The sequence below is a fragment of the Budorcas taxicolor genome, chromosome 2, assembly GCF_023091745.1.
Source record: "Budorcas taxicolor isolate Tak-1 chromosome 2, Takin1.1, whole genome shotgun sequence".
Lineage (NCBI taxonomy): Eukaryota > Metazoa > Chordata > Mammalia > Artiodactyla > Bovidae > Budorcas > Budorcas taxicolor.
In genome coordinates, this window is record NC_068911.1 from 53,801,265 (window position 1) to 54,089,622 (window position 288,358).

Genomic DNA, 288,358 nt, shown 5'->3' on the forward strand with positions numbered 1-288,358 from the left:
AATTCTGTCCAACCCAGTAGTCAGTAGATACCTAGCCCATGCCCTGTGGGTGCTCCACACACTTCAGAGACCATAGCTCTTGTGGACTATAAAATGCTTTGTGGGTGTGAAATGAGCCTATACAAAGGCTCTCCATCTTCACTTTCCTTGGCCCTGGCTGGGTATGACACCTCAACCTATTAGAATGATAAATTGTATAACTAATGGTTTAAGAAATATTATGGAGGTAGGCAAGAGAACATCAGGGATAGAAGGACGTTCTAGGCAGAGAAAATGGAATAAATAAAAGAGTTTCAAGATGAAAAAACTAATTAAAAACCTGAAATAATAGAAACACACATTTTTTTTTAGTTGATAATTAAGTAACCTTGGTAAAGGCAATTTTTGTAGTTTATCTGCAGAGTTAATGAGAAGTGTATCTATAGAGTAATGAAAAGTATAGTTTTCTAAGAATATATTTTAACTTTATACTGAATAACCTTTGAATAACAAGAATGCATCTAACCTTTAAACCAAGCTTTTGTTTTTAAATATTTATCTATTTTATCAGCTGCTAGTGGCATCAAATTTACATTGCATAATCTAAGTTATGTTTGCTGGTACTTTGGGTACAAAAATGGGATTGGTATATTTACAGTACATTTACATAGTCTAACAGTACTGAAGTAGTAAGCATATGCCCCATGTGAAATAAGTTTCTTCATAGTCTATGACCTGCCAATTTATCATAGTAGACTGAAATATTTAATATGGCCTACCATCCACCTTACTTCCTACCAGATGACAAAGTGAATCGGGTTGTATTTTTCTAAACACCAGCCTTTGTGTTAGCTCAGCTCATATATATGAAAGTATATAGTTTTCATCAAAATTCTGTTCTGGTTTCATTGATGTGAAAAAGCTCAACTCAAAAAATTTCAAGTTAATATTTTTGTTTGAAATGACTACATTTTGTTCTTTATGAAGTTGATGTTGAAATTGGATCCATCTTGTTCAAGATCAAGACAATAGATTTTTAAGCTTTATAATGCATGAGACTTATTATCTTCAGTTCTAAAAAGTATTGGGTTCAGTTGCATTATTTATATGGAGGTTATTACCTGTACTATTGATTGCTTCCTGATCTATAATCACATATGACCATTCATATCTCTCTGCTTATTCTCACTTAGCCACATTTATACACCAAAACACGTGGTAAAGTCACTGCCTCTCTTTCTGATCACAAAGAAGAGTAAACTGCTTGCTCCGGGATACCAGTGTCGACTTTGTTTGAAGGCATTTCGTCGTGGCCAACATACGAGACTGCTACCGTGCACTCACAAGGTAGAAGTCACAGCATTTTAGTCTGACTTTCCCTGTAGGGCCAGTTTTCACAAATGGAATGGCAATTTAAGTCTCTTCTTTTACTTTTTTACTTGGATATGAGCAGAGATGTTCAGATTGAACAGTGTGCGTAAAAAGCTAGAGCAGAGACTATTGAGAAGGTGGCTCTGCCTCCCAAGAATGGATTCCTATGAATTAAGATTCATTTCTGTATATATTACTGAGAAAACATAAAATGACACTTCAAGTTAAATACTTTTGTCTACTTTGTTTACTGACAAAAAGAAAAAGCTTATAGACTATACTAACTTATGATTCTTCAGATGAAACAGAAACGCTTCATTTGACATAGTTTACTGTTATTTCAAATGGACTCACTGGAATCAAAGTCTTAATGTTGCTGAATCACTATGTGGTGGTAACCAGGTTTTTTCTGATATAAAGTTGTTTTAATAAATTAACTTTTAGGATTTATGATATTATGTCTTACCATCATCATATAAGTTTTCAACACAAGTTGGCTATGACATTTTTATTATTTAATAATACTCATTCATTAGAAAGTAACAGTGAAGTGGTATCCATAGAGGGCTTTTCATTTTAATGTGGAAAATAGCAATCAGTCTATAACCAACTACATTTTTAAGAGAACTTCTTCAAAATATTTCCATAAAACATGATAAATTGTATTACCTTCCAATTTTATGAAAGTTTTAAGAGTAACAGTAATGATATGGGAAAATTCATATGAATACTATATATTATAAATAAAATATTGCATCTCTCATTAGCATAACTTTTTTTTAAGTTTCATAGGAAATGTATTGACAGTTGGTTACTCCACAAGTGCAATTCATGCCCTATTGATGGACAAGTTATATATAACCCTTTAATCTGGAAAAATAGAGCGGTGAATGGACATGTACATCATTCTGTTTCAAATACAGACATCACTCATCTGCCAAAAAGGGAAGAACCAGAACTTTTTATTCCTGGTACTGGATTAGTCTTAAAACAAAACAAACCTGGAATTTTACCTATCTTACCTCAACGTAATTCTGAAAAATTGAATACACCTCAGAGTCCAAATGATACTTATCAGAATATAACAATAGACAATCTATATTCTATCAAACTAGATGATTCAAATTCAAGAAAATCAATCTATGAATGTAAAATTAACCAACATTTTTCCAGCTATCTCCAAGATTTACCCACTGGATCCTTTGGAAAAACATCATCTCAAACACTTTTTCCTTCTATTGATCACAAGAATATAATACATCCAACTGAAATGAAAAACCCATGTATAAATAAGAAACATCACACTAGTCAAAGCCAGAAGATGAACAAAAGTTGTAAAGGAACTAACCACAATTCAAAGAAGATTCTTGGTAATAAAGTAAGAGAGGACAACATGAGATCAAATACTTTGCTTCCAGATTTAAATCTTATTGTCAATTGGGGTACAACAAAACTTAGTTTGTCTAACAGGTATAATAATTGTATGGGGAAGATTAGACCAAAATGTAGTCATTTATCCAGAAGGCCTATATCTCACCCTTTAAATACAAAAAGTCCTGAGTTATCTTTAATATTGAAAGGTGTTCACTTATAAAAATTAATTTATTAAAATCAGAAAATATTTGAATATCAAATGTAAAATTTTTGTAAAACACAATAAATGCTATATACTCTTGAAAAAAATACATAAAATTCTCTGCTATTATTTTGCCTACTTGTCTATGAATAATGACCTATATATGTATATACAAAATTCTCTGTTTTTATTTTGCCTATTGTCTATGAATAACAACCTAAGGAAATGACCTCATTTCTTATAAGACTTAAAGTATTGATAAGTATGTTTCAAGGTCTTTTGAATTATAAATAATTTTTAGAAATTTTACCTATGACTTTACATTGATTAAATTAATTATTTTTAATTAAGGAAATAGATTTTCCTTGCATTGAGTTACTGTTTTCAAACATTTCATTTGATGACATGTAACATACAGGGATTCTTTCCAGTTATTTTTTACATTTTCTGAACTAATGATCACCACAACCTTATAGGAAAATCCAGATGGTGGTTTTCTTTTTTTCTTTATTTTTAATTGAAGGATAATTGCTTTACAGTATTCTGTTGGTTTCTGCCAAACATCAGCATGAATCAGCCATAGGTATATATGAATCAGCCTCCCTCTTGAACCTCCCTCAACTTCCCAATCCATCCCACCCCTCTGTTGTCACAGAGCCCAGGTTGAGGTCCCTGAGTCATGCAGCAAATCCCACTGGCTATCTGTTTTACATATGGTAATGTAAATATTTCCATGCTACTCTCTTTGCTCATCCCATCCTCTCCTCCCCACCCTGTATCCATAAGTCTGTTCTCTACATCTGCCCTAAAAATTGGTTCATCAGTACCATCTTTCTCAGTTCAGTTCAGTTCAATTCAGTGACTCGGTCATGTCTGACCCTTTGCGACCCCATGGACTGCAGCACGCCTGGCCTCCCTGTTCATCACCAACTCCCAGAGTCTGGTTAAACTCATGTCCATCAGATCAGTGATGGATCCAACCATCTCATTCTCTGTTGTCCCCTTCTCCTCCTGCCTTCAGTCTTTCCCAGCATGAGGGTCTTTTTCAATGAGTCAGTTCTTCACATCAGGTGGCCAAAGTACTGGAGTTTCAGCTTCAGCATCAGTGCAGAGGGTTCCTTTACTCCACATCCTCTCCTGCATCTATTATTTAAAAGGTTTTTGATGATTGCCATTCTAACTGGTATGAGTGAGATCCCACTCTAGTTTTGATTTGCAGTTCTCTAATAATGAACAATTCTGAGCATGTTTTCATGTATTTATTAGCCATCTGTGTGTCTTATTTGGAGAAATGTTTGTTTAGGTCTTTTGCCCACTTTTTGATTGAGTTGTTTATTTTTCTGGTATTAAGTTGAATGAGCTGCTTGTATCTTTTGGAAATTAATCCTTTGTCAGTTGTTTCATTGCTATTATTTTCCAGATGGTGGTTTTCTTTTCTACTTTATGTCCTTAAAGGAGTTTTCATGTACAGAAAATGAAATAAAATAATTATTATATAATTATATTCTTATAATGCTATAAACTATCCCACATTTACAGTGAGTTTACTGGGTTTTTTTTTTCATCAAGGAATATATAAGTACTACCAAATTCCCTCTTTTATTGTAGAAACAGCTCGATTCAGTCACTCAGTAGTGTCCAACTCTTTGTGATCCCATGGACTCCAGCACACCAGACTTCCCTGTCCATCACCAACTCCTGAAGCTTGTTCAAACTCATGTCCATTGAGTCTGTGATACCATCCAACCATCTCATCCTCTGTCATCCCCTTCTTCTCCTGCCTTCAATCTTTCTCAGCATCAGGGTCTTTTCCAAAGAGTCAGTTTCTTCACATCAGGTGGCCAGAGTATTAGAGTTTCAGCTTCAGTGTCAGTCACTCCAATGATTCAGGACTGATTTCCTTTAGGATGGACTAGGTGGATCTCCTTGCAGTCCAAGGAGCTCTCAAGAGTCTTCTCCAATACCACAGTTCATAACCATAAATTCTTTGATGCTCAGCTTTCTTTATAGTCCAACTCTCACATCCATACATGACTACTGGAAAAACCATAGCTTTGACTAGATGGACCTTTGTTGGCAAAGTAATGTCTCTACTTTTTAATATGCTGTCTAGGTTGGGCATAACTTTCCTTCAAAGGAGCAAGCGCCTTTTAATTTCATGGCTGTAGTCAACATTAGCAGCGATTTGGGAGCCCAAGAAAATGAAGTTTCTCATTGTTTTCATTGTTTCTCCATCTATTTGCCATGAAGTGATGGGACCAGATGCCATTATCTTAGTTTTTTAAATGTTGAGTGTTAAGCCAACTTTTTCACTCTCCTCTTTCACTTTATCAAGAGGCTCTTTAGTTCTTTTTCCATTTCTGCCATAAGGGTGGTGACATCTGCATATCTGAGGTTATTATATTTCTCCTAGCAATCTTCATTCCAGCTTGGGCTTCATCTATATATATAGATGAGCTTATATATATACAAGCTTGAGCTTCGTATATATAATGGATTACAGTTATATATATATAATGGATTTGAGTTTGTTGAATCATCCCTTGTGACACTGGAATAAATCCAACTTGATCGTGGTGTATGATCCTATTGTTGAATTAAGTTTAATTTTGTTGAAGATTTTTTCATCCATGTTCATCTGAGCTGTTGGTCTGTAGTTTTCTTTTTTGTAGTGTCTTTGTGTGTTATCAGGGTAATGGTAGCCTCATAGAATGAATCTGGGAGTATTCTCCCCCTACAGTTTTTTTGAAATAGTTTGAGAAGATAGATAAAAGTTGTTCTTTATATGTTTGGTAATATCCACTGTGAAGCTGTCCAGACCTGGACTTTTGTTTTCTGGGTGTTTTTATTAGAAATTCAATTCCACTTCTAGTCATTGGTCTGTTCAACTTGTCTGTTTCTTCTAGACTCAGTCTTGGAAGGCTATCTTTTCCTAGAAGTTTGTTCATTTCTTCTCCTTGTTCAGTTGCTAAGTCATGTCCAACTCTTTCCGACCCCATGAACTGCAGCATGTCAGGCTTCTCTCTCCATCACTGTCTCCCTGAGTTTGCTCAAACTCATGCCCATTGAATCCATTAATACCCCAAATGAACTTTTTAGCCAACCCAATAAATAAGCTCTCCTTCCCAATCTTATTTTCTAATCCCCTTAATTAAGCACTCTTAGAATTCAGACCCACAGGTTCTCCTCCAGCACCTGTCAATACACAACGGCTAAGTCTCGTTTTCTCTTTAGAATGCTAGGCATTATTAACACCAGGGTATCACAGAGATGTCAGAAGAGCCTAGAGGTTCAAAATGTCCAGGGTCATTCACCCAGATATTCTCTTTGCAAATGTCAAGATCCCATTTTATCCCAACCAGGCCCTGATCTTGTCTTAACTAACCTCCCTTGATTGGGCATTTAATTTTATCTGGAGCTCTACACTCCATTAACTACTAGTCATCAGTTTCTTCTGCCTTCCTGTTGCCGGAGACTGTTTTTGTAAGCTTTCAGAAGGTCTATAGATTTTCATGCTTGGTGATCAATTGTCCACACCTTTCCATGATCTTTTTCTGGGGCAGTAATGGGCTTAACAATAGCCATTCATTCCCATTATTTTTAAAGTTTGTTTCCCAGTTCTTCTCAGAGGTCTGATACTTTCCACTAGCTAAAGCATAGCTCCTGCAGTGGTATCCTTCACCATTCACCAGTGGAGTAAGGTTTAATAATTGGACGCCCACTTTATGTCCAGGCACATCTGTGTTCCCCTTACCAGTTGGACTGAAAGTGATCCTAGTCCCAATTAACATCTTATCTCAGTTTTCAGATGCCTCTCACTACCAACTGGCATAAGTTATTTATTCCAAAAACAATGCTTACATAGAATTTGGGGGCTTCCCAGGTGGTGCTAGTGGTAAAGAATCTGCCTGCCAATGCAATAGACGCATGATCCATCCCTGGGTCAGGAAAATCCCCTTAAGTAGGGAATGGCAACCCACTCCAGTATTCTTACATGGAAAATTCCATGGACAGAGGAGCCTGGCATGCTCCATGGGGTTTCAAAGAGTCAGATGCACCTGAGCGCACAAATAGAATTTGATGTATAAACGCCTATGGAAAGAAGGTGCCCGATTCTGTTTTCATTGAAAATACTTATGTTTTGTTCATCATCTTTCCTCACTCTAGTCCCTTTCCTGGAGAAAGAAAACCAAGTTTGTCAGAGAGAAAAATGGAACTATAAAGCCTTGGTCCTCCTCCAGTTACAGTCAATTCAGGGGTGTTGCCATCGCAGGAAGGGCGTGATCTTAGCCTAGGTAGCGATCGCCAGCTAAGGCAGGCTCCGGAGAAGCTGACAGCTGCAGGATGCCTTCTAAGTGCGATCCCAGCAACCCCAGCAACACGTCTTTCTGTAAAGGCCCATTCATAGGTGATGCATCCCTTGTTTGCCGTAAGCAAAGTGCGTATTGGTAAGGGGAAGGAGAAAAAGAAGTCTAAAATAAATCTTTTTGTGGTAAATATTGCTCAAGCTAATCAGCATCTGGGAAACTGCATTCCCCAGTGAACCAGTGAAGTTCCTCAGTCGTGTCCGACTCTTCGCGATCCCGTGGACTGTAGCCCACCAGGCATCCATGGAATTTTCCAAGCAAGAGTACTGGAATGGGTTGCCATTTCCTTCCCCAGGGGATCTTCCCGACCCAGGGATCGAAACCAGGTCTCCTGCATTACAGGCAGACGCTTTGCCATCTGAGCCACCAGGGAAGCCCCTGCCCCCTTGTAGTAAAGCTCTGTGGCTAGCTCAGGGTGAACGGAATGTGGGAAAAATTGAAGTCTATCACTGCCAGACAGAGACAGTTGAAAGCTCCCTCACCACCCAGCCTGACTTCCCCAGCTACAGTATTTGGGAAGCCACATACTCCAGGTGGCACAGCGACACCGTGGGTCCTCCAGCAGCCTGTGGCCTTGAGGTAATCACTTAAAGTGTGGAGTGAGAGTTTAAATGTAGGGGTTATAGGCACATAGACGAAAATTGTTTGAGTAAAGAGTGAATACAGAGTAAATAAGAGAGCTTTGGACGGAGCTCTGGAAAGCTCCAGCATTTAACTGTCAGAAGACTCTGGCAAAAGAGGTTGAGGAAGAGTGATAAGGACTTTAAGTTGGGTTCTAATATAACTATTCTACTATTTTCATAGCACTTTTGAGAATTATGTGAAATTACTTAATCCCTCCTCCCTTAAAATGTAAAGTACTTAGGAGCAAGGATCTTGTTGTTTTGTTCACTGTTAACATGCTCAACATACAGTCCTTGACATACATGGATATTCTGTAATATTTGTTGAACTATTGAACTATAAAGGAAAATGACCAGATAGGGAGTGGAGGGGAAAGAAAAAAAAATATGTTATTAGGAAACCAAAGAAAGAAAGTGTAGTCAACTAGCAGGGACTGGTCAAGTAAGAACAGGATTGAGGGAGGCAATTTTGCCTTAGCCGTGAGGAGGGCAATCCTGACGATGGCTAGGAATCATTTAGTGGAGTTATGGGAGCAAAGTCCAGATGGTGTTGGGGTGTAGAAAGAATGATGAGTGAAGACATAGAAACAGGATGTATACATAACTCTCATTATGAGAAGTTTATGAAAAACATTAAAGTAGCTGGGAAAAGGTGTTTGTTTCAGGGATTTTTTTTAAGCTAAGACTCAAACATGTGTAAATCTCATTGAGATACAGCTGGTGATAATAGAGTAACAAGGATCGCGAGCACAGACGATGGAACAGCCTATGGCAGGATGCAGGCACATAGCCACTATAACAGAGGGACGAAAAGGGGTGGGGGGTATTAGAGACGTAGGCAGATGTGAATACTTGCTGGCAGGAGATAGTGAAATTGTCTGTCAACAATTATTGATAGATCAACAGAGAGTGAATGAAGAATCAAAAGGTTTGCAGTCATTGAAGATTAAAGAACCTTTTATTTTTCTGAGAGAGAAAGAAATGGAGCTGACTTCTGACACATGACAGAAATTCAGGCAATTTTAAGGTCCTTTTAAGTTTGTTGGCTATGAATTTATAGACTGTTACCAATCTGACTTGTCTGGATGATTTTTAGCTGCACAAAGCAGTCTATGGGCAAGCTAAAGCTGAAGAGCTGGATTCATTCATGGTTGCAGTTATGGTAGGCAGTTAGAATTAAAAGAAAATGAACAGGTTTGGGGCCTTATTGAAGAGAGACTCATAATCTAAACTGGATTAGAAGAGAAGAGAGGAGAAGGCTGACCTGTAGGTAAAATAAATGAGTAAATGAATCGGAAGACAAAGAGTGGTCAAAAAAAAGTGCTTACGCAGGCAAACTGCAAAAACAGGAAGTTTGAATCCGAGATGCCTGAAGAAGAGATTTCAGGGGTGGGGCAGGTTTGAGTGAGGTCCCAGGTGTGGCCATGCCCTGGTGGAGATGGTGGAGAGAGGGCTGCAAGGGTGAAAACACAAGGAAACTCAGCAGCAATGGCAATAACTGGATCAATCTGTTGGCAGCAAATCTGAGGCCCAGTCGTGTTGCCAAGGGTTGTGGCAGAAAAGCATATAGTGAGGCAGAAGGAGCTAAAGTCAACAGGAGGCTGGTGGTCAGCAGGGCTGTTCAAGGGTAACAAAATGAGCCAGGCCTGAGAGGGGATCACAGTGGTAGACTCGGGTGAAAGCAGACTGGAGGCCAGCGACTGGCTCAAACCCTTTTCTGTGGTCTCCTAATTTCTCTCAGCCTTTCATGCAGAGCTTAGGACCTGAAAGAATTTTGGGGGATCCTACTTTCTTTATGAAGAAAATGATGTTTAATGGACTTTCATGTTTCACCCAAGATAAGGAGTCAAAGCTACATTAAAAAAAATTCACATTTTTTTTTTGCTCTTAGTTTGATTTTCTCTCTTTCTATGTCTCCTTCCTTCTTCCTCTTTCAGTCCCTCTCAGCATTTAATTGAGGGAATGTTGTATTATCCCATTTTAAACTAATCTTTCTTATCATGGGTAGAAAATGTTTTTTGAAGCTTGTAAAGGCAAAATTTTAACAGTGGGATGTAGTTAACTCACATAGAGTCAATATTATACTGAATAAATACCTTCATGAGTATCATGATTAATAACTGCATATGTAAACCATGTTGCTTGTACATATGGTAATAAATATTTTATTCAGATTAGCCATTATAATGAAATATTTAGTGACACATGATTGCAGGAACATTTCCAAAAGCAATTAGAGGATTCAAAACTGATGGAACTGCTTTTTTCAAAGTGATGACTCCCTATGAAACAAATTCTACTTTTAATGTGCTCTTTGAAGAGAATGACCAGTTTCTTTCAAGGTAAAATGTCATTATTACTGGGTGAGTGACTGATCTCTCTGAAGTAGAGGAAGCATCTTTCAAGCTAGAATAGAAAACATTGATTCATACAAAAAACAATTTGGCATACCACAGAGGTTTAAATCACTGGAAAGGCTCTAGTGTTTAAAAGTTGGATTTCAGTTTCTAAGTAAATTGTACTGTTTTGCAGCCATCTGTTTCACAATTAAAATACATTTTTGAGAAGTATGTTCAAACATTAAAATCCTGAGAATAAGAAATAGAAGACACAATACTAAAGATCAAACTGTGCTTCAAATGCATCTTTAATAAAGTAATATACTAGTATACTATTATTATAGTATAAAGAAGCAAGATAAGAAAGAAAATACAAATATTTGTGAGTAGTTGCTATCATTTGAAAAAATGCCAACCACAAACTAGAGGTATGTTTCAATGATACGTCAATAACATCTGAATAAAACAATTAAGGTATACTAACAAAAATTCCTCTCACCAAAAAAAACCACCAGGTGAGTTATAAATTTAAAAGAAACATGTTCAAGCTAGAAATAATATCCTTTTATATTTTAAAAAACCACTAGAATATAATGTTAATTTTCCAAAAATCCACATGCCTGTCATTGATTAATTAAAATAAAAACAATTGTTTACTAATTTTTCTCATGAAAAATTAATAACTGTTAAGTGCTAAAATTCTAACTATACCTTGCATAATAGAGTAAGAATCTAATAAGCTTTCAAATGCAAAATTTCATAAAAATCACTTTTGATCAGATGAAAATTATTAAAATGATTTTTCACTGTTCCGTCACTAACTTGTATCTGACTCTGTGACCCCATGAACTGCAGCACACCATGCTTCCCTGTCCTTCACTATCTCCTGGAGTTTGCTCAAACTCATGTCCACTGAGTTGGTGATGCTGTCCAACCATCTCTCATCCTCTCCTTGTGCCCTCAATCTTTCTAGCACCAGGGTTTTTTCCAATGAGTCGGCTCTTCAAATCAGGTGGCCAAAGGATTGGAGCTTCAGCATCAGTCCTTCCAATGAATATTCAGGGTTGATTTCCTATAAGATTGACTGATTTGATCTCCTTACTGCCCATGGGACTCTCAAGAGTCTTCTTCAGCATCACAATTCAAACGCATCAGTTCTTCAGTGCTCAGCATTCTTTAGGGTCCAATTTTCACATTCATACATGATTACTGGAAAAACCATAGCTTTGACCATAGGGACCTTTGTTGGCAAAGTCTCTGCTTTTTAATACACTCTCTAGGTTTGTAATGGCTTTTTTCCCAAGGAGCAAGCATCTTTTAATTTGGTGGCCATAGTCACCATCCACAGTGGTTTTGGAGCCCCCCAAAATAAAATATGTCACTGTTTCTACTTTTTCCTCATCTAATTGCATGAAGTGATGGGACTGGATGCCATGATCTTAGTTTTTTTAAATGTTGAATTTTAAGCAAGCTTTTTCACTCTTGTATTTTACCCTTCTGGCTTCCCTGGTGGCTCAGACGGTAAAGCGTCTGCCTGCAATGCGGAAGACCCGGGTTCGATCCCCTGGATCAGGAAGATCCCCTGGAGAAGGAATGGCAATCCATTCCAGCACTCTTGCCTGGAAAATCCCATGGACGGAGAAGCCTGATAGGCTACAGTCCATGGGGGTCACAAAGAGTCGGACACAACTGAGAGACTTCACCTTTCATTTAAGAGGCTCTTCAGTTCCTCTTCACTTTCTCAAGTGGTATCATCTGGGTATCTGAGATTGTTTATTTCTCCCAGCAATCTAAATTCCAGCTTGCGAGTCATCCAGCCTGGCATTTCCCATGATGTACTCTGCATGTAAGTTAATTAAGCAGGGTAACAATGCATCCTTGACGTACTTTTTTCCCAATTTTGAATCAGTCTGTTGTCCCATGTCTGGTTCTAACTATTGCTTCTTGACCTGCATACAAGTTTCTCAAGAGACAGGTAACATGGTCTGGTATTCCCATCTCTTTAAGAGTTTTCCATAGTTTGTTGTGATCCACACTGTGTAGCGTAGTCAATGAAGCAGAGTAGATTTTAATTCCCTTGCTTTTTCTATGATCCAGCAGAATTTGGGAATTTGATCTCTGGTTCCTCTGTCATTTCTAAATCCAGCTGGTACATCTGGAAGTTCTCGGTTCACGTACTGCTGAAGCCTAGCTTGAAGGATTTTTAATAATTAGATTCTGACTATTTCTCTTTGTAGTACTAACTATATAGTTACTTTAAATAAAATAATAAAACCATTATACAAGTAACATGGATTTTGAAAATAAAATATAGCAACAGCACTAATTTGTACACTTTTTATGAGAAAACTTTGCAAAAGTACAATTTAAAGAATCTCAGTTCCTAATTTTTCTATATACTGTATATGCACTAAGGAATAGTGCATTTAAAAAAGGACTATGATCTTGATAATTCTCAAACATATTATTTTTAAACTTCAATTGATTATTTTGGCAGCAAGAAGTTTTAAAATGTATTACTTTTTTTGAGTATAGTTGATTGATTTAATACAATATTACCAATATATTAGTTTCATGTGTACAACAGAGTGATTCAATATTTTTACAGATTATAAACCTTTTAAACTTACTATAAAATATTGACTATATTCCCTGTGATATCCTTGTATCTTGTTTATTTTATACATAGTAATTTGTATTTCTTAATCCCCTGCCTTTATCATGCCTGTCCACCCCTTCCCCTCCCTACTGGTAGCTACTAGCTTATTCTGTCTGTGAGTTTGCTCCTGTTTCATTATTTTCATTCATTTGTTTTGTCTTTTAGATTCCACATGTAAGTGATAACATACAGTATTTTTTTTTTTTTTTTTTTTTTTTTGTCTTTCTCTGTCTGACTTATTTCACTAAGCATGATAATCTCCAGGTCCAATCATGTTGCAGACGGCAAAATTTTATTTTTTTTTATGGCTGAGTTATATTCCATTGTATGCATGTGTATGTACAAGTATGTGTGTGTGCACATGTGCACATGTGTTTTTATCTATATCCATGTGTCTATTGATGGACACTGAGGTTGTTTCCATATTTTAGCTTGGCTATTATAAATAATGCTGCTATGAACACTGGGATGTATCTTTTCAAACTAGTGTTTTCACTTTTGTATTTTTATACCAGGAGAAAAATTTATGGGTTATATTGTGGTTCTATGTTTATGTATTTTGAGGAATCTCTGTAACATTTTCCATAGTGGCCACACCAATTTGCATTCCCACTGACAAAGTACTAGATTTCCCTTTGCTCCGCATCCTTGCCAACAATCGTTATTTGCATTCTTCTTAATGATGGTCATTCTAACAATTGTGAAGTGATATCTCATTGGGGTTTGATTTGCATTTCTCTGATCAGCAGTGTTGAGCATCTTTTCGTGTGCTGGTTAGCCATCTACATGTCTTCTTTGGAAGAATGTCTAGTTGGGTCTTCTGCCTATTTTTTTTATTTTTTTGGTATTGAGTTGGGTACACTGTTAATATATCATGGATATTAACCCTTTATCATCATATAATTTTCAAATCTTTTCTCCCATTCAAAAGTTTATCTCTTCCTTTTGTCAGTGATTTCCTGTGCCATGCAAGCTCTTAATTTTTATTGAAATACAGTTAATTTACAATGTGTTTCAGATGTAAAGTTATACAAATATATGTAAATATATATACTTCTTTTACTTTATCTTCCAACCTAACAGTGTAGGAGCTTCCCTTTTCTCCATACCCTGCCCAGCACTTATAGTTTGTAGAAATTTTGATGATGGCAATTCACAACAGTGAGGTGATACTCATTTTAGTTTTGGTTTGTATTTCTCTAATAATTAGTGATATTGAGCATTGAGCATCTCTTCATGTGTTTTTGGCCATTTGTATGTCTTTGGAGAAATGTCTGTTTAGATGTTCTGCCCATTTCTTGATTGGGTTGTTTTTTATATAGAGCTGCATAAGTTGTTTGTAAATTTTGGAGATTACTCCTTTGTCAGTCCCTTCATTTGCGAATACTTTCTCCCATTCTGTGAGTTGTCTTTTCTTTTGTTTATGGTTTCCTTTAGTATGCAAAAGCTCTTAAATTTAATTAGGTCCCATATGTTTATTTTTGTTTTTATTTTCATTAGGGGGTAAATTGAAAAAAATTCTTGCTGCAGTTTATCTTAGAGTGTTCTATCTAGGTTTTCCTCTAATAATTTTTATTGTATCAACCTTATACTTAGGTCTTTAATCCATTTTGAGTTTACTTTTGTGTATGGTGTTAAGGTGTGTTCTAATTTCATCCGTTTACATGTGGCTGTCAAGTTTTCCCAGCACCACTTGTTGAAGATGCTGCCTTTTCTCCATTGTCCATTCTTGCCTCTTTTATCATAGATTAGGTGACCATGTATGGATGTGAGAGTTGGACTATAGAGAAAACTGAGCGCTGAAGAATTGATGTTTTTGAACTGTGGTGTTGGAGAAGACTCTTGAGAGTCCCTTGGACTGCAAGGAGATCCAACCAGTCCATTCTAAAGGAAATCAGTCCTGAATAATCATTGGAAGGACTGATGCTAGAGCTGAAACTCCAATACTTTGGCCATCTGATGGGAAGAACTGACTCATTTGAAAAGACCCTGATGCTGGGAAAGATTGAAGGCAGGAGAAGAAGGGGACGACAAAGGATAAGATAGTTGGATGGCATCACTGACTCAATGGACATGAGTTTGAGTAAGCTCCAGGAATTGGTGATGGATAGGGAGGCCTGGCGTGCTGCAGTCCATGGGGTCACAAAGAGGCAGACATGACTGAGCAACTGAACTGACTGACTGAGGTGACCATAAATGTGTGGGTTTAATCTCTGGACTTCCTATCCTGTTCCATTAATCAAAATGTCTGTTTTTGTGCAAGTAACATAGTGTTTCATACTGTTTTGACAACTGTAGCTTTATAGTATAGTCTGAAGTCAGGGAGCCTGGTTCCTCCAGCTCCATTTTTCTTTTCAAGATTGCTTGGGCTATTTGTGGTCTTTTGGTTTCCATACAAATTGTAAACTTTTTGTTCTAATCCTGTGAAAAATAATCTTGGTAATTTGATAGAGATTCCATTGAATTTGTAGGTAGCCTTGGTTAGTATTGTAGCCATGCTTTCCAGGAAACAAACTCACTCAGAAGGACAATGCAGATAGTGGAGTGCAGTTTATTACACCGGTGGGCCCAAGGCAGAGTCTCCTCTTAGCCAAGGACCCCAACCAGCATTTGTGAACATCTTTTATATCCCATGTGTACGTGTCTGAGCCCACCACTCCAAATTCGTTGAGACTTACATAAACCAAGGAAAATACAATCCCAATAACCCCATCATTCACGTACTGTGTGCTCATGTGCTCAGTCAAACAATTAGCCAATAATCAATAAACCCAAGGTTATACTCCAATAGATACAGAAAAATTTATGGCCTGTCTGGAGGAAGGGGTGATTAGTGTATGTTTTCTCATAGGCGATGAGTAACCTAGATACGATCTTCAAGTTCTGCTGTCTGGAGAGGGTCTTATCCTTCTGTTATTGTTTTCATAGGCACTAAACACAGAGTTCAGAGTCCATTGGAAAGGTGGCTGAGCATGATCACCATGAACAGGCCTAAGATGGAATCCAGGCCCTATGAATTCCTTCTTCATTCCCCCCTCTTGATGCTTTTAACTCATATTATGAGCATCACTCATAGGGATATATTGCACCATGGCTCTCCGACCACCAATTTGGGAGAATGACATCAACCTTCAGGTTACAAAGTTCATAATACATTGTAAAATTCAGGTTCCACAAAGCAGAACTATCAAGGCAACTATGACAGTGATAAATATAGTTTTCCACCAATCACCCTTCACCCAAGATAGGACTGAAGTCCAGAAAGGAATGTTTTCATTTGACATTGCTTTTACCTGGCTTTTCATGTCATCTAAAGCAGTTGATACATTGCCAGATAAGTCAGGAATGTATACACAACATTCAACCTTAATTATAGCACAGGTCCCTCCTTGAGCAGCTGTATGTCCAAAGCCATTCTGTTTTGAATTCCTGCTTTTCTCATTTGGATTTGCTCTTCATTTAAGGCTTGGATGGCTTTTGTTCTATCTAGGAGGGCCTGTTTTGTGAAATTAGTCAAGGCCTCTACTTTAATCATGATATCTGTTGTCCCTATAAAGGGTACGAATAAGGCAGCAATATACTCATACCATTGACACACAGATCTTGTCCACCTAGCATGTAAATAAGGTAGATTTACTGGGGCTTAGGTAACTTCCAGCCCACCCGGGTCTGCCTTCAGAGGCTCATGCAATCTCCACTGATCTTGGGGAGGGGGGGTTCTTGAGAGAGAGAGCAAATAAGTCATAGTGTCCATCCGGAAGGTGGGCCTCTCCCCAGGGGGGAAAGTCACTTGTGTTCCTAGTTTGGAGAGCAAGTCTCTTCCCAACAGGCGTACTGGGCACTCAGGAATGTAGAGGAATTCATGAATCTCTTGGTACCCTCCCATCTGACATTTTCTGGGCTGGCAAAACAATTTAATCATCTCTTCTCCCGATACCTCAGTTACAGCGGTAGTCTTTTTGGACAGTGGTGCCATAGGATTTGTTACTGCCAACAGTTCTGCTCCTGTATCCACCATGAGGTCAATGTTTTGGTCCCCCACTTTTAAGGTTAACGTGGGTTCTCTGGGATCTGATATCTCTGAGCCCAGGCTGCTGCTGCTGCTGCTGCTGCTAAGTCACTTCAGTTGTGTCCCACTCTGTGCTACCCCATAGATGGCAGCCCACCAGGCTCCTCACAGCCCTATTTAATTTCCAAGTCAGCAAACCCACAACTGCGGGAGCTTACTCTTCCTTCCTTGCCTTAGGGCATTCATTCTTCCAGTGGCCAAAAGCTTGGCACCAGGCACACTGGTTTGGCTGTAACAGGGCCCGGGGCCTCCGTTGGGACTGGTTGAAGGACTGTCCTGTCCCTGGGGCAGAGGAGGTTTTCCGGAGGGCCCGAGATAGACTTTCTGAGAGTAGTAGCTAGCATTGCAAATCTCTTGTCTGATCTCTTTCATTCCCTCAGGCTCTCTGGCAGAGTACAGTTCAGTTCAATCGCTCAGTCGTGTCCAACTCTTTGCGACCCTATGAATCGCACCACGCCAGGCCTCCCTGTCCATCAACAACTCCCAGAGTTTACTCAGACTCACGTCCATCGAGTCAGTGATGCCATCCAACAATCTCATCCTCTGTCGTCCTCTTCTCCTCCTACTCCCAATCCCTCCCAGCATCAGAGTCTTTTCCAATGAGTCAACGCTTCACATGAGGTGGCCAAAGTACTGGAGTTTCAGCTTTAGCATCATTCCTTCCAAAGAAATCCCAGAGCTGATCTCCTTCAGAATGGACAGGTTGGATCTCCTTGCAGTCCAAGGGACTCTCAAGAGTCTTCTCCAACACCACAGTTCAAAAGCATCGATTCTTCGGCGCTCAGCCTTCTTCACAGTCCAACTCTCACATCCATACATGACCACTGCAAAAACCATACCCTTGACTAGACGGACCTTAGTCGGAAAAGTAATGTCTCTGTTTTGAATATACTATCTAGGTTGGTCCTAACTTTTCTTCCAAGGAGTAAGCATCTTTTAATTTCATGGCTGCAGTCACCATCTGCAGTGATTTTTGGAGCCCCCAAAGATAGAGTCTGACAGTGTTTCCACTGTTTCCCCATCTATTTCCCATGGAGTGATGGGACTGGATGTCATGATCTTCGTTTTCTGAATGTTGAGCTTTAAGCCAACTTTTTCACTCTCCTCTTTCACTTTCATCAAGAGGCTTTTTAGTTCCCCTTCACTTTCTGCCATAAGGGTGGTGTCATCTGCATATCTGACGTTATTGATATTTCTCCCGGCAATCTTGATTCCAGCTTGTGTTTCTTCCAGTCCAGCATTTCTCATGATGTACTCTGCATATAGGTTAAATAAGCAGGGTGACAATATACAGCCTTGGCGTACTCCTTTTCCTATTTGGAACCAGTCTGTTGTTCCATGTCCAGTACTAACTATTGCTTCCTGACCTGCATGCAGATTTCTCAAGAGGCAGGTCAGGTGGTCTGATATTCCCATCTCTTTCAGAATCTTCCACAGTGTATTGTGATCCACACAGTTAAAGGCTTTGGCATAATCAATAAAGCAGAAATATATGTTTTTCTGGAACTCTCTTGCTTTTTCCATGATCCAGCAGAAGTTGACAATTTGATCTCTGGTTCCTCTGCCTTTTCTAAAACCAGCTTGAACATCAGGGAGTTCACGGTTCATGTATTGCTAAAGCCTGGCTTGCAGAATTTTGAGCATTACTTTACTAGCATGTGAGATGAGTGCAATTGTGCGGTAGTTTGAGCATTCTTTGGCATTGCCTTTCTTTGGGATTGGAATGAAAACTGACCTTTTCCAGTCCTATGGCCACTGCGGAGTTTTCCAAATTTGCTGGCATATTGAGTGCAGCACTTTCACAGCATCGTCTTTTAGGATTTCAATTAGCTCAACTGGAATTCCATCACCTCCACTAGCTTTGTTCGTAGTGATGCTTTCTAAGGCCTACTTGACTTCATATTCCAGGATGTCTGGCTCTAGGTGAGTGATCACACCATCGTGATTATCTGGGTCATGAAGATCTTTTTCGTACAGTTCTTCTGTGTATTCCTACCACCTCTTCTTAATATCTTCTGCTTCTGTTAGGTCCATACCATTTCTGTCCTTTATCGAGCCCATCTTTGCAGGAAATGCTCCCTTGGTATCTCTGATTTTCTTGAAGAGATCTCTAGTTTTTCCCATTCTGTGCTTTTCCTCTATTTCTTTGCATTGATCGCTGAAGAAGGCTTTCTTATCTCTTCTTGCTATTTTTTGGAACTCTGCATTCAGATGCTTATATCTTTCCTTTTCTCCTTTACTTTTCACCTCTCTTCATTTCACAGCTATTTGTAAGGCCTCCCCAGACAGCCATTTTGTTTTTTGCATTTCTTTTCCATGGGGATGGTCTTGATCCCTGTCTCCTGTACAATGTCATGAACCTCATTCCATAGTTCATCAGGCACTCTATCTATCAGATCCAGGCCCTTAAAATCTATTTCTCACTTCCACTGTATAATCATAAGGGATTTGATTTAGGTCATACCTGAATGGTCTAGTGGTTTTCCCTACTTTCTTCAATTTGAGTCTGAATTTGGTAATAAGGAGTTCATGATCTGAGCCACAGTCAGCTGCTGGTCTTGTTTTTGTTGACTATATAGAGCTTCTCCATCTTTGACTGCAAAGAATATAGTCAGTCTGATTTCAGTGTTGACCATCTGGTGATGTCCATGTGTAGAGTCTTCTCTTGTGTTGTTGGAAGATGGTGTTTGCTATGACCAGTGCATTTTCTTGGCAAAACTCTATTAGTCTTTGCCGGGCTTCATTCTGCACTCCAAGGCCAAATTTGCCTGTTACTCCAGGTGTTTCTTGACTTCCTACTTTTGCATTCCTGTCCCCTACATCTCGCTCCCCTTCTTGTCAGTAATCACTGGGAGAGGCAGGTATACCTTGGGTGGTTCGGCTGGAGCCAGATCCTGGAAGTGCTGGCCAGAGGCCTCTGTCACCAGGATCAGAGCCTGCCAAGGTGGCAGCTCTACAACCTTGGCAAGAGCTGGCGGAGAAGCAGCAGCTACTGAAGGACTTCATCTGGCCCTGGATTGGGCAGTAAGGGGGTCTCCGGTCTTGGTCGGGCACTGGGAGGCAGGCGCATCATTATCCAGTATGGAGGAGGGGTCAGGTCATCCCCATCCAAATCCTATAGAATTTCCTTTTTATCATCGGTCAATTTTTGTGCCATTAATATTTTTCCCTTTCCCTTCTGGAAAGCTGGTTTTAGAAAAGGCAGAGGAACCAGAGATCAAATTGACAACATCTGCTGGATCATGGAAAAAGCAAGAGGATTCCAGAAAAACATCTATTTCTGCTTTATGGACTATGCCAAAGCCTTTGACTGTGTGGATCACAATACACTGTGGAAAATTCTGAAAGAGATGGGAATACCAGACCACCTAACCTGCCCCTTGAGAAATCTGCATGCAGGTCAGGAAGCAACAGTTAGAACTGGACATGGAATAACAGACTGGTTCCAAATAGGAAAAGGAGTACGTCAAGGCTGTATATTGTCACCCTGCTTATTTAACCTATATGCAAAGTACATCATGAGAAATGCTGGACTGGAAGAAACACAAGCTGGAATCAAGATTGTCAGGAGAAATATCAATAACCTCAGATATGCAGATGACACCACCCTTATGGCAGAAAGTGAAGAGGCGCTAAAAGGCCTCTTGATGAAAGTGAAAGAGGAGAGTGAAAACGTTGGCTTAAAGCTCAACATTCAGAAAACGAAGATCATGGCATCCGGTCCCATCACTTCATGGGAAATAGATGGGGAAACAGTGGAAACAGTGTCAGACTTTATTTTGGGGGGCTCCTAAATCGCTGCAGATGGTGACTGCAGCCATGAAATTAAAAGACGCTTACTCCTTGGAAGAAAAGTTATGACCAACCTAGATAGTATATTCAAAAGCAGAGACATTACTTTTCCGACTAAGGTCTGTCTAGTCAAGGGTATGTTTTTCCTGTGGTCCTGTATGGATGTGAGAGTTGGACTGTGAAGGAGGCTGAGTGCTGAAGAATTGATGCTTTTAAACTGTGGTGTTGGAGAAGCCTCTTGAGAGTCCCTTGGACTGCAAGGAGATCCAACCTGTCCATTCTGAAGGAGATCAGCCCTGGGATTTCTTTGGAAGGAATGATGCTACAGCTGAAGCTCCAGTACTTTGGCCACCTCATGTGAAGCGTTGACTCATTGGAAAAGACTCTGATGCTGGGAGGGACTGGGGGCAGGAGGAGAAGGGGACAACCGAGGATGATGGCTGGATGGGATCACTGACTCGATGGACGTGAGTCTGAGTGAACTCCGGGAGATGGTGATGGACAGGGAGGCCTGGCGTGCTGCGATTCATGGGGTCGCAAAGAGTCGGACACAACTGAGCGACTGAACTGAACTGAAACCCATTTGAATGCAGATTTCTAAAGAATAGCAAGGAGAGATAAGAAAGCCTTCCTCAGTTATCAGTGCAAAGAAATAGGGGAAAACAATAGAATGGGAAAGACTAGAGATCTCTTCAAGAAAATTAGAGATACCAAGGGAACATTTCATGCAAAGAAGGGGTCAATAAAGGACAGAAATGGTATAGACCTAACAGAAACAGAAGATATTAAGAAGAGGTGGCAAGAGTACACAGAACTGTACAAAAAAGATCTTCATGACCCAGATAATCACGATGGTGTGATCACTCACCTAGAGCCAGACATCCTGGAATATGAAGTCAAGTGGGCCTTAGAAAGCATCACTATGAACAAAGCTAGTGGAGGCGATGGAATTTCAGTTGAGTTATTTCAAATCCTAAAAGATGATGCTGTGAAAGGGCTGCACTCAATATGCCAGAAAATTTGGTAAACTCAGTAGTCGCCACAGGACTGGAAAAGATCAGTTTTCATTCCAATCCCTAAGAAAGGCAATGCCAAAGAACGCTCAAACTACTGTACAATTGCACTCACATGCTAGTAAAACAGTGCTCAAAATTCTCCAAGCCAGGCTTCAACAATACATGAACTGTGAACTTCCAGATGTTCAAGCTGGTTTTAGAAAAGGGAGAGGAACCAGAGATCAAATTGCCAACATCCACTGGATCATGGAAAAAGCAAGAGAGTTCCAAAAAAACATATATTTCTGCTTTATTGACTATGCCAAAGCCTTTGACTGTGTGGATCACACAAACTGTGGAAAATTCTCCAAGAGATGGGAATACCAGACCATCTGGCCTGCCTCCTGAGAAATCAGCATGCAGTTCAAGAAGCAACAGTTAGAACCAGACATGGAACAAGACTTGTTCCAAACCAGGAAAGGAGTACATCAAGGCTGTATATTGTCACCCTGTTTATTTAAGTTAGATGCAGAGTATATCATCAGAAATGCTGGGCTGGATGAAGCACAAGCTGGAATGAAGATTGCCGGGAGAAATATCAATAACCTCAAATGTGCAGATGCTGCTGCTAAGTTGCTTCAGTTGTGTCCTACTCTGTGCGACTCCATGGACAGCAAGCAGCCTACCAGGCTCCTCTGTCCATGGGGTTCTCCAGGCAAGAATACTGGAGTAGGTTGCCATTTCCATCTCCCACCCTTATGGTAGAAAGTGAAGAAGAACTAAATAGCCTCTTGATGAAAGGGAAAGAGGAGAGTGAAAAAGTTGGCTTAACACTCAACATTCAGAAAACTAAAATCACAGCATCTGGTCCCATCACTTCATGGCAAACAGATGGGGAAACAGTGGAAACAGTGGTTGACTTTATTTGGGGGGGGCTACAAAATCACTGTGGATGGTGGCTGAAGTCATGAAATTAAAAGATGCTTACTCCTTGGAAGGAAAGTTATGACCAACCTAGACAGCATATTGAAAAGCAGAGACATTACTTTGTCAACAAAGGTCCGTGTAGTCAAGGCTATGGTTTTTCCAGTAGTCATGTATGGATGTAAGAGTTGGACTATAAAGAAAGCTGAGCACTGAAGAATTGATGCTTTTGAACTGTGGTGTTGGAGAAGACTCTTGAGAGTCCCTTGGACTGCAAGGAGATCCAACCAGTCCATCCTAAAGGTGATTGGTCCTGAGTGTTCATTGGAAGGATAGATGCTAAAGCTGAAACTCCAATACTTTGGCCACCTGATGTGAAGGGCTGTTTCACTGGAAAAGAACCTGATGTTGGGAAAGATTGAGGGCAGGAGGACAGGAGGGTGACAGAAAATGAGATGACTGGATGGCATCACAGACTCAATGGACATGAGTATGAGCGAACTCTGGGAGTTGGTGATGGACAGGGAGGCCTGGTGTGCTGCAGTCCATGGGGTCACAAAGAGTCAGACACAACTGAGCGACTGAACTGACTGAAGTTAGAAATCAGGGTTTCAAGGTAGTTTTTATTTCAAAATGCTGGATATTAGAGATAAATTTAAACTGAATAAATTCACTTTAAAATATTTTCTACATAAAACAAATCTTTATTTTCCAGACTGAAATATGAGGATATATAAATAAAAATTATTTTGATATGCAATGCACATTGTTTAATAGCTACAATTCTACCTTTCATTACAGTATTTAGGAAATGTTCTTAACTAAGATGTTCAAATATAATAAGCCCAGAGACTCCTGGGAATGTAATTATCTGGTTTGTTTTGAATCAGACTGTCTGGAGTTAGTCTAGTATTTTAATAAGGTCTACAGGGATTAGAACTAGTAAATATATGAATTATGAAACTTCTAGTCAACCAGAAGAACATAAGAAGGAAAAATAAAAGACTAAATCATGTGGGAAATTTGAATATCCCTACAGGACTGTAGAATATTTACAACCATAGCAAATGTAGGTTTGAAAAACAGGAAATATAGGGTACAATCAAGAAAGATTTTGCCACCAAAGGTTTAAAAAATACCATTTACTTCTCAACATGTAAACTTTCCCAACAGAAATAGACAGAGAGTCATCTACTATAGCAATGTGGAGAAAAATGGTATTCCAATGTTTTGATAAACACCGCAGATAATTTTAAAATGTGATCTTTAAGCTTAGCTATCTTAGAAAGAAAATAGTTACTTTTCCCCTAAGAAACTTTCCATGTGTATCTAATGATAATGTTTCTCCATCATTTATAATTGGTTTTATCAATACTAACTTTTTGGTACTTAACATTATAAATTGTGATTGTCTAGAAATCAGTTTTTCTCTAGTCAAACTGAGAATGCTTTTATCAAAAAAAAGTAAACTCACTGGACAGAGTCCAGTTCCAGGTCCACAGTTCCAAATTAAACAGAGGCTCAAAATAAAGGGAAAAAGAAAACAAGTCAAAGGAAAAATATTTATTTTGATAGAGAGAACATCAAAACCAAAGACAAAAGAAATTAACCCCACAATTGGTTTAGAGAGCTTACTGTTGGAATTAAGCTGTTTCACTGCATATATATTAGGATAAAGAAATCCATCTATAAAAAGAAAGCTAAAGGGTGATTTTATGAAGTGTAGATAAAGCAGCACCCCATATAGTTTAACATTTTTCCAGCATGTAGTTGAAGGATCCCTGCTGCTGCTTCTGCTGCTAAGTCACTTCAGGCGTGTCCAACTCTGTGTGACCCCATAGACGGCAGCCCACCAGGCTCCTCTGTCCCTGGGACTCTCCAGGCAAGAATACTGGAGTGGGTTGCCGTTTCCTTCTCCAATGCATGAAAGTGAAAAGTGAAAGTGAAGTCGCTCAGTCATGCCCAACTCCCAGCGACCCCATGGACTGCAGCCCACCAGGCTCCTCCACCCATGGGATCCTCCAGGCAAGAGTACTCAAGTGGGGTGCCATTGCCTTCTCCAGAAGGATCCCTGATGAGCTGTCAAATACCTCCTAACTCCATCCCTTTCCTTTCCTATAGTGCCTACACATTAATTTCCCTTGAGAATGTGAACGTCAATCTCTTTGGCAGCTAAATTTCTCATTATGATTTATGAAATCTTATTTTCTATTACAACCAATTCCATGTGAGTTTGAGTTTTGCATGACTCTTCCAGGGGCTGCATCATTTCTGTTAAGACTCCATAGTCTCCTAGATGGGGACCAGGGCCTGACAAATGTGGCTATGGCCTGGCTTGCCCTCGGGAGGGGTCCAAACTGAAGTATCTATTTCAACTCCAGTGTTGAGGGTTATAATCTCCATTGCATTTGTGAGTGGGCTCAGAGTACAATTCCCATTAGAATTGACTAAAGTTATTTCTGGTACCATATTTATTTATATAAGTTGTACAAAATGCCTAAAATCATGGAAGTCAGGTTTTGTTGTTATTCGGTTGCTCAGTCGTGTCCAACTTTTTGTGACCCCATGGACTGCAGCATGCCAGCTTTCCCTGTCCTTCACCATCTCCTGGAGTTTGCTCAGACTCACTGAGTCGATGATGCCATCTAACGATCTCATCCTTTGTTGTCCCCTTCTCCTCCTGACCTCAATCTTTCCCAGCATCAGGGTCTTTTCTAATGAGTCAGCTCTTCATATCGGGTGGCCAATGGTATTGAAGCATCAGTCCTTTCAATGAATATTCAGGGTTGATTTCCTTTATTGACTCCTTGACTGACTTCCTTTAGGTTTGATCTCTTTGCTGTCCAAGGGACTCTCAAGAGTCTTCTCCAACACCACAACTCAAAAGTGTCAATTCTTCAGCACTCAGCCTTACGGTCCAACTCTCACATCCATACATGACTATTGGAAAAAATATAGCTTTGACTAGAGGGACTTTTTCAACAAGTAATGTCTCTGCTTTTTAATATGCTGTCTAGGTTAGTCATAGCTTTTCTTCCAAGGTGCAAGTCTCTTTTAATTTCATGGCTTCAGTCACCATCTGCAGTGATTTTGGAGCCCGAGGAAAAAAATCTGTGACTGCTTCCACTTTTCTCCCCATCTATTTGCCACGAAGTGATGGAACTGGATGCCATGATTTTAGTTTTCTGAATGTTGACTTTCAAGCCCGATTTTCACTCTTTCACCCTCACCAAGAGGCTCTTTAGTTCCTCTTTACTTTCTGCCACATGTGAGGTTGTTATTTCTCCTTGTAATCTCGATTCCAGCTTGAGCTTCATCCAGCCCAGCATTTCACATGATGTACTTTGCATGGAAAAAGCAAGAGAGTTTCAGAAAAACATCTATTTCTGCTTTATTGTGACTATGCCAAAGACTTTGACTGTGTGGATCACAATAAACTGTGGAAAATTCTGAAAGAGATAGGAATATCAGACCACCTGACCTGCCTCTTGAGAAACCTAAATGCAGGTCAGGAAGCAACAGTTAGAACTGGACATGGAACAACAGACTGGTTCCAAATAGGAAAAGGAGTACGTCAAGGCTGTATATTGTCACCCTGCTTATTTAACTTATATGCAGAGTACATCATGAGAAACGCTGGGCTGGAGGAAGCACAAGCTGGAATCAAGATTGCCAGGAGAAATATCAGTAACCTCAGACATGCAGATGACACCACCCTTATGCCAAAAAGTGAAAAGGAACTAAAAAGCCTCTTGATGAAAGTGAAAGTGGAGACTGAATAAGTTGGCTTAAAGCTCAACATTCAGAAAACGAAGATCATGGCATCTGGTCCCATCACTTCATGGGAAATAGATGGGGAAACAGTGGAAACAGTGTCAGATTTTATTTTTTGGGGCTCCAAAATTACTGTAGATGGTGACTGCAGCCATGAAATTAAAAGATGCTTACTCCTTGGAAGAAAAGTTATGACCAACCTAGACAGGATATTGAAAAGCAGAGATACTACTTTGCCAACAAAGGTCCATCTAGTCAACGCTATGGTTTTTCCAGTGGTCACGTATGGATGTGAGAGTTGGATTGTGAAGAAGGCTGAGCACCGAAGAATTGATGCTTTTAAACTGTGGTGTTGGAGAAGCCTCTTGAGAGTTCCTTGGACTGCAAGGAGATCCAACCAATCCATTCTGAAGATCAGCCCCGGGATTTCTTTGGAGGGAATGATGCTGAAGCTGAAGCTCCAGTACTTTGGCCACCTCATGCGAAGAGTTGACTCATTGGAAAAGACTCTGATGCTGGGAGGGATTGAGGGCAGGAGGAGAAGGGGACAACAGAGGATGAGATGGCTGGATAGCATCACTGACTTGATGGACGTGAGTCTGACTGAACTCCAGGAGTTGGTGATGGACAGGGAGGCCTGGCCTGGCCTGGCCTGGCGTGCTGCGATTCATGGGGTCACAAAGAGTCGGACATGACTGAGCGACTGAACTCTGCATTTAAATTAAATAAGAGGATGATGATATACAGCCTTGATGTACACTTTCCCCAATGCTGAACCAGTCCATTGTTCCATGTCCAGTTCTAACTGGTGCTTTTTGACCTGCATATAGATTTCTCAGGAGGCAGGTAAGGTGGTCTGATACTCTCATCTCTTAATTTTCTATAGTTTGTTGTGATCCACATAGTCAAAGGTTTTAGCCTAGTCAATGAAGCTAATGTAGATGTTTTTCTGGAATCCTCTTGTTTTTTTCTATGATCTGGAAAAACCCAAATGAACTTTTTGGCCAACCCAATACATGAACCTAAGCACTGTTCAATTAACTGAGCAAACAGCCTTAGTGTTATCATTAGTCTTAGGTTTAAAGCTAAAAGAATTTTTTTTTTTTAAACAGGGGATATGGGAGGGTGTACTCTATTGTTTCTTACTTAGAATATAAAAACTGTGACTCCCAAAATATGTCATATTTTCTGGGCTTCCCTGGTGACTCAGATGGTAAAGAATCTGCCTGTAGTACAGGAGACCAGGGTTCAATCTGTGAGTCAAGAAGATCCCCTGGAGAAAGGAATGGCTGCCCACTCCGGTATTCTTGCCTGGAGAATCCCATGGAAAGAGGAGTCTGCTGCTGCTGCTAGGTCACTTCAGTCGTGTCCAACTCTGTGTGACCCCATAGACGGCAGCCCACCAGGCTCCCTCGTCCCTGGGATTCTCCAGGCAAGAATACTGGAGTGGGTTACCATTTCCTTCTCCAATGTATGAAAGTGAAAAGTGAAAGGGAAGTCGCTCAGTCGTGTCCGAATCTTCGAGACCCAATAGACGGCAGCCCACCAGGCTCCCTCGTCCCTGGGATTCTCCAGGCAAGAATACTGGAGTGGGTTGCCATTTCCTTCTCCAATGTATGAAAGTGAAAAGTGAAAGGGAAGTCGCTCAGTCGTGTCCGACTCTTCGAGACCCCATGGACTGCAGCCTACCAGGCTCCTCCATCCATGGGGTTTTCCAGGCAAGAGTACTGGAGTTGGGTGTGGCAGGCTGCAATTCATGGGATTACAGAGTTGGATATGACTGAGAGACTAACAGTTTCATTTTCATTATCTTGTAAAGTCTGCTCATTGAATGGAAAATGATTTGTCTATATTCAGCTTTAATAGTCAAAATGTGAACTTTGGAGAACATGAAATACAAAGAGAAATCAAGTTCATTATATAAACATAGGGTATTCAAATATTTATTTTAGTATAGGGAGTGTAATCAAGAAAATAACTGAATATTTATCTACCAGATTAAATAACAATTTAGGAAGGAATGTTTCATAGTTTACCCAAAATAAAACAATGCATCAGATACATTTTTAGATTTTATTATCTTTAATGAACTGTTTAACATTTTTACAAATCATCAGATTTTTAAGTTTCCAGCAGTAAATATAGTAGTGATGGCATAAATACACTGAAATGTGAGATTCCTCTGATGAGAATACAAAAGATAGAAACACCTGGAAACAGGGCAAAATGTCAACTCTAGTTCTGACATGGAAATTAACATAGTTAAATTGTTTACAATTCTAGTACATGGAGAAATGAGTAACTCATTCCCTATAAATGAATACGTAACTTTGAGCTTCACCTTCCTGGAAGTTTTGAGGGACATCATTTGATCCAAAGATCCCCAAAACTTTATACTATGTATTGATGCCAGAGGATTTAAACATACAGAAAGTAATCTGAAAATGACTGCCAAAGCAAAGCAGTGTTTTTATTCCTCAACATTTGTGACCTTCGTGGTATACTGTGTATTATAAAACGGCATAATCCCTATACAATTGCATAAATGTCATACAAATGGATTTTACAAATTCAGTATCATATGTATTCAAAAATACATATAGTTGTGCTTTAGTAAATGAATCCATCAGTTCCTTGAGGGATAAATTTGCTTTTAAGTTATATCCAAAGTATGTACAAAGGATCCACAAATGTTAACAATTTGTGACTAAAATTCTCAAGGTTTTCATTTGCAAAAAACTGTGGTGGTTTTCAATTTAAAAATTTTAAGAAAGTTGTGAATATTCCCAGTTTATTATCACTTGGGTTAAGAAAAAGTAGATGGCTTCAGCTCTTTAACAGGAAATTTGTGAACTACTCACAAATGAGAAGTTACACATTTTGGATCATTAGAAAAAGATAAATTACCTATACTTCCCAATTGAGAACAGAATGTGCAGTGTATAAAAAAATAAAGATTTTATTCTGAAACCAACAAAAGTATTTCTAGAAAAGCCCTTGGGGATACATCTTCTCATTTCCTTTACACAAGAATGAGTAAGTGGCATACCTTAATGGCATACCCTTATATCAAAGTGTGTATTCCATTACCAAGATGATAGATTGAACATTTTTTAAGGGTGGGAAAAATATACACTTAAAATGTCAAAGTCAGTATATTACTATATAGTTTCTAACTTCATTCCAACATAATGTTATCAATATAAACTAGACTGAAAAAAGAATTAAATACACAGAGAGATGTTACTGGCATGCAAAATTCACTGTTCCAACGTGAAACACTAGGTCTATATTTTTAATAAAAACTGCACATCTGTTTAATTTGGCTAACAGAAAGAAAATGCACATTTAAGAAAGATGTTATCATATCCTTCTAATAAAGCAAGTCTATATCAAAGGCACTTCAGCAGAGCACTAACTCCTTAACCTTTTCCAAATCATTTTCATTTATGTCACCTTAAATACATCTTTCTGTGTAAAACCAGTAAGAAACTGCCTCTAATTTTGGACCTTATCACCCCTCCCTCAAAAAAGTAAATGCAGGTATTAACCAAAACATTTCTCTCTTCTATGGATTGGGGTAGAATATAGCAAACTTTTACCTAGATCTTTAAATTCTTTGGGTTAATACAGAAAGGAATGTTATCTGACAGGTTATATGCTTCAGAAATGGTTACAGGAAAAACCTGGCTGAAGTCTACTGTCTTGGGGGGAAAAGCTGTTTTCTTTTGATGTATATCTATCTACAGTTTGACTGAAGCTAATGTGGTTCATTTTAGTTCTTACAACTTGTTTATGTGCCTTGGGTCTCTATGTTGCTCCCATCTTAATTAGCAGTGCACGAGAAATAAAGCAATTAGTTTCATTCCTCCCCCTCCCCAACCCAAGGAAAAGGGTAAGCTGCTTCAGACATTTGCCTTTATGGAAATTTTAAGAAAAATTAGATGAGTTGATTTTAATTAACAAAGTTTCATTTTTAGGACATGAATGATAATTCAGAGTTGAAAGCACTTAAAATTAAAAATGGCTCTTGAATGTGTTCACACTAATTCTCTGCTATGATGAAAAGAATATATTACTTCCAAACCTGGAAAAAAAATGTTATATAACTTAAAAGCATTTACGTGATTTAATAAAAATCTTTTACTTTTCCTGTGAAATGGAAACTGTTGTTCCCAAACATTTTTTAGAATGTCAGCAACAAAAAAATCTGGATGTATACCTGGGATCCTAAAGGTATTCTTGAATCTCAAAAGAAATGGCACGTTTTTTCTGCTTGACATTTCAGAAAAAAACTGAAACGTTTATTTCCTTTAGCTCCACATATTTTAAGTCTGGATGTTTATAAGAAACTTTCAATTCATTGATTTTTAAAAATCAAGTTTAATAGTTTAAGTGACTTTTTTGAATAGAAGAAATATCTTAAAACTGATTTCAATCTCTATGTATCAGTGAACCTTAAAGATTGGGGAGTGGGAGGCATGACGTTTTTTTAAAGACTAGTAAAAAAATTTTCTTGACAGCTAAGCTCACTTCCCCTTTTGGTGATGGGGAAGGGGGCAAGAAATTTTTAAATAAAAATTCAGTATCAGAACATTCATTTCTCAGATTTCTAGATAAACTAACACCTGTTTATTCTGTGAAGTTTTATTCAAAAACAACCGAAGAGCTGGCATTTCCCTCTCTAACAACCAAGTAGCTTCTTGCCCATCTTAGGTGAGTATGGAATTTATTTTGGGTTGATACAATATACATGCTGTTTAAAAATGAAAGAAAATGTGGTTTGGCCTTTGAACTCTAGAATAACATCAATCCAGAACATTTATCCAGTTATTTTCAAGTATATGCAGTGGAGAATATAATAGGAACATTTCACAAGAGTAATACAGTTTCATTTCTAAATGTTTCACAGGGGTCGTCAAAGCAGGAGCAATATTTTTGAAAGCAACTTTAGGAGTATACTTTTCACTGTTATTCTTCAGAGTCAGGGCTCAACTTGATGACTGAGCAACAATTTCAGATACTATTTTACATTCTGCACCCTCAGATACTTCAAATTCATCACCCAAAAATAAATAAAAAGCACAGGCCAGAAAAAAGCATTTCTTGGTCGCTTTCTCACTACTGAATTACCATTTGACTATTTACTCTGCTTGAGACATGTCCAGGGACCATGAGATTGCTCAGTCTCAGCTTCTTTAGAAGTTCACACAGCAATTTACAATACAAAGCAAGAATAAACAGCACGAGACGACAGAGACACAACCACTCTTGGTATTAGTTTATGGGAATCAGTGGGCGTTCCTCTCGCTTCTTCCAGATGTTAGTTTTGCTATCTCTCTTGGCTAGTGGTGGTGGTCTGCCCCTTTTCTTAGTGGGGGATATATTGGCTTCAAAATCTTCAGCGGTGCTTCTTCTTCCTGGGGACTCCTCCCCAGGGTGCTCCATGATGGCCCCACTGCCTCCATCTAGGATGTGCCTTAAAGCTGGGTCCTCTGGAGAGCAGACAGTGGTTCCACTCTCACTGCTGCTCAGGTCTAAGTCTTCTAAGTAAAGCATCTTAGGCTGATGCATGCTTTTGATGAACGTTTTCTCCCTCTCCAGTTTTCTACTTGAGTGGTGCTCATTCATGTCCACCCCCGAGTCCAGACTCGTGTCATTGCTCTGGGCTCTCTTGCCCTTTTTCAGGTCTATGAAGGAGTGCCTCACCTGTGCAACCGGCTTTCCATCAAGAGACACAAACCAGGCTCTGGGGTGGGGGGATGGCTTTCCTTTGGACAGTTCTAGGAGGGTCTGTTCTGAAATTCCTTGAAGCTCCGATGAAAAGGGAGTCATTACAACAGCTTCATTTAGTGTTCCAGGAACAGAAACAGATTCCAGGAGGCTATTTGAATACCGGCTCCAATCTGAAGTTTGGGAGGGCAAACTCTGTTGACCTTCCAGGGGGATGTTCTCTTCCCTGGCATCTGGGGGCTGGGCATGAGAATGCATTGGCATTTTCGGTAATGTCTGTGTAAAGTTCTCTCTATTTACTGGCTCCATCAGTTGGCCATAGACTAACTGTCCCTTTCTTGGCAGAGTAGCCGACTTAGCAGGATGCAACTGCTCTGGAGTGGGGAAGAGGTCAGATGTTTGAAGGATGGCTATGGGCTGGCTGTATATGTGCATGATCTGTTCTGGAATGTGGGAATGGCCATATGCCTCTTCCTTACCTGTGAGATACCTCTTTTCCTCTTGCGTATCACCTAGAGATGAAGACATATTGTTGTTAACATGTTTAAGTTGTTTGGACCCTACACTGGGCTCCAAAGACTGTGCTGGGTTTCTGGAGTAATTATTTTGATTGACTGACAGAAACGAAACTTCTTCATTGTAGATTTTCAAATTGTCCCGAGTTTTCACCATGGAAACTCTTTCTTCTGCTTCCACCTTGGATGATTCCTTTTTCTGAGGGCTGTACGAGGAGCTTTTGGCATTGAATAACTGTGATTTGTCCTCGGTTTTTAATGCAACTTTGACTGAACTGATGTGATTTATGTGAGTTGTTGAAGTTGTTTGGTCTCTCTTGAGGACCTCAAGTTTAGTGGTATTTCTTTCTCTTTTCTGTGGAGTACCACACTTATCCCTAGAGTAGAAGAGAAGGCAAAAAAAAAAAAAATGTTTTGAACTTATCTAGAAGGTTTCATTAACAAAAAAATCTCATGTTTATTTTATAAATATATATATATATATAAAATGCTACTGTTAGAATATATCCGTTTTTATTTTAATCTATATTTTAAACATCAAACCATTGCTTTCTACAAACTTTGTAATACATAAAATTTACATGACACTAAAATTAGCCAGTTTGTGTTCACACACATTACTATTGTTCTTACCTGCAATAACAAAGAAGTACAGCAAAAAACCCAATGACAATGACTATTGTTCCTCCTAATATGGCGGTAAGAAATACTGTGTGGTAGGCAGTTATGTCCTTGGAATCTCCATTCATACCTGACCCTAAATAGTTCAAAATAAACAAAGAGAAAATATATTACTTTAGGTCAGGCTTTCAACTGTGTCCTATCCTGGGTGAGGCAGATTAAAGATGTGTACACAGGTCTATTAATTTGTTCCCCTCCCATGGCAGGCTTCTCTGGGGATGGAAAATATTTTCCCTACCCCCGTTAGGCTTAATCAGTTGATTTGCTGTGCCCAGTGAAATATGAGCACCTTAAATGAGGCTGTATAAATTGCCTGTCCTCTGCTAAGGTCTTCTACTAAGTGAAAAGTATATCCTAAAGTTTTGCTATTCTTTTAATCTAGGTTCTGGAATGAGAAAAAAATCTTAAAACTGAACCAAGTCAAGCCCAACAGTCACAAAATAAAAGCAACAAATAGAGAGCAGGCTTATTTGTTACTGATGGCTGAATGTTACAGAAAATGGACCAAGATGCTAAAGTCCTGCTGTTACAAAACTTAAAATATGTGACACTGGCTTCCAAGTCAAGCAGTAAGGAAATTGTTGCAGGAGGTAGTAAAAATAGTGACCGATGTTATGTTGTAGCAAAATGTTTGCTGGAACAAAAGTATTTCTAATGAGAGCTTTGTGCAAAGAGGTTTTGAGATAGAATATAGTGAGCGTTGATATTAGCTGCATTCAATTTAAAAAGAAAATATAAAGATAAAAAGAATTCTTTAAAATTCTTTAAAAAGAATTTGCTAAAGTAAACAGGGATGGAAAGACCAATGAAAATGCAAAAATTGGGGGGCCTGAAGAATCAAAAGTTGTAATTCCTTCAGATAGGACTCTAGAATAACGTGGTGCCATGATCCCCATAAGCTAAGCCCAGCAGAAGACGGTGACCCATTACTCTTTATGAGAACACATATATACAATGTTGTGGTAATTATTTTGTTGTTTTTGTACAGTTGCTAAGTCATGTCTGGCTCTTTTGCAACCCCATGGACTGTACCCCGCCAGGCTCCTCTGTCCATGGGATATTCCAGGCAAGAATACTTGAGCCAGTTGCCATTTCCTTCTCCAGAGGATCTTCCTAACCCCGGGATCACACCTGCATCTCCTCCATTGCCAAGCAGATTGTTTACCGTGGAGCCACCAAGGAAGCCCCTGGAATTAGCTTAACTGCAGTAAAAGCAGACTAAGCATGGGGATGATCAGTGGAGGTTCTGAATATCCTGCATGAAAGTAGACGCAACTTACCTTGAGGTAATGTTTCAACATCACTAGGGCTTAATTTGCTCAGAAATGTATACAAGTCTACTGATTAGTATCAACTGGATTCTAATGCGTATTGGGGGTGATGAGACACCTGATTTTCCACTCATCTCAACCATAAGAAAAAGTCCAGCATGAGGCTTTCAAATTCACCAAGGACGCTGGAAAGACTAAGGACACATAAAGACTTAGACCGTTTAACTTTTACATCATCTAAGTTGACCAAAGTAGAGTGACATTAAAGGATTTGGAGAAGCAGTGTTTTGTTTATGCATTCAGACTTCGAAGCCAGAGTGCCTGAACTGGAATCCTGGCTTCACCCTTTCTGTGTGGTGTTGGGCAAGCTTCATTCACTTATGTCTCACTGCACAGCTGTCATACTTGTTACAATGATTAAATAAAACATTGAGAACAGTGTTTAGCACATGATAAGCACTCAGTAAGTGCTGGCTATATTATACCACTGTTGTTAAATGAAATGTCAAGATTATAGAAGAATGGGCATTCCAGTACTGAATACTCTTTTAACTGATAACTGATAATAAAATGTTTATCATATTGAGTAGGCAACCAAGCACAGCATTACACAATATGAAATTTCTTCAAAGAAAAAAGATAAGAGTAACAACTCTATCTGTAGATAACTATTCATGATCCAGAGCTGCAACAGAGTAAATAGTTAGACTATAATTGGGTGAAATTCAAGTTCTTCTCCAAAGAATATCTGAATATACGTTTTCACAATTGAGTAATGTAAGCAATTTTCACTCCACAGAATTCCAACAGAACTCACCTTTGGAATTAAGAGGCTGACATTGTTACATCTGTCCCAAATCTTAAGTGTATGACAACAGCAGAAAAACATACAACTGCATGTGTGTGTGTTAGTGTGTATGCACATGCCCAAGAGAGGTTAGAAAGTTAGAAAATTACAATAAATTTTCATTGTGATATTTGAAAATAAATGGTACTTGTTTAATTCTATACTCAGCTACGTACTTACCTATAATATATGAAAAACTAATTGATTTTAATTTTTTGCACTTAATATTTTTTCTAGAAATTGGTTTAAAATTTATTTTAAAAACATATTTAGTAATATTATTAACCAAATTATAGCTTCAGCACACCAGACACTAGCCCATCACAAAACCAGTTTGATTGTACAGTAACATTTTCATCCTAAACTGTTTAGGGACATGAGTGATCCTCATATTCAACTCTTGCAATTTAGAAAAAGGAAAACTAATACTCAGATGGGTAAGTACCTATTTCAAGCTCACCCTGTTAATTACTGTCAGAGCCAGAACTACAATCAAATTAAAGTTATCCATATTTCTCATATGGACCTTTCAAAAGCATAACTAGAAATTATCTAATAATCCTACATTTCTGTTAGTACTCTGATTCACACAAAATTGTTCCCAACATAAAAGCCAAAACAAAACTTCTATTTTAGAAAATTATTTCAGCTTTTATAATTCAGTCATCTTGCATAAATGGTATATTTTTAGTGGAAACTACATTTCTCTGTAAAACTCAAGTGCTCCTGTGGTCATTTTTATCAGAAATGAAATAACTTGGATTTAGTTGAGTTGAAGTATTAAATATTAATTGTTCTTTTTCATCAATATTTTATAGTTGCAAATTTAGAATAGGATAAGATCAGACAGCTGGCAAGACTGCATGATATTTTGCACCATAAACAACAAAAGCAATCACCCTCTGGTTTCTGGATAAATAAACTCATAAGCACTATACTGAAACAAAAACAGAACATTCCTCAGGATTATAATGGTTAGTAGCTCATATTTCTTCTACTGAAATACTCTTAGATTCATTTTTGAAACAAAGTCTTGTTACCTTGCATGGTTTAAAAATGGAAGGCTGTCAAATGTAAAATGAAAATAAACTATATAAATAGTTTCGGAAAAACTAGGCAGCCATAACAAAGTTAGCTGATACACTGCTACTGAGAAATGAATGTAAAATGTTATCCGTATCCTGGATCAGGGGATGCACCAGGACTATTCCTGAACAGCATGAAATAGCCAGGTTGCAGCTGCCTTTCAGCTGGAAGCCAAGACACCAGCTAAACCAAAAGAATTACTTCTGACACGATTAAAGATGAAGGAGGGACATATGCATTCAGCTTTTACATTTTCCCTAAACTTTACAAAAAATGACACTGAAAGTTTTGCTCTATCTTGTTTTTATAAATACATAGGTCCACAGGTTAAAGGAGAATGAGATCAAAGACCGGAGCAACAAGATGCTGACAGGTGGAAAGCTGACTTAGAGCACGCAGCAGGGAAAACCCAGAAGCAACTCAACTTATACCAGCGAACACCCAGGAGGCCTAATGAGTGGTTGCCGGCCCACAGTGCAGCCAGTCTACATGATAGCTGGTTAGAGTATTTCTTTTTTTAAGATGACTTAATGGATGAGATATGCAATGTTTGAGAATTTTGAGATATTTACACAACTCAAGATAAAGGATTTCTAAGTACAAAGTATATAGATAGATTGATACCATGTTAATTTGATACCAGTTAAATCAGGAAAAATGAAACACTTATTTCTCCTAAAATATGAATAAGACCATTCCTAGCACACAGCTCTTGGTTTTTGCCCACCTTCTGTTCACATGTCAAGCCAATCTTCATTTGGGCCATCACCTGTCTTATCCTATGAACACTGGGGACAAACACTATTATTCAACAGTCCCTCATCCCCACCACACCCCCACCAATGATGACCTAAGTCTGAAAATTTTTCATCCCTAGAAAGATCAGGAACAGTGTGAGGAAAAGACTGCAAAGGGTTAGGATCAGCTGTCTTAAAGCAGCAATCTTCCAAAGACAGTGGAGCAGGTCTGCTAACTGGGTCCTCTAGGATTCCTGCCTTTTACAGTCTGCTCTTTCAGCCTTCCCTAGGATCCTGCAAACTCCTGAGATCCTACTATATGTTTCTAATTATCCAAAATCTGCTCGTGGTGTTTGCAGTCAAAAGCTCTTAACTGATCTGGGTAGAATTCATTCATAAAAAGCAAACTAAGAAAATTCTTGATTTGAATAAACTTTGCACTTCAGATTCATCAGGTATAACAGTTGTAAATGACCCTAGAGTTCATGGAACTTAATCTTTCCCTATGTATCTGGAAAAAGTAAAATAAAGCTGAGATTAAGAGACTAGAAGCTTTTTCCAGTGTAATACAGTAAATAGCAATGCTTAGAATAAAATGGGAAACTAATATCAGTTTTAGCATGACTATTTGGATTTTTTAAAGTTTATATTTTGTTTCATTTTTACCATACCTCTAGTTCCTGGAAGTGGAGCTGCTATCCAGTAGCCCAAATGTGGTGCATCATATGTCCATATTAAATGACTGTTATATTCCTTGACCATTCCCTGGCCATGATTTACCCACACACCTAAAAAGGAAGGCAAATAAAAAGTAATAATCAGTTACCTTATATATCTTGAATGCTAACAGGAGTTCGCTGATAGTCATGTACAGAATAATTTGTAGGATATTTCCAAAGATGAAAACTGTGACAATATATTTTCATGGGATAATATATATCATAATATGTATTATATTAAATTTGATTTGTTATGACCAAAGGATATACAATCAATATAAATAAACTATATATCATATATAAAATCAATATAAATTTTATATAAATATAAAAAGGGTATCTCTTAGGGAAATCATACTTTCCACATAATGTCTAAATTGTGTATATTGAGATATGTCTTAGTAAGAACGTAATTAAATCCAAATTTATCAACAGATGGTTGTTACCTACTCTGGGATTCTGATTAAATGCTTACAGTATGTGTTTTATGACCTTATTAATATTTTTATTAAATGCTGTTTTGTTCTAGTACTGCTGGCATGGTTCTTTTAGAACTAAATGTCTTAAAATTTAAAAAGGTACTATTCTGATTCATTTAAATATCAACCACAGAAGAAAGAATTCAGTAAAACCAATATCTTTTATGAAGTCCAGCATGACAAAGCTTGTTTATAAGTTTGGTCTATGTATTTGGTTTACTGATTCATTGTAATGATGTATATAGACAAACTTGAAATTATGGGAGTGAGTCAACCTGCTTTTTGAATAGTCATGTTATACTTAAGCAGTACATGTGATGAATCAATTCAAAAATTTTGCCACTGGAAGATACATGAGAAACACAGGCTTTTTTCAGCAGAAACAGAAAACAGAACCCAAAGCAGATATTCTTCTTTAAAGTGTCTTAAAACAATTCTCTCATTCAACAAGTCAGGGGATTGAGGCCAGAATAAGTCAAGTGACTTGTTCAACGTCATATTGCTGGTAAATGGACCAGAATCCAGGTCTTACAGCTTTTAATCCAATGTTTTACAGAACTATACCACTGCAACACTGTGACTTACAATAAGAAATTTATATATATGGTCTTAAATCCCCAGTGCTGGCATAGAGCTCCTAAAAACCTTGTAATTCCCTATGTGATAAGATCCATAAAGGTGGAAAGAGTGTCTTTTCTTGTTGACAACAAGCCAATTTCAACCATGTCTGAGTTTATGTTAATGAGGTGAATTTTGGAAAGTCCCAGTGGATAGGGGCTGGTTGCCAGGGGATCCAACTGCATGTACCTTTCATCCCCACCCCCACATACCCCTCTGGAGAAGGGAGAGGTGCTGGAGCTTGAATTCAATCCTCAGTGTTCAAAGATTTAATCAAGCGTGGCTACATACTGTGGCCTCCACAAAAGCCCCTGAACTGCAGGGTTCAGAGAGCAGAGCTGGTGAACACGTGGAGGTGCTAGGAAGGTGATGCACCCAAGGAGAGAGCACTGAAGCTCCAAACCCCTTGCGCTGTGTATCTCTTTCATCTGGCTGTTACCAAAGTGTATCCTTCTATAGAAAACCAATAACCTAGCTAGTAAACTGTCTTCCTGCGAGCTGTTCTAGCAAGTTACCAAACTTGAAGAGAGGGTCACGGAAGCCTCCACTTTATAGCCAATCACAGCAGCAGCATGGCTGATAAGCTGGACTTGCAGTTGGCCTCTTGAGTTGCAGGCTGTGGGACCAAGCCTTTAACCTGTGGGATCTGACACTAACTCCAGGTAGACAGGGTCTCACTCAGTTCACTTCAGTCACTCAGTCAGTTCAGTTCAGTCGCTTAGTCGTGTCCGACTCTTTGCGACCCCATGAATCATAGTACTCCAGGCCTCCCTGTCCATCACCAACTCCCAGAGTTTACTCAAGCTCATGTCCATCGAGTTGGTGATGCCATCCAGCCATCTCATCCTCTGCCGTCCCCTTCTCCTCCTGCCGCCAATCCCTCCCAGCATCAGAGTCTTTTCCAATGAGTCAACTCTTCGCATGAGGTGGCCAAAGTACTGGAGTTTCAGCTTCAGCATCAGTCCTTCCAATGAACACCCAGGACTGATCCTTTAGGATGGACTGGTTGGATCTCCTTGCAGTCCAAGGGACTCTCAAGAGTCTTCTCCAACACCACAGTTCAAAAGCATCAATTATTAGGCACTCAGCTTTCTTCACAGTCTAACTCTCACATCCATACATGACTACTGGAAAAACCATAGCCTTGACTAGACGGACCTTTGTTGGCAAAGTAATATCTCTGCTTTTCAATATGCTAACTAGGTTGGTCATAACTTTCCTTCCAAGGAGTAAATGTCTTTTGATTTCATGGCTGCAATCACCATCTGCAGTCCAACTCTTTGTGACCCCATGAACTGCAGCACACCAGGACTCCCTGTCCATGACCAGCTCCCAGAGTTTACTCAAACTCATGTCCATTGAGTCGGTGATGCCATCCAACCATCTCATCCTCTGTCATCCCCTTCTCCTCCCACCTTCAATCTTTCCCAGCATCAGGGTCTTTTCAAATGAGTCAGGGCTTCGCATCGTGTGGCCAAAGTACTGGTGTTTCAGCTTCAGCATCAGTCCTTCCAATGAACACCCAGGACTGATCTCCTTTAGGATGGACTGGTTGGATCTTGCAGTCCAAGGGACTCTCAAGAGTCTTCTCCAACACCACAGTTCAGAAGCATCAATTCTTTGGCACTCAGCATTCTTTATGGTCCAACTCTCACATCCATACATGACTACTGGAAAAACCACAGCTTTGACTAGACAGACCACTGAAGGCAATTTTCGGACACTTGGCTCATGTTGGAGGGTACAAGAAAAATACCCTCACATTTGGTGACCAGAAATGAAACTTTTGAGTGTAGAATAGAGTTGAAAGAAGAGTTTGTCCCTTACAACTACCTTTGCTATGTACATAATTTCCAGTCTTTTTAAAATAATATATCTGTTTTTATCTTCTGTAGTGAACATGTTTGTGCCTCACTACCTACCTTTTCAGTTACAATGAAACTTCAATTAAAAGCCTCTTTGAGAATACACTGCTCCCTCTTCTTAGTCTGCATGATTAGTTTAGGGCTCCAGTCCCAGCTCCAACACATGACGAAGCCTAAATAAATCTATGAAATCTACTTGCAGGCCACAGACATTTGTTCTGAGATAGGCATGCAAACCTCCTCCTAGAAATGCAGTTAAGGGCTTGTGTACTGGCTACTAGGAAAAGAATTTCTCTACCTTTTGGACTTTAACCTGGCTAGTATAAAGTGAAAGCACCTACAGCCTTCCTGCCACTCCAAAGGGAAATCCTATTTCAGAAAGGTTATTAACACAGGAAACAGATGAGAGAGAAATCAAGTCCTACAAACCAGTCTAGTCTGTGCATTGTGACTTAATCCAACACAGTTCTACCCCTGGGCTTTTCAGTTGTCGGGGACTGATCATCTTTTTTTGTTTTTTGATAAGGACTCTCACTTTATTTACATGGAAAAACAAAACCAAGAGAAGCAGAAGAGAAAAATGCATCCAGTTGCTATTTAGGAGGCTAATCTCAAGAAACAAAATTGGTACCAAAGTGTTTTTTTTGGAAAATAATCAATCACTCTTTCTACCTTCATATATATAGAGAGACACATACAGAGAATACAATGTTATTTATTTTCATGAAATTTGCATAGTTTATTAATTGCTTTAGCCAATCTTTTAGATATAAGTTTATATTGCCTATGAATCCACCTGCAATGCAGGAGACCCCAATTTGCTTCATGGGTCAGGCAGATCCCCTGGAGAAGGGATAGGCTCAGTATTCTTGGGCTTTGCTGGGGGCTCAGATGGTAAAGAATCCACCTGCAATATGGGAGACCTGGGTATGATCGCTGGTGTGGGAACCATCCCCTGGTGGAGAGCATGGCAACCCACTCCAATATTCTTGCCAGGAGAATCCCCATGGACAGAGGAGCCTGGCATGCTACAGTCCATGGGGTCACAAAGAATTAGACACAACTGAGCCACTAAGCATTAGCACTATCATAACAAAAACCCATAAGAGCCTCAAAATATAAAACATGGGAATGTGAGTAAATAATGCTATTTTAAAATAATAGTGATTTCATTTTCCCTACAATTTTATTATATTAATCAAAGTGGGGCCACTTTTGGTCACTGATAAAGTGCTTAAAATTATAATATTACTGATTTAGTGCTCTACTAAAGAGAAAACATTCATATATAAATATTAATGGTTAAATAATAAGGTATATTAAAATTTAATATTCTATGCAAAATAGAAATTTGTCAATTATACCTTAATAAAGCTGAAATTTTTAAATAACAATAGCAACCTATTTCTAAGAGAAACATTCAAATATTCAAAAAATTCAAAGTATTCAGAACCTTTTCCCATAGTTCACATACCTGTGTTCATATCAAATGTCCAGGCAGGTATGTGATCCCCTGCACTTACATCATTTGTATGTAGGAGAGGAAGAGAAATTTGAATAGAGCCATCCACCTTTACTTCTTTTCCTCCAGAATATATTTTCACACATATTGCAGCAAGAGGAGTTAACTCAATGCTTTCAAAACCTAAAAACAGAAGACAGTTCATTAAAATCATATGTAAAGCACAGACTATAGTCATATATTAACAACAAACTAATATTGGCCTAAAATATCTAGTTCCTCTGTTTCAACCAGAGTTATCTAGTGTAATACCAAATAGATACTAGGTTCTCTTTAAAGATTTTTAAACTATAAAATATATCATAAGTAAATGCTATACTTAAGTAATACTAAGACATCATGTATGAGCCTAATGATCTAATTCTCTCAGACTCCTCTGATTTAATGTCACTGGAATCTAAAAGCCAATTTTTTTGTTTGTTTTTAACTTTCTATTTTACACTGGAGTATAGCTGGTTAAAAATGCTGTGATAGTTTCAGGTGTACAGCAAAGTGATTCAGTTATACATATACATGTATCTATTAATTTTCTAATTCTTTTCCCATTTAGGTTGTTACCTAATATTGAGCAGGATCCCTGTGCTATCCAGTAGGGCCTTTGTTGGTTATTCTTTTCAATAATTTGATGTTTTTAAAAACCTACAAAACCATCAGGAAGGCTGCCTCTCTGAGAAGGAGACATTTGAGCAGTGGCCAAATGACAGGTGCCATCCATGCAGAGACCTCAGAGAAGAGCCTTCCAGGCAGAAGAAACCAGGGCAAACCCCACATCAGAAGTGAACTTGGCATGTGTAACAAGGAAGATGAGAGTGCAGAGGGAGATGGAAACAGCATCAGGCCACGGAAAGGAATTCTAATTATCGCTGCCACCGAACCTGGTAATATATCTCCAGTTATCAGACAGGGCAACCACTGGCTTATCGGAGATCTTCTGTTAAATACAAGAGATTTAACCTTTGTAAACATCCTAAAATTCTATCCATAAGATAAGCAAAATAGTGCCATATATATTTTGTAGACTAGTTGCACTGGTAAGTAATGTACTATAAAAAGTACTATGTAAGTAATTATAATATCTCATATCAAACTGTAAAACCAGCTGGCTTTAACTCCACCCCTCGGTTCTGTGAAGTAAGTGGCTTCACATACTGAATGCATCTGAAACTGATGAGGTCAACACCCCATCATTTGGGATGAGGCCAACTAGAAGAAAAGGAAAAAAGAGTCTGAAAGACAATGAGGAGACTTTTAAAAAGCATTTTCATATTCAAAGAATTCTAGAACTGTGTAATCAGTATATTAGCCATGAGCAACATGTGGCAATTTCAATTTAAATGAAATTATCAATTTAGTTCCTCAGTGCACTGGTTATATTTCAAGAGTTCAACTGCCACCTGTGGCTAACTGCTACCATATTGGGCAGGACAGAACATTCTCATCTGACACCATGGCTCTAGGACTTTTAAAATGTTAGCAGCGTCAGGACAATTGAAACGTCTAACGAACAATCTCCAAAGCAGGTGGTAGAGAAATGATGAAGGGCAGAACATAACTTCTTCCCACTGAATCTAATGAGTCTTGTTCATAAAAACCCTCCAGGGCAATATGAGCTTCATTTGTGATAGTGTATATTAGTTACCACACTTGTAATACTTTTAGCATCCTATAATTTATACCTGGAAAAATTTGGCAGGTGTCTGAGATTGGCTTCCTCAAGAAGCAGACCCTGAAGGAAGGAAGGAAGCACCTACCACGGAGGGAATGGAGGAGGAATACAGAAGAAGGAAGGAAGCCAACACAGGATGTGTTCATGAAGAGGTGTGTACACTTTACGTACTCTTTTCTGTCACTGGTTGAGAGCCTGGCTCTTGTGAGGGCCACGTCTGCTTCCTGGGCCAGGGAATGCCCTTATGCAGAGTCACAGATACATGCAGTAGGAAATATTTAGGCTTGTAACAGAAGAGAGGGTCATCTGCCTGGGGTATCAATAACATCAGCTACAGCAGGTAGAAAAAATGCCTATCTAACCATAACACCTATTTGCTGATTACTCTAATTTCTGACTAGTCCCCAAATGATATGGACCAAAAATTTGACTCACGTGAAACCATAAAAATTACAGATTGTCTGAGGTGATTTTAAAAACTGTGGCATTTCTTACTGGCAACAAGTGGTAGAAATGGTGAAACAAGTGTGGATGTACAGAGGAAAGATACAGCTTTTACAGGGGTCTTTCATAAGTAAATTGTTAAATAAAATGTAAAATCCTATCACCTCCTTAACTTAGGTCATGACAGCCTTATATATTACTACTGTTGAATCTGAAAAATATATTTTTTCAATATTTATCCTTTTACTCGAAGTTTTTCAAATATTTCAAAATTTCCAATTGCTCACTCCAATCTACAAACTTTTTTTGTTTCCAACAATTATTGACACTTCTGATCAGTTTGAGAATGATTGGTCAAATCATATGTCTAAATTTCTTAATCAAATTTCCACTTTTAAATGCATTTTTTTAATTTGCAAAATTTCACAGTAGACATTACTATTTTCTATAGTTTGTTTACCTCCTTTGAATAAAAATACCCTGTAAATTACATTCCCCATTAACTTGTAATTTATGCATAAGGTTCTGATATAATCTCTTTCATAATGTACTAGAATAAAAGGACTGCCTATAAACACTTTAATAACTATGTTTATGTTTCAAAAGTGATGTCTCCTCCAAAGTGTAAATTAATATCAAACATCTAAATAAATAGAATTTGAATATGTACTGTTTTTATAAAGAGATTATATAAAAATTAGGAAATACCTGACTTATTGAGAGTAATGCCGGTTGTATAGAGAAAATTATCCACTTTCAAAAACTGTTGTAGAACTGTAAGGTAGCCTGTAACATTGCTAATCTGATGGTTGTTGGGTAGTTTAATTAAGGCTTTTGAAAACTGAACACTTGGTTGAGATTTGGCATCTGGAAAAAGAAAACCTTATTAGCAAATAAAACAAATGCACAGTAAGCACAGCACTACTGGTCAGGACATGTTACTGTAAGTGAACCAGTTATTTCTAAAACATTGCTAACATCTTATTATAATGATTATTTTATATTCAGATCTGAATAAACAAGAAATGCCCTTTTCTTTAACTCAAAGTCCTGCACTCAATATGCCAGCAAATTTGGAAAACTCAGCAGTGGCCACAGAACTGGAAAAGGTCAGCTTTCATTCCAATCCCAAAGAAAGGCAATGCCAAAGATGTTCAAACTACCACACAATTGCATTACTCTCACACGATAGCAAAGTAATGCTCAAAACTCTCCAGGCCAGGCTTCAACAGTACATGAACTGTGAACTTCCAGATGTTCAAGCTAGTTTTAGAAAAGGCAGAGGAACCAGAGATCAAATTGCCTACATCCGCTGGATCATCAAAAAAGCAAGAGAGTTCCAGAAAAACATCTATTTCTGCTTTATTGACTATGCCAAAGCCTTTGACCATGTGGATCACAAACTGTGGAAAATTCTTCAATAGATGGGATACCAGACCACCTGACCTGCCTTCTGAGAAATCTGTATGCAGGTCAGGAAGCAACAGTTAGAACAGGACATGGAACAACAGACTGGTTGCAAATCGGGAAAGGAGAACGTCAAGGCTGTATATTGTCACCCTGCTTATTTAACTTCTATGCAGAGTACATCATGAGAAACGCTGGGCTAGAAGAAGCACAAGCTGGAATCAAGACTGCTGGGAGAAATATCAATAACCTCAGATATGCAGATGGCACCACCCTTATGGCAGAAAGTGAAGAGGAACTAAAGAGCTTCTTGATGAAAGCGAAAGAGGAGAGTGAAAAAGTTGGCTTAAAGCTCAACACTCAGAAAACCAAGATCACAGCATCTGGTCCCATCACTTCATGGCAAATAGATGGGGAAACAGTGGAAATGGTGGCTGACTTTATTTTTTGGGGCTCCAAAATCACTGCAGATGGTTACTGAAGCCATGAAATTAACACCCTTGCTCCCTGGAAGAAGTTATGGCCACCTAGACAGCACATTAAAAAGCAGAGACATAACTCTGGCAACATCGTTCTTCTAGTCAAAGCTATGATTTTTCCAGTAGTCATGTATGGATGTGAGAGTTGGACTATAAAGAAAGCTGAGCGCTGAAGAATTGATGCTTTGAAACTGTGGTGTTGGAGAAGACTCTTGAGAGTCCCTTGGGCTGCAAGGAGATCAAACCAGTCAATCCTAAAGGAAATCAGTCCTGAAAACTCATTGGAAGGACTGATGCTGAAGCTGAAACTCCAATACTTTGCCCACCTGATGTGAAGAACTGACTCACTGAAAAGACTCTGATGTTGGGAAATATTGAAGGTGGGAGGAGAAGGGGATGACAGAGGATGAGATGGTTGGATGGCATCACCGACTTGATAGACATGAGTTTAAGTAAGCTCCGGGAGTTGGTGATGGACAGGGAAGCCTGGAGTGCTGCAGTCCATGAGCAAAGAGTTGGACATGACTGAGCAACTGAACTTAGATCACACAAGGCACCTTTAGCCTAGAGCCTGCTTGAGCTTGATTCATCTGCCCAGAATTTATTCACCTCTGAGTTTCACTCTGGGGAACCACACGTTGACCCATGTGGCACATCTGGGGTTTCATTTCTGCAACAAGAGTAGAGGTACTGGAGCATGCTAGAGTGGGCTGAAAGCAATCAACAGCATCTCATTGTCCTCTTGACCACAGTGACTTGCTGAGTGATGGAACCTGTGCCAACCACAGTTAATGAGATGCAACATGGATTTTGGGCTTCCCAGGCAGCAACAGTATAAAGAATCCACCTGCCAATGCAGAAGATGCAAGAGAATGGGTTCGATCCTTGGGTTGGGAAGATCTCCTGGAGTAGGAAATGGCAACCCACTCCAGTAATCTTGCCAGGAGATTCCCATGGACAGAGGAGCCTGGTGGGCTACAGTCTATGGGATCACAAAGAGTAGGACACAACTAAGCGTCTGAGCACAGACAATGTGAGTTTTGCTTGGACTTCTAGGGGCAAAGACATGCTCTTCCCTACTAGATTTAATGTGAGCAGGTATGTCCATGAGTCGCAAAAGCCATTTTGTGACCAGAAATGAGAACTCATTTGAAAATAGACAATAAGGGGCGGAAAGCTGAAAAATGGAAAGAGTTTGAAGAGGCCAGTAAGGAGTAGGACTATGTCAAGATAATGGCCTTTCTCTGCACACATGCAGGTCCTATTTACTTTTTACCCTTCATACACAGCTCTGCATCCATCCTGCTGTGCACCAGCAAAATCAGTGCAAGCGTGAGAGATTCTACTACCTTGTTCAGTAAATTTCTCCAAGATTCATCAAGCCCCAGTTTTTTCCAAATGATAGTATTAGGTTTTCTTTAATACATTAGGACTAAATAAGATAGCTTCTAAAAATGAAGAATTTCAAAAACTGTTTTTTTACCATGACTCTTGTCTTGGACTCTAAGGTTTTCTGCCTTTACCAGTCATTCCTATTATGCTTTGGTTCTAAACATTGATTTCCCAAAAGAAATAAGTGAATTATTGTCATTTACAGAGGTTTTACATAATATGCAGTAAGAGTTGCAAAATGCTGGGATTTCCCCTAAGGACTAGTTAAGGGAGGGGAGGAGGTAGGTGAGGATGAAAGCTAGCATCTTCGAGGTTGCTAAGCAGAGTTGGAAAACACAGTTTGAATCACACCCCAAATCAGGCTTCTTGTATTCCTGCCCTTGGGACATGTGACTGGGGCAAATCATGTCTGCTCAGTAGATACTGGATTTCCCAGCCTCAGCCCTTTCCCTTGCAGGCAGCAAGATTAATGTCAGAGGCAAGAATGAAAGTGACCTGCCGACGAGAATGCCCCAAAGGCCTGAGTCCTTTCCCCAATTTTACCAACCACCAAAGCCCAGCAAGAGCTGTGATTTGGGAAGAAGTTCAGAGACTCTTTCCAGTATTTCTGAAAGTCAAATGTTCTATTGAGGGTGGCTAAAATGATAAAAGAGAATGATTCCCACTACACACAAAGAAATACTTGATAGTGAAATAAGAATCAGTTCAGATCAACTTATAGTCAATACCAGTCATCCCAGTTCAATTTAAATTTTCCCCACCTTATAATCAACACTGATCCATTGGTGAAGTAGTACAGTTATACAATACAGTCACTTTCAAGTGTTTCCTTACTAGTTAAGAAGAAGTCGAGTACTTACCAGCTAATTTTCCAGTAATTAAAATAGTGTCTTCAAATAGCCATATATTTGCTTGGTTTTGTGGGAACAATGAAAGTGTAACTGATGAATATACTGTGAAATATAGCACAATTAGAATATTTTATTAGACATGGAGGTAAAACAGGGACAAAGATAGTTCTGCTCCAGCAGGCCCTAAAAATGTAGGAAAAACAAACTGTGTGATGGGAAAAGCAATTCAAAACAAAGGAAGAATGAATGTAAAATATAGAGGGGAAAAAAGGAACATAATAAAGTGAGAAGATTGGGCATCACTACTAAGTTTTTTTAAATTTCATACAGTACTTTGTACCAAGATGACTAATGATGTTCTCTAACCCCATATATATGTATATATGTGTGTGGTCAAGCTCAATGCTTAACCAACCCTCTGCTCTTTTCTCTATACAATCATTACTTATTTCCTTCTTATAACTTTTAAAACCTTTTTTCCTGGCTCCATGATTTTAGGTTCTTTAAGGGGAGTACATCCATTCTTTTTTAACTTCCCACACAAAGGTTCAATGTTCTTCTTCACCGTGTGGTTCACCAAACAGACTGAGTTGGCAAAGGATGAAACAGTTTAACATACACGTGATCCACAGGCAACCTTTGGTAGCAGGCAGGATGAGGCCGAACCTGTCTACAAGAGTAGCCATCTGAAATGACTGGTGGGATGAGTAAGTGCAGATCCCTGAAAGGTAACAATTCTTTCCAGATGAGGAGCAAGAGGCAGGGATAAAAGACCATCATTTTATAAGCAAGAACAAGTCAGATAAGCTTACCAATCCTGCAAAAGAAAAATGTTTTGAGGCATTACCTAAAGTACAAGTTCTCATTGATCTCTCTCCTCCAAGCACTGTATTTAAATATCAACAGAAACTATACAATACCCCTAAATCACTTGAGCAAAGATAAAATACACTTGCCTGGAAATACTTTTAATTACAGCTTACTCTTAAAGGAAATATGAAAAAGAGGATAAAATATAAAACTATACAAAAATTATGGGTGGATATAAAGCAAATTTTTTTTCTTAAATAGAAAAGGAAGACTACCAATGAAAGTAATTTTAATTCAGAAATTAGTAATATTTAGACAGATTGTTGGAGTTCCAAGATTGGAGAGGAGGTGGTAGGATAATAGCTTGGACCTTGAGATGACTGGATCCCAGACATGGATGCTTTCTTAGTCCCAGGTGTTGAAAGGGGCGACCCTGACAGCTTTTTCTATTAAGCCTGAGGAGAATCTTTCTGAATCTCATTAAAATGTGCATTCAGATTTCCCTTTGATTTACAAAAAAGTTTCTGATTTTAAAAGGGATGTGTATCTTCTCTGGAAAAGCTGAGAAATACAGAAAAGGAAGAAAATGATGGTCATCACAGTACCACCACAGAGACCACCACGATTAGTATTTCACTGTAGCTCTTCCTGGATTTTTCCTGTGGTTTAAAAAAGAGGGAGTATGATATCGTACACAGAGTATTTTCACCCTGCGTTTTCACTTAAGACATTGTAAGCATTTCTGTCCCTCGGTAGAAACTTTTCATAACATTTTCAAGGTCACACTTCTTAAAGTATCAAGATTCACTTAAACTGTATAATACTGTAGACTGTTTCCATTTTCACGATTACAGGATATTCACCTCATTATCCTTGTGCACAAATATCTGCCCACTTTATTTGTATGTTCGTTTTTAGAAAAGATTCCCAGCAAAGACAAAGATTTCAAAGACTCTGACAGATATATTTCAAAACTGTCATCCAGATAATACTGCCTTCTCCCACCAGCAGTGTTTGAGGAGGCCCATCCTGTCAGTACTGAGGATGTTCACTCTATAAAAACTCTCCTGCGGTGAAAAATCTAACAAATGCATGTTTTGGGGGGTGTACTTAGATTGTTAGAAAGGTAAATATTTTATCACATTCTCTAACTTGTATTTCCTGTTTGAAACCTGCTAAGTGATGATTCTGTCCATTTATATTATTTAGGCAGTGCCCTGGTGTCTTTTACTGACATGAATGAATTCTTAGCACATAAAAGGTATCATTCCTTATTACTTCACATATTTTTCCTACTTTTTAAAATTATGATGAAATTTATCTTTTACGACATCATTCATTGCTTTTCAGTTTAAAAAGACCATCCTAAAAAAAGTTTAGTTTATTATATTAAATATAATTTTCCACATTTGAACTCTTTGAGCAATGTATTTTGGAATATGGATTCAAATTAATTTACTGCAAATGGTTAGCAAAATATTCCAGTATTACTTTTTGAATATGCAGCTTTTTCCTCAATGATTTATAATGATTCCTTACCATAGATTATATATTCAAAAGCAGAGACATTACTTTGCCAACTAAGGTCCGTCTAGTCAAGGCTATGGTTTTTCCTGTGGTCGTGTATGGATGTGAGAGTTGGACTGTGAAGAAGGCTGAGTGCTGAAGAATTGATGCTTTTGAACTGTGGTGTTGGAGAAGACTCTTGAGAGTCCCTTGGACTGCAAGGAGATCCAACCTGTCCATTCTGAAGGAGATCAACCCTGGGATTTCTTTGGAAGGAATGATGCTAAAGCTGAAACTCCAGTACTTCGGCCACCTCATGTGAAGAGTTGCCTCATTGGAAAAGACTCTGATGCTGGGAGGGATTGGGGGCAGGAGGAGAAGGGGATGACCGAGGATGAGATGGCTGGATGGCATCACGAACTCGATGGATGTGAGTCTGAGTGAACTCCGGGAGATGGTGATGGACAGGGAGGCCTGGCATGCTGCAATTCATGGGGTCGCAAAGAGTCGGACACAACTGAGCAACTGAACTGAACTACCGTAGATTATATTTTTTATACCTACTAGTATCTGATTTGTATTATAGTACAAATCATAGTAAAATATCACAGGAAATCTGTAGCTAGATATTTTAGTTATCTGGAATTTCAAACTGCCTCTAGTAAATCTCTTAAAACTTCAGGTATTTTTACACATTTATTCTTCAAGAATTATTTTGCCAAGTATTTTGCTAATGCATTAAATCTGTAAATTAATATGGGAAGAATTAAAATCTTCACAATATCCAGGGTAAGAAAAATATTTTTCCAGTTATCTGGTGTTTTAGTTGATTTTTTTTTCTAGTTCTATCAGTAACATTTGATAATTTTCCTCCCCACAGTTACTTCACTTTTTTTGTAGGTTTCCCTTCTCATATTGTTCTGAGAAGCATTTATTTTCCTTTTTCCTAACTGGTTATCACCTCTGGTATGTTAAACATACCAGAACATCTATTGATTTTTACCAGTGCTAACTTTCAGTTTTCCAAGGATATGATCATAACCACAAATCATGGCTTTGATTCTTCCTAATAGCTCTCCTCTTTTTTATCTGTTAATATCTTTTTGTTCTGACGAGAACTTCTACTACAATGTAAAATAATATAGATATCTGAATTTAGTTTCTTACTTTAGTAGGATCACCTCTAATATTTTATGCTTAGTATGACTTTAAGATATCTAAGTATATCTTTGTGGTCCTAGTTTTTAAAGAGTTTATTCTTGGTTACGCATGAATGGTGAACTTACAAAATACATTTCAGGCATTTGTTGATATTATCACATACGTGTTCTAATTTGTTCTAATTGTTGTTGTTCAGTGGCTCAGTCGTGTCTGACTCTTTGAGACCCAATGGACTACAGCACACCAGGCTCTCCTGTCCTTCATCATCTCCCAGAGCTTGCTCAAACTCGTGTCCATTAAGCCAGTGATGCCATCCAACCATCTCACTCTCTGTTGTCCCCTTCTCCTCCCACCCTCAATCTTTCCCAGCATCAGCGTCTTTCCTAATGAGTCGGCTCTTTGCATCAGGTGGCCAAAATATTGCAGCTTCAGTTTCAGCATCAGTCCTTCCAGTGAAAATTCAGGATTGATATCCTTTAGGATGGACTGGCTTGATCTTCTTGTTGTCCAAGGGACTCTCAAGAGTCTTCTCCAACACCGCAGTTCAAAAGTATGAATTCTTCAGCACTCAGCCTTCTTCATGGTCCAACTCTCACATCCATACACGACTACTGGAAAAACCATTGCTGACTCTGCTTTTTAACATGCTCTCTAGGTTTTTCATAGCTTTTCTTCCAAGGAGCCAAGCGTCTTTTAATTTCATGGCTGTAGTCACCATCCACAGTGATTTTGGAGCCCAAGAAAATAAAATCTGTCTGTTTCCATTGTTTCCCCATCTATTTGCCATGAAGTGATGGGACTAGATGCCATAATCTTTATTTTTTTTTTGAATGTTCCCTGGTGGTTCATACAATAAAAGAATCTGTCTGTAATGCAGAAGATACACACTTGATCCCTGGGTTGGGAAGATCCCCTGGAGAAAGGAATGGCAATCCAATCCAGTATTCTTGCCTGGAGAATTCCACGGACAGAGGAGCCTGGTGGGCTAAGTCCTGCTGCTGCTGCTAAGTCACATCAGTCGTGTCCGACTCTGTGCGACCCCACAGATGGCAGCCCATCAGGCTCCCCCGTTCCTGGGATTCTCCAGGCAGGAACACTGGAGTGGGTTGCCATTTCCTTCTCCAATGCATGAAAGTGAAAAGTGAAAGTGAAGTCGCTCAGTCACGTCCGACTCTTAGAGACCCCATTGACTGCAGCCTACCAGGCTTCTCCACCCATGGGATTTTCCAGGCAAGAGTACTGGAGTGGGGTGCCATTGCCTTCTCCAGGGCTAAGTCCATGGGGTTGCAAAGAGCTGGACACAACTGAGCAACTAACACTTGACTTTTACTCTCCTCTTTCACCTTCATCAAGAGGCTCTTTAGTTCCTCTTCACTTTCTGCCGTAACAGTGGTGTCATCTGCACATCTGAGGTTATTGATAGTTCTCCTGGCAATCTTGATTCCAGCTTGTTCTAATAGTATGATATATAAAGTCTGACATCTGTATAGTCCTGCAAAGAAAAATTCTACTTGGTCTGGACAGTATGCTATATTTAAATAATGGTGAAATTCTTTTTCACTATTCTGCTTAGGATTTTTGCATTTCAAGCTACAGGTAAGATTGATCTATAGAGGGGTGTGTAAATGAGAAAGAGTATGCTCACAAGAGGGCATTTAATTTTGCATTTACCTTTGTTAGGTCTCAGGATCAAGGCTGTACTGATTGATATGGTAGAATGACCTGTGGTACTTTTCCTTATAGCCTTAGAAGTTATTTTCATCTAGGACATTTTACACATGATTAATTTACCTCATCTAAGAGCAATAATCATTTACATTATAACAAAATTGTTCATTTTATTGGATTTTTAAGATATTTGCCATTAAATTTGTTATTGATACCTTTTATGATTTTTAAAGCTTTTATGTATTTTTGTCAACTCTTTATATTTTTCTATCATATGCCAATATACTTCTATCTTTATTATTTCCTTTTCCCAATAGTTGGTTTCTCCTTTCATTGTTTTCCTCACTTTTGCTGAATGAATAGTTGTGCTTAAAAAAAATTAAATCATTTGAGACCATGAATTTTTCTCAACCATATCCCTATACAGATTTTCTAGTCATTTTCTAGAATTTTACTCATGTGAATCTTATTATCTAATTTTTCATTTCTTTCTCAATCTAATTTTAAATAGTTCAATAATTCAAATGTTTCCAATACGAAACTATAATATCTAAAATTTAACAAGAACATTAAAATATAAAATTTTTGAAAAGACTGATTGCCTAATGGATCATCCTTCCAATCAGACTTGTATTCTGGAAACTGGTTGACCATTTCCCCCCCAATATGCAGTTAGTTATACTGTGGTAGTCACTCAGTAGTGTCCGACTCTTTGTGACCCACGGACTGTAGCCCACCAGGCTCCTCTGTCCATGGGATTCTCCAAGCAAGAATACTGGAGTGGGCTGCCATTTCCTTCTCCAAATTAGTGATACTAAGTCCCACCAATTTTTTCCAGCTTTATTGAGACATAACTGACACCTAACATCATAGAACCTTAAGGTATACAATGATATGATATGTGTATATATTATAAAGTGATTACCATAATAAATACTGATTCTTTCTCTAGTATGCCTCTTATATGCTTACCTCTCCTTTCATCTCCTTTCTTACATCAGGCTACCCTTACAGTCCCCCAGCACAGCCAGTTTCATAGCCAGATAACCCTGAATCTATTTTAGCCCTGCTGTTGACCTATTCCCTATACACTGTAAACTCAGTTTCTAAACAACTTAAATTCATGTGTTCAAGAATCTATAAGAATGGCTTTATTAGTCATCATGTAAATCTAAACTGTTCATCTACCTTTTGAGAAGGTCCCTTCATCAATACTTTGGCCCTTCCTAATCCTGTAGGCATGCCACGCCCCCTACACACACACCTGCAGACAAGTTTTGTACCAGAGCAGAGCTGTTTCTCAGCATTCCTTCAGGCCTCTGCAGAAGGAAAAAGGCCTTCATGTTTTCTTCAAACTGGCACGCCTTTCTAATCTCCTTATACTGGCTTCACATAGACAGTCATATTTTCAGTTTACCAGAACAAGCACTTCTCAAAGAGTAAAAAATCATTTACATTTAGTGAAGGCAAAACACTATTTAAGTGCTTACTTGGCATTCTTCTGGTCTTCCAAGGTAGAGGCGTCAACACGTAGCCATCTTTGTAAGCAATAATGGTTAAGCTGAGTCCTAACTTGTAGGGTACTCTTATCAACACTGCTCCATTGTTTCTCGTTACTGTGGAATTTGTCTTTGTGTAGTTTACAAACACTTCTACAACTGCTTGACTCAGGTACTGACGACTGATGATGTCATTCACCTGGACTTTCAGCATAAACACAGACACTAGAAAAGACAGAAAATCACAGCACGTTAAATCCTAGAAAGCATGTCACCGTAAAATGTCATTTAAAACAGCTGAACAATACAAAACTGCTGAAAAACTTAGAAGATACACACATATGGATGGATAGAAAGGTGTTAAACACTCCACCAAATTCATTCTTCCTAAAACTGATTAAACTGAATATTATTAATAAGGTATAGTATTATCACTATTTTCTCTGCCAGTTAAAAGGAAAAGAAAAGAGAATAGTGAATAATGGAAAGTGAGAATAGTAAATAATGCAAAGACAGCTTCTGGCTTCAGGAAAATTTTTACTTTTTATGACTAATTTCTAATATTATCAAGTTACATAGATTTAATACTAATAAAATATAGTCAAAGGTCTTAGAATAAAATGCTATTCACCAAACCCATTAGTACATGGACAGCTCTTTTATTCTGCTCTGTTGTCTGGAAAGCAGAGGATATGTTTTAGTTCCAAATTACAAAATATCAAAACAAAATCTCAAATGGACCTAGAGAATATTATGTTTAGTGAAATAAGTCAGTGAAAGATAAATACTATAATATTACTTATACATAAAATCTAAAAAATAATACAAATGAATGTATACCCCAAACAAGCAAACTCACAGACCCAGAAAATAAGATAATCAACGGTGAGAGGGAAGCTGGGGGTACAAATTAGAAGTATGGGGTTAACAAACTACTATTCATAAAATAGATAAGCAACAAGAATGTGTTGTATTGCACAAGGAATTACAGCCATTATCTTGTAATAACCTATAACGGAATAAAATCTACAAAAATACTGAATCACTAGGCTATATTGCTGAAACTAATACTGTAGATCAACTACGTGGGTGTGCTAAGTTTGCTTCAGTCATGGCCAACTCTTTGCGACCCTATGGACTGTAGCCCATCAGGCTCCTCTGTCCACAGGATTCCCCAGGCAAGAATACTGGAGTGAGTTGTCATGCTCTCCTCCAGGAGGTATTCCTGACCCAAGGATCTAACCCACATCTCTGAAGTCTCCTGCACTGGCAGGTACACTTACCCCTAGCTCCACCTTAAGCTACAAAAAATTTTACTTATCTATTCTTTGTTAAAATAATCGAGACTTTAAATTGCTTTTGGACCATAACAAAGGCATTTAGATCAAAACAGAATCATCAAAAATAGAACCATTAAATTCTTATATAATGTTAATTAAAAATAAAAAAGTAATCACAAACACAGCTGGTGCCAGACCATGGCTGCAAATTCAAGTGGGAAATACAACTCTTGGCAAAATAATAAAAGGTTGCAATAAAAATGGCACGATGAGCTTCTAAACCAGATGTCTTTGTATAGGTGCACCTAGTACAATAAACTAGGCATAAAGGACAAGTAGCTGCTGCTCAATCTAAAGTAAATACCCCAGCCACCTGCCCCTAGACCCTGAGACAAAACTGACTGAGCCACTGGCATAAAGCATCGAACTAATGCAAACTCCAGGAGACAGAGGAGGACAGAGGAGCCTGGTAGGCTGCAGTCCATGGGTTCACAAAGAGTCAAACACAACTTAGTGACTGAACAACAACAAAACCGCAGCCCAGACAGTCTGTCAGGCCCTTGAAATGTTGATTAAAGATACACAGAGGCTAACAGCTGCTGAAGCTGAATCATCTCTGGGAGTCTATAAGCTCCCCCACTCTGTGCTTCCCTCTCCTTCAAGAAGATAGGTTGTACAGCCCCTCCTGATGATCTGTGAGCTGTATCAAACTCCCCCAAATCTTATAGCATGAGTTGGGTTCTATTGCTTGTTTCCAAAGCAAGTAGCTTAAATGACATAGGACACAACTGTAAGTACAGAATGTTTTATTCCTCAGATGGTAAAGAATCTGACTGTAATGCAAGAGACCTGGGTTCAATCCCTGGGTCGGGAAGATCCCTAGGAAAAGGGAATGGCTACCCGCTCAAATATTCTTACCTGGAGAATTCTATGGACAGAGGAGCATGGCAGACTACAGTCCATGGGGTCACAAAGAGTCAGACACGACTGAGCAACTAACCCTTTCACTTTTTTCACTTTTCACCCTATCTTCCATAAGAGAAAGAGAAGGAGGGAAGGATAATGTACCAAAATCAGATAAACCATATAAGAAGAATACTGCACATTACTATGGTTTTTCCTGTGGTCATGTATGGATGTGAGAGTCAGACTGTAAAGAAAGCTAAGCGCCAAAGAATTGATGCTGTGGTGTTGGAGAAGACTCTTGAGAGTCCCTTGGACTGCAAGGAGATCCAACCAGTCCATCCTAAAGGAAATCAGTCCTGGGTGTTCATTGGAGGGACTGATGCTGAAGCTGAAACTCCAATACTTTGGCCACCTGATGTGAAGAACTGACTCACTGAAAAGACCATGATACTGGGAAAGATTGAGGGCAGGAGAAGAAGGGGACAGCAGAGGATGAGACGGTTGGATGGCCTCACTGACTCAATGGACATGGGTTTGGGTGGACTCCGGGAGTTGGTGATGGACAGAGAGGCCTGGCGTGCTGCAGTTCATGGGGTCGCAAAGAGTTGGACACGACTGAGCAACTGAACTGAACTGAACTAGAAGATAAGGAAACTAATAATTTTAAAAGCTTTTAAAATTTGGTGATGGGCCTTATTCAAACCAAATGTACTACAATGGTTCCTTCAACAGCATTTTCAGGAATGGGACTCAATAGGTAATTTTTATTAATTTGTTTGCGCCAAAGATTAGTTTCAGAAATTCTCAGAGCCTTTGGATTTATAGGCTAAGTCCAAGTGTAGTAAGATTCTAAACTAAATTAATTAAAAACTCTGCATATTCCATCTGTTCCGTCTTTGTAAAAGTACAGTTGCCAAAATAAGACATCCAAAAAACCTCCTGGTGTTCTGAAACTGGGTTTGATTCACAAAATGTCTTCCAATCCAGAATGGATTTTATTTTTTTCACATGTACTAATAGTGTTAATAAATCTGATGAGAAATGCGTATCAAATTCAGAAAAAAAACAACTTGCAAAGGTTAAATCTTTGCTATCAAAATCACAGCCTCTCTCTCTGAGGAAATCTCCTATATCTATACCTTAGTTTGCCTGACAGACTTAGGATATAATGTAGGCCTGACCAAAAGTGTCTTTCTAGCTCAAATGGGAAAAAATTAGTATTTGCGTAACACACACACACACACACACACACACCCCTCTTCCCCCAGGCCCAGTACTAGAAACTTTATATACGTTATCCAATTTCATCTTAAGACTTCCCCCATTTTAAGGCAAGAAAACTGAGGCAAACACTGAGCAGCTAACAGAGCACAGGCAGGATTAACAGGTTCATTTTACTCCAAGTTCCATGTGTTTACTGTACTTTCTCTCTCACCAAAAAGCCTTAGGAATTTGGTTTCCACCATGTTTACTAGTTTTTGCTTTCAGAGTCCCTTGGACATCAAAGAGATCAAACCAGTCAATCCTAAAGGAAATCAACCCTGAATACTCACTGGAAGGACTGATGCACAAACTAAAGCTTCAGCATTTTGGCCACCTGATGGGAAGAGCCGACTCACTGGAAAAGTCATTGATGCTCTCTGAGAAAGATTGAAGGCAGAAGGAGAAGAGGATGACAGAGGATGAGATGGCTGGATGGCATCACCAATTCAATAGACATGAACTTGGGCAAACTTGGGCAAAGACCAGGAGGCCTGGAGTGCTGTAGTGCATGGGGTTGCAAAGAGTCGGACATGACTTGGCAACTGAACAACAACAAAATATTCACTAGCTTATTTCCTCCCAACCAGAGAAGGAAGTCCTCATTTGCTGACCCTCTGAGCCGCCCACCGCCTTCAGCTTGGTTTTTCTGGCCCCAGCATAAGCAGCAGCAAAAAAAAAAACAAAAAAAAACCTAAAACAAAATATTGGCTGAAAGCCTAGTTCTAGAAGTTGAAGAGGCACAAACAACTCTTTTTCCTTCAAATAAAAAATTATAAAGAATTGTCTGCCATGACTTAAAAAACAGGATGCTTCTGACTTCTGTGATGTCAACAGTTTGATCAGGCAAATGGCACTGGCAGCCAGAAGTAATATATAGCCATAATAATCCCCCTCACTAGCTTTCTCCTCCAACAAAAACACTTTGGCATTTAGACTGGGCAGATTGTGTGGTTAAATATATGATTTTCCACCAGAGCTTCTCCGATACTCTACCTACTGTTCTCCATTGTATTTTTCAGCTCTCCATGCCCGTATTATTTTCTCTGTCACTTAATTATAATCATTATGTTTTGCCCACACAATCTTCTTTTCAATATGTCAGCACTGGTTTAAAAATGGTTCAATATCAAATGATTTCAACTGCACCCTTAGAAAACATATAATCTAAACACTGAAAGAAACAAGTAAAAATAAAATATACACGCATGAGCAAGACCCTAAGGTTGCTGGCAAAGATTTAACCATTTAGCACGTGATTAGAAGCATTAAGTAATGAGAAACACTAAAATTCAAAAGACTGCTAAGTAGGTATAAAGAAATGGTCTTGAAAAAGCTTATTAGAATCAACACTGTATTATGGTTTTGCTATAGGGTATGCTGCTAAGTCGCTTTAGTCATGTCTGACTCTGTGTGACCCCATAGATGGCAGCCCACCAGGCTTCCCTATCCCTGGGATTCTCCAGGTAAGAACACTGGGGTGGGTTGCCTTTTCCTTCTCCAATGCATGAAAGTGAAAAGTGAAAGTCAAGTCACTCAATCATGTCCGACTCTTAGTGACCCCATGGACTGCCACCTACCAGGCTCCTCCATCCATGGGATTTTCCAGGGAAGTGTACTGGAGTGGGGTGCCATTGCCTTCTCTGACTATAGGGTATAGACAGGTAAAACTCAAAATCCAGAAAGGACTAAAACAAAAGGTACTGCTAGCCATTTATCTGGCAACATCTGGAGTAGGATGGGCTGAGAAATTACAACCCCACTTCTTTCCAAGAGAATCTGACATCTTATTATGTTGTTACTATTATGTAGGTTACAAATGTACGTATAGAGAAACTTTATTTTCAGATTTCTCTGGTACAAAAACTAGCTGCTTCTTTTCAACTATGTATAAAGCATCTACAATAATTTCATTTAATATACAATTTTTTCTCTCTCGGAATATAATGCTAAAAATACACTAAGTATACAAAGTTTTTGTAAACAGATCACAGATGAAATTTAGTATTTTAACAATGAAGACTTTTAAACTTTGAGGTTTATGCATTCTAAAAAATGAAAAACACAAAATATAGTGAAATAACTTGTTGGGAACAATTAGAAATGTTTACCTACATTTATTCAGTTAGCAAATGTTTACTGATAGTCTGCTTTGGCCAGATCTGCACCAGGAGATAATAGGGCTGCAAACATTAATAAGGTATACATCCTTATCTTGAGGAAGATTCTGAGGAAAGACATGAGAAATAGTACTGCAGAATTATCTGATATTACCATAGAGGAAGTTTTAAAAAGGAAATGAACCAGAGACAAGAGAAGAACTGCCTATAGTACCTAATACAATCTTCTATGAAATTATGTAGAATTTTAGAATCAACACGTGTAACTATTCGTGTAAGTATCAGTCTCGAAGAGAGAGGCTTGTACTCCCATGTTCAAGGCAGCATTATTCCCAACAGCCAAGACACGGAAAAAATGAAATGTCCATCACCAGATGAATAAAGGAAACTGATATATACGTACAATGGAATATTATTCGGTCTTAAAAAATAGGAAAAAAAAGAAATTTGCCATTTGCAACAAGATGGATAGAGCTAGAAGATTATGTTAAGTCAAATAAGCCAGATGCACAAAGATAATAATGTATGCTCTCATTTATACGTGGAATCTAAAAGAATTAACTCAATTGACATGAATTTGAGCAAACTCTGGGAGACAGAGAAGGATGGGGAAGCCTGGCAGGGTGCAGTCCATGGGGTCGCAAAGAGTTGGACATGACTTAGTGACTGAACAATAACACAAAACAGTCAAAGATAAGAATGGAATTTCCATTCTAATGGAGCAAAGAAGGAGGAGACGTGGGGGTAAAAGGGTGTGAAGTTTCAGTTACACAAAATAAATAAGTACTAGAGATTTAGTGTACAACAGTGCCTACTGCCAACAACACTGCATATTCCATACTTCCTAAGAGGGCTGATCTTACTTTCAGTGTTCTTACCACAAGATAATAATAATAGGAGCAGGAAGAAACTTTGGGAGGTGATGCGTATGTCTATGGCTTTGATGGTGGCGATGGTTTCACAGGTGTACACTTATCCCCGAACTCATTAAGTTATATATGTGACATATCTATAGCCTTTACATGTCAATCTTGCCCAAAAAATGGCTTTTAAAGAGTAAGTATCAAAAAATGTGGATCTTACATCTACTTTGGAATCAAGTTCACACTATCAGTTTTTGAACAGGGAAGAATGTGGACATTTTGAGTTCAGATCTCCAAAGGGCCCACCCATTCATTCTCTCCCACTTTCTGAGCTCTGATTTTTTTGGTCCATTTCAGTGAAGACTTTATGGTGAGAAGCCCAAAGATGCTATGACTCAAACTTTACTGGGGGGCATTCAAAGGCCTAGTTTGTTCTCCACCCACTATTTTTATACTAAATATTAGTCAGAGAAATCTTAGTATCAAGCTAGCTATACAGATATCTAAAGGATGTAAATAAAAAACATCTGGTTCCATATTTAAATGTCAAGATATTTAAAGTCATTAGTAGAGACATGGTCATGGTTTTACTAAAGAGAGTACAATTAATTTTCACGTCTTTAGCTTAGCATTCAAAAGCTGACATCTGGCCATCACCTCCCATTCTAGCCTTATTTCCCACTAGAGAAGGAAATGGCAATCCACTCCAGTATTCTTGCCTGGAAAATCCCCATGGACAGGGAGCCTGGTGGGCTACAGTACAAAGGTTTGCAATGAGTTGCACACAACTGACTACTAAGCACAGCATATTTATTTCCCACTAACCACTGTTTTATCAGGGATTAGCAGACGATAGCCCCCAGGCAAACTCAGACCTGCAGCCCATTTTGTAAATAAAGTTTTATTGGAACACTGCCAGTGTATTCATTTATGGATTGCCTATGGTTGCTTCTCCTTCAACAGCAAAGGCCACATGGTCTGCAAAGAAATTATTTACTCTCTGGCACTTTACAGAAAACGTCTGCAGAAGTCTGCTCTATCAGTTCAGTTCAGTTGCTCAGTTGTGTCCGATTCTGTGACCCCATGGACTACAGCACACCAGGCCTCCCTGTCCATCACCAACTCCCAGAGTTTACTCAAACTCATGTCCCTTGAGGCGGTGATGCCATCCAACCATCTCATCCTCTGTCGTCCCCTCCTCCTCCTGCTGTCAATCTTTCCCAGCATCAGGGTCTTTTCCAATGACCATGACATAAATGGGTCACTAGTCACTATCCCAGACCAACCCCTTCTACTGCTACATCCTTCCTTCCTTCTATCTGAAGAAAATCTGAATCTCTACCCATCAAAACCCTAACCTATCCTTCAAAGTTTAGGACAAACAACCCTCTTCATCAATTTGTGCTGGGATAAATTTGTACTTATCCCAGTTAGATGGGCCGACCTCTCCTGTGCTGACTCATCTGATGGCCCATGATATATTGTGGTGCATGTCTTTATTCTCTGTGTATTGACCTCTGCGAGAACAAGCTTCTTGACAGTCAGGGCTGTTTCAAACTCAGCCTAGTGTTTTGCCAGGGTTTACTAAGGGTAGTTAGCATGTAGCTTCTAGATGAATGGAACAGGGAGAGCAAGGAAGAGCCGAAAGATGAAAAAAGTAGGAACAAGGAAAGAAATGAAGAAGAAAAGGAAGGAGGATAGAGACAATCAGAAGTGACCAAGCACCAGGGTAAAGAATGATGATTATTGGATATCCACAGAAGTCACTTGAAATTATAGCCAGCTTTCCAGTCCTAGGATTCGTGAAGTTTTGAGCTTGATCCCATAGTTGCTGGTGGCAAATATTTCACATTATTATAACTTATATGCAGAGTACATCATGAGAAACGCTGGACTGGAAGAAACACAAGCTGGAATCAAGATTGCCGGGAAAAATATCAATAAGCCCAAAGATGCTATGACTCAAACTCAGATATGCAGATGACACCACCCTTATGGCAGAAAGTGAAGAGGAGCTAAAAAGCCTCTTGATGAACGTGAAAGAGGAGAGTGAAAAAGTTGGCTTAAAGCTCAACATTCAGAAAACGAAGATCATGACATCTGGTCCCATCACTTCATGGGAAATAGATGGGGAAACAGTGGAAACAGTGTCAGACTTTATTTTTCTGGGCTCCAAAATCACTGCAGATGGTGATTGCAGCCATGAAATTAAAAGACACTTACTCCTTGGAAGAAAAGTTAGGACCAACCTAGATAGTATATTCAAAAGCAGAGACATTACTTTTCCGACTAAGGTCCATCTAGTCAAAGCTATGGTTTTTCCTGTGGTCATGTATGGATGTGAGAGTTGGACTGTGAAGAAAGCTGAGCACCAAAGAATTGATGTGTTTGAACTGTGGTGTTGGAGAAGACTCTTGAGGGTCCCTTGGACTGCAAGGAGATCCAACCAGTCCATTCTGAAGGAGATCAACCCTGGGATTTCTTTAGAAGGAATGATGCTAAAGCTGAAGCTCCAGTACTTTGGCCACCTCATGCGAAGAGTTGACTCATTGGAAAAGACTCTGATGCTGGGAGAGACTGGGGGCAGGAGGAGAAGGGGACGACTGAGGATGAGATCGCTGGATGGCATCACGGACTCGATGGACATGAGCTTGAGTAAACTCCAGGAGTTGGTGATGGACAGGGAGGCCTGGCGTGGTGCGATTCATGGGGTCGCAAAGAGTCGGACACGACTGAGCAACTGAACTGAACAATAATTACAAAAACAAATATTAAGAGTCCATTCTTTTTGGAAATTAATGTTTCCTTCTTATAAGAAAATTTAACTTGGAAATTTTTACTAAAAAGCCCCATAAGTAGCAAAATTTGCTAAGTAAATATAATGCAACTAGATTAAATCTAAGTTACTTTCACTATTACAAAATAATACCAACAAAGTAGGTTTACAATTCTTTCTCCTGGGGTGCCAGCCCAATTTCCGTACTTAATTGGAAGGAGGACTGAAAGTTTAGGAAAGAACAAGGACAATGAAGGAGTTTATGAGAGAAAGGACCATATTATTCCACATTCTATAAAGCAGAATGGAAAGGATTTCAACAGGCTAAGCTTTACAGCATTTCAAACATGGACACACAGCCTCCTTCTTTTAAAGGAACAAAAGGGAGCTGAATTAAAGAAAGAGTTCAACAAATCAGAAAAGCCTTCTCTTCACTGCTTAAGCACCATATTGGATCCAAAATTCTTACAGGCTTTAGAGTTTAAGGGGAAAAAAGAAAAAATCTGTACCTGTTTGAAGCAAAAACAAATTTACTGCACTAATATTTATTACAGAGAAAATGTTAAATTGCAGAAGAAATTATGGAGCTGGAATGAGGACACGATCTCCAAAAGTGAAAAATGGTATGAAGCAAGTAAAATGCATGTTGTCTTCATTAGGACCAGAAACTTGAGTGTGATTTGCCAAAACTAGTGAGATGAGTAACATAAAAGAGTCCTTATAACTTAAGAACAAGCACATTGCAGAGGACTCAACAGGGAATCAGCAAGAAAGTGAGCCATTCGCAGTGGGACTCAGTTCATTCTTGCCTACCCAAAGGGCCCTTTCCCTCAGTGGAAATAATTCAGTCTGATAAATAAATCAAACTCCACAGGCATTTCTCTTTTTTTCTTGGTAATTTTTCATCCTGCCTCAGGATCACAATCATTCACTCACTCACACATTCACCCAACACACATGAATTGGGTTCACTATATATGGAGGCAAAAAGTATGGAGTGATGGAAGAACCAAATAGCCCAGTGGCATCACAGATGAAAAGGCTGAGAGAAAAAAACAGGTGAGACTTATTTTCCTGTTAAAAATCAGCAAAAAAAAAAATTAAAAAGTTAAGGACCGAGGAAAGAAAAAATGAGGTTAAAAAGAATATGTTAAGTCTCTGCCAAAACCGAGGACAGGGCCGGGGGCCGGGAGAAGCAACCCGAGGAGCGGTGGCTGAGCAGGCACAGGAGGGCCTAGAGGAGCAATCCCACGCTGAAGGTCAGGAACGGCAGCAGTAAGGAGATATGCCTCGTCCAAGGTAAGGAGCAGCGGCTGTGCTTTGCTGGAGCAGGCGTGAAGAGATACCCCACGCCCAAGGTAAGAGAAACCCAAGTAAGATGGTAGGTGTTGCAAGAGGGCATCAGAGGGCAGACACACTGAAACCATACTCAACAGAAAACTAGTCAATCTAATCACACTAGGACCACCGCCTTGTCTAACTCAATGAAACCAAGCCATGTCCATGGGGTCACCCAAGACGAGTGGGTCACGGTGGAGAGTAGTGACAGAATGTGGTCCACTGGAGAAGGGAATGGCAAGCCACTTCAGTATTCTTGCCTTGAGAACCCCATGAACAGTATGAAAAGGCAAAATGATAGGATACTGAAAGAGGAACTCCCCAGGTCATTAGATGCCCAATATGCTACTGGAGATCAGTGGAGAAATAACTCCAGAAAGAATGAAGGGATGGAGCCAAAGCAAATACTTACCCAATTCTGGATGTCACTGGTGATACAAGCAAGATCCGATGCTGTAAAGAGCAATATTGCATAGGAACCTGGAATGTCAGGTCCATGAATAAAGGCAAATTGGAAGAGGTCAAACAAGAGATGGCAAGGGTGAACATCGACATTCTAGGAATCAATGAACTAAAATGGACTGGAATGGGTGAATTTAACTCAGATGACCATTATATCTACTACTGCGGGCAGGAATCCCTCAGGAGAAATGGAATAGCCATCATGGTCAACAAAAGAGTCCAAAATGCAGTACGTGGATGCAATCTCAAAAATGACAGAAGGGTCTCTGTTCGTCTCCAAGGCAATCCATTCAATATCACAGTTATCCAAGTCTATGCCCAAACAGTAACGCTGAAGAAGCTGAAGTTGAACAGTTTTATGAAGACCTACAAGACCTTTTAGAACTAACACCCAAAAAAGATGTCCTTTTCATTATAGGGGACTGGAATGCAAAAGTAGAAAGTCAAGAAACACCTGGAGTTAACAGGCAAATTTGGCCTTGGAGTGCAGAATGAAGCAGGGCAAAGACTAATAGAGTTTCGTCAAGAAAATGCACTGGTCATAGCAAACACCATCTTCCAACAACACAAGAGAAGACTCTACACATGGACATCACCAGATGGTCAACACCGAAATCAGACTGATTATATTCTTTGTAGCCAAAGATGGAGAAGCTCTATACAATCAACAAAAACAAGACCAGGAGCTGACTGTGGCTCAGATCATGAACTCCTTATTACCAAATTCAGACTCCAATTGAAGAAAGTAGGGAAAACCACTAGACCATTCAGGTATGACCTAAATCAAATCCCTTATGATTATACAGTGGAAGTGAGAAATAGATTTAAGGGCCTAGATCTGATAGATAGAGTGCCTGATGAACTATGGAATGAGGTTCATGACATTGTACAGGAGACAGGGATCAAGACCATCACCATGGAAAAGAAATGCAAAAAACAAAATGGCTGTCTGGGGAGCCTTACAAATAGCTGTGAAAAGAAGAGAGGTGAAAAGCAAAGGAGAAAAGGAAAGATATAAACATCTGAATGCAGAGTTCCAAAGAATAGCAGGAAGAGATAAGAAAGCCTTCTTCAGCGATCAATGCAAAGAAATAGAGGAAAGGAACAGAATGGGAAAGACTAGAGATCTCTTCAAGAAAATTAGAGATACCAAGGGAACATTTCATGCAAAGATGGGCTCGACAAAAGACAGAAATGGTATGGACCTAACAGAAGCAGAAGATATGAAGAAGAGGTGGCAAGAATACACAGAAGAACTGTACAGAAAAGATCTTCATGACCCAGATAATCATGATGATGTGATCACTAATCTAGAGCCAGACATCTTGGAATGTGAAGTCAAGTGGGCCTTAGAAAGCATCACTACTAACAAAGCTAGTGGAGGTGATGGAATTCCAGTTGAGCTGTTTCAAATCCTGAAAGATGATGCTGTGAAAGTGCTGCACTCAATATGCCAGCAAATTTGGAAAACTCAGTTGTGGCCACAGGACTGGAAAAGGTCAGTTTTCATTCCAATTCCAAAGAAAGGCAATGCCAAAGAATGCTCAAACTACCACACAATTGCACTCATCTCACATGCTGGTAAAGTAATGCTCAAAAATTCTCCAAGCCAGGCTTCAGCAATACGTGAACCGTGAACTCCCTGATGTTCAAGCTGGTTTTAGAAAAGGCAGAGGAACCAGAGATCAAATTGTCAACATCTGCTGGATCATGGAGAAAGCAAGAGAGTTCCAGAAAATCATCTATTTCTGCTTTATTGACTATGCCAAAGCCTTTGACTGTGTGGATCACAATAAACTGTGGAAAACTCTGAAAGAGATGGGAATACCAGACCACCTGACCTGCCTCTTGAGAAATCTGTATGCAGGTCAGGAAGCAACAGTTAGAACTGGACATGGAACAACAGACTGGTTCCAAATAGGAAAAAGAGTACGTCAAGGCTGTATACTGTCACCCTGCTTATTTAACTTCTATGCAGAGTACATCATAAGAAACGCTGGACTGGAAGAGGCACATGCTGGAATCAAGATTGCCGGGAGAAATATCAATAACCTCAGATATGCAGATGACACCACCCTTATGGCAGAAAGTGAAGAGGCACTAAAAGGCCTCTTGATGAAAGTGAAAGAGAGTGAAAAAGTTGACTTAAAGCTCAACATTCAGAAAACAAAGATCATGGCCTCCGGTCCCATCACTTCATGGGAAATAGATGGGGAAACAGTGGAAACAGTGTCAGACTTTAATTTTTTGGGCTCCAAAATCACTGTAGATGGTGACTGCAGCCATGAAATGAAAAGACGCTTACTCCTTGGAAGAAAAGTTATGACCAACCTAGATAGCATATTCAAAACAGAGACATTACTTTGCCGACTAAGGTCTGTCTAGTCAAGGCTATGGTTTTTGCAGTGGTCATGTATGGATGTGAGAGTTGAACTGTGAAGAAGGCTGAGCGCCGAAGAATTGATGCTTTTCAACTGTGGTGTTGGAGAAGACTCTCTCTCCCTTGGACCGCAAGGAGATCCAACCAGTCCATTCTGAAGGAGATCAGCCCTGGGATTTCTTTGGAAGGAATGATGCTAAAGCTGAAGCTCCAGTACTTTGGCCACCTCATGCGAAGAGTTGACTCTTTGGAAAAGACTCTGATGCTGGGAGGGATTGGGGGCAGGAGGAGAAGGGGACAACAGAGGATGAGATGGCTCGATGGCATCACGGACTCGATGGACATGAGTCTGAGTGAACTCTGGGAGATGGTGATAGACAGGGAGGCCTGGCGTGCCGTGATTCATGGGGTCGCAAAGAGTCGGACACGACTGAGCGACTGAACTGAACTGAACTGAACTGCCAAAGCCAGAAACAACTGAGCTAAAAAAACGTGAGAAGCAGATATTCTTCCTCAGAGGAAAGATGGGAATTTAGTGACCTACCCCACAAACATGCACTGAGAGACATCACCCCCTTCCCTCAAGAAGGTCCTTGCCTGAAGATGTGACCCTGAGTCTCTGAGCTTAATCCTCCCCACTCCATCCTCACTCCTCTGATACACCTGGGCTCCAGCACTTTCTTGAGCCAGGCTAGTTCCCACCTCTGCGTCTTTGCACAGGCTGTCCCTTCTGCCTAGAATTCTCTCCCTACCTCCCACCCTACCCCCATAAATGAACAGCTTACTCTCACCTCCTTAAAGTCTTTGTCAAAATTACACTTCTCATGACTCCATACTCTCCCAGTCCTTCTTACTCTATGTTTCAGGAGTCCCAAGACCACTTCCAGTTCAGTGACTTATCAGAAGGACTCACACTGCCTAACAGGAGGTCATACTCAAAACTAAGATTTGTAACAGTCAAGGATAAAAAGTAAAAACAACAGGAAAAGTAAACACATCAGCCACGCCCAGAGAGGTCAGGCATGGGCTTTCAAGTCCTTCTCCTGCTCAGTTTACACAAGACACAATTCTTCTCTACCTGTGGACTGCAGGCACACATGCAATGTGTCTGCAGTGGGCTTCCCTGCATGGAATCTTAGGGTCAGAGCCTGCCATGGGGACACGGGTCATGTAGCCACATTTATGGGTGCTGAAACACAGAACCCGAGCAAAGATACCAGGTGTATACGGTAAACCTCCTAAATAATCCTGAGAAGTCTTGACAAGCTGGAATAGTACACCCCATTGCTCTGTGCACATAAAACATCATCATTCGTTAGTAACAGAAAGAACATTCCAAGAGCCTAGTCTCAGGAACTGGCCAAGGAACAGCCATGGTTCCAGGCTCTGCTGGAGACATGCAAGGGTTGAGCAACTACACCTGCTGTGTTATCACTTTTCTTACACCCTATTTTTTCCATACTACCATCTTTACATACTGTTTAAGTTACTCACAAGGTTCATTTTCTGTTTCCCCTATTAGCTCTATGAGATGTTGAGATTTTTCATTTTATTTACTGCTGTATCCTAAACTATCAATCCTTATTTTGGAATTAATGATCGAATTAATGAATGAATTCCTTACTCTGAAATCACGAACTGAGACTACAGGCTCCGAACCACTTCTGCAAGTGTGCTGTGCTTAGTCACTCAGTTGTGTACAACTCTACAATCCCATCGACTATAGCCCGCCAGGCTCCTCCGTCCATGGGGATTCTCCAGCTAAGAATCCTGGAGTGGGTTACCATGCCCTCCTCCACGGGATCTTCCCAACCCAGGGACTGAACCCAGGTCTCCTGCATTGCAGGCAGATTCTTGACCATCTGAGCCACCAGGGAAGCAGTAACTACGAGGGAGGATGCAAACACGTGAAATGAGGTAGATAAGCCTTGCGGTGGCATCTGGGACAAGGAGATAATGTGTAAGCAACCACTTCCGTGCATAGAATATTCGTTAAGTTATATACTTTAAGCAAAGTACAGATTCTCTGATTCCTTACCAGTTCTTCCTTTAATAATTTCTTCAACAGATATGTTCATTCTTGTGATGTTGATAAAGAACTTTTAAAAACAAGATTAGGGCAACCATTGTGGCTTTTCCTTAGAAAAGCAATTAAATGAAGATTAAGTTCTACCAATTATTACCCAATTCTAAATAATTAATTGGAAAAAAATCTCTTTAGGATATCATCAAGGAACCAAAATTGAAGTTGGCAATAAAAATGGCAACAAGTAATATGAGTGAAAACAAGAGACTGCTATAACGGGTGGGGAACCCCCATCTGGGAAAATAATTAAAGAATTTTAAAATAAAAAGTTGTTACAAAATCTATTTCACATAGATTTAGGTTTCTTAGTAAACTGCTACTTAATAGGATCAATCCACTAGATCAATCCATTAGAAATCGGTTGAGTGGTAAATGTTTTTCCCCTAGGTATTTCAGATGTATTAATGATGGTATCAAGGAGAGAAGACCTTTAGAGAACCAACAATCACTGAATGCTCCCTCCCATGAATGTAACAATGGAAATCAGGTTAGATGTGTTAGCTGAGGTACAATATCTGCTTGGGGAAGAATTAAGTATGAACTGCTTGAACACAGGGTACTCTAGCCTCCTTTGAAACTTAATGAGTCAATGTTCTTCAGTTCAGTTGCTCAGTTGTGTCCGACTCTTTGCGACCCCGTGGACTGCAGTACGCCAGGCTTCCCTGTCCATTACCAACTCCCGGAGTTTACTCAAACTCATGTGCATGAAGTCAGTGATGCATCCAATTATTTCATCCTCTGTCGTCCCGTTCTCCTGCCTTCAATCATTCCCAGCATCAGGGTCTTTTCCAATGAGTCAGCTTTTTGCATCAGGTGGCCAAAGGACTGGAGTTTCAGTTTCAGCATCAGTCCTTTCAATTATTCAGGACTGATTTCCTTTAGGATTGACTGGTTGGATCTCCTTGCAGTCCAAGGGACTCTCAAGAGTCTACTCCAACACCACAGTTCAAAAGCATTAATTTTTTGGCTCTCACCTTTCTTTATAGTCCAACTCTCACATCCATACATGACTATGGGAAAAACCATAGCTGTGACTAAGCATTCCTAATTTAGTATAATTGATGGATTAAGTTTGGAAAGGACTATGTCATCCAGGCCAAAAGAATTAAGCGACTGCTATTTATACAATTAATATCCTGAAAAGGATTTAGTTTACTAAACTTTCTTCCCTAAATGATCTCCCCTAAATATTCCCCACCAAGCCTCCACTAAGGATGTAACACTCAAAGAGCAAATAACTATAAAGTGTGATCACTATTTTGAGCTACGCAACTCTAAGCCAGGGGACCTAGTACAAGACAGAACTTATCCCTGGAGCCCACACTAGCACTTTTCTCCATAATGAGCTAGGGTCACAGTCCATACCAACTGGAATGGCCAGCAGCTTCCACCGCTTGCCTAGTGAACAGCCCGAAGACTGCCACCTCCAAGCCCCACGCTACAAAACAATCTCCTACTCTTCCTTTTGAAGCAGGATGGTTTTCTTTACCACTGTTTGTGAAATGTGTTCCAATTTCAAAAACATCAAAGAATATGGTACTATAAAGTAGTTATTAGTACAGTGCCTTGAATTCAGTGAAGTGCTTTTTTTTTTTTAAAGTAATCATTTTTAGTGGTCCCACATCTCAATGATACAAATAAATTAGTTAGGCTTAGCAACTGGATATCAAAAGCTAACAAAACAATCAACAAACCCTTAACAGACAAATCCTCTGTCATGCCCAAAACAGAAAAATACCAAAGCCAGAGATTTGGGGCCACAGTTCCTAAACTATGCTTGAAGCCACCAAAGGTTATACAACAATCTCACAGGGGTGCCAGAAGATATTTTAAACTTTCATGAAAGCAAACCAACTCCAGAGAGTTCATAATTCAACATTCTATACTCAAAGGAATGACATGAGATCTTTGTGTAGCTGAATCTTCAGTGATTATTCTGTTAAAAAGTAAACACTGCATGAAAACCAATGCTGAACAGGAAATAAGTATGGCAGTATTTAGTTTCACTCCGAGGTCTGAGAAGTTGTACAGTGTCTAACAGACAAATACATTCCACTAAGTAAATAGCAAATATGTATTATTATCTTTAAATGACTTCTAATTTGTTAGAAGTTGCTGTGTGGCCACAAGAAAAATTACTGAGCTACTAAGGCGAGCGTGAACCAAGAAAGTTTCAGAGTCTGGGTCTGAGCAGTCATTTTATGCTACACACTTTTATTAAGCACCTACTATATGCATGATCTGTACTAGTCACTGTGAGAGACACAAAGAAATTGTGTGCTATGTCGTTTCAGTCGTGTCCTACTCATTGGACTCCATGGACTGTAGCCCACCAGACTCCTCTGTCAATGGGATTTTCCAGGCAAGAATACCGGAGTGGGTGACCATTTCCTTCTCCAGGGGATGATCCTGACCCAGGGATCGAAGCTATGTCTCCTGAGGCTGCTGCATCACAGGCGATTGTTCATCACTGAGTCAGCTGCCTTCAAATATGTACATGACAGAGTCAAATAAAAAGAGTAATAGTCCCAAAAAAGCATACACAAGATATTTAAGAGTTAAGAGAATTGTATGATTAAATTATTCTGGTTAGCAGTATTAAAACAAGAAATGAGTAACATGTGAACTCATAGCATCTATCTTTTTAAAAGTGCCAGTTCACTTTGTGTTAGTAAGAACATTTCATGAAACAACTGTTCTTTGGGGGAAAAAACACATTTAGAATTATAAACACATGTATTTACTCAATTATTTTCTGAATGTGTGATTGACTGAATAAAAAGCACATGATATATTAAATGAAAGTCTTACAAAATCTCAAAATTATCAACTTGTAAATGATGTGTTTACTATTGTTACCTTTTCTAGTATGTACAACTCTCTTGGCCTAGGACAGTAGTTCTCAACCCTGTGTAGACATCAAAATTGCCTGCAAGCCTTTACTATATTCCCAGGCCCAACCTCACTCCAATTAAGTCAGCATCACTGCAGATGGGGTCCAGGGAATCAAGTTTTCAAAAGTACAGCCACGGTTGAGAATGACTAACATGAAAAATAGGATATTCCTAGGGGATAGGGACATGACCTAAAGTCAGCCTCTTCAATTGTTTGGTTTCTTTTACTATAAAAAAATACAAACTTATCTTTGAAATGAGATTTCTTTATTCCAAGGGTTGCACAAGTACCTCAGAGAATCAGAGATATAGGATACTGACATGAAAGAAAGCTAACTTTGGTGGCTGTCTACTAATAGTTACTGTTAGCTGTTTTTTTTTCTTTTTAATCTGATATTTCCTATTTTCTAATCATTTATTTCTGTGTCCTTCTCACATTAAAAACACCTGGTTAACTCAGATACGGCTCCACACAATGTCTTATAAATGTTCTATATAGACAATTTGGAAAATATGGAAAAATAAAATTTCCTAATCCAGTTTCTCAGAAATAATTTGGATTCCATCCAGTACTTTTTAAAGCATACTAAAAAAACAGACTAACAAAATTAAAAGCATATTGTATACATATATATAATTGTGTATATGTTTATGTAGACATGAGATAAGGTATAAAAAAACTGACCAAACTGTTAATATTGACTATATTATTTGGGCCACGGGAAGATACCATTTGACTTGCTATCATGTGATGTGACTTACTACAGTGAGAATGCATTAGAGGTGGGAAGAATAAAAATTAAAAATAAAGGATATTATACGTTGTGTTTTTTAAGATTATACTGTGAACGCGTATCTATGCTATTAAGTATTTTTCAAAATTACCATATTTCATCAGTGAAGAATATTCTATGGGTTGTTTATACACCTAATACTTCTCTCATTAGTGTATGTTTAGTCATTTCTAACTTTTTACATTTGCAAACAATGCTTTAATTAAAATCCACATACAAATATCTTCATCTGAATCTTTATTTTGTGGGGAGGAAAAATAATAGGCCCAAAGGTATAAACTCTTTAAAGGTTCCTGTTTTTAAAAAAAGAGTCTTGATATGCAACTATTCAATTGCTTTCCAGAATGTGATACGAATTTGGAAACAGAAGAGTATTCATACTTTATTTTGTTGTAGTCAGTATATCAATGTGCCTGCTTCTGTCTCTCCAGGGATTTACCATGAAAAATACTAAAGTTTTGAAATTATTTATTCTACTTTTTCTTCTAATTTCCTTTTACTTTACCTTTTATTCATTTTATGTTTTCTGTTATTTTTCTTTTCATACCCTCCTGAAAGGCTGAGAGCAGTCTTCTTATATAAGAAATAGCCTGACAAAGAGCCAACATGTACTGCCTATTTTGTTGTTTGGGGATGGCACTGTTGAACTTATAGACTTAATTCACAGTAAAATGAGATGGAAAGGACTTCAGTTCAGTTCAGTCGTTCAGTCGTGTCCGACTCTTTGCGACCCCATGAATCGCAGCACGCCAGGCCTCCCTGTCCATCACCAACTCCCAGAGTTCACTCAGACTCACGTCCATCGAGTCCGTGATGCCATCCAGCGATCTCATCCTCAGTTGTCCCCTTCTCCTCCTGCCCCCAATCCCTCCCAGCTTCAGAGTCTTTTCCAAAGAGTCAACTCTTCTCATGAGGTGGCCAAAGTACTGGAGCTTCAGCTTAAGCATCATTCCTTCCAAAGAAATCCCAGGGTTGATCTCCTTCAGAATGGACTGGTTGGATCTCCTTGCAGTCCAAGGGACTTTCAAGAGTCTTTTCCAACACCACAGTTCAAAAGCATCAATTCTTCAGCGCTCAGCCTTCTTCACAGTCAAACTCTCACATCCATACATGACCACTGCAAAAACCATAGCCTTGACTAGATGGACCTTAGTCGGCAAAGTAATGTCTCTGCTTTTTAATATGCTGTCTAGGTTGGTCCTAACTTTTCTTCCAAGGAGTAAGTGTCTTTTCATTTCATGGCTGCAATCACCATCTGCAGTGATTTTGGAGCCCAAAAAAATAAAGTCTGACACTGTTTCCACTGTTTCCCCATCTATTTCCCATGGAGTGATGGGACCGGATGTCATGATCTTCGTTCTCTGAATGCTGAGCTTTAAGCCAACTTTTTCACTCTCCTCTTTCACTTTCATCAAGAGGCCTTTTAGTTCCTCTTCACTTACTGCCCTAAGGGTGGTGACATCTGCATATCTGAGGTTATTGATATTTCTCCCGGCAATCTTGATTCCAGCATGTGCCTCTTCCAGTCCAGCGTTTCTTATGATGTACTCTGCATAGAAGTTAAATAAGCAGGGTGACAATATACAGCCTTGACGTACTCCTTTTCCTATTTGGAACCAGTCTGTTGTTCCATGTCCAGTTCTAACTGTTGCTTCCTGACCTGCATACAGATTTCTCAAGAGGCAGGTCAGGTGGTCTGATATTCCCATCTCTTTCAGAATTTTCCACAGTTTATTGTGATCCACACAGTCAAAGGCTTTGGCATAGTCAATAAAGCAGAAGTAGATGATTTTCTGGAACTCTCTTGCTTTTTCCATGATCCAGCAGATGTTGGCAATTTGATCTCTGGTTCCTCCGCCTTTTCTAAAACCAGCTTGAACATCAGGGAGTTCATGGCTCACATACTGCTGAAGCCTGGCTTGGAGAATTTTGAGCATTCCTTTACTAGCATGTGAGATGAGTGCAATTGTGCGGTAGTTAGAGCATTCTTTGGCATTGCCTTTCTTTGGGATTGGAATGAAAACGGACCATTTCCAGTCCTGTGGCCACTGCTGAGTTTTCCAAATTTAAAACATCTATTTTCCCATTTTCCAAAGGCTCTCTTTTTGTTCTCTCCTTGTTCTTTCTACATGCAAAGTATGTTTCAATAAATAAAAAGAAAATAGAACTTATTTAGAACTTGCCAGATACATGCTTAAGAGTAGCTTTTTAAAAGGGTCTGAAACCTAGATAGCATATTCAAAAGCAGAGACATACTTTGCCAATAAAGGTCTGTCTAGTCAAGGCTATGGTTTTCGCAGTGGTCATGTATGGATGTGAGAGTTGGACTGTGAAGAAAGCTGAGCACAGAAGAATTGATGCTTTTGAACTGTGGTGTTGGAGAAGACTCTTGAGAGTCCCTTGGACTGCAAGGAGATCCAACCAGTCCATCCTAAAGGAGATCAGTCCTGGGTGTTCATTGGAAGGACTGATGCTGAAGCTGAAACTCCAATACTTTGGCTACCTCAAGCGAAAAGTTGACTCATTGGAAAAGACTGATGCTGCGAGGGATTGGAGGCAGGAGGAGAAGGGGACGACAGAGGATGAGATGGCTGGATGGCATCATCGACTCAATGGACATGAGTTTGAGTAAACTCTGGGAGTTGGTGATGCACAGGGAGGCCTGGCGTGCTGCGATTCATGGGGTCGCAAACAGTCGGACATGGCTGAGCGACTGAACTGACCTGAACTGATGGTCAGCCGAACAGAACAAGATACTCCCTACTCTGTGGACAGAAATGTCTAGTGGGAAGACACAGACAAATCAAAGGCCATTTCAACTGAGAACCAAGAGTGCTTCAAGATGTCAAATGACATGGAACCCAGAGCAGGGACACCAAGCCAGACCTGGAGGAGCTAGAACAGTCCCTAATAAAGGTGACAGGTAAGCTGACACTAGAAAGCTCTTCTACCTTAACGAGAAGAAGCTCTCCAGACAGTGATCTAGGCAGAAGAGTGAAGCAAAATGCAGAGGCAGTATAAGGCAGGAGACAGGAAAGCCTGCCTAGAGCCCAGAATGTCAGGGAGAAGACTGAAGAGCAAGAGGCATCTGAACAGAAGCACCCATTACAGTAGATTCAGCTACTGTCCTTCTGGAAAGAAATGTGAATGAACTTTCATAGGTTGCCCAGCCTAGTGATTCTATGATATAACTCCATGGAAAAGGTCTGCCCCCTTCATGCCAGTGATACTTCAATCCCTTCAAGAATCTGAGATGGTCCATGGTCTCTCTTCATCTCCACCCCACAAGAAAGAAAGTGCACAACAATTTTGCATGTAATTTCACTGGGCTCAAACATTCCCATAAACTAGCGTTTCTAAATTGCTGAGGATATCAGCATATTCCCTGCTTCACATTTTTTAAAAACAAGATTATTTTAACTATCATTATCTTAATTTCAAAAATGTGCCATTTTATAGATAAACACAGGTCATTTTCCAAGAGGCCGATACAGTCTATTTTAAGAGCCAAACAGCCACAGTTCAATTCCAGCTCTATCTCTTACTATTTATGTGACTGTGGCAAGTTACATAGCTAACCTGTGCCTGAATTTCATCTATAAAATGAGACTAACAGGACCCAGGTAATAGCTATATATCACAAAGTTAATGGGGGATTAAATGAAATATTAAACAATGCTCAGAACAGCTCCTGGCCCTGAGTATTCCTAGCATTTGGTACTATTATTTCATATTTGTAAATATTTCCTTAGCTTCTGAACATGAGTCTCCTCTGTTATTTTTGAAGAATCACTCTTACTTTACCAAGATCTTCCTCAGAAAAAGCAGCACAGATTTAATATACATTTTCGTTTGTATAATTTGGCCTTTCTGGAACTTTTTTCTTCACTTTAATATTTGTATAAGAAGGCTGTTGGGACTTCACTGGTATCTCAGTGGTTCCAGCGCAGGGGGCACAGGTTTCATCCCCGGTCAGGGAACTAAGATCTTGCATGCTGAGCAGTGTGGTTAAAAAAAAGAAAAAAAAAAGGCTGCTAAAAAAGGGGGGCTGTTTATTTCTTTGAAAATAATTAACTTCAATAAAATATTCTTTTATGAAACAATTTATATATATGTGTGTATATATATATTATGGATACTTAAATTACTAAAAAGTCTTGTGGCAAATCTTGACAAATGATCCACATAGGTGAGTTACCAATTAGAAAATATTGTTTTTATTATTTCTGTTAGGCAAAGATATTAATCGTACATTGTAGCTTTCATTTAACTGATCTGGAATAAACTGTATAGAAAAGGAAGTCTAGTTCAAATAAGAAACTTCATGTATTCAACAAACATTTACTAAGCAAAAAACAGTGAGATCAGGATGGATAACAACAGTTTTGCCTTCTGAGTTACAGTGTTCTTAGTATCTTGTATACATGAACTCATCTCAAGTCTCACTAACCCATTTTAAGCATTACCCTTCACACTTTAAAAGTGAGGAAACAGGATTCAAAAAAGAACTGCTCAGGGTCTCATTGCTTGTGTAGTGAAGTACTCAAGGAAGACTGAAGATAGTATACTGCTCAATTACAGACATTATTCTTCCCCAAGAAGAAAACTGAAGCATCCAATAGTGTGACATCAGCCATTATATGGAAGATTCCACAGCATCAGCTGGATTTGTATACAATTCCTTTCCCAATCTCAAGCAATACCAAAATTGGTGCAAAGGCAAATTTACTACAAAACGAGATAGGTTGCTTTTTTCTACCTTCAAATCTGAATACAAGTTTCTCCGAAGAAGTTATATAATAATCCAATTTCTGAAGCAGGCAACTCTGAAAATAAATTATGCATGCAAGAATAAAAGTTCCACACTCCTAAAAAAGACTCTTCTGTAGCCATGGCAATAGGTAGGCACAAGAACAGGCTTTAAACATACTTAATGCTTATATCACAGTTCTATATCACCTGTAAACCAGAGAATTGGTTTGAAACTCCTTTAACCAATGATTGACAAGTTGCCACAGTGAAGGCGCCTCTATAAGGCAACCAGTGACCAACAGTCCTGAGCATCAGCCAATCGGGAGCAGAAATACTCATGGACGGTGCCTCTGCCCTCCCATCCAGACAGCAAAAGCTTCACCTGAGAAGCCAGTTTCCACTGCCACTGTCTTCCCACTAGCACTCCTGGAAGTCAGCCAATCCCAGAACTCAACACTACTCAAACACCTTCACATAAGGCCAGTTTCCTGCTCTGCTGAGAAAAACTGCCTGACCATATAGCTCTCTCCATCAAGTATGCAACAAATTCAGCATTTTGCTTTTGCTTCAGGTATCAACTGGTAGTTTCGTCCTTTGACATAAAGCATGCTATTTCAGGCCTAAACAGACACTGAAAACAATACTTTTCACATTAAAAAATAATTTTGCTAACACCCTTCAAAGCCTAGTATCGCATTCTTCACACCAACACTGGGTCCACCATGAATCATTTCTTATGAATTGCTTTCATTTTGAGTGCTCTGAAAGCAGTATTACTTCATAAATAAAGAGAATTATTATTTCCTAAAGAGTTCTATTTATATTAAATAAATATGATACAAATACAAATAACTGTATATACTGAATATAACGTATGCTGCTGCTGCTAAGTCACTTCAGTCGTGTCCGACTCTGTGCAACCCCATAGACGGCAGCCCACCAGGTTTCCCCATCCCTGGGATTCTCCAGGCAAGAACACTGGAGTGGGTTGCCATTTCCTTCTCCAACGTTTGAAAGTGAAAAGTGAAAGTGAAGACACTCGGTCTTCTCCGACTCTTCGGGACCCCATGGACTGCAGCTCACCAGGCTCCACCGTCAATGGGATTTTCCAGGCAAGAGCACTGAAGTGGGTTGCCATTGCCTTCTCCGGAATATAACATATAGCTTCTTTTAAATTCTCATATTTCTCAAAGCTTCTGAACTGAAAAAGCACTAGATAAAATCTAACTGCCCAGTGAGGTTTTTTTATACAATGGGCTATTATGTAGCAATTAAACTGAAGTAATGACATGTTAATCCAGCAAGAATTAAAGTTCCCCAAACAGGATACTGAGTGAAAAATAAAATGCTAAAAGATATGTATAATATGTATATATATATTCAGGTCAGTCACTCAGTTGTGTCTGACTCTTTGCGACTCCATGGACTGACGCACACCAGGCCTCCCTGTTCATCACCAAGTCCCTGAGATTACCCAAACTCATGTCCATTGATGGAGAAGGAAATGGCAACCCACTCCATAATCTTCACTGAGAATCCCAGGGACAGAGGAGTCTGGTGGTCTGCCAACTATAGGGTCGCACAGAGTCGGACATGACGGAAGTGACTTAGCAGCAGCATGTCCATTGAGTTGGTGATGCCATCCAATCATCTCATCCTCTGTCATCCTCTTCTCCTCCCATCTTCAATCCTTCCCAGCATCAGGGTCTTTTCCAATGAGTCAGCTGTTCGCATCAGGTGGCCAAAGTATTAGACATTCAGCTTCAACATCAGTCCTTCCAATGAATATTCAGGACTGATTTCCTTTAGGATGGACTGGTTGAATCTCCTTGCAGTCCAAGGGACTCTCAAGAGTTCTTCAGCACTCAGTTTTCTTTATAGTCCAACTCTCACATCCATACATGACTACTGGAAAAACCATAGCCTGGACTAGACGGATCTTTATTGGCAAAGTAATGTCTCTGCCTTTGAATATACTGTCTAGGTTGGTCGTAACTTTTCTTTCAAGGAGCAAGCATCTTTTAATTTCATGACTGCAGTCACCATCTGCAGTGATTTTGGAGCCCCCAAAAATAAAGTCTGATACTGTTTCCACAGTTTCCCAATCTATTTGCCATGAAGTGATGGGACCAGATGCCATGATCTTTCTTTTCTGAATGTTGAGCTTTAAGTCAACTTTTTCATTCTCCTCTTTCACTTTCATCAAGAGGCTCTTGATGTACTCTGCATATAAGTTAAATAAGCAGGGTGACAATATACAGCCTTGACGTACTCCTTTTCCTGTTTGGAACCAATCTGTTGTTCCATTTCCAGTTCTGACTGTTGCTTCCTGACCTGCATACAGATTTCTCAAGAGGCAGGTCAGATGGTCTGGTATTCACATCTCTTTACAATTTCCCAAAGTTTACTGCGATCCACACAGTAAAAGGCTTTGGCATGGTCAATAAAGCAGAAATAGATGTTTCTCTGGAACTCTTTTGCTTTTTCCATGATCCAGAGAATGTTGGCAATTTGATCTCTAGTTCCTCTGCCTTTCCTGAATGCAGCTTGAATATCTGGAATTTCACAGTTCACGTATTGTTGAAGGCTGGCTTGGAGAATTCTGAGCATTACTTTACTAGCATGTGATAGGAGTGCAATTGTGTGGTAGTTGGAGCATTCTTTGGCACTGCCTTTCTTAGGGGTTAGAATGAAAACTGATCTTTTCCAGTCCTATGGCCACTGCTGGGTTTTCCAAATTTGCTGGCATATTGAGTGCAGCACTTTCAAAGCATCATATTTTAGGATTTGAAATAGCTCAAAAGGTTCATTCTGTCTTTTTTGAGATTGCATCCAAGTACTGCATTTCAGACTCTTTTGTTGACCATGATGGCTATTCCATTTCTTCTGAGGGATTCCTGCCTGCAGTAGTAGATATAATGGTCATCTCAGTTAAATTCACCCATTTCAGTCCATTTTAGTTTGCTGATTCCTAGAATGTCAACGTTCACTCTTGCCATCTCTTGTTTGACCACTTCCAATTTGCCTTGATTCATGGATCTGACATTCCAGGTTCCTACACAATACTGCTCTTTACAGCATCGGACCTTGCTGCTATCAACAGTCACAAAAAAGATGTCCTTTTCATTATAGGGGACTGGAATGCAAAAGTAGGAAGTCAAGAAACACCTGGAGTAACAGGCAAATTTGGCCTTGGACTGTGGAATGAAACAGGGCAAAACAAACAGAGTTATGCCAAGAAAATGCACTGGTCATAGCAAACACCATCTTCCAACAACACAAGAGAAGACTCTACACATGGACATCACCAGCTGGTCAACACCGAAATCAGACTGATTATATTCTTTGCAGTCAAAGATGGAGAAGCTCTATACAGTCAACAAAAACAAGACCAGGAGCTGACTGTGGCTCAGATCATGAACTCCTTATTACCAAATTCAGACTCAAATTGAAGAAAGTAGGGAAAACCACTAGACCATTCAGGTATGACCTCAATCAAATCCCTTATGATTATACAGTGGAAGTGAGAAATAGATTTAAGGGCCTAGATCTGATAGATAGAGTGCCTGATGAACTATGGAATGAGGTTCGTGACATTGTACAGGAGACAGGGATCAAGACCATCCCCATGGAAAAGAAATGCAAAAAAGCAAAATGGCTGTCTGGGGAGGCCTTACAAATAGCTGTGAAAAGAAGAGAGGTGAAAATCAAAGGAGAAAAGGAAAGATATAAGCATCTGAATGAAGAGTTCCAGAGAATAACAGAAGAGATAAGAAAGCCTTCAGTGATCAATGCAAAGAAATAGAGGAAAAGAACAGAATGGGAAAGACTAGAGATCTCTTCAAGAAAATCAGAGATACCAAGGGAGCATTTCCTGCAAAGATGGGCTCGATAAAGGACAGAAATGGTATGGACCTAACAGAAGCAGAAGATATTAAGAAGAGGTGGCAAGAATACACAGAAGAATTGTACAAAAAAGATCTTCCCAACCAAGATAATCATGATGGTGTGATCACTCATCTAGAGCCTGACATCCTGGAATGTGAAGTCAAGTGGGCCTTGGAAAGCATCACTACGAACAAAGCTAGTGGAGGTGATGGAATTCCAGTGGAGCTGGTTCAAATCCTGAAAGATGATGCTGTGAAAGTGCTGCACTCAATATGCCAGCAAATTTGGAAAACTCAGCAGTGGCAATAGGACTGGAAAAGATCAGTTTTCATTCCAATTCCAAAGAAAGGTAATGCCAAAGAATGCTCACTCTACCGCACAATTGCACTCATCTCACATGCTAGTGAAGTAATGCTCAAAATTCTCCATGCCAGGCTTCAGCAATACGTGAACCGTGAACTTCCTGATGTTCAAGCTGGTTTTAGAAAAGGCAGAGAAACCAGAGATCAAATTGCCAACATCCGCTGGATCATGGAAAAAGCAAGAGAGTTCCAGAAAATCATCTACTTCTGCTTTATTGACTATGCCAAAGCCTTTGACTGTGTGGATCACAATAAACTGTGGAAAATTCTGAAAGAGATGGGAATATCAGACCACCTGACCTGCCTCTTGAGAAATCTGTATGCAGGTCAGGAAGCAACAGTTAGAACTGCACATGGAAAAACAGACTGGTTCAAATAGGAAAAGGAGTACGTCAAGGCTGTATATTGTCACCCTGCTTATTTAACTTATATGCAGAGTACATCATGAGAAACGCTGGACTGGAAGAAACAAGCTGGAATCAAGATTGCCGGGAGAAATATCAATAACCTCAGATATGCAGATGTCACCACCCTTATAGCAGAAAGTGAAGAGGAGCTAAAAGGCCTCTTGATGAAAGTGAAAGAGGAGAGTGAAAAAGTTGGCTTAAAGCTCAACATTCAGAAAACGAAGATCATGATATCCAATCCCATCACTCCATGGGAAATAGATGGGGAAACAGTGGAAACAGTGTCAGACTTTATTTTGGGGGGCTCCAAAATCACTGCAGATGGTGACTGCAGCCATGAAATTAAAAGACACTTACTCCTTGGAAGAAAAGTTAGGACCAACCTAGATAGCATATTAAAAAGCAGAGACATTACTTTGCCGACTAAGGTCCGTCTAGTCAAGGCTATGGTTTTTGCAGTGGTCATGTATGGATGTGAGAGTTGGACTGTGAAGAAGGCTGAGCGCCGAAGAATTGATGCTTTTCAACTGTAGTGTTGGAGAAGACTCTTGAGGGTCCCTTGGATTGCAAGGAGATCCACCCAGTCCATTCTGAAGGAGATCAGCCCTGGGATTTCCTTGGAAGGAATGATGCTAAAGCTGAAGCTCCAGTACTTTGGCCACCTCATGCGAAGAGTTGACTCACTGGAAAAGACTCTGATGCTGGGAGGGATTGGGGGCAGGAGGAGAAGGGGACAACAGAGGATGAGATGGCTGGATGGCATCATGGACTCGATGGACGTGAGTCTGAGTGAACTCTGGGAGTTGGTGATGGACAGGGAGGCCTGGCGTGCTGCAATTCATGGGGTCGCAAAGAGTCGGACAGGACTGAGCGACTGAACTGAACTGAACTGGAATTCCATCACTTCCACTAGCTTTCAGAGAAGGAAACGGCAACCAACTCCCATACTCTTGCCTGAAAAATCCCATGGATGGAGGAGCCTGGTGGGCTGCAGTCCATGGGGTTGCTACAAATCAGACATGACTGAGCAACTTCACTTTCATTTTTCACTTTCACGCACTGGAGAAGGAAATTGCAACGCATTCCAGTGTTCTTGCCTGGAGAATCCCAGGGACGTGGAAGGCTGGTGGGCTGCTGTCTATGGGCTCAGACTCGACTAAAGCAACTTAGCAGCAGCAGCCCTAGCTTTATTCATAGTGATGCTTCCTAAGGCTCACCTGACTTCACATTCCAGGATGTCTGGCTCTAGGTGAGTGATCACACCATCGTGATTATCTTGGTTGTAAAGATCTTTTTTGTATAGTTCTTCTGTCTATTCTTGCCACTTCTTCTTAATATCTTCTGCTTTTGTTAGGTCCATATCATTTCTCTCCTTTATTGACCCCATTTTTGCATGAAATGTTCCCTTGGTATCTCTAATTTTCTTGAAGAGATCTCTAGTCTTTCCCATTCTACTGTTTTCCTCTATTTCTTTGCACTGACCACCGAGGAAGGCTTTCTTATCTCTCCTTGCTGTTCTTTGGAACTCTGCATTCTAATGGGTATATCTTTCCTTTTCTCCTTTGCTTTTCACTTTTCTTTTCACAGTTATTTGTAAGGCCTCTTCAAACAGCCATTTTGCTTTTTTGCATTTCTTTTTTAAATTTATTTTAATTGGAGGCTTATTACAATATTGTAGTGGTTTCTGCCATACATTGACATGTCTTGATCCCTGTCTCCTGTACAGTGTCACAAACCTCTGTCCATAGTTCATCAGGCACTCTGTCTATCAGATCTAGTCCCTTAAATCTATTTCTCACTTCCACTGCATAATCGTTAAGGATTTGATTTCGGTCATGCCTGAATAGTCTAGTGATTTTCCCTACTTTTCTTCAATTTAAGTCTGAATTTGGCAATAAGGAGTTCATGATCTGAGCCACAGTCAGCTCCCTGTCTTGTTTTTGCTGACTCTATAGAACTTCTCCATCTTTGGCTGCAAAGAATATAATCAATTTGATTTTGGTGTTGACCATCTAGTAATGTCCATGTGTAGAGTCTTCTCTTGTGTTGTTGGAAGAGAGCGTTTGCTATGACCAGTGCATTCTCTTGGCAAAACCTAATTAGCCTTTGCCCTGCTTCATTCTGTACTCCAAGGCCAAATTTGCCTATTACCCAGGTGTTTCTTGACTTCCTACTTTTGCATTCCAGTCCCCTATAATGAAAGGGCATCTTTTTGGGGTGTTAGTTCTAGAAGGTCTTGCTGCTGCTGCTAAGTTGCTTCAGTTGTGTCTGACTCTGTGCGACCCCATAGATGGCAGCCGACCAGGCTCTCCCATCCCTGATATTCTCCAGGCAAGGACAATGGAGTGTGTTGCCATTTCCTCCTCCAATGCATGAAAGTGAAAAATGAAAGTGAAGACACTCATTCGTATCCGACTCTTAGCGACCCCATGGACTGCAGCCTACCAGGCTCCTCCATCCATGGGATTTTCCAGGCAAGATTACTGGAGTGTCTTGCCATTGCCTTCTCCAGAAGGTCTTGTAGGTCTTCACAGAACCTTTGAACTTCAGCTTCTTCAGCATTACTCGTCAGGGAATAGACTTGGATTACCCTGATATTGAATGGTTTGCCTTGGAAACAAAGAGAGATCATTCTTTTCCGTTTTTGAGATTGCATCCAAGTACTGCATTTTGGGCTCTTTTGTTGACTATGATGGCTACTCCATTTCTTCTAGAGGATTCTTGCCCACAGTAGTAGATATAATGGTCATCTGAGTTAAATTCACCCATTCCAGTCCATTTTAGTTTGCTGATTCCTAAAATGTCGACACTCACTCTTGCCATCTCCTGTTTGACCACTTCCACTTTGCCTTGATTCACGGACCTAGCATTCCAGGTTCCTATGCAATATTGCTCTTTACAGCATCAGACCTTGCTTCCATCACCAGTGACATCCACAACTGGGTACTGTTTTTGCTTTGGCTCCATCTCCTCATTCTTTCTGGAGTTATTTCTCCACTGATCTCCAGTAGCATATTGGGCACCTACCGACCTGGGGAGTTCATCTTTCAGTATCCTGTCATTTTGCCTTTTCATACTGTTCACGGGGTTCTCAAGGCAAGAATACTGGAGTGGTTTGCCATTTCCTTCTCCAGTGGACCACATTTTGTCAGAACTCAGTCTGTTCTCCAAAAGGGCTTATGCCACACCCAAGTCTGCTGCACCCCGAGCCCCTGTCCCTGCGGCAGACCACCACCAACACATACCTATATATATATATATTACAGTTTTTTAAACATAAAGATTAACACCAATTTCAGGACAGTGATTAATTCAGAGTGGAGAGTGGAGCTTGAGTCTAAGTTTAATTTTTGCTTCTTGAAGAAATCTCAAGCAAATCGCAAAAAGCTAATATTTGACTAATTGCACTGATGAAACTATGTAGACATACAGACTACATTGCTAATTGTTTGGAATCTTTCATAATAACATGAAATATCTGAAATAAAAACAGAAGTGGGAAAATGAATTCCTACAGTGAACAGGCGAGTGAATATAAAAACACAAACCAAAATCTTAGTTTCTATTCTCTCCTTCTAACCGCTAACCTTCTGATGAGCGACAATTAAAAAAAAAAAATTCTCCTTACTCGTTTCCAGCCACTCCCTTTAATGTAGGCTCTAAAACTGTGGTAACAATAAAGCAGGTAATTAAGCCATAGCAGGTGGGAAATTAATCCCTTAAAAATTGAAAATCTGTTTCTCCTTCCCTCAGGTTCCCACAGCACTTTTAAACTCTAAGGGGGCATATAATGGCATCTTACATTAAATTATATTTACATCTGTTTAAGCCCTCTTAATCAATTTAATGTTAAGTATCTTGAGAGCAAAAAACTTGCTCCTTCAAAAAGTCAGAGTTTGTAAATGCTGTAAATGTTGCTATACTGAATTTGAGTGTTACTGTCTATGTCCATCTCTCTATTTCACTGGATCATTTTCCATCTTAGAATATCAGTATATCACATTTAATTTTTAATTGTTGGGTTTAATAGACTAAGAAACTATCACCTTTTTAAAAATAGAGATAAATTTTTTAAATTTATTTATTTTTAATTGAAGGATAACGGCTTTACAGTTTTGTGTTGGTTTCTGCCAAACATCAACATGAATCAGCCATAGGAAGCTACCACCTTTAAACTAAGTGTTTCTAGTTCGTTCTCTTAAGACAAAACCTGAGAGGACAGCATAAGCTGCTTTATGCTAAGAACTGAACAAGATCAAATCTTATATTTAGCCAGCCATCAATTTAGACACAGCCGACTTATTAGCCTCTGCCCAACCTGTCAATCAATTCCACCTAACCAATCAAGAAGCAAACATATATCCACTGAACCAACCACCCAGGAAGTTATTACTGTGAACCCAACACAAGTTCAGGGTTGATAATTTCCTTCCTGCCAATTGCCAGGCTCTGTAAGTACAGAGCAAAAAAAAAAAAAAAAAACACAAATCACTAACACTGAATCCTTTGTTTCTGTGTACATTCAAAGTGGACTAAAAATAACTCCTCAACTATGAGCTCTCAACTATATCATCATGACTAGGAATTTTCAGTAAACTCCTGATGAATCTTATTTGGCCTTTACAATTCATGACTTCCTCTTGCTTCCTACTTAATGTGTAGTTTATAATAATTCTATTTCATTCTTCCATCTCATCTTTTAATGAAAACACCTTAGAATTTTTTTTACTTGTGAATATTGTTAACATTAGAAAATTTTAAACTAGTCAGATGCAACTGCCCTGCCAAATTCACAGAACACAACCTTCTAGATCTAATCAATATGTTAATCAATCAGCTGCCTCCATTAGGATGTTAATGCCCTTCTCTGCTGTGGTAGGAACCACAATACTAGAGAGAAACATAATTTACTCCTCTGAGATATGTTGTATTCAAAAATAAAATAAGATTTCATCTGCTTTGCAGAATTCTTTTCTAACAAGAATGCTTCCAGACACATCATTTTCATGGACAGATCCTTCTCCCCAGCACAATCCAAGGCTAGCAAAAAGACAGGAGTTGAATTGCAAAATATTCCTGTTTGTTCCACAAAGAAACATCTTTTCAATACATAGTTTTCCAAGGACCACAGCCAGTATTCATCGGCTTATTTGTATGCTGAGAATATTCTAGATCGTTTTAAGATTTTCTGGACAGGAAAAAAAAAAAAGAATAAAAACTATTGTTTGAATTCAGCCTTTCTTAAGAACCAAGTTGTTATTTTCAGCAAAACAAAAGGAATCACTATAATAGTGAAAGCATGAAGCTCACAGATGAATTTTTGGCTTTCAAATATATTTTGCATGCTTGCTTGAGGTAAGGTTCCAAAGACAATGTCATTTCTAGGTTGTCTGAAAAGAAAAACAGAAACTTTATTCCACAATATGCTTTAAAACTTCTTATTAACGAAACATTCTCTTTAGAACCAACTTATAGGAAACGCATTACAGCAATGAAAAGAAATCCAGCCTCATTTACTAGAAAGTGGTAAAAATCGACACATTATCATTTCTGTCTACTTATTCAATCCTTACCATCAGACACCAAGACAGAACACTCATAGTTCTGAAATACTTAATTTACTAAAAATCATCTCTCATAACAGCAGTTATTAGTTCTAGGTGTTAAGTTCTAGGTGTTTCACAACAACTCTAATACTTGACAATGCTTCAACATTAAGTCTCAGTATCTTTATCTCAGAGGAAGTTTAGTTTGCCCAAGAGCAGGCCTAAGAAGGAGCAGAGCAGATTTTGAATTCTAGCTGTCCAAGTTCCAAAGCCCATGGAACAGCTACCAAACTACAGAGACCGAGAACACTTCCTCTTCTGACAAAGACACAGGAGCAAGTGAGCGCACAGAACCCAGTGAGCTGCCATAATCACACCCGAGTCCTGCTTGCCTTCACCACCCATCCCACCACCTTCTCACCTCACTCCCCTCAGGGCAGCCACGCCTCATGGGCCTTCTTCTGTGGCTTCAGCATTACAATCAAGAACCATAAACAGCTAGTCAGGCAGTTTTTAAAAGTGCCATGAAGTCTTTCATGACTGCCCTCATTTGTTATGAGTTTTGTGAAAAAGAACTTTTATTTGATAATTATTGAGGACCGATTAACTAAATGCACTTGTTTGCAATGTAGATTTTGAGATCTGCTTATGTAAGTCAGAGGCTCTAGCAGTATTTGGAGGAGAAAAAAAGATTTCAGTCTGGAATCCTGAGGACATCTAAATTGGTCCTGTGAAGTGAAGTGGGGGGAAAGTGAGTGAGAAAAAAGAGGGAGAGGGAGTGAGAGGCATGAGGCTTTCATCACGGACCAAAAAGTGATAAAACTGAGTGCTAATGAGAGAAAAAAAAATAAAAATAGAAATAAAAGGGAACAAAAATATAGAAAAGGGAAAAAACTGTCTCTCTGACAAAATAGTCCAGCTGTAAGAACTGCACACAACTGACAGCTGTCAACCTTAGAGCATCATACAATATTCATCATCTTCAAATTCATTTAATATCAGTATTTACTACAAACTCATAAATATAAGAATATTATAATTAACATGAATTTAGGCACACCTACCATTTTTCTAGCACTGTAGGAGGCATGAAGAGTAAATGAATAACGTGCCTAACAAAAGACCTTAGCTATCTGTCTTAATATACAGTATCACAGCATGTTAGCAATCAACATGCCATGCTTTTATTGAGCACTTACTGAAGTGTCAGGCATTCTGGAAGGTAAAAATGGACTAAAAAGCATATCTATGCTCTAAAGGAATTCAGAAGAGAGACACACACCAGAAACAATTAGGGACTAATTCAAAATAGCATGTTATCAAGTACTGAATCACCAAAGAGAGATCACCAAGTGATGCAGCAAGAGAAAAATAATTGAGAACTGAAAAACCTTCATGAAAAGATTAGAGTTAAGTTGGTTTCTGATGGAGTCAGGGATAAAATAGAGTTAGGGCAATGCCAACGGAGAGGGCCTTCCCAGGTGGTACTAATAGTAAAGAACCCTCCTGCCAATGCAGGAGACATATGAGACATGGGTTCGATCCCTGGGTCAGGAAGATCCCCTGAAGAAGGGAATGGCAACCCACTCCAGTATTTTTGCCTGGGAAATCCATGGACAGAGCAGCTTGGTGGGCTACAGTCTATAGGGTCACGAAGAGTCAGGCATGACTGAGCACATACAATAGGGAAGGAGGGAAGAATCACTGAATTTAAAATCTGCTTGGAGTTAGGACTTACGCCTGGAAATAACATATTAATCTAGTTATAACATTTTGGATTAAAGTTACAGAAATCAACCAGAATTTCCTGAGACAAAAGGGAAACTTATCAATTGATGGATGCAAGAAAAATTACAAGCAAACCACAGGGATGGCAATTATCCAGTTAATCTGAAGAATGACTGTAACCAGGAGCTCCATCTCTGTATATCGGCTTCATCCTTTCCATCCATAGGCTGACTCGCTTTCTCCACACGGTGGGGAACATGACTGATGACAACTCTCAGGTTTTACATCTTACCATTTCGACCATCAAATGTGGATGGATGAGGGCAGCATAAGCAGAAGGAGAAGAGAGGTACCAGACAGACATGGTTCTATATATGTCCACCATCAAAGATACACTTAAAAAGCTGATTAATGGGAATTGATCTTAGACTGGGAGGAAATGACCAAAAGACAAAATAAATTGAAAGCCTGGCAGAACCTCCCATTTTGGAGCATAATGAAGCTAAAATGCTACCTTTATGCAGTCCATGGTATAGCAGAGAGTCAGACATGACTTAGTAAGAACAACAATACAAAACTTGGTCTTATCACAACCTAGTGGATCTTTTTTCTGGGAGTTGGTGATGGACAGGGAGGCCAGCTGCACTGCAGTTCATGGGGTTGCAAAGAGTCGGACACGACTGAGCGACTGAACTGAACTGAAAGTGGATTTGTAACATGTTACTTGTACAAATATTAACAAACCAATCAAAGTGAAACTTATATTGCACAATCTGTAAGATTCATTTATTCATTCATCCTTTATTTTAAGCTCTATACCTTTCCTTCGATCATTTTTATACAGTTCAATTAAAAGTTTCTAATAATTGTTTTACCATTTCAAAAAATTATCATTTCAAAAAAATGTATTACTGAATGTTTCCCCAGATCTTAAAAGAGGCATGCTAAAGGTTTTAGACATGAGAAGTCAGGATATATAAATCTAAGTTTCAACTGGTTCTGCTATACCGTGTGTGTATGTGTGTGTGTGTGTGTGTGTGTGTGTGTGTGTGTGTAGATAGATAATAAAAGAGACAAAATAAAAATAACAAAATTTATAGTAACTGTTGCATCTTGGAGGATATACGGATACCTGTTACAATAATTAAATTTTTTGGTATATAGTACCTTAAAGTATTCATTATAAGAATTTGAAGAGAAGTAGAAGCTTGACAAACAGCTTCACATTTTAAATGAAAACATAATGAAAGCTTAAAAATGAAAATGGTGTTTCAGGAAGACGCATGGAGTAAGGGTATGGTTTGAGTGAGAAGCAAGGAAAAAACAGGGAGACCTAGGAGATTACTGTCAGCGTCCAAGCAGATGGAGAGGGGGATGGGCTAGATGAGCGAGTGGCCGAGAGAATGAAACAGAAGGAATGAACCGGAAAGACACTGTGATGAATACTTAACAGAAACCAGTGAGTGCTAGGTGAGTGTGGGGGAAAGGACAGAATCAATGAATCCTGGTTCCCCAGGTCAAATAAATAGAGAGGGGAGAGAAACAGATCTAAAGCAGGGAGCAGATCTGTTGGTCTAAGACAATGTCTTTCATTAAACAGGTTAATATATTGCCTCTTCCATGAGAATCATGTAAGCACAATTAATATATTGCCTCTTCCATGTGAATCATGTAAGCACCATGCTGAATGGTGGTGTATGTGGTATCATCTCCTCCTCAGTCTCTGAAAGCCCAAAAGACAGCACAGCACACCATCACCCTCAGAGCAAGAGCAGCAGACACACTGGGCTGGAGCCCGAGGGGGAACAGCGTGCATCAGGCCATATGCTCCCCCCGGCAAGCCACCTGTCTCAGTGTCTCAGCTCCCCTAGCCAGGAAGATGTACAAAATTTAAGGGGTTTTTAAAAATGCAAAAACTGCACAATAGGGTGCTTTAAAGCGTAAGAATAAACCTGAACTTGATCCACAAAAATACATCAAAGCATATAGCTTCAAGTAAATGTGAGAGGGCTTCCTAGGAACCTGCCAGCTAATGCAGGAGATGGAAGAGACGTGGGTTCAATTGCTGGGTGGGGAAGACCCCCTGGAGGAAGGCATGGCAACCCACTCCAGTAATCTTGTCTGGAGAATCCTAGGGACAGAGGAACCCCATGAGTGGGCTACAGTCCATAGGGTTGCAAAGAGTTGGACACAAGTGAAGTGACTTACACACAAGTGTGAGAACTTTTCTCATCCTTAGATAATGTCAGTTAAATGGCCTCTTGCTATGAAGACACCTCCAGAGTATCTTAATGGAGAAAAAGTTCATGAATACATAAAACTCCTATCTACTAGTTTTTCTTAAACGTTCTCATTAGGAGAAAACCAGGCAACTGCAAGTATAGTTCAGATGGTACAACCACAATCATTAACAAATTTTAAATCACTCAAAACCACTTCTCTGGTGGCTCAGAGGTTAAAGCGTCTGCCTGCAATGCAGGAGACCTGGGTTTGATCCCTGGGTCAGGAAGATCCCCTGGAGAAGGAAATGGGAACCCACTCCAGTATTCTTGCCTGGAGAATCCCATGGACGGAGGAGCCTGGAGAGCCACAGTCCACGGGGTCGCCAAGAGTCGGACACGACTAAGCGACTTCACTTTCACTGCCTTGTGGTAGGGTGTGGAAATGAAATTTGGGGTCACCAAAGAGAAAAGAAGACAAGCCAGGCTGTTTCCGAGACACACTGGGCCCAGATGGGAGAGGGAAGTTACAAGAGACGTCAAGACACAGCTCTCGGTGTTGTGCTCATGTGGAGAAATGAGATGCTAAAAAAACAGCACAAGTTGGGCAAGGTGGTGATAGCTCACTGCTAACTGCAGGGGAAAGCATTTCGGCTATATATCAGTGCAGAGGCAAGATGAAGTCTCTGCTAGGTTACAGCAGATCTAAACTGATAGAAATGGGGCTTATGTGTGAATCCTGAATTCAATTCCTTTATTTAGAAAGAAGTGTGCACATCAGTCTGGTCTTCAAGAAATGTGTGCACAATGGAAGAACTACGGTCTTTTTCGTCGCAACAGTATGGAATGGTGAGCCCATTGGGAATACAAAATAAAGAGGAATTAAAGGAAAGAAAAAGAATTCTAGAGAATATAAGATATTAAAGGAAACAGAATTATCATACTGTTAATCACAAAGAAATGAAAAAATAGACATAAATCAAAAATAAATTATTTCTGGGTTTCCCTAGTGGCTCAGTGGTAAAGAACCTGCCTGTCAATGCAGCAGGCATGAGTATTGATCCCTGACATGGGAGGATTCCATATACGTAGAACAACTAAGCCCGTGCACCACAACTGTTGAGTCTGTGCTCCAGAGCTGAGGAACCACAACTCCTGAGCCCGCGTGCTGCAGATACTGAAGGCTGCGTGCCCTAGAGCCCGTGCTCTGCAGCAAGAGAAGCTACAGCAATGAGAAGCCTTTGCACCGCAACTCGAGAGGAGCCTGTGCTCGCCGCCACTAGAGAAAAGCCCGTGTAGCAACAAAGAGCCAGGATAGCTGAAAATAAATCAATAAAATGACTTAAAAAATATTTCTTTCTGCTTTTATCACTTTGGATTCACTTTAAGTCTTCTTTCTTCCAGGAAACAGGCCAAATCATTTCCCCCAAACCTGCGTTCCCACAGTCTCCTATATATCCCTCTAATACAGCACTGATCATACTCTTAGCGTTTGCAGTCTTTCTATGTCCCCACCAAGTGTTCTCTGCAATGAGAGTTTTGTTTAAGAAAAGAAAAAAAAAAAAAATGAATGAAATCAGTTACTGTAGGAATCTTGTATGTTATCTGCGCTACTGCTGCTAAGTCGCTTCAGTCGTGTCCGACTCTGTGCGACCCCATAGACGGCAGCCCACCAGGCTCTGCCATCCCTGGGATTCTCCAGGCAAGAACACTGGAGTGGGTTGCCATTTCCTTCTCCAATGCATGAAAGTGAAAAGTGAAAGTGAAGTCACTTAGTCGTGTCCAACTCTCAGCAACCCCATGGACTACAGCCTACCAGGCTCCTCCATCCATGGGATTTTCCAGGCAAGAGTACTAGAGTGGGGTGCCACTGCCTTCTCCTATGTGATCTGTAGCACCATATATAAACTAACATATGCTGACTTAAATCCAAATAAGTATCAGTTCCTCTTTCAATATTGTTTTTCAAAGCCAACATTGCTCTTGATCCAAAACATGCATACTTTGGCCACTTCATTCTGCAAGACTACAGCCTTTTCCCTATATAATGTTCTTTTCATATATATATATATATATATATATACTCTCTAGAGAAGCCCACTCAAGCTAGGGAATGAAAGAAGATACTCAACTGCACATATTTATCCACATGGAGTTATTATTTTTTTCACTCAATGACTATTTATACAAGATATGGCCCCAACCAAAACAATTATTACAGCTGGCCTCACCTGGCTTCCAATATAGAGGTGAAGACAAATATGGAATTATGGAACAAGATGCCTAGCTAGGAATTAAGGTGCCTAGTTACAGCTGAACTACAGACCCTGAGCAATTACAAAATGCTTATGAGAGGACAGAATAGCAGAGGAACCTAGTTCAGGCTGGAAAGCCAAAGAAAATCCAACGAAGTAGCACTTAAGCTAATACTGGAAGTTTGGATGAAATTAGTCAGGGGAGGGAGGGGCGGGGGGAGAATGTGTGTGCACGTTGAAGCAGGGAAGTACTGCAAGCAGAGAAACAACTTGCAAAGGTGCCGAGGAACAAAACCTGTCACACTCGGCACAGAGAGCAGGAGTGTAGTGATGAAGCGGGAGAGAAGCTGGAGCTGAGACTGGGTAGGAAAGCAGGCAGACTCATACACACAGATCATTGGTTCTCAATGTCTTGGAAGCCCAATCAGGGCTGTACTTAAAAATAAAATAGCCGCTATTGCCAGGGTGTGGGTGGATGGTCTCCATCGTTGCTCTGGGGCATGGATTTCACAGCACCAAGAATGGACAGAGGGAGGCCAGTCAATATGCGAACCCACCTAGAGCATTATGAGTAACCTGGGCTGGCGGAGGGGCAGTGAAGATGAGAGAAGTTAACAGATGAGAAATACTTAGGAAACAGCCTTGATGGGTTGGTGATGGGCCAGGAGAAGAAGGAAGTGCCAAGGACAGCATCCTCAGTTCTCCTTATTGGTCACAGGGGCACTTTAGTAACAGTGGAGTTTTTAGTTAATAACAAGGACGACTGATGAAGGTAGTTGAAAGGTGAAAACTGCTAGTTAACAACATTAAGTTCTGGAAGGTACTGTATAGCATGAGGACTGCAGTTAAAAAAAAAAAAAAAAAGCCAGGAGAGGATTTTTTTAAAATTCTGGATGGTGTGGTAAGAAATGAAGAATCCAGACTTAGGCATGGTTTAACAGAAAATCTTGAAATCTATCCAGATAAAGATGTCAAAATAATTGGTGGATATATTCAGAAGTACACTCTGGGGAGTCTTAGCCTATAGATGGTATTTAAAGCACCTTGTGAGAAGGGAGAGTGAGAAGAGAGAATGTTAAATGAAAAAAATCTTTTTCTACTTTTACGTTTTAGAACATAAAGACATTTTAATTATCTACATGTTATAGTATCAAATATTTTATGGCTAAGTCACTTCAGTCGTGTCCGACTCTGTGCGACCCCATAGACGGCAGCCCACCAGGCTCTGCCGTCCAGGGATTCTCCAGGCAAGAGCAATGGGGTGGGTTGCTATTTCCTTCTCCAATGCATGAAAGAGAAAAGTGAAAGTGAAAGTGAAGGTGAAGTCGTGTCCGACCCTCAGCGACCCCATAGACTGCAGCCCACCAGGATCCTCCATCCACTGGAGGAGGTGCAGGAGAAGTCGGACATGACTGAGCAACTTCACTTCTCACTTTCATGCATTGGAGAAGGAAATGGCAACCCACTCCAGTCTTCTTGCCTGGAGAATCCCAGGGATGGGGGAGCCTGGTGGGCTGCCGTCTATGGGGTCGCACAGAGTCGGACACGACTGAAGCGACTTAGCAGCAGCAGCAGCAGCAATGATACTTAAGTATAACTCTAAAATATCATGTAACTACTACATAGCAAATTATTCAAAAGTTACAAACTTCAGACTTCACTACAAAGAATACTGATACAAAGAAAGGGGGGGTAAATTTGGGTCACCATATTTTCCTCTTTCTTTGTCAGATCTCTAAGCTGCTGGATCCATAAAGGGTCCCACACGTAGACCCTGCTTAGCGCTCTAGTCTGTGAGCCAATCCTTACATACAGGATACACAATGGCCACAGAAAATCCCAGATTTGTCAGGGGAGCTTACATTGTTTTTACCTCCCTGCCAGTGCACTCATACTGTTTTCTGAAGCTTTAGCTTTCCAAGTCTCAACACATGCTATTATTTATCTTTGGAACAGCAGAAAGTGTTGTAACATAAATTTTTCCATTTGGACTTTCAAATGAAAGAAAAAAATTTGCAATATTAAGCCACTTCTCAAAACAAGGAATCACTCTTTGTAGCATCTAGCTTTTTCAATGCAGTCAGTTATTACTGAAACTAGGAGAGGTGTAAATCAAAAACAGTAAGGAAAACATGAGTCTCAATAAGTTTAGTGATGATATTAATTCTGAAAGCCTAGTACAGCACTGGTGATAAAAAGAGCAAGTTCAAACCACAAACGTAAATCACTCTAGGCTGAAATTACTATTTTGACCCAGAAACTGTTTTAAAATCAAAGATTAATACTTATTTCAGCAGGTGGGAAAGAGTTTACGTTTTTATAAACGCCTTCTCTGTAAACCAATAACAACCAGGGCAGGCCCTCATCTGCTAAAACTGACTGAAGTTTTAATCAGGCCTGAGGGATGGATGAATCACAAAGTCATCAGAGCCCTTGTTAAGACTATTAACTTAATCTTTGTGACTCTGTCCTTCAGTGCAAGAGCCAAGAGCCAAAATGCAGAGAGTTTCTGGGTTGACTGCCAAAAAATTCTGAACAGAGGGCTTTTTTTCAGGTATAAGATATCCCACCAGGTTATTATATAATGAAACCTGGATGCAAAACAATTCAAAGTCATGTGGTTTATCAAAAGATAAACCTGGGACTTCCCTGGTGGTACAGTGGATACTGCCACTGTATCGGTACATCCGCCTGCCAGTGTAGTGGACATGGGTTCGATCCCTGGTCCGGGAAGACTCCACATGCTGCGGAGCAACTGAGCCCATGCACCACGACTTCTGAAGCCCCCCTGCCTAGAACCTGTGCTGTGCAACAAGGGAAGCCGCTGTTTGGTAAGCCTGTGCGCCACAACTAGCGAGGAGCTCCGACTCGCTGCAATGAGACAAAGCCTGAGCACAGGAGTGAAGACTCAGTGTAACCAAAAATAAATTAAAAAAAAGATAACTGCTGCATTTTGGTAGCCATTCTATAAACAGAAAGTAAAAGCCAAAGGTTGAAAGAATCAGCCAAGGTACATGCATCCCAAGCAGTCAGTTCCTTAAAGGGTTAAGGCCTTCTGGCAGGATTGGTTATGTCACTGAAACGCTAGTTTTACCCATTACAGACACACAATAACAGGAACTTTACATATTAAAAAAGAAACAGAAAAATGTTAGCTGAGTCTGAAAGTTACCTTTGTTCTTATTGAGTTCACTTACAAAGGCGTAATTAACCAAGGCAGGTTTTCTTAACCTTTTGGGGGTCAAGGATTCCTTTGAAAATCTTACAGCTGATCTCAACACTAGGTAACTGCCGACTGTGTAATTAATTGCAGGGTGCTCATTATACGCTGCACTGGTTCCATAGAACCTCTGCCATATAAGTACAAGGGACAGTGAGTCCCTCTACACATACCAGGGGAGAAGATTCACCAAGCTTTACTGATTCACACAACTTTTTTCCTATTTGAAATACCATGGCATAGAAGCAATTTAAAAATACATTTTTTGACTCTTTTGATTCACAAAACTGAATTCATTGGTAGGGAAAGAGCTCACTTATCTTAGTCATATTTGCTGCGAAGAAAATCAAATTATCCTTAAGTAACAGTTTTATCAGGCTTTGTATCTGCCAGGTGGTACCACAATTTCTTTTAAGACGTGGATGTGGGACCTGGAGATTATCATATGAAGTGAAGTAAATCAGAGAAAGAGAAATATCATGGGATCACATATATGTGGAATCTGAAAAGAATGATACAAATGAACCTATTTATAAAACAGAAACAGATATAGGGAAAAAAACCTTATAGTTAAAAAGGGGAAAGACAGTGAGAAAGGATAAAATAGGAATTTGGGAGTAATATATACACACTATTATATATAAAACAGATAAATAACAAGCACCTACTGCATAGCACAAGAACCATATTCAATATCTTGTTAATGATCTATAATTGAAAAAAATCTGAAAAAGAACATATATGTGTGTGTATATACGGCCTTCCCTGGTGGCTCAGATGGTATAGAATCTACCTGCAATGAAGAAGCCGCAGGATATGAGGTTTGATCCCTGGGTCAGGAAGATCCCCTGGAGGTGGAAATGGCAACCTACTCTAGTATTCTTGCCTGGAGAATCCCATGGGCAGAGGAGACTGGCAGAATACAGTCCACAGGGTCGCAAAGAGTCAGACACAACTGAAGTGACTTAACACACACACATAAATATATATATATGGATACGGATATTTGTATGTATGTGAAAGAGTTAGGTGCTCAGTCGTGTCTGACTATTTGCAACCCCATGGACTGTAGTGGGCCAGACTCCTCTCTATCCATGGAATTCTCCAGGCAAGAATACTGGCGTGAGTAGCCACGCCCTTTTCCGGGGAATCTTCCTGACCTAGGAATCGAACCTGGGTCCCCCGCATTGCAGATTCTTTACTGTCTGAGCCACGTGTGTGTGTACAGATATATGTGTGTATATATATATATAAAACTGAATCACTGTGCTGTACACCAAAAACAATATTATAAAGCAGCTATATGTCAATAAAAATTTAAAAATAAGAATAAATAAAAACAAACAGTACTTCAGATACAGAGAACAAACTAATGGTTATGGGGGCAGAGGGAAGACAGGGGTAGGGATTTAAGAGGCAAAAACTACTGTGTATTAGATAAATAAGCTAGAAGGATGTATTATACAGCACAGAGAATATAATAACTATAAATGGAGTATATAAACTTTAAGAATTGTGAATCACTATAGTTGTACACCTGAAACATATAACATTGTAAATCAATGATATTTCAATGAAAAATAACTGCCTTTTTTAAAAAAAGATTTACAAATTACCAGATTTTTCTTTTAAAGTGTTCCAGCTTATGTCATATACTTTTCAAACACAGCTAAAGCAAAGCACTTAAGAGAAGGCCATTTCTACCTCATCCCAGTTTTAAGAGCCAACAATTCCAAGACTTAAGTTTTAACTATATACAGCCATATTTTGACAGCTTTAACCTAGGGTTAGTCACTCAGTCATGTCTGAGTCTCTGCGACCCCATGGATTGTAGCCCGCCAGGCTCCTCTGTCCATGGAATTCTTTAGGAAAGAATACTGGAATGGGTAGCCATTCCCTTCTCCAGGGGATCTTCCTGATCCATGGATAAACCTGGGTCTCCCACACTGCAGGCAGATTAATTTCTATCATTTCTAAAAATACTGCTGGTGGGGGGCAGGGTGGGGAGACAGGCAAGGGTGGAATGGGTCACAAAATCCAGGACCCCTGTAGCTTCAATTCCTGGTTATAGTTAACCCATCAGAAAAGACAAATTGTCCATCTCCCATTCTGTTTCTGTTGTATCATATTCCTGTTACAAAAAAGAATCAGAATAGGTAGGTATGAATAAAACCAGGGACACTGGTATTAAGACAATGGATATGAAATTCTACAACATCCCTGGGGCACTTACCACCGAGGTAACCCAGAGGCCTCACGGTACAAGCCTTGGGTTGAGGCTGGATATTTCAACCAGCTTCCAACTAGTCTAGTGGTCAATGAAAGCCCAACTAGTCTTTAGGTCCACAGATAAGAACTGCCATTGGCTTAGCTATATGAGTGTTCTAAATTTCAGCACAGCTAACGAGTGAATTAAAAGTATATAGTTTATAAATGCTATTTCTCTACTGAACAGAAACAAAAGCAAACTAGGTATAATAACTGATGATAACCGGCAAATGTTTAATTTTAAATTAGCCCCTCAAGCGTTATGATATAGAAACCTAGTTGAGAAAAAAAAAAAAGGCACAGTAAATAGCAATTGAAATCTCAGTCACATATAAATAAAATTAATTTAAAATCTTAGTTTCCAAGCAAGACAGAGAAGCCTAACATGGAGAGATTAACAGGTATTATCAACTAAAGGCTTCAGAGAAGCCCAAGGCACTGCTGAGACACTCTACAGTCGCGATGCACGAGGTCATTGAGGCAGATCTGAAACAAGCATTGCTATTTCTTTGACACCCTCTGGGCTTCCTTGGTGGCTCAGCTGGTAAAGAATCTGCCTGCAGTGAGGAAGACCTGGGTTCAATCCCTGGGTCGGGAAGATGCCCTGGAGAAGGGAACGCCTACCCTCTCCAGTATTCTTGCCTAGAGAATTCCATGGACAGAGGAACCTGGCACAAAGAATCGGGACAGGACTGAGCCACTTTTGCTTCACTTTACTGACACCCTCTACCCTACATGAAACGGCACCCAAAAATCACTTCTCATTTCAGGTCCAAAGGAACTGGCCTTTACACTCACAGACATCATCAACAAGTAGTTAAGAATGCTGCCTAGTCCTTATAACCCAGCCACAAAAAAGTAAGAGGCAGAGAATCTGATATGTCTTGGACATATTGTGCTTACACAAAAGGGCAATTACAGAGACATCTCCAAACAGAAGCTTCAAAGCAAACAGAAGCTGTTTTCTTAAGATTATTATATATTTCACTAAAATGCACACAGCTTTCATAGTTTTAAAATTTTCCAGGTAACTACTCCAAAGCATACTTTTTTTTTTACCAGCAGCAGATGGAAAATCTTGTATCGATTTCCTAGTGAAGGCAACTTAGCTAGGAAAAAAAAATTAGGACACATTACATTAAACCAAGTCAATGAATGACAATACTGCCACTAACCTAGTCAAACAGACCGAGGCACGAGACTCAAGTTCAACATTTATATACTTAGGTGGAAGAGTTTTGTTTCCAAAAAATATTTCATAGTTTCTGTTCAGGCACATTAAGAACAATGAAAAACCACCACTGAAACAAACTGGACTGAAATTCAACACAATGGCATGAGTTTTTCAACCTGTAATCAACACCAAGAAACAGCTCCCTTTGGTGATTAAAATCCTGGAAAGAAATCATAATTACTCCATCTGGGATTATGGCCTTCAAAGCATGAGTACTTTAGCTAAAACAGTCAATGTCTAGTCCTACTTCTACTGATTTTCAGAAAAAAAAAAAAAACTAACCAAATGCCTTCATGGATGGGAGATTTCAAATAGGTTTGCTTAAATCAAGAAGTTTAATCAAGTTTTCTGAACGTAATAAAAAGTATACAGTAATATTCTATACTGAATTTCACTATTTTCAAATTTTATTAAGTTAAATAGGTCCCAGCTATATAGAATATAAAAAAGGTTTTAACTTCAAAAGTACAAGAATGTAGCAGCTTCATTTACAATGGCTAAAACTGAAATAACCCAAACTCCTTCAATAGAAGTGATAAATCAAACTGCAATAATTCATACCATGGAATACTACTCAGCAGTATAAAGGAATAAACTACTGAACAAGCAACAACATGGATGAAACCGTTGGAAATTAGACTTAGCTAAAGAAGCTAGACAAAGAAGTACACGATATATGCTTCTATTTTATGGTCTAGAAAACACAAAATGACAAAAACAATCAAAACAGTTGTCAACGGGTCACGGTCAAAGACTGCCTGAGAAGGGGGCATGAGGGAACTTTCTAAGGCAATATAAATATTTTCTGTCTTAACAGGGGTAATACAGGAATGTATCCATTTGTCAAGAGACTACAGTTTATGTTGCTACCTGAATCTGAAGTATGGAGGTCCATTAAGTAGCTCCTATAGTTCTTTTTTTTTATGTCATTTTTTAAGTCATTTTATGACTTTTGACATTTTTAAACTACTATTTACAAAATATATAATCATAAGCTAACTTGAAAATGACTTTTAAATTTTTTGCAAGACAAAACAACAGTGACAATAAAATTTTAATGTCAGTTTCAGTTCAGTTCAGTCGCTCAGTCGTGTCCAACTCTTTGCGACCCCATGAATTGCAGCACGCCAGGCCTCCCTGTCCATCACCAACTCCGGGAATTCACTCAGACTCACATCCATCGAGTCCGTGATGCCATCCAGCCATCTCATCCTTGGTCATCCCCTTCTCCTCCTGCCCCCAATCCCTCCCAGCATCAGAGTCTTTTCCAATGAGTCAACTCTTCGCATGAGGTGGCCAAAGTACTGGAGTTTCAGTTTTAGCATTATTCCTTCCAAAGAAATCCCAGGGCTGATCTCCTTCAGAATGGACTGGGTGGATCTCCTTGCAGTCCAAGGGACTCTCAAGAGTCTTCTCCAACACCACAGTTCAAAAGCATCAATTCTTTGGCACTCAGCCTTCTTCACAGTCCAACTCTCACATCCATACGTGACCACAGGAAAAACCATAGCCTTGACTAGACGGACTTTAGTCGGCAAAGTAATGTCTCTGCTTTTGAATATGCTATCTAGGTTGGTCCTAACTTTTCTTTCAAGGAGTAAGCGTCTTTTAATTTCATGGCTGCAGTCATCATCTGCAGTGATTTTGGAGCCCCAAAAAATAAAGTCTGACACTGTTTCCACTGTTTCCCCATCTATTTCCCATGAAGTGATGGGACCGGATGCCATGATCTTCGTTTTCTGAATGTTGAGCTTTAAGCCAACTTTTTCATTCTCCTCTTTCACTTTCATCAAGAGGCTTTTTAGCTCCTCTTCACTTTCTGCCATAAGGGTGGTGTCATCTGCATATCTGAGGTTATTGATGTTTCTCCCGGCAATCTTGATTCCAGCTTGTGTGTCTTCCAGTCCAGCGTTTTATATATTTATATATATATATATATATACACACACATATATATATATAATGTGGCAACTCTAAATCAAGCACCACTTTCCCCACCTAATAAACTGGCTTATTGTTTAAAAAGTGTACAGTTTAAATATGTCCATTTTAATATAAGTACATTTTACCTCTCCACTTCCCCCAAATCCCACATAGTAGAAATGAAAGGAACTGTGAAGGAAACGGGGACAGCAGAATTTGATCACTGTTAAAGCTGGGTGACGGGTATGGCTTTATGAATACTATCCTGTTTACTTTATATGTATTTGACATTTTCCAAGCTAAAAGGTTTAAAACTACTTATCAGTGAAATGGTATGGACTTAAGAGAAGCAGAAGATACTAAGAGGTGGCAAGAATACACAGACGAACTATACAATAAAGATCTTAATGACATAGATAACCATGATGGTGTGATCACTGACCTACAGCCAGATATCCTGGAGTGCAAAGTGAAGTGGGCCTTAGGAAGCATCACTATGAACAAAGCTAATGGAGGTGATGGAATTCCAGCTGAGCTATTTCAAGTCCTAAAAGATGATGCTGTTAAACTGCTATGCTCAAAAGGCCAGCAAATTTGGAAATCTCAGCAGTGGCCACAGGACTGGAAAAGGTCAGTTTTCATTCCAATCTCAAAGAAAGGCAATGCCAAAGGATGTTCAAACTACTGCACAACTGCACTCATCTCACACACTAGCAAAGCAATGCTCAAAATTCTCCAAGCAAGGCTTCAACAGTGTGTGAACTGAGAACTTCAGATGTTCAAGCTGGATTTAGAAAAGGCAGAGGAACCAAAGAGCAAATTGCCAACATCTGGTGGATCATGGAAAAAGCAAGAGAGTTCCAGAAAAACATCTGCTTCACTGACTATGCCAAAGCCTTTGACTGTGTGGATCACAACAAACTTTGGAAAATTCTTCAAGAGATGCGAATACCAGACCACCTGACCTGCCTCCTGAGAAATCTGTATGCACGTCAAGAAGCAATAGTTAGGACTGGACATGAAACTAGACTGGTTCCAAATCGGGAAAGGAGTACATCAAGGCTGTATATTGTCACCCTGCTTATTTAACTTATATGCAGAGTACATCATGAGAAATGCTGGGCTGGAGGAAGCACAAGCTGGAACCAAGATTGCGAGGAGAAATATCAATAACCTCAGATATGCAGATGACACCACTCTTATGGCAGAAAATGAAGAGGAACTAAAGAGCCTCTCGATGGAAGTTAAAGAGAAGAGTGAAAAAGTTAGCTTAAAACTCAACATTGAAAAAACGAAGATCATGGCCTCCAGTCCAATCATATGATAGCAAATATATGGGGAAACAATGAAAACAGTGACAGACTTTATTTTCTTGGGCTCCAAAACCACTGCAGATGCTGACTGCAGCCATGAAATTAAAAGACACTTGCTCCTTGGAAGAAAAGCTATGACCAACCTAGACAGCATATTAAAAAGCAGAGACATTACTTTGCCAACAAAAAACCATATAGTCAAAGCTATGGTTTTTCTAGTAATCATGTACGGATATGAGAGTAGGACCATAAAGAAAGGTGAGCACCAACAAATTGATATTTTTGAACCATGACATTGGAGGAGACTCTTGAGAGTCCCTTGGACTGCAAGGAAATCAAATCAGTCAATCCTAAAGGAAATCAGTCCTGAATATTCAGTGAAGGACTGATGCTGAAGCTCCAATACTTTGGCTACCTGATGCAAAGAGTCAACTCATTAGAAAAGACTCTGATGCTGGGAGAGGGTGAAGGTGAGAAGAGAAGGGGATGACAGAGGGTAAGATGGTTGGATGGCATCACTGACTCAAGGGACATGAGTTTGAGCAAGCTCTGGGAGATGGTGATGGACAGGGAGGCCTAGTGTGCTGCAGTCCATGGGGTCGCAAAGAGTCAGACATGACTGAGCGAATGAACTGAATCAGTGAAACACACAATCACTGATATAAACAGTGTATTAGTATAAAGACACATTTATACTGTGACAACACACCCCTCAACAAGCTTTCATTGTATGTAGAAGACTTTTATAAAAATCCGTGGAAGTTCCCTGTGGTTGCACTTCACGTGGAGAACCTGAAATGGAGCTCACCATTTTCTCCAGCTCTGCTCACCCCAACCTCCAGTATGCCTCCCATCTAATAGACCACCAGACTGGATATGATATTATTGTTTCAGTTACTACCAACCCTCAAATTAATTCTTCCCTCATCCCTCAAATATTTATTTCTAACAATTACTGGTGGAGAAGGAGAAATCAGAGCTGCTGCAGACACTAGAGAAAATAGATCTCAACTTTTGTCTTTTTTCTTGCTACTCTGAGGATGATGTTTTAGAAGTTAATGAGATAACAGATTTGTTTTTATACCTTGATTTTATAAATCTCATATTCAACTTCTTTAACGTCACTTTCTTATTTCTCAGCTATATAAAGAGACAAAACTTTTGAAAATAATAAAATCTGAAGTAAAAGTCAACAGTCAGTTTTTCTGTATGGACTTATGAAGCTCAATCATATACGAGTCACTAAACATGTCTTATTAGTTTTCTACATTTTGCCTGAGAAGGACAAATGTCTGAAAAATCAGAAGCACTACACAGAGTCAAAGAAAAAACTGCCAGGCTCAGTCAGAGCTATTTAAAGGTATATAATACCCTCCTAGGTCATAAGAGAATTATAAGTGCGCTGGGGTAAAGAATCTTGGCAGAACCTAAAAAGTGGACTTAAGTATTGTTCTAGAAGTTGTCTGCAGTCAAGATAAACAGTGAAATTAGCTAAAATTAAAAGTCCAAGATAAATGTACTTTATAACCTCCTCCTATAAATATTTCTACCTACCATTTATTTTTATATGCCCCTGCTAAATTTCAGTGAAGAATTTCACAAGATGTTAAATAACATAAACTCGAAGTAAAAGAGATGCCCAATGCCAACATTAGTTTATTCATTCAAAAAACTTAATGTGTGCCTATGAGTCACATATGCTCTTCTAGGTGCTAGAAAGATATGTAATAATTCTATGTAATAATGAACAAAGCAAAGTTCATGCCCTCAGAGAGCTTACATTCGAATAAGAGGAGACAGGTTTACAAGAAGGGCTGAGGATATTAAATGCTGTGGAGGAGAATCATTCGGAAAAGACCATGCAGATTGCTATTTAATATAACGGTCAGAAAAGTTTCTCTGTTGTAGTGATATCTGAGCAAATCTGATGATGTGAAGGTCCAGAATTCCAGGCAGAGAAAATGAAAAGCACAAAGGTCCCACACCAGAGCCCACTTGCCAACGGAAGAAGCAGAGAGAGTGTGGCCCCAGCACTCAGTTAGGGAGAGAGCGAAGGGACACAGGAAGGAGGCGGACATAGAGGATGCAGGCCTTTGAAGGCCATTTTCAGGGTCTGGGCATCTAGTTTGAGAGCCATGGGAAGCCACTGTGGGACTGTGAGCTGAAATGGTCCTATTTAATATTTTTTCAAAGATTACTAACTGTGTGAGGAGAACAGAGAGTAGAGGAACAAAGGTTGAAGCAGGAAGACCAGTTCAATCTAGATCACAATGTGCTCAGAGGAATATTTTAACTTCTTTGTGTACAGGTTGTGTTTCATTCTGCAGCCCAACGTGTGTGTTAGTCGCTCAGTTCTGTCCGACTCCCTGCGACCCCACGGACTGTAGCCCGCCAGGCTTCTCTGTCCCTGAGATTCTCCAGGCAAGAATACCGGAGTGGATTGCCGTTCCCTTCTCCAGAGATGCAACCCAATATCTCTAACTAAAACAGCAATCAACTGAATTGCTCTCCTAGTTGGCACTGCCTTAGAGAGGTAGTTTTTGAGGGAAATGCAAGAGTCATATTACTTTTCAGGCTCTAGTCTGATCTGTTGGCTAGTGGTTCCTTTATCTCCATTAGTCTAATAGGTAATATGCTCCTAAACTGCATTTCCCTCCAAATAATCCTTTTCAAAAATATTCTATCCCAAATGTCAGAAAGCAAATATTTTCACATGCATGCAGAATACAGAAGTTTCTCATATTATTCCACAACGGCAGTAGTCAAAACCCATGTTACAAATATTTCTGAAAGATAAATTCAAATAAAAATATACTGTAAACCATAGTTCATCTCTACTCTCAGACTTCTGTTCCGTAATTTATGAAATCATGAAGACAGGCTCTCAGTCACTCTCCTATCTCTCATTTCCTTAAATTCAGCAAACATTGTGTCTAACAGCTGCCTCACTGAAGCCCTGTGGTTAGCAATGTCAGTTATAAAAAGCCAGGAAGGAAAACCACCACCCTCCGCACACCTTTCAGGACTCTCAGCCATGCTCAAGTGTTATTAATTGGTTTAAAAGGGTGTCAGGAATACATGCTTTCCTCCACACTGTGGTGAATTCATCCTTTGCTCAGAGCACTCTGATAAATTAAATCATCCTGGCTGTGTCAGGAATCGCAGCTGGTGTTGCCAGAGTACTGCTCTTTGAGGATGAACAAGCAGTAAAAAATAAGATACTGAATCCTACTCTTCAAAAATCTCATTTTCAGCATCCTGTATGATGTTACTAGTCAGGATTTTAAAGCAAAATTAAACGTTACAATTCACTTTGGTTTTGCAGAAACCTAAGTCCACTTGCCAAAAAAACTGATGGCTTTTTTTCTTTCCAAATAGCAGGCAGCTTCTACAGTAGGGAAGGGAACTGGGGTTGGGGGGTGGGGAGAAGCTATTAAAATGGACAATCCCGCTTTTTGCTTACCGGTGGAGACTTAATGGAGGGGAACCAGGCAGGAACGGAGGGACTGTTACAGCTACAGATACTGAAAGGGACTTCCTCACCCTCACTGAATAGTGCGGAGAATCTGCCTCATTACCTCCTACTAACAAGCAAGGAGATTCCCCTCTCTGGGGGCAGGCTTTGCTATACCAACATCCACTACAGACTTGATCTCAACCACCCCCTCTCTCCTTTTCCCTTTCCTTCAATCACAAACTCCTATTTCATTTTTGGTTTGTTTCATTTTTATTAAACAGAAGACGTTCTTGCAAACTGCCTTAAAACCATTCCCAGAATAAGAAGAGATAGAAATAAATAATAAACTAAATCAAGATTTTTCTCTAGAGCCAAATTTAAATACACAGGCGGAGCCAGATGATGAAAAGGGGTGTGTGGGTGTCTATCGCAAAATTTTTCAGTCTCCAGGAGAGAAAACGTTACAGAACAGAAGGCTAAAGGGATGTGAGAACCGTGTGTGTGTGTGTGTGTGTGTGTGTGTAACTCATTCCCAGGCTAAAAGGATTTGAGAACCGTGTGTGTGTGTGTGTGTGTGTGTGTGTGTGTGTGTGTACACACACAATCATCCCCAGGGCAGAGGGAAAATTCAGGAAGGGAGAAGAAAAGGATCAACCGAGGCAGTCTCTCAATCCCATCCCTCCCGACCCCTCCCGACCTCTCCCCACCCCACTGCAGTGCTCTGCGCTTACCAAAAAGCTCATCACCCAAAGGGCAGATTCCCGAAACCAAAGCAAAGCCTCAGTCCTGGGGCAAGCAGGCTGGGGAGATGGGGGGTGGGTAGAGACAGGCGATGGAAAACCATCTGGCTAGGGATTGCGCGAGGCGGCCAGCGAAATCAGAAGAGTCGCCGGCGGAGATGGAAAGGCAGGGCCGGGCTCCTGGGACCTACCTGGAGCAGCGGCTGTAGAGGATGCCCCGGGCACCTCCGGCCTCTCTTCCTCAGCTTCCTCCCGCTGCCGTTGCTGCTGCTGGATGAGGCTGAGGTCGGAGCGGCTGAGCTCGGCTCTGGCGGCCGCGGGGACCAGCCTCGCCTTCAGCAGCACCGCGGCCAGGCCGAGGAGCAGGGTGCAGGGGACGCGCCGGCTGAGCCTCGCCATGGCCGAGAGCCAGAGGGCCGCGGCGGCATATTGCGGAGCTGCGGGCGGCAGCGGGCGCCAGGGCTGCGGGCTCCGGCTGCACCCGCCCGCTCGCGCCCCCTCGCGCAGTCTGCCTCGCACACGCTCAGCAGAAGGAGGCCGCAGAGGCGGAGGGGACGCCGCGGGAGGAGGAGGGGGAAGTTAGCATCCTTGCGCACGTGATGCGGGAGGCGGGACGAACCCGGCGCCAGGGACCGCGTCTCCGCGGTCAGCCCGGGGCTGGGCTGCTCCGAGGGCGCGCACGCGGCGGGGTGCTGGGGCTCCGTGCGACTGGTGGCCTCCAAGGGTAAACGGAAAAGGAGAGCCTTTCAGGGGACTGGCAGACCAGGTCCTCCAGCCCCTACCGAGACACAGAAATTTTGCAGAAAGTGGAATAAAATTCCCTCCACCTGACCGCAAAGAAGAGCAGGTGATATTAACATATTGATTACCCTCCTACAACACGCAAGGCTGCACCAACGAATCCAAAAGCCAATCTCTTAACCATATGGGCTTTGGGGCACCGCGGCCATCATTGGTTAGCTCGAAATTAAACTACAGTTCTCCAGATTTTGATTAAACTTCCTTTTTCTTCCCAAGTTGAATTTTCTTTCTGTATCATAAACTATCCTTAATTACATTTTGTCTAGTTATAGTCTACAGTTTTCATTTGCTCAATATTTTTCTAAATGCTTACGAGGTGCTTACCGCGTGCGTTCCAGTATTTTGATCAGGATTTGAATAAGCAAGATAGAATCCCTGCGTTCTATGAGCTCACTAGCTGTTAGGGCAGAGGAATATAAAAGCAAATTATAACCCAAGGTGATGAAGAAACACTACATACAACACGCAGAAATTACATCAAATTGGAAGAAATTAACAATGTGGTATATGGAAGGCGGCTATGAAACAATAGGAGAGGCGGGGTTTAAAGATTACGAGTTCCACACATAGGTGGGGGCAACCAGGTCATCCGAAAGGTGTTGTGTGTGTGTGTGTGTGCGTGTGTGCACATACACCTAGACGTAACAGTGCAGTGTGCTTGGAAAATTGTGAACAATGATTGTCATAGAGTGACAGTGTTTTATATTGAAAAAGGACAGTGGAGATCATGTCATTAAAAAAAAAGCAAACTTGTATAGTACATAGTGTGGAGGCACTGTTCAGGCACCTTATACACATTAACTCTTTACATTAACCTTAAAGAAGGCTGAACACGATGAATTGATGCTTTTGAACTGCGGTACTGGTGAAGACTCTTGAGTCCTTTGCACAGCAAGGAAATCAAACTAGTCAATCCTAAAGGAAATCAACCATGGATTCACTGGAAGGACTGATGCTGAAGTTGAAGCTCCAATACCTTGGCCACCTGATGCAAAGTCAACTCTTTGCAAAGACTGTGATGCTGGGGAAAACTGAGGGCAAGTGGAGAAGGGGGCAACAGAAGATGAGATGGCTGAATGGCCATCACTAACTCAAAGGACGTGAGTTTGAGCAAACTCAGAGGTAGTGAAGCCTGGTGTGTGCAGTTCATGGGGTCACAGAGTCAGACATGACTTAGTGACTGAACAACATTAACCTTGAATGTTACTTAAGGAAACTAAAATTTACACTGCAAGTGATTATGAAATAGTGAAAGAAATTAATCAGGGAAGGGACTTGCTGCCAGTCTGTTTCAAAGGATCACTATCAGTATGGAAGATGGATTTTAGAGGGGTAGATTGGCGGAGAGGAGGCTGGTGTAGTGGTGTTTGTGAAAGCCAGTGAGAAAATACCAGGCTAGTGAGATTGGAAAGGAGAGGAAAGGTGTAGAAAAGAGTGGGAGATTCAGTACGTAGGGCTAGAATCAGCAGACATGGTTTATTGGTATGGAGAAGTGAGGTATGTGCAGTATGATTCAAATGGCCAAACAGATTTTGGCTGCTTAAGACATTTTCAAGATTAGCTGGTACTACTGACTACAGAATCATGGTAAACCATGGCTTGGTCAGCTGTAGTCTCTGCATTTGGAGTACCTCTGGGACGTGTCATCATATAATGTGAATGCGATCTATGACATCACTTCGTTTACCTTCATACTAGATTCAGCTGATCTGGCTGACTGGACAGTCTCTTTCCACACTCACCACTCTTTTGTGTTCCTCCCAATTTTCCCAACATGCTGGAAAAGAACAAATTTCTCACTAGTGGAAAATTATTTGGTCAAAGATACGAAACTAGTTCCATAAAAAATAACAGGCATTGTACACACGTTATCGTATTCTACAAATTAGCTCTCATTTTCCTTTTCTTTTGGAAAAGACTGATGCTGGGAAGGATGGAGGGCAAGGAGAGAAGGGGGTGACCGAAGATTAGACAGTTGGATGGTATCAGCGACTCAATGGACTCAAGTTTGAGCAAACTCCAGGAAACGGTGGAGGTCAGAGGAGCCTGGCATGCTGCAGTCCATGAGGTTGCAAAAAGTCGGACATAACTTAGTGATGAACAGCATCCTGTTTAGTAAATGGAAACACTGAAGATCAGAGCAGCAACTGTCTTGCCCAAGGCTATACTAATATGTGCCTTTACCTTTCCACAATGCTTGAAACTTCAAATGAGCTTTCATTGTTTCTTAGTGATTTTTAGACAAAAATAAACTCGATGGCCTACAATTTTTGGAAGAGAAATGCCAAAATGAGGGCCCTCACACTAAATACCACTATTTCATCATGGCTTTGCCTCACCGGTAAAAGCAGGAGCTGTTGGGGGGGTGAGGTGAGGCCTGAATGCAGTCTTTAATTAATCAAGCTGTTTGTGTTGCATTTTCTTCCCAACTTACCTCTGCTCTTGGAGAGAAAAAAGGGAGAAAATGGAAATGGCTCCAGAATCCTGACTAGCACATCAGAAGGAAAGGAATATTGCCAGAATTTTCTGTCATCCTGCCTTATGGTGGCCAAGTTATCTTTAATATATTAGAGACTGACCTTCCAGAGGCAAACATGCTGATTTCACAGCTACCAATGGAGAAGGATGGGTGTGAAACCCTTCAATAACACAGACTATTTGAAGAAATAAGATTAATCAAGATGGTTTTTAAATGACTTTTAAATGCTCCATTATGCATAGTTTATGCTTTATTTTTGTGCAATATACAAAAGCCATATTATTTGATGCAATCAGGGCTAGTAGTTGGTGAATCAAAAAAGTAGGTCAAGGGACAAAATCAATATATTTTAAACATATTTTAAAAGAAGCAGATATATATTCACTTATCAACCTTTTGATGTAGGGTCAGTAATTGTTTTTTAACCAAACCCCAAGGGTTTGAAGTAGTAAACCACAATTACAATGCATGGCTATTACTTGAAGTTTTCAGTAAAGTGGAGGTTCTTAAAAACTCTTGTCAAGCAATTTGAATGGCAACTTTTTCTATTTGTAATTTCTCTCCAATTTTACAATTTCCTCACCCGCTTTTTTTTTCATAGAAAAATATACTTTATTTAAATTTATATTTCATCCATTCCTTCTAACACATAGAACTGCCAAAAAAACAATTGTGTAAACAAACATAACTGACCTTCAGCATAGATACAGGCCAACTGATGGAGACAAAACCAAGTAGATGTTGACGAAGGGGTGTCTGGCCAACTGCATGTACTTTAGCTGTCAGCCAGTGTGTTTTACAAAGGAATGGAAGATGCTAGTTAATCTAGGAAATTATTTTCAATTCTTAATCCATAATACCATTCATGTTTATGGTGTTATTCAGTCGCTAAGTCATGTCCGACTCTGCGACCCCATAGTCTACAGCACACCAGGCTCCTGTGTCTTCCTTTCTCTGAGTTTGTTCAAATTCATGTCCATTGAGTCAGTGATGCTATCTAACCAGCTCATCCTCTGCCACCCCCTTCTTCCTTTGCCTTTAATCTTTCCCAGCATCAGGGTCTTTTCCAGAGTTGGCTCTTTGCATCAGGTGGCCAAAGTATTGGAACTTCAGCAACAGTCCTTGCAGTGAATATTCAGGGTTGATATCCTTTAGGATTGACTGGTTTGATCTCCTTGCAGTCCAAGGGACTCTCAAGAGTCTTCTCCAGTACAATTCAAAAGCATCACTTCTCCAGTGCTCAGCCTTCTTTATGGTCCAACTCTCACATATAATGTAATCACTAATGTTAGAACTTTGTTTTTATAAATATACTGCAGGAGCCGTCAGAAAGCAGAGTATAATACCATATGTATCTATATAATAATTCTTCCCTGCTTAAGATCTCCTGGTACTTCACTATTGCTCTTAGCAAAACATCCAAAATCCCCAACAAACTGACAAAGCCCTTTACAATATATCCTTTGACTATGCAGGCTCATCTTTTGATTATTTCCTATATAAATACAGAGATGGGGGTTCTTGAGAAGAGAGAAGGGAAGGGAAGGGTATATTTTATTCCCCTGAGCTAGAACTGAATTATTTGGGTTGCAGATACTTATTTCCTCTGCCTGGACCTCTACTCCCTCATGTCTTTAAATGACAAGCCCCCACAGACACTGAAGGTTAGCTTATATATTACCTTCCTGAGGCTACTTTGCCTAATATCCTTAGCTTTGATTAGGAACCCCTGCTATGATCTTTCACAACACCTCTTCTTTCCCCTTAGGACTCTTATTACATAAAATGGATATTTTCTTGCCTGTATCCTCACTAGTGTAGGTTCCACAAAGACCAGGGCCATCATGTTCACAGCTTTATCTCCAGTTCCTGCCACAAGGCCCAACACCGATTGTTTGATAACTTGGTTGATTAAATCAATAAATCAAAATTTTTCTTACTTGAGCATCTATGTTTATTACAGAAAGTTGATAGGCACATAGATTTCAATTTTTTATGAATTTTTATTGGAATACAGTTACTTTACAATGTTGTGTTAGTTTCTGCTGTACAGAAACCTGTTACATATACCCCTCTTTTTTTGGATTTCCTTCCCATTTATGTCACCACAGAGCACTGAGTTAGAGTTCTCTAAGCTATACAGTAGGTTCTCATTAGTGATCTATTTTATACACAGTGTCAATAGTGTGTATATGTCAACCTCCACCTCCCAACTAACACTCCTAAGAACTGGGACTTTTAAATAGGTGTGCCACCTCTTTGAGGTCATCCTTTTAGTGCATTGTTGCTGGCTCCTGTGATTAAAAAAACAACATCACAGAAGGAAAATATAACATCCACGCACAAAAGTGGCACCACATGCTCAAGTTTATTGAACAGACACAAGTTACACATTGGAAACTAATAAGAAGAACACTGTACCAGTTTTCACTAACTCAAATCAAGTTAGCAAATCACAAATTTTAGAACACAGTCATTTTATGCCTCACCCAATGTGGGTGATCACAAGAGAGCTAAAGAAAGAAAATGACTTTCTATGTTACCTAGGTAGGAAATTAATTGATATACACAACTTCCAAGTAACTTTAAGATACTGCAAAGTGTTTCAAAACTACCAGGGAACAGTTCATGTCCAGCCTGAAATAAAGTGTAGAATGAATAAAGGGTAGAAGGACCTTTTAGGGGTAAATAACTTCATTCATATATCCATCTCAGACTCCCTCCTTCCTGCTAACAAAAATACTAATAAATTCTTTTAGATTAGGTTTACTAAATTAGACTTTGAAATATCTAGGTTTGGTTACATTGTTATATTGCACTTGAGAAGAATGACAGCAAAAAAATCAAAGATTCAGTACCTCTGCCAAGAAATTCATTATGTATGAGAAATTACAATGAAACAGAAGCATATATGCATGCTACATGATACGTTCATTGTCCAAACTAGCCTACCAACAAGTTAAAAGAAATATTCTCTACAACACTAAGCATTACATCATTTCATTCTCTATTTTTGATCTTGTATTCAATTTTCAAATTTTGCATTTTTCTTATTAATCCAACTATCACATATATAAGCTATCCAAGAGCACTAACACAGTGATACTGAGATAAGCAACAGTTGTACACAAATATTCCAAGAATGGCTTATTCTTTGCAAGCTCAACACTACATTCTGTAACAAAGGAACATCTATCAATTTACAGACTGTATCCTTTATAAAAAGCCCACTGATCTTATTATACACTATACTTTTGCCACATAAATCTCTCTTAGGGTTATGATTCACTATCAGAAATCTTTCACATCCTCTTAAAGAAGTCAGTATAGCCTCTAACACTTGAATTTTCTCTTTATATAAAGTATTAATGAAAATTTACTATGAATAATTAGTTTCAAAACAGGTAGAATTGTGGCACTAATATTTTGATTAACTGTTTTACAACTCAGTATTAAGAACTTAATAATCAGAATTACAATAATCACTAATTACAACAGAAAGGTAAAGGGAAGAAAAGGAAAGAGCATCCCTCACACAAATGTTTCTCAAAATATTGTCTGAAATAAATGCCTACATAAGAAATCAACAACATAATCAATTTCTTACCAATATCAAATGTTTTATGATATTCCTAACTCCAACGATATGTGATTTCTTAAACTGAATCAGATTATAAGAATTTTACAGTCAAAATAGCTTTCAGTTCTCAATAAATCACAAATACAGCAGTGATTATTTTTTGACATTTCAACCAAAACACTTACGTTACTTTAATCCCAACATTTTGCCAAATATTTTCTTCAAAGGCTAGGTTTTTAGTCTTCAAAGACTAGACTACCATATTTTTGTAGAGATAATTTTTTTTAAAAGAAAATACTATTGCTTTAAACTACAGTTCATAAGAACAATTTAAAACAACATGTTAATTTTCATGACAAGACCCTTCAGTCTCCTCCAGTCTAATGCTCTCCCAACTGAGCTCTCTTGGCTCCTCCTTCAATCTCATAAAAGATTCTATCTTGAGAGAAGAGGCCATAAAAGGAACAGACTGTGCAAAAGCAAACAGGAACATTTAACTTTTCGCAAGAGTGACTTTCTATCCAACAGGTATTTTCAGGAATGACCGCTATTGGATGGGAAAAAGGGGACGGAAATGCTGTTCTAGACCAACTTAGCAACTGTCTTGGGGCAGGCACTAAGATAAAAAATGTTTTACTTAAAAAACTTCAAATTTATTGGTAACAAAAACACTTATTGTGTATGACTACCTACGATCTTTTAAGCTACTAGTAAAATCTATATTACAACACCGATTAATTTTCAAAATCACTAAAGCTAAATATAGGGTCTTGTCAATGTTCTAACTTGTACAACTCACCTACATATGCCTCTATTTTATGAATGTATTCTAGTTTAGCCACTTGTGTAGGGAGTTATAACACAAGCCATGGCAAGAAAATTTCAATTATTTTTAAAACATGGAAAAATATTCAATTATCTAAGGGAAATATTTATCATCGCCTAATGAAGGCAGTAGTTAAAAAGCTATTGAACTCTCAATTTCTAATGCACAACATGATGTAATTACACAAAAATAGGTATAATTAACAGTTATCCCCAGGCCTGAAGGAACTGTGAATAATTCACATAATCTTATAGAAGATTCATCACCCTACAGACTTAAAAAACTACAACTTGCCACCTGTACAGTTTTTATTTAAAAATCCTAGAAAAGTAGTTTATATTAATAAAACTAAAAAAATTTTTAAAGGTTTCCAATAACTTGAATTGCCTATAAAATAACCTCTAAGAAGTTATTATGATAGCTGAGACTGGTTTTACATGTTACACCTGGTTTCAACTGAGGTAATATCCATGTGAGTAGCATCATGCTATTGCTAGAAGTAAACCAGTGAGCTACCTTAAGAATTTCAATTCCATGCATTTCTCGTGGGATTCGGAGGTTGAGCGCACATTCTTATAAATTGTAAAGTTTTCTCATTGATCTTGACACATTCTCAATAACAGTTTTGAAAATATAAGGAAAAATACATATATAGGAGGAAAATAAATTAATCCCAACTAAAAACTCTTGCCCTAATCTAAGAACAAACTACTCAATAAGCAACTCTGTCAAAGAACTACATAGCCTTTTAATTTAAATGCTTTTTTTTCTGGTATTGTCTACAGCCATACTAATGCAATAGAATATACTTTGGAAACAATTTCTAATTCCATATAGCTTCAAGCATCATGATGTTTAGCAGAAATTAAACAATTACATAAAAGAGGCAATTTTGATTATAAAACTAATTTTTAGTATAAGTTGACTTAAAGGATTTGAAATATAACTTGTGTGTTTATTAGTTGCTCAGTCAAGTCCAATTCTATGTGACGCCATGGACCGTAGCCTGCCAGACTCCTCTATCCATGGAATTTTTCAGGCAAGAGAACTCCAATACTGGAGTGGGTTGCCATGCCCTTCTCCAGGGAATCTTGACCCAGGGTTGGAACCCACATCTCCTGCATTGCAGGTAGATTCTTTACTGTTGAGCTACCAGGAAAAACTAATTTTTTAGTATAAGTTGACTTAAAGGATTTGAAATAGAATTTAAACTTATACAAAATAAAATGTAATCAAATGGACTGTGGATAAAAATATAAATAAAAGTTTAATACATGTACTCAATTTTCACATTAAAACAAAAATCTGTACCTTTGCAGTTACAAGAAAGAGTTTTGATGGGATCATGCTTTTTTCTTTTTTTAAAGTCCTACCACATAGGTAATATTAAAATCCAAGTTTATACAGCTATGAAGTAAGCTTGAAAACTCAAGTGTAGTGTAACGTGTATTAACATTATATATCTGCACAAAAGATGTGGATCCTAAGGTACAAATTTGGATTGCTTTAAAACAACAAAAACAATGACAAACAAAATCCAACATACAAAATCAGAAACAGTAATTGTAGGAGGTACTATTTTAGATAAAGTGGTAACTCAGGCACTATCTTATGTACACTGAAGAAGACCTATCACTTGAAATGTTATTATTTAAATACCTAAAAACACAAGTCAGTAGGTGTATTAAATGTATGTCTGAACTTAATCAGGATGAAAAGGATGACAAATATTGCTCTCACTTTGTGGTTAACACCAATGGGCACCATCAGCAGTACAGTCTTGGAATTTTATTCCTCAGGAAGGAAATTAAAATCTCAACTAAAGCTGGAACTTCTAATGGATCAGGATGTAGCGTAACCTAAAAATTACAGTTAAGTTTCTGAGTTTCCTTCACCATTTTCATGAGGCTGAAGCTGTTCCCTTTCTTGTTCTTCTTGAGGTGGCCGTACACGCTTAAAAAAGCCCATCTGTCAGTTGAAAAAAAAAACAAAACTAACATCACTGCTACATCAATGAAGAATACAGAAAGTATTCTGAGTGACCATAATATGGCCAAGAAAATTTAAAATGGTACCAAGTTCAACTTTTCCTCCTTCAAATGATAAGGAGTGCTCATCATATATCATCATTAAAGGTCCAACTACTCTGTCCCTCCCTTTTTTCTCTCCCTTTTTTCTTCTCTCCCTCTTCTTTTCTTCTGCTTCCCCTTCCTCCCTCTCTTCCTAAGTCCATCACTTACCCTGTACATTACGAAAACTAAAACAGCCAGTAACAACAATCCTGCTAGAACTGCTAAAATGATCACCCACACAGGTACAGGCATGGGTGCTGGCTGAATGCCCCAGGTGACATTTGTGGTAACCTGTTGGGGAGAAAAAAGTTCTTGAGTCTTAAAAACAGTTCACTGAGTTATTCAACAAATATCTGAATATATACTATATTTTAAGTTAATGTTACTGACATTATTTTCTAGTATATGATAAGTTATCATTACACATCTGGCATCAATAGCATATACACACATGAAACTCTCAACTTCAGGTTAACTTCTGACGGTCTCTGAAATGATTTTTTAAATAATCTGACCACCCACTTTATTGGTTTCATTGGTTTCATTTTAATCCTCAAATTAAAGGTTTATAAAATGCCCTCACTTACTGCAGTTAACTTCCAACTTTCTAACTTTGTGGGGAGAGATTCCCCAAATTTTCCCACATGAAATTCAGTATATGCTAAGTATATTACCCACAATAAGATGCTAAAGTAAAAGGTCTACCTTTAATAATTCTGGGATGGGGGAGTAAAATAGTATTAAACTAGGTTATAATCCATTCAAGTAACTAAATTACTTTAAATTATGAAAATAGTTAACTGCTAATATTTAAAATAAGAACAACTACAGTATTTAACTGAATGCACTTATTTCATTTCCCAAAATCAGTGACTTACCAATGTGGAGTTGAAGATGTCCTCAATTGGAAGGTTTTTATAAGGAAACTCTATGACATTAAATGAAGCAGACGACTTCAAAGAATATGAATGATTCTGGTTTTCCTTCTATATGGGAATAACAATAAGATGATTTTCCAGATGTCAGGCCTTTGTTATTTCTTTGAAAAAGTGGATAAATTTGCTGAATGCCGCCTCTCCCCACTTACATTCATAAAGGTCTCGGTCCACAGGAGAGACCTTACATACAGGATTGCACTCTTTCCTCTGTCTAGTCGCCCCACCTGGCAGACAATCTTCAAGCATTCAGCAATTCCACAACCCTGCCAAAAAATTACTTACTTAAAAGAAAAGATCACTCTATCATCTCTTCAACATATGAAAGTTAGACATTTGACTTGTTTTATATGAAAGCTAAAGAGCTCTCTATTTTTTGCCTTACAGCAATAACGTTTAAAATGAGTAGGCTAACAGCTGAACCTATGAATGTTTCTTGTTATGAAGGGATTGGTTTTACTGTGATTTGTTATGGAAGGATAAACTTTATAATATTAAAATATTTACTTTCATAGCTAGAATTTAACATTCTTGAGGCAAACCCAGAGCATGGTGATTTTAGTAAGACATGAAAATCAGATCACAATATGCCTGTGGAAAAGAAAGAGAAATGAAGTGAATCTTTAATAGTTATTCCATGTCAGACCTGTAGAAATCAAGTGGCATGCTGATGGTCTTTGCCACATTCAGTGTTTTTAATGGTAACTTGAAGGCAGACAGAAGTAACAAATATTCACCACCTTTTATATGCTGGTCAACCTGGATTAGACATAAACTGTAATGTCATATGCATAAACCTCACAACAGTGCTACCCAGTAACTGACACCTCCAGTTGATAACTACAAATAGAAGCAAACTCCTCTGACCTGATAAAAGGCATCTATGGAGAGCGCACAGCTAATACCATACTTACTGGTGAAAGAATGGATGCTTTTCCCATAAGATTAGGAACTGTATGACAATGTCCATTCATGATACTTCTACTCTACACTGTTCAGAAGGTTCTCGCCAGTGCAATTAAGCAAGAAAAAAAAAAGTAAATAAAAGGTATCCAAATCAGAAAGAAAAAAGTAAAACTATCTCTATTCAGATGATAGAATACTTACAGAAAACTTTAAAGAATCCAAAATAAAACTACTAAAGCTAATAAACAAGTATAGAAAAGGTACAGTATACACACAGATCAGTATACAAATGTGAATTATTTTTATATAAACTGTCAATGAAAAACAAGAAAATGAAAAAATTTTTTAATTCTATTTTAAACAGAATTCAAAAAGAATAAAATATATAGAAGTTACTTAACCAAGGAAGTGTAAGACTTGTACACTGAAAACTACAAAATATTTTTGGAATAAATAAGACTTAAATAAAGAAAATAGCTCATATTCAAGAACTGAAAGACTTAACATCAAAATAGCAATGCTCTCAAAGTGATAGAGCTAATAAAACTGCTATCAAAATATCAACAAGAATTTTTGTAGAAATGGACAAGCTGGTCCTAAAATTCACATGGAATTGCCAGGAACCCCAACTAGCCAGGGCTTTCCTTATATCTCAGTCAGTAAAGAATCTGCCTGCAATCCAGGAGACCTGAGCTCAATTCCTGGGTTGAGAAGAATCCCTGGAGGGAGAAATGGCAACCCACTCTAGTATTCTTGCCTGGAGAATCCCATGGACAGAGAAGCCTGGCAGGCTACAGTCCATGGGGTCGCAAGAGTCGGATATGACTTAGCAACTACACCACCACCAACCACCACCACTAACAAGCCACAACACTCTTGAAAAAGAAGAAACACTGGGCAGGGGGCGCTCACACCCCTCAACTTCAAAACTTACTGCAGAAAAACAATAATCAATAAATTTTGATACTGGAATTAGGATACATGCATAGATCAATGTGACAAAATTAAGAGTCAAGAAGTAAACCCATATATTCACAGTCAATTCATTTTCAACAAGGGAGTCGGGACCATTTAAAGGGAAGAGCTAGGTCTTTCCAACAAATGATGTTGCAAGAACTGGAAAACCACATGCAAAAGAATGAACCTGGGCTTCTATTTCACACCATATATAAAAATTAACTCTGTATGGATCAGAGATATGAAAGTAAGAGCTAAGATTATAAAACTCAGAAAAATTAGCTGTAAATCTCCAGGACTCTGGGGTAGACAATGGTTTTTAAACTATGACAGTAAAAATATAAGCAACACAAAAAAATATATACTTGAGAAATTTGGACTTCTTCAAATTTAAAAGCTTTTTTTGCATTAAAGGATACTATCAAGAAAGTAAAAAGACAACTTACAGAATGAGAGAAAACATGTGCAGGGTAGCATCTAGAACACTGCACGACTCAACAACAAAAAGCAAACAACCCAATTTAAATATGGGAAAGTGGTTTGAATAGAGATTCCTTGAAAGAAGATACAGAAATGAAAAAATGCTCAGCACCATTAGGCATTCAGTTCAGTTCAGTTCAGTCGCTCAGTCGTGTCCGACTCTTTGCGACCCCATGAATCCCAGCATGCCAGGCCTCCCTGTTCATCACCAACTCCCGGAGTTCACTCAAATTCACGTCTATCGAGTCAGTGATGCCATCCAGCCATCTCATCCTCTGTCGTCCCCTTCTCCTCCTGCCCCTAATCCCTCCCAGTATCAGAGTCTTTTCCAATGAGTCAACTCTTCTCATGAGGTGGCCAAAGTACTGGAGTTTCAGCTTTAGGATCATTCCCTCCAAAGAAATCCCAGGGTTGATCTCCTTCAGAATGGACTGGTTGGATCTCCTTGCAGTCCAAGGGACTCTCAAGAGTCTTCTCCAGCACCACAGTTCAAAAGCATCAATTCTTCGGTGATCAGCTTTCTTCACAGTCCAACTCTCACATCCATACATGACCACAGGAAAAACCATAGCCTTGACTAGACAGGCCTTTGTTGGCAGAGTAATGTCTCTGCTTTTCAACATGCTATCTAGGTTGGTCATAACTTTTCTTCCAAGGAGTAAGCATCTTTTAATTTCATGGCTGCAATCACCATCTACAGTGATTTTGGAGCCCAAAAAAATAAAGTCTGACACTGTTTCCACTGTTTCCCCATCTATTTCCCATGAAGTGATGGGACCAGATGCCATGATCTTCGTTTTCTGAATGTTGAGCTTTAAGCCAACTTTTTCACTCTCCTCTTCACTTTCTGCCGTAAGGGCGGTGTCATCTGCATATCTGAGGTTATTGATATTTCTCCCAGCAATCTTGATTCCAGCTTGTGCTTCTTCCAGCCCAGCATTTCTCATGATGTACTCTGCATATAAGTTAAATAAGCAGGGTGACAATATACAGCCTTGACATACTCCTTTTCCTATTTGGAACCAGTCTGTTGTTCCATGTCCAGTTTGAACTGTTGCTTCCTGACCTGCATATAGGTTTCTCAAGAGGCAGGTCAGGTGGTCTGGTATTCCCATCTCTTTCAGAGTTTTCCACAGCTTATTGTGATCCACACAGTCAAAGGCTTTGGCATAATCAATAAAGCAGAAATAGATGTTTTTCTGGAACTCGCTTGCTTTTTCCACGATCCAGCGGATGTTGGCAATTTGATCTCTGGTTCCTCTGCCTTTTCTAAAACCAGCTTGAACACCTGGTTCAATTGAAGGCAAACCATTCAATATCACGGTAATCCAAGTCTATGCCCCAACCAGTAACGCTGAAGAAGCTGAAGTTGAATGGTTCTATGCAGACCTACAAGACCTTTTAGAACTAATACCCACAAAAGATGTCTTTTTCATTATAGGGGACTGGAATGCAAAAGTAGGAAGTCAAGAAACACCTGGAGTAACAGGCAAATTTGGCCTTGGAATATGGAATGAAGCAGGGCAAAGACTAATAGAGTTTTGCCAAGAAAATGCACTGGTCATAGCAAACACCCTCCTCCAATAACACAAGAGAAGACTCTACACATAGACATCACCAGATGGTCAATACTGAAATCAGATTGATTATATTCTTTGCAGCCAAAGATGGAGAAGCTCTATACAGTCAGCAAAAACAAGACCAGGAGCTGACTGTGGCTCAGTTCATGAACTCCTTATTGCCAAATTCAGACTTAAATTGAAAAAGGTAGGGAAAACCACTAGACCATTAGGCATTAGGGAAATCCAAATAAAACTACAATGAGGTACTACTTCACTCCAATAAGGATGACTACAAAAAAAATTTTCTTTGAAGGTAAATAGCAAGTGAAAGCAAGACTGTGGAAAAATTGGGACCCTCTTATACTGCTGGTTGGGAATGTAAAATGGTACAATCACTTTGGAAAACAATTTTGCAGTTCTTCAAAAGTTAAATCAAGTTTGGCCGTATGACCTAATGACACAGCAATTGGACCCCTAGATTTATTCTCAAAAAAATTAAAATATATGTTCACACACATGTTTACAGTGGCACTACTCAACATAGGCAAAAAGCAGAAACAACACAAACACTCATTAACTGATGAATGCATAAACAAAATGTGGTATTATCCACAGAATGGAATATTATCCAGCCACAAAATGAAGTGCTAATGCATGCTTCATGGTGAACCTCAAAAACACTATGCTAAGTCAAAGAAGCCAAACACAAAAGGCCACATTTTATATGATTTCGTTGATAGGAAATGTTCAAAACAGATGAATCCTTAGAGCCAGAAAGCAGATTAGTGGTCTCCAGAGACGGGTGGTAGGCAGAAGGCAGTGGCTGCTTAGTGCAGTGCTTCTTTTTGAAGTGATGAAAACGTTTTGGAGTTAGATAATGTACAATGTTGTGAATATACTAGAGATTACTATATTGTGTATTTTAAAATAGGTAAAATGGCAAATTTTATGTAACTTTTATCTCAAATATTTTAAAAATGTGATTCTGTATTGAGGCCAGAAAGAACAGGATCAAAACCGGGATGAAGGTAGACAGTAACTTCGTATTCACATGGGTTGGTCAGGGAAGTCCAATCTGCCACTTAAGAACAGCAGAAGGACATGGGGGAGTAAGCCACAGAGATAGTTGGGCAAAGAGCATTTTAGGGAGAGAGCAATTTTCAAAATTAGGAGGTAGAAACAGGCTTAGGGCTGTCTGTTCAATGAAAAGCAAGGTGACCAAAATGGGACGAGCAGAGTAAGGAGAGGAAACGCAGGCAGCAAGGCAGAAGGGCCCAGATCCTGTTTGCCTCGAAGGCTTTTTAGGCTCTTGTTTTCCCCTGAGTAAGATGGGAAGACACGGGAGTGACACAGTAGCAGTGTTCATTGCTCAGTCGTGTCTCTGCGATCCCACGGACTGTAGCCCACCAGGCTCCTCTGTCCATGGCATTCTCCAGGCAAGGACACTGGAGTGGGTTCCCAGGGATCAAACCTGGGTCTCCTGCACTGCAGGGAGATTTTTTTACTGTCTGAGCTATAGGCAAGTCCTTGGGAGTGATATGACTTGACCAATTTTTAAAGAGAGTCACTATGGCTTCTATGTGGGAAATACACTGTCATGGGGACAAGGGCAGAACCATGGAGTCTAACTGGAGGTTTGGCAATAGTTCAAGTGCAAGAGGAAGGTGGCCTGGGTTAGACTGTGGCAGTGATACAGATGGCAACAAGGGGTCACTTTCTGTGTGTTGTGAAAGTAGATAATGACAGAATCTGCTGATACATTGGATATGAAGTTTGAGAAGAGTCAAGCACAACACCCATGTTTTGGACAGAAAAACGAGTTGGTATTTACTACAATATGGGACACCACAGAAAGATTAGCATCAGGAAAACTCAAGGGTATGTTCTTAGCATTAAGTGTAAGATTCCTATTTAAGAGGAGTTCCAATAGATAGCTGGATAATAAGAGTCTGGAGTTCAATGCAGAGGATTGGGTTGGAAATATAAATCAAAGTCATCTACACAGAAACAGTACTTACCAGCCCTGAGAATGATTAAGGTCATATCACACGGAACTGTGATATAACCTCTACAGCGACAGAAATCAGTGTTGATATACCTGCACTCTCTAAGTGGTAGCCACGAGCCACACGTGGCTAATGGATACCTGACATGCGGCTGCTGTTTACAAAACTGGACCACACAGATCTAATGAACGACTGGAAGTGGCGCAGCAAGAAATCTGAGCCCTGAAAATCCTCTCTGGAGCTTAAAAGCCTAGAAACGGAGAGGGAGCAGTCGAGAGCTGTGGTAAGAGGACAACCAAGAGAGCGGAGTTCTAGAAGTAAGACAGGGATGTTTCATTACGGAGGGAGTGCTTAATGTGCCCAAAGTCACTGGGCACTTCAACTGAAGGAGAGCTAAGAAGAACCACGGAAGGAGATACGAAGGGAACTGGTGACTGCTAGTGAACAGAAACACTACACCAGGTACTCTGCTAGCTGTGGTTTGCAGATGTTAAATTTTAACATCTTTTAACATGTTAAATTTTAAGAACTGGAGTGACAAACCTCTCTAATAATATTATAGTCATTAAACAGGCTGACTCAACAAAAGATGATCATAATGTTAATTATTCTCACATTTTTTGTTGAGGCCTTCCGGGTTTTTTCTACAGTACTGCACATAAGTTGCAAAGATTAGAGTGAGACCAAGAAAGAGGTCAGTTAAATGAGCACAGTCAGAAAAATAAGTTAGAATATAAAACATTTTTATTAGCAATCTATAAAGATAGATCCCTTGAATAAAACGTGGTATTAATCCAGTTAGGAAGAGGAAAGTAAGAGGAGTGAATGATATTAAAATATATAGCTCTTTGAGCACAGCTGTTGTTATTTTTGAAATGTTCTTTGGCATCAGTTCTATAATCACATATTTTAAAACATTTAAAGTGCTTGTTGTTGGAATGGCACTTACCAAAGTGTGAACATCTCCTTCATTGAGGGTGAGATCCCGCTTCGTGATGAGGTGGTTCCGGTCACCTTGCCCACCAATTGTATCATTCTTTTCACTTGTTTGTGAATTTGAGATCTAGGATTACATTAATAACTGATGGTAAATAACAATGGAAAACATTTTGCATAAACATTTTGGCATAATCTGTTATACGTAATTAAAATACAGCCACTAAAAATGTGGTATGATAGAAAATTCACCACTTACTCTATGGCTAAAACTAAGCACAGAAAATAAAGATGAGTCCTTAATATGTGGGAAGAAATTACCTCTGCCTAGCCATCATTTTCTCCCCTTGCATAGTGAGAGGAGAAATTGATAAAATATACAAAACAGTCTGAAATTTCACAGTGTACATTTGTGATGTGTGTCATGAGTATACATTTTTTGTTTTCTTAACCCTCCTTTTTTATAAACTGCAACAGCTTCTTATCCAAAGATACAGGCTAGGATGGAGAGGACTATATCTAAATGTAAATAGAGTTCCATAAAATGATATTTTCTAGGTCAAGTCAAAAAAGTCAAGAGTAAAATGTTACATCTTACCCCAAAGACAAAAATTTGGACATCCAAACACCCTTGATATAATATCACATGTGGATAAAACCACTATGCGATGAAACCAAAGTCAAACTGGATCACTTAAGAATATCTCCAGAGGCTCACTAAATGCTACATAAATAAATGGTTCAGCAGAAAGTCATAGAATTCATCCTTACTCATTACACAAATAAAGAATCTAATCCATAGCATACTGGTTATGAACTAAAATATTTTTGCAGAATGGATTTATTAGTAAAACAATTGCTTTATTTTATGCATCTCTTTTATAGATTTAGAAAGAAAAGCAATAAAACATCAGCATAATAAACAGCTGCTATGAAGCATATTACCTTTATTCTCAAAGGGTTAATCTCCATATCTGAAGTGCAGTTCATTGGTCCATCAATATCATATTGAAGGATGTACAACAAAGTGTTATTGTTATATTTGTAAGGCCACTGAAGATGTAGCATTGCCTTGCTGAATGAACTCGGACCATTGTTTCTCAGCTAACGAGGAAAAGAAAATGTAAATACTTTGGGCAAAAATCTATAATCCGTCCCCTACATCATCTTTAGGAATCCTGAAGCAACAGCATTTGAATAACAGCAGAGTTTCCATAGTGACTCTAATATTACATCATGATCATTAGTATGCAAAAGAATCAAACTCAACATATGCCTCCGAATAGGGCAGTGTGTGTCAGGATAAAAATATAAACAAAAGAGGAAAACATGAAACAGTTATTGATAAGTGGCATAGAAAATTTTCTTCCTACAGAACCAAAATTTTACTCAATGACCTATTCCTTTTATCCAAGTACAACTAATTGGTTTTAAACAACAGTTTGCATAAACAGCTTTCTTTCACCACTTGAAGTTAGTCGTCTAATGGAAATGAGCTTAAGAATGGGGAAAAAATTCTAAGAAATCTCTGGTACAAAATTAAACTATGCAAAGTTTACATACAGGTTACATAGATTTGTTTTCTTTTTGTTTTTTGGACTTGTTTTTTAAAAGCAGCCTATCTGTTCCTCCCTCTGTTGTCTCTCTACCAGGTATCAATTAAATCCAACTGCAAACCTCATAGATGTGCTGAACAACTGGCCCAACATCTTCTTCAGTCTCAGGGTTCTCTTTGTACTTCCAATTTGGAATCGGAAGAAAGATATGATCAGGACTTGAGACTCTAAACAATGAGCAAAGAAAACCTACCATGAATATCAAAATGATATGGTCAGTTCCTTTTCAAAAGTATCTAGTATCCAAATGAATCAGAATTTTATTTTATTTTTTTTATTTTTTTATTTTTTATTTATTTATTTTTTAATTTTAAAATCTTTAATTCTTACATGTGTTCCCAAACATGAAACCCCCTCCCACCTCCCTCCCCATAACATCTCTGAATTTTAAAAAAAGCACCAAAGCCAAAAAAATTATACTTGTATGTGTACACGCATAGCTGGACATACAAACTCTTCTTTACTGAATCCAGTGTAACAGATGAATTGGTAATAGGCAAACATTTCTGCATAAGAGTTCAATAAATTTATTTTATGCTGCTTTTGCCATGTCTGGTTTATTACCAGAGAATTAGCAAATAAATATTTGGGGCTTTGGAATACACCCAGAGCCTTCTTATTCCTACAGAAGCTATAGTTCTGGTAAAATCACCATGAAACATATACTATCCAAAAGAAGTTAGGGGCCTAAGACTTGGACACATGTTATGTGCTGTGCTTAGTCGCTCAGTCATGTCTGACCCACTATAACCCGCCAGGCTCCTCTGTCCATGGGGATTCTCCAGGCAAGAACACGAGAGTGGGTTGCCATGTCCTCCTCCGGGGGATCCTTCCCAACCCAGGGATTGAACCCAGGTCTCCCGTATTGCAGACGGATTCTTTACTGTCTGAGCCACCAGGGAAGCCCTGGACAGATCTATGCCTATGGCTGATTCATGTTGATATTTGGCAGAAAACCACAAAATTCTGTAAAGTAATTATCCTTCAATTAAAAAATAAATAATTTTTTTTAATGTAAAAAAAAAAGTAACTACTTTTTAAAGTAGTTTAAATCATGAAAATAAGTTACTCAACTGGGTAATCATACTGACCCTCTTATCTCAACAGCAGCTAAAACAGCAAGGTCAACTTTGTAAGATACAACCGGGCTTACTTTATCAAAAAGATTGGAGCTGAAAAAGAAAAAAATAAATGTAGGACTGAATTTGATGAGCACAATTATCATCAAAATCATACAGAAGCAAATGCAGTGAAACTAAAAGTGAACAAATGAAAAGCAATAAAGAAATGACAAACTGCACAAAATAATTATTTCATTAGCATTTAATTCTAAGAAGGTGATTTTTATTTAACTTTTATTTTTGTCTTAAAATTCAAAAATAATAAAATTATTCTTATCATGTAAATATTGGTCTTAAAATTTGTTAACTAAGTACTAAAATTTTAGTCTATCCTATTTCATAATACTTAAGTATACTGCAAAATACATTTATAAAAAACACTATTTCCTCAAAAGTCATTATAGGCAGAAAAAACGTTGTCTTCACACCTTTGAATTTGTAAATCAAATTTCACAGATGTATCCATCTCTGATTGCTGGTGCACACTGAAACGGAGACCAGCTAAGAGCTAAAGGAGAAAAAGAAGGTTAATGTTAGTTAGAAACATGTCAAACAATTGAAATTTCAAATGCAATCTCCAAAGAAAAAAGAATGGTCTAAAACAGGGTATTTCTGAACTTAAAACTGAAAGTACTCTAGCAAAAATAACAAAGCCTGCTGCTGCTGCTGCTGTTCAGTCACGTCAGTCATGTCCGACCCTTTGCAACCCCATGGACTGCAGCATGCCAGGGTCCTATGTCCGTGGAATTCTCCAGGCAAGAATACTGGAGTGAGTTGCCATGCCCTTCTCCATAGGACCTTCTTGACCCAGGAATCGAACCCGTGTCTGTGTCTCCTGCATTACAGGCAGATTCTTTACCAGTGAGCCACCAGGGAGGCCCTAAGTCTGATCTTCTATCAAATCCCTATTAATTAAGATACTCAGGCCAATCCATAATGGAGCCTGTTTAACAACAGTGATTATCATATCTCCTTATAATATTAATTTATTATCTCCTTATAATGTCAACTAATATTAACTTTCTGAAAAATGCAAGAGAAACCACTGATCCAATGAAAGTACAGTAGTTATGCACAAGATTTACTGACAGGAAGCTAATACATGAACTTGTGTTAATAGAGCAGGAAGAAATAGATGGTTTACAAGACTGAGAGAGCCTGACTAAAAAGGAGAGGAAGTAGGGCCAGAAGCAGAATTTCTCTACGCCACCCAGAAGTCCATTAATAACAAACATCTTAACTTCTGCAGGCAGAAAATTATTTTAAAGAAAACAACTGAGCTACAAAGTTAGAGAAAGCAGGCTTCTTGGAAGTCATATAAAAGACATCGAAAAATGGCCCTTCCAGGGGACTTCATCAAACCACCTCTAACTTTACAAAGCCTGGAGCCAGCCGTAAGAATTAACCTGGAATTATCTTTGCTGAATACACAGTGACTAAGAAAGTTAGAGAGAATGAGTGTATGAGAAAATAAAAGGCACGTTCACTCCTTAATAAAACATTGCATTAAATACAAGTGACAAATGAAACTTTGAGGACTCTGTTCAAGCCATCTTCCCCAAGAGACCATATATCTAGAAATAATTATAACTTTTAAGGGGAAAATATATTTAAAGAAATATGGAATATTTATTTTTTATTGAAATGTTAATATTTCACACACAACACTGTGTAAAGTTAAGGTATACAACATGTTGATTTCATACATTACATGATTACCACTGCAACAATAACTGTAACTGTCACATACTGTTGTCTATAATCATTACACTGCACACTAGATCTCTAGGACTTACTAGTCATTGAAAGTCTGTACCCTTAAATAACATCTAATAGGACACTATCTATAAGGGTAGATATGGAATTTATAGTCCCATATTTTCACAGATAATGCCAGGCTGGATGAAGCTCAAATAGGAATCAAGATCACATCCAGTCCTACCACTTCATGGCAAACAGATGAGAAAAAAATGGAAACAGTAACAGACTTTATATCCTTGGGTGCCAAAATCAATTCAGACAATGACTGCAACCATGAAATTAAGACACTTGCTTCTTGGAAGAAAAGCTATGACAAACCTAGAAAGCATGTTAAAAAAGCAGAGACATCACTTTGCCGACAAAGGTCCCTATTGTCAAAGCTATAGTTTTTCCAGGAGTCGTGTACGGATGCGAGAATTGGGCCATGAAGGCGGCTGAGCACCTAAGAATTGCTACTTTTGAACTGTGGTGCTGGAGAAGATTCGAGAGTCCCTTGGGCAGCAAGGAGACCAAACCAGTTAATCCTAAAGGAAATCAACCCTGAATATTCATTGGAAGGACTGATGCTGAAGCTAAAGCTCTAATACTTTGGCCACCTAATGTGAAGGGCCAACTCACTGGAAAAGACCATGATGCTGGGAAAGGCTTGAGGCAGGAGAAAAAGGGGACGACAGAGGACAAGATGGTTGGATGGCATCAGTGACTCAATGGACATGAGTTTGAGTAAACTCCAGGAGATAGCGAAGGACAGGGAAGCCCAGCATGCTGCAGTCCATGGGGTAGCAAAGAGTCAAATACGACTGAGTGACTGAATAACAATTATCACAGATCTTCTAAGAGAGTTCCAGAAAAACATCTATTTCTGCTTTATTGACTATGCCAAAGCCTTTGACTGTGTGGATCACAATAAACTGTAGAAAATTACAAAAGAGATGGGCATACCAGACCACCTGAGCTGCCTCTTGAGAAACCTATATGCAGGTCAGGAAGCAACAGTTAGAACTGCACATGGAACAACAGACTGGTTCAAATAGGAAAAGGAGTACGTCAAGGCTGTATACTATCACCTTGCTTATTTAACTTATATGCAGAGTACATTATGAGAAATGCTGCGCTGGATGAAGCACAAGCTGGAATCAAGATTGCTGGAGAAACATCAATAACCTCAGATATGCAGATGACACCACCCTCATGGCAGTAAGTGAAGAGGAACTGAAAAGGCTCTTGATGAAAGTAAAAGAGGATAGTGAAAAAGTTGGCTTAAAGCTCAACATTCAGAAAACTAAGATCATGGCATCTGGTCCCATCACTTCATGGGAAATAGATGGGAAAACAGTGGAAACAGTGTCAGACTTTATTTTTGGGGGCTCCAAAATCACTGCAGATGATGACTGCAGCCACGAAATTAAAAGACGCTTGTTCCTTGGAAGGAAAGTTATGATGAACCTAGATTGCATATTAAAAAGCAGAGATATTACTTTGCCAACAGAGGTCTGTCTAGTTAAGGCTATGGTTTTTCCAGTGGTCATGTATGGATGTGAGAGTTGGACTGTGAAGAAAGCTGAGCACCAAAGAATTGATTCTTTTGAACTGTGGTGTTGGAGAAGACTCTTGAGAGTCCCTTGGACTGCAAGGAGATCCAACCAGTCCATCCTAAAGGAGATCAGTCCTGGGTGTTCATCGGAAGGACTGATGCTGAGGCTGAAACTCCAATACATTGGCCACCTCATGCGAAGAGTTGACTCATTGGAAAAGACTCTGATCCTGGGAGGAATTGCGGGCAGGGAGAGAAGGGGATGACAGAGGATGAGATGGCTGGATGGCATCACCAACTCGATACACATGAGTTTGGGTGAACTCCGTGAGTTGGTGATGGACAGGGAGGCCTGGCGTGCTGTGATTCATGGGGTCGCAAAGAGTCGGACACAACTGAGCAACTGAACTGAACTGATGTGTCATTATTAATAAATTAAATTCTATTGAAAAGGTAACAAGAAATATACTGCTGCTTTTTTCCCCGTTGATACTAGCAATTCAAAAAGATATATTTTTGTCTCCTTTTTTAGAAGATTTGGGAAGCAATCCACTGAGTGCTTCTTCTCAAGCTTCTGAGCTCCCTTCTCTACCACTTAAAGAGGAGTCTGATCCAACCAATGTGCAGTTTGATCCTAATGGGATGACCTTACAGGTTTCACGTTAATAAAGTGGGAAGTGAAAGTGTTAGTCATTCAGTCGTGTCTGACTCTTTGCAACCCTACGTACTGTAGCTCACCAGGCTCCTCTGTCCATGGAATTCTGCAAGCAAGAATATTGGAGTGGGTAGCCATTCCGTTCTCCAGGGGATCTTCCCAACCCAGGGATAGGACTTGGGCCTGCATGCATTGCAGGCAGATTCTTTATAGTCTGAGCCACCAGGGAAGCCCCAATTAATGAGGTCACTCTAACTCACCTAATAACAACAGTCTCGGTATTTGTCAGAGTAGCTTTGAGGGTACATTAAAGCATCAGTTTAAAATATCAAAGTTACGACCTCAGTCCTTAGCTTAAATCATGTTCTCATCCATTCACCAAACTGAAGGCAAAGAGCAGCTTACTGAATACAGGTAATAGCAAAACTCACTACTTTGGTATCTTAATCAAAACTAAGCTCTAATAATCGTTACATTCTAAATCAAAAGCAACTGGAAAACTATTGTGAAGTTTTTATTAAAAAAAAAAAAATTACTATGGGACTTCCCTGGTGGTCCAGTGGTTGAGAATCTGCCTTGCAATGCAGGGGATACCAGTTCAATCCCAGGTCCCGGAAGATCCCATATGCTACAGAGCTAGACCTATGCACCGCAACTGCTGAGCCCATGTTCGAGAGCCCACGAGCCACAACTACTTCTCCCACGTGCTGCAACTACTGGAGCCCGTGTCCGTGACAGGAGAAGCCACCACAGCAAGAGGTCCGAGCACCACAGAAAGGAGTGGCCTCTGTTCACAACTGGAGAGGGCCCACATGCAGCAACAGAGACCCACCATAATCAAAACATAAATTAAAAATAATCAAACAAATGACTGTGGACAAACCCACAGAAAAATATGCTAATCTCTATGAAAGAACAAAAGAGACCCATTTAATTAAAATGTCTTACTTGAGTTCCAGCCTTCATTGGGTTTCCAAGGTCACAAACCACCTGGCGGGTTTGGTTTTCTGTCTTAAACGCACAGGAAAGTCTTGCTAAGGCCTTTGACAAATGAAGAAAGAGGATTGAAGGGAAAATAAATTAATCACTAAAAAAAAAAAAAGCAGAAGCCATACTAAAACTGTAAAGTTTCTAGACAATATCATACAGTTGATGTTTGGGTTTCTTGTTTTACAAAGCAAACAGATCTATTTGAGTAATGAGGGGTATGGGGGAACCAGAACTGCGTTCAGTCGCCACAAATACATGCAAAATTGTTTCTGAATGATCCCTAGAGGACTTAGAAACATAACCATATTATTTCTGACAAATTATTTGATGGCCAGGCTTAGACACTTTATCCATCTGACCTTGTGTCAGGCACTTAGCTAGCAATTTTTAAAACGTCATATCAATGCATTATGCAAAGTACCAGGCTTGAAAAGAATTATGTAAGACAGGCACTCTATTGTCTAGCAATTTAGCCTTAGGTAGAACAGCTAAGCTGTAGTATAATAAATAGGGTAGCTGCTCATTAATGTTAATGTGAACCATGAGCGCATTTCGATTTTTAAAGAGGCAGCTTGCTTACTTCACTGTTACGGACAACACCGATGAAATCAGCCTGCAGTGGGATGGAAACGATGAGCTCGGCTTCATAGGCACCTTCTCCCTGATTCTGAGCTTTAACAATCAAGGTCAGAGGGTTGTCGTCCCCAATATAGATCTTCTTTTGATCACTACAAGTTAATATAAATCTAGTCAATGAAGAAAGACTGCGCAGCAAGGGCATGACTGTTCAAAGCACTGACATGTTCAACAGCGTCTCAGGATATTTTGAGACCACTGCACAGATCAACACTGAACTGGAAATAGCACACTGGGTGCAAACTCTATGTTTCTCCCAATAAAAGAAAATACCGATGCCTTTCTCATATCACTATCACTCAAATCAATTATGGAAATAATTTTATATCCCTTTGTACTTATTAATCTCCTGATTTTTTCTAAAAGTTGAACTAATCCCCTGGTCATGATACTTCCAATATTTGCTATAATTTATACATCATATAAAATGGTAATACATTCTTTAGTTAAGAGACAATCTTTAAGAGAATACAATGCTACTTTGTGACACTACTCCATACTGATGAAAACAGATCTGTTAACCTAGGCAGCTGGTGAAACATACAGCCTATTTTTCTAAAGCTCAATATTCACTCCTTTACTGAAAATGCATTATCCTCCAACTTAACTAATTCTCATTGCTATTACTTTAATAGAAAAATGTGCTCTTTCATTTCAATTTCTTATTATACAGTCTATTATTTGGAGCAAAACTTACCTATCTACAGAAACCTCCAGTTTGGGTTTACAGACATTGTCTTCACCACAGTCAAGTAGAATATGAGCCTAGAAAAAAGTTTTTATTTTTTTCTACATGAATAGATAACCAATACAGGTCACACACACAGTGTATATTAACATATATATGGATGTATATGAATATACATGTATATATTTATATACACTCAACTTATATATATACCTGAATGCAAAAGGGATCATGGCTGCCTGTTTTTAAACAGGTCAGCATTAGCTAGTAAGAATGAAAAGGAAGGAAAAGATTCATAGGATATAATACAATTAGCTGGAACCTTTTAGGTCTATCTCGAATTAAGCTGTTACCACTTTGGAATGAAGTGTAGAATAGAAAATAAAATTGAAATTAGAGTTCGGCTTTAATCTGCTACTGCTAAGTTGTGTGATCTTGGGCCAAAGAAGCTCCTTTACAGAATTTCTCATTACAGACTATGCCTCTGGAGCACAGAATAAGGACCCGTGGATACATAGCAGCAATTCAGACAGACAGACCAAACGGAACAGAAATTGGATGAAAGGAGTTCCGCATTGGCATGGCCATCTGGAAAGAGATAAAGAAAAAGGAACCAGAAGCATTAGGTTAGCAGATCCAAGACAGATACAATAAGCAAGACCTCAACACTTTCTCCCTCTAGATATAACCATATGATGTGTCAGCCGGAACATTGTGGAAAATCCAACAGAAAGACATAGTGGAGGAAGCAGAAGTTGGGCAGGATGTGAAATAAGAAACCTAAAAATTAATAAAAGAGGAAAGAAAAAAATGATTAAGCCATTATTGGTTTGTCTATTGTTAACATCCAAAGGGCTTCAGGTCCTAAGGCAAACAGAAAAGAAAAAGATTCAAAGGGGAAAAATAGTGACAGGCTTTCTTGAAAACAGTAACAACAAAACTGTATGCTTTCAAGTTACAAGGATATATGGCTTCCCAGAATAAAATTATATGATAGAGATCTGAACTGACAATGTAATTGGGATGAAACCCAACAATACATGTTAACTAATTCACTGACCTAGATGTAAACAGCTGCTATGTGCTTCAAGAAGTTGGGGGGAAAAGGTCAGGATTATTAGAAGAACTCTGACGTAACTATACACGTCATACCAAAGACAATCAACTACTAACTTAGTTTATGAACTAAGAGTGGATTTAATGATATGTGATATGGTGTGTATCAAAAGTCCCAGCTAGAATGATGAGTATCTGAAGTTTGAAATGAGAAGTATTATGAATATTAATAAACTACAATAAAGGGATATTTGACTAACTACCACTCTACACTGAAGAAAAAGGATTAAGCTGGCATTGGTGCAACTACAGCATTAAAATACACTCTCAGAAAGAATAGCTTCAGAAATGGAAAAAGAACACTATCTTTCATTCACAGAGAACTAAATCTCTACAGTTATATACTTAGTATCTTACGCAGAGTAAGAACTTAGTACACATTTGAATGAACAACCGGGAGGCGGGAGTGGGGCAGGCTGCTGCTGCTGCTAAGTCGCTTCAGTCATGTCTGACTCTGTGTGACCCCATAGATGGCAGCCCACCAGGCTCCCCCGTCCCTGGGATTCTCCAGGCAAGAACACTGAAGTGGGTTGCCATTTCCTTCTCCAATGCATGAAAGTGAAAGTGAAGTTGCTCAGTTGTGTCCGACTCTTTGTGACCCCATGGACTGCAGCCTACTAGGCTCCTCCATCCACGGGATTTTCCAGGCAAGAGTACTGGAGTGGGTTGCCACTGCCTTCTCCATGGGATCTTCCCAATCCAGGATCGAACCCAGGTCTCCTGCATTGCAAGCAGATTCTTTACCGACTGAGCTATGAGGGAAGCCCTAATCCAATATGACTGGTACTTTATAAGGAGATTAGAACACAGACGCAGAGGGGAGATCACATAAAGACACAGGGAGAAAGTGACCACTACCAGCCAGCGGGAAAAGCTTCAGAGAAAACCAATACTGCCCACACTTTGATCTCCGACTTTAAGCCTCCAGAATTGTGAGAAAATAAATTTCTATTATTTCACCACCCATTCTGTGGCACTTTGTAATAGCAGTCCTAGCAAACTAATACAGATATATTATTAAAATTACAGTCACCAGTTTTCTATTTTTTTTAATGTTACTGATCAGTAAATTTAAATTACAAATGTGTCTCACATTATATTTCTATTAGAAAGCAATACCTTAAAGAGTGTACAGTAAAAAAAAGTGAGTAATATGACCAGGGAGATAAAGTGCCATTTTAGAGACAAGTAAATAAGCATGTTAGGGTAGGTAATTAACACAGAAATCAGAGTCCATAATAAAACTAAGAATACAGAAAGAAAGATGCCTAAGAGTAGACAATGTCCTTGTTGAAACAAAAGTAGAACACAAAGGAAACAAAGATTCAAATAATGAAGAAGGGTAGGTGGAGAAAGGGAAGAAAGTCAAATATTAAAGTTATTATTTCCCTCAAATCAGTTTCCAAAGTTAGCCAATTTGATAAGCTGCCTTTAAATTATATTGGTATTGAAGAGATTGGTGATCCCAGTAAACTAATGTTAACACTAATAAATAGTCTCCAAAAAATTCCAGAATCATAAACAGAAAATAATCATAACTCCTATATCAAAATGTATAATGTAAAAGTAACAATTAACTTTTTAAAAAACTGTAAAACTGAACAAAGACTATAAGAGGCTCATATGTTCATTATTAATCAAAGTAAGACTGTGCATCCCCTAAAAATATAAATTATAAAAAATGTGAACTAAGAATAATGTTTGTAAGTTCTATACTAATGGGTAGTGGAAAGCACCATCTATACTATTTACATGCAAAATAAATATAAGATAGTTATAAATTATAAAATTAAAACTGTAAAATATAGCTAACATATATAAAATATATTCTCATAAAATTCTGTGTTGCTGTATTTGATTTTATCAAAAGAATGATTTATATACTATATATGCATATGTGTGTATATACACTAGTTTTTAAAATATAAATCAAAGATAACATAAACTTGTTTAGCAAAATACTAAAATACTATGTATTACTTGGCATTTTGTTGTTTTCCTTGAATTACTTTGTTGTTTTATGTATTCAAAATGCGACCTGTCTTCCTCTGCGTATAAATTGAGTGGCTTTGAATGTCTCTTCCCCTCTGACTTCTCTGACTAAAAATGCAACATTATAGAAGCAATCCTTGTATGGCTGAGTCCCTTTGCTGTGCACCTGAAACTATCTCAATATTGTTAATCTGCTATACTCCAATGTAGAAAAGATTAAAAATATAAAATAAAAGCAATCCTTTATGCTAATTAAAAAATGAATTACAGAACAGACTTTTTGACTCTGTGGGAGAGGGAGAGGGTAGGATGATTTGGGAGAATGGCATTGAAACATGTATAAGATCATATAAGAAACCAATCGCCAGTCTAGGTTCAATGCAGGATACAGGATGCTTGGGGTTGGTGCACTGGGATAACCTAGAGGGATGGTATGGGGAGAGAGGTGGGAGGAGGATTCAGGAGTGGGAACTTATGTACACCCGAGGCTGATTCATGTTGATGTATGGCAAAACCAATACAGTATTGTAAAGTAAAAAAAATAAAATAAAATAAAAAGATAAAATACAGTACCTGTCGACTAACATTGGCAGGAGTAAATTGGTTAAGAATAGGTTGCAACCCTGTTGCATCAGCAGCTGTTCGATAATCCAACCAATACTCCATAAAAATAGTAATTGGAGTGAGTTTATCTCTAAATTCAGATTCATCCTAAAAATGGAAAAGCTTTGAATTAATTATGACATCAACCTAAGTAAGACATCGAGCTATCTATAGAAATCCATAAGCACACAATACAAAGCCAGCTGTACTCATCCCTTGATCCAATTCTACCAAAACTCTCTGTAAAACTACACTTACATAAGAATAGGATATCCATAAAGAAGACTATCATTATCCACTGAGAATCCTTAACCAACTTTGTTTTGCAATGTAATATTTGATTCACACAAAAATATATGAGACCTGTTAATAAAATGAGGACTCCAACACACACCCAATATAAATAATAACCAGGACATTACCTATATTGCTTAAGCTACCTACATGCTCTTTTCATCCCTTTGTCTTCCTTCCAGAGGTAATCATTCCATTAGCTTGCTCACAGTGGTTTTACTCTAGTGTAAATGTCTCTACAACAGCACGTTCTTCAGAATGCTTTTCCTGTTTATTTTAAAATGAGATCATATGTATTCTTCTGTTATTTGCTTCAACACTTTTTCAGAAGATTCATTCACATTATTGCATGTAGCAAGGTTAATTTTTATTGCTGAGTAACTGGAGTGGGTAGCCCTTCCCTTCTCAAAGGGATTTTCCCAACCCAGGGATCAAACCCAGATCTCCCACATTGCAGCAGGGTTCTTTACCAGCTGAGCCACAAGGGAAGCCCAAGAATACTGGAGTGGGGTGGCCCATCCCTTCCTCAGGGGATCTTCCCGACCCAGGAATTGAACCAGGGTCTCCTGCGTTGCAGGCAGATTCTTTACCAACTGAGCTATTAGGGAAGCCCATGTTGAGTAATATTTATAATAAATCCACAGTTTATCAATTCTTTTTTGGATTTCTTTGGGGTTTTGGTTTATTTTTGCTATTACAAAAAAAAATGTATCATTCTACACAGTGGAAAGGAGATTTGTCAGCTAAGATAATACCGTATTATCTTCCAAAATCTTTACAGCATTTACACTGCCATCAGCAACACATAAGAATTCTCATTAATTCACATCTGGACCAAGCAATAGGTACTGGTAGACTTTGAGTATAAAATGGTATTTCTTCATAGTTGAAGCTTGAGGTATTTGTCTTGTTTGCAAATATCATGAACAGTTATCTAATCAAAAACCTGTCTTGCACTTCAAGTAAGATGGCCATGTTTTCAGTCTACTCATGTGTGAAGTTACACTATACTTTTAATGTTAACCCACTCTAGGATACATGCAAGTTGGTCTGTTTTTTAATCTTCTTTATAAACAGCTTGGATTGAGTTTGCTTATATTTGGTTAGTAATTCTATATCTATGTCTTTGTGTAAGACTCATGAATTCTTCTTGTTTATACTATCCTTGGCCAGTCTAGGTATCAATTACACTAGCTTCAGAGAATAAACTGGAAATACATCTTGTTTTTCTAAAGAGCTTAATATTGGAATGTCTCATTCCTGACAGCTTAGACAATATTGCCTATAAAATTATTTAGGTCTTGTGATCTGTTTGTTGTAAAGACTTTTAAACTGCCAGTTCAATTTTCAGAATGGTTTATATGGTTAAGTGGATTGTTTGGGTTTTCTATTTCTTCAAGTAACAATTGTGTTATGTTTTTCTAAGAATGTTTTTGTTTTCTTGGTACAAGGTTGTTCATAATATTCTATTATTTTAATTCCTCCATTATCTATGTGCCTGCGAGCGAAGTTGCTTCAGTCATGTCCGACTCTTTGCTACCCCATTTGCTACCTCTCCAGATTCCTCTGTTCATGGGATTTCCCAGGCAAGAATACCAGAGTGGGTAGCCATTCTCTTCTCCTGAGCATCTTCCCAACCCAGGGATTGAACCCGGGGTCTCCCACACTCTAGGCAGATTCTTTACTGCTGAGTCACCAGGAATGTCCTTTTTAAATTTTTAATTTTGTGGAGGTTTTTTGGGTTTATTTTCCCCTTCATTTTTTCCCTCAAGCTTTCATTTAAATTAAATAGTATTTAAGGCTACATACATTTACCTCTACATTATGCTTTTGGGATATCCTACATATATTGATATTTTCATTATAATTCACTTCTAAGTAAATTTCTAGTATGATTTTTTTTTTCTATAAGTTGCTTAAAATCACAATTCCTAATTCTCAATTTAAATTTGTTACTGATTTCTTAAAATTGCACTATAATCAAATAGAATATATTCTATGATTTCAATTTTCTCAAATTTGTTCAGACTTCCTATATGTATATTGGGAACTTTTATATTCTCTAAATGTTGGATGCCAAGTTCTATATAGAGTTTATTAATTATGTTGAGTCTTCTATATCTTTACTGATACCTTTATCTTTTAAATCAAATTTCTCCCTTTATTTCTTTCAATATTTTATATACATTTATACTTTGTAACTGATAATTCTAAATCTCAAGTCTTTCCATGGGGTGGCAAAGCAGCACACACAAATGAGCGACTTTGACTTCACTTTTTTAGGACTAAGATTTGTTTGCTGTGTCTTCTAATGGCTTACTTTCTGTTTCTTTAGTACTTTAGAAATGAATTCCTATTTGATTTGAACTTAACCTGTGCAACCTGTACTAGATTGTTCTGGTGAAAACTTGCACTTACTCTTGTAAGAGTCAGGGTCATCTTTGTTTTGGGGACACTTCAGCCCTGTGGAAAAATCTAGACCTAATACAGGAGGTTCGGGTCACACCCCTAGCTTGCAGCAGGCCCCGGGTGATTCTGAAACCCCATACTGGTGTCTGCAAGTAGTGCCCCCCTCCCCTCCCCAGGTTCCATCCCTCCCCACCTAGCTACCCTGACTCACACACTTGCTTACAACTCACAAGTCAGGTTTAGCCAATGGAGTTTTTAATTGATTAACTGGGTAGGGGTGGATTTCTTTTATGGTCTTGAGAGTCCAGTAATACGTATGTCATAATTTAATAAGGCCACGTGTGATATCCAGTCTGACAAGAGTCGATGTCCATTACTCAAGTCTGACTCTTTAAAAAGCCCAGTTTCCTCAACTGCATTTTTCTGTTTTCTTGTTTATTCACCACCAAAAACGTTTTACAGAAAGGAAAAATCATTCAGGTGAAAAAATAATACATAGAAAGATAAGGAATGTAAAAGTATGTCTTACCCGCAGATATGCGATCAGCTCCTCACACTGCATCTGTCCCCCCCTTGAGATGGTCATGTTCTTGGAGTGACCCGGGGACCTGTTATGGAGAAAGAGTGCTCGTCGAATTGCTCCTTTCTGCTTGAGTTTATCCAAAAGAAGCTCCACCTGGAAGTCTATACAAACCAAAGGATTTATAACCAACATAATCTTTATGGACACCTACCTGTCCTAAATATCTCAAGTTTTCATGTAAAGACAGATACACAGACATTTCTTAAGAAGTAACTTGCTTCTAATTCATTCTTTAAAAGTCTATATGGTATAGTGAGACCACAACATATTAATTCTGAATAAATATTTAATAATTAATTAATCTAACCATTCCCAACTTAATATCATCTAATAATTCAGACACTAGATAATGATAAAACAACTAGCAGACAGAAGGAAATTTTTTTTCTTTTAACTTAAGCTGAGAGGAGGAAGTTCAGAAATGAGATATGTGAATAATTAAGACTTCCACCACTAATGCAGGTAGCAGCACTCCTGCTGATTGTGAGTAAGAAATGTTTACTAATCTGCACCCATACATTCACTACCGTGATGAATGAGCAGTTTGTATCTATCGATTGCAACTCCTACTTCTAATGAAGCTCCCATATCAAACTATCAGGTAAATATGTCTCTCGTGAAGCAAATGCCTAAACAAAGCTGACTAGGTCAGGAATCGTCTTAAAAAGAATGTGCAGCCAAGAATCAAGCACAGTTGCTAGATTACTAGCTTTTAAGATTCAGTTCTTCTTAAATAGTTTCTTCAAAGGAGATAAGAATGCAGATCTTTAAAACCACAAGTCTCCTTTCAAGTTCCCCTAAATGCTGAACTTCATAACAAATCTGAGTGAAAACCCAGGATTATTTTGCTTCCAGTTCTGTTCCATCCACTCTTTGAGAGACAGCAAGCCTGCCTCTAGCCTCTTGAAACTGCCATTTCCTCTGCAAAATTCTTGTCCAGGTATCCCCTTAGCTCCTTCATTTCCTTCAGGTCTTAACTGAAAAATTACCTTCCTTGCTACCCTGTGTGAACTTCAGACTCAAACACACCTCCCAACAGACTCAGTCCTCTAGTAAGAGCTTCACTGTTATTTCTTAGCATTTACACCGACAAATCTCCACAACAGTTACTGAATTCTCCTACCTTGCTTTCAGAATCACATAAACAATTTTTTGGAAAAAAGGAGTGAAGTTAGTATTTTCTCTGTGGGTTAAATTTAGTGGTCAAAACTTTTTCTCCTTCTCTCTTTCTAAATCACCTCTACTCCTGAAATTACCAGGGTTTCTCCAACACATAAAATATAAACTTCTCAGTAGGTAACTGACTTTATAAACAATGATATTAATTTTTCCTGAAGTTCATTTGTCTCACATGGGTAACTTTAACTTTCTCAAGGCCTTATCACTAATTTTTCAGAATGCCAATAAGTAAATGCATTATCTCTGAACTGGCTTAACAGCTGCCAAACAAAATAATTATGTTGTAATTTTAAATGTCTTTAACATAAACATTCAAATAAAAAAGCAATGACAACTATCTGAATAGTTATTCAAATATCCTAAAACGTTTATTAAGTGCTGCATATGCAGCACCATTATATATAATTTCTCCATAGAATACTTACCAAGCTTCGTAGGAAGTGCTCCTTTGCCATCTGCCTTTAAGCAAAACCTGACATTAAAACTGTAAAAAAATAAAAAATACATACAAATCCCATAATCGTTTAAATATTTTTTAATATAACCTAAATCTCACATTTTTTCTTTTTTAAATCTTACATTTCTAATACTTGGTTTATATTATGAAGCCTTGTATTTTTCTTTATATCAATATTATTTTTATATATGAAACTAAACAGAATATTCTAACTCATTCTTAAGTAATTTAGGCACTCATGATACTTTAATGAGACAAAAAGGAAAAAAAAAATTCGTAACTGCCTCTAAAGTTTATGGAATCTCTTTGATAAATCTAAATGAGGAAAATGACAGTCCAGATTTAAAATAAATATCTCACTTATTTAAAAGCCCCGCAAAGCTCCCTTTAATTAGTGAGCTCCTCTAGAATAGCATTTTTCACAGCTTATTACTAGGTCATGACATCAGTTTACTGGGTTGTGGCCAGCATCTTTAAAAAAACAAATATATGTGTAATATTGACGTAAGTTTAAAGGGTAAGATTTCATGAAACTTAAGTTTTAAAAATGTATGTTTACTGGATTATGATGTAAAATGTTATTTCATCCTATAATCAAAAACACATGAAAGCTACTGCTCTAGTTAACATATTCAAAGCCTTCACATTGTTACCAGAATAAGCAAAAACCTTGAAAATGTCACTGCCAATCAATAAAAATGAAGACCAAATATTATTGAACTTTTAATGCACTCTGATGAAAGAAATAAAATTTTTATTGTCTACATGTTTGTTTAATATATATATTATAAACAAAATTTTGAAAAATGATTTTAATAACAACAGTAAATACTTCAAAAACAAAATCAGGAAAAATATCTTTCCATTAGATCATTTGAAGTAAAATCTTCCCAGCTTCCAATCACTCTACCCTTCATATATAAGTTCTCTTTGATTTTTCTGTGTAAGTAAGAAACATGAGCATTGTTTCCCAAAGTTTGGTACTTACAGTCAGTTTATATGGATCAGGACTTTTCATTATTAATTTTATATTTATGTTGACATGTATGAGAAAGGCTGGTTTCTCCATTTTATTTTAGTATGTTTTAAAGTAAAACATCAGTCAGTTTAAAGGAAAAACTCTTAAGAAAATTATAAATACAAATAGAATAAAAAATAGCAAAAAAAAAAATCACACAATATAGTGAAAAGTAATAAAAAATGGAAACTTGAGAAACAGAGAAAAATTTCAGACATTAAGCTTACCAAAAAAGTTACATTTTTCTTCAGAAACTAGTGAAAGAACAGAAGACCAATACCTTCAAGCAAAATAATTATTTTCATACAATTAGTCACAGATACTAAATCTGAAACACATCATTAGCTTTTAAAAATCAAAATCAAAATGTTCACTGGCTTTTTCACTTTTGATATATTCATTTTTCAAAAATTAGTTTTATACTAGTTCATAGAATATTTCTAGAGGCTTATATGTACCCTCTTTGGAACAATATTTGTAAAATCAATCTATGACAAGAAAATAGAGTATATCCATAGAAACTGTTTTAGTAATACTTCAGCCCACTCCCCCATTTTCAATTATTTTTATAATGATTGAACCAATAGTTGTAACTATTTTTAAACAAAAACCCTTACCAGGAAACTTTGAGATCTGTCCCAGGCAGAAGGCAGGTTTTATTTTCTTGATTTAAAATGCTAGGGTACACTTCAAGGCCAGCATTTACAGTGATAACTGGTCTGGCCCTGGTTTTCAAAAAAAAAAAGAAAAAAGTTATTTAAAATGTTACACTGATCTAAGTACTTTAGGTTCACATTCATGGTGTATACAGTGCAATGTTCACTAAAGCACTGTTTGTAACAGAAAAAAGAACAGAAACAATCAAACTTAGAAAGACCAAATATCCCCAGACTGTCTTGATTTTATCAGTGAAAGTTCCATGACCTGGTAAAGCCCCCTCAATTCCAAGCAAAGCAGGACCACTGGTCACAACCTGTCTAAACACAGCCCATTAAAGCAGGATGGTTATACAAGTCGGGGGATAGCTACCTAACGCAGTTGCAATACAAGAGGGAGATGAGTGCTGTAAAGCCATCTGCACTAATATGGGATGATATTAGCCAGGAGAGAATTTTAGTATGATAGGAAAAAAAAAAAAAAAACATGTGAAAGCATGCATGCACACATACACACACACAATTTTGTAATGCACAGAATGTTTCTGGTAGGATATACTAATGAACTAGTAACTGGTGTGAGAGGAAGTATGTATTTTTTATTGTATGCCCTTTTTATATTGCTTGACATTTTACCACATGCCTGTATTACTGCTATTACTATAATAGCAATTTTTAAAACTAAACAATAAATTAAAATAAATATAGTGTTCCAAAGTTCAGATGTACATGTTTATGCTCTGTAAAAATATATAGCAGGCTCAGGTCAGTGTGCTTTTCTAATGATGACAAATCCTAGAATCTCTATGGTCCCAAGCTGCTCTGAGAGGCACAATCAAGTTGACCTATACTATGCAAGAGCGTTAGTTTTCCTACCATGTATAAACACAGTCCATAGAAGTGGAAACATTTTAATCTACTTGTGATGCCAGATGATACCGTAAGGCATGGGGAACTGATGAAACACAGAGAATTATTGGAAATACGTATGAAGCTGGGAACTAGAGATATGTAGATTTACACACATTACTCTGATAAAAACGTTTATTTTGGGAGTCATTACATCCTTCCCCGGTGGTCTCAGAATACTGTGGCACAAATACCAAGTTAATTTCTTGTCCCTTAGAGGAAAATGTAACTTTTATACTTTTAAATGTAACTCATATACTTTTAAATTCATAAAATCGAAAACACAGGAGAACATCTTTGAACAAATTTAAACAACAAAGATGGAAAATTCTTAATGCTTTTCTAATAAAAAAAATCTACTGCTTTCTCTATTCTGGGGATCTCCTTGTATCACTACTCCTTGCCTGAAGTGAATCTTGAATAGAAAGAACAAATTTTATCATTACTTCAAGAAAATTAAAATGAAATTTAAGCACTGGTACTTAACTATAAAACTTTCATATAATTCATAACATTCCTGTATTAACAGATATGGAAAGTCTTACCTGTATAATACAGCTCTATCTACACCAAAAGCTCCTACAATTAAGTCTTAAAAGAGAATAGAAAAACTATGTTAATAGTAATAGTTTTTTAAAATTCAAATACCATTCTATAAAGCTCTCCATGTACATAATAAGGATTAGATTTAGACATAGACTCAAAGTTCTTCTTCATCAGTGATTTTAAGACAACATCTAAAAGGCTAAAATTTATATGAAAACTTTACCCTATTATCAATGACAAACACTTTCATAACACTAATTTTTTCATCCATTCAGGTAGATAAGAATCTTCTGAATGAATACTGAGTAAAAATCAGCACCAATGAAGAAGGCTAAACCACCCAAACACACATTCCCAAAGGTAAAAGCTTTATAGATGCCTGTGGATTTTTTTTTATTTAGTTTTCTAAAATTTATTTATTTTTAATTGAAGGGTAACTATAATACTGTGTTGGTTTTGCCATATATCAACATGAATCAGCCATAGGGATACAGTTGCCTGTGGACCTTTAAATTTATCTTTTTCTGAAACAAAAAAATTTTTGAATTTTGTGCTTTGAAACAAAAAAAACTTTTTTTCTGTTTTTGAAACAAAACCAAAATACAAACACAGTTGACTCTTGAACAACATGGGTTTGAACTGTGCAAATCTACTTATACATGGATTTTTTTTTTTCCCACAGAAAGTACTACAGCACTACACAACCTGAGGTTGGTTCACAACCAGAACTGTTGATACAGAGGTCAAGTGTAATTAGTTATAGATGAACTTTTGAGTGTGCAGAGGGTCAGCACTCTTAATATACTGTCCAAGGATCAACTGTACCTAGAATCCTTAGAATGACAGCAGATAGCATCCAAATCAACAAGAACAGAATGCATTAGTCTTCACACGTAGCTGGTACCACTGGTTCACAATCAGGAAAAATGAAATCAGAACTCTATCTCATATTATATGCATGCATTTGCGCTAAGTCACTTCAGTTGTGTCTGACTTTGTGATCCCATGGACTGTAGCCCAATAGGCTTACCCAGGCTTAATTTGACAAAGCTCTTTCTAAGCAGAAAATTACATGAGAAACCATACAGACAGGTACAATGGATCACAAAAGAATTAAGAACTTTTTTATGGCCTCAAAGAAAACATGACAGGGAACAGGGCTGTCTGTGCTTTGTATCCCCTCAGTGATGACCACCTGCCTTGAACAATGGCAGGGCTTGAACAGCAGCTGAAATACTGAATTAAACTGACTTATAACATAAAATCAATAGAGCAGTAATTAATATTAGGTTGGTGTAAAAGTAATTAATATTAGGGTGGTGCCATTTGATATTGGAATACATCCTTAAATAAATGGAGTTATGTTATACATCATTTCAAAGTACATTTCTCGCTTTACGTTTTTTTGCTAATGACTTAATACTTGCTGTGTATTATATTTATTTTAGACTATGGAAATCATGTTAGACAAAAAGCAAAATTGAGTGACTTTCTTATTCAAGTTCAAAGTAGGTCACAGACAGCAGCAGAGACAATTCACAACATCAACAAAGCATTTGGCCAAGGAACTGCTGATGGACATACAGGCCGTTGGTAATTCAAGAAGTTTTGAAAATGAGATGAGAGCCTTAAAGATGAGGAGCGTAGTGGCCGGCCATCAGAAGTTGACAACCACCAACTGAAAGGATCATCAAAGTGGATCCTCTTACAACCACACAAGAAGTTGAAGAACTCAACGCTGACCATTCTATACTTGTCTGGCATTTGAAGCAAATTGGAAAGGTGAAAAAGCTAGGTAAGTACGTGCCTCATGAGCTGACCAAAAATCAAAATAATAGTCCTTTTGAAGCATCACCTTCTCTTATTCTATGCAACAACAATGAACCATTGCTTAATCATATTGTGACCTGTGATAGAAAGTGGATTTTATACAAAACTGGTGACGACCAGCTCCGTGGTTAGACTAAGAAGAAACGTCAAATCACTTTCCAAAGCCAAATTTGCACCAAAAAAGATTACGGTCACTATTTGGTAGTCTGCTGCTGGTCTGATCCACTATAGCTTTCTAAATCCCAGTGAAACCATTATATCTGAGAAGTATGCTCAGCAAATCAATGAGATGTATGGAGAACTACATCACCTGCAGCAGGCATTGCTCAACAGAAAGGGCCCCATTCTTCTTCACAACAACCCGACTGTATGTCGCACAATCAACGCTTCTAAAGTTGAACAAATTGGGCTTCAAGTTTTCCCTCATCTTCCACATTCACCTGAGCAACTGACTACCACTTCTTCAAGCATCTTGACTACTTAATGCAGCGAAATGCTTCCACAACCAGCAGGAGGCAGAAAATGCTTTCTGAGAGCTTCATCAAATCCTGAAGCACAGATTTTTACACTACAGGATTAAACAAACTTATTTCTCACTGGCAAAAAATGTGTTTATTGTAACGGTTCCGATTTTGATTAACAAAGATGTGTTTGAGCCTAGTTATAATGATTTAAAGTCCACGGTTTGAAACTGCAATTACATTTGCACCAACATACTACTACTGGCTGTTAGGACTGAAAAATCTAAGATGCACTATTTATTTCTAGGAAGCACCTGGATATCCATTCTTGTCTATATCCGTGGCTCCTTTCATGGAATAGCCGAAGCTTGGTGGCATGCTCCGAGCTGCCCACTTCCCTTCAAGGATCTGAGACGGTACTGCATTCAAGCCTGTGGGTCTTCCATTGAAAATATAAACAACTCCTTTTTTATCTTCACCCCCATATGGAGCAGCAATTGCAATATCTGAGGGGGAAAAGGAAGACGGGGAGAGTAAGGAGGGGGGAAAGGGGTATGGGGAAGGTGAAGAGGAAATGAGAGTGGGAGGGAGGCAGAAACAGATGGAGAAAATAAGTCATAGTACTCTTCATTATTTCTGTGGAGAAGATCCTAACATCTTTAGAATCCATGTATTAATACCATGATAAATATCAAACTTCAGTAGGGTACTCTTAACTCAAAAACAAAAACCAGATTCAAGGAGATTCAAGCAAATAGTATGGAAATGACATTAACTTGGAGCCATATATTCTGGGTCTGATCTTGGACAAATCATTTAACCTTTCTTGACCTCAAATGACTCATCCTTAAAACAGAGAGGAGGGGACATGTCCAAATATTCATCTAAGGTTCATTCTAGCTCTCAAAATTCTTGTTAATTTAATTGGGCATGGTTTGGAGGTTGCTTTTTGTTTTGCTTTTTTGAGAAGTCAATCTGGTTCAGAGACATGAACACTATGATTTCATCTTTATCTTAATCAATTTATACTGAAATTTTTTAAAAGTTTGAAATTCTTAAATAGAACAACAACAACAAAAAAGAACCAAATGGTCATTATAACCTTTCTTAACTCCAGAATATATTATGAATACTATGTCCACTTCCCTCTATCTTTGCTGGCCCCACGCTGGACAAGCCATTCTCATCCTTTGCCTGGACCCCTAAAGGAGTCTAAGTGCCTCCCACTTCTACTCTTGTCCCTATAATCCATTCTCCTCAAGACTGCCAAATGTTAATACCATGTCACCTTCCTTCTTAAAAATCCCTCAATTATTTCCCAAAGTATTCAAATGCCACCTAGTTTGTCCATTCATCACCCCACCTCTAACCCAATCCCAAATCTTCCCATCAATCCTGGCCTTTTCTGTTTCTTAAACTCACCAGGTTAGCTCCCATCTCTGGATTTATACTTGCTGTGCCTTCTGCTTTATAGGCTCTTGCTCCAGAGCTTTTCTGACTGTCCAAACTGTCAGAGCATTCTTCCCTAGCCCTTCTGTGGAGTAATACCCTCTCCTTCCCCTATCTAGGAACTTTCTATCAAATCACCTTGCCTTTTGTTTGTCTAAACCCACAGCCTTTCTCACTGCCTGAATTTCCCCTTTATGTGTTTACTCTATTGCTCCTCTACAAAACATAAATTTCCTAAGAACAAAGATGTGTTCATCTTGCTTATAACAGCCCTTAAATACTAGCCATTTCAAACTGCCTCAATTTTCTTAATATACCTAAAGTGGTTTCACCCCCCTCAACGTAACCTCCCGAGACATCAAAGACACCTCGTCACTCATTTTTTAAGATGGTTATACCCAGGAATATCTCAAACACTGTGATGACTACTTTCTAGGGTTTACTTGTTCACATTAAACTTGCTCCTATTGATGCTAAATTCCTTAAGGACATGGATGGGCTCTAATTCATCCTCTCATTTTTAGCACTTACAACAGTGCTTAGCCTGCAGTGAGCACCAACTAAGAATTTGTTATCCTTAAATGAAAAGTAGTTTTTAAATTAGGTAAAAGTTCTTCTTAATCCTTCTTTAAGTTTTAAAAGATAAATATAACTTCTAAATTGACATATGCACTAAGGAAGTTTTATTAAAATACAATTTTCCAACAGAAGATGAGAGATGGTTTTAAAAAAATTCTCCTTACCTTTTCTAAACCTTTGTTATTTTATATATTCTAATCACATCTTCTCTTAGCTGGTATCTGTCTAGTCTGGAGAGCCCTCCTTTTTCATACAATCAATCTACTCCTTTGATCATTCTAGTTTCTTTTTCTGTGCCTTTCCCTCTCTGCCTTTCTGGGGAAGTATTGACAAAAACTCCACGTAATTGTGGAACATAATTTTACTATTTTGTTTTCAGTATCCCTCTTGATCATACCTAGGGTTTTCCCAGTGGGTGTTAAGTGGAAAGGGAGGAAAATAGGAGCAAAGACATAAAAAAAGAGTCAATGTCATCAGGTCTGAATAAGGAAAAGATCTAGCTTATAACTAATACACACATACACATACAGACTATATGGGACAATAAGACCTCAGGAGATACTTTGGGAGCAAAAAAAAAAAAAAAAAAAATCATCCTCAATGGTATCTAGCTCTAAAAGTAAAATCTCCTTATAAAACTGCTATAAAACTTTGACATTTTTTAGGTATCACTGCTTATAATGTTTGTGTTCACAGTAAGTACATTTTAATAGGAATAGGAAAAGCAGGATGAGATGCTATCTGGATTATGATATTAAGGAAACGTTCTTTAAAGTGGCTGGAATATTCTCAAAACAAGGTGAAGACAAACCTGTCCAGGTTTTCCCAAAATGCCTGGAGACAGGCCCATCCACAGCAAAGAACCTGTTAAATTTACTCAGGGTAGAACTTCGAATCTGGCCCTGTTTTCTAAGTAGTTTCTGTTATCAAAAAGTAGTGATTTGATCTGTTCTATAGTATTCTTCTCAAGTTCTATATTGAATTTTATACTGGAATGCTACTTATGTTCTCCTGGTAGTAAAAAATAACCTTTAAGACTATTTTAGGAAGCAAAATGCTCCCTTGAGTAGTTTTTCCACTAACAATGAAAACTTCTAGGGTGAGAGATGACACTGTCAGCACGTGACATAACACTACCCACGTGGCAAGAATGGAGTCTTGAGGCCAAACATTTTCCTTTTCTACTACTAATTGGGAGATCTGAGAGTCATCTGTCTTTTTTCAGGTTTTCATCTTAATTTAGAACTTTCTTGTCATTTTCAGGGGGATATCCCTCTATGTTGCTGATTATACCAACAAACCCATAGTTCAACTCTCCATTTTGTGACCTCCAGGAAGATTGTTAGTATCATTCCTTTTTAAAAAAATTCTTGGTAATCTGTAATCTACATTTCACTCTATAGCAGAAGCCAACTTTGATTTTTAAAGATATCTACAGCTAGCTATTAATTAAATTATTAAGTAGGACTGTTATAAAAGTGAATGTGTATCTTTTTATCTGTCCCTGTGAAGGGAGATACAACCTCCCTCAGAATATTCTGGATAGCTACAACAAAATTATGGCTTTAAAAATATTAGTATCAAATCATACCTTTGAAGGAGGCATTAGAGTCAGCACTGCCTTGACAATAGGTCTGGGAGCATTTTTTACACTTGTATCCAAATGGACAGCAGAGGGCACTGCCGCTAAGCAAAAAATAGACGCCAAAAAAAACATAGACGCAAAAAATCACCAGCTCACACTGGGCTCCCTGGGAATGCAAGTGCCTTTCAAAAATTAACCACTCTGATGCTCTAATTTGAGCTGCATGTATAATAACTCATGAGAGTCAGTTTTTGAAAATTCCCCTCTGATTTTTAAGCGAAATGAATAACCTGTCGTTGAACCTAGTGTGTCACTCAAATCCTTCCTTCCAGGAAGGAGGTTTGCTCCTGTGAGCTTCTATAAATAGGGTATAGGACTTTTGCAGGTGGCCACAGAAAATCAGGGACCTTCGGCTCCTCACACTCCTTACCATTGAAGCCATCCTGGTCTAGATCTCCCAAAGGGGCTATGGCGCTGCCGAACCTTGCAAAGACCTCAAAACCATTCAGCTTGATGGTCTGGAAGTCTCCCGAAGCTTTCTGCAGAGCCACCGAGACCTGCCCCACCTCCTGGAGTTTGCCATCAGAACCGCGATCCATGAAGAGAGGTGCGCCGATAAAGACATCTGCATAACTAAAAGAACAGAATCGTTTTCACGAAGAGCAAGATCAAACAGCATGTGACTATTAATAATCATTTTCTTTATTAGTTGAAACTCAAGTTTTCCTCTTTCTATCTCTCTTAAGGCCACATTTGAAATGACCATTTCTAATTCAAACCTTCCTTCAGTTCTTCTAAGAAACTATGAGTAATTCATAAGATTATTTTATTCCTTCATACTATAAAAGCTATTGAAAGGAATTATTAACAACATAAAGGTTTTCTAGTATTCGTGATTAAGGTTGCATCAAATTGGTTCCTTAAATAGGAAGATTAGTGGGAAGGACACAGAGAAACAGAAGGAAAAATGTTTAGTTTTAGTAAAGCATTCATAAACACGAGAGGAAAACTGTTTCTGGAAACATTTTTTAAAACTTACTCATCCCCATTAATGTCAGTGGCAGCGACAGAAAATCCAAAATATGCAGCCATCTGGATAACGAGATGAAAATGAAATGTTTACATTTCATCCAACTAATTTAGAAAATTAATATTTGTTGTGTATTTACCAAATAGACATGATTACTTTTTTCTCTGCATATAGTGCTTCAATCTAAGTTTCTTCTTTTGTTTATTCTACCAAAACAATAACCGTCAGTCCTTTCCTAGATTTACTGGCAAGACAGCAATGTATCTTGCAAGACATTTCAGTGTCTTCAGCACATGCCATTCACAAGTACAATCAAGGCTCCTCCTGAGGCTCCACCTCCTATCTCCTGCCCTCTCTACTTACCCAAAGACACCAGACACACTACCAGAAAGACAGGCAAGACATTTCAACTGTCCACAAGAAGTTATAAATGATGCCGACGCAGTAGAAATAATAAATACTACTTTCTAATAGGTCATAAATGGTTCTTCCTATGTGAAACCACTACAACTCGAAAGAAAGACACAGAATGGAGTTCCTTTTTGTTTCACAGCTCAATCAATTATGTGCCAGTGGTTTTGCTTTTAAATTGCACATAGTACAAGTGTGCTTGGGTTTATCATGGGCTTGTTTTGCAGAGAAGGAATGTCCTCTCCTCGCCACAGGAGACTGCTGGCCATCACAGACAGAGCAGTCTGGCTGGAAATACATGTGAAAAAAAAGTTCTAAAGAGAGTCCAACATACAAAACAAAACTAGGAGTGGTGACAGACTAAAGATGAACCAAAGTGAAAGATGAGTCAACAAACCAAAAACCGTAAAGTTAGTAAATCTTCCAAAATTTGATTAGCTAAGCTATCAGGAGGGAACAGTATGGGAGATTCCCAGGTTAATCTATTTTGAATTTATACAGTGTAACTGAGAAAATGAAAGACAAAGTCTGTGTTGAATCACAAGGTCAGAACATGTGTAATAAAGTGCACTGTATTAGGGGTACCGTGACAAAGTGCTGGCTGGAATTTAACAGAATATTACTCTTGGATTGTGGCCTCTCAGGTTACTGGGCCTGAAACTGCAAAGAAAGGATGTCACTGACTGAGAAAAGTCTTGTCCTACGTTATCATCACTGAAGCGTTTCCCTTGGATTTTCACCACGTCCCCATAAGGAAGCTACCAGGATCCTTATTTTTATACATAAGCCGTCAGATTGACAATGGTAAACACCATATCCAATGCAATAAGACTGAGCAGTGAGAGCCCAGGTCAGTCCTAATGCAAACCTTGCTTTTCTCCACAAAAGAGCTGAGGACAAAGAGAAAGCATCAAGGACCAAGTATAAGACTCAGAGACACACATGGGCACCCAACAGCAGAAGCTGCTTGAGAACAAGAAGCCACGATAGCACGAAGGGAGGGCCGCCCCCGCCACAGCCCTAACAGCTGACAACCGCACATGTCAACCCTGGCGGCCACGCAAACGGGACGTTCCTGGGGACCTCGAGCCTAGTTTCCCAGCCTATCAATCCTCTCGCAAAGCCAAACAGTCTCAACTGAACAACAGGTGAGCTTGAATCCGAGATGTGCAAACTAGGAGATGCTTTTTTCTACTACTGATTAGGTTTTCCTTTATCGTTACAGGTACATCTCGGAGATGCTGCAAGTTCAGTTTCAGACCAGATCACTGCAGCAGGTTGAACAGCGCAAGAAAGTGAGTCACACAAATTTTCTGGTTTCCCGTACATATAACATTTATACCTTACTATAGTCTGTAAGTGTGCAATATCATTATGTCTAAAAAAAAGCAAGGTATATATCTTCATTTTGAAACACTTTATCACTAAAAAATACTAACCATCATCTGACAACTCAGGGTTGTCACAAACTTTCAGTTTGTAAAAAAAACAAGCAGAAACTATGAAATGTATTAATAATGAAATGCAGTAAAACATGGTATACCTATACTAACTTACCATTTCATTCTTTGAGATGTACAATAATACAGAATATTGTAAAATGCCCATAATTATAGAGAATGTCTAGTACTTAAAAGTACTAATTAGTAATTGAAGAATGTTGTAGTTCACGTAGTACAAATGAAGTTTATTTGTAATTTCTATAGTAACCACATCTTGGCCATGCTTTGTTTTACATCTAATAAAATTAAAAGGTCATTCTTTAGAGAGATCATTCTTTAAAAAGGAAGCATAGATCATTCTTTAAAAGAGAATTTAATGTTATTAGCAAATAAAAAGGAAATTTTTTAGTTTTGTATGTGTTCAATTTGATTTTGTATTTCCTTTTTAAAAAAACTATTATAACAATTACAAAAGGCTTTGCTTAAATAAATTACTCCGGTTAAAACAAAGGTGAAATACTTAAAGCCTATTTCATATATTTATAATATCCACTACTAAACCAATAGTTACTGTATATTGAATATTAAACCATCAGAATATTACCAAGAAAAGTTGTTAAAGATAGTAGGAAGTGTTGGTGTCAAAATGTTAAGTGGAAAAAAAACCCACAACACTTCAAAGCATACCTGTTCACCAGTAAAATTGTGTAAGGAGGACATGTTTTTCCCATCATAAATATAAACCTGTGCAAGAAAAACAAAAGCATATGAAATAGAGTAAAATATGAAATAACCTGGAGATTTTTTAGAAAACACCTTTTAAGTTTCCTACCATTCCCAAAGTCCTCGCTGCTCTTGGAACTCCTGAAACAAAGTCTGAAAAGAAAAAAATTACTTATTTTTAAGACCAATACTGGCAACTCCAACAGTAAGTGGCTATGTCAAACAGCTTTAAGTTTTGTTATTTCAGTAGACAGTATGAGATCTTAAAAACTTGGGATTCCATAATAAATGACCCAAGCATTGATTTTAACCACAAAATCAAATCTTTACAAAATATGGAAAGATTCTTGACTTCAAATAAATGCATGTGTGCCCTCAAGGTATTTATAATCTTGTAAAAGAGAGCAGGCAAGAGAAAAGGGCTTAAGGATGAAGAAAAGCTGTACATACAGTAATAAAAAAAATCCAGAGCCAAGTGAAACAGGGCTGAGGCTGCAATGATTCAGAAACATGATCAAATCAGGCCTAGTCTAGGCTCCCAAGGCTGAGCTCTGAAGACAGACAAAGAGAAGATGGGTATAGACAGAGCTCAGAAAGTTACAGATGATGTGTCCAAAGAAAGCAGAAACTATTAAACTGTGCCTCCCCAAGAGAACCGAACCCAGCGCACATAAGAAGGAAAGAGGTGAAGAAACAACTGGAAGTGAGAGCAGACAGAGGTCACTGAGGCTCTCAGCTCCCTTGGCTGGCTAAAAGAAGTTTACCATGGACCAAGTTCAGTTTCAAAACTCTTTAATTGCTGAAATTTTTCAGTGCCACCTGTTTCAAATGCTTAGTCTAAATCTTTTAAAGAGGATTAAATCTAGTTCAAGCACATCGTACCATCTATGCCATCACTGTTGAAATCTCCGACGGCCACTGAGTAACCTAAAGAGGAACCAAAGGTAAAACACCATCAGGGCAGAACTGATTATCTTCAACTTATTTGCAGACTAAGCTTTCCTGGAAAGTACCTTCAACTAATTCCTTTAATTATGTAATATTTTGTCCTCTAGGAGAAATGGGTTCACATGTGTATGATAAATGAAACTTGAAGAAAATAATGGCGCTAAATACTCAAATAGTATATCTCTGTTAGAAATATAAGACTGTTTTATCGACTTTACAAAGGAGTCAGTTAAAAACAGGGCAAATTTGCAATTTGTCATAAAGGAGTAACAAACAACAGATTTTCTCAATCAGCAAAATACTATTTCTGTCATGTATACTTGGTTTAATGAATAAGAGAAACTTAGAACAAAAGTTAATAAATCCTAAACCAAAACTGTAGTTTAACATAGTGAACAGAAGTTCAATAACCAGACTGCTTGGGTTGGAATCTGAGAAAAGCAAAGTTGTAAGTGAAGGACTTTAGGCAAAGACTTCAGACTTTATTTTGCCTCTCTGTGCCTCAGTATCTTTATCTATAAAATGGGAGTAATAACAGTACACTGTCAGAGACTTGTGAGGATTAAATGAGTTATTACAGATAAAGCTCTTAGAACAACATCCAGAATGCAGCAAGTACATCTTAAAGACTATCCATTATTAATATCACTGTGTAAATAATCATGCTCTTACATTTCAGCTACTGAAATACAACATAATCAAGGTACTCAATAACAATCTGAAATTATATGTTCCTTATATTTTAAGAAAATCTTAATCTGTTTCACATAAAAGATTTTTCTACTAAAAGCAGCATATGCAAATATAGGACAAATCTACCACAATACCAGAAAGTGAATCCATATTTCGGTTTTACCTACCCAAATAACTGTCATCAAAAATAGCTTGTGCAGTGCGAGTTGCTAACTGGTTATTATACTTGATGCTGTAAACTTTGGGATCATATTTAGATACAATTTCTGCTACTTGATCGGAAATGAGTTGACCTGAAAGAAATACATAAAATAAATTATAATTTAAAATGAGCTGCCTTGAAAACAATATATAAAATAATTGACAATTTTCTAGCAGAACCTTATGATGCAGATGATGGATAGCACCTGCATGAAAGAAAATAGATTAGACATAAATCTTTCTGCTTATTAGCCTTAAATAACTCTTCATGATCCTATATCTGAAATTTGATTATTTTTAAGTCACAATTATTTCTATTCAAGGCTAGTACTTAAAGTTAGTCTCTGCTAAAAAGCAAAAATTTATAAATGCAGAATTTGTTTTAATTCACTAACAAGTCAATGTTAAATAAATAGAATCATAAAATTAAGGATTGTTTCCCAACCAAATCTCAAATTAGAACTTGAAAAATCTACTGAAATTATTTTTACTTTAATAATAATTGGTTAAACTCATTTTTCTTAATGAGCTATTTGGACACCTTTATGAAGCAGCCTGAATGAGCGATTGCATTTTCTTCACAATCTTAAGTTATCGAGTACACAAGAAAGCCAGATACCTACGTAAAAATCAGACTGCCTCCTTGTCCCCAAGGAAAGGCTGTTTGATTTATCAAATGCCATCTCTGTAACATATGGAAAACAATCTCTTCATTTCTGCTATTTCAGAAAGAAAATCATAATAGCTAAAGATTATCAATCTGGTTCCAATTTTTCCCATCACATACGCAGAATTTGTAGGGCAGAACACTTTCTGTCTGGATCACTAATTTATTATCTTTGACTGTGTGTGTGTGCTTAGTTGTGTCTTGACTCTTTGTGACCCCATGGACTGCAGCCCACTAGACTCCTCTATCCATGGGGTTTTCCAGGCAAGAACACTCGAGTGGGTTGCCATTTCCTTCTCCAGGGAATATTCTCAACCCAGGAATCAAACCCACATCTCCTACATTGCAGGCGGATTCTTTACTGCTTGAGCAACTGGGGAATCCTATCGTCTTGCCTGAAGTGAAGTCGCTCAGTCGTGTCCGACTCTTTGCGACCCCATAGACTGCAGCCTGCCAGGCTCCTCTGTCCATGGAATTTTTCAGGCAATAGTACTGGAGTGGATTGCCAGTTCCTTCTCCAGGGGATCTTCCCAAACCAGGGTTCTAACCTGGGTTTCCCGCACTGTAGACAGACGCTTTACTGTCTGAGCCACCAGGGAAGTCACTTGCCTAAATGGTATCTAACACATAGGAGGGATTCCTTAAATATTTGTTGAATCAAAGAATACAGGAAAATTTATCATGTCTTTGGAATAAAACATCATTATCATTTTCTCTATTCTTACAGAGACAATTCTGAGATTTATGGGAAAATTCATCCTAACATCTTATGTGTCCCCAGTGAAACATGTTGATTTTAATCTTACTAAAACAAAATATTCTCTGCCCAGTCACTGAGTTTTTAGTAACATATTATATACCATTTATAGTAAATCAATAGTATCTGAATCTGTGCTAATTTATAGTAAACAGGAATGCCTGCATTATGCAATACTCAAAGTATTAAAAGAACAAGTAACTTAAATATGTTCACAATTGTGTCTCTTAAAAAGGCAGAGTTAAAGAGTCCTGACTGAGAATCACAAAATCCATCTTTGGTTCCCATACATGCCCACGAGATACTTCCTTCTCTTCCACTGAATGATATACCTAGCAGCAAAGAGGAAATTAAACCCATGTTTTATAGCTAACTAGAAAGCATTAATATATATTTTCTTACATATAATTAGAACTGCTATTTTCATTTTTATTGTAAGGCTGCAAAACTCAAGTATAATTTTCCTACATCATTTCATCTTCCAATAGAGGTATAATTCACAGAAATTCAAATTTCTCAGTTTTAGTTAATATGTCTCATACTGATCCTCTCTGCCTGATTTTTCTTTTTCTCCTTTGCCATCCCTTCCAATTTCTCACTTATTCCCACTTTTCATTCCTTATTTTCCTTCCACCTTGTTTTTGTTCAGCAAATCTCTTTCTTTAGTTCCTTTTCTATAAAGCAAAAGCACAGGTTTTCCCACAAGGAAACAAGTAAAGAAAGCACAGTGCAGAATACAGAAGTAAAATTCAGAATCAGAAAGTACTTGCAAATCAATATAGTCAGAGATTTTCCAGATCTTCCAAATACTGAATGCTTGAATAACAGAATACCAATAAACAAAAAAGCCTTGATTTGGTAAATGGTACTTTCTAGCAGAAGATAAACATATGAATATATTGACTAAATAAATAATTATGTTTCTAATTATAAATGAAACATAAATCAAATAAGCAGATATAGTTACCAATTTTCAAAGTATAAGAAAATAATGATCTGTTATACATTTGTTCAAATGGTAATTTTATTAATCCTCTGGAAATGACTAAATGCAGATTTTTACTTCAATCACTGATGCTAATTTAATATATTCTTTTGAAACTTAATAAGATCCTCTATTTTTACAACTTCCTAAATACAAAGAAATCATTCTTGATGTCAGTGATTAATGAGAAAATAACCACATCAATATTCTAATGTGCAAATTAATTTTAAAACCATGAGCTTTTGGAAGGTCACAATTTACCTACAGCTCCTCATACTTCCTAATGATTAATTATATCATTTCCTCTAAAGTACAGAGATGAAGTATTAAGCAATAAAAATTAATTACTTTAAATTACTTTATAATTTACTTTTAAAATATTTAGTTTATTTTCTACTAGAAATGCATATGTTATATATTATGTTATATACTTTACATATACCTTATTATATATGATGCTACAGTCCTTTTTAAAAAAATTATATATAGATAGTGGTTATACATTTAAATTTAATTTTTTCATTTCTTTCTTTTAAATAATTTGAAAAGTCTCAAAGGTACATGATAAGCCAGATGAGTGTGAAGTCATTATTGGGTAATTTTAAAAAGATTAACCTACCTTGCCAATAAAAACTACCAGGACCACCAAGAAGTACTCTGTCAGCCTAGATTAAATCAAACAAAAAGATATATATTTTAAAACAGACAGCTTTAAAAACTGAGAACAATGTAATAAATGTAAAAGCTATATATTCATGTATGTATGATATACATATGCATATACATTAAAGCAAACAAAATCATAAATCTGAAACCCAGCTGATTCCATATTTTTAACTGTACCTTTTCTAAAACACAATACAATAAGTATCAAAAAGGAAGCCTATATTCATTTAATATATGAAAATACATATATATATATATACACACACACATACAGATTCTGTAGATCTTGGCTGCTTCACACACTTGGTATGAAGTACTGTCAGCAAAGTATTATTAGTTACAGTAAGAAGAAAAGTCACTCCTTAATTTTATTACATTTGTGACTACACTGACAAATTTCCTTTCTAATAATCATTAAATTCTTTTCAAGCTAAAGCAAAATTTTTAGTGTCATGTACATTTAAACAGGAGTGAGGCTTGAGGGTACATTTTTCAGGTATCTTATGTATACAAATTACATTTGACTAGCATTTCTTATATCTGTAACAAATTATAAGTATCTAATTCAAGGTAGTTAGTGTTTTGAGCATATTTTTAAAATTTCTTCTCACTGAAGAAAAGAGAAAAACTTTCTCTCTCCAAATACACATATAGCTTTGAAGCTTTCAACAATCTCCTGCCTTGGCTATGTAAAAGATATTTCTAAGTTGTCTGCTTTAAAATGACACCACTTTTCAGAAATGAGTTGAAGAGATCAATTAATTTAGCAATGACTATTCATGGTATGGGAATATTTCTGGGGTTATAGTTGTATTGGTGTTAAGTACAGAAAATGTGAACACTTCTTGTTTTTAATACATTTATTTAAAAATACATCATCCAAGTTGAAACCTTTTATGTGTTAATATACTTTACCTCTCTTTATTTTGCTTCCTTAAATTTTAAATTATGAGTAATTATGAATAAATTTTGAATTATGAATTTCAAATTGAGTGAATTAAAATTAACTGCTTGATAAAGAGAGTTAACTAAAATTATTAGTACCTAATTTTAAGATTAAAAATATAAATTTACAAAAATAAGAAAATGCTTTATTAGTTTCTCTGAATCATGATTTTAGTTTCTGTGCTTTTAGTAAATTTAAGGCACTTTTGCTTGCATTTTCTAAGTCATATTAAGTTTTCTAAGAAAGCTCTACTTTTAATCAAGCAATGTGTTTTTGAGACTCCTCTAGGAGTAATTAGATTTTCTCAATTTGTTATTCAAAATGTTCATATATCCCACAAAAAACCACACAAAGACAAAAGTAAATTATATAAAATATTTAAGAAAAATTTCCTTTGAAAATATACATGGAATTCTTATTTTTAAAAAAATGATGAAAAATTATCAACTCTAGAGAGCATATCAACCTAGTTAAAAATACATAAAGGCGTATATATGAGATTTCTTACAGTAATTAAACTGCTTCATCTTTATTTATTGCCCATAGGCATATAATAGATGACAAACATGCATGTTTTTCAACTTTTTTTGTAACTAAACCCTGATTTGTAAAAAGTGCCCATTCATAGCTTTTACGAAAACTCAATTTCAGGCAAAAATAGAAAGCTTTGAAAAAAACAGTCTGTAAATCTATCCAACTGGAAATTTTAATATTAAGTCATAATAGCTGTCTTCTGCTACAGAGATTTTCTACTATTTTCCATTCCCATTTTGATGAATATTTCAAATAAGCAATGTCTCCTAGGGAGAGAATAGTATCAAGCAGAGGATATCAAATGCATGGGTAATTTTTATTAGATGTTTCCATAAAACAGTTACAAAGAATGTGAAGTATTATCTATTAATTTTTAACCACGGTTTAGATAACAGGGTAGATCTGAATCTCATTCAGTCTTAAATGAGAACTTACTTTAGTAAAATCAATGCTGAATCCTCCTTGACAAAATCCCTGTCCATCAGCATCAATATTTTCTAAAATAAAAAGATTGGAAATATACACAAACCCAAAAACAAACAACACAAAACAAAACATGAGAAAAATCTGATATCACTGTAAGATAATGTACTAGTCTCTGAGAGTGTTCATTCATTCAGGCTCTTAATGGGTTATTAACACATTCTTAAAAAGTTAGTATTCATGTTTATCAACACCCATTCATCAGAAATGGCAACACAGAGAGATGAAAGTAACTAGACCAGTCAGCAAGGGGCAGAAAGATCACCTAAGATAGTGGATTTCAAACTTTATTTTTATACAGAAAGATTATAGTTTATATCATAGCTCACACAACCCAACATACACACATTGTATTTCATTCCACCTTTTAAAAAACTGGTTATGACCCATTCTTTGATTTCATTTAACAATGATGAGTCATGATCCTTGAGTTAAAAACTCCAATCTGAAATTTCTAATTCTTACTATTATTCCCCTACAGTTGCTAGGTCTTTGCTAAGTTATTATGAAGACTAATAAGCAGATACCTGCATTCCAATACATTTATAGCCAACAACAAATCTGAAAAAAAACATAGTTCAGAATTTTGGGAGATGACCTAGTTGAATTTTCTGCAAAGAGCAAAATATACCCTTAAAACACATTTAGAAAGCCAACTTTTAAAAACATGACACTTTGAAGTATTTTCCAAATGATGACAGACTCAACTGTTTTACTCTTTTACAATTACCCCTTTTCCTATAGTTCTCACAAAAGGGAACAATTGGCCAATTAATTTAAATTAGTTCTAATCACGACTAATACTGTACCTAGAACAGAGGTAACAGTGAGCAAGTCTTTTCCTGGTTTTATTTTGAGGATAGTAAGAGCAATGAAAAACAGCTACTCTTTAGTCATCAAGGAATTATTGTAGTCAATGCCACAACATTTAAATAATTATGATATAATATTCCTGTATTTGCCACCCAAATACAGTAACCAAAAATATCTACTTTCAGTCATAAGGACAGCTTGCAAGAATTTTTGTCAAATACTCCCATCAAAATTTTTGAACCCATTTTTAAAACCTGGGAACTGCCCTAAGATTACACACTTAATATCTAAATTTAGAAATTTTTTTAGAAAATAGCCTCAAGAGTATAATGCTCCCCCAATGTAAATTTTTCTAACCAAGAGGGAATGGGAAAACGTAGGGCTGGGGTTTCCAGCGTCTAGTGAATCATAGTAAGGAATTCTGCTCTGACCTCAAGTCAGCCTTTTATTTCCTTTATTCGAGTTGCATCTGGGGAACTCTTTTAAGCTATTTATAAAGACATCCTTTTTCGATTATCTTACTGTACAGTTATCTACTTTATTTGGTTTCCCAGAACATCCAACTAGAAAACATTACTGTCCTTTAAAAATTTAACAGGTACATGTTAAATAGTGCAAATGTAAAGAATTTTCTGTTGACTACAATCTATTTCAGGGAAGGCTTTTGTTTTTATTTGTATGGACAGTTAATATTTTTCCTAATTGTTAAGCCTGACAATATTATATTTAATGTTACTGATCATGATAGTAAGAGCAGCTAATGTTTATTAAGCCCTTAGTGTGAGTCCAGTACTGTACTAAAGCACTTAAATTCTTTTCGAATTTACACAGCAAAATTCTATGAGAATAACAGTAGCCCTATTCTATGCGCGATACTATTATTATTCACAACTTACATCTAAGGAAACTAAGGCTCACAGAAATTAAGGAATTTAACCATGGCAAACCCGCTAGTAAATAAAAGAGAATGGATCTGAGGTGAAGAGTGTCTATACCATTAGGCTACAGTATCTCGAACCAGCAGTGTTCCCGAGCAACCATCAAGGGGAAGAAAAAGAGAACTGGAAATGATACCTGAGAAAAATCTATGTGCAAATGATATTATCATCAGAAAGTAGAAAGAACAAAGACTCAGTCTGAGCATGAAGCTGAAAGACTATTTAAATCATATGATTTGTGGTTCAGGCACTTTTAGAACAGAAAGACATTCAGCCTTTTGTGCAATGCCCAAGAATGGTCACAGATATAATAATGAAAAGCCAAAAGCAAACATAATCAGTAAGCAGGTAAATTTTTACAGAGAGTAAGGTTCCATAAATTCACATAGGTCACAATAAAAATGAAAGTAAATAAACAAACAAATGACCAACGACAACAACAAACCCACAAACTACCACCACACCAAGACAAGCAGTTATCAAGACGTTGGCAGTGTAGCCTTACAAAACCGGCATTCCCATGTAAAATCAGTCATGGGGCTAGGTTACATAATTGATTGAAGTATGAAGAAGCCATAAACTACAAAAATTGCCTCTGAAGTCTTTTGTCTAAATCAGTGTTTTATCAATGATCAATTACCCACGACTGTAGATAAGCAGATAAGAATACAATCCAAGGTCTCAGATTCCCACTCTTGAGTGTGTTCCTCTGGGCAGTTTGCCTTTTGTACTTTAGGCCTGCATGTAGCTTAATATTTCAAAGGTTGAGCCCAAAAGTACATACAATGATCAAGAGATACTGAAAGCCAGACTTACTAGGAAGAAGGCATTCACTATGATTTTTTTTTTTTTTTAGATTTTTCTCTGCTTTTTCTCATACTTGAGGTATTATTATCGGTAAAGGGCCAGGTAATAAATGTTTCAGGCTTAGGGGCTAGACAGCCTCTGTGGCAAGAATTCAACCCTCCCACTGTAGATATTAATAGCATGTGAACAAATGGGTGTGGTTATGTTCTAGTCAAACTTTATTTACAAAAACAGGCTCACAAGTCATAGTTTGTTGACCTGATTTGGATGTTAAATGCTTTGGAAAATAAGTTGAAAATGTCTGTGCTTAAACCAAATAAGTGAAGGCACTATGCAGCAGCTACATCATGCAAACAGTCTTAATCCTTTAAATACATGTTAAGAAAAGAACTGGTCATTAGAGAAGAGGCAAAATGACGAAAAATACTAGCCAAACATCGCAGTATATCCTCAAGGGACCATCATCATTAGAATGCTTGTTTTCAGAAGGTTTCTTGTCCTCTTACATCAGGAATTAATCCAAACTTGCACTTGTGAAAGCAGAATGTACTCTCTATAGAAAAGCTGTGCTTCGTACAAAGGCAATTGAAATGGAAAACATTTCCTATTGCTAATAATACAGGGAAAAGGTTCCTTTGGAATAAGATGGACCTGGGTTTATATCCTCATTAGATCACTCAGCATCATAACACGCAGGAAAAACTGTGACTTCAATTGTCTAGATCTCAGTTTCCACATGTATCAGAGGAGAATAAGGATGATTTTACAGGTGTGCTCACCACATAAACAGTAAGTTACAAGTATGGCACACAATGGTTAGTTCATCCTTGAGAGCAACAAAATTATCTTTTCATAATAGGAATATTTTTGCAATACAAAAATTAAAAACACAAATTTAGTCCTCACATTTTCCACACACCACCAGAGAATCAGCACCATGACCAAAACACCAACAAAAGGTGGTGACGCAGATGGTGTCAGGAGCTGAGGATAAAGCTGCCCATTCCCTCCATCCTACGCACTGTGTGCCTCCTGCCCTCCCATAATAAACAGCGTGGCTCTGGATACATATCATTCTTCTCATGTTTACCTCCCACTTACAAAAGTGGGACCAAGGCAGTAGGCCAAGAAAACAAGCATTTAGTAAAATGATTTGCAGCTTCTCAGATGTTCAACTGCTTAGAATTTTGAAGACTAAGTTGATCCTTTGACCAGATGTCAGAAATCGCCTGACAAGGGAAAAAAAGAGTCTAGCAGTAAGAATCTTACATGTGCTTTTGTTATTAATTCTCTCTACTACACTACCTAGCCACCAGTGAAGCAGAAAGAGTAAAGGCCTAAAAAGTGCTCCAGGTATAAACACCATACTGCATTTCAGTAAGATATTTTTATGTTTCTGATATGAAGATCTGGGGTGGTGGCCAACTCAATGATGGTGAAGAACCAAATGCATTGCAATCTCCAAGAAGGAAAAAACATACAGTGTTTGGAAAGCATCATTAAAATTATAAACGCTCAAACTCATCTTTAGTCACAATATAAATTTCACTGGAAATTTCAAATAATATTAGAGAACAGGGTGAGGTCTTTTAGATCATCAAGAGGAGTTAGTCTAGTTAACAGACTGACAGAGAGACTGATTAAAGCAAGGACATTCAGACTCTGACTCTTGAGCCCAGTGTTCTATCTTCCTATAAAAAATCTGGCTTCTTAAGATATAATTTTTTTTTTACTTTTAACATCATTATTAATATAAAGCTGTAAGTTCTCAAACTCTGGTTTCCATCAGAATTACCTCGTAGAGTTTGTTAAAAATGCAGGTAGCCAGGCCTGATCTAGACCTGCTGAATCAGAATTGTTAGCTGTGGGGCCTGCATCTCTGATAGAGAAGTTTAAGGGAGCACCTTTTGACTAATAGTGACTAAAAATGCAGGTTTCCAAAATCAAATGTTAATTGTTACTGACCAAAGAAAAGCAAAACAACAGTTCTTAGGAAGAAAAGATAAGCCTGTTGACTGTATATTTGACATTTCTTTACATTAATAAAACTGCTTTCATTTTGCCCTCTCAAACATCATGGTATGTTTACAAATTTTAACACATACATACACACACATTTTTAACAGCCTAGGCTTCCCAATCCTCTCGGTAAAAGCTAGTACAACTTCCAACACATACTTGATCTGCATGGAGCATACTCAACAGTCTTTGTTCCATCCTGAAGGAAGCATGTTCCCACGGGCTCTCTTTCCTGCTTCATTTCAGTCCTCCAGTGATACAGTGGGGCACAGGCCTGGAATCAAATAGGGGAGTCCATTCATAAACATTTTCTGAAAAAAATTTGTGTTTCAGACAATATATAACATTCTTTTATAAGCATTAACAAAAATTAATCAAACCTATACTCTTAAATTCCTTATCAAAGTAGTGGATAAAGATTTTTATAAGTACTCTTCTCACATGCTTCTAAAGGCCGTATATGCAGTCTAGGTTTTGTGGGGGTTTTTTTCCAATATAGTTAGCAACATCATTATTTCATCCAGTATTTTTTTGATTTTAGGTACTAAACTGAAGGTCACAGACCAACTCAATACTTAAACTAAATAACATATCTCTAAGCTATGAAACAAATAATTTATCAAATAAGAAGGGAGTAAAAGAATTTGAAGCACTTATTTTATTTACTTTCCAAATAAACTACAACCTTTTTGCTTTCAGGGCTATAGATTGCAACACTATGTCAAGTGGTAGAATGCATGTTTTAATAGCACAGTAGTCTACCAAAGTATAACAATTCAATTTGCTGGAAAAAAATAAATAAATAAATAAATTTGCTATATCCTTTGAAGCAAAACATTTTAAAGCAAACACCGCAAACAATACTGGGCTCTATTTACCCAAAAAACTGAAAGTAAGCAACTGCTACTACTTCTCTACATGTATCTGATTTCCAGGGTGGAGTATTTGCCACTTCTGCGCACTTTTGCTTCCCTCTACCTCTTTCTGCCTAGAATGCCACTACTCTCAACTCCTCCCCTCACCTCTAACTGTGATTTGACACATTCCTAAGTGCCACTGAACTATTACTTCCTAAATAAACCCTTCCTGGATGCCCCACAATACAATGGGAAAGAAAGAAAATAATAAATACTATACCGCCAATTAAAACAGGGAAGGGCTCTCTGAGGAAATGAAAGTAGAGCTGAAATCAGACTGACAAGGAGCCAGCTCAAGCGAAAAGCAGTAAGTTGCACATAAGCGGAGGGAACAAACACTAAGGAACTAACTGAAATGACTTGGTATGGAAGGCATCAAAAAATCAGTGTAGCTGCACATGGAAGACGGAGTGAGATGATGGCAAAGAGACAGCAGCCAGTGACTGGACTATGAAGATGCTGATGAAAGCCAGGATGAACAGGAGATATTTTTTCTGAGAGTGATGAAAAGCTGCTTAATTGTTTGAATCAGGAAAGTGAAATGCTCTGGTTCAGTCCGGTCCCTCTATAAAGAATGCGTTGTAGCTAGGGCAAGAGATGAAGCAAGAGAAGTGAGAGGTGCTGCTACACTGGCCCAGGAGAGTAATGATGGTGGCTTGGCATAGGACAGAAATAGTGGAGATGATGATTTATTGAGGGGTGGAATCCTGGAAGATGAAGGCAGAACTGACTGGGGTTGCTGGGGAATGGGGTAGAGTCATGCTTTTAAGATGAGGATGTTTTATATGGAAATAGTTACTTTCCCAGTTTTTCCTTTATGATGGAGGGTAACAGTTCTATTTCGGTTCACATTTATTTTGAGTAATAATGAGATATCCAAATGAAAACACCAAATTGGCAGTTTGGAAATACAACTCGAAAGATACAAGAACAGTTAAGAGCTAGAGCTGTAGATTTGCGGATTATGAGACACAGATCGTATTCATAGTCCCAGGATAGGTTAGGAACTGCTAGATAAAAGGTACAGTTCAAGAAAACAGGAGCCCAGACCAAAGCTCAGACCCCCCAACATTTAGAAAATGAGCAGAAGTAGAGCTACTAAAGGTGATGGCAAAGGAGCAAGCGGTGAGAGGGGAAACCGGAAGAGCACAGTCCCAGGAGCCAAGGAAAGAGAAGTATTTCAGAAAAGTATGGCTCAAGGGACCTTGCTGAATAGTGTTGAGGGGCCAAGAAAAATATTCTTGACCTGAAAGTCAAAAGGGACCTTGCCCATGCCTACCTGGGCCAGACAGGAAGGGCTGGGAAGACGAAGGAAAGTGAGAGAGTGGAGACAGTTACTACAGAACACATTTCAACAAGTCTTCGAAAAGATGAGCAAAGGAAGGAGACTGTAGCAAAGCAGAAGATGAGGCAAAGGTGAGGGTGTTTTATTCTAAGGAAAGGAGGTACTAGGGCATTCGAGTAATCAAAGCCACACTATTCCTAAACCTTGCTGGAGAGAAACAAACTCCCGGGGAAAGACCAAGTAGGGCAGAAAAAATGTCCAATGTAGGAATGACAGTGAAAGTAGCAAAAGCCCAATCTAAGAAGGGTGAAAGAGAAGGAATCCTTAGAAGGGGTTCAGTTCAGTTGAGAAGGAATCCTTAGAAGGGGTTCAGTTCAGTTCAGTTGCTCAGTCGTGTCCGACTCTGCGACCACATGAACCGCAGCACGCCAGGCCTCCCTGTCCATCACCAACTCCCGGAGTCCACCCAAACCCATGTCCATCAAGTCAGTGATGCCATCCAGCCAGCTCATCCTCTGTTGTCCCCTTTGCTTCCTGCCCTCAATCTTTCCCAGAATCAGGGTCTTTTCCAATGAGTCAACTCTTCACATCAGGTGGCCAAAGTACTGGAGTTTCAGCTTCAACATCAGTCCTTCCAATGAACACCCAGGACTGATCTCCTTTAGGATGGACTGGCTGGATCTCCTTGCAGTCCAAGGGACTCTCAAGAGTCTTCTCCAACACCACAGTTCAAAAGCATCAATTCTTCAGTGCTCAGCTTTCTTTGTAGTCCAACTCTCACATCCATACATTACTGGAAAAACCATAGCCTTGACTAGACGGACCTTTGTGGACAAAGTAATTAGAGCTATGTTATCGGAATACTCTGTGCCCCTGAGCACACTGAATTTTACTATCAGCTTTCCAAGAGAAAACTTCCTGTGTTTTCACATAAATTGACTAAACTTTACCTGTGAGTAAATATGCAAAACTTACCAAAATTTTATCCTGTTTTGACCTCACAGATGCTCCAAACCACTGATGAGACTTAAACTCCAATGGATCATCTTTGGCATAATCTCTGTTGCCTAAAATAAAATAAAATAAAATAAAATTTAAAACATTTTTTAAAAGCATGAGGGTGAGAATCAAAATATGCTTTCTTTGTATAACAGAGTTTATTTCAATGCAGGTTTACAAATAGCATGCCTCTGATTAATCAAATCTGGCTCCTTATTTCATACACTTTAAAACATTATATACTTTATACTTTCAACTGATCAGAAAAATAAAATGCAAGATGACTTGAAAGTGTCTCAGATTTGTTACTTGCCTTATCAATGATCATAATATAGATGTGTAAAAGTCACAATAAGTGAAATTTTCCAGTGGCTAAATTATAAGATAATTAACTATTAAATACTTTCTGTATTCCCCAAAGTTCTCTCTGCAGCATAAAGATATTTCTGAAAATAGAAGGCTAGGAAACTCCTTTACAGAACACCAGCAGTTAAAGACTAAAGTAAAAGACTAAGATCCTGTGAATGACGTTATACCACGAGTCAGAATCCAGGAGACATTATTTGGCTGGTAGGAAAAAGAATTAGATTTGGCACACTATATGCAAACATTTATTTTTCAGCCTACAGTATTGAAAAAATTATTTCCAGTATACCAAGTACTATAAAGCACTATAGATTTTAAAAGAAAAAGATAAAAATCTTTTCTACAAGAAAGTTCTTGATTGGCTCAATGAAAAAAAATTACAGAAATAAATGCATAAAGTATCAAGAGAGACTATTCTTTTTTTTTTGAGAGAGATTATTCTTAAAGACTAGTTTGTTCCTCTTAAGAATTACTTATAATAATCATTCCTTATAAACATATATTTAAATAACTATACTGGAGCGATATATCAGACCAGTGTCAGCTTTAAGAATGCCAGCCAATATGTAAATATCATCAAAAGGTTTGATTAAATCTATTCTGTAAATCTCAACCTTCTAAGACAGTGCTTATAGTTATTCAATTCCATTCGGAGGACTTTTAAGATCAACTGAAGAATTATAAATAATTAATGATCATTTCAATAATGCCAGATATTTCATAGGCAAGATGAAGGACATATTAGCTGTACAATTCTTTGAACTTTTTTGTTGTTTTTGCAAAAAAATAAATAAATAAATAATTTGAATTGTCACTCTCCAAAGTCCTCTATCTGTAGTCTAAACACCACTCACTTTTGTCAGTGATCACAAAGCACCTTTTTATTGGCAAAGGGAGGGAGGAAGGATGAATGGACTAACTAATATATGCCTTTTACCAAGTAAATCAAGGTTTCCCAACAGAGGTTGGCTTGCCTTTGATGCCGATGTTCGCATGCCGACCTCACTGGGAACAAGACATATCAGTGACCTAAAGGTCCCCCAACAGTCCATGTGCTCCCTTACATTTCCCATCCTCCCAGTTAGGTTAAAGCCATACAACTCATTTTAATCAATAAGTTAAGTGCAGAAGTGGCATGTGTTCCTTCTAGCTCAAGTCAGTTAAGAGTGCATATGAGTTCAGTAGTCATCAAGTAAACGCAAATCAAAACTACAATAAGGTATCATCTCACACCAGTTAAGAAGGCTATTATTATCAGATGTGGAGAAAAGGGAACCCTGATACACTGCTGGCTGGCAATGTAAATTGGTGCAGCCATCATGGAAAATGGTATGGAGGCTACATAAGAAATTAAAGATAGGACTATTATTGTATGATCTGGCAATTCCACTCTAGGCATATACCTGAAGGAAATATACCACTATCTTAAGGCAATATCTGTACTCCCTTGTTCACTGAAGTATCATTAACAACAGTCAAGACATAGAAGCAACTTAAATGTCTATGGTTGAATGAATTTTTAAAAAAAGAAAATACAGTCTATAATTAAAATGGAATATTATTCAACCTTAAGAAAAAAAAATCCTGCCATGTCCACCAATATGGCTGGATCTAGAAGGCATTATCTTAAGAGAAATAAGCCAGACACAGAAAAACAAATGCTTCATTGTATCACTTATATGTGAAATCTCAAATTGTCATTTCACCTTAAAAAACAAAGCAAAACAAAAACAGTGGATATAAATTCTCCATGTTTTCTTTGTCCCATCTATGAAACTGAAAAGAATAGATGGTGTGGAATTCCTTAACAAAAGAAGCTGTAGTTCAAGTTTCCAAACCATCAAAAACAGCCAAATGATCAATCCAAGATGATGACCTGAGCAAGAAATTATCCTTTTTTAAGTGAGTAAGATCTGGGTATTTGTTTTAAGGGAAAAAAAAAATGTTGTTACTGCAGTAGAGCCTACCACAGTTTGAGCAACATATATTCTAAAAACAAAACGCTAAAAATGGCCTGACCTACAACTGCAAAGAGGCTTTGCCCTTGGAAGAATTGGATTCAATTAATAGTTTTTTCTAGGATTTTAGCCATAAAATGTATGATTACAAGCTATGTAATAGGATTTTTTAAAATTCCACTGCAAGCTGAGTTCACTCACTGGCTTTCTATTCTTTTCTGCGAAGGAAATAAAGGCATCGCCCCTTCCCTAACATTAATGAGAAATACAGTATGAACCTGAAAAAGCTGGTGCTTGGAGGGATACACTTCCAGTCACTATCGCTTGACACCAAAAGAATCACGATCAACTCAGGTAAGCTTAGCCTGAGGGAATTGACTTTATGAACTTATGTATCTGAACAGAAGGTACAGCATTATCACAATTGCTGCCTTCTACTTCTGCTTTCATTTAAAATAGCCTTTTCAGCAAGACCCTAAAGATATCCAAGCAGAAGCACAACTTTTCTGTATTTCTGTATTTTGTTCTTTCATGAACGAAAGTACCACATTGGAGAGGTGTAACTCAAATTAGTTCAAATTATGGCTCTATATAGTTCCTCATACCTTAATAAAACTTCAATTAAAAAAAATGCAGACCCAACATCACTATATTCTTGCAAATACAAGTATTCCTGCCTAAAGACATCTGGAATAGCTTCCTCAAAAATGTCAATGTCATAAAAAACAAAAGAAAAACAGTAAGATTCAAGATTAAAAGAGAACAACGAGACATGGCAACCCAATGCAAGATATGATCCTTGACTGACTCTTTTGTGTGAAGAAATTTTTCAAGTTACATAGGACTTTATTAGATAACCATATTGTAATAATGACACATTTCTAGTCTGTGGTGATGACAGTGCTTTGGTTATATAAGGGAAGGCCCTAGTTATGGGGAACTATCTGCTATGGGAAGTATTCTGGGGGTAAAGTTTCACAATGTCTGCAAAAATACTTGAATCTAGGTGAAGGGGATACTGTTCATTACATTACAGTTTCAAATTTTCTGTAAGTTTAAAATTTTGCAAAATAAAAGTACAGCAGTTAGCAAATACAAACTGTTGGTACTATAGGCCAACAACAATATCTTTTATTTCTCTTTATTTCCTCTCTTTATCATATTTACTCTGGGCTTCCCAGGTGGTGCTAATGGTAAGGAATCCACACGCCAATACAGGAGATGCAGGTTCAATCTCTGAACGAATATCCCCTGCAGGAGGAAATGGCAACCCACTCCAGCGTTCTTGCCTGGAAAACTCCATGGACAGAAGAGCCTGATAGGCTACAGTTCATGGACTCGCAAAGAACTGGACATGACCAAGCAGACACATACACACACACACAAACACACACATTTACTATAATAACACCATTAAAAGTATTACAAAACAAATGAAAAAAATAAATACGAAATAAAGCCATATGCAAAGACAAATCTAAAGACTACAATCCTACCACGAAGAAACAAAACAGCCTCTGCGCACATTTTGGTATCTCTCCTAAACATCTGTTTTAGGAATACATGCATATTCTTTTATGTAAAATAGATATTTTAAGCCAGAATTAAAAGAAACACTCAGAGAACAAGATGGCAGAGGAGTAGGTGGACATGGTTCTCTGCATGGATACATCAGGATACACGTTCAGAAACAGAAGTGTATGCAGAACATCAGCTGAGAGCGGAGAGCAGTGCCTGACCAGTGGAAAAGAATACATAGACCCAGGCAAAACTCAGGAGGATGAAGGAACTAGGGGGAAACAGGAGGGTTAGTAGGACTGGACCTGCCCTCGGCGGGGAGGGGAAAGGAAGCAGGGCTCTGATCCCCACATCATGGCAATTGTCTAAGTCAGAGGAGAAACATTTAAGGCTGAGAGTGAAACAGCTGATCCGCTGCAGCTTAAATGGAATGAGCATCAGACAGTCCTTGCCACAGCCATACATACCCCAGACAAGGACATATATCCCCTGGAAGGTGCAGTGGCTGGCAGCTGGAGTTTAGGGATTGCAGAGCAATCCCAGGGCAAGGGCTGTCATTGACTGCAGAGAGATGGATTGAGGGGATGTTAGGGAGGAGATCGTGGTGGGAAATGCCTGTGGAAGAAAGCCAGGCAGCCATGGAAGCAAGGTGATACTGCTGAGTCACATGTAGGGAATGGAGCCAGCACCATGGCCTCTCTCCCTCCACACACACCAGCATGAGCAGCTGAACAATACAGAGACTGGCCCATCAAACGCCTGATAAACAGAACTACAGCACAGGACCCCACCCGGGGTGCCCCTTTAAGTGCCTGACCCATGGATCTACAAGGTAGGACCCCAGTCGGGGGGCGGGCCCTTCTATGTGCCTGACGTGCAGAACAACAGAGGACCCCAGGCAAGGGAGCCTTGCCTGAACAGGCAGAGCAAGGGAAAAAACTGGCCAAAGAGGACTTCTGATTGCCAGCTACAAGAGGCTTGAAAAAAAGACTCTGACAGAGCCATAACTCCTGCAGTAGAGGCAGTCTCTGTCCCTGCACACTTGGCATCACCAGGGTCCCTGCAAGCCAAGCAGCTACGCCACCTTCTCACTCAACTCTCACTGGGGCAGAGCTGCCACAGGAAAAAAGTCTTGCATCTATGCTCACAGGGTCGCTCTGGTATTGTCCGACTCTTTGTGACCCTGTGGACTGCAGCATGCCAGGCTTCTCTGTCAGGGAGGGGGGTTCTCCAGGCAAGAATATTGGAGCGTATTGGCCAAAACTGGTTGGCATACCCTTCTAGAGCACCATATTTCCAGCTGCCCTCGCCACCAACTCCCCTGAGTACTTGGTGATGCCAGAACCCTTGACACCCAAGCAGCTGCACCACCTCCACACCTGACCCTCACAGGGGCAAACCCAAGACCTTCCAGGGCAGCCGCAGGAGCAAACCCCAATGGACCACCCACATGCAGAGGTGGAAATAAAACCACAATTGAAACCCAGGGGCAGTGTGACTGAGGAAGAAGACCCAAAACCTTCCCACCAGCTGTACAAGTTGCAGATTAAATCGACTCAATCAACTAAGCAGGCTCTGTGTCTATGCAATATATAAAAGGTCATTTGAGAGCTCCCACAAAAGAAAATGCACTAGTTCTGATAGCTGTGGACATTGGGGGCAAGAACACAGAGGATGAGGACCAGATTAGAATCTGAGCTGCCCCCACAACAGGTCCAGAGATCAGCACAGCGTTGGAGGGCATCCTAGGGAACTAAGGTGGACTGTGACTCCCAGCGAGGGAAAGGACGCTGACAGCAGTAACTCAAGAAAAACATTTATTATTCTTATGTTTCGACTTGTTCTATAGACTATTTTGAATATTTTTTTTCCTTTTTTTCCCTCCCTCTGTTGTACTTGTCAACTTTATTGGCACTATAAAATTAAGCTTTTGAGCTTTTTTTTCCGTCAGTCACATTTTTTATTGTTGTGATAAGCCTCTGCCTTTGCATTGGGGTTTTGTGGTTCTGGGGGGGTTTCCCTTTTTTTCTTTTCTCTCTCTCTCTTTTTTTTTTTTATTAAACCTATTTTAATTCCAGGCAAGAACACTGGAGTGGGTTGCCATGCCCTCCTCCAGGACATCTTTTCAACCCAGGGATTGAACTCAGGTCTGTGTGGCTCCTGCATTATAGGAGGATTCTTTAGCACTGAGCACTGGGGAAGCCCCTACTTTCATTATAACATTATTTAACTATGCAATAAAAGTATAGTTCTTATGGCTATAGAACTCAATAAACGCACAAATTAAACATTAGGAAAAACAGAATTCAAATTTAGAACACTAACACTGTTATAAAAGATGCTGTTTCGCAGAAGTTAAATTGCCAAAGCTTGACCTAGTTAGTAGTTGAAAGATGCAGTTTCTTTTTTTTTCTAACATCAACAATATAAATGCCAATGTTTGCTCTCAAATGTGTTGCAAAAAGTCATGTTACTAACCTCAAAGCTCTGCTTGCTAGTTCAAGATAATCAGATATCAGGTCAGTCAAATTTTTCTTTTCTTTTTAATTTTAATTTTTAATTTTTTAAACCTATTATTCTGGAGAAGGAAATGGCAACCCACTCCAGTACACTTTTTCTAAATTTATTCTCATTTGCTTTTCCTACTCTTCTTTTCCCCTTGCACTTAATCTTTAATGAAAATAAATCTTTACTTTGCATATCTATTCCTTCTTTTCTTTTTTTTTCTTTTCCTCTCAACATATTTGCTAGTTTTATTTTCATTGCTTTATTTTCCAGTTGGCACCTTGCTTTAGTTTTGTTATCCAATTTATGCTTTTCAGTTAATTTTGTCCTGGTAGATAAACTTTTTGTTCACCAGGCCAATCTACTGTACTTTATTTTTGTTGGACTGTTTTGATTTTGCTTATGGGTGGATGTGTATATGTATATATTCAGTCACATTTGTTATTATTGTTATAAACCTCTACCTCTACGTTGGGCTTTTGCAGTTCTGTGGAGTTTTCCTTTTTTTTTTCCTTTCTTCTTCAGTTTTGTTTTTTTTGTTCTGTTTTGTTTTCTCTTTTCTGTAATTTTAATTTTTTTAAACTTATTTTCTTTTTTCTACATTTATTTCTTTGTTTGCCTATCTACTGTTCTATTCCCCTTGCAGTTAACCTTTAATGTATATAAATCTTCTTCATATACCTCTATTTAACTTTGCATATATATTCTTTCTTCTCTTTAAGTTCCTCTCAACATATTTGTTAGTTTTTTTTCATTGCTTTATTCCCCACTTGGCACCTTACTTTAATTTTGCTTTCCACTTTGTGCTTTAGCTAGTTTTGTTCTTAACTGGTAAACAAAATTTCTTATTTCCTTTGTTCACTGGAGCAATCAACTGTACTTCATTTTTGTTGGGCTGTTTTGACTTTGCTCATGGGTGTATATGTATATGTGTATATCTCATTATTTTAATTATTATTTGCCTGATTTTGTAACTGCCATTTGTCTGGGTTCATCTTTGGTTTCTCATTTGGGGTATTTGTTTTAATCTCACGCAATGATGTAACAAACCACTTGTGGAATCTTTGTTCCTGACCAGAGATCAAGCCTTGAGCTTTTGGAGTAGGAGGACTGATTCCAAGACCCTAGACTACCAGAGAACTGCAAACGCTAGGAAGTATCAAATAGTGAGAACTCACACAAAGGAAACCACTTGAATACAACACCCGGCATCACCCACCCACCAGTAGGACCCTGTGCAGGACGCCTCATCTAAACAAACAAAGCAAAAATACAAACCCAATCATCAGCAGACAGGATTACCACCTCACTCAGTCTTGCCCATCAGAGGAAAAACAAACAAAAACAGCACAAATCTCACCCTATACAAAGCTTACACAAACCACTGGACCAAACTTGCGTGTATGCACTTAGTCGCTCAGTCGTGTCCGACTCGGCAATCCCATGGACTGCAGTCTACCAAGTTCCTCTGTCCTTGGGGATTCTCCAGGCAAGAATACCGGAGTGGGTTGTCGTGCCCTTCTCCAGGGGATCTTCCCAACCCAGGGATCGAACCCAGGCCTCCCACATTGCAGGCGGATTCTTTACCAATTTAGCTACCAGGGAAGCCCAGGAGGACAGAAACCAAAACGAAGAAAGAATTCAACCTTGAAGCCTGGGAGAAGGAGACTTCAAACACAATAAGTTAAAAAAAAATAATGAAAAGGTAGAGAAATATAACACAAATGAAGGAATAAACTAGACACCCAGAAGTCCAAATAAATGAAGAGAAAATAAGCAAACTTCCTGAAAAAGAATTCAGGATAATGATAGTAAAGATAATCAAAAACCTTGAAAACAAAATGGAGAAAATGCAAGAATCAATTAACAAAGACCTAGGATTATTAAAAAATAAACATTTAGAGACAACACAATCACTGAAATTAAAAATACTCTAGAAGGAATCAAAATCAGAATATCTGAAGCAGAAGAATGAATAAGAGAGCTGGAAGATAAAATGGTTGAAATAACTTCTGAAGAGCAGAATAAAGTAAAAAGAAGGAAAATAACTGAGGATAGTCTCAGAGACCTCTGGGACAATATCAAACGCACCAACATTCGAATTATAGGGGTCCCAGAAGAAGAAGAGAAAAAGAAAAGGTATGAGAAAATTTTTGAAGAGTTGAAAATTTCCCCAACATGGAAAAGGAAATAGTCAATCAAGTCCAAGGGGCGCAAATAGTCCCATACAGGTTAAACCCAAGGAGAAACATGCCAAGACACATACTAATCAAACTAACAAAGACTAAACACAGAGAAAGAATATTAAGAGCAGCAAGGGAAAAGTGACAAGTAACATACAAGGGAAACCGCATACGCTTAACAGCTGATCTTTCAGCAGAAACTCTGCAGGCCAAAAGGGAATGGCAGGATATACTTAAAGCACTGAAAGGGAAAAATCTACAACCAAGATCACTCTACCTGGCAAGGATCTCATTCAAAATTGATGGAGAAATCAAAAGCTTTTCAGACCAACAAAAGTTAAGAGAGTTCAATACCACAAAACCAGCTTTACAACAAATGTTAAAGGGACTTATACAGTCAAGAAATACAAGAGAAGAAAAAAGACCTACAAATCCAACCCCAAATAATTAAGAAAATGACAATAGGAACATATATATCAATACTTACTTTAAATGTAAATGGATTAAATGTTCCAACCAAAAGACACAGACTGGCTGAATGGATACAAAAAACAAGACCCATATATGTGCTGTCTACAAGAAACTCACTTCAGACCTAAAGACACATATATACTGAAAGTGAGAGGATGGAAAAATACATTCCATACAAATGGGAAGCAAAAAAAAGCTGGAGTAGCAATCCTCATATCAGACAAAACAGACCTTAAAATAAAGAAGATTACAAGAGATAAGGAAGGACACTACATAATGATGAAGGGATCAATCCAAGAGGAAGACATAACAATTGTGAATATCTATGCATCCAACACTGGAGCACCTCAATACATAAGACAAACATATAAGACACACAAGACATAAAAGGAGAAATTGACAGTAACACACTAATGGTAGGAGACTTTAACACCCCACTCTCACAATGGACAGATCATCAAAACAGAAAATTAATAAGGAAACACAAGTCTTAAATGATACATTAGATGAGATGGATCTCATTGATATCTTCAGGACATTCCATTCAAATGCAGAAGAATACACCTTCTTCTCAACTGTACATGGAACATTCTCCAGGATAAGCCACATCTTGGGTCACAAATCAAATCTCAGTAAATTTAAGAAAATTGAGATCATATCAAGCATCTTCTCTGACCACAACTAGATATCAACTATAAGAAAAAAACTGCAAGAAACACAAACACATGCAGATTAAAAGACACACTTCTAAATAACCAACAGGTTACTGAAGACATTAAAGGGGAAATCAAAAAATCTCTAGAAACAAATGACAATGAAAATACAACAACTCAAAACCTATGGGATGCAGCAAAAGCGCTTCTATGTGGACAGTTTACAGCAATACAACCCCACCTCAAGAAACAAAAACATCAAATAGACAACCTAACTTTACACCTGAAACAACTATAAAAAGAACAAAAAAAACCCAAAATTTGTAGAAGGAAAGAAATCACAAAGATCCAAGCAGAAATAAATGAAAAAGAAATGAAAGAAACAATAGTAAAGATAAATAAAACTAAAAGCTGGTTCTTTGAGAAAATAAAATTGACAAGCATTTAGCCAGACTCATCCAGAAAAAAAGAGAGGAGAATGAAATCAACAAAATTAGAAATAAAAAAGGAGAGGTTACAGCAGACAATGCAGAAATACAAAGGATTATAAGAGACTATTATGAACAAGTATATGCCAATAAAATGGATAACCTGGAAGAAAGAGACAGATTCTTAAAAAAGTTCAATCTTTCATGACTGAACCAGGAAGAAACAGAAATTATGAACAACCCAATTACAAGCACTGAAATTGAAGCTGTGATCAAAAATCTCCCCCCCCAAAAAGAGCCCAGGACCAGATGGCGTCATAGGAGTATTCTACGAAACATTTAGAGAAGAGCTAATGCTTATCCTTCCAAAACTCTTTCAAAACATTGCAGAGTAAGGAACACTTCCAAACTCACTCTACGAGGCCACCATCACCCTGATACCAAAACCAGACAAAGACAACACAAAAAAAGAAAACTACAGGCCAATATCACTGATGAACAAAGATGCATAAATCCTCAACAAAATTTTAGCGAACAGAATTCAACAACACATCAAAAAGCTCATACACCATGATCAAGTTGGGTTTATTCCTGGGATACAATGATTCTTCAATATATGCAAATCAATCAAGGTGATATACCATATTAACAAACTGAAAGATAAAAACCATATGATAATCTCAATAGATGCAGAAAAAGCCTTTGACAAAATTCAGCACCCATTTATGACCAACACTCTTCAACAAATGTGCATAGAAGGAACCTACCTCAACATAGTAAAGGTCATATATGATGAGCCTACAGCAAACATTATTCTCAATGGTGAGAAACTGAAAGCATTCCCCCTAAGATCAGGAACAAGACAGGGGTGTCCACTTTCACCACTATTATTCAACATAGTTCTGGAAGTCCTAGCTACAGGAATCAGAGAAGAAAAAGAAATAAAAGGAATCCAGACTGGAAAAGAAGAAGTAAAGCTCTCACTGTTTGTAGATGACATGATACTGTACATAGAAAACCTTAAAGACAGTATCAGAAAATTACTAGAGCTAATCAGTGAATTTAGCAAAGTTGCAGGATACAAAATCATTACACAGAAATCACTTGCATTTCTATATACTAATAATGAAAAATCAGAAGAGAAATTAAGGAATCAATCCCATTAACCATTGCAACAAACAGAATTAAATATCTAGGAATAAACTTACCTAAGGAAACAAAAGAACTCTACCCAGAAAATTATAAGACACTAATGAAAGAAATCAAAGACAACATAAACTGATGGAGACATATGCCATGTTCCTGGGTAGGAAGAATCAATATTGTGAAAATGACTATACTACCAAATGCAATCTACAAATTCAATGTGATCCCTATCAAATTACCAATAGCATTTTTCACAGAACTAGAACAAAAAAATTCACAATTCATATGGAAACACAAAGGACCCCGAATAGCCAAAGCACTCTTGAGAAAGAAGAATGGAGCTGGCGGAATCAACCTTCGGGATTTCAGATTATACTACAAAGCTACAGTCATCAAGACGATATGGTACCAGCACAAAAACAGAAATATAGACCAATGGAACAAAACAGAAAGCCCAGAAATAAACCCATGCACCTATGGGTACCTTATTTTTGACAAAGCAGGCAAGAATATACAATGGGGCAAAGACAGCCTCTTCAATAAACGGTGCTGGGAAAACTGGACGGCTATGTGTAAAAGAATGAAATTAGAACACTTTCTAACACCATATACAAAGATAAACTCAAAATGGATTAAAGACCTAAATATAAGACCAGAAACTATAAAACTCTTAGAGGAAAACATAGGCAGAATACTCAATGACATAAATCAAAGCAAGATCCTCTATGCCCCACCTCCTAGAGTAACAGAAATAAAAACAAAACTAAACAAGTGGGATCTGATTAAACTTAAAAGCTTTTGCACAACAAAGGAAACTATAAAGCAAGGTGAAAAGACAACCCTTGGAATGGGAGAAAATAATAGCAAATGAAACAACTGACAAAGGATTAACTTCCAAAATATACAAGCAACTCATACAACTCAACACCAGAAAAACAAACAACCCAATCAAAAAGTAGAAAAGAGACCTAAACAGACATTTCTTCAAAGAAGACATACAGATGGCTAACAAACACATGAAAAGATGCTCAACATTGCTCATTATTAGAAAAATGCAAATCAAAACTACAATGAGATATCACCTCACACCAGTCAGAATGGCCATCATCAAAAAGTCTAGAAACAATAAATGCTGGAGAGGGTATGGAAAAAAGGGAACACTCCTGCACTGTTGGTGGGAATGTAAACTGATACAGTACAGGCCCTATGAAAGACGGTATGGATATTCCTTTAAAAACTAGGAATAAAACCACCATATGACCCAGCAATCCCACTCCTAGGCATATACCCTGAGGAAATAAAAATTGAAAAAGACACATGTATCCCACTGTTCACGCCAGCACTATTTACAATAGCTATAACATGGAAACAACCTAGGTGTCCATTGACAGATGAATGGATAAAGAAGTTGTGGTACATATACACAATGGAATATTACTCGGCCATAAAAAGGAACACATTTGAGTCAGTTCTGATGAGGTGGATGAACCTAGAATCTATTATACAGAGTGAAGTAACTCAGAAAGAGAAAGATAAATATCGTGTTCTAACGCACATTACGGAATCTAGAAAAATGGTACTGAAGAATTTATTTACAGGGCAGCAATAGAGAAACAGAACAGACTTATGACATGGGGTGAGGGGAGGAGAGAATGAGATGTAATGGAAAGAGTAACATGAAAACTTACATTACCATATGTAAAACAGATAGCCAATGGGAATTTGCTGTGTGGCTCAGGAAACTCAAACAAGGTTCTGTATCAACCTAGAGGGGTGGGATGGGGCTGGAGATGGGAGGGAGGTTCAAAAGGGAGGGGATATATGTATATGGGAAATAGATGGGGAAACAGTGGAAACAGTGTCAGACTTTATTTTTGGGGGCTCCAAAATCACTGCAGATGATGATTGCAGCCATGAAATTAAAAGAGGCTTACTCCTTGGAAGAAAAGTTATGACCAACCTAGATAGCATATTCAAAAGCAGAGACATTACTTTGCCAACTAAGGTCCATCTAGTCAAGGCTATGGTTTTTCCAGTAGTCATGTATGGATGTGAGAGTTGAACTGTGAAGAAGGCTGAGCGCCGAAGAATTGATGCTTTTGAACTGTGGTGCTGGAGAAGCCTCTTGAGAGTCCTTTGGACTGCAAGGAGATCCAACCAGTCCATTCTGAAGGAGATCAACCCTGGAATTTCTTTGGAAGGAATGATGCTTAAGCTAAAACTCCAGTACTTTGGCTACCTCATGCGAAGAGTTGACTCATTGGAAAAAGACTCTGATGTTGGGAGGGATTGGGGGGAGGAGGAAAAGGCAACGATAGAGGATGAGCTGGCTGGATGGCATCACTGACTTGATGGACATGAATCTGAGTGAACTCCGGGAGCTGGTGATGGACAGGGAGGCCTGGCGTGCTGTGATTCATGGGGTCGCAAAGAGTCGGACACGACTGAGTGACTGAACTGAACTGATGGCTGATTCATGTTGAGGTTTGACAGAAAACAGCAAAACTCTGTAAAGCAATTATCCTTCAATTAAAAAAATAAAAGGTTAAGAAAAAACATTCTATCATTCTATATAAATGTATATACTTTTTTCCATGTCACAACATGTCAATAAAAGTAGACCTACAGCACCATTTTCATTGTTGTGTAATACATCATACAGCTGCACAGCAGTTTATTTAATCCACCCCCTACATCTCCTTTAGTTTCATGTTCAGTAATATTTGTATTTTAAGAGACTTACATATTCTCTCAAAGTCACATCCACTTCCTCTTGAATTTCAAGAAGCTCAGCATAAGCTAACTGACCATGACCTCATTCCTATGTGAAGATCATTCCTAAATGAAGGTTCCTGCAAGGAGATCCAACCAGTCCATTCTAAAGGAGATCAGCCCTGGGTGTTCTTTGGAAGGAATGATGCTAAAGCTGAAACTCCAGCACTTTGGCCACCTCATGCAAAGAGTTGACTCATTGGAAAAGACTCTGATGCTGGGTGGGATTGGGGGCAGGAGGAAAAGGGGACAACAGAGGATGAGATGGCTGGATGGCATCACCGACTCGATGGACGTGAGTCTGAGTGAACTCCAGGAGATGGTGATGGACAGGGAGGCCTGGCGTGCTGCGATTCATGGGGTCGCAAAGAGTCGGACACGACTTAGTGACTGAACTGAACTGAACTGAATCCTTCTGGAAAATGGAATGTAATATAGAATATTATTCTAATGGATAAATTTTAATTAAGTTTCCCAGATAAACTTATTCTTATACGTAAGAGTTCCCTTACTCCGAGCCTCTAGTCCCTTATACAAACTCCACTCATTCCCACCCGTAGGCCTTTTTACCCAAGGCCCTCTGACCTGGAATACCTTATTCCTTCCGTGCTTGATCCTAACCCTAACTGAAAATTCAGTTGAAACTGTCCATGACTCTAACATATGATGAAATGGTAGTCTTTGCTGAAGGAAATATCTGACACACAAGGCCCAGTCATGGGAACAAGTAATTACAGTGGAGGGATGGCAGAGTAGTAGAAAGAGCACTGGGGAAAGGGTGGCAGCGCACAGGGGAAGGATATGCTTCTGGGTCAAGAGAAAACCCTGTGCAAAGAAAGAGAGCAATGGGTATTCTTGGATTTTTAGAGACTCATAAGTTGTTCACTGTGACTAGAGAAAAGGGTCTCTAGGTGGTCAAGAGCTTTCACACAATGCTAAGAATGAGCATGGCATTTTTCAATTGCGCACTGTGCTAAGCAATTTTTCTTCAATTATACTCCTGAAAGATAGAAGAGAAATTTCTTTGTAAAATGATACCAATTCTTTTCCTACTACTTTGAAAAACTGCCTCCATATATATATTTTTCCCTAAACAATGGACTTTTCTCTTAATTTATAAGTGGTAGCATAGGACACTGCAATGCACTGTTAAGTAATATGTACTTCTCATTGCTACCATGTTCTGTGTCCTGTTGTTTTTTTTTAAAGTTCCTATAGCACCCCTACCATTATGATTATGGATATCTGCTTTTGTGGACACCAAATTAAGCTTAAGCTAAAAAATGTCCAAGAAAATAAGTATTACATATACTTCAATTTTATTTCTATCATCAAGTATTATGCTACACAAAAATCCACAGTTCTTTCCAATTTGGCAAGCAATTTGCCCACAGGATTTTAAAAAAAATAAGAAACACTAGTCAAAGGTAAAAAAGCATCAGGCAGTATGGCTTTTTATTTTTTAAATTAAAAAGCACATTTGAAAAGCCTGGAGCTTATTTAAAACTTATATATTCCCCCAAGACAATAATTACATCTTAAGGCATCAAGTTATCAACTGTGTTTTCAATCATATTACCACAAAAAAGAAATCAAGTATATTTGGCTATAATGTATAAGCATGCATTAACATCTAAAACTTAAGTCAACAGTTTTCCAAAAAATATGTATTAATGTCACACATTGCTTTGAATGCCTCCAGCTTCAACAGGTTCACAACCTCAAATTACCATTTCTTTAAGAAGTTTGCTCAATGGGAAGTAGGTCTTTACCAAACAGAACTTTTTTTTTTTTCAGAGAAGAATTCTTAAAATACCCAATTCAATCTCAGGCAGAAGTTTAACTCAGATGAAGAGTGAATAGAATTGGGTGGGGAGAAAGAAAAGGAAAGCCTGCTCTCTAAACACACTGACAAGAAGTTCATTCATGACCTGGCTGAAATTGGCAGCTAATCCAGGGCGCATGAGGGAAGTAAATATTTTGAGTCATGGCCCTGAGTCACCATTTCGAGTGATGCCGGAACTCCCCAGGCTGCTTGGACCATGCCACCAACCTTGAAAGGGAAATCTAATACAGACAAACTGCAGAAATTCCAGTGCTGGAGGGAATGCTACCTCAGGCAACAGTCAAGAAAGAACAACGATTTCTGTCTGCAGTTCTGTAAAACCCCTTGGAATATTAGCTCTGATCTCCCAAGTAAATTAAAAGGAAAACGAAAATCTCATGCAATGGCAAAAGTGAGAAAAAACTGCCCCATATTATGTAAATTAAGACGCTACACTGTCACTTTCAAAAATGCATAGAGGAAAATGTTGCTAGAGAGTCCTGAAGTTAACTAGCAAGTACATCCCCTAAGACTTGAAAATTTACTGTCTATTTTGGTTGGCTTTTGAACTTGCCATTGCACTTTATCAGACTTCCATGATTGAGGACTTCAGCAGAGAAGCATACTGAACAACACAAACTATCATAGTTTTAGAGTTGGCCTGCTGATTATAGTAACCAACAGGTTTTTTTTTTTTCTCATTTCCTCGAAGTGTTTGAAAAGACACTGTTCAACTTTCAGGAGAATCAGGATTATTTTTAAGACAGTCACCTTATCACCCTGAAACTACATTTTGTTTCTTCTTTTCATGCCTAAAGAATATCCTTGGGAACAAAAAGATTATGTCACCTTTTCTGAAAAGGCCAAAGGCAAGAAGAATGCCAAAGCATTAGAAAAGCAAACCAATGAAGTCCTATTTCAAAGTTACCTGTGTATTTAGTCATTTAGTTTCCATTACTTTACAAATAATGAAATGATGTGGGTCCTCAGAGTTTACATTTTGCCCTTAAAAAGTGGCTATTAAAACAATATAATGTACAGCATAGTGACTTTATTACAGTCAATAGTAACATACTGCATATTTGAAAGTTGCTAAAAGGGTAAATCTCAAAAGTTCTCACTACAAGAAAAAAATATTTTGTAACTGTATATGATAATGGATGTTAATTAGACTTATTATGGTCAACATTTTGCAATATATACAAATATCAAATCATTATATTGTACACCTGAAACTAATATGTCAATTATACCTCAATTAAAAACAATAATGCCACTTCATATTCACTGTTTAATGAGACAGACAATTTGGAGTCTTCCTTAAGTAGCTTTTTACCTCAAATATTACTTTTGTTCAGTCATGTTTCCTGTAACAAATCTGCCTGAAAGAAAAATCTCCCAATATGGCTTGCTTATTTATGTGAAAATCAACAAGATAGAGAAAGAAATCTCTTTGATCATTCAGTTAAATAAATAAATCATGGGCAATTCCTACATCTAAATGCATGGAGTGTAACAGTTAAATGAGCAGGTAAGATCCCTGCTTTCATAGGAGAGAAATAATAACCAATTACATAAGATATTTTCAGACAGTTACAAATACTATAAAAGAATATGAAAGAAAATGAAGTAATCAGACAGCTGCTGACTGACTGTATATTGTATAAGTAAGATAATACTATTGGGAAATAATGTATTTTATTGATTCAGAGTTGCAAATATTCAGATATCAACATCTTTGAAATATGAACGTATATTACAGTCAATGGTGACATAATTAGCAGCATTTTTTAATAGTACCTAATGAGCACATTTTAATATCAAGGGGGTGCAAATGGGCAGTGACTGATAACGAACATGACGTTTCTTTATAAAGGGTGATAGAAATGCTCTGGAATTCAATTTTAATAATATCTGCAAAACACTATAAATATGTAAAATTATATCTCAATATTGTTCCTAAAAAATGACAAACTTGTCAGGCAGAAAAGTAGCTGCCATACAACAGAAATGTGTATGTGTAATAAAGACTTTTCAAAATCAACAAAAAAAAACAGATGTATCAGTAGGGAAACAGACCAAGAATACAAATAGACAATAGAAAACAAAAACACAGAAAGAGCTAATAAACACATTAGCTTAACCTAATATGACTTAACCTTGCTGGAAATCAGAAACGCAAACTGTTGGTGTTGTTCAGTCGCCAAGTCGTGTCCAACTCTTTGCCACCCCATGGACTGCAGCCTGTCAGGCGTCCCTGTCCCTCACCATCTCCTGGAGTTTGCTCAAGTTCATGTCCATTGAATCAGTGATGCCATCCAACCATATCAATCTCTGTCACCCTCTTCTCCTCCTGCTTTCAATCTTAACCAGCTTCAGAGTCATTTCCAATGAGTAAGCTGTTCATATCAGTGGCCAAAGTACTGGAGCTTCAGCATCATTCCTTCCAAAGAGTATTCAGGGTTGATTTCCCTTAAGACTGACTGGTCTCATCTCCTTCCTTTTCAAGGGACTCTCAAGAGTCTTCTTCAGCACCACAATTTGAAAGCATCAATTCTTCAGCACTCTGCTTTATTTACTGTCTAGCTCTCACATCCGTACATGACTACTGGAAAGATCATAGCCTTGACTATATGGACCTTTGTCAGCCAAGTGATGCCTTTGCTTTCTAACACACTGTCTAGGTTTGTCATAGCTTTCCTGCCAAGAAGCAACTGCCTTCTAATTTCATGGCTGCAGTCACCATCCACAGTGATTTTAGAGCCCAAGAAGAGGAAATCTGTCACTGCTTCCACCTTTTCCCCTTCTATTTGCCATGAAGTGATGGGACCAGATGCCATGATCATAGTTTTTTTAACAATGAGTTTTAAGCTGGCTTTTTCACTCTCCTCCTTCACCCTCATCAAGACTCTCTTTAATTTCTCTTTGCTTTCTGCCATACTGCTTTAGAGTAGTATCATCCGCATATCTGAGGTGGTTGATATTTCTCCTGGCAATCTTGATTCCAGCTTGTAACTCATCCAGCCTGGCATTTCTCACGGTGTGCTCTGTGTATAAGTTAAATAAACAAGGTGACAATAAACAGTCTTGTACTCCTTTCTCAATCCTGAACCCATCAGTTGTTCCATACAGTGTTCTAACTTTTGTCTCTTAATCTACATACAGGTTTCTCTGGAGACACGTAAGATGGTCTGGTATTTCCATCTCTTTAAGAGTTTTCCACAGTTTGTTATGATCCACACAGTCAAAGGCTTTAGCACAGTCAATGAAACAGAGGTAGATGTTTTTCTGGAATTCCTTTGCTTTGTCTATGAACCAACGAATGTTGGCAATTTGATCTCTGCTTCCCCTGCCTTTTCTAAACCTAGCTTAAACATCGGGACATTCTCAGTTCACGCAATGTTGAAGCCTAGCTTGGAGGGTTTTGAGCAAAGCCTTATTAGCATGGGAGATGAGCACAACTGTCCAGTGGTTTGAACATTCTTTAGTACTGCCCTTCTTGGGAACTGGGATGATGACTGGCCTTTTCCAGTCCTGTGGCCACTGCTGGGTTTTCCAAATTTGCTGACATATTGAGTACAGCACTTTAGTAGCATCATCTTTCAGGATTTTAAATAGCTCTGCTAGAATTCCATCACCTCCACTAGCTTAACTGGAAGCAGTGCTTCCTAAGGCCCACTTGACTTCACAGTCCAGAATGTCTGGCTCTGAGTTAGAACCTACACCATTGTGGTTATCTGGGTCATTAAGGATATTTTTTGTATAGTCCTTCTGTGTATTCTTTCCATCTCTTCTCGATCCTGTCTGCTTGTATAAGGTCTTTACCATTTCTGTCCTTTATTGTGCCCATCTTTGAATGAAATATTCCTTTGATATTTCAAATTTACTTGAAGAGATCTCTAGTCTTAGCCTTTCTGTTGTTTTCCTCTATTTCTTTGTACTGTTCATGGAAGAAGGCCTTCTTATCTCTCCTTGCTATCCTCTGGAACTCTGCATTTAGTTGGGTGTGTGCTGTGCTAAGCTGCTTCAGTCATGTCCAACTCTCTGTGACCCTATGGATATGCAGCCTGCCAGGCTCCTCTGTCCATGAGATTCTCCAGGCAAGAATACTAGAGTGGGTTGCAATGCCCATCTCCAGGAGATCTCTCCAACGCAGGGATTGAATCCGAGTCTCGTAAGTCTCCTTTACTGGCAGGCGAGTGCTTTATCACTGTCACCACCTGGAAAGTTGAGTGTGTCTTTCCCTTTCTCCCTTGCTTTTCACTTCTCTCTTTATTTTTTTTTTATTTTACTTTACAATACTGTATTGGTTTTGCCATACATTGACATGAATCCACAATGGGTGTACTTGAGTTTCCAATCCTGAACCCCCCTCCCTCCTCTCTCCCCATATCATCCCTCTGGGTCATCCCAGTGCACCAGCCCCAAGCATCCTGTATCCTGTATCGAACATAGACTGGTGATTCGTTTCTTACATGATAGTATACATGTTTCAATGCCATTCTCCCAAATCATCCCACCCTCTTCCTCTCCCACAGAGTCCAAAAGACTGTTCTAGACATCTATGTCTCCTTTGCTGTCTCGCATAGAGGGTTATCATTACCATCTCTCTAAATTCCATATATATGCGTTAGTATACTGTATTGGTGTTTTTCTTTCTGGCTTACTTCACTCTGTATAATTGGCTCCAGTTTTATCCACCTCATTAGAATGGATTCAAATGTATTCTTTTTAATGGCTGAGTATATTGTGTATATGTACCACAGTTTTCTTATCCATTCATCTGCTGATGGACATCTAGGTTGCTTCCATGTCCCGGCTATTATAAACAATGCTGTGACGAACACTGGGGTACATGTGTCTCTTTCAATTCTGGTTTCCTCGGTGTGTATGCCCAGCAGTGGGATTGCTGGGTTATAAGGCAGTTCAATTTCCAGTTCTTTAAGGAATCGCCGCACTGTTCTCCATAGTGGCTATACTAGTTTGCATTCCCACCAATAGTGTAAGAGGGTTGGTTCCCTTTTCTCCACACCCTCTCCAGCATTTACTGCTTGTAGACTTTTGGATTGCAGCCATTCTGACTAGTGTGAAATGGTATCTCATTGTGGTCTTGGTTTGCATTTCTCTGATAATGAGTGATGTTGAGCATCTTTTCATGTGTTTGTTAGCCATCCGTATGTCTTCTTTGGAGAAATGTCTACTTAGTTCTTTGGCCCATTTTTTGATTGGGTCATTTATTTTTCTGGAATTGAGGTGCATAAGTTGCTTGTATATTTTTGAGATTAGTTGTGTTGGGAAAACTGGTCAACCACTTGTAAAAGAATGAAACTAGAACACTTTCTAACACCATACACAAAAATAAACTCAAAATGGATTAAAGATCTAAACATAAGACCAGAAACTGTAAAACTCCTAGAGAAGAACATAGGCAAAACACTCTCCAACATAAATCACAGCAGAATCCTCTATGATCCACCTCCCAGAATACTGGAAATTAAAGCAAAAATAAACAAATGGGATCTAATTAAAATTATAAGCAAGGTGAAAAGACAGTCTTCTTTCCTCAGCTCTTTATAAAGCGTCCTCAGACAACCACTTTGGCTTCCTTCATTTCTTTCTCTTTGGGATGGTTTTGTTTGCTGCCATCTCACTAGAAGAGTGAGAAAAGCCTTACCCTCACTAGAAGCTAACCTCACCTAACCTCTTTTCATGAGAAAAGACGTAACCTCCCTAGAAACAAGAAATGAAAATTAAAACAATTTGCTTCATCTGCCAGACTAAGAAAGATTTGGTTTAGAGATAAGTTTTATGAATGTTCTCCTACTTCACAAATATGTATCAAGTTATGTGTTAAAGGGAGCTTCCCTGGTGGCTCCCTGGTAAAGAACCCGTCTGCCAAGCAGGAAACATGGATTCAATCACCGGTTCGGGAAAGTCCTCCTGCAGAAGGAAATGGCCACCCACTCCAGTTTTCTTGCCTGGGAAATCCCATAGACAGAGGAGCCTGGAGGGCTACAGTCCATGGGGTCACAAAAGAGTTGGACATGACTTGGCGACTGAATAACAACAAGTGTTAAAAACACACATCCCTCTGATTTTCAAATTTCATTTTTAGAAATTAGCCCTAAATAAATAATTTAAAAGAACAAAAATATAATAAACATGTTCAAAGCATTGTTATAATAGTTTAAAAAAAGCTAAAAAATCTATCTACAATAGGAGTAAATTGAGTAAGCTCTAATGCCAGGAGCCAGCACGAGGAACTCTGCCCATGGCAAAGGTCATGAGGAAGGAGGCTCGGCATATGCAAAGGCGGGTTTGAGCCTCAGGAGACCACCCCCCCCCCCACACCGGTTCCCGATCATCTACCCCCAAAAACCAGAGTCTGCCTGCTGTACTGTGTTATGCTTTCCACCTACTCTTCTGACATTAACAGGGGGCTGTCCCCCCACCACCTTTTTCTGGAAAAAGTTAATTTAGAGCTTTTAGATAATAAATCTCCTTGGCATAATAAGAGTGTTTCAACTCAAAAACCCCTCTGATGGCTTTCTAGCCTGCCTGCCAGACTCTTACAGCTGCGCATATGATTGTTTGTGGCCTCCCGACCATGAGAGGCACAGGAAGCTTAAAACATCCTAGGAATGCAGGGGCTTCCGAGGAGTCAAAATCATTAGAATAGGACTGATTAAGGGTTTCATTTGTTGAGCCAATACTTGCTGCCAAGTTTTCATATCTTTTGTTGATATAGTTGGTATACAGAAAAAACAGGTGGTAGCCCTGGCATTAGCAACATTAGATCTTTGGGTTAAGTACTTTCTTTGTTATAACCCACTGTACCTTTGTTCTACAGGAATATAACTTTATTTAGTACTTTGAGGGTGATGCAGATTAAAGAAAAAACACTTCAAGGGAAAAAGAGTTTTCTGGTTGATAGACATTTATCTAGGAAGACAGCCATAAAAATGTTAACAGGCCTCTTGGCCAGAAGATAATGTAAGCTACCTGAGACCTTTTGTATACGAGAAGGTATGCAAAAAGAAAGCCTGGTCTCAATAAGGGTCAGGACTGCTGCCCCTGCATAACTCTGCATATTCCATTATTTCTTTATGTATAACTTAGGGTATATAAGCTGCTTTTGAAAATAAAGTCTTGGGTCTGGCACCGATGCCTGGCTCCCCCATGTCATTCTTTTCTCGTTTTTCTGACTGAATTCCCATTTGGAGCGTGGAGGCTCACCGAGTCTACTTATTTGCCCTGGCTTCTAAGACCCACGTGAGAGGGAGCCCAAAGCGGGGCACCCTCCACTATTCAAGCAGGCGCCGGTGGCCTACGTAGACAGTGCAAGTTCCTTGTCTTGGAACTTTATTGGTTTTCCACATAAACCAAGTTATTCAGCCTCTTTTCTCCACTGATTTTCCTACTACACTATTCCTTCCTAGTCTCTCTTTATATTTCTAAATAAATAAGTTTTCTCTCGCCAACGCTGTCTCTGCTTCGAATTCCCTGGATCCACTGGGGCTGGACCCTGGCACTATAATTTTACATATTTATATGTACACAGTTGCACACGCACGTGCACACACACACACAGTATATATACAAAGGCCACATGGTACATATACAAACATGTTATACACACACAACCAAACATATCCTATAGCTATTGATTTCCTCAGTGGTGGGATTTGGGAGATTTTTCTTTTCTTTTTTGCCCTTTGGAGTTTTCTCATTTTTCTCAATCAATGAATATGTATTGTTTGTATGTTTCAAAAAGTGAAAAAAAAAAAGTAACATGGGTATGTATTCAAAAACCTTCATATACAAAAGCTCTGTTAGGAGCTTATATATCCCCTTTTAATTAACTTAAGGTTTACATTTTCATCTTCCACACACAGTGTTTCAGCTCATGAAATTCAAGAATATTTAAGTTGTACATGCTCTCCTAGCAATTTTTATATAAGCATTATTCTTCATATAGTCATTAAACATTATATTTCCTAGTACTCAAACTACTGGAGTAGAATGCTGTGAAAAATAATTCATTTAAAAAAAACAAAATTCCAGATATTACTGATGACCAAACTGGAGGCTAATAAACTTCTTTGACTGAGTAAGAAAACACAGTTTCTTAATATAAGAAACTCTGGAAGACAACATGCAATGGTTATACTTTAGTATTAGTGAAAGAATTATTTGCTTTATAAACTTTAAAGTATCTTTAAATGTCTCTAAAAGTGTAACTGTACTGACTTTAAAATGACAAGAGATAAAGATCTCTAAATCCAGTGTTTGGCCACAGACTACTGAAAAACTAATCACTTGTGAATGTAAAAATAAATCATAGTCTATGAACACGAGCAAGTGTTACTAATTTACACAGAGCTATCCAAGAATATCTTTTATATATATTAGGTACAGCTGCTTTTCAAAAGCAAACAAGTGTCAGAAAAATAGAGCCAGAAGAAAATATGATAAAGCTCATTTCACTGGGGATTGGTATTCATTTACTGACTGATTTATTACCATCACAGGGAACAGAGAATCAAAATCTCCCTCTCCTTCCATGAGCAATTCTGATGCTTCTGACGGAGCCAGCACAAAGAATACAGGCCCTTTGAAAACACCCAGTGCTCTATCAATGCTGGTTTGTTTCCTCGTAGAGATGAGAAGGAAATGATCCTGAAAGCGTCTAACATTTTAAAACAGAAACTCTTTACCAAAGATTAAAAAAAAAGATTAAAAAGATTTAAAAAGTCACCGTTAAATCTTAAAATAATGGGGACGAGTCAGGTCCAAACGGGCTGGGAAAAGGATGGTCTTTAAAGGACTACATGTGCTCAGCTTCAGTAAAATATTTAAAGTGTTAAAATACGAACTGACTGCATGAGTGGTAATCCACTAGTAATAAAGGAATTGGATTAACTGATTTCTAAGTTGTCTGCCAGTTCAATTGTGTAATTCTCTACTGGGGAACAATAGAGTATATTAGGAGAAACAGTTTCATTAAAAAACAACATATGTGAATAAACACAGACATGCTAAATAAAAAGTGAAAAAACACACATATATGTAATTCTTTAGTATAAACTTATTTAGTAATAACAAGGGAAGGGAGACTATTTTCTCTGTGTTTTTTAACTTTCTAATTTGCACCTGGACAGATATCTCAACACCACTCTGAAAGACAGAAAATCCACCAGGAGGACAAAGGCAAACTTAGGCCGTTTTTGAGTCAGCCTGATTGTTTTAATTGCAGTGAGTTGGCAACTGAATGACAGAGGCCAGAGAGCAGCTCAGTTTTCTATCTGCTATTAAATACAAAGCATAGTAATTTTCAGAAAAACTCCACAGCAGTTTTCTTGACTAGAAAATTGGCATAGCCAGGGTTTGCCCACAGTCTACACAGCCAAGCCCTTCTGGGAACAGGTGGTAAGTGTTTCAGCAAGTCACTTGGGTGGAGGGCAATGACCTTATGACATTCTCTAGGACAGACATTGTTGGTGAGAGGTGCCACCAATTCGCTGAATGTGGGACATAAATGTAGGTGCTTCTCCTTTATAAGAGATGTATTTAACAAATCATGCAGCCAAGTCCACATTTCTAAACAGAGACTTCAACAGTGCCAGGTGCTACATGTTCTCCTCTGTCAGTGCTCATCATCTGTTTAACTTCTCAGAAAAGATTTACTATTAAGAAAACTGGGCAATGGTCAATCTGTCAGTAACATCTGCTTCCTGAAAAAGGAAAGCATGTTGCGAAAAGATTTTCCTAAATGTTATCGTAAGAGGTTACAACACAGACCTAGATATAATCCAGTTAAGGATATCCAGTTATCTTTATTTCATTCCTTTTCCATAATCATTCACTTCCCCACAGCTGCAGTATGAGCCTGATGTCAACTATTCTTTCTTCATTTGTATACTGCTTCATCATTTATGAAGAAGGATGAAGACATTCTTCACAGACATTATCTCATTTGATCCACATACAAGTTTGAGGCATAGGTCTTATGCTTATTTGATAAATGGGAAAATTTGAGGCTGGCAAACTTGAATCACTCGCCCAAGGTCACATCTAGTGAGTGTCAGGACAGGAATTTGAGCCTTCACCTTCTAGTTTGCATTCCCCATAACAACAGAGCCAAAGCAAAAACAAGGAAAGAGAAAACAAGGCTGACTTATACAATCATGGTTGTGCCCTTAAAGTAGCTTATAGTACGGGTGTGCATGCGTGCTCAGTCACTTCAGTCGTGTGCAACTCGTTGCAACCCTATGGACTGTAGCCTACCAGGCTCCTCAGCCCATGGGATTCTACAGAAAAGAATACTGGAGTATGTTGCCATGTCTTGCCAAGTCTGGATCTTCCCAACTCAGAGATCAAATCTATGTCTCCTGCATTCCAGGCAGATTGCTTACCACTGAGCCACCAGGGAAGCCCCTAACCAATATCAAACAAAATATTTAAAAGGGCGCTCTGACAACAGAATAATCCCCACTACCCCATCCCACCACCAAAGGCATTCAAAACCTAATCCTTGGAAACTTCACACCAGGTGAAATGTCACACCTGGATATAGGACATTACCCAGCAAAAGGAACCTAGCAGGTGTGATTCAGTTAAGTGCCTTGCAATGGAAAGTTACTCAGGATTATCTCAGTAGGCCTGATGTAGTCACAGCAGGGAGGCCGAAGAGTCAGTATCAGTGATGTGGCCTGAGAAAGACCCAACCAGTCAATCCTGGCTTTTAAAACAGAGGAGGGGGCTACAAGCCAGGGAAGATGAGTGGCCTCTTCAAGTTAGAAAAGGCCTGAAAATGGCTTCTTCCTTGGAGCCCCCAAGAGGAATGCAGCACTGCAAACACCTTGATTTGGGCCCAATGAGACATCAGACCTTTGAAACTGAAGATAACAAATTTGAGCTGTTTTTAAGCCTCCAAATGTATTTATAGTAACTTGTGATGAAAAAAAATAAGAAACTAATCAGGCATGAAGACAAAACTGAGATAACAGATTAACCCTATCTTGCTACATAAATATTCTTGATAATGTTTTGCATACCAACATAATACAATTTTAGAACATTTTTACTTCTTAAAATACACAGATCATTAGTCCTTACACTAAAGTAGACTTGCTTAAGTTCTACTTTTCCACATCTGTGTGCTGTGTGCTGTCGTGTCAGACTCTTTGTGACCCCATGGACTATACAGCCCGCCAGGCTCCTCTGTCCATGGGATTCTCCAGGCAAGAATACAAGCGGGTTGCCAACTACATTCAGATAAATTGTGTTTTCTACATAACAATCATTTTGTTTTTTTAGAAGTAGGGGAATAAGAGATAACAAACTACTGTGGATAAATAAACAATCTCCAAGGGTATACTGTATAGCACAGAAAATATAGGCACTATTTTATAATAACTATAAATGGAGCATAATCTTTAAAAATTGTGAATCACTGTGTTGTACACCTGAAATGCATAAAATATTGTAAATCAATTACATCTCAAAATTTTTTTAAAAAATCATGTTAGTAGAAAACAAACAAATCATACCCCAAAATGACCTTTTAAATTTCAGTAATTCAACCCATGTCTCAAAGTTCAGATTATTCTATCAATTTAGGGAAAAATCAGTTTTCAACCATTATGCAAACCTTGGTTAAAACCTACCAATTTTGCTGAGTCACTAGATGAAGGGGTTTAAAAATCTAAGTGGGTAACTACCATTTCAAAGTAGATGAAATCAGTGAACAGGTATGTAAAATAAAACACGAGGTTTTCCTTTTTACATACTAGTTGTGGTTTTATTTACATATTACATCAAGGGAATCAGCAGGAAAAAGAAAAAGAAGACAAATCACACAAAAGGATACAACTAGAAACATCATAAAGTTTTGCTTAGAAGTTAACAAAAGAAAACAAAGAAGACAAGCAAAAGTCAAAAGCTTAAAAGAAAATTAAGAGAGCATGTTTAGGAACTAAGTTTCACAAATCCATGAAATAAGGAAGTTTAGAATGAGGTTTTTTTTGTTCCTGCAGGATCAGTAATGCACAAATATCATTCAAAAATCAAAGCAGTAAATAAGCTTACCATCTCAGACTGAATTTTCTACTAAATTAAACTTTTCATCACAGAACCCTACATGTTCCTTGTTTAAAAGACATGTCTACAATATTTTGGAGCTATCCATATAATATTCATCATTTCATGTAACCTGTATAATTCTACCAAAAGTAATGACTAAGAAAATTAATAGAATGGGTACTGAAAATGTTACTTTCTCTGTAAAGTTCACATCAAATCTACTTAGCATGGCAAAGAACCAAGCGCTCTACCCACTGGGTTCTAGATCCTTTTATTTTTCATACAATGCTCTACGTGTGTTGGGCTCAATGGTGAATTTATTTGGTTAGACTGCTGGCTTGAAGTATCTTTTTAAAGTTCATTTAGATCCTCCCTCCATTTACTTCCAGCTTAATTTCTCAACATGCCCTCAACACTCTCACCTTATGCATATAAATCTTATAGAAAAATGTACACATGCAGGTCACATAGAATTATTTGATTTTCCTTGAAATACACTTTTACTAATCTATGCATGGAGAAGGCAATGGCACCCCACTCCAGTACTCTTGCCTGGAAAATCCCATGGACGGAGGAGCCTGGTAGGCTGCAGTCCATGGGGCCGCTGAGGGTCGGACACGACTGAGCGACTTCTTTCACTTTTCACTTTCATGCATTGGAGAAGGAAATGACAACCCACTCCAGTGTTCTTGCCTGGAGAATCCCAGGGATGTCGGAGCCTGGTGGGCTTCCGTCTATGGGGTCGCACAGAGTCGGACACGACTGAAGCGACTTGGCAGCAATCTATGCATATTTTGTTTCCTCTGTCCTGGAACTGTCTCTTGCCTCTGGTGAATTCTACCTTATCTTTTATTAGCTACCTAAAATACCAGAAATTGATCTGGGAAGCTTTTCTCCAAGGCCTCAGCAGAGTTAAGACTTTCTGGGTCTGCCTCCTTTATTTCAGTATAAATCTACTTGTGTCTACTGCTCAGACATAAAGTGACATAAATTTAGACAGGTCTTCCCACCATCATTTTTAAAATCTTTCTTCCTCTTCCACTACCAAAAATCATGCCCTGGGATAAGAAAAAAGCACACTACAAGTATTCACCTTTCCTCTTTAAGAGCTAAGAAATCAAGTGTTATGCTATTCTAATACCAAACTCCAGATTTTCTTTCTTAGCTACTGCTACATGTCTTAATGTACGTGACAAGTCACACTAAAATGGCCTACAAAGTTATACACTGTTTAATATCTAGGTATATCTTTGGTAAACAGAAAATAAAATTGGTTCATGAATTATTGATCAGTAAGTGAAAGTGAAAGTGAAGTCGCTCAGTCGTGTCCGACTCTTTGCGACCCCATGGACTGTAACCTATCAGGCTCCTCCATCTATGGGATTTTCCAGGCAAGAATGCTGGAGTGGATTGCTATTTCCTTCTCCAGGGGATCTTCCCGACAAATACACAATAACTTGAGCAAACTCCGGAGATAGTGGAGGACAGGGAAGCCTGGCATGCTCCAGCCAATGGGGCTGCAAAGAGTTGGACATGACTTAGCAACTGAACAACAACCACAGATACACACTGGATTTGTAAAGGATGTTTTCTTACTATGACCTTGTTTTCCAACCCAAAAGAGAAAAAGGTACTCTCTTACTGCTATTCTTTTTCTGAGGTTGAAGAACTGTAAGTTTTAGTTCTCTAAACAAGCTCATAATCTATCATTTCTTAGCTGTGCCAGATAAGACAGATTTTCCGACATAGGCATAGGCATATGTCTTAGACTCAGTCAGATACTACCATAAAAGCTTTGAATCTCTAGCAAGTGATGCAAAAAGCCAGAGATGGGTAAGAAAGTATTCTCCTGGTGTTGTCCCATAGCCAGTAACAGCAATTCCAATAGCAATAAAACCCTACCTACACTACTAGTTACTGTTAGCTTCTCTTACGCATTATTCAGAAAACTATCGAGTTACCAATATTCTGCCAATAAATTCCTATTCAGCAAAATTTAGCCAAAGTCAATTTTTATTGCTTTACATGAAGAACCCAACACCTGCAGGCAATAAATACACACACACAGCCTACCATATGCCAAGCACTTCTCTATTCACTAGCACGCAATGGTGAGCACAAAAAAATTTGTCTGGAGAATTTACAGTCTAGTCTGGAAAACAAACACATCGTAAGACAACCAGAAAGAAAAGAAGTGTAAATTTTAGCTAAATAAAGAAAAAGAGCTGTACTTACTGCATTGACAGCCTGCATAGCAGAAGCTGATCTAAAAGGCAGACAAAGGGAACTGGGAAAGGACGTTGATAATACACTAACACCAAGTATTTCCTCCAAAAAGCACCTTACTGTAAAAAACATTATTGTGATTCTGCAACTAGCTGATGTTTGTTCTTATTACAAAAAGGGATAAGTCACTATTCTGTTTTTAAAGAGAAACAGCCCAAGAAATAAATGAGCCTCAAGCAAGTACTTCATACAGTTAAAACTTCAAATGTTGATACAACTATCAGGAGGGATTCTCAGGATTCAGTTTAATGGTCAGACTCACAAAACCACCAGAGGCCACACTCAGCACTAGTCTATTTCGAGGCTTTAGAACAGAACCAGACATACCTCCCTAAGAGAGTCCTCACATGAACTTTCCTGCACAGCAGTACACACAGCTGTCCAGAGCCCTTCTCTTTGCCTCACCAGGAGACAGCTCAGACATGAACGAGATCTGGTGGATAAAGCAGCTACCAGTGTGTCAGGTCTCAGGCCCCAAGGGAATGGTATCTCCTATAAAAACCCCACAGCCAGCACTTTCAGACTTCCCACAAAGGACATGCCAGTTATGAGAGTCAATGCACTCAGGGAACGCTGACGCTATGGCTTCCCCATCAGCTACTAACAGTCTATAGTTTCTCCTAAACTAAATTCAATTTACCAACCAGGGGCCATTCTTAGCAAAGCAACTATATCTATTTACTTAGCTACTCAGGACCCAATAAAATAGAACAAGAAAACTTAACAGGAACTCGGGTTGGCATGCAGAACAGGAAAGGGTTTTAATAACCATTTTCCAAAAGCTGACTACTGATAAAATTACTTAGTTTTAATATCCCTACATGTATTATTCAGTTAGGCTGCATTATGCTAAAGTAACAAGCATCCCCAATATCTATTAGTCAACAATAACAAAAAATTATTCTATATACATACATTGTGGGTCAGTAAGAGCCTAAGCTTCACATCATCCTCACTCAGGAACCTACGCTGAGGGAGCCTCTATCATTTAAACTATCACCACTCACTGTGCCATCTGGCAAGAGGTGGAGAAGAACAATGCCCCAACTCCTAAACCCTTCCACCTACACTGCTGCTCATGTTTCATTAGCTAGCAAAAGTCACAAGGGCTTACCTAATGCAGGGGCATCCCTAGAAGTTTTAGAAATATGATACTAATCACTAGTTGTAATATCTACTATATATCATCTAAGAGCTAATGTAATAAAATAATTTTATAAATTCAACATCATAGTAATTTTATAAATTCAACCATTTAACATAACAATAATCCAAGCCTATGCCCCAATCACTGATGTTGAAGAAGCTGAAGCTGACCAGGTTCTATGAAGGTCCTACAAGACTTTCTAGAACTAAATACCAAAGGGAAAAAAAAAAAAGATGTCCTTTTCATCACAGGGGATTGAAGTACAAACGTACAAGTCAAGAAATACCTGGAGTAACAGGCAAGTTTGGCCTCCAAGGACAAAATGAAGCAGCCTTAAACAGAGTTCTGTCAAGAGAACACACTGGTCATAGCAAACACCCTTTCCCAATAACACAAGAGATGACTCTACACATGGACATCACCAGATGGTCAATACAGAAATCAGATTGATTATATTCTTTGCAGCTAAAGATGAAGAAGCTCTATACAGTCTGCAAAAGAAAGACCGGGAGCTGACTGCAGCTCAGATCATGAGCTCCTTATTACAAAATTCAGGCTTAAACTGAAGGAAGTAGGGAAAACCACTAGGCCATTCAGGCATGACCTACATAAAAAATCCCTAAGATTATACAGTAGAGGTGATGAATAGATTCAAAGGATTAGATATGGTAGACAGAGTGCCTGAAGAACTATGGACAGAGGTTCTACCCTGTACAAGAGGCAGTGACCAAAACATCCCAAAGAAAATGAAATGCAAGAAGGCAAAATGGTTCCAAATTGGGAAAGGACTACAACAAGGCTATATACTGTCACCTTGCTTATCTAACTTTTATGCAGAGTACATAATGTGAAATGCCAGGCTGGATGAAGCACAAGCTGGAAGCCAGACAGCTGGGAAAAATATCAACAACCTCAGATATGCAGATGATACTGCTCTAATGGCAGAAAGTGAAGAGGAACTAAAGAGGGTGAAAGAGGAGAGCGAAAAGCTGGCTTAAAACTCAACATTCAAAAAATTAAGATAATGGCATCCAGTCCCATCACTTCATGACATATAGAAGGGGAAAAAGTGGAAGCAGTGGCTGACTTTATTTTTCTGGGTTCCAAAATCACTGCAGATGGTGACTGCAGCCATGAAACTAAAAGATGCTTGCTCCTTGAAAGGAAAGCTATGATAAACATAGACAGCATACTAAACAGCAGAGACTGTTTGCCGACAAAGGTCTATATAGAAATCCAGGCCGCCCCCAGCTACGGCTGTGTCCCAGAATCTGCACACTGCTCTCACTTTCGGGAGCTTCATCTCCCTGATTGGTGGCCCCCTCTACCGCATCTACTTCCAGATCCTAACGCAACTGTAGGAGTAACAGAAGCAACAAGCCACAAATCGAACCGGTATTGTTTAAGAAGCCACCATGGCTGAAAGCGTGGTTGGATCCATTTGGTGGGAGATGAGAAGACTATCACCACCTTTAATTATGAAAGGAGAAAGAGACTTCACGCTTTCAGTTCTACAGCAAGTATAATCAGTCACCTGGCTAGAGAATGATGGCTGGAGAAGAAAACGCGAGAAAGCCATAAAGAAGAGTAGTACTGTGTACAAGGATTAAATTCCCTTAAGTTCGAAAGAATCCTGGAATAAATCACACCATTAGGAAAGTTTTCATGATTTGGTTTCCTTTCTAAAAACGAAGCTTTCTCACCCAGCTGGGATTGGAGGTGATCTATATATCATTCAATCTCTACCTCTTACCCACCTGGGATGTGCTATGAATATAAGCAACCAACAGACTGGGGAAGATCCTAGTCTGTTTGCAGTCTTCCAAATGGGAAGTTTCCGGAGGAAACCACCATAATGAGCTGCCTCATAGGGCTCTTTGAAAATGTTAAAGTTGATAAAACTCTTTGAAGACAAGGTACATTGTATTCTTTAAAAATAAATCGTTCAACTCAACTATCTCATTAGGAAGGTTGCTCTATGTTGAAAAATAAACTTGAAGCAAAACTAAAGGATAAACATGCCTACCAGAAATCATTGTTGAGTTAACTGAAGTGAAAGTGTGTATACTAGAATGATTTCTTTTCACTTCAAAAGAAAAAAAAAAAAGGTCTATATAGTCAAAGCTATGGTTTTTCCAGTAGTCATGTGTAGCTATGAGAGCTGGACCATAAAGAAGGCTAAGCGCCAAAGAACTGATGCTTTCAAACTATGGTACTGAGAAGACACTTGAGAGTCCCTTGGACTGCAAGGAGATCAAACCAGTCCATTCTGAAGGAAATCAACCCTGAATATTCTCTGGAAGGACTAAAGCTAAAGTTGAAGTTTCAATTATTTGGCCACCTGATGCTACGAGCCAACTCAGTGGGAAAGACCTTGATGCTAGGAAAGATTGAAGGCAAAAGAAGGCGGCAGAAGAAACGATTACATACTGCCACAAACTCAGTGGACATGAATTTGAGCAAACTCCAGGAGACAGTGGAGGACAGGGAAGCCTGGTATATGGGGTCGCAAAGAGCTGGACACAAGTTAGCGACTGAACAACAATTAATTTTATTTCCCAAATATTCAAAAAAAATGAGGATGGAGCCCTTTAAAGCACTTAAGTCTCCTCTGGACTCAGAAACACAATAAAGCAGAGAAAATAAATTAAGTAACTGAAACGTTTCATGATCAGCCCCGGAATATAGTACAGCTGTGGAAAGGTAGGCAATCTTCCCAAAGTTAACAATGGGAACTCGTGGAAAAGGGAATGGCAACCCACTCCAATATTCTTGCCTGGAGAACCCCATGAACAGAGGAGCCTGGCTGGCTACAGTACATGGGGTCACAAAGAGTTGGACGTGCCTGAGCAACTAGACAACAACATCACTGGAAAAAATGGCAGAGCCTGGATTTGAACGCAGGTCTGTGTGACTCCATGGTCTATTTCCTTTTCATGACATGATGATGCACAGCAAATATAGATGGAGAGAGTGAAGAAAGAAGAGTCAAAGGGCAAACTCCACAAGAGTACCAAGAAGGTTAGGAGCCAGGGAACTATATTCAATGTCCTATGACAAAGCATGATAGAAAAGAAATGAAAAGAATACATATATAACTGAGTCACTCTGCCGTACAGAAGAAATTAACACATTATAAATCGACTATACTTCAATAATTTTTTTTTTTAAGGTCAGGAGGAATAAGAGGACAAGATAGTTTCAGACAGGCAAAAAGTGGAAACTTTAAATAAGACAGTGGTGGACGAGGGATCAAGTGTCCACTGAGGCAGAGCTGCCACCAGCGATTTGAGTTTGGGCAATGCTGGGTTAGGTTCAGGGAGCCACCAGACTGAAGTAGCTGAGCATGGGAGGTGATAAAGGGAGGCAGACTGTTCAATATCCTGCTTATGAAGAAAAGGAGAAAGGAAAATGGCTAACAGAAGACACAAGCTCAAGGGAAAGCTATTTCGATTAATTTTTCAGGTACGAAAAAGCATGTTTGAAAGTTGTTTTCTTTTAAAAAAAAAAAAAATTTAAAAAGGAGTACGGGGGGAGGGCAGGATCATAGAGGGACAAATGAAAGTAAGCAGGGTCCCTGAGAAGGGAGAAGTATTAACAATATAAAACAACTTGAAGCGGAGGACAGAGGACAAGACTGTGCATCACCGACTCAACTGACATGAGTTTGAGCAAACTCCAGGAGATGGTGAAGGACAAGGAAGCCTGGCGTGCTGCAGCCCACCAAGTCGCAGAGCTGGAAACAACTGAGCAACAGAACAACAGATACTAAGTGAGTGACCGTAGTGGGCCTGGCCCTGCACTAAGCAGGTCACACGTTTTAACATTCCATTTAACTCCACAGGAATCAACTCATTCCTTTTAACACATTCCTGCAGTGTGTCAGGGAGAGGGTGGTAACCTGTTAGTAAACTCTGAAAAGCTGAACAGCAGTAAATGACAGGGCTGGGTTAAGCCCCAGGCGATTTGCTTCCAGAAACCACATTTATCCTCTCAGCTACTATCTCTCCTGACTCAAGACTGAGGATGAGGGAAACAGAAATGCCACTACCTCTCTTGGGATAATGAAAAAGATAAAAGACATCAATATCAATGGTGCAGAGATGTGATGTATTTGGGCTAGGATTGGACAGAGGTGTGAGGAAAGTTCAGGAGGATGCTGTAAGTTGGAAGCATTTCTTCCATAGTCAAGATACACTCTGACGGTGCTAGTTCCAGATAGATATACATGTTTATGACTAGATTACTGAAAACCATATTGTCCTGTTTTCTTAAATTCAAACACTATTTGGATAAAAACTGTATTGGAAAAAATACAATTTGTATATTTTTTTCATAGAGGCTGTACAAAATGATTAGAGAACTATCATAACCAAGGACAAAAAGAATAGAAAAAGTCCATACATGACAATGTACAACTGAAGGACTTTAGCAATTTCCTCACTATAGGAAAAGCTCTTATGACTCATTCATTCTCTATTTAATTTATTGGGTACCACTCGTGCCAGGCACTGATTTAGGCCCTGGGATTGCAGCAGTGAACAAAACAGATAAAAACAATCCCCATGGAATACATATCCTAATTGAAGGAAAGGATAACTAAAAGAAATTAACTAAAAATAAATTGTACAGCAATGTGAGTACTAAGGAAAAAAATAAAGCAGAGAAGATGATGGGAGCACAAAGTGGGAAAGGGGGAATTGGAATTTTAAATAAGAAGGTCAGCGCATAACTGAGAAAATGACATTTGAGGAATTCCTAGAGGAGGTGATGGAGGGGCACCCAATGTACATGTGGGGAATCAATGTTTCAGGCAGTGGAAATAGTCCAGGGAAAGATGAGGTGAGAATGTGCCTACTGTTTACAAACCTCTGCAAAGAGACCCAGTGAGGCTGGAAGAGCATGAAGGTAAAGACGGAAATGGTGGGCTGAATACTCAAGAGTCCTCGCAGCTACTGTGAGACAGATGGAAGTGGAATCTATCCACTCAGTGGAATCTGAATGGGAATGTTACAATCTGAATATTATTTTAAAAGAATCACTCTGGCTGCTCTAGAGAACAAACGGCAGGAGGTACCAGGGGCAGAAGCGCGGAGAACTGCAGAGGGTGGTGCTGGCTCTTTTCCATCTGCCTTCCAGGCCTCCTCTCCACCGTTCCCCACCCTACTGTGTGCCGAGGATGCCTAGGATGCTGACTGGGGCGTGGACCACCCTGCCTGCTGGCACGAGATAAATATGGACTGTATGTACGTAAAACTGAATAATCGCCATGATTGGCAAAGAATGAGGTAAATCTATATATGTCTATAAGAGATTATATTGGGAGGCGGAGGGGGTTGACCCAGGTACCTTAGTAATATATAGAAGACTATTTCGAGAGTTGCTTGTTTTTTTCAAAGGATATATAGATATGTAAGAATAAGAAAATTCTAAGAAGATAAAAGAAATTATTTAAAGTGGTAGCCTCTAAGCAGGCTGATGTGAGCAAATCTATTTTTCACTGCCTACTCTTTTAAACTTTGAAATTTTTTCAATAAATAAATTTCAATAAAGACCAGTTAATAAATTACCTTGCACTGCACAAAACCTATGGTGTTGAATACAGAACTATATCTGAACAGTTCAAGTTTTATTCATTAACATGCATATTTTGTTAGAAGACACAGAAGCCCTGACCAATACTACCCTGAATCTCAGACATATTTCTCTATTTGTGGTAACACTGAACCTTTTACATACTCCTAGAGTTTTCCAAATGCCATATATATGGGGAAAAAACAAGGTTTAATGCAGATGGTTTCAAATGGAAAAAAGCAAACGTGACCTGATTCCTATGAAGAACTGGCTTACTGACATTCATTTTGGCACTGATCATGATATCAAAGGGAACAGTCCATATCATGATTTCTGTTTCACTGATAGTATAATTCCCAGAATGAATATTTTAGAACTAGCAGTAAATAACAATATAGAAAAAAATACTAATTTTTTTCAGGCTTATCTTAAAATATTCTGTCAAAGCCAACAAATCAACACTGTTAAAAAAAGTATGCAAACTATTGTACCTGAAGAATGTCAAACTATTTCTCTAAGCTTTCACAAATGTAGATAAATATACCAACACAAATATATATAGGATTATGCAAATTTTGGGCTTCCCTGATGGCTCAGACGGTAAAGCGTCTGCCCGCAATGCGGGAGACCCGGGTTCGATTCCTGGGTCAGGAAGATCCCCTGGAGAAGGAAATGGCACCCCACACCAGCACTCTTGCCTGGAAAATCCCATGGATGGAGGAGCCTGATAGGCTACAGTCCATGGGGTCGCAAAGAGTCGAACACGACTGAGCGACTTCACTTTCACGCATATTTTATTTTACCTACGTAAGTGAAAAACTTAAAATTATTTATTTCTCATCTTATCCTATTTTTCTCCTTACCACCACAGTGGAATTGTCCCTGTAGAGAAAACTTTAATGTTATCAGAATCATAACATTATTTCCCCAATAAATTCTAGAAAAGAATTTAAGTCAACCAAATCTACTTGAATACAAAAGATTCCTCAACTGGTTTTTGATAAAATTTTTTGCACCTCTTCAGAGAAAGCTTTTTGTCCTTTCTCTGTTCGCAAAAAATTTTAATAGATTTCCCCAGACTTCTGCAGGTTAACATTATCAGTAAAAGTTGGAGACATCTAAAGCAATAGAAACATAATGTATTAAGGCTTTTACATGCCACAAAACTGTACAAAAAAAAAATCATATAATAAGTCATTTGTCTTTAACTCTCTGGGGATCTGAAGTACTTATATATGTCATTAAATTGTTACATTTAAGCTAATGCAAGTATTTTCAAAAATTAAATGTTTTAAAATATGTCAAATGGAGAGGGGGAAAAGATAGAGGGAAACATAAATAACAGAAATTAAGAAAAGGGGCCACCATATAAATGCTTACCTGTGGCATCAAACTCAATTGGCTGGCACCTACGGTGAGAAGACCAGTCACACTTAAGGACTTGCCCTCCTTCCACAATCCCAGGCTGGGTAGTGTTTGCTTTGGGCGCTCCCACCAGAAGAAACATCCTGCTAAAATACAAATGGGAAGACAAAGACTTTAAGTTACACAAAGCATAACCCATCTCTTATGATTTAAGAAAAGCAATCATTCTCCTTATTTTATCCATAAATATTTTTTAAAAACCACTCACTGAGAGCATAATCCATCTTCCTTTCGGTGCTCTTTTACATACATACATTATTCAGTACGGTTTATTCAATCCAGTAACACATTATAGGGCAACTTCAGGCTTGTTGTCGCTGTTGTTGTTCAGCCACTAAGTCGTTATCAGACTCTGCTGCGACACCATGGACTGCAACACGCCAGGCCTCCCTGTCCCTCACCATCTCCCAGATCTTGCTCAAACGCATGTCCACTGAGTCGGTGTTGCCATACAACCATCCATCCTCTATTGCCTCTTCCCCTCCTACCCTCAAACTTTCCCAGCAGCAGGGTCTTTTCCAATGAGTCGACTCTGCTTCAGGTGGCCAAAGGACTGGAGCTTCAGCTTCAGCATCAGTTCTTTGGTGCTCAGCCTTCTTCATGGTCCAACGCTCACATCTGTACATGACTACTGGAAAAACCACAGCTTTGACTATAGGACCTTTGTCGGCAAAGTTATATCAACTAAAAATTTATGCCAGCCAAACTGTCACTTTAGATAGGTACAGTTTATCATGTCAATTATAACTCAATAAATTTGTTAAAAATATATGCTGGCTGAAGACAGGAACATTTTGTTTTAATTTGGGGGTTTTGGGGTTTTTTTTAATGATTTACTTTATACATTCTATATCCTGAATGTTCAAAAAAAATAAATGATTTCTAACGTATGGTAAATCTAAATATTATCATTTCTCCACTGGGAAAACTTATCTTGTCTTAAAACTACATACTTCAATTTTTTTTTATAGCAACTAACAAATTTCTCTTTTCACTGGATTAATCTAATCAACCTCTGGTCAAAGAACAAAACCACTATTCAATTTCCTAAAAGGGTAAAATTAGCAAAAGATAAAAATAATCAGGAATCAGATTTTTAAGTAAAAGAGGTCTTTTCTTTAGCTGTTTTTCTATTCATTCAGAAAAAGATAGATTGAGTGTCTCCACTACTAAGGCACAGATCTGGGCACTAGAGAAACCAGGGTGAATAAAACCATCCTGATTCCTGCTCTCACTGGAGCTTACATTCCCTCGGGGGAAAATCAAGAAACTAGCAAAGAAAATTAGTAGCTGTTACAAGTGCTAGGAAAGAAACCAACAATTGGCTGAGAGACATTATTTGGGCATGGGGAGAGGACACCTTTTTAGATAAAGGAAAGTTATCTCTAAGGAATGCAGGGGAGAGATTTTCTTCAGATAAAGGGATATCTAAGGAAGTTATCTTTACAGAACTAGGAGAAAAGACTTCTTGTAGGTAAAGTCACAAATGGATTTACCTCTAAGTACACTGAAGTGTACATGATTAGAAGGAAGTTGCCAAACAGTGTCTTGTGTATTGGGAATAAGGGAGTGAGATGCAGAGGCTGAACAAGTCAGTCAGTCCTAAAAGAAATCAACCCTGAATATTCAATGGATGGACTGATGCTGAAGCTGAACCTCCAATACTTTGGCCACCTGATGAGTGGCTCTACTGAACAGCCAACTCAGTAGAAAAGACCCTGATGCTGGGAAAGACTGAAGGCAAAAAGAGAAGGGGGCGGCATAAGAAGAGATGGTTAGATAGCATGACCAACTCAATGGACATGAATTTGAGTAAACTCTAGGAGACAGTGGAGGACAGAGTAGCCTGGAGTGCTGCAGTCCATGAGGTCACCAAGAGTCAGACACGACTTTGTGACTGAACAACAACAATGGAGAGGTGGAAGGGAACATCCCAGGCAGAGGTACAAAGACGCAAGGCAGGAAAGAGCTTACAAAGAGGAGCAGCTGAAGGAGAGCAAGCTGAGAACGGCACAAAACAAAACTAGGGTGCTCGTGAAGTGAAGGGTGCTTGGCCAAAGCTAAATCACGCAGGGTCCTTCAGCCAGAGCAAAACTTTCGGATTTTCTCCTAAGGTCCATGTGAAGCTTCTGAATGTTTCTTTTTAAAGCAATAGAAAGACATAATCTAATAAAGAAAACGAAATTTGGTGCCTTAGGGGAAACAAATAAAGAGGGAGGGGGGCAAAAATGGAACAAGAAAAGTGAGAGACTTTCAGCAGCGGAGGGAGGAGGTGACAGTAACTGAGATTGGGAGCGTAGATGAAGGAAGAGACGGATGGGCAGAGTTGGAAAATATCTGGAGTAGAATGAACCAGAAAAGTGCATGGCTTGACTAAGGTAGAAGAGAAGATGAGATGAAAGAATAATACCTCAGTTTCCTTCTGGAGCGTAGGAGTGGGAGAACCATACACGGTGCTGGAAAAGCAGAGAGAGTAGGGAAGCAAAAGGCAGACTGAGTATTTTCCAGGAAAACCAAGAATTCAGTTCCCAACATGTTAGCCTGCAACACCTGTGAGATACCTACTTGGTGATCTGTGGCTCTAAGGGGAGTTCTGTCTTAGAAATAACATGGTGAGAATGTGGAATGCAGAGTTTCGCACAGAGAGGAGGACCAAAGAGAGGAAGCAACAACATTTAGGAGGCAGAGAAAGAGGAAAGAGTAAAAGAGGCTGAGCAGGACAGAGTCAAGCACAGAAGGCCCTCAATAAATGCTACCACCGCTATCATTTCATCTCCTTATTAAACACTAAGCCATTTAAACATTCTTCCAGCAAAGAAAATACTCACAATTTAAAAAAAAGAAAGAAAATACTCACAATTGCTTTTCACTTTTTTGTGAAATTATGAACAAAACTACATCTTAAATATAGAATGCTCTGATTTCTTTTTTTTTTTTTTTTTTGAGCTAAAAGATTTTTATTGTAAGGTAATCATGGCATCAAAGGAAAAGTGATAAAACTGATTTGGCGGAAGAACTGGAATGCTTTGATTTTAACTTTTATTTATCAATTTCATTTCTTCTGGATGGTATCTGCCAAATCCTATTTAGACCAGTCAAGAGCTGGCTGCATGAATTACTTGAATCTTGCTTTCAGATACTCATCTTAAAACTCCACACGCAAAAGACAAAATTCCCAACCAAGCCACACCCTGCTGAATAAAGTTTTATGCAGTCATATTTGGCATCAGTAGAACACCAATGCTGGCTCTTTGTCCTCATAGCCAGCTAAGTTTTCATTCAGCAAGGAAAAAAAAAAAAAAGCTGAGTAAGAGAATCTTTAACCCCCATGAATAAGAGAGCAGCTCAGTTATCATCCTACCCTCCTTCACTACAGCAAAGCTGGTTAACAGTTAAATTACACACACACACACACACATCCATACACACACATATATACGAAATCTGCCTTTCAACAGGTCAAAAATTTGGCTACAAAATTATAAAATTGCCCCCCTCATCTGAATTAAATGATTCTTGAGTACAAGATAGGAAAAAAAAAAAGTATTTCTGAGAAGTATACTTTTCAGATCTGTACCTAAAAAAGCATAGGATCATTCCTGCAGTAGCCCTAATAAGGGTAATACAAGCACAGGTGTGTGCTATGATTTTTGTGTTGTGGATAAAGGACAGGTTCCAAGACATCAGGACAGAAGAGCCGGTTCTCAGAATCTATCTAAAAACCTACAAGCAAACTCATTTCTGAACTGTCCTCACACAGCACACTACAGTATCTTTAATAATTTTTTGGCAAAGCACTTCTTCCCACCTTAAAAGAAACTGCTTCCATGAATGAAGGATACCCTCATTCATCTTCGTACTGCCACATAATAAGCACTTTAAAAAGCTTTTTAAATTGACAACTGAGTGGCAAGTAATTTGATAGTTACAAGTCTCAGTTTTAACAGCCATACATAAAAAGCCACCTCCACTATCACCAACCCCTGCAGAATGCAGAAATCATCCTCCAATAAACATCTGATCATTTAAGTTATCCTTATATAATTTCTTTCTGTAACATATCGCTTCTTAATCTTGGATTTCAGATACTTGAGGGCTGGGAAGTTGGTAGGGAAAACAGGCTTCAGCAAAGACAGAAAAAAGGGCACTATAGGAGAGTTCTGAATGGAAATTGCACTCACTCTTGGTAGCACAGAGCTCGAGTTCCTTGGAAAAGACCAGAAACAAGGCTGCTGCTTTTCATCAGACCATTTGCACATTATGGGCATGAAATGACAGTAATTAGATGTGCTAACCAGGGTGTTCATCAAGTTTTCCTAAGCATACCTTCATGTGCAGTCTTGCACATTGGTGAAATGCCACAGAAATGGTAGACTAATATGAAAGGAATGTGTGAGCATTCTCAGCTTCTAAGTGCTAGGTTAACGGGAGGACTGGGAGGGAAAAAAAGCTGAGAAATAAAGTTCTTTGTGCAAAGTGTCAACATGATATTTAAGTTACATGTAAGAGTGTTAGAGAAAGTTTTAAAAGAGAAAAATGGAGAGATAAAAAGAGTAAGACTGCCTTAGACAAATGTTAAGTCCTAAAAGGGAGAGAAAAAAATTAAGCATTTGTAGAGAACAAAGACTACAGCATGACAAAAGATACTATATGAGAAAATTTAGACTATAAGAGCAACACATATCACAGAGAGGAAAAGCCCGCTAGTGTGCTGGGAGGACAAGCTTATGTCATGTGTCTTTCTGCCCCAGTAACAAAAAACAGCCTGTTAATAAAACACCTTATAAATAATTAAATCATTTTTACTTAAGTTCATCTAGGAATATCTAATGAATGTCTACAACAGCTTAAAGTAAAAGAAGTGACAGACCAGAAAAAAAAAAAGTGTGATGTAAGCAGCACTGTCTAATGAGCAGTTTGGGACTAAAGGTTCTAATCACCATATAAATCATTCAAGAAAGTCACTATAAATCTCTCAGCCTCAGTTTCCACTTCCATTGTATGGAAATAGTAATGCCCAGCACAGTTACTTAAAAGCGCAATTTTCTGAATGTGTACAGATAAAAGCAAACTTAGAAAATGTTACCACTTCATAAAAATACAAGATGATGACATCAGAACTGAAAACAACTATTAATAAAATTATTCCCTAATAAAACAAGAAATAAAAAGTTAAAATCTCTTTTTAAAAGAGCTTTTTCTTTCCTCAATTTTCTCAAACGGTCATTATTTAACCCAAAGGCAAGCTCTCAGGAGACAGGTAAAAAAGAAGGTAGAAAATAGTTGGCTTGCAATATTTCCTGACAATGGCGGACAGCTGGGGAAGATACACAGAGTTAGTTGAGGCTGACAGAGATTTCTCTGATAAGCAGCAAAAATGTGAACTTGAGCAACTTAGTTTCACGTGCTTGCAATTTCCAGGCAGAATCCATCTCCCACCAGAAAGTTTGCCCCAAAACAGTATCAGAATCCCCATTTTCACTCAATGACTTATTTTCATTAAATGGCTTTAAAATTAAGGTTTACATATATGAGCAGGCTATTAATATCATGCCAAGAAATTCTAAAATACAAAGAGTAGAATGTGTGTTTGGGGGAAGCAGGTGAAGAAGAAAGAGGGAGGGCCAGCAGATAGGAAAAGAGAAGGAAGAAAGGGAGGGACAGGATGAAGGAGAAGAGAGGAGGGAGTGCAGAAGAGGGGGAGGAAAAGGAAATTTTAAAAAGGGAAGGGAGGAGGGAGGGAGGGGAAGAGGATGTGAGAGAGAGACAAGAGGATATGAGCAGACAAGCAGGAAGATGCCCTGTGGACGCACTTCTAACCCAAAGTGTACCTTAGGGGCCGTTGCTTCAGGGAACGGGACCTTGACCACCCATGAGAGACAACCAGCCAACAATGACAACAACACTTCTCAAACTCTCCAAATGAACTAAGTTATTTGGCTGCTTTCAGCATCGACTTCTCCATGATAAAGCATGTTGAATATATTTTGGCTGACTCTGGCTGACCAGTGAGGTTTCACCAAAAGGAACTTCCGAAAAATGATCATATACATATACAGAAAGAAATGTGTATAACAGTGTCTGAATGTTATTTCAGAGCTATAATTCCAGTCTCATTTGCTTTTCACTTAATAAAAAAAAAAAGCAGTTACAGTCAACATTTATATGATGTAAAACAGATGCATTAACTATAAATTCTATGTATTTGCTCTTTTCCTTCATAATATCTATCCTATAAACCTTGGGCCTTCATCAGGAGAAATCAACATAGAACTTGCTTTCCAAATAAAAATGACAGAATCTATGCATGTATATTATTTATGATAAGAAAAAAGAACCAATACAGCCGAGCCACACTACACTCAGTTCATGAAAATAACCTGTGTTATTTGGTAAACGGTTGTGAAGTCGCTCAGTCGTGTCCGACTCCTAGCAACGCAATGGACTGCAGCCTACCAGGCTCCTTCGTCCATGGGATTTTCCAGGGAAGAGTACAGGAGTGGGGTGCGACTGCCTTCTCCAAAAAGATTGTGAAGATGGTTACAAAGATGAAGGGAGAAATAGGATGTAAGCTTTTAAATGTAGATGCAGACTGGGCCAGACTGAAAGGGGCCTTCATCCAGGTTAAGCAGTTTGGACTTCATCTCTGGTCATGAGAACACTGCTGAGGAAATTTAAACAGCAGAATACCAGGATCAAAAGATGCTTCAGAAAGAGAAAACTATTAGAAACACGTAAGATGTTTTGCAGGTCTAAGAGCTAAATGATGAGCAAAAGGGTGATGACCTGAGTACCACTGACCACGCTTGTGACAGCTCGTCAAAGTACAAGTGGAAAGCAGGGATGGATGCAAGAAAAACTTCTAGGACCTTCTGCCTGGTGACTAATCACTGACTAATATTACGGGTGTGCAGTAGGAGAGATAAAGAAAAATAGAAAATGAGAGGGAGGAATATGAAATGATTTCCAGAGCGACAGAGAGAAGGAAGGTACCATAATAGAAACAGGTGCAACTGGCATCACTTAGTGAAAAAGCTCCTTTTCTTTTTTCTCAAATTGAGGTAAGACAGTCTAGTCAAGGAGAAATGATCCAGAGGCTGTTGAATATCAAGTTTGAGCTCTGCTTTGAGATAGAAGATGCAGACAGGGAAGCAGTATGGTTTTAAAAGCTCTCCAGGTGTTGCAAACAGGAAGTCATGACTGAGAATCATTTTGCAGGACAGTCTGTGACCACGGCACACTCACCCAAACCTTGTCTTTGGGGTCACAGGACAAGAAGTAACTGTAAGGCTCCAATCATGTTTAATGAGGGGAAAAGCAAGCCTTATAATCTAGCGTTGCTCATTACAGCATTATTTCAAAATATATGTAAAATGAGAACTGTATAACATACCTTAAGAATAAGAAAACTGTTCATTTTCTTCTTAAAATTTGAACACAAAAATTAAATGGAATTTGAATTTCATTTGTTTTGCCTTTTGTCCCCATCATTTTACCCTACAACATCCCACTCAAACAAATGAAGGCTGCAAATGCTTCTGGCCTCAGTTCCCTCATCTGTAAGAATGAGTTTATCTGCTTCCCTTCTTCCCCTAGGGGTCTGTGGTGTAGAGCAAAATGAGAAATCACAGCAAAAGTGCTTTGTAAATTATAAAATAGGTCAACCAATGTAAAATACTATTATTATAACTAAGCCTAGGGTGTAATTTTTAACTCCTTCGATTACTCTCCATAAGAAAAACATGCCTTTGCTTCTTGGCCTGTGTACACTATTTACACTTTATGTAAGTTTGGCAATATAGTCACCATAAATTAATGCATACAGGAAAAAAAAATAGGGAGTGCCAATGTTTTATTTTTTCATAATTACTTTTCCTTTTCCTCTGAATCATAGCTAATTTACAATGTTGTGTTAGTTTCTGCTGTACAGCAAAGTGATTCAGTTTTATATATGTATGTGTGTGTAATCTATTCTTTTCCATTATAGCTTATTACAACTTATTATAAGACATTGACTATAGTTCCCTGTTCTATATAGCAAATCCTTGTTGCTTTATTTTATATATAGTAATTTGCATCTGCTAATCTCAAATTCCTAGTTTATCCTTCTCCCCTACAATCTTTCCCCTTTGGTAATCATAAGTTTGTTTTCTATATTTTTCATAATTTTCAAATCACAATTTTTCTGACTTTTCACTTTAAACCTGACATTTCTGGAGCAATTTTACTGAAGTCACTTTAATATTTTTGCTTATTATGAACACTGATTCATTAGTTTTCATTAGGGTATGGATATAATTTGGTAACAATTTTCTGTAACAAGAAAAATGAGACATAAAACAGTCCTTCAGCTGCCAAAGTTATTTAGACACCTTCAGAAACCAGAAGCAGCAGGAGGAGACCTCATCGCTTCCTCATTAATCCAGGCACTCTTCCTTCAGAAGAAAGGAATTTTTAATTAGCACTTTTTTTAACATGAATTTTATTTCCCTTTAGATGTTTATTATCATACCAAATGACAACAATAAATGCAGCTGTTGATACTATAAATGGCATTCTCATGCATCTGGGATTCCAATGCTTGTTAAACTTTAAAAGTACCTTTCTACAAAATTAAGCACATTGTTGTTGTTTAGTCATTTCAGTCCTGTCTGACTCTTTGCAACCGCATGGACTGTAACCACCAGGTTCCTCTGTCCATGAGACTGTCCAGGCAAGAATGCTGGTGTGGGTTGCCATTCCCTTCTCCAGGAGATCTTTCCAAGCCAGGGATGGAACCCCCATCTCCTGCACTGGCAGCCGATTCTTTACCACTGAGCCACCAGGGAAGCATAAGTTTGCATCAATCTTTTTTAAATCTGAAATGCTCAGAAGTAGACACCTTTGTTTATATATATTTTGGGTTTTTTTTAATCTCAAAGATGATTTTATATTTTTTTAAGTTAGGCTATTTCTAGAGCTCACTAGTCTATTAGTAACAAAGTTAGTGAAGAAAGTTTCAAAATGTTATATGAAACCAAACCAACTTCAATTTTACCTTACATTAAAGGCCCAAGTGGGAGATCATGTAAACCCGTGACGTCACAGTGTATTCAACAACTACAATGGCTAGTCACAAAGTAGACATCCAGCCTCGCAACCAAAAAATAGGAAATATGTCATGCCAACAGTCAACATTACTGCATTTTTCATGGTAAAAACACTTAAAGTTTATCATTTTGTCACATATCTTTACACCACTATGCTCAGAGGGTTGCCACAGAGTTAAGAGCAATATTTGCAAAACACTCCATCAACGTGAAAGCATTTAAATGCTAATTCTTGTTTCTGTAACTCTTGACAAAAGACAACATGCATTTTCAAAATTATTAGAATTATTAAGAGCACTCTGAAAGCAACTAAAATCCTCTGGAATATAAAGGCATACACTTAAAACTATCTGGAGACAAAAAGAAATTTAAATAACAAAAAAGGCTGAAAATATGATTACGTCAAATGAGAAGGCAGTAAATGCTTCCTGAAGTTAACGATTATTTTTATCACTTTGGAAAATCTGTGCTCAGGTCTCATAAAAACCAATGACGCTGGAGAAAGCAAAATTGAGTTCACTACAGAGATCGAGGTCTAGTTTTCACCAACTGCTTCCAACAGATTTACTGCTGCAAAGGTTGTCACTAAAATGAATGATAATCAACAACTCCCAGAAAGAATAAATCCTGATGAATATTATTTAAGAGTCAAGGAAAAATACTTAATCATCCTCAAATTAGGTATGTAGGAATAGGAAAAAATGGTTCTAAAAAGCACTGACCATTAAAATTATCCTCCCTCCCCTTCCCAAAAAGCAATACTTTAAAATATAGAAAAAAAAAAATATGTTGCTACGATTTATAAGAGCTAAGAACAGTTCTCCCTGTTGGAAACAAGACTTAAACATCAAAAGACAGCCAGTGAACACTGATTAAATCAGTATTTCTAACGCTAAAAAAGGTGGTAGGTGGTGAGAATGATGTCAGCGTTTGGTGACGTGAGAGACAACTTTTAATCCAATAATGACAATAACTCTGTTCCAAATCCTGTGCAACGCGAAACGTTGGCAATTTGAAACATAACTGAAACGACCTGTAGTGAGTGAAAACTCAGCAAACACCCTTGTTCTTTCTGAACAATGACCCAAATAATGGATCACTATAAAAAGAACAGATGACACATCCAATTCATCTGTTCAGCCTCCAATGTGCACAGGTTTGACAGTCTCAGAGATAAGACACAATGAATCTCCTACAACAGAATGGTCATTTTAGTCATCAGAATGTCTGGAAAAGGAGCAGACGAGGAGGGACAGAATGAGACTGAGAGGCGTAAAGAATGAGGGAGGGCTTTGGGGAGAGCGAAAAACACGGGTGTTTAAGTAAGGCTGTGAAGCAAAAAAGACGACTACAGGAAAGGCTAACTCTAACTGGTATTGGAGAGAAAAAAGTTCGGAGATGAAACTGACCACATCCCGGGCGCCCGCAGAGGCTGCGCGGTGTTCCGCCGGACTAGCCTTTGTTGATTTCCCTCTTTCCCCTAATTTTAAGCACAGGTCTGCTTCAAAGCGCTCCCTATGAAGAAGGGAGCAGGGGGAACTGGGTGATGAGCAGTGCGGGGGTTCACCTCCCCCAAGTATTTCATCCACCCAGAATCTAACTCGCCCAGTGAGGGGGAGGGAAGGTTAGAAGGAACGGATAGACGCCGGGATCTTTTGCAGAGGACGCTCCCTGTGGGAAATCACAGGGTGGGTGCGCTTGATGGCGGAGGGGACCAACTCCCCTTCCAAGTGTGGCCACTTACGAAGACGCGCTGGGCACGAAGAAGTCCACCGCGAAGCCGAAGTAACTTCCCTCTGGGCCGGAGTACTCCGCAGGACTCTCCACATCTAGATTGAAGGCGCCGCAAAGAGGCAGCAGGATTCCGGGGAGAAGGAGCAGGAGGCGGCGGGGGCGAAGGCGCAGTCGCCGCCGCGGCAGAGAAGCCATCGTCGAAGTGCGCGCGGGGCGCCGAGCCCGGAGCCGCGGCCACCCCGCCCGGAGCGCACGGAGCCCGCGGCCCGCCGCCTGCGCGCGCCGAAACTTGCCAGCTGCTCGCTTCCCCGCGAGTCCCGGACAGCGCTGGGGGAGGAAGGAGGGCCGAGCTGCGGAGCGGCCGCCCGGGAAGTGGGGCGCAGGGCGCGCGGGGCGGGGACAGCAGCGCGGGCGGCCCCCGCCTCTCTCCGGCTTGGCCGCTCAGCGTCGCGCCTCGGGCTCGGGACTGCCGGGACGGGCGCCGCACCCCCGGCCCGGGTCCTGGCTCGGCCAGTGGGAGGAGGCAGAGCAGGAGGAGGAGCCGCCCTAGAGGCTGAGCCAATTCGCAGGAGGAAGTGGGGGAGGAGAGTCAGCCTCGGACTGGGACGAGCCGAGCACACTTCCGTGCGCGCTGGCTATCACCCCCTGTCCCAAGAACGGGGCTCGAGGATCGAGGCCCCAGACCCTCAGAGCCCGGGTCACCGGCAGCGCTCCTAGAGTAGGGCCTCTAACCCAGAACCGGAGTGGGGGTGGGGGGTGAACGATGGTCGGTGGAGGAGATGCTCGAGCGTCCCAACCCGCCCGCGCCCTACGGAGTGCCAAGGGCAGCCGGATTCCCCCGGCAACTCTTGTGCGACTTTTATTTAAAAATGAGTAAAGCTTTGTCCGTGTCTCGTGTTTCTGGTACTTTAAAGCTCTCAGGCACTCACAGACGAAACTCTAATTAATGGTCGTTCTCCTCAATTCTAGCCCACAGTCAAACGCTGAACTTAATTATAAACTTTCAGAATGCTAGCACAGCATCTTCCAGGCGAGTCGTATTAAAACTGATTTTCAGCCGACCACGAAAGGATGGGCAAGGCAAAGAACCGCAATAATCGGTTTAAATTACATCAGATTAGTCAAAATCTTATTCCTAGTTTATTAGTGTAGAAGTACGAAGGTGTGATCTCTCACTCACCTAGAGCCAGACATCCTGGAATGTGAAGTCAGGTGGGCCTTAGGAAGCATCACTAGGAACAACGCTAGTGGAGGTGATGGAATTCCAGTTGAGCTGTTTCAAATCCTAAAAGATGATGCTGTGAAAGTGCTGCACTCATTATGCCAGCAAATTTGGAAAACTCAGCAGCGGCCACAGGACTGGAAAAGGTCCGTTTTCATTCCAATCCCAAAGAAAGGCAATGCCAAAGAATGCTCACTCTACCGCACAATTGCACTCATCTCACACGCTAGTAAAGTAATGCTTAAAATTCTCCAAGCCAGGCTTCAGCAATACGTGAACCGTGAACTTCCAGATATTCAAGCTGGTTTTAGAAAAGGCAGAAGAACCAGAGATCAAATTGCCAACATCCACTGGATCATCGAAAAAGCAAGAGAGTTAAAAAAAAAAACCATCTATTTCTGCTTTATTGACTATGTCAAAGCCTTTGACTGTATGGATCACAATAAACTGTGGAAAATTCTGAAAGAGATGGGAATACCAGACCACCTGATCTGCCTCTTGAGAACCCTGTATGCAGGTCAGGAAGCAACAGTTAGAACCGGACATGGAACAACAGACTGGTTCCAAATAGGAAAAGGAGTATGGCAAGGCTGTATATTGTCACCCTGCTTATTTAACTTATATGCAGAGTACATCATGAGAAACGCTGGGCTGGAGGAAGCACAAGCTGGAATCAAGATTGCTGGGAGAAATATCAATAACCTCAGATATGCAGATGACACCACCCTTAGGGCAGTAAGTGAAGAAGAACTAAAGAGCCTTTTGATGAAAGTGAAGAGGAGAGTGAAAACATTGGCTTAAAGCTCAACATTCAGAAAACGAAGATCATGGCATCCAGTCCCATCACTTCATGGGAAATAGATGGGGAAACAGTGGAAACAGTGGCTGACTTTATTTTTCTGGGCTCCAAAAATCACCACGGATGGTGATTGCAGCCATGAAATTAAAAGATGCTTGCTCCTTGGAAGGCAAGTTATCACCAACCAAGACAGCATATTAAAAAGCGGAGACATTAGTTTGCCAACAAAGGTCCGTCTAGTCAAGGCTGTGGTTTTTCCAGTAGTCATGTATGGATGTGAGAGTTGGGACTATAAAGAAAGCTGAGCGCCAAAGAATTGATGGTGGTGCGTGGACTTCAAGGAGATCCAACCAGTCCATCCTAAAGGAGATCAGTCCTGGGTGTTCATTGGAGGAACTGATGTTGAAGCTGAAACTCCAATACTTTGGCCACCGGATGCAGAGAGCTGACTCATTTGAAAGACCCTGATGCTGGGAAAGATGGAGGGCAGGAGGAGAAGGGGATTACAGAGGATGAGATGGTTAGATGGCATCACCGACACAATGGACATGGATTTGGGTGGACTCCAGGAGTTGGTGATGGACAGGGAGGCCTGGCGTGCTGCTGTTCACAGGGTCGCAAATAGTCAGACAGTACTGAGCAACTGAACTGAACTGAAGGATTTTAGATTTGGAAGAAGGAATATGCACCTGAGGTCCCTTGGGGCTAGCTTCCTATAGGTGTTTTCCACCTCGCCCAGGCCCTGGAGCTGGACTGAGGACTGAACCTTGACCTTTTCTTTTGTATTCACAACTCCTAGCACCTTGCCAGGCAGTTAGTAAGCAATCAATAAAATGTTGAAGCAATGAATGAGATGAGATGAAATCATGAGCAAACTTTGCCCAGAGACATGACTTCCTCATATTGTGTATCAAATGCTAAAGAATTTAGTGAACAAGACAAGAGTATAAATGCATTGTTTGGATTTTTAAAACAGTTTAAAAAGTACTAAAACAGTAATTTTGAATTTGAACCTAACAGCTCTTAATCCTGTGCAGGGATCTGTATGTAAACTGAAATATCTAATTTGAATGTATAGTACTTAATTGCATCATATACTTTGATTTTTAAATGTGACTAATAGTTATGCAACACAACCTTAGGCATGTTTCATAACGTTCGGCCCAACACTTGCCTAAAGGAAATCTCATATAGTAATTTCCTTTAGGCAAGTGTTGGACCGTACGTTAAAAAACATGGTTGTGTTGCATACTTGTACACAAATATAAATGTACCTTTTTCCTTGCCATGTTCTCTGGTACACAAAACAGGCCATGGGTATGTATAACACACAAACCCAAAGGGTCATCTATGCCTTAAAAGCCTGAGAATCAGTTCCCTTGGAAATCTACCGAGATAGGGAGAGAAGCTGAAACTTGAGTGAATGAAGACCACATTTCTATGAGGGGACAAACAGGGTAAGCCAGTACCTTAACCCCCAGGGTTGTGAATGCAGACATGTTTACTACAGAGTAGTCAGGCTTGACCAGTGATCTATCCAGCACCTTGCAGACTGAGGAAGTTTATTATGTGAATGAAGCAACTAAGCTGCTTTAGTCGTGTCTTACACTTTTCGACCCCACGGACTGTCCATGGGATTCTCCAGGCAAGAATACTGGAGTGGGTTGCCATGCCCTCCTCCAGGGGAATCCCAACCCAGGGATCGAACCTGTGTCTCCTAACGTCTACCTGCATTGGCAAAGGGGTTCTTGACCACTAGCACCACCTGAGAAGTGTGTATACCAGTTCAGCCCATGCTTATTCAGAATCCACAATGTGCCAGGTATTGTGTGCATAGGAGAGGGCAAGAGCATATCTTATGCTACAAAGAAAAACTATGCTATTCCCCATTCCCATGGCATTCTTTAAAACTACATAATAACAATTTTCCAACTTTAGAGAACTATATCAACATTAAGTATAATCATTTTTAAATCAAGAAAATTAAATAGTAAAAATATATTTACTTTTAATTTACCCCATACTGCTTCGTCCTATGCTTAAAATCCTGAGTCCACTGATTTCTGTAAATTCAAGTGCCTGAGTTCAACTCCTGGCTTCACCAAATACTAGTTAGTTGTGTGATGCTGGGCAAATCACTCCAATCATTATGTGCCTCAGTTTTCTTTTCAAAGAAAGCTCAGTTCTGTGACCAGAAAATAAGAGGAATTTCAAATTTTTATCTTTCAACCAACATCAAGGAGGATTCAGTTCATAATCCACAGAAACCCTTTTGAAATCCTCCTTTTCCGCCCTCCATTTCTCGAGCCCTTAATCCACTAAACCCAACCCTACAATGTTTGTTGCTATTGCTTTCCAGCTATTTATTATGGAGATCAACTTGGCCTTGGCTTTTCCAGCTTCACTCCCTTCTGGGTAAAGGCATTCATTTCTTTTCATATTTGTTTTTATTGAGATAACGGCTTATTACATTATACAAGTTTTATGGGTACAACGTTACATTTCTACTTCTATATACCCCACAGAATTTCCTTTTCCTATCTGTATCACAAATGATCCCCAGCTAGCACTTGGGTGTGCGGAAGAGAAGGAAGGCAAAACACTTGTCTTTCTGGGCTTTCTTTCCTAATCTGCTCCCTCAGGGTTAGGGTTGTCCAGGTCTCTGATTCACTGCATTTCTCATTCTACACATTGCTAACATTATCTTACTCGTTGTCATGATCTTACCACTCCGCACCTCACAAAGTAGCTTTAGCTATATTAAATCAATTAAATCAATTACTCATAGTATCCCCAAAGTGCCATCTTTGTTCACAGGGTCTCTGTCTTCCTAGAAAACATTAGATCTCCTCATCAACCAGCCTACATCCTTCTGCAACTTCAACCTACACAACATCCTCTCTCTGGCTGTTTCCTACCTCTTTCAAGATGTGTATCAGTCATCATCATGTTCTCAGGAAGCCTTCTATCAGGAACCATGACTTTTGTTTTTGTATCCTCTGAGCTCAGTACTGGAGAAGGCAATGGCACCCCGCTCTTGCTTGGAAATGGATGAAGAAGCCTGGTAGGCTGCAGTCCATGGAGTCGCTAAGAGTTGGACATAACTTAGCGACTTCATTTTCACTTTTCACTTTCATGCATTGGAGAAGGAAATGGCAACCCACTCCAGTGTTCTTGCCTGGAGAATCCCAGGGACAGAGGAGCCTGGTGGGCTGCCATCTATGGGGTTGCACAGAGTCAGACACGACTGAAGTGAACTAGCAGCAGCAGAGCTCAATACTGAGCACAAAAATGGAATTTATTCCATTGTGCAGATATTTACTAATAACACTTTTATTGAGTATATTCAGTATGTGCTGGGCCCTGTGCTAAACTCCTATCAGATAGGTTCTATTAGTATGCCCAACTGAAAGATGAAGAAACTGATTCTTAGATCGAATTTTTCCAGGTCCACAAAAGTAGTGTGTTCAGACAGATTTTAAATGCATGTTTGTCCAACTGCAAGCTCACACCCACTATCACTAGTTACCTCTTACAGTATAAACATACATAATGTAACAATACAAGGCCAAAATAAACAAGTAATATATTCAAAATGATCTGAAAATTTACTTAAATTACCTTTAATCTTAATTCATCTGAATTTTTTACCAATAAAATATTTTAATCAAACTTCATTATTGCTTGTATTCATCACTAAAATGGTAAGGTTTGTCTCAGAAAAAGGGTTTCTCTGGCTCAGATGGTATAGAATTTGCCTGCAAAGCAGATCAGGGTTTGATCCCTGGGTCAGGAAGACCCACTGAGAAGAGAATGGCTACCCACTCCAGTATTCTTATTTGGAGAATCCCATGGACAGAGGAGACTGGCGGGCTACAGTTGCAAAGAGTCAGATGCAACTGAAGTGATTTAGCTTGCACACACACATTCCATCTTCTAATCTCTTCATGTCCTCTGACCTCCTGCTGAAAACCTGGGGCCTCAGGGACCTCCCTAGAGTAACTAGGGTGGTAGTTGCGAGTTTCCATGGAACAATGTCACCTGGTCTTTTTCAAATCTCTTGTCCCCACACTAGGCAGAATAACGATGTCTGCTAAGGAGAAATTGGCTCACATCCATGAATATCAAGGGAGGGAAATGTCTCTCATCCTCATCTATAAGTAACACATTTATATTTTCATAACAGTAGCAAATCAATTATTTGCAGCATTTAGAAGAGATGCTTTTCCCATTTACTAGGAAAAGTTAGTTACAAACTTGTTTCAGATAAATATTGGGGAAATGTGTAAATATCTTCATTCCTTTGTTTAAAGAACAAGACATAGATAACTAATATTTTAAAGTTTCAAAAACAAAATTGCAACACTTCTCTAAACTCTGTTTTTGAAAGTATTTAACTTAAATGGATTATTGCTGAATAAAACTATCCAGGAAACTTCTTTGCATTTTTTCCCCTTAGGACTGAGTATGTTGGTAAGCCAAATAAAATATGTACTGTTTTCTATCTCTGGCTTGATTAATAGGTAACATTTCACTATCTGAATTTTTTTTTCTCTCCACCATGCATTTAGTTTATTCATCTCACTTATACAATCTGGTTTTTAAATTTTCCTCTTTTTTCTTTAATATCATGGGACTTTGGAGGTCAAACTGAAAAGACCATATTGATTACTTTTGTATAAAAACCTAAAGAATACTAAAATAGAATCTAACTGAAATGGAGCAGGACTTATGATCCTTAACCACCATCCCGCCCGACCACCATGTCTTCTGTCTGCCTTTTGCCTGTGGAAAACTTTAGTCAAAGAGAAGTGAGAAATGCTGAAATAAAGATAGTCAAAGGAGACCAAATCATAATAATGTAGTCATTAAGCACAGTCAAGGACCTTTAGCTCTTTCTCGAGGGCTATAGATAATATTCTGAGCCATATCCTGTGAGCTGTCTGATAGACACCAAAACACCAGGTGAAGTTAACTACATGATGACCAGACTGTACCCAGATATGAGCTGCCACAATTTCAAGAATTGACCGCAAAGACATGGGAACAAATGGACCCTGAAACTGAAGACTAACTGTATCAAAAACAATCAAGATGATGCTGGTCAGACCACTGATGATCAATTTGAAGATGACTATCAGAGCTGACTGTGCCAAGAACTGACTCATTTGAAAAGACCCAGATGCTGGGAAAGATTGAAAGCAGGAGGAGAAGGGGATGACAGAGGATGAGATGGTTGGATGGCATCACTAACTCAATGGACATGAGTTTGAGTAAACTCTGAGAGAGTTGGCGATGCACAGGGAGCCCTGGCATGCTGCAGTCCGTCGGTCGAAAAAAGCTGGACACAATTGAGTGACTGAACTGAACTGAACTGATGACCTGCAATTGAGAACGTGAAAATGATAACTCAATCAATAATCTTTCATAAATGAATGAGTGAATAACGTACTTTTCAAGAAGTAGATAAGTTCAAGAATGTCTTAATAGGTTCATTTTATAACTAGCAAAGAAATGGGATTAAGTTACTAACTTCATCTAGAAAAGTGCCTGTTTTTCATTCCTTGCTGCAATTTGGGATTAGGGTTTGGAGTTTATGAAGGAGATAAAAATTAATCATGAATAGCAATAGCCTGTGCACTCTAGGAATTCTCTACATCTCATTTTTTAAAAAAAACCACTTTACTTTCACAATAAGCATTCTTTACTCCAAAGACATGCCTGGTTTTCAGAGTTTCCCTTCAAATGATCAACATGTTGTTAAAATGTAAAAGGAAAATCACATGTATTATTCCTTTTATAATAATTATATATTACAGACTCCTCTTATAATATAACTACTTAAGGTGATTGAATTTGTTTTAAAGGCTTAAAGTGTTGATGTGTACTCTGATGTGCTCTAAGAAATAGTAATAGACCATGTTAATAGATCACATTTCTCAATATTAATAGATCACATAGCATATATAAAAGAAAATCCATGTTTGGAAGAGAATAATACTAAGTTACTCTTTAATCCCTGGAAAGTCAAATTAGAGGCTTAGGTAAAGAGAGCAAAATGTCTGTAATATATTCAGAATTAGCAAACAAATCTTTAAAAAATAATACACAGAAATTTTTAAAAATCACTATTCTTTTAGTGTCATGAGTTATAAAGGGAATTATGTGTTATAACTTTAAATGTCTATGGCATTTGATAGATGATTATTAACCTTTTCCTCCTGCTAATCATTTTGTATAAATGTAGCTTTACTTTTATTGGAGATTATAAATCAAAACCTCTAATTCTTTCTCTTTTTCGTCTAATTTTTTGGTCACACCACACGGCTTGTGGAATCTTGGTTCCCAGTTGTTGTTGTTCAGTTGCTCAAGCATGTCCAACTCTTTGCAACCCCATAAACTTCAGAATACCAGGCCTCCCTGTCCATCACCATCTCCCAGAGTTTGCCCAAACTCAGATCTATTGACTCAGTGATGCCATCCAACCATCCTGTCCTCTGTCATCCCCTTCTCCTCCTGCCTTCTATCTTTCCCAGCATCAGAGTCTTTTCCAGTGAGTTAGCTGTTTGCATCAGGTGGCCAGAGTACTGGAGCTTCAGCTTTAGCATCAGTCCTTCCAATGAATATTCAGGGTTGATCTCCTTTAGGATGGACTGGCTTGGTCTCCGTGCAGTCCAAGGACTCTTAAGAGTCTTCTCTAACATCACAGCTCAAAATCTAACATCAAGCATCAGTTCTTCAGCACTCAGATTTCTCTATAGTCCAACTCTCTCATCCATACATGACTACTGGAAAACCATAGCTTTGACTAGACAGACCTTTGTCGGCAAAGTAATGCCTCTGCTTTTTAATATGCTGTCTAGGCTTGTCATGGCTTTTCTTTTAAGAAGTAAGCATCTTGATTTCATGGCTGCAGTCACCATCCACAGTATTTTGGAGCCCAAGAAAATAAAGTCTGTAATTGTTTCCATTTTTTTCCCCCCATCTATTTGCCGTGAAGTGATGGGACCAGATGTCATGATCTTCATTTTTTGAATGCTGAGTTTTAAGCTATCTTTTTCACTCTCCTCTTTCACCTTCATCAAGAGTGATCAAATCCAAGCCCACCAGGGAATTCCCAAAACCTCTAATTCTTTTTTCCTTCAGCTTTATGATAAATTTAAATACTCATGATCAGATGATCTTTAAAAAATAAAATCTACAAAGTCATGCATATTTTTATTTTTTCCTTGGAAAAAGTGGCAAGAAAATGTCATTAATGACAAAACACAGCATTTGTATAATACACATGTATGTATAGGTCCTGAAATTTTTCCTTAGATACATGATTTAATCATAGTATTGTTTAGTACTATGTCACCTAAATGACTATTAAAGTATTTTCTTATAAAAAATTATCTCCAAAAAATGATCTCCATGTCCCCAAAAGACATAGCTAGACGTATGTCTACAAAACACAATTTTGCAGAAGAAGTTTTAATATATAAAACTTATTCATGTTCTATTGAATAAACAGCTATAACAATCTGATATATAACTCAAATACAACATAAATTCATTCACATTACATTTTCTTTCCACTTACAGAAACACTCCACTTAGCTAGTCTTATTAAGGAATATGTTAATCATTCATTTATTCATCATACAGATGTAGCCTCTTTGTAACAATGCAGTTACTACATGTGGGTAATTTTACCCCATTTTTCAGATGAAAACAGTAAGTTTGGAAATGTTAAAGTATGCTCCCTTCAAGAGGTGGAGCCCAATTCCTCTTCCCTTGAGTGTGGACTAGATCCCATGAATTGCTTTCAATGAATAGGATTTAAAAATTATGTAATGATGCAACTTTGTTGACTAGGTCATCAGTTCAGTTCAGTTCAGTCACTTAGTTGTGTCTGACTGTTTGCGACCCCATGAATCGCAGCCCGCCAGGCCTCCCTGTCCATCACCAACTCCTGGAGTTCACTCAGACTCACGTCCATCAAGTCAGTGATGCCATCCAGCCATCTCATCCTCTGTCGTCCCCTTCTCCTCCTGCCCCTAATCACTCCCAGCATCAGTATTTTCCAGTGAGTCAACTCTTCACATGAGGTGGCCAAAGTACTGGAGTTTCAGCTTTAGCAACATTCCTTCCAAAGAAATCCCAGGGCTGATCTCCTTCAGAATGGACTGGTTGGATCTCCTTGCAGTCCAAGGGACTCTCAAGAGTCTTCTCCAACACCACAGTTCAAATGCATCAATTCTTTGGCGCTCAGCCTTCTTCACAGTCCAACTCTCACACCCATATATGACTACTGGAAAAAAAATAGCCTAAAAAAAACAAAGGTCCTCAGACGGACCTTTGTTGGCAAAGTAATGTCTCTGCTTTTCAATATGCTATCTAGGTTGGTCATAACTTTTCTTCCAAGGAGTAAGCGTCTTTTAATTTCATGGCTGCAGTCACCATCTGCAGTGATTTTGGAGCCCCCCAAAACAAAGTCTGACACTGTTTTCACTGTTTGCCCATCTATTTCCCATGAAGTGACTAGGTCATAAAAGGTGTCCTTTCGCTTTTCCAGATGGGAGGCCAGATATCTTGAGGTGGGAACTTACAAGCTGCCCTGTGGAGAACTCCACATGGTGAGAACCTGGGGCCTCCTCCCAACAGCCATGGGAGTGAGTCCTCTCCAAAGTGGCTACTTCTTCCCAGTCAGGCCTTCAGATGCTAGCAGCCCCCTCCAAAATCTAATCTGAAGAGAGACGCTGAGCCAGAAACTATCCATCTAAGCTATGGTATAATTGTTAGATAATAAATATTTGTTGCTTTAAGTCAGTACATTTTGGGGATATACAGCAATAGATAACTAAGACAAAGAGTTTAGAGCAGATATGTAATTTGCTAAGGTCACAGAGCCCGGAAATGTAAGAGATGTGTCAGCCAGTCAACTATAGTTAATCATGTAATTTATTGTTGAACTGGGATACTTTAGAGAGTAACAGGGATAGTGATAATAATTATATTGGTACAACAGCTATATACTGGAACTATCTAGGGCAAACTGGGACATAGATTCACTCTATACAGCCTATGCTCTTTACTGCAACACAGCATTGTCTTCTGTATAAATTATTGGATACAGTGTGACTTACCCAACAATGGAAGTATATAGCACAGGGAAGGTATAAACCATGTACTCTGACAGAGACTACTAGCTGCCTACCAAATATTCATTGTCGCCTTTGGTAATAGTCCCACACTGTGTGATGCCAATAATGTGTCTATCCAGAAAAAAACAAAACCCCCTGCATTTGCCACCTCCCTTATAGATGACCAGAAGACGTCAGCAGAAGTTATCAGGTGGAGCTACTTAAGAAACCTCTTAGAAGAAGGCTAGCTTAACTATCAGGAGTCCTTTTACCCTCTCAGTTTCTTTCCTGCTGACACTTGGGAACATGGATATGCTGGTTGTAGCTGCAGCAGCCTCACTGCAAACATGAGGAGGCATACTTGGTAATGAAGGTCATGATTTAAAAATTACAGAGCAGAAAGTCTGGGCTTCTGCATACCAGGGCCCCATCGTTTCTGTCTTAGTAAATTTTTCTCTTATGTGAAAGAAAAAATATGCCTCTATCTTTGTTTAAGTAGATATTATAAGGGTTTTCACTTATACCTTGATTAACCTAATCCTAATTGATATACCCACCTTAATTCCTCAAGCAATAGATTTAAGTTTTGAGCACCAAACATTTGTATACTTACTCTATTTTGGTAGAAATTTTTCTCAATATACTGAACACCCTTCCTACTTTTCAAAGTAGCTAAAACAAAAGCATTGACAGTTTTCTTGATGATACAAGTTTATTATTATTTATAGAAAGGAGAGTCAGTCCACTTTTTAGTGCCTAATAGAGTTTTATATGCCCTGTGGAAGCTCATTCAACTATTGGTATTAAATAAACCAGGTATGAATTAAGTTCTGCTAAGCGAAGAATTGATGCTTTTGAACTGTGGTGTTGGAGAAGAGTCTATAGAGTCCCTTGGACTGCAACAAGATCCAACCAGTCCATTCTGAAAGAGATCAACCCTGGGATTTCTTTGGAAGGAATGATGCTAAAGCTGAAACTCCAGCACTTTGGCCACCTCATGCGAAGAGTTGACTCATTGGAAAAGACTCTGATGCTGGGAGGGATTGGGGGCAGGAGGAGAAGGGGACGACAGAGGATGACATGGCTGGATGGCATCACTGACTTGATGGACGTGAGCCTGAGTGAACTCTGGGAGTTGGTGATGGACAGGGAGGCCTAGCGTGCTGCGATTCATGGGGTCGCAAAGAGTCTGACACGACTGAGCGACTGAACTAAACTGAACTGAAGCGATACTCTTAGATGGGTTAGTTTGTTCCTTTTAAATGAGTCATTAGAGGGTTTTTTTTCTTCTAAACTCTCTACTCTTACTTCTTAAAACTTGAAAATTAATTAGATTTCCATCTGTCAATCATTATGGCAGGGGATTTTCATGATATGTTAAATACCTGGATTTAATAGGAAATTATTACATTCACAAAGGAGTTAGATGCAGAGCTCTTAATCACACAATTGTATTAGGTTTAGCTCATAGAAATGTAAAAGAATTAAATAAAAGGTTTGGTACATATTCAAAATTTTTGTGAAGCAGAGTGCCATTTCCATAGTTTTCCTTTTGAGTTTTGAAAAAGTAAATAGTATTATGTAATTATTAATAGTAAATTAATACTATTATGGAGATAGTTAAAATAATGCTACTCTTTAGGCAGAAATAAAAAACAGAATTAACTTTTTTATTATAACTATTTCAAGTTAGTTATTCTATTTCAGTTCAGAATGTCCTTATCATTAAGAAAAAAACATTTTTGAACAGTGATTGTAATAAAATGCTTCCATTAGAGAATAAGTATTTTCATACATGTAAAATGTCTAGGATAAATACATGGAAGAAAGCTTCAAGGACAACCTAACAATTACATCTGACCCAAAATGCAATAGTGAATGACATTCATAAAAAGAATTTAAGCTAAGGCTGGATGATTATTTGATAGGGATATAATAAACCTTTCTGTAAGTATGGAAATACTCTGTATCTATCAGTTCAGTTTAGTTCAGTCGCTCAGTCGTGTCCGACTCTTTGCGACCCCATGAATCGCAGCACGCCAGGCCTCCCTGTCCATCACCAACTCCCGGAGTTCACTCAGACTCACGTCCATCGAGTCCGTGATGCCATCCAGCCATCTCATCCTTGGTTGTCCCCTTCTCCTCCTGCCCCCAATCCCTCCAGCATCAGAGTTTTTTCCAATGAGTCAACTCTTCGCATGAGGTGGCCAAAGTACTGGAGTTTCAGCTTTAGCATCATTCCTTCCAAAGAAATCCCAGGGCTGATCTCCTTCAGAATGGACTGGTTGGATCTCCTTGCAGTCAACTGTCTCTAATATTTATATCAGCTACATGTGGCTATTGAGCACTTGAAATATGGCTAGTATCACTGAGAAGGTAAATTTCAGATTGTATTTAATTTTGATAACCACATGTGGCTAGTGACTCTCAAACTGGATGATATAGCTATAGATGGTATTCATGGGGGTGAAAAAATTAATTTTGATGGATTCTAAACTCCTTTCCACCTTTATATCACCATAGCTGTGAAAACATGCAATTAAACTTTATTTCTTCTCCATTTTATTCTCTGTTCAGCACCAAATTATCCCTGTTTCTAATATCTAAAATTAATCAGGCATTAATTTAATCATCACAAACTACAATGTGCCAAATGCAGTGAGGAAAAAAAAAAAACGCAAGAGAATCTGCTCTGGTATTAATTTGGGGGGGGCATTAATATTTTTAACCTTCTTGATTTTCCTCTTACTACCCTATTTGTTTAACCTATACGCTGAGCACATCATGAGAAATGCCGGGGTGGATGAGTTATGAGCCAGAATCAAGATAGGTGGGAGAAATCTCAACAACCTCAGAAATGCAGATGATATACCATTCATGGCAGAAAGCAAAGAGAAACTAAAAATCCTCTTGATGAGGGTAAAGGAGGAGAGTGAAAGAGCCAGCTTAAGAATAAATATTAAAAGAAACTAAGATCATGGCATCCAGCCCCATTACTGCATGGCAGATAGAAGGGGAAAAAGTGGAAGTAGAGAAAGATTTCCTCTTCTTGGGCTCCAAAATTACTGCAGGTGGTGACTGCAGCCGTGAAATCAGAAGACGATTGCTCTTGGCAGGAAAACGATGACAAACTTAATGTGCTGAAAAGCAGAGACATTACTCTGCCGACAAAGGTCCATATCAAGGCTATGATTTTCCTGGTGGTTATGTACAGCTGTGAGAGCTGGACCATAAAGAAGGCAGAACACCAAAGAATTGATGCCTTTGAAATGTGGTGCTGGAGAAGACTCGTGAAAGTCCCTTGGACAGTCCCCCAAGGAGATGAAACCAGTCAATCTTAAAGGATATCAACTCTGAATATTCACTGGAAGGACTGATGCTGAAGCTGAAGCTCCAATACTTTGGTCATCTGATGTTAACAGACGACTCACTAGAAAAGTCCCTGATGCTGGTAAAGATTGAGCGCAGAAGGAGAAGAGGGTGTCAGAGGAAGAGATTGCAGGACGGCATCACTGATGCAATGAACATAAACTTGGGCCAACTTCGGGAGATGGTGAGGGACAGGGAGGCCTGGTGTGCTGCAGTCCATGGGGTCACAGAGAGTCAGACACACCTGGATGACTGAACAACAAGAACCTTCAACAACCCTTCTTTTCTGGACACCTCTCAAATATGATGTCCAGGTAGCAGGCTGCGGACACCATACCTAAATGCGGGAACTCCCAGATTCACCAGAGATTTCTCTGCTTGGATAGAGTAAAGCCACAGGAATTGATGGGGTCATCCAGCAGCAATAAGGGTTCTGATCAGATTCAAGTTTATTTTAAAGTGGCATTATTTGCACATGTGAGATGTGAGCTATAAGGAATTCCTTATAGCAATGTTTCCCAGGATTCTCAAAGCAGCTTCAGCCTATATGGAGTTCTTAGTCTCGCTTGTACTCCTGCATCTGGTCTGTTCATTCATCCCTGCAGGTAAACTATTTCAACCCAGATATAGAACATGCTCCCTTTCACATTGATTCCACAAAGCAACCTAAATGCAAGGTAGCAGGATTCTGTAATAAGTTGGAGGGTAATAGTGGGATGGGCTGTGTTGCAGCTAAATAGTAAGTAGCCCTGTTCCTTAAAGCCTTCAGCATTACTACTGTGGGAATCTCTCCCAACCTGTGTCCCCTTCTCCAATTCCTGACCTCCCGTCATGTTAGTGTCCACATCTACCAGGCCCTCTGCTGTCTCTTTTCCTCATTTCCAGTTCAGTTCAGTCGCTCAGTCGTGTCCGACTCTTTGCGACCCCATGAATCGCAGCACGCCAGGCCTCCCTGTCCATCACCAACTCCCGGAGTTCACTCAGACTCATGTCCATTGAGTCAGTGATCCCATCCAGCCATCTCATCCTCTGTCGTCCCCCCCAATCCCTCCCAGCATCAGAGTCTTTTCCAATGAGGCAAATCTTCACATGAGGTGGCCAAAGTACTGGAGTTTCAGCTTTAGCATCATTCCTTCCAAAGAAATCCCAGGGTTGATCTCCTTCAGAATGGACTGGTTGGATCTCCTTGCAGTCCAAGGGACTCTCAAGAGTCTTCTCCAACACCACAGTTCTCTGCTCTACCTTAATTTTTCAGATGTCAGGGACCTATTTGCCAGATTCAAAATTTCAAATAAAAAACTAAGTATAAAAAAACTTCTTACCCTAAAAAAAGGATTCTACTTCCAGATTTTGAAGTAAAATTTTCTCTTTTTCATGTGACTATATAACTGTATATTATTATAGCTTCAAAGAAGACTTGGCCATGGTCCTAAAATCAATAAAAGACATTATGGGGACTAGAAGGCGAAACTCTTGAAGAGCATTTATCTTTTCGTTAAATTATAGCCATAAACAATGAGTTAGATAAGATTTTGTGAACAAGTATGAGACTCTCACAACCACTTACAATACTGTCTCCAAGGAAAAAAGGTCATGAGCACTAGAAAATGGCATAACTGACACTGGGGGAAAAATCATGTAAAAATGAAAGCTGTATAGATTTTTAAAGTAACTAAAAATAGCTTGATCCATATCCCGCCCCTGCTTCCCCCCGCCTCCCGCTTCCTCTTCCAGCTCTGCTTCCTTCTTTTAGCTGGCTCCTCTCCCCTGTTCTAGGTTTCCCAGCTGACTAGAGACGATAGCCACCTGTAAGCTCAGGCTCTGTGTCAGAATTTAGCAATTCCATTCTAGCTAAAATCCCACTATAGCAACTCCAGGCAATGATTCGTTTGAGTTGTCTCTGTTTGTAATAATTGCTTAACGCTGAGCCAATCGCTGTGTTCAGAGGAGTGAGATGTTAGGATTAGCCATGCCTGCGTCAGGTAATCACTTCTGTAGCAAGAATATGGCACAACACTGTTGTAGAAAGGAGGTTCTTAATGATTTAGGATGCAGGATTGGTAGTTGTACAAAGAAAGGGGTGCAGCCAAGCATGCAAATACAATGTATGCAGTTTGTTCCATGTAAATCTTAGTATTTATTACATCAAAGGGGAAAATACCCTTGCACAGGCCTCCAATTTTTACTTCTATTATTAATCAGTTATCTCAGTTATAAAATTTAAATATCCTTTCAGTTTTTATTACCATTATATAAACCTGATTTTGTTAGTTTTAAACTACATGTGAAAATTGTTTGCTCATTGGTGTAACATTTCTGTGGTGGTCAAAAGGCACTGTTGGCTTAAAACTTTTTCTGGTATAATTAATGATAAATTTGTTTATGTGAAAACTATCTCAATCTAACAAGCCATTTCCCCAGTTAATCTGAGTTGTGTGGCTGTGATAGTCTGAACACTGTGTCTTGGCGTCATCACACTTTGATTGCTACCATATTTAGAGACTATTTTAGCCTTGACAGAAAAACTTATTATTTTTATAAGAATTTTATTGGCTAGAAAGCATAATTTGTGTTATTTTCTACTCATGTTGCCTAGGTATATAGAAATTAAAAACCTGATGCTGTTATCAAGAATTTTTACTAAATGTGCTTCATGCGATAGAGTGAAATACAAGCTTTTCCTAGGTTAAGTCACAGAGATTTGTGAACTAATTTGATAGGTCACAAAATCTATAATATAATCTGAAATATATCCTAGCCAATCCTGATAAATATGGATGTGTTAAGTTTCAAGGTATAATTTATAAATAAAAAGATTCTTACTATAATTAGACAAACACTATATACTTTACCTTATTACAATGTGTATAATTTATGTTCTAGGCAAACATACATATGTCTGTGTGATTTCCTAAGAGTGATGGTTAAGTCTACCTTTTTCCCAAGAGAAATGGGGAAAAATCATAATTTGGTGACTGTCAAGAGAGCCGTCAAACTTAAGAATCATCAACACCAACTTTCTGTAGGTATCTACGATTTTTTTTTCTTACTCTATTTCAGTGATTTAACTTTCACAAACAGCTCCTAAAAAAGCGAAACTTCTGAATATAAGTCATATTACTATATAAGAAGTTGGGGTTTTCACAGGTTATTTCACATCTACTGGGGCTTCCCAGGTGGCACAAATGATAAAGAACCCACCTGCCAGTGCAGGAGACTTAAGAGACGTGGGTTTGATCCCTGGGTCAAGAAGATCCCCTAGAGGAGGGCATGGCAATCCATTCCCATTTCTTGCCTGGAGAATCCCATGAACAGAGGAGCCTGGAAGGCTACAGTCCATGGCGTATCACAGAATCAGACATGACTCAAGAGACTTAGCATGTAGAAAAGAAAATACAGGTTGGACTCAACAAAGGATCCAGGGAGATGGCATTTGTTGAAAGCTTTATGGGCTTCCATCACCTTCTGAGAACAAAAGGGAACCACAATCTGACTGAATTTGACTACATCTGCCACTGAAAAGCAGCGATCTCAGAAACTAAAATATCAGTGGTGTGATAATCTTTCTCTTCAATTAAATAATATTTCTTTCATGCTTTAATTCCTTGGTTTTCAAATGTTTCCTGGCAGTGGAACCCATTCTTCCAATGACAGGTTAGCAGAAATCACAAATACAAGATGGATAAAAGCAGGACCCAGACACCCGGAACATCACCATCCAGCACAGCGTAAGAAAGCTATAGCTTTAAAGATGCACCTGTTAAAGTTTATGACACACCTATCAAGGGTTGTATACATAAGTAGAAAACAGCTATTTCTCTCTAGCAGATTCACATTTCATCTTTCTAGAGCTTCAGGATATTCACCTGCAGTTGGTCTTGTTCTTCATTCAAATAACCTTCCTGAGCATCTGCCTTTCTTATTTTCCTGCCTCCTCTTTTCACAATGCTCAAAGAAACTTGCATACTCTTTTTCTCTTTCTGCTTCAGTTTTGCAGCCTTTAAAAAAAATACCTACCCTTTTATTTCAAGACTTTAGCCCATATCAATTTTATCAGGCAAATGTGGAAGCATAAAAATAAACTTTTTGATTTCTATTTTATGGTCTCTCTCTATAGATATATTTAGTCTTTTTATGCAGACATTAAGAAAAGCTTCTGTCTGTACCTGGCCATTGCATGTGGCAATGCAAATGTACATTGCACAGATGCAGGAGCACCATTTGCAGGGGGATGCAGAATTATGTGGCCACCTGCCTCAGGCCTGCTATGTGCTGAGGGAAATCTCACTAGGATATTCTCCCAAAGGACAGTCTGAAGTTAACCTTCATCTGGGGTCTTCACGTGAAAAGTGTGATCAGAATCCCAAGCCAGGCACGAAATCAGAATTTCTGGAGAGGGGACTTTGCATGTGCCTTGTTAACGATTTCCTTTGGGAGTTTTAGTTACTTATTAATAAATAACAATCCTCCCCTCACCCCCAAACATAGTGGCTTAAAGCAGTGATTTTCTTTTTCTTTTTTAGCCACACCAAGCAGCATGGGGATCTTAGTTCCCCAATCAGGGATCCAACCCATGCCTCCTGCAGTGGAAGCAAGGAGTCTTAACCACTGGACTGCCAGGGAAATCCCAGCAATGATTTACTACTTCACATGATTCTAGGTGGGTTGACCGGCAATTTCTCCTGGGCTCACTCTTGCAACATCTTTCTAGACTGGAAGGTCCAAAATGGCCTCACTCACATATTTGTCAGTTGGTGCTGGCTGTCAGTGGGATGCCTCAGTTGTTTTTGTGGTTTCTCATCCTTCACTTGCCTCCTGATACCAGAGGTGGCTTCCTTACAAGTGGCATTCTCAAGGCAATGTTCCAAGAGGGCAAAGGTGGAAACCGAACGCTCTCAGGAGACCTAGACTTAATTGACACGTCATTTCTGCCATATTCTACTAGTCAAAGCAAATTACAAGGTCAGACCAGGTTCAAAGTATGGGAAACTGATTCCATTTCTTGACTGAAAGAGATACAAAGCATTTACAGCTATATTTCCCAACATACTATAGTGTATAATACTTTCAGCCTTCATCATCATGTCTGTGGAAATTGAAACTTCTGAAATACGGTATTTGTGAGTTTCTTTTAATGTTTATTTACTTTTAGCTGTGCTGGGTCTTCACTGCTCTGCAGGCTTTTCTCTAGTTGCAGCAAACAGGTGCTACTCTCTAGTTGTGATGCATGAGCTTCTCATTCTGGTGGCTTCTCTTGTTGCAGAACACACACTCTAGGCTGCTTGGGCTTCGGTCGTTGCAACACGTAGGCTCAGCAGTTGTGGTTCCTGGGCTCTAAAGCAGAGGCTCAGTGGTTACGGTGCAGGGGTTTAGTTGCCCCAAGACATGTGGGATCTTCCCGGATCATGGACCAAACCCATGTTGGATCGAACCCGTGTCTTCTGCATTGGCAGGCAGATTCTTTATCACTGAGCCACCAGAGAAGCCCCTGTAGGCTTTCCTTTTAAATGGAAGTTTCTGCCTTCATTTGCTAGAGAAAAGCTGGTTTTCTTTCAGGTCCTGAAACGAAGATTGTCAAAAAAAAAGTTGTATCTACACTCACATTTTCAACCTACTCAAAATCAATTATGGAATTATTTTTTTTAATAATTATTATAACAAGATTGCATATTTTCACAGCTATTTTATCCAGACTTTTCTGATCAGTTATTTTCCAAATTAAAAAAAAAAGGTCAGAATTGGGTAATGTAAATTTAGTTTCCTCTTCTACCAAAGCTAATCTTCAGTGATTTTGGTAACAAGTAGACTTAATCAAAAATGACAAAATTATAGGACAGAATACAGAAGGATTGACAACAACCTGAGAAATTAGGTATAGGGTGTAAGATTAAAGGACCGTTCCAGGAGGAAGGACTGAGTTGTCAGCTTTGCCTATAGTTGAAAGCCTGTTGTGAGTCAGTGACAGAGGCAATGTAGCCGTCCAATCCACACCCACATCTCTGTTCAAAAATGTGCTACTTTATTCGCAAACTATAGGCAGTATTGAGAAAACAGATCTAAAATGTATTCTTGGAAAGTGTTCTCTGAGGGGGCTTAAGTAGCAGTAATTCTTAAGAAAAAATACCAGCCTCTTAGTGCCATGGCAGAACAAATCATGAAAATGTCTTTTAATCAAAGAATGGAAAACATACTATTATAAACCCACGAATTTGTCGGCTGCAAAGTGTTCTATATATTGTGCCATATTGAACATTTGCTTTGGAAATTTTTTTCTCCTGGTTTAGACTGGAGGAAAAGTTTGCCAAGGTTTATGTCTCCCTGAATCAGCAAGTAAATTTCCCATTACTCTTCCAGTTGGGTGAGTCATCAGCCCGGCTTAGGGAAGTCACAGTCCTGGCTGTCTGGGCGGGATGAGAAACAACATTACAGTCAATCAGTCTAGACAGTCACTTGGCCATTTATGGTATCATTTCCCCTTTACTACTGAGAACCTAGAGAGCAAAGAGACACTCCTGGGAATACGTGTAGGGTTACCAGATTTAGCAAATAAGAATACAGGATGCTCAGTTAAATTTAGATTTCAAGATAAACAATGAATACTTTTTTTAGTATATGTATGCTCCATGAAATATTCGTAACCTACTTTCACTTGAAAAAAAAAAAAGCATTGCTTATCTGAAATTCACATTAACTAGGCATCGTATATTTTATCTGGCAAACCTACAAACATGGATCTCACTTCATATCATCTGCAGAATGTCAGAGAGATGAAAGTCTGTTTCTTGAGTTTTTGAGAAGAAAAGTCAAGCTATTTTTCTTTCATCTTTTATTAATCATGTGATTACTACCTAACATCATAGAAAGAAAAAAATTATCAAATACAAGAATTCCTTTGAGCAGTAATCCTCAGACTTTAATGTACATATAAACCATGTGGGGATCTTGGCAAAATTCAGATTCTAACTCTAGCCTGAGGTGGGCCTGACATTCTGCATAACAAGTTCCCAGATGACAGCAGTGCTGTTGGCCCCTGGACCACATTTTTCAGTGACAACGTTTTCAGTGTTTCTCAAACTTTGCTACACATTAGAATCACCCAGGGAGTTTTCAAAATTCTTGATGCCCAAACTGTGTCCCATTCAAATTAGATGTGAATTGCAGGGAGGTGGGAGATAGGATTCAGTATTTTTTAAAGCTCCTCAGTTGCCTACAGTGTACAGCCAGTGTTGAGAACTGCTGTCTTTGATGAGTTCACTTTCATGCTGGTTAAGGTTTATTATCATCTACCTGGCAGACTACATTCCACCAGGTCACAAAGAGTCGGACACGACTGAGTACACATGCACACACACACGCATGCTCCTGGGAGGCAAAGCTTTTTAAAAAAGAAATTGACTTGGTGCTTTATTACACATTAATTGTAATCTTCAGAGACTGATGTATGAAGGATTATCACCATCATCTTGTCAATCACCTTGGTCTTTTCAATGTGTCTACTTTCAATTACATTTTCTAAGCAATTGAGGAAAACAATAGATTTATTACTTTAACTGGTAGATCACTAAATATTTTCCAAATTTGGAAATTTTATATCTGTAACACACATTTTTTCCATGGGTCCAAAATAATTTATTTCTCTTAATGTTTCTAATGAAACCAAACAACCACCACCTCAGAGTCGGTCTGGCTTGGAAAAGACTGGAATTTATAGTCTGTTACTCTTTGTGAGGCTTGGCTAGAGTGAAGGAATGTGACTTAAGGAAGAAAATCAAACCTTAAGTTCTTGTTGTTTTTCACACAAAGATATGTCAACAAAAATAAAACCATGCCTTCAAAGCTACTGATAAGACTATTGCTTTTTTAAAATTGTTATGTATATATATTTTTTATTGATTTATTTTAATTGGAGGCTAATTACTTTACAGTATTGCAGTGGTTTTTGCCATACATCCACATGAATCAGTCAGGAACCACCAATAAAAAAAAAGAATATTGCATGAATATTGCATGTATTAATATATAACACGTTTACACGAAACAGACACGTGCTGGCATAAAGTTAACTGTGGAGTGCGTCTATTAAAGCCTTGCTTTTTAACCAGACACCTTCCTCTTTTTTTCTTCTAATTGTGTCACACTTTAGTGTCATCCATTTTTATGCCATCTTTCTTAAATGACGATCTTTTCTGCAGTATTGTTTAGCTGGAAGAATGCTTTTTGGGTTTCTTGTACCTTACACTTAAGTTTTACCCACAGATATCTTTTCCCTTTTAAAATTTTATCTTGTGGCTTTGTTTGTTTGTTTTTTTTCTTTTGGAATAGTGGGTTGTGTGTGTGTGTTTTTTTTTTTTTTGGTCCACTTGATTGATCATGCATTATTTTCTCTTGTTCATGCTTAGCCTACACCCTCCATCACTGCTCCGCTCAGCTCTTTACCTGAGCATTCTAGGATCTGTGACCAGACCTTCACTTGATCTGCAGCCCTCATCAACGCCAACAGTCGTCACCATGCCTGGGAAACAACGCTAGGCATCACACACATGCCCCTGTTCCTGGGTGGGCCCATCAGCAGTTTGAAAGGCTGCCAAGATGAAATCTTAGCTCAGAAGAGGTAAAACGTAGCCATTAGGGGTGGGTGGCAAATTGCTGTGCAGACATTTAACTGTGGGTTCTCCGTGTGCCCTTTTGGGGAACTTCGGCTTAGGGGAGAGAAAAGTAGAAAGTGACTCTTAGGCAGCAGATGTCTCCCATGAGAGGAGGAAATTAACCTGATTTGGCCTGCAAAAAAAGTCGCTACCTAAAAATGTTTTTGTTCTAAACTATGGTGGGCTGCCGTCTATGGGGTCACACGGAGTCGGACACGACTGAGGTGACTTAGCAGCAGCATGGTAGTTTATTTACTCTGCGTGCCATGAAAAGTTTATACACATTTTCTTACAGAGCCTGCAGTTTAGCAGGGTAGTGTACAATCTGATAAATCAATAACTAGGCTAATATTTATTAAGCACTCTCTATATGTATTTATGTGCATTAGACCCTTAAATCTCTGTAGCCATCTAACGAGCACTATCACTACTCCAGTTTTGAAGATGAGGAAGCTACAGCTTCGAGGACAATGACGTAGCCATCGTCACATAGATAACTGGTTTTAAAGCCAGGATATAAATCCAAACAAAACAAGTTAAAGGCATAACCCTGCATGTACCTTAGCTACCATGCGTCTGAACACATCCAGGCCTCCACTATATGATATTGCTTCTGAAAGTTCTTGCAGGGAATATCAGGATCTTAAAGGACCCTTTATTTGTTTATTTGCTTATTTCATTGACTACGCTAAAGCCTTTCAATGTGTGGATCACAACAAACTTGGAAAATTCTTACAGAGATGGGAATACCAGATCACCTTACCTGCCTCCTGAGAATCCTGTATACAGATCAAGAAGCAACAGTTAGAACTGGACATGGAACAATGGACTGGTTCCAAACTGGGAAAGGAGTACAACAAGGCTGTATATTGTCACCCTGTTTAACTTCTGTTCAGAGTACATCATGTGAAATGCTGGGCTGGATGAATCACAAGCTGGAGTCAAGACTGCTGGGAGAAATATCAACAGCCTCAGATACACAGATACCACCTGACAAAAAGTGAAGAGGAACTGAAGAGCCTCTTGATGAAGGTGAAAGAGGAGAGTGAAAAAGCTACCTTAAAAACTCAACATTCAAAAAACAAAGATCATGGCATCATCAGTCCCATCACTTCATGCCAAACAGATGGGGAAAAAATGGAAATACTGGCAAAATTTATTTTCTTGGGCTCAAAATCACTGTGGACAGTGACTGCAACCATGAAATTAAAAGACATTTGCTCCTTGGAGGAAAGCTATGACAAATCTATACAGCATCAGTTCACTTCAGTCGCTCAGTCGTGTCCGACTCTTTGCAACCCCATGAATCGCAGCACGCCAGGCCTCCCTGTCCATCACCAAATCCCAGAGTTCACTCAGACTCACGTCCATCGAGTCAGTGATACCATCCAGCCAGCTCATCCTCTGTCGTCCCCTTCTCCTCCTGCCCCCAATCCCTCCCAGCATCAGAGTCTTTTCCAATGAGTCAACTCTTCGCATGAGGTGGCCAAAGTGCTGGAGCTTCAGCTTTAGCATCATTCCCTCCAAAGAAATCCCAGGGTTGATCTCCTTCAGAGTGGACTGGTTGGATCTCCTTGCAGTCCAAGGGACTCTCAAGAGTCTTGTCCAATACCGCAGTTGAAATGCATCAATTCTTCGGTGCTCAGCCTTCTTCACAGTCCAACTCTCACATCCATACATGACTACAGGAAAAACCATAGCCTTGATTAGACAGACCTTTGCTGGCAAAGTAATGTCTCTGCTTTTGAATATGTTATCTAGGTTGGTCATAACTTTTCTTCCAAGGAGTAAACGTCTTTTAATTTCATGGCTGCAGTCACCATCTGCAGTGATTTTGGAGCCCAAAAAAATAAAGTCTGACACTGTTTCCACTGTTTCCCCATCTATTTCCCATGAAGTGATGGGACCAGATGCCATGATCTTCATTTTCTGAATGTTGAGCTTTAAGCCAACTTTTTCACTCTCCACTTTCATTTTCATCAAGAAGCTCTTTAGTTCCTTTTCACTTTGTACCATAAGGGTGGTGTCATCTGCATATCTGAGGTTACTGATATTTCTCCCAGCTATCTTGATTCCAGCTTGTGCTTCATCCAGCCCAGCATTTCTCATGATGTACTCTCATATAAGTTAAGTAAGCAGGGTGACAATATACAGCCTTGACATACTCCTTTTCCTATTTGGAACCAGTCTGTTGTTCCATGTCCAGTTCTAACTGTTGCTTCCTGACCTGCATATAAGTTTATTAAGAGGCAAGTCAGGTGGTCTGGTATCCCCATCTCTTTCAGAATTTTCCACAGTTTATTGTGATCCACACTGTCAAAGGCTTTGGCATAGTCAATAAAGCATAAATAGATGTTTTTCTGTAACTCTCTTGCTTTTTCAATGATCCAGTGGATGCTGGCAATTTTATCTCTGGTTTCTCTGCCTTTTCTAAAACCAGCTTGAACATCTGGTTCATGTACTGCTGAAGCCTGGCTTGGAGAATTTTGAGCATTACTTTACTACCATGTGAGATGAGTGCAATTGTGCGGTAGTGTGAGCATTCTTTGGCATTGCCTTTCTTTGGGATTGGAATGAAAACTGACCTTTTCCAGTCCTGTGGCCACTGCTGAGTTTACCAAATGTGCTGTCATATTGAGTGCAGCACTTTCACAGCATCATCTTTCAGGATTTGAAACAGCTCCACTGGAATTCCATCACCTCCACTAGCTTTGTTCGTAGTGATGCTTTCCAAGGCCCACTTGACTTCACATTCCAGGATGTCTGGCTCTAGGTGAGTGATCACACCATCGAGATTATCTTGGTCAGGAAGATCTTTTTTGCACAGTTCTTCTGTGTATTCTTGCCACCTCTTCTTAATATCTTCTCTTCTGTTAGGTTCATACCATTTCTGTACTTTATCCAGCCCATCTTTTCAGGAAATGTTCCCTTGGTATCTCTAATTTTCTTGAAGACATCTCTAGTCTTTCCCATTCTGTTGTTTTCCTCTCTTTCTTTGCATTGATTGCTGAGGAAGGGTTTCTTATCTCTTCTTGCTATTCTTTGGAACTCTGCATTCAGATGCTTATAACTTACCTTTTCTCCTTTGCTTTTCACTTCTGTTCTTTTCACAGTTCTTTGTAAGGCCTCCTCAGACAGCCATTTTGCTTTTTTGCATTTCTTTTCCATGGGGATGATCTTGATCCCTGTCTCCTATACAATGTCACGAACCTCTGTCCATAATTCATCAGGCACTCTATCTGTCAGATCTAGACCCTTAAATCTATTTCTCACTTCCACTGTATAATCATAAGGGATTTGATTTAGGTCATACCTGAATGGTCTAGTGGTTTTCCCTACTTTCTTCAATTTAAGTCTGAATTTGGCAATAAGGAGTTCATGATCTGAGCCACAGTCAGCTCCTGGTCTTGTTTTTGTTTACTGTATAGAGCTTCTCCATCTTTGGCTGCAAAGAATATAATCAATCTGGTTTCGGTGTTGACCAGCTGGTGATGTCCATGTGTAGAGTCTTCTCTTGTGTTGTTGGAAGAGGGTGTTTGCTATGACCAGTGTATTTTTTTCATATTAAAAAGCAAAAGCATCACTTTGCTGACAAATGTCCATCTAGTCAAAGTTATAATTTTTCCAGTAGTTATGTATGGATATGTGAGTTGGACCATAAAGAAGGCTGAGCACCAGAGAATTGATGCTTTGCAATTGTGATGCTGGAGAAGACATTCGAGAGTCCCTTGGACTGCAAGGACATCAAGCCAGTCAATGCTAAAAGAAATCAATCGTAAATATTCATTGGAAGGATTGATGCTAAAGCTGAAGCTCCAATACTTTGGCCACCTGTTGCGAAGATCCGACTCACTGGAAAAGACCCTGATGCTGGGAAAGCTGGAGGGCAGGAGGAGAAGGAGGCAACAGAGGATGAGACGGTTGGATGGCATCACTGATTCGATGGACATGAGTGAGCGAACTCTGGGAGATAGTGAAGGACAGGGAAACCTGGCCTGCTGCAGTCCATGTGGTCACAAGGAGTCAGACACGACTGAGTGAGTGAGCAACTGATGCTGGGAATTATAGAAGACAAAAGGAGAAGAGGGCAGCAGAGGATGAGATGGTTAAACAGTGTCACTGACTCAATGGACATGAATTTGAGCAAACTTTGGTACACAGTAAAGGACAGGGAAGCCCGGAGTGCTGCAGTCCATGGGATCACAAAGAATTGGACATGACTTGGTGACTGAACAACAAAAGGACCCTTATTTTAAGTATTAATGGTAGTAAGTAAATGCATTCATTGTACTAGTTTTCTCCCAACTGAGCCAGTGGTTAAAGAGATTATTTGAAGTGTTTTCTAAGTAAATCACAGTAAAAATTTTACCTCCTCTCTAGTTTCTTTCAGTATTTCTGATTATAACAAAGGTTAAGTTTTAGATTGGTGCTAATTTGTATTCATTTTTCTTTTTAACAAAGAAGGGCAGGCCTTGGGCTGCCTTGATGTACCATGAAGGCTAAAGTGTAGAATACTTTAAATGAGGCAACGAGAAAAAAACCCAAAAAACTCTGCAGTCTTGTTTCTATTAGCTGCATGAAAATGTCTGAATTAAGGAAGAAATGAAAAGTCTAGCTATAAAGAAAACAGAAAACTGCTTTTGAATTTCCCTGGGTTTCAGATTTTAGAGTTCTAGACTGTAGAAAACGTAATTATTCCTCATTCCCTGCTATGAGGCTGTTTTCCACTGTATAAAGAGCTCTTGATTAACTTTCAGAAGGCACGGATCGTGTCCAAGCTCTGCCACTAACCTTATGCAGGTCCTTGAAATCAGTTTCTCCATTAAGAAATAAAAGATCAAATTAAACTGTTTCTTCTACCTCTTTTAGTCTAACTTTCTACAATGTGTCTGAAATGGTCTGCACATTTATTTACCTTTCTTCCAAAGTGCTCATCCTGGGGAAGCTTTGTGCAGGTCTGTACACCTCACATGCTTTTTTGAGAGAGCATAAGCCATGTTAATGCTTTACCTTGTAAAGCTTCTGTTTTTGTTATCAAAGGTTACAGAAACTGAAGGCTATTTTGGGGTTGGGGGAGGGAGCCTTTACAGGTCAGCTGCCTGTTACAACTTGATACTATTCTGGGAGGAAAGTGAGGCTTCCACTTCCTTTACACCATTCAGAAAAACTAGCCTGAGTTCCAAGAATGCCCAGGCCATTTACCAGACATTGTGCTTTTCCTTGTATGTGTTTATTTTTACACTGGGCACAAAGTACAATTAATTACCACTGGTCACTGGAATAGAATGTAATTATGGCCTGAAAGGATGACCAAACTGCATTCTTTTGTTGGCTGACTAACTGCGGAAACTCTTCCAGAACTGCTTATCTGTATGATCAGCTTAGTGCTGTTACTGAGCATGTCCTGCAGTAGACAGCCCAGCTTAAGTCAGTGCCCTTAAACCTTGTAGGTTCTGGTTGCCTGACAAAAACTAAAATCAAATCACACACTGAAAACATAAAAAAGCAGAAAACACAAGACCAGTCCTTGTAAGCTGTGTAAGATCACTTAAATCCCCAGTTGCATAATTCATATTTTATAAACACCTTTTCAAAGAATCTGGCATATCTGTAGGAGAGGAGAGACAATCTGCCCTGTAATCAGGATTAGTTAGAAGGACAGATATAGCATGTTCATTTCATTACAGTTTACTACCTGGCACCAACCATGTAATTCTTAGTCTGTTCTTCTTTGTGTTCACTATCATTTTAAGCACTTTACCCGTGAAATGGCTTTCATGAGACATAACGAAAAGTGGGGAAAAAACAATGTGAGTATAGCTGCATTGAGATCCTGGGAATGCAGAGATAAATACCTGCAAAGTAATGCTAATCTACGAGAAGGGCAAAATAATGAATTTGTCATTAACAATAACCTTTATAGGTCCTTGTACTGGAAACTGTATTACTGGAAAACAATGGAGTATTTGTTAAATGTCCAATCCAACAAACCTCCTAAGCAAAGCTTGATATGAAAATATCTAGCTCCATGACCTGGATATGGCACAGAGTAACAGTGTTTCTGTAATCGGCTTATTGACAGTCCCCTGGAACAATAAACCGGAGCAAACTCTCAGTTGCCATCGTTGCTTAGTTTGTGGTAATCCTCTATAAACCACCTGTTTTGTCAGGATTGGTGGAATAGTTAGGGAGAAGAAGAGAGCCAACGATAGCAGAATCTGAATAATGTAAGCATCTACTGACTGGCTGCTGTCAGGGATTGATGTCCAGCCTGTTAACACTTCATGAGGACAACCACTTGACAGAGGGACCGCACTTCAGCACGTTGCCTTGGCGAGTGTTCCCCCACCAGATGCAATAGCTGCTCTGGCTGTCAGGCTTGGTTCCTAGCAAACTGAAGAGAGCCGGGGGTTAGGATCCATCAGTCTCTCTCTCCCTAAAGATGGCAAACTCAGAGTAAGGAAAGCGAACCCTAAGGGAAGGAGGAGAATTAGTAAGAAGCCAGCAAGATTTGGTGGCAAACTAGGACAGGCCCTCAGTCTCTAGGGTCAAGGGTCAACTATCAGGAGCTAAATCCGGATATTGCAAACTTAGTCTGGGGAGAACCAGTTACAGAAAGTCCAAGTCCAAGTCATATTTGAGGGAATGAAGCGTTCAAAGTACAGAGCATTAACGATGGTCAGATAGGATACAGAGTCCAAATATTCTAGAAATTTCATCTGTAAAACAAGGGAAAGCAGAGTGTGAAAAGAGGACAGCAAAGCAGAGTGTGAAAAGAGGAAAGTAGCTTCGAGCAACCAGAACAAATAGAATATGGATCTCCCCAGCCAATAGGAAACCACTGACACCCACCCCAAAAGAGGAATCGTGCCTGGAGTTAAAGGCCTGAGAGTCTGGACAATTCAAGTACCTGAGACACTCAAGCAAAATTCATCCAAGTTAAGTAAAACATAATACAAGAGTTCTCAGGGAGATTACCTCATGTTATACCTGAAAGGCCCATGCTGGACACAGGAGTAGGCTGTGACTGGCACCCGGCTATAGGAAATGCAGCAAAGACACGGCATCTGAAGGAAAATGAAAATCCGGGATGGGGAACATATGTACATCCATGGAGGATTCATGTCAATGTATGGCAAAACCACTACAATATTGTAAAGTAATTAGCCTCCAATTAAAATAAATAAATTTATATTAAAAAAAAAGTCTGGTATCGGGAATCCCAGAGCAGAAGCCTTGAAATGCACACATGTGCAGATCACGGAAAGACGAGCTGCGCGGCTCTTGGAGGAGCATGGTGTTGCCTTTAATAGGTTACCCAAGCTCTCGTCCCTCAGAGTGTGGAGGGGTACCTATCAGTGCTCTGCATTTATTCAGACCCAGTCTAAATTTCTTCATGAAATAGCCTGGTATAACACAACTGAAAACATGAAAACTTTGAGTTTCAATCATACTTGAATAATAGAAAAAATATTCTAAGTATGGATTAGAAAAGCAAGTAAATGAAAGAAAAAGTTGTGAATATCTGAAAATGGGGCCCTGTATGTTTAAACCATGCTGCACCTGTGTGATGACATACAATTCTGGCAGTAACAACGATAACCACAATGAGTTTTCAGTAACTTAAAAATGCTTTTGGACATCTTGCTTTCCCTCTCCCACAATGCCTCACTGTTCCTTCGCCTCCTGGGCCTGGAGAAGGCTCAGGCAAGGAAGGGTGGCCGGAAGGGTGGTTCTGCCATAAGGAGGTAGAGACCGAAGAATACATCATGGACATACAGCAGCACATACATGAAGTGGGCCAAGCAGCCTGGCCCTCAGGAACTCAAAGAAATCTGGAAGTCTGCCATGAGGAGATGGGAACTCTAGATATGCATTTTCATACCAGGCTCAACAAAGCTGTCTGAGCCAAAGGAATAGGAATGTCCCATACTGTTTCCATGTGTGGTTGTCCAAGAAGTGTAATGAGGATGAAGATTTGCCAAACAAGCAAGCTGTATATGTTGGTTACCTATGTCCCCATCACCACGGCCAAAATCTACAGCCAGTGTGGATGAGGACTAACAGCCAACTATAAAATAAAGTTATAAAACTGCCCAAAAAAAAAAAAGCTTTTGCTGTCTTAAGTGGATACAGGAGATTCTTTACAGAATTACAGATTTTACCAGTTATAAATTGGATTCATCTGCTAGTACCAAAGAACTGAAATACTAGTGATCCAGCAAGAGAGAAGTTTGTATTTTTCTCATGGAAAATAAGTCCAGAGCTGGGAAGGCAGATCCAGTCATTTCAGGCACCCCCATCTCTTTCTATTTATCGTCTTCAAAGTTGTCTAAAACAGTTGCCAATGCTTTGGCTCTGGCGTCCACATCCCAGGCAGGAAGCAAAAGTAAAGAAGAGCAGAAAGGTGCATGCTAATGACATGTCCTCTTTTGCAGGGGTGTTGCTAGAAGTTTAACAGAAGTGTAAAACAACAGCGACTTAAACAATAGCAAAGTGTTCTTTCCTAGGGAGCTTCACAACCTAAGTTCATGATGGCAACACTGCTCCAAAGCAGCCTCAAAAATTCAGTCTCCTTTTTTCTTGTTGGCTGTCTCTTAGTTTCTTCCATTCCAAGATCACCTCAAGGGTCAAAATAGCTGCCCCAGCTTACACCACCACGTGGTGCTGTGATTCATAATAAGAAGTATATATATTTTGTCTTCATCCTGGTTTCTGGCACAGAGCCCCTAAACCTTTGGAATTTCCTAAGTGATCAGAGAGATAAAGGTATCTTTTGTTATTCATAGCAAACACCTTTCAACCACATCTGTTTCTGTTAACAAAGTGACTTCAGAAAGCTCCTAAAGATGCAGGCTGGTTGCCAGGGTAACCAACCCTGCCTAGGTGCTGGGACAGAGGTGTTTTCTAGAGAAGGCATGGAAGCCCTCTTCCCACATATCTGCTCTGTGTATCTCTTCCATCTGGCTGTTCCTGAGATGTTTCCTTTTATAATAACTGGTAATCCACTAGTACACTGTTTGACTTCTGTGAATCACTCTAGAAATTAACTGAACCCATAAAGTGAGCTGTGGGAACATGTCACTTATAGCCTCTGTCAGAGCACAGATGGTGACAAAATGGGCTTCTGCCTGGCAGCAGGGGTGTTGGAGGGACGGGGAGTGGGTGAGCAGTTTGGTGGGGCTGAACCTTTAACCTGTGGGATGCGACACTATCTCCAGGTAGACAGTGTCAGAATTGAGCTACATTTAGGACACGCAGCTGGGAATTGTTACTGAAATGTAAGTCCACGTGCGCATAGCACAGTGAGGCCAGCGATGCCAAAACATCGGAGTTTAGAACAGAGAAAGGTTTACTGAGGGCCAACCGTTAAGGAGAAAGGTTTACAAGGAGATGGTTGGCTCCTCCCTTAAAAACTCCAAACTCCTGGAGAGCTCTCAGCAAAGCCCTTTCCTAGGAAATGTGAGCAAGAAGCATGGTTAGTTGTAAGCTTCAAAGTGTCAGATCCTTTGTTCTTGAGGTCAGGTCATGGCCAGGTAATGATCTTCCTGTAAATCTCCCCCAAATAGATGTTGTTTTGTTCTGATAAGAAAGAGCAAGTTCCCCAGACTCTGCCCAGTCATCATCACTGAAGGAGCCAGGTGCCCAGGACCCAGCTGGCCCGCAGGCTGCTCAGGCCGCCTAAACATCTGGGGCAGGATCCACAGACTGCCACCCAGGTGGACTGCTGCTGTCATGAAGTTGCACAGACAGGGATGGGGGAGAGGTTCACCTCTGCCTCAAGGCCTGGACCTGTCCAGTGGGTGGCCTTGGCGAGGGCAGTGGACCCTGCAGGACACAGACCCCAATCTGTTCCCTGGGATCCCTGGCCCGAGGCTAGGTGAGCTGGAGGGTCCTGGGGAGAAGGCCAGGATCTCCCTTACTTCATTATCTGCCTGGCAACCACCACTCCTCTGACAGCTGGCTGAATGGGCCACAAACGGTGTCTCCTTGACAGTTGCTCATTTGGGGAAGGGGCCCACTATGGCGCCAACCAATGGTTGAGCAGGATCACCAACTGCTGCTCATTGAGAGTTGCTTGCTTGGGGGAGGAGCCCACGGCAGTGCTGACAAAAGGTTGAGCAGGACCACTAATGGTCCCGTGGTAACAGTTGCCTAGTAACAGGGTGGCGGGTGATGGTGCACAGCAACGGCAGTGTGCTAAGGGCTGCACATGGCAGTACTCTATTACAGTATCACGGAACTGTTTAGCATGTGAAAAACCCACACATCTGGTGTTACAAGCGTTAAGTGTTCTAAGTAGTATTGAGAATAGGGAGTGTGTTTTTTCAAAAATGTTACTTAATGTACCAATAATCTGGTGAAGAGAGAAAGGGATATGAAAGACAGACAGGCAAACAGCCCACACTTGCTGCCTTTGCTTTTTAAAAAATTTTTTGGCCAGGCAGCAGGAGGCATTCGGGATTTTTGTCCCTGGATCAGGGATCCAACCTGTACCCCTGCAGTGGAAGTGCAGAGTCTTACCTACTGGACTGCCAAGGAAGTCCCCCAACATTTGCTGCCATTTCAGGAAGTTTTCTGGATGCTTTCTTGTAATGTTTCTGCTTATATCTCATTTGCCATATCTAGCTTCAAGGAAGGTTGAAAAATACAGTATTTTCAAGTAGGCACATTAATAAATCAAATAAGTCAAAATTCTAGTACTAAAGAAGAGACTGGCAGACATTGGCTAGTTTACAGCCTTTACCACATCTCTACAGTGATTTTAAAACGTAACCGTATGGCTTTACAATAGAACAAGCCTTGGGGAATGAGACAAAGACATCAAGATATGCATTTTGATTGGGACCAAGGTAGGAGACTCAAAGCTTGGGAAAGAGTATGGAAAAGCAGGCACTATGAGTGTGCTTTTGGGAGAGTGTGGATATTCAGTTCAAAGGACAGAAAAGCGTTGAGAAGTTAAGAATAAGAAAGAAAATCATGGCGGGGAGTGTCTCAACTGAAACTGAGGACTACGGGCCTGAACAAATGTCCTCCAAACATATATCTTTTTTCTTTCTCCTTTGCTTGGCCTCCTTCACTGACCACTTCTCCCATCCTTGGCTCTCACAGATGTGGCCATCTGTCTCTCTTTTGAAGCCCTTACCTCAGTTATAAATGACTTCCCTGGTGGCTCAGAGGTTAAAGCATCTGCCTGCAGTGTGGGAGACCTGGGTTCGATCCCTGGGTCGGGAAGATCCCCTGGAGAAGGAAATGGCAACCCACTCCAGTATTCTTGCCTGGAGAATCCCATGGACAGAAGAGCCTGGTGGGCTACCATCCACAGGGTCGCAAAGAGTCGGACACGACTGAGCGACTTCACTTTCACTTCACTTTCACCTCAGTTGTAAGCTAATACCTATGTGTGTAGTACATAGATTGATACTGTAGCTCCATTAAGGCAGGCACACTAACTCTTTTTTTGGCAGGCTTTGTATCGTCATGCCCAGCATGGTGCATAATAAACAATCAATAAACATTTGCCAAGCTGAAATAAATATGTAAGGTCATGGTGATAGGTAAATAAAGCTGATTGAGTACATAACGAGATAAAGTTCCTAGAAAGGTATCTTTCAAAGATAAAAGATGCATGAATTTGTGAGGCATCACGTCTTTCCAGAATAGTCTATGAACAATTACAAATCGGAAGACATCAGTTTCCTTGTAACCATACATTACTATTCTGTTCTTTTCCACCAAGATAGATTTTTACACATATTCTTTTACTTTATCTTTACTTAACTGAATCATGTTGTCTCTGCCTTACCCTGAGCTCCTTCTCCCACATTTCCTTCCAGTCTTGTACATACATGAATTATCAATATCTGAATGGAGGCCAGAAAGGCATTGCCAAGAATCACAAGAGAATTCCTTGTGATTCTTGTGATCACAAGTAATATTCCTTCCCATTTTATACTTACTTACTGGCTGTGTGACCTTGGGAAATTTATTTAACTGATCTATGCCTCCATTTACCAACCAGTAAAGTGGAAACAATAAACTGACAGGTCAGGGTTGTTGAAATGAGTATGTGAGATAATCTAAGTAAAACTTTTATCAGTGATGACTTCTGATGTGCATTCAACATATGTTAACAATTACTGCTTGTCCATAGAACAGCATGTTAGAATACGGTGCTCACACTTTTCGTGGGGAGGCAAGACCCTTTCTCAACAATGGGTGCACTAGAGAACCGCTGAGAGGAAGGACCCTAGCAGACATAGCAGTGAGAGAAGAGAGGGGGGAGGAAGCAAGGAGAGGGTTTTCCAAGGTCGCACAGCCAGTGAGGGCAGTACCATGAGGAGGGGTGGCGGGAGAAGGTGATAGAATCCCACCCATACTTGCTTGTGGGGAACTTCCAAGGTCAAGCGGGTGGTAAAGAAAATCTGACTTGAACATTTCCTCTCATGGGGTGCAGCAACCTTGGCTGCAGCTATGTGAGTCATGCGTTCTGGAGAAGAAACAGTACTGACTCAATGGATTTGAGACAAAGGGAGTTTCCTTAAGGACTAGCTCCTGAAGCAGCCGCTGTTTGCCTAAGATAAAATTAACCATGCTTGCCAGTTGCATTAGGTAAAACCAAAACACACAAAACTCTCAAAGACTAAGAAAGGAATTTACTGGCTTGCATAACTGGAGGTAGGAAGTTCTTGGCTTTTGTCTTTTTATTCTCCATGTGAAGATTCATGTGCGACATGCTCATACTTCATTTTAAGTCTCCTCTTGGTGACAAGAGAGCTGCAGCAGCCCCAGTCTCACAACACTACTGGTTCGAGTCCCACAGGAAAGAAGTCTACCACCTAAAAGTGGCTTCAACAAAAGTCCCAGAGGCTCATTAGCGTGACCAACTTGCTTGTGGATTAGTCACTTGGCTCAGGCCAAGTCTGGGTCATGTGACACCTTCCAGAGTTAAAAGTGGAATGAGCTCCATAGGAACCAGATGGACTAAGAGGGGAGGACTGGTTAATCCCCTAACATAAACTGTGGGCTGTTAACCAGAAGTAGGGTAAATAGATGTGGATAGCCAGGATAAAAATGGTTATTGCACTCCCCATTATTTTCTCTTGCCAGGTGTTATAGGCACTGTTAAATGCTACTGTATTATACACAGTGGGAAACCTGAGACACACACCCTTGCTTTGGTATTAGATACAAAACTCCCTTGGAGGTTAAAGGGCACCAGTAATTGTTCCACACTCCAGTTTAGAAAATCTTAGCAGTACTGGGTGATCCTACACACTGGATATAATTCAGACTGTTTTTTAGTGGCAATGATGTTCATCATCACTGAGTTTGTTTCCCTGTTACCCAGCAAGCTGCTAGAAGGCGGGGGCCTAGCTGGGTGCCCCTCATAATGTCAGTATCAATAAATGACTTAGTCACTGATTCATTCACTTAAGGGCTCTGTTTCCAGTCAGATCTGACACAGTCAGAAGCATTTGAGCTTCCACTGACTTCAAAACAGGAATTATAATCCCTTTTGGCAAGTGTGAAATCATTATAACTCGTGTTCTTTAGAAACACATTTGAACAACACCCTGCTGACTGGAAAGATGTATACAGTCCCTCCACAGAACAATTGCTCATTCGCCACTCACATTTTACATAGAAATACAATTTCAAGTGATTAGTCTTAATCGTTTACCAATCTGCTTTAAGCAAATGCTGTGTGCTGTGCTTAGTCGCTCAGTCGTGTCCGACTCTTTGTGACCCCAAGGACTGTAGCCCGCCAGGCTCCTCTGTCTCTGGTGATTCTAGGCAAGAATACTGGAGTGGGTAGCCTATCCTGTCTCCAGGGGATCTTCTTGACCCAGTAATCGAACCCCGGTCCCTTGCACTGTGGATGGATTCTTTATCAGCTGAGCTACCAGGGAAGCCCTTGTAGCAGATAGCCCCATACTATTATCCTTTTGAGCACAGATAATTTTTCCAGGGCAGGACAGAAAATTGTTTTCCCTTTCAGTTGGAATTAAGGCATAATTTCATCAATCTAAAGGCTGAGAAGTATCCATTTAAATCTGAGGCACTGAACCTGAGCGCTGATCCTCAAGGAGGTGTGTGTGTGTGTGTGTGTGTGTGTGTGTGTGTGTGTATCTGAGAGACAGAGAGATAAAGATGGTGAGACACTGGAGTTCAGGGTGCTATAAGTAAGTGATAGGAAGCAAAGTCAGAGTTCAAACAAGATATGAATCTAAGAGGAACAAGCAGAGCTGAATTCTCTGAGTAGGCAAGAACAATTGGAAATAATAATAAATACCAGTACAGCGCTGACTATGAGGTAAGGACTTTCTAAGTACTTTATAAAGAAATGTGAATTCTCCTCTACTCTAGGCTAATGAATTCATGAAATTAGGGACTGTATTATTTTATGGAGAGGCCTTCTTTGCTCAATAAATATTGTGAATACTAAAGACACCATATTAACCAAAACAAAGCCAGTGGTACAAAGCGTGGAGGGTCAGAGGCAGACACAGAGACATCCCCTGAGTAGTTAAGTGAAACTGTGACTCTTCCTAAAGGGTGTCCAAGGCCTTGACTATGGTTTAGGATGGGCTGTTGAAAGATGTTGGCTTCCTAGGTGGCACGGTGGTAAAGAATCCACCTGCCAATGCAAGAGACGTGGGTTTGATCCCTGAGTTGGGAAGATCCCCTGGAGGAGAAAATGGCAACTTACTACAGGATTCTTGCCTGGAAAATTCCATGGACAGAGAAGCTTGGTGGGCTACAGTCCATGGGGTTGCAAAGAGTCAGACATGACTGAGCATGAACGCAAAAAAAAAAAAAGTTTAAGGATGTTAGGGCATATCAGTTTCTACCCAGTTTGCGTCCACATTTCAAAGATTACCTAAACCTTGCTTTTCACTAAAGCAGCCATCAAAATGCAATGAAATGGACTGTCGTCTTTTTGTGAAACCTGCACCACGGATGGGTGACAGCTTTTTGGAGATAAGTTCCTCAGAGTGAAAGGTGAAGTTTCACAGTGATGGGAAACCAAAATGATTTAAATTCCAAGCTGTCTCTCTACCTCCTTGCCATCACCATGAGAAGAATATACTCGGACTAGCTACTGGCTCTAAGAGGAGAATGAAGACTACGTGAAGCAAAACCACCCCTGGAAACACAAAGACATTCATGTATGGATGTGAGAGCTGGACCATAAAGAGGACTGAGTCCTGGAGAATTGATGCTTTCAAACTGTGGTGTTGGAGATGACTTGTGAAAGTCCCCTGGACAGCAAGGAGATCAAATCAGTCAATCCTACCAGAAATTAATCCTGGATATTGAACTTTGGCCACCTGATGCAAAAAACCAACTCATTGGAAAAGATCCTGATGCTGAGAAAGATTGAAGGTAGAAGGAGAAGGGGACGAGATGGTTGGATGGTATCACCTACTCAATGGATGTAAGTTTGAGCAAACTGGAGATGGAGAAGGACAGGGAAGCCTGACATGCTGCAGTCCATGGGGTCGCAAAGAGTTGGACATGACTGAGTGACTGAACAAAACAAAAGGTCTAATTACTGGATTGATATATTTTTGGCTGACTTGAATCAGAGAGAGTTTTCCCTTGACAATTCAAAATGGTGAATGTAAGTTAAGTAGTATTAAAATACTTCCCAGTTTATTTGTATAGAATTGTCAAATTCAAAACAGCAGACAGGGATATTCTCTATTTTATGGGCTTAGAGTATACTGTCATTTAAAAGTAAATATAACCAAATAAAGTGCTAATAAAATAAAAGTAAATTCCTGAAATTTAAGAAAAAAAGGCAATGGAATGACTGTGGCACTATAAAAATCAGTCAAGTGTATTGTTCTTTTCATCTTCTCCTTCCCCTTCCTATCCCATTCTACTCAGGCACCCCAGGGTAATCTGGGACTTTCAAGGGGAGGCAATCACATCCCTGCTTGCAGTAAGGCCAGGCAGAGTTTGTTAAATGGTGTTAGACTTGTGTGTCAGTGTCTTCCTGGAGTTTCATGCTGGTAGCATCATAGGAGGCAATCGTCCTCAATAACTGGGTGCTGTGCATACCAACTTCTTTCCGTAGCAAACTGATCCTGAGTAGTGCTAACTCAGCATGTCCCAAGAGACAGTCTAGTCTGTCAGGTCTGCAGTTAATCAGCAAGGAATTTTTCATTCCCAGGCTAATGCCTTCATGCCACACAGTCTCTCATATTTTCTTAGCTAAGCAAAGTATCTGAGTCATAAACTGTACTTCTAAAAACCCAATATATGAATGTGTTGAGGAATGAGAGTGAAGGAGAAGAAGAGGTATCTCCTGATAAGAGAGTTCATCTACATTTTATGATGGAAAAAACCAGGGCAGAAAAAGGTGGAACGACTGGAGGATGCCCTTTGGTCCTTGCAGAAAGACATCTAGCTTCTGGGAAAGCAATCTGGGGTTTCTTAATTGATGCAATAGTTTGATCACACAATAACATATACTCTTCACTTGCAGACCACCAAACCAATGGTAACCTAATTGTGACAAAGAGAAACTGAGTTATTTACATTGCTAAGGGTAGGAAAGTGAAGTGTGAGTTGGGGAAGTTTAGGCAGTACAGCAATATGAAAAGGGTCATTAATATTTTTCAGTTTATAAATAGTTGGATTCTAAAGGGAAACTCTGAATTCCAGCTTTACCACTACTAGCTATGTGAGCTTGCATGAATTTTTAAAGCTCTTTAGATCCAGTTTCTTTGTCTGTAAAGGGGAGGTACATGCTTCCCAGAGCTATTGAGATGATAACTGAGTTAATACAAGGAAAAGGCTTGGAACAGTGTCCTAATCATTGTAAAATTCATCATATATTGCCCCAGCCCTATCACTATTATTATTTTCATGTACCTCTCTAAATTTCTTTATATTAAATCATTTTTCTTCTATTCTTTGTTCTATAAATCTGGTTAACCTGGTTGTGCGTTAGTTGAAGACAGACTCTTCTTTTAGGTTTCACAGTTTCATCAAAGCCAGTCCTCAGGTTTTCATGTGGAGGGACTTCAACAAGACAAATACCCCAGGTCTCTGCCTTGTCACTCACTTCTCACCTTGGAGGGTTTGGGAGAAGAACCTGGGTCTTCCCTGGAGAAGCACCGGGTCTCCACCACCAGTGTCAGGCCTGGCCCAGAGGAGAAGACTTGACTTTGTCTAGCTCTTCCACAGCAGGTAGATGGTAAGTATACTATTTTAGAGCTATGATATCAGTTATTTGGTCCTATTTTCCAGTCTAGTTTTTATCAGTAATAAAGCTTATAGTTCTCCACCTTACAAGTGGGATGTCTTTTCTCAGTTAGCTTTGACACAGAGGGAGAATAATACTTTATTTATTGGGCCCCCAAATTCTCAAAGCCTACTGTGTATAAGGTTATTGCAGGTTATTGTGTGTGTGTGTGTGTGTGTGTGTGTGTGTGTGTGTGTGTGTGTCAGTCTCTCAGTTGTGTCTGACCCTTTGCAACCCCAGGGACTATAGCCCGCCAGGCTCCTCTGCCCATGGAATTCTCCAGGCAAGAACACTGGACTGGGTAGCCATTTCCTTCTCCAGGGGATCTTCCTGACTCAGGGATCAAACCCTGAGTTCTTCTGCATTGCAGGCAGATTCTTTACCATCTGAACCACCAGGGAAGCCCACAGCTTACTGTAGGTGATACATTAATGACCAAGAAACTTCTTTTCCTCAGGGAACTTGAAATCTAGTAAACTGAGAGATAATTTTTCATAAATAACCATATCACAGAATGAATAATTAAAATAAACAAATTTTATGGGCAATTCAAAGGAGAGAGAAATCATTTCTCGCCAGAGGCATCAAGAAAAAACTCATGGAAGAGACAATATTTAATGTACTTACTACTTTGACAGATTGAATGGGGGTGGTGGAGAGCATTTAAAACACACAGCAATGCCATAAAGGGGTTTCCCTGGTGGCACAGTGGTAAAAATCAGCCTGTCAATGCAGGAGACACAGGTGAGGAAGGGAGGTGAGGAAGTGAGTGGGTGAGCAAGATCCCCTGAAGAAGGAAATGGCAACCCACTCCAGTATTCTTGCCTGGGGAAACGCATGGAGAGGGGAGCCTGGTGGGCTACAGTCCGTGGGGTAGCGAAAGAGTTGGACATGACTTAGTGACTAAACAAAAACAACAACATCAAGAAGGCAGAAAAGTGTGAGTATGTGTGTCAGGAGGGGAGTGGCAGCAAGGAGACCTCTATAGAGAACCAACAAGTAATTCATTCTGGCTGAAATTTAGAGTAATAAGTAAGGAAGCAGGGGAAGAGGCTGGAAGTGCTTGGACCATACTGTGGTAACACATGGACAATTTTTGAACAAGACACTCACTTTAATGAAGATGAATCTGGCAATGGTACATAAGGCAGTTTCAATTCAGAGACTAGGGAATGGGAATGACTGAGAGGAAACTGAGATTTAATTCCCTATTTGTGTGACTCTAAGCCTTGACTTATCAGAAGCAAGCATATAAAAAAATTTGTGTTAGAGGGAAAAGACAATGAGCACAAACTTAGATACTGAGTTTGCAATGCCACTGGGACATTCAAGGGAATACCTCTAGTCACTTCTGGCTCCATTCTATCCTTCAGTTAGTAGGGAAACAGACTCCACCTCCAATTCTGCAATGAATTTGTTGCTATTTTTGAATGTAGTACATCAATTGTACAGTTTTTTAGCCCTGTAACCCTAGGGCTTTTACCTTAATCTTTCTCAGCCTTAGTTTCCTAATATGTCAAAAGAAAAACCAACCTCATAGACTTCTTAAATTAGATAGCATACATACCTACCTTGCACAGGTCCTGACATGTAATAGGTGCTAAGAAATGATAGCTATCACCATCATCATCACCATTACAGAGTCAGGATCAAATACTGGCTCAGTCATTTACTTGCTACGTGATTGTTAAATCTTTTTAAAATCTTATTTGCTCATCTTTAAAGGGAAATAATGAGAATAACTACAACTATAGTTGTAAAGATGTACGAGATGATTTATGTATAGAGGATAGAACTTGTAGCTCCAAAACAGAGCTGTTGTGAAGATTCAATATGTTAAGCCAAGATTCTAAATGTTAGGTATTATTATTGTAATTACATTGCTAATACTACTACTACAATGCATTCAGTAGATATTTTGTGGTTAAGCTCTTTATTAATTGTGGGTTCTTTAAAGAATTTTCTCAATACTCTTTCACTTAGAAAATAGATAGATAAGACTTCCCTGGTGGTCCAGTGGTTAAGAATCCACCTGCCAATGCAGTGGACACAGGTTCAATCCCTGGTCTGAGAAGATTCCACATGTCATAGAGTAACAACACTCATGTGCCACAGCTATGGAGCCTGCACTCTAGCGCCCATACTCCACAAGAGAAGCCTGTGCACCCCAGTGGAGTAGCCCCTCACTTGCTGCAACTAGAGAAAGTCCATGCACAGCAACAGAGACCCAGCACAGTCATAAATAAATACATACATTTTTTTAAGGAAAGAAAATAGATAGATGTTTTAAAATATAAATTGAAGATATCTAGAGGGAAGTTTGCTCTGTGTATTAAAACCATAAGGTTTGGGGCCTTATGGTATGGATTTAGGATATTATATACATAGAGATAATAATGGAGAACCTTGAGGGAGTGAGGAGGGCTGATGAACCTTACTGGGTGTTTGTTTATTGTAGATGGGAGGAGGAAGAGAGGCCAGGAAGGGACACATAAGAAAAGATGAGTGATCCAGAAGCAGAATGATACTTGTCAGAGTCCCAAGAATGAGAAACTTGCAGGAAGGACAGCGATGTTCAACACTGCTAAAAGACACATAAAAACTCAAGAACAGTTGTAGGCTTTACCAATTATGGGATAATTGATGATCTTTAGAGGACCATTTCAGAAAGAGAATCAAGGGGGAGTTCAGATTCTGAGGAACTGAGTAGTAGGAAAATTGAACACGACAACGGTAGCCTGCTTTTAAAAGATATTTTCCAAAGAATAGGCAAGAAAACAAGGCAGTAATAATGTCAAGGGAAGGATCATTATAAGGAGAGAGACTCTTCCAGATAAGGAAGGCAAATGAAAACACCATCAAGAGAAGTCCTTTGTGGAATAAGAAAATCTTAGTAAAAAACTTAGAGCAAATAGGTAAGAACAAGAATAGAGGCTCGGTTGAACGGTATAAAAGCAGACACATGGGTCTCTCTTGGAGGCCAGAGTAAGACAAAAGGAGTGGGCAGATTAAAATTACCAAGAGATACTGAGGTGGAACAAATGGAATTGCATGAGGTCTTGATCAGATATCTTGGATCTTACTGGTAAACAAGAAAGTGACTACTATATGCTGAGATTTCTGGGAGTGGGTGGGAACTGAGAGATAACGAGAGCTGTATGGAAAGGCTGCTGTACAGTATTGACTGTAGCTGAATTCAATAATTTCTGGAGCAATAATGAGAGCTTAGATGAAATTAGACAATTAGTTTAGTCTCACTGGCTTAATGATATCGTGTATGCCCAATCCATCAACTTTCCCCAGAAATGATCAATGGTCAGGGAAGAGCAGGGAAAGCATATTTTGGGTTATAGTAAGCTAGATGTTGTTGAAGCAGAAATGAGGGAGGAAAAAAATGGTAAGGGATACCATGTGGTGAAAAATTACTGACATGGCTTGGTATACTACTTACATAATACATGAACCCAGAACAGAAAGAATATATTGAAGAAAAGAGAAAGTTTAAGACATACATTGATACCATTAGGACCAAAAAATAAGTTAAGTGATGATAAAGAAATGGAAAGACTTGAAGTTGAGATCAGAATGTGGATTTTCAGGGGTTAAAATCTCAGAAATGGAGCAACACTGATGAAATCTAGAGAGGCCTTGTCAGGGGGTCACCTAGTGGAGAGAAACTCAACTTCCAAAGTCCAGAAAGCTGTGAGAAAGGTGGCATAGGAATGTGACCTAGTGAGTAAGTCAGAGTGCTCTGGGCTCCAAGCCCCAGTTCTCTCACTCTTGACTTGCTTGACCCTGTGCAAGTTCCTAAATGTTTCCACATCTCTTTTCTCATCTGCGAAAGGGAGGTCATATTAGTTCCCAACTTTTAGAACTGTTGGGCAACTAAATGGGATACTATAAGTAAAGTAGATCATGTGTGACACCTGAAAAGGGCTCATAACATATTTAAAATTAATATTTAGTGTTAGCTTTCAGCATTTTCATGAATCCTACCTTAGTGACTATCCTTAGGAGGATGACAGGGCTTAAAGTGGAGAGGAAGACAGTGGATAGAATACTGAATTCAATGAAAAAGATACCCGGTTTTAGAGGTTAGTGGATGATTGGGTAAGAACTGTTAGAAAGGCTAGCTAAAAATGCCTTTAATACTGACTACCTCAAAACAACAAATCCTCAGGTAGAACTGCTCCTAAGTTCACTGCCATTGGCTTAACAATATCCTGAAAGATGCAGATGCTTTCTCTACTTGTTGACTTGTCCCCTTGTGTGATTTCCTATCATCATGGCCCCAACAGAATGGCTGCCGTAGCAGGTACTGTGAGACACTGAGTTTGAGGGACCCTCAGGGGATCTCTCTACAGTAGGAGGGGACTAGCACCTATTGATTGCAGTTTAGGGAATAAGACAACAGAAAAACACCACCTAACATTTTGCTACACAAATGAGACTGCAGTGAGCATCCTTGTGCTATATCATGCATATGTGAAGAATAGAAAGATGTCAGATTGCTTCCACAGAAGGCTCATTTTAAGTGTCTCAGACCCTTACCATTCTGTCATTACCATGTTACACTCTCATTAGCAGTACAGGAAAAAAATAATTATTTCCCTACTTCTTATCCAAAGTTTGGTAAGATTAAACTTTTAAATATTTCCAGATGAAAACTGTATCTCCTTGCTTTTTCAGTGTGCATTTTCCTGGTTACAAATGAAGTTGACTAGTTTCTCAAATGTTTGTGGGTTCAGTTCAGTTCAGTTGCTCAGTCGTGTCCAACTCTTTGCGACCCCATGAATCGCAGCACGCCAGGCTTCCCTGTCTATCACCATCTCCCGGAGTTCACTCAGACTCACGTTCATTGAGTCGGTGATGCCATCCAGCCATCTCATCCTCTGTCGTCCCCTTCTCCTCCTGCCCTCAATGCCTCCCAGCATCAGAGTCTTCTCCAATGAGTCAACTCTTTGCATGAGGTGGCCAAAGTACTGGAGTTTCAGCTTTAGCATCATTCCTTCCAAAGAAATCCCAGGGCTGATCTCCCTCAGAATGGACTGGTTGAATCTCCTTGCAGTCCAAGGGACGTTTGTGGGTTACATACACTTAATTTTCTATGAGTTTCCTGTTCATAAGTTTTGCTTGGTTTCCTGTTGAGTTGTTCATGTTTTCTTACCTTGTTGAAATTCCTCATATAGTCTTGATGCTATCTAGCAATTCTTTGATTGCTATTTTTGACTATCTTCTGTCTTTTAGCTTTGTTGAAGGTTTCTATCATAGAAAGCAACTTTTAATTTGAACAAATTTTTTGTACTGGTCAGTTTCTTAGGTTGTTCTGGCAGTAACATAGTTACTGACAGTAACCAGGCAGTTACTTACTCTCCAGGGTCAACCCTGCCCAAAGTCAATTATAGGAAGCCCTCCACACAATGTAACATAAGGATAGGGAAAGACAGGACTTCCCTGGTGGTCCAGTGTTTAAGACTGCCTCCACAGCAGGGCGGGCAGTTTTCATTCTCGGTCAGGGGAACTAAGATTCCACACACCACATTGTACAGTTAAAAAAAAAAATTGTTTAAAGAATAAGGAGAGAAAGACTCAACTGCTCAAATATATTTCAATCCATGAGTCTAATGCCATGGCTGAAATTCCCCAAATGAGTCATTCCCAAGGGACTTTCTGGGAACTTGGATTTTAAATGTGTAAAGGATGTTATTACCTCATTGAGAAAGGACATTGGTTTATTAACAATAATTGTGGTCTCTGATGAAATGTTTTGCCATTTATTTTTATCAGAAGGAATGAGATGTACAAGGAAAGTAAAGAACGTTTGAAACAGTGCATGGCCCATGTGCTTGAATAATGTTTATCGAGGCTTTGAGTAGCAAGGAGGTAGCTTCAAGGTAACTTTTCTCTTTGTCAGGAAGAAAGAAAGGAGAAAGACAAAAGGAGAACACTCTCAAAACAAACTTTGATTTTTCTTTTCTCCCCTGAAGCTAGAGTCCTCTAACATTTGGGTTACTCTTTAGGTCAATATCAAAATGTCATAACTTTCTACTGAAAGTAGATGTGACTTTGATTGTTCCCTTAATTAAAGGAAACTTAAATATGGAGTTCTACAGCTATGATTCAATAGATCCTTTCAAACGTTCCTCACAGGAGTCTCATGATAAAGTCATTTGAGATGGAAAATGAGGGAATTAAAAAAGAAAAGTGGCATAAAACGCTTTTCTTCTGTCATGTGTTAAGCTGGGGGAATTTTTTCTGTCCTTGTAAGTGGTTTTTTGTCTCTGAGGAAAAAACTACTTAAAGAAAGCAGATGTTGATGAGTCACATTTAAGCTCTTACAGTTTCAAACACATTTTTTCATTTGTATATGAAGCTGTGGTCTGGAAGGTAACTGGCTAAAGTCCTTGACTAAAACCCTAAATGTTGAATTTTCCTGTGTTGTCAATACCAAAGAAGCTGGACTAGGAAGTCTTTACCAATACTCCCAATTCTTGTACTCTACACTTTTTAAAGAGCTTCATGCCTGTTTTGCCTTTGCCCCAATCGTGCAGCCACAGGATGATACAGTCCCAGCCCCTTTTCTCCTCTGGTTACTTCTCTAAGTCACAGGCCAGGCATGAACAGTGAAGGAGTCAGGAAGGAGGAGGAAACTTTCCAAGTGTGACACTGGGAGCACTATTCTTTCATTGTTTAATAAATATTCACAGATTACTAACTACAAGTAGACAGACTGCCAAATGATTATGGCTGAAGACAAGTTTCTTTATAAAAGAACTCAAGACCTAACTGAGAAGTCAAAAAACAAAATCTTCTCCCAGGAAGAACCAACATCTGAGCTGAGATGCTGAGCAGAGGTCTGAAGGAAGAAGAGAGGTTGCAAACTGAGAGAGGGCGTGGGTTGACTGTGGGAAGAGCATTCCAGGCAGGACCATTAGCACTCCCACGGTTCTTCAGCAGGGGTGCACAGTGTGTCCAGGAAAACTGGAGGCAAGGGGATGAACCCTTAAGGTGGTGAAGCGAAAAGAGACAGGATTTCGTATTGATCTGGCTAACTGGAGCTAGTTCTCCAGATTCCTTGCTACTTTCTTCCTCTTCTTTCTCTCTTAGCAGATAACACTCGAGCTAGGCATTGTTTCAAGCACTTTACCCATATTAACTCAACTCTAACTCAACAATAACCCAATGAGTATATGGTATGATATATGAACACTTGATCCTACCTGAAAAATCTCTGCTTTGCCTTTTTCTGTCCCTCATATACGAAGCTATCTTTAAGAGAGCAGATTTTTTTTGGGGGGGGCGGGTAGGGACAATCCTAGGGTTATTTGAGAAAGAAAAACAAAAACCAAAAAAAAAAAAAAGGATGGGAGTATTCAAATGTGGTCTCATCATACTCAATCCCATACTATGGGACTTAGGAATAAAACTACAGAAAATTACAACCCATTCATGTCTAATTTTTTTTTAATTGAGATATATAATACTTTTTGAGTGCCTACTGCATCAAGTACTATTGTGAACATTTTATACAATGGCTTATTTAATCTTCACACCTAACCCTATTATGATGCCTATTTTATAAATAACAACCCCAAGGGAAATCTCCAAGGATGTACAGCTATATAATAGTAGTGAAGGAAGGGAGGTGCTGGTCCCAGGCGATGTGTCTTCAGAGGCCACACTCTTAAGCCTTAGGCATCACTTGCTCATTTGTATGACTGCCCAATGCCTTGCTACCTCCTAAAACAGTTCTCTTCTTTCTTTTCTAATAGTCTCTTGAGATACATTAGGAAAGAAAGGTCCTCATGATAAACATCATATAGTCCCTAAATTAACACGAAATCCAGAGAAACTCTGGTGGAACTCTGTAAGGATAAGTACATGAAAAGGCACTGCCTTTTCTCAAACAAATGAGAATATGGAAGTAATTTTGTGGCCAATGAACATGAAATACTTAAGAAATGCAGCAAGCTGACATGTAACTCTAGACTTCTGAAACTGGTATAAAAACTGCCCTACGGCTGCTTTTGAGCAGGGATTATAGTCAATCCTATACCAGTAAAATAATTACAGTAGAAAGAGAAAGACCATTTTCAACAAAGTAGCAGAATTTCTCTGATTTGCATTAAGAATTTGTCATTTTCTTGGCATATATTTCTCCTTTTATCATGGAACTGTATGAGAGATCATGAGTTTCAAGTCTGCCTCACTTTCATTTAGGTTCAAATCAAATTCCAGAGTGTTCTTTTGGATGAAGGGGTTTCCCTAAAGTTAACTGGAGTTTCCTGCACTCTGTTGAGATCTAAAGAAGCAGGATTTCAGTTCCTCACTCACCACTCATCACCTTAATCATTGCACTGTATACATCTTCAGCTTTCTTGCTACTTTATTCCTCCACCTTACCCTCTTAGAAGATAATGAAGTACTTCTATTGTGCTTTCTACGTGTCCTTTCCCTCTTCCCCCATCCTTTACCCTTCCCTCCTCTTTTTTCAGTGCTTAGAATTGTCCACCCAGACACTCAACCACACCTTATGAGTATATGGGCCCAGACGCAGGTAAGCTGGGAGACAGGGTGGTGGAAGCATTTAAAAGATTTCCGCTAAATGGTCCTAGTTTCTCTGTAAATGGGAAACAGACTGTACTCATTTTACAGCTGAGGAATCTGAAGCACAGAGAGAGCAAGCAGTTTGTTCAAGACAGCTAGTTGCCAAGTGCTTGAACCATGATTTAAATATGAGCAGTCTGACTCCAGAGTCTATACTCTGCCTTTACGCACTTCTGCCAAACTCCTCTCTGGTTAAATTGAATTCTGTACTTCTCCTGCTTGTCCTTGGGAAGCTGAACAAGCTGAAGACTAATACCCATGCTGATTATACTTTCTTCAAATTCATGCCATGGCATAGTCCTGAAAGCCTACTCTACTTTCTAAGTCAGTTCATTTATTAATTATTCCACGTCTCATTTCAGACTTCTGTTGCCACTTCTCCAATGACTTGTTTCTCATTTCACTGAGAAAATGGAAGTGGTCAGAAGAGAACTTCCACATACTTCTAACACCACAACTACTGACCTTCTTGCGTCAGGCCCCATGTACCCTGCCTAACCTTTCACCAGGGATGAATGTCTATCTGCTGATCTAAATCCAGTAGCTCCGCTGGATCTCATTCCCTCACCTTCTCCAGGATCTCTCTTTTCCAAATATATCCTCTCTTCTGTATCATCAATCGTTCTACCCTTGTAAATCATTTCCCATCAGTATACAGATATTCTGTAATGCTGTTGTTCAGTTGCTCAGTCGTGTCCGACCCTTTGCAAGTCCATGGACTGCAGCACGCCTGGTATCCCTGTCCTCTATCTCTCAGAGCTTGCTCAAACTCATGTCCATTGAATTGGTGAGGCCATCTAATCATCTCATCCTCTGTCGTCTCCTTCTCTTGCCTTCAATCTTTCCCAGCATCAGGGTCTTTTCCAATGAGTCTGCCCTTCACATCAGATGGCCAAAGTATTGGAGCTTCAGCTTTAGCAACAGTCCTTCCAATGAATATTCAGGGTTGATTTCCTTTAGGATTGAATGATTTGATCTCCTTGCTGTCAAAGGGACTCTCAAGAGTCTTTTCTAGCATCACAGTTCAAAAGAATCAATTCTTCAGAACTCAGCCTTCTTTCTGGTCCGACTTTCACCTCTGTACATGATTACCAGAAAAAAAAAATAGCTTTGACTATATGGATCTTTGTTGGGAAAATAATGTCTCTGCTTTTTAATATGCTGTCTCAGTTTGTCATGGCTTTCCTTCCAAGTAGCAAGCATCTTTTAATGTCATGGCTGTAGTCACCATTTGTAGACATTTTGGAGCCCAAGAAAATAAAATCTGTCACTGTTTCCATTTTTTCCCCATCTATTTGCTATGAATGATGGGACTGGATGCCATGATTTTAGTTTTTTGAATGTTGAGTTTTTACCTTCATCAAGAGGGTCTTGAGTTCTGCTTCGCTTTCTGCCATAAGGGTGGTGTCATCTGCGTATCTGAGATTTGATATTTCTCCTGGCAATCTTTATTGCAGCTTGAACTTCATCCAGCCTGGCATTTCAAATGATGTACTCTGCATATGAGTTAAATAAGCAGGGTGACAATATACAGCCTTGACATACTCCTTTCCTAATTTGGAACCAGTCCATAGTTCCATGTCCAGTTCTAACTTGCTTCTTGACCTGCATACAGGCTTCTCAGGAGGCAGGTCAGGTAATATTCCTATCTTAAAAACAAAAACATGTGTCTGGTTCCTGATCTCGCATGTAAGGAGCTTGGCAACTGTTATTTTGTCCTAACAGCAAGTAAAAAACTGAACAAATTGAAAAATCAACATCTTTTCTAAGACCCAGCAGAGAAGTGAGGTCACAGGCAAACCACTGTCTCCAAACTTGGAAAGAAAAGTAAATACAGAGAATCAGAACTTGCTTGAGCAAAGACCTTCATGAGAACTAGTGCAAGGGTAGGAAAATCTGAACTGTAATTGACAAACTGCTGGAGGCTCAGTGTGGACAAGCCTGAGCATTAAAAACTCTAGAGGGGTCCAGGTATCAGGAGGTCCCCACAATTTTGTGAGTTTTATCTCCAGGAGCTTGACCTAGTTGTTAGGAAATCAGAGGAAAAATTGCTTGGGTTGATGGCAGGGGGAGGAGAAAAGAAATCACTTTGAAATATGTAGGAGCATTTTTTTTTCCTTAACAAATCCTGTCCATAAGAAAGCCTATTTTACAGAGCCTAAATATTGAGATTTTATCAGAAGGGAAATACCAAGTCTAGCCCACTCTAGCTTTCCATATGAGAGAAAGGAAATACCCAACTCCAGCCTCCTCTATCCATTCTGTCCCACCTGGGGGGCAAACACCAAGTTGTACTTGGGCAGTTCACAGTTCAGAGGCATAGGGTCCCTAAAAGACTGAGACCTAAGAACTCTTTCCCTTCTCTCATGCCTTATTACCACATTACTAAAAGTCTTTATCACAGTGCCTTTTAACCAATATATTATACCTGACTGTCAAGCAAAAAATTAAAAAGCATACCAAAAGGCAAAACATGCAGTTTGGAGAGGCAGTAAGCGCTAGAACTGGGCTTCCCTGATAGTTCAGCTGGTAAAGAATCTGCCTGCAATGCAGGAGACCCTGGTTAGATTCCTGCGTTGGGAAGATCCGCTGGAGAAGGGATAGGTTATCCACTCCAGTGTTCTTGGGCTTCTCTTGTGGCTCAAATGGTAAAGAATCCTTCTTCAATGTGGGAGACCTGGGTTCAGTCCCTGGGTTGGGAAAATCCCCTGGAGAAGGGAAAAGCTACCTATTCCAGTATTTTGACCTGGATAATTCCCATGGACTGTATAGTCCATGGTGTTGCAAAGAATCGGACACAACTGAGTGACTTTCACTCTCACTTTCAAGCACTAGAACTAGATTCAGGTACTGCAGGGATGTTGGAATAATCAGACCAGATGCTAAGGACTCCCTAACAGATAAGCAGGCAGTGTGCAAGAACAGATGGGCAGTTTGGGCAGAGAGATGGAAATTCTAAGAAAGAATAAAATGGAAATACTAGAGATCAAAAAGCTGTAACTGGAATGAGGAAGGCATTTGATGGGCTTGTTGGTAGACTGGATACAGTTTAGAAAAGAATATTTGAACTTAAATATATCTTATTAGAAGCCTCCAAAAACTGAAAAGGAAACAGAAAAAAAAGACTTCAAAAACAAACAAAAAACAACCCAGAACAAAATATCCAAGAACTGTGGTACAATGATAAAAGGAGTAACATATACATAATGGGAATACCAGGAGGAGAAGAGAGAATTAAAAGAAGGTACATCGCTACAGATCCCATGAATATTTAAATATAATTACAATCGTCACAAAAATTAACTCAAAATGTATCGTATCAAAATGTAAACTGCAAAATTATAAAACTCCTAGAAGATAATATAATAGGAAACCTAGATGACCTCTGATATGGCAGTTACTTTTTAGATATAACACCAAAGGCATGATCCATGAAAGAAAGAACTATAAAGTAGAGTTCATTAAAATTAAGAACTTCTGCTCTGCAAAAGACAGCATTAAGAGACTGAGAAGATAAGCCTCAGAGCGGGAGGAAGTATTTCCCAAAGACTTATATATAAAGGACAGTTTCCCAAAACAAACACAGAACTCTTAAAACTCAAAAATAAGAAAATCAACTACATTTTAAAATGAGCCAAAGACCTGAACACACTCTATCGAAGAATACATACAGACAACAAATAAGCATACAAAAAGATGCTCAGCATCATATGTCATTAGAAAATTGCAAATTAAAATAACAATGAGATAGCACTGTATTGATTCACTTTGCCCAAAATCCAAACTCTAATAATATCAAATGCTAGTGAAGATGTGGAGCAATAAGGACTGTCATTGTTGGTGGGACTGCAATAGAATACAGCCACTTTGGCAAACAATTTAGCAATTTCTGTCAAAACTAAACATATCTCATCATGCTGCTGCTGCTGCTGCCAAGTCACTTCAGTCGTGTCCGACTCTGTGCGACCCCGTAGATGGCAGCCCACCAGGCTCCCCGTCCCTGGGATTCTCCAGGCAAGAATACTGGGGTGGGTTGCCATTTCCTTCTCCAACGCATGAAAGTGAAAAGTGAAAGTGAAGTCGCTCAGTCGTGTCGACTCTCAGCGACCCCATGGACTGCAGCCCACCAGGCTCCTCAGTCCATGGGATTTTCCAGGCAAGAGTACTGGAGTGGGGTGCCATTGCCTTCTCCAATATCTCACCATAAGATTCAGCAATTGTGCTCCTTGGTATTTACTCAAATGAGGTGAAAAGTTGTGTCCACATAAAAACTTCCACATAAAGATGTTTCTAGCAGCTTGATTCATAGTTGTTGAAACATGGAAGCAACCAAGATATCCTTCAGTAAGTTCATGGATAAATAAACTGTGGTACATTCAGACAGTGGAATATTTTTCCGTGCTAAACAGAGATGAATTATCAAGTCATGAAAAGACATGGAGGACTCTTAAATGCATATTACTTACTAAGTGAAGGAAGCCAGTCCCCAAATGCTACATATTGTACTATTCTAACTATATTCCATTCTGGAATAGGCAGAACTGTGGAGAGCATATAAAAAGTTCAGTTGTTGGAGGGTAGGGTAGCAGTGGGGATATGAATAGGTAGAGCTCTGAGGATTTTTAGAAAATTTGATTCTGGAAAAGGCAAAACTATGGAGAAAGTAATAGGATCAGTGGTGCTAGGGCTGGGAGACAGAGTGGTGTCCACTTGGAGTACAGGATTTTTAGGGCAGTGATATAATACTATAGTGGTGGATGCATATTGTACATTTGTCAAAATCCATAGAATGTACAATACCAAGAGTGAACCCCAATGTTAACTATGGGCTTTGAGTGATACTGATGTATCAATATAGGTTCATTGCTTGTAACAAATGCACCTTTCAAGTGTGGGATTTTGAGGGTTGGGGGGAGGCTACATGTGTGCTTAGTAGGTATGTGTGAAATCTTCCTACTACTGCTCAGTTTTGCTCTGAACTAAAATTTCTCTAAAAAGAAAATCAATTTGAAAACAAATCAAAAACCAAAAAACTTTCCTGGACCTAACATTGCCTTCCAGCTGCCACTTTATTTCTCTGGTCCCTTTTAGAGAAGAACTCCTCCAAAGTGTTGGCTGTGCTCACTAGCTGCCTCTATTTCCCCTCTTTCTCTCTCTCTTGGATCTATTCCCACCAAGCTTTTATCCTCAGCATTCCACTGAAATGTGGTCAATTCTCAGTCCTCATGTTACCTGAAATACGAGCAGCTGTTGACACAGTGATCATTTCATCTTTTTTGATAGACTTACTTGTTTCCTGGGTGCTAATTTTTAATGTTCCCCTCCTCCTCTGTGGGCCACTCCTTAATCTCCTTTGCTAGTTTCTGCTCATGTCTCCGCGTTTGTGCTAAATTGCTTCCATTGAGTCCGACTCTTTGTGACCTCAAGGTCTGTAGCCCACCAAGCTCCTCTGTCCCTGGTATTCTCCAGGCAAGAATACTGGAGTGATTGCCATGCCCTCCTCCAGGGGATCTTCCTGACCCAGGGATCAAACCTGGCTCTTTTATGTCTCTTGCATTGGGAGGCGAGTTCTTTACCACTAGCGCCACCTGGGAAGCCCCTCCCATTTAGCTCATGTCTTTGTTCAGTTCAGTTCAGTCGCTCAGTCGTGTCCGACTCTCTGCGACCCCATGAATCGCAGCACGCCAGGCTTCCCTGTCCACCACCAAATCTCGGAGTTCACTCAGACTTACGTCCATCGAGCCAGTGATGCCATCCATCCAGCCATCTCATCCTCTGTCGTCTCCTTCTCCTCCTGCCCCCAATCCCTCCCAGCATAAGAGTCTTTTCCAATGAGTCAGCTCTTCGCATGAGGTGGCCAAAGTACTGGAGCTTCAGCTTCAGCATCATTCCCTCCAAAGAAATCCCAGGGCTGATCTCCTTCAGAATGGACTGGTTGGATCTCCTTGCAGTCCAAGGGACTCTAAAGAGTCTTCTCCAACACCACAGTCCAAAAGCATCAAGTTTTTGGTGCTCCTGTCTCTAAAAGCTAATTATTAGAGTTCACTGAGCTCAGTCTTTGGTCTTCTCTGTATCTACACCCACTTTCTTGGTGATCTCATCCAGACTTATGGCTTTAAATATTATTGATAACTGAGGATGCCTCAAAGAATAAAATCATGCGATTGTAATGAGGATTAAATAAATGAATGCGCATAGGCGCTTAAAACTGTCAGAACACAGTAAGTACGTTAAACAATCAGCTATAAACATGCTGATTGTCTACTAGGCGTCACAAACATCACATGTTCAAAACCAAATTTCCAATTTTTCTCCCTTAAATCCCTGATCCTGTAGACTTATCTAACATCTTTCATTGTTGCTTCCCATCATATTCCTCATTGAGTCTATGAGAAAATACTGAGGGTTCTATCTTCAAAATATATTCAGAATCCAAACTTTCCCCATATCTTATCCCTGTATTCTTGACAAACGTACATTCATCTACCTGCCCTGCTGAAAATTTACTGATCCATCTCCCTGCCTTTCTCTTATTTCCATTTGGTCTAGTTCAACACAGCAACCAGAGTGAAACTTTTAAAATGTAAGTCAGATTGTGTCCCTCCTTCATCCTAAATCTTCCAGTGGTTATTCATCTTACTCAGAGCAAAAGCTAATATATCTGTCAATGGCCGGGGAGGCCCTAGATTAACTCCTTTCTCCATTATTTTTGCATTTGATTTCCCGCTGCCTGGAGTGTCCTTCAACCAGGTAATCTGCTCAGTGCCTGTGTCTCTTGCTTTCTCCAGTATCACCCTCAAAGAATTCCCCTCTCTTTCCCTCATCAACAAGGCCACTAGGGGAGGATGCAGGCTGTATATTATGTAAACACTTCAAAACCAGATTCTTGATAACATCCTTTGAGCATCTAGATCAAGCCTGGCCTAATGATGGCCCTCCTCCAGAGCTGTTATTTGAGGGAAACATGCCCTTTGAAGTTTATTACAATATGTGGCAAACAACTTGGAAGATGTACATATAAAAATCATCATCATTTGTAGATTGTATTGTAATTTATTGTTCATATTTTAGTGTGATATAATGAGTATTAGCAGAAAGAAAATTTTAATTTGTGTAAATAAAGGATGAAGAAATGTATTCTGAATCTTTTCTTTTGGAGTTCTGTTGTACAACATGAAGAGAAAAGAGAAACAGAGGGAAGGAGCTGACAGTTATAAACTGTCAGGCTTTGTGTTAAGTGCTTCACATGCATTTTCTTCTTCAAAAGCTCAGCATCCCCAGGACAAATCTTTTTCTCCACATTTTATAGATGAGGAAGATTAGAGGTCAAGATTATCAAGCTATTAAGGGGAATAGTCAGGATTTGTGACAAGGGCTATTTTACTACAAAATCTATTCTCTTGCCATTTTCAGCATGCTGGGTTTGGTCTTTAAGTCTTTCTCCAGTAAATAAGTCCTGTTTATTGAGTCAGTGAGGGAAGCCAGAAACCAAGTGGAAAAAAGAAAACTTTTCAGTCTGCAAATGTCAAGGGTGATAATATGTAGCTGTATTCTTACCACTGAGCTTAAAATCTTGCAACTCAGGCTTTTGTAGAAATACAAGGAAGAAAAGACATTTCTCATCGGCACTTCTAATGAATTCAGTTCAGTTCAGTTCAGTAGCTCAGTCATGTCCGACTCTTTGCAACCCCATGAATCGCAGCACAGAAGGCCTCCCTGTCCATCACCAACTCCCGGAGTTCACCCAAACTCATGTCCATCGAGTTGGTGATACCATCCAGCCATCTCATCCTCTGTCGTCTCCTTCTCCTCCTGCCCCCAATCCCTCCCAGCATCAGGGTCTTTTCCAATGAGTCAACTCTTCGCATGAGGTGACCAAAGTATTGGAGTTTCAGCTTCAACATCAGTCCTTCCAATGAATATTCAGGACTGATTTCCTTTAGGATGGACTGGTTGGATCTCCTTACAGTCCAAGGGACTCTCAAGAGGCTTCTCCAACACCACAGTTCAAAAGCATCAATTCTTTGGCGTTCAGCTTTCTTCACAGTCCAACTCTCGCATCCATACATGGACCACTGGAAAAACCATAGCCTTGACTAGACAGACCTTTGTTGGCAAAGTAATGTCTCTGCTTTTCAACATGCTATCTAGGTTGGTCATAACTTTCCTTCCAAAGAGTAAGCGTCTTTTAATTTCATGGCTGCAGTCGTCATCTGCAATGATTTTGAAGCCCCCCAAAATAAAGTCTGACACTGTTTCCACTGTTTCTCCATCTATTTCCCATGAAGTGAATTAGAGAATGACAAAATGTTACTACACATAGTGACAACATCTCACTTATCTCCTGGAACCCATTTGATGATGGAGAAGGATATGAATCAACTATAAATAGAATATATTAGCTCATCGGTTCTTACAAGATGCAGTGAAATTTAGTATCTAGGGCAAGGGTTGATTTAAGGGTGCCTCTGAATTTGCTTTTCAGTGAGCAAATTTTTTTGGCTAGTATACAGCTAAGAAATTATGATTATTTACTTTTACACTGTGATTTAAATTATATTACATTAGAATCATTTAAAGAAAGATAATCTGATATTTGTCCCAAGAGAGATTAACTTTAAACTACAGTAAAAAATCTAGTTAATCCATTCACATCAGCATGATTTATTAGGTGCCTATTTGCTTTGAACTGTCCCAGATACTATGTACAAAGAGAGCATGGTGTACTCAGGCTAGTGCACAGCCTCTAGAAAACTCACGGGATCCTTCTTTTTTCTTTTATGAGTTCCCAAGCAACGCAAAAGCTATTTGAGATGAGCTATATCCTGGGCATGAAGCAGTCATTTAAATGACTGATCAGCTTACCTCCTTCATGGAATAAGGAGAAATGAAATAAGGGCAGGGCATTCGTTCTCAATCCTATTCATAACCAACCTCCATTTAATTCTTTAAATGTTTTCTATATTAATCTCACACATTATTTTTATTTTTATTCTTTGAATCTGTGCCAGAATATATTATATATTCCCAGGATTGAGATACTGAATACTGTTATGCTCCGAGCCCGTATCTCCGAACCGACCGAGAGAGCAAGTCCACCACAGTATTGCAAACGCAAGAAGGGAGTTTGTTTATCTCTAGCGCGCTAGGGCCCAAGTCTCATCCCACATAAGGGAATCTGACAAGAGCCCCGAACAAAGGAGTATGGCGGCTTATATACAGGCAGTTCTTTGTCTCAGTTACAGGAGTAGCTGGCGTTACATGATTGGCCAGGCAGGATGAGCGCATATCCTGTCTCTTTTTGGTAAACATGACTCAGTTCCTAGAGACCGTCGTTTGGTCCCTAACATTCCCCCCTGTCCTTAGATCATATAGAGGAATCTTCCTCTCGGTCTTGAGACACAGTTTGATATTGTTGTTGAAGCACAAACAGCTGTACTGTATTTATGCGTTCCTTTACAAAGGCTGCAAGTCTATTGATAATACATGGGCCAAAGGTAAGCATTAGTAAAAGTACTAGCAGGGGTCCTAGCAAGGTGGAGATTAAGGTAGTCAGCCAAGGGGATTGTTGAAACCAAGATTTAAACCATCCCTGTTGAGCCTCACATTCTCGTTTACGTTGGGCTAGTCCTTTTTTTACTTTGGCCATAGATTTTTTAACTATTCCTGTATGATCCGCATAGAAACAGCACTCTTCTCCTAGGGCAGCACAGAGTCCCCCTTGTTGCAGAAAGAGCAGATCTAATCCCCTCCTGTTTGCTTTTTTTTGGATTGAAACTTATTCTGACTTGTGCATAATTGCAACTTTCACAGCTAAAAGTTGGATCTCCAAGGACCCTAGGGAGGGGCTTGGCGAATGAAAAATTAAGTAAATCTCGATTTTTTACTTTTCAGCGCCAAGGTCCATCATTAGAAGTAACACAATCCCAACGTTTACAATGAGTCTTGTGCCCCACCACAGGTCTTCCAGTCATGTCTGGGTCCACCTGGGCATGCCCAGAACCCTTGTTTTCGGAGATAACCCCTAGCCCAAGGCACATTTACCATCGGCTTAAGGTCAAAGTACAAGTCTGGCCACCATGTGTTTGGTGGATGTATTGCGGTAGTGGAGTTTAGCACCTCTCGTGTTAGTTCATTTTGCAGCTTTCAGGTGATTTTGACGGGTTGATGCGGGTTCACGCTGGCAACTCTGGAGCAGAGTAACTGGGTCATCCACAAGATGGCCCAGCCGAGTTGTCCTGGTCCTGTTGGCGCCTTCGAAGCTTTAGCCTCAAGGGGTTGGACGGGTGCAGAGATGTTTTTCATTTTTTTTTTAGTGTCTTTTTGCTCTGCTGAAGCAGCTGGGCGTACGTGGTTGTAATGCACCCAAGGCCCGATACCGTCGACCTGGCCTTACCTCGGTGAAATCTATTTTCCAGTGTTTCCCTGGTCCTTCTCCCTGATACCTCAGTCCTGCATGTTGTCCTTTTCCTGGCCTCGTCTGTTGACACGCCTTACAAGCATGCACTATGTTTTTTACAGTTGTCTGGTGCCGGGGAAATCTCAGGCGCGCAGTTTGAAAGAGCATCAGAGTCTTTTTTTTCTCCCAGATGAGTAGACAAGTGTAAATGCTCACATAGTTGCCGTCCCAACTGAGCAGGGAGTATCAAGTAGCCGTCTGAGTCTCGGTACCATCCATCTTTATCTTTTTGAAGGTTGGTGTGTTTTTGGATCCAAGCAAAGTCTGTGGATGAATACTCAGGGGTTGGGGGCAGAGTTTCCATACCTGGAGGTGGAAGTCCGATCGCCAACACAGGGGTGATGAAATCTTTATCAGCTACTTTTCGAGCTGCCAGGTCTGCAGCATGATTTCCTCGTGCCGTGGGGCTGTCACCCTTCTGATGTCCAGGTATGTGTACTATTGACACAGCCCGAGGCATCTGTACAGCCTCTAAAAGTCTACGGATTTCAGGCAAGTTTTTAATTTTTTTTTTCTTTAGCTGTCAAAAACCCCCGTTCCCAATATATCGGGCCCTGGATGTGTACCGTGCCAAAAGCATAGCGACTGTCAGTGAAAATAGTTTTTTTTGTGTGTGTGTGGCTCTCTCTAATGCTTGAATCAGGGCAATTAACTCTGCCTTTTGTGCTGAGGTATCCGGGGGAAGGGCCTCTGCCCATATCATCTGTCCAGAGTCATCTACTATTGTGGCTCCCGCCCGTCTCTGTCCATCTTTTACATAACTGCTGCCGTCTGTGAACCATTTTAGCTCACTGTTATCCAGTGGAGTATCGGTTAAGTCCTTTCGCATTGTTGTTACCCCGGCCAGTATCTCATCACAATCATGGAGGGGGCTATTTTTCCCCGGATTGGGCAAAAGAGTGGCCAGATTTAGAGTGTAGGGCGTTTGGAAATGAATCCATGGGGTGTCAAGTAGCAAGGCCTGGTAGTGCGTCAAGCGGGCATTAGAAATCCATTTACCTGGGGGTTGCTTTAAAACTCTCTCTATGGCATGAGGAGTGTAGACCAAGAGTCTCTGTCCATAAGTCAGTTTATCAGCATCGTGGACTAAGAGCACGGTGGCCGCGATGATACGGAGGCAAGGTGGCCATCCGGCTGCCACTGGGTCCAGTCTCTTGGAAAGGTAAGCTACAGGTCGCTTTCATGGTCTCCATCTCTGTGTTAGTACCCCTTTTCTTATCCCCCGCTTTTTATCTACAAATAATTGGAAAGGCTTAGATGGATCAGGGAAGGCAAGGGCAGGAGCTTTTAGCAAGGCTCGCCTGAGCTCTTGGAAAGCCTCTTTTATTGGCTCAGTCCATTTCCAGTCCTTGTTTTTTTTGGTCCCCTCATATAGGGGCCTGGCCTTTTTTGCAAACCCCAAGATCCATAACCGGCAATATTCCACTGTTCCCAGAAATTCTCTCACTTGTCTAGGGTTAGCCAGCTCAGGGATCTGGAGGATGGTTTCTTTCATAGCCTGTGTTAGCCACCTCTGGCCCTGTTTTATCTTATAACCGAGGTATGTAACCTCTTGCTTGGCAATCTGGGCCTTTTTGGCACTGGCCCTGTAACCTAAAGTCCCCAAGGTTCGGAGAAGGTCACCTGTTGCCTCTTGGCACTCTTTTTCTGTAGCCGCTGCCAGCATAAGGTCATCAACATATTGTAATAAAACAATGGTAGGGTGTTCAACCCGATACTCACGGAGGTCTTCGTCCAGGGCCTCATTAAATAACGTGGGTGAGTTTTTGAAACCCTGTGGTAAGCGAGTCCATGTCAGCTGCACAGGGGTCTGATCACCGTCTTCTTGCCATTTGAAGGCAAAGATCTCTTGGCTTGCGGGGGCAAGAGGCAAACTGAAAAAGGCATCTTTTAAATCTAAAACAGTGTACCAAACGTAGTTTGGAGGCAAGTTGCTTAGCAATGTATAAGGGTTAGGAACCATAGGATGAATATCATTCACCCGTTTGTTGACTTTTTGTAGATCTTGAACCGGTCTAAAATCAGTTCCCCCAGGCTTTTTTACAGGCAACAGAGGAGTGTTTCATGGGGACCGGCACCTTTTCAGGACCCCAGCGTCTATGAGGCGTTGTATATGAGGAGTAATTCCTTGTCAAGCCTCTTGACTCATGGGATACTGTTGTACCCTCACCGGGGAAGCACTGGCTTTTAGTTTCACAATGATAGGGGGCCTCTGTTTGGCTAGTCCCATTCCTGCAGTTTCAGCCCAGGCCTGAGGGTATCTTTGAACCCATGGTTGTACTTTGGGGCTTATTGTTGCTGGGGCCTCTGGCAAGTAGAGTCTGTATTTATCTTTTAATGCCAGAGACAAGACCTGAAGAGGATGCCCGGTCCCATCTAAAACCGACACTTGTCCGTGGTCGAAATGAATTTGGGCATTTACTTTAGACAGTAAATCCCTTTCCAACAAGGGCGCTGGACACTCAGGTATCACCAGAAAAGAATGGGTTACCTGGTGGGCCCCCAAGTTCACATGCCGTTTTGTAGTCCATCCATATCGTTTAGTCCCGGTTGCTCCCTGCACCCAGCTACTTTTTTTACACATGGGTCCATCTTTTTGGTTTAAGACTGAGTATTGGGCTCCTGTGTCCACCATGAAGCCAACCAGTTTCCCCTCCACATTTATAGTTACCCAGGACTCGGGGAGGGGCTTCGAGCCCTGACCCCCCAGTCGCTATCCTCACCCGCGTAGAGGATATGACTGTCTGGAGAGGGAGTCTCGTTCTTGGGGTTCTTGGGCCCCTCTTTTAGATTTTTCTTGGGGCATTTATCTTTTCAATGTCCAAACTCTTTACAAAATGCACATTGGTTTTTTTCAAGCTTACGCCTTGTCATTTTTTCTTTAGTTTTTGAGTCCAATTTTTTTCTTTTTTGGAACCTGTTTTTGTTTTTAACCCCAGCAAAAAATATCTGGGCCAGCTCTTTTTGATTTTTATGGTTTTCTTCAGCTCTAATTTTTTTTTTTTTTTTAATGTGGTCCTCTCTCTCTTTTGGGGTCTCTCTATGATTAAAAACTCTCTCGGCTGCCCTCACTAGATCTTGCAAGGATTGTTTATTTAACCTCTCTATCTTTTGTAACTTTTTTTAATATCGGGGGCTGCTTGATTTACAAATGCTAACATAACTGCCGCTCGTGACTCATCTGCCTGTGGGTCCATAGGGGTATACTGTCTAAAAGCTTTTATTATCCTTTCCAGGAAGGCTGCTGGGTTCTCATTTGGCTGTTGTCTCACTGGATTTATTTTGGCCAAATTAGTTGGCTTTCTGGTGGCCGCTCTAAGGCCAGCCATGAGAGTCTGACGGTACACTCGGAGACGCTCCTTACCTTTAGCGCGTTTGAAGTCCCAGTTGGGTCACACCAAGGGGAACCCCTCCTCAATGAGGTTAGGCTGTATTGTGGGCCTCCCATCCACCCCGGGCACATTTTTCTGGGTTTTTGACAGGATCCGTTAGTGCTCCTCTGTAGTAAAAAGTACCTGTAACAGTTGCTGACAATCATCCCAAGTGGGATCGTGAGTAAACAGGATAGACTCTAAAAGATCAATAAGACCCTGCGGTTTTTCAGAGAAGGAGGGAGTCTGGGTTTTTTAATTGTACAAATCACTAGTGGAGAAGGGCCAGTACTGATATGTCCGTTCTCCACCCTCTCTGGCTGGCCCCGCCCGGACCGGAAACGCATGAATGGTGGAGGAGGGAACCTCTGGGTCTTCTTTTGCTATGCCGGCCTTTTTTTTTTTTTTTTTTTTTTGCCTTTTTCCGAGTTCCCTAGGTGGGGCCCCTTTTTCTGGGAGGAGCTGAAGGCTTGGTTCTCTTTTTGGCTTTTCCCGATGAAGCCTGTGGAACCTGTGGAAGCAAGGGCAGGGAAGAGGGAAGGGAAGTGAGGGGCTGAAAAACAAAAGGTTTTAGCCAGGCCAGGGGGTTTTCCACCAGGTCCTGTCAGACCAAAATGTATGGAGTTTGGTCTGGCTGGGTGTCCTGAAGGGTAGGGGGTGAGCACCTTCTCTCTGACCGCTTGAATAGTAGGCAGGCTGAAGGTGCCTTCTTGTGGCCAGCTGACATCAAAAGCAGGCCACTCGGCAGAACAAAAAGTTACTAACTTGCTTTTTTTCACCAGCGATGATAGATTCTGTGCTCTAGACTTGAAATCAGAGAAGTGGTTAATCATAAGAGATAAAGGAGTAGAAGTTGTTTGTCCCATGATCACAGAAAAGTACACTGGGAGCCAACAGAGCACACAAAGAGCAACACAGACACCACAAATAGACAAACAGATAGCAAACGCAAGGTGGCCACCGACAATGCACTCAATCTTACCTGCAGGATGTTCACAGAGCCAGACGCCTCCCCAGCACGAAACCGGGCCCCGGCCTTACGCTGGACTTAATCCAGTAACCAGAGCCAGCTGCCTCCCCAGCACGAAACCAGGCCCCGGCCTTACGCTGACTTGCCTCTGTACTTTACAGCCAGATGCCTCCCCAGTACAATACCGGGCCTCGGACTTAATCTGGGCTTCTGCAACGTTAGCACCGGTGCTCAGAGATCTTATCTCCTAACGAGGTTACTCCCTTCTACCAGGAGAGTTGTCCTCCCTGGCGGGACGGAGATCCCGGACGAGCCCCCAGATGTTATGCTCCGAGCCCGTATCTCCGAACCGACCGAGAGAGCAAGTCCACCACAGTATTGCAAATGCAAGAAGGGAGTTTGTTTATTTCTAGCGCGCTAGGGCCCAAGTCTCATCCCACATAAGGGAATCTGACAAGAGCCCCGAACAAAGGAGTATGGCGGCTTATATACAGGCAGTTCTTTGTCTCAGTTACAGGAGTAGCTGGCGTTACATGATTGGCCAGGCAGGATGAGCGCATATCCTGTCTCTTTTTGGTAAACATGACTCAGTTCCTAGAGACCGTTGTTTGGTCCCTAACAAATACAAAAATTCTCCAACACTTCCTGTGAATAAAAGTCAACATTTTGGGTTTTTGTCAGGGACAGGTGAGCTACCAAGGTTTATGCTTTATATCCTAGCTGTATTAATTTGATATCCACTTTCCTTTAAGATTCAATGTCCAGTTCATTTGTTGTTAAAGATGTCCTCATCCCCATGAGCATTTTATACTGTGCCAATTAAAACAATATTTTAATCTATGTAACATTTGTTTGTTTCTGCTCTCTCAACAATTTGCAATAGCAGCCAATCCTGCTTTGGGGCCACCAGTGTGTTATCATGCTTTCCTTTCATATAAAAAGGAAGCTGTTAGTGATTTGTATCATATAGTTAGAAGATTCCAAGGAAAAATTTACCCAAGTCCAAATCAGCCACACTTTTCAATGCACATATACCCTAGTGTCTATAAATGGATGGAAAGAACACTTGGCAAAAAGACTCCAATTCAGCTGGGGGAGGAAGAGGGATAACACAATGGCTATGAATTTTTACTCCCAAGGCCAAGAGGGCCCTTGTGCCTGCACTTCTGTACTCTTCAACCTGCTTTGGGTCAGATTTAAGAAATCCTTATTAATGCTGGCAGCCAGGCCTTGCTCATATGGTTTCTGGAGACTGAGTACGGCATCTGATGCTATGAATGTGCTCAGACACGAGGCAATTTTCAGGGACCCCAAAAGAAAGGAATCATGACTTCTCGGTAATTTCCATTCCCGTCTTTCTTATTTATCCAGTTTTGGGATATACAGCTTTTGTCAGTTTGTGATCTGTGCAGAAGTATGAGGGCTAAGGATGGAATTGTGTTAAAAGGAGAGAAACATTTCTTCTTTTTATGTTCAAACATGGGACTCTAAAATGTATGAATAGTAACAGTTTCCAATCTACAGGAAATATTAAACTCCATGTCATTCTGCTATTTTTCAGAAAGAAAAAACTAAGAAAATGGTTGAAAGACTTACACAGTTGATAGAAATTATTAAATTGGTGCAAAAGTAATTACAGATTTGCATTGTTGAACTTTGCCATTTGATACTGAAATACATTCTTAAATGTGGTTATGTTATATATCATTTTGCACATTTCTTGCAGTATTTTTTTTGCTAATGAATTATTATTTGCTGTCTATTTTATATGTCTTTTAGAGTATGGAGATGATGTTATATAAAAAGTAAATTGGAGAGATTTTATTATTGGAATTTAAAATGGGTCATAAAGCAGCAGAAACAATCACAACATCAATAATGCATTTGGCCAAGGAACTGCTGATGAACATACAGGCCAGTGGTGGTTCAAGAAATTTTGCAAAGGAGACAAGAATCTTCAAGATGAGGAGCATAGTGGCCAGCCATTGGAAGTTGACAACGGCCAATTGAGAGCAACTATCAAAGTGGATCCTCTTACAACTACACCCAAGAACTGAGTGTTGACCATTTTACAGTCATTTGCCATTTGAAGCAAATTGGGAAGGTGAAAAAGCTTGCTAAGTGGGTGTCTCGTGAGATAACCACAGAGCAAAAAAATCGTCATTTTGAAGTGTTATCTTCTCTTAGTCTATGCAACAAAAACAAGCGATTTCTCAAATGGATTGTGATGTGAGATGGAAAGTGGATTGTATACAACAACCAGCGATTACCAGCTTAGAAGTTGGACTGAGAAGAGGCTCCAGAGCACTTTCCAAAGCCAAACTTGTACCAAAAAAAGCGTCATGGTCACTGTTCAGTGGTTTGCTGACAGTCTGATCCACTACAGCTTTCTGAATCCTGGCGAAACCATTATATTTGAGAAGTATGCTCAGCAAATGGATGAGATGCACTGAAAACGGCAATGCCTGCAGCCAGCATTGGTCAACAGAAAGCGCTCAGTTCTCCCCCAACAACCCCCAACTGCACATCGCACAACCAACACTTCAAAAGTTGAGCAAATTGGGCTACAAAGTTTTGCTTCATCTGCTAGAATGGCCTTCCCAGGTGGCACCAGTGGTGAAGAGTTCACCTGTCAATGCAGGAGAGGCAAGAGATGTGAATTTGATTCCTGAGTCAGGAAGATCCCCTGGAGTAGGAAATGGCAACCTGCTCCAGTATTTTTGCCTGGAAAAATCCCATGGACAGAGGAACTTGTGGGCTACAGTCTATAGGGTCACAAAGAGTTGGACATGACTGGGCACACATGTACATGCCTGAAATGCTTTCAACCATGAAATCAGAAATCTCCCATGACGCCTCTTTTAATGTTTGAATTGTACTGAACTATGAGCCATGCTTGCTCATATTTCTGTACCTCTGAACCTTGAGATTAGGTTAAAGTATTATTGTAAGAAGGCATCTGTGGGATTACTTCTTGATCCTCTCTGTTGAGCTAAGT

The 288,358-nt window shown here is 39.2% G+C and overlaps 3 protein-coding genes across 3 annotated transcripts in view; 1 reads left to right on the forward strand and 2 right to left on the reverse strand.

Annotated features, from left to right (window-relative positions):
* Positions 1 to 2,944, forward strand: part of ZSWIM2 (zinc finger SWIM-type containing 2) — a 19,736-nt gene extending 16,792 nt beyond the window's left edge. The window contains exons 8-9 of the mRNA XM_052636246.1: positions 1,173 to 1,326; positions 2,135 to 2,944. Coding sequence (XP_052492206.1) covers positions 1,173 to 1,326; positions 2,135 to 2,944 — 964 coding nt within the window. The remainder of the gene's footprint in view (positions 1 to 1,172; positions 1,327 to 2,134) is intronic.
* A 28,774-nt stretch (positions 2,945 to 31,718) lies between these two features.
* FAM171B (family with sequence similarity 171 member B) lies at positions 31,719 to 110,294 on the reverse strand. Its single transcript, XM_052636188.1, has 8 exons — positions 110,087 to 110,294; positions 55,416 to 55,649; positions 48,790 to 48,882; positions 45,360 to 45,518; positions 42,494 to 42,664; positions 38,010 to 38,126; positions 33,350 to 33,473; positions 31,719 to 33,093 (listed from the first exon to the last, which is right to left on the reverse strand). The coding sequence occupies exons 1-8, from the start codon at positions 110,292 to 110,294 to the stop codon at positions 31,746 to 31,748; spliced, it is 2,454 nt and encodes an 817-aa protein (XP_052492148.1). The 3' UTR covers positions 31,719 to 31,745.
* Positions 110,295 to 118,901: 8,607 nt separating this feature from the next.
* Positions 118,902 to 221,725, reverse strand: ITGAV (integrin subunit alpha V). The gene is made up of 30 exons (XM_052653802.1): positions 221,541 to 221,725; positions 210,663 to 210,793; positions 172,343 to 172,434; positions 169,325 to 169,439; positions 164,541 to 164,602; positions 162,579 to 162,624; positions 159,517 to 159,642; positions 158,591 to 158,635; positions 157,818 to 157,861; positions 157,673 to 157,729; positions 155,142 to 155,194; positions 154,533 to 154,735; positions 150,804 to 150,995; positions 148,198 to 148,243; positions 146,705 to 146,812; positions 145,038 to 145,096; positions 143,380 to 143,534; positions 140,118 to 140,255; positions 136,446 to 136,513; positions 135,693 to 135,840; positions 135,071 to 135,163; positions 130,601 to 130,680; positions 130,143 to 130,223; positions 129,113 to 129,218; positions 128,381 to 128,539; positions 127,449 to 127,562; positions 120,741 to 120,854; positions 120,532 to 120,639; positions 119,822 to 119,944; positions 118,902 to 119,549 (listed from the first exon to the last, which is right to left on the reverse strand). The coding sequence occupies exons 1-30, from the start codon at positions 221,723 to 221,725 to the stop codon at positions 119,454 to 119,456; spliced, it is 3,147 nt and encodes a 1,048-aa protein (XP_052509762.1). The 3' UTR covers positions 118,902 to 119,453.
* Between the last annotated feature and the right edge of the window lie 66,633 nt (positions 221,726 to 288,358).

Excerpts from the sequence above, each read along its gene's own strand:
- ITGAV (XM_052653802.1), bottom strand. The coding sequence starts at position 221,725 with ATGGCTTCTCTGCCGCGGCGGCGACTGCGCCTTCGCCCCCGCCGCCTC. Across the intron at positions 140,256-143,379 it reads AGCTGATCGCATATCTGCGG|GATGAATCTGAATTTAGAGA; the intron begins GTAAGACATACT and ends TTCCATTTTTAG. Across the intron at positions 120,855-127,448 it reads AAGGAGATGTTCACACTTTG|GGTTGTGGAATTGCTGAATG; the intron begins GTAAGTGCCATT and ends ATTTTTTGGCAG.
- FAM171B (XM_052636188.1), bottom strand. The coding sequence starts at position 110,294 with ATGGCGAGGCTCAGCCGGCGCGTCCCCTGCACCCTGCTCCTCGGCCTG. Across the intron at positions 42,665-45,359 it reads CATTACTCTCAATAAGTCAG|GTTTTGAAAGCATTGAGTTA; the intron begins GTATTTCCTAAT and ends TTCTGTTTTTAG. Across the intron at positions 33,094-33,349 it reads GTACTTCTTTGTTATTGCAG|GGATAAGTGTGGTACTCCAC; the intron begins GTAAGAACAATA and ends CTTCTACTCTAG.